Source organism: Sorex araneus, chromosome 4, assembly GCF_027595985.1.
Source record: "Sorex araneus isolate mSorAra2 chromosome 4, mSorAra2.pri, whole genome shotgun sequence".
NCBI lineage: Eukaryota > Metazoa > Chordata > Mammalia > Eulipotyphla > Soricidae > Sorex > Sorex araneus.
The window spans coordinates 44,555,432-44,843,789 of NC_073305.1; the positions used below are offsets into that span (position 1 = coordinate 44,555,432).

At 44.9% G+C, this 288,358-nt stretch overlaps 3 protein-coding genes and 1 pseudogene across 10 annotated transcripts in view; 2 read left to right on the plus strand and 2 right to left on the minus strand.

Moving 5' to 3' along the window:
* Positions 1 to 16,605: 16,605 nt before the first annotated feature.
* On the plus strand, positions 16,606 to 53,732 carry DHX30 (DExH-box helicase 30). 5 transcript variants are annotated; one of them, XM_004615282.2, is made up of 22 exons: positions 16,606 to 16,735; positions 19,177 to 19,271; positions 23,603 to 23,657; positions 31,853 to 31,948; positions 40,431 to 40,561; positions 41,468 to 41,578; positions 46,017 to 46,318; positions 46,726 to 46,846; positions 47,395 to 47,544; positions 49,249 to 49,401; positions 49,674 to 50,510; positions 50,726 to 50,801; positions 50,880 to 50,984; positions 51,337 to 51,512; positions 51,722 to 51,928; positions 52,020 to 52,101; positions 52,176 to 52,369; positions 52,457 to 52,616; positions 52,761 to 52,918; positions 53,004 to 53,107; positions 53,186 to 53,325; positions 53,410 to 53,732. In XM_004615282.2, exons 3-22 carry the CDS (start codon positions 23,630 to 23,632, stop codon positions 53,661 to 53,663), a joined length of 3,585 nt encoding a protein of 1,194 aa, XP_004615339.1. In that variant the 5' UTR covers positions 16,606 to 16,735; positions 19,177 to 19,271; positions 23,603 to 23,629; the 3' UTR covers positions 53,664 to 53,732. The 5 variants fall into 5 exon arrangements, with proteins under 5 accessions (XP_004615339.1, XP_054990934.1, XP_054990935.1 ...); XM_055134959.1 differs by having other exon boundaries at positions 16,643 to 16,735; positions 19,155 to 19,271; XM_055134960.1 differs by lacking the exons at positions 16,606 to 16,735; positions 19,177 to 19,271 and adding an exon at positions 32,791 to 32,819 and having other exon boundaries at positions 23,621 to 23,657.
* Positions 53,733 to 56,040: 2,308 nt separating this feature from the next.
* MAP4 (microtubule associated protein 4) lies at positions 56,041 to 228,759 on the minus strand. The gene is given in 22 exon segments (XM_055135293.1): positions 56,041 to 56,355; positions 56,480 to 56,669; positions 58,349 to 58,461; positions 59,576 to 59,657; positions 60,936 to 61,028; positions 63,167 to 63,280; positions 64,856 to 65,142; positions 65,254 to 65,313; positions 66,475 to 66,646; positions 69,508 to 69,723; positions 70,870 to 70,973; positions 90,275 to 93,566; positions 93,568 to 93,580; positions 95,843 to 95,969; positions 96,623 to 97,103; positions 97,182 to 97,804; positions 100,645 to 100,767; positions 105,273 to 105,386; positions 114,372 to 114,494; positions 146,927 to 146,995; positions 165,582 to 165,823; positions 228,431 to 228,759. Coding segments are annotated over 21 exon segments (6,627 nt in total). The 5' UTR covers positions 165,805 to 165,823; positions 228,431 to 228,759; the 3' UTR covers positions 56,041 to 56,347.
* LOC129404494 (U4 spliceosomal RNA) lies at positions 189,446 to 189,519 on the plus strand (annotated as a pseudogene).
* A 54,393-nt stretch (positions 228,760 to 283,152) lies between the features above and the next one.
* The window catches only part of CDC25A (cell division cycle 25A), a 21,755-nt gene continuing 16,549 nt past the window's right edge, over positions 283,153 to 288,358 (minus strand). For all 4 annotated transcript variants that reach the window (XM_004615279.2, XM_004615278.2, XM_004615281.2 and 1 more), the window contains 5 exons: positions 287,153 to 287,215; positions 286,967 to 287,065; positions 285,802 to 285,932; positions 284,268 to 284,379; positions 283,153 to 284,076 (listed from right to left, as the gene is read on the minus strand). In XM_004615279.2, the coding sequence (XP_004615336.1) occupies positions 283,936 to 284,076; positions 284,268 to 284,379; positions 285,802 to 285,932; positions 286,967 to 287,065; positions 287,153 to 287,215 (546 nt within the window). In that variant the 3' untranslated portion in view covers positions 283,153 to 283,935. The remainder of the gene's footprint in view (positions 284,077 to 284,267; positions 284,380 to 285,801; positions 285,933 to 286,966; positions 287,066 to 287,152; positions 287,216 to 288,358) is intronic.

Below are 288,358 nucleotides of genomic sequence, written 5' to 3' on the forward strand. Positions count from 1 at the left end.
CAATCTTTGTACACAGGAGACCCAGGTTCAGTCACTGGCACTGCCTGGTTCCCTGAACAACAGTAAATATGACTCCAAAATAAAACACAATAAACAAAAACAAATGAGCTCAAGTTCAGAAAGTTATTCATTTCCCTGGAGCCATGAAACTTAGTTCTTCAAGAGCAGTCCAACTATCTTGCTCAAATAATTTCTTTCTTTTTTTTTTTTTTTTTTTTTTTTTGCTTTTTTGGGTCACACCCGGCGATGCTCAGGGGTTACTCCTGGCTCTGGCTCTGCACTCAGGAATCACTCCTGGCAGTGCTGGGGGACCATATGGGATGCTGGGAATCGAACCCGGGTTGGCCGTGTGCAAGGCAAACGCCCTACCCCGCTGTGCTATCACTCCAGCCCCTCAAATAATTTCTAAAATAATTTGGAAAATTATACATATTGAGTCACTTGGCAGGGAGGAGAGTGTCTTCCAAGTAGTGCTTGGGGGCCCAGGGGTCACTGCTTGGCCCCTGAGATTACAAGGACCACCAGGGCCAGCACAGGGCCATGTAGTGCCACAAATCAAACTAGGGCTGGGCACATCCTATAATTCTGTACTATCTTCCTAGTCCCACGCCACCCACTTTTATTCCTAACTCTATGCTGCAGGGTCACTCCTAGCAGTGCTTGGGGTACCATATAAGGTGTCAGCGATCAAAGCCACATGCAAGGCAGGAACCCTAACTGCTGTATTATCTCTCCAGCTTCACCATTCACCCCTTATAGAAAAGAAATACCTAATGTTTTCACCAGAATTTGAATTGACCTTGAAACTGAAATGCAATCATAAGTATCTTTTGTAACTTTGTAAAAAGAAAATGTTAAATTGGGAGGCTGAGGAGATAGCTCAAGGGCTATATGCAGGAGACCCCAATTTGATCCCTGACTCTACATGGGAACAACACAATAGGACTAACACCTGATTGCCAGATGTGGTCCAAAAACAAACAAAAAATTAAATGGAGACCAGAGAGATAGTATAGTAGTTAATACTTTTTCATTGCTTCTTGCAAACCCTGATTCAAATCCCAGGAACCTAATTTGATCTCCTGTGCACCATCATAAGTAATCCCTGAACACAGATTGATGAAAGAGCTCTGAGAAACTCCAGATGTGACCCAAAAGACAACTCCCTCCAAAATAAAAGCTAAATTTGGGCACAGGAAGATGACTAAAAGGACTAAAGCACATGCCATGTATATAGGAGTCCGGGGTTACAACCCAGGTGCTACGTGCTCCATCAATCACCACCAGGTATGACTCCCCAAAAATATGACATTAGAAAGCACATTAAAAAATGAACTTTTACGGGGGCTGGAGCAATAGCACAGCGGGTAGGGCGTTTGCCTTGCACGCGGCCGACCTGGGTTCAATTTCCAGCATCCCATATGGTCCCCTGAGCACTGCCAGGAGTAATTCCTGAGTGCAGAGCCAGGAGTAACCCCTGTGCATCGCCGGGTGTGACCCCAAAAAGTGAGAAAAAAGTTAAAAAATGAACTTTTAGGTCTGGAGAGATAGTACAGCAGGAAGGGCATTTGCCTTGCATATGCCAACCTGGGTTCGATCTCCAGTATCCCATATTGTCCCTTTATGGCCAAGAGTAATCCTGAGTGCACAGCCAGAAGTAACCCCTGATCATCACTGTGTGTGGCCCCAAAACCAAAATAAATAAATAAAAATAAAAAGATGAACTTTTCTGGGCCCAGAGCTATAGTACAGCTGGTTGGGTGTTTGATCCCCAGCATCACATATGGTACCCTGAACCTCAGGAGTGATCGCTGAGCATAGAGCTAAGAGCAAGCATTGAGCACCACTGATGTGACCCCTTTTAAACAAAAGATGAACTTTTGAGGGCTGGAGCAATAGCACAGTGGGTAAGCTACTTGTCTTGCACGTGGAACCTAGGTTCAATTCCTGGCATCCCATAGCCTTGCCAGAAATGATTCCTGATTACAGAATGGGAGCAAGCCCTGAGTAATGCTATGTATGGCCCAAACCCTCCCACACAAAACCCAGGGATACCTGCATGGCCAGGAATGCACTCTGCATATGAGTCACTACCTCCAGTACCAAATAAGGACTTTTGGATTTTATTTATTTTTAGGCCACACCATGCAGCAAGCAAGGCAAGCATCTTATCTGCTGTACTATATCTCTGGCACTTGGTCAGGATTTTAACACTGTATACATAGCAATAGATTTTTTTTTCAAGTTACAAAGGAACTGCTATTTAATGGATTTCAACTCTCCAATTGTATCAACAGTTGTGGCTTTTGATTATATATTTTTTAAAAAGTTACAAAGGATGAAAAATTCTCAGAAATGCAATTCTCAAAAATTTTTTCCTTTGTTTTATGGGCCTCGCTCAGCAGGGCTCAGGGGCTGCTTCCAGCTCTTTGTTCCCTCCTGTGGTGATGGGGGACCATCTGGTGTCAGGGATTGAACCCTCTTTGGGATTCTAAATTGGTATTCAAGGATTCATAAAATGGACTAGGTTAGCTCTATAGTGTTTTTGTGCATGATGTCAAGGATCAAATTCCAGATGCAAGACACACACGCAAGACAGATGATCTACCATGAAAATCTGCCCCTTGAGCTCAGTTATTCATTTATTTATTTTTTTGTGGGGGGCCATATCAGTAATGCTCAGGGACTATTCCTGGCTCTTCACTCAGAAATTATGACAGCCAGTGCTCAGGGAATGATATGGGGCACCAGATGCCAGGGATTGAATTCAGGTTGGCTGTAGCCACTATACTATCGCTCTGGTCCCTCAGGTTTTTTTTTTTTTTTTGCTTTTTGGGTCACACCCAGCAGTGCACAGAGGTTATTCCTGGTTCTGCACTCAGGAATTATTTCCTGACAGTGCTCAGGAGACCATATGGGATGCTGGGGATCGAACCCAGGTCAGCAGCATGCAAAGCAAACACCCTATCTGCTGTAGTATAGCTCCAGCCCCCAGGTTTTTGTTTTTTGATTTATTTACTTTTATTTATTTGTTTTGGGGCCACAACTGGCAATGTTCAGGGGGTACTCCTGGCTCTGCACTCAGAAATTATTCCAGGCAGTACTCAGGATATGGGATCCCAGGGTTCAAAACCAAGTGAGCCATATGCAAGATAAGTCACTTAGCCGCAGTATTATCACTCAAGCCCTCGGCTCCGTTTTAAACTTCAAACCACAAACCCACCTCAAGTCTAATGACAAACCATTTTTGGTTAACAATGTAAGTGATAGGATGAACTGACGAAGTTCAAAGGCTCTGCCATTCAAAATCTCTTAGGTTTTCAGGGGGCTGGAGCAATAGCACAGCGGGTAGGGCGTTTGCCTTGCACACGGCCGACCCGGGTTCAATTCCCAGCATCCCATATGGTCCCCTGAGCACCGCCAGGGGTAATTCCTGAGTGCAGAGCCAGGAGCAACCCCTGTGCATTGCCGGGTGTGACCCAAAAAGCAAAAAAAACAAAAACAAAAACAAAAAAACAACAAAATCTCTTAGGTTTTCAGTCAGTTACTTAACACTAGTTTGAGCCTGTTTCCTCATTCATAAAACAGAAAAACAGAAATAATAGTGATACAATTACAATTACTGAGAATACAAATGACAGCAAAGGTATAGAACGTAGTAATAGGCATATACATAGGACTCAAAAAATATAAACTGAGGCCAGAGAGATACTAGAGTGGGTAAGGCATTTGCCTTTCACGTGCCCAGCCATGGTTTGATGCTCAGCACTATATATGTGTATGATCCCCTGAGCACAGAGCAAGGAGTAAGCCCTGAGCACTGCTAGGTGTGATCCCGAGCACTACATAAGGTTACCTGAGCATCATTCGGTATGTCGCCCCAAAATAAAGTGAACTGCATTGTTTCTATTCACATGTAAGATTTTACTTTGATTCATATTTCTTCTCGCATCTACTCACATTTCTCCTATCTTTTCTCTTTATACATATGTAGAAATGGTGTAGTGCTAAATCTTTTTTCAGGGAAATAAGTGAGCCCTAGGCCTGGAGCAATAGTACAATGGGTACAGCATTTGCCTTGCACACAGCTGACCTAGATTTGGTTCCCCACATCTCATATGGTCGCCAGGCACTGCCAGGAATAATTCCTGAGTGCGGAGCCATAAGTCACCCCTGAGCACAGCGGGGTGTGGCCCCAAACAAACAAACAACAATAGTCCAAACTTGGACCTGGATTTAGGCTTTTTGTCTTTTCACTCAAAAAAAGATTTCTGGAGGGGGGCCAAAGTGATAACAACAGGTAGGGCACTTGTCTTACACATGGCCAACCTGGGCTTGATCCCCAGCATTCCATGTGGTCCCCCAAGCACCACCGGGAGCAATATCTAAGTGCAGATCCAAAAGTAAACCAATTAGCGTTGCTGGATGTAACCAATGACCCAAAAAGCCAAAAATGAATTTTTTTCTGGATAAAATGGATAGTGAAGTGAAATACTTTTATTTAGGAAATATGAGAGAGGAGTGAAAAAGAAGAGGGTGAGTGCCCCAGAAAACAAAAAGTTTAATACGCTACAAGTTGAGAGTTCCAAAATGACCTGCACTTTGAACACTGTTTTGCTTGGAAATTACACATATACAGGATGGATTATCTGTGTCTGATCATAACCCAACTGCATTTTATGATATTTTATGATATGTTCACTCAAAGTATCATTAACAGTGGGGCTGGAGAGATAGTATAGCAGGTAGGGAAATTGCCTTGCATGTAGTTGACCTGGATACAATTCCCAGCAGCATATATGGTCCAACCCCACCTGAAGTGATCCCTGAGCTCAGAGCCAGGAGTGAGGCCCCAAAACCAAAAGAAAACAAATGGGGGAAAACTAGAGAGATAGTACAAGGGTTAAGGTGCTTTCCTTGTTTATTGCCAACCCTGGTTTGATCCCTAACACTGCATGTGGACCCCTGAACACTGCCAAGACTTATCCCTGAGCACAAGCCAACAGTAGCTTTGAGTATTGCAGGGTGTGACCCAGACCTCCAAATATTGGAGGGTGACACATATTAGTGCTTAGAGAATCACGTGATGCTGGAGAATCAAATCCAGATCTCCCACATGTAAAGCATACATCCCTTCCCTCTGAGCTGTCTCCCCAGACCTTGACAAACTTTTTTTAGAATTGGGACAAAACCTTGGATGGAAATTTATATATCAGCCTTGCAACAAAAACATTGTTACCCCCAAGAGACAAAAATATTATTTCTTAAAAAAAAATATATGCAAGACTTTTTCCAGAGAAGCCAGATTTTTTTTGGAGGGGTCCGGGGAGGGCACATCTGTCTGTGCTCGGGGGATACTCCTGGCTCTGCACTCAGGAATTACTCCTGGTGATGCTTGAGGGACCATATGGGATGCTGGGGATAAAATCTAGGTCGACCATGTGCAAAAAAAGGCCTAACCTGCTGTTCTATCTCTCCAGCCCCACCCATGTGTTTCTCTTTTTCTCTCTTTCTTTCTCTCTCTCTCCCCCTCCCTCCCCTCATATATATATCTCTAAATAAATTTTATTCAATAAAACTACCTTGATTCACTTAAAAAATAAAATAAAATAAACATATGTTCGCTGCAGCACTTCATACAACACCAGGATATGGAAACAACAACATGACAGAAGAGTGGATAACAAAGTTATATATATACACAGTGGAGTGTTATGCAGCCACAAGGAATGATAAAATCATACAATTCACTACAACTTGGATGTAGCTGAAGCCTCTCATACTAAGTGAAGTAAGTCTGAAGGACAAGGATAAGTACTGAATGTTCTCACTAGTTTTTGGTGTACTGAAATACTGGTCTAGGGAATGAAAGACATCAATGGTGGGCAAACCATTGGCTCTAGATTACAGAAATGAAAATGTCAGGGAAGGAGAGAAATGGGAGTACGGGAAGCAAGAAGAGGAAGTTTGGAAGTAACAGGGATAAGGATCAGGTATTGGCACCGGAACAATAGAACCACAGTTAGGACGCTTGCCTTGCACGAGGGCCATCCAGGTTCAATACCGTACATCCCATAGAGTTCCCTGAGCACCTCCAGGGATGATTCCTGACCGCAGAGCCAGGAGTAACTTCTGAGCATCACTGGGTGTTACTCAAAAAGCCAAAAAAACAAAAACAAAAACAAAACAGAGTCTTGGATTAATTTGCGGTATAGAAGGAAGGAAACTGTTTACATACATGTGTATATATATTAAAAGAGAAATAAAAAACATCATGGAATATTGGGGATAAAAGGATAAAAGTATAAGTAATGCTAGAGATAGCATTCCTCATGCCTGAGAATCTACAATTCTGAGTAAACAATACAGCATTGAGTGCTACTGTCCTCTAGTGCTGAATGGAAGAATTACACATTCGACCCCAAAGATACCAAAGCAGAGGCTGGCACCAAACAAAGCTCTCCTGAGTAGCCACTGCTTTCCCAGGTGTGAGGGCAGTAAGCAGACAACTGAACACTGTTTTGAATGCAGAGCATGTACACTTCCATCCCCACCAGGCCAAATTTAAACCTTCTACTTACATTATGATTATGGATATGCTCTCATAATTGTTCTTTTTTCTTTGAGCTTTTTAAAATTGTACTTTAAAAAATATTTTTAATTGAATCATGGTGAGATACATAGTTACAAAATTGTCCACAATTGGGTTTCAATCGTATAGTGTTCCAACACCTGTCCCTTCAGCATTGTACGCTTCCATCAACAATGTTCCCAGTTTGTCTGTCTCTAAGGCAGACACTTTTTTTTTCTTTTTCATTTTTTGCTTTTTGGGTCACACCCGGTGATGCACAGGGGTTACTCCTGGCTCTGCACTCAGGAATTACCCCTGGCGGTGCTCAGGGGACCATATGGGATGCTGGGAATCGAACCCGGGTCCGCCGCGTGCAAGGCAAACGCCCTACCCGCTGTGCTATCGCTCCAGCCCCGGCAGACACTTTTCTAATGAAAAATTTTTTATAAAAAATTTGTAAGGGGGAGGGGGCTGGAGCCAGGAGTAACCCCTGTGCATCGCCAGATGTGACCCAAAAAGAAAAAAAAATTGTAAGAAATACTTACCAATATTTGATTTTGTATTACTAATACTTGACCAATGCATGACAATGAGCAGCAACCATTACAAAGAATATTATGACTATATTGCTTCTCTTTAAATACATTACGTAAAAAAAATACATAATGTAAACATTAGTTTTGATGAATCTTTCTCAAACCTTATTTAGAAACAAATAGTTCTCCTCATATAAATATTTTAAATTCAATAGCTTCACAAAAAATCTAATAACTTATATTTTTAGTGTAGCTTAAACTAAAAATATTTAGTTTAGATAAATATTTAGTTTAGAAGTTTAGATAAGTTTCCTTGGAAGAAGTTTAGATGTTTCCTTGGAAGCTTATCATGGAGACTCAACTGCTTCCAAGAAATTATTTCTCAGAAACAAAAACATTATTAACTTGAAAAAGAAGTTTTTTCTTTCTTTTTTAAGAACTATCTTGATTTATTCAGGTGACAATTCAAGGAATTCTTTTTTTTCTTTTGGGGGTCATACTCGGCGATGCACAGGGGTCACTCCCGGCTATGCCCTCAGGAATTACCCTGGCGGTGCTCAGGGGACCATATGGGATGCTGGGAATTGAACCCGGGTCGGCTGCGTGCAAGGCAAATGCCCTACCCGTTGTGCTATTGCTCCAGCCCCCCCCAAAATAAGTATTTTTTAAAATAATAGTTTCTGGTTTACAAAAAATAAAATATTCCTGAAATCTATTTTATTTTGTGCTTTAGGGAGCCATACTTGGGAGTGCTTTGGGGCTATTTCTTTCTCTCTTTTTTCAGGGAAATATTTGAATTTATTCTTTTATTCATTTATTTATTTTTTAATGAATCACCATGGGGTACAGTTACAGACTTACAAACTTTCATGCTTACATTTCAGTCATACAATGATAGAGTGCCCATCCCTTCACCAGTGCCCATTCTCCACCATCAATGATCCTGGTGTCCCTCCCACAACCCCCTCATAAATGTTCTTTTTTTTTCTTTTGTTTTTTGGGTCACACCTAGCAATGCACAGGGGTTATTCCTGGTTCATGCACTCAGGAATTACTCCTGGCAGTGCTCGGGGGACCATATGGGATGCTGAGAATAGAACCCAGGTCGGCCGCTTGAAAGGCAAACACCCTACCCACTGTGCTATTGCTCCAGCCCCCATAATTCTGCTCAATATGTGTATGTAGGTAAGTAGGTATTTGTTTTGGGGCTTGGGGGCTAGCCTGGCTCTGTATTCAGGAGTTGCTGCTTGAGGGGACCATATTGAGGATTGAGCCAAGGTTATCCACATGCAAAGCAAGTGCCGTACCTCCTTTTTTTTTTTTTATTTTGGTTTTTGGGTCACACCTGGCCATGCACAGGGGCTACTCCTGGCTCTGCACTCAGGAATTACTCCTGGCGGTGCTCAGGGGACCATATGGGATGCTGGGATTTGAACCCGGGTCTGCCGCGTGCAAGACAAACGCCCTACCCGCCGGCTATTACTCCAGCCCCAAGTGCCGTACCTCTTGCTCTATCTCTTATGCTGTTTTTTCTTTCAAATTTCCCCTTGAGTGTTCAAGAGATGGTACAGTTGGTAAGGCATTTGCCTTGTACGTAGCTGACCCGGTTCAATCCCCAGTACTCCATAAAGTCCCCTGAGCCCCAGCAGGAGTGACTCCTGAGCACAGTCAGGAGTAAGCTCTGAGTACCACCAGATGTGACATACATATACACACAAAAAAGATAGATTGGCTCCAACTTTTTAAAAATATGTTAGTTTAGGGACCTCCACTTCAATTCATTTATTTTGAGGGTCGTGTTAGGTCCACTCCGCTCTAGTCAGAGCTTACTCCTAGTTCTGTGCTCAGGGATCACTTCTGGTGCTGCTCAGAAAACTATACATGGTGCTGGAAATTAAACTGGGGTCAGTCACATACAAAGCAAGCACCTTACCTGCTATACTATCTCTCCACCCCCCCTACCTAAATTCTTTTTGTGGTGGGCCACAAACCTATTGGTGCTTAGGGCTTGTTCCTAGTTCTGCACTCTGTAATCACTCCTGGCTGTACTCAGGGGACCTTTTGAGGAACTGGTGATTGAACCTGGGTCAGCCACATGTAAAGCAAGTGCTTTACTCACTATCCTATCTCTCTGCCCTCCCTCACCCCCCAAAATTCATAATTGCAAGCACCAATTTTGGCTTCACTTATCTATGTTACACAGACAACTTCCCTTTATCCCCTTAATCACATTACCTTGTGCTGGCTAGAGAGAAAGTACGGTGGGTAGGGTGTTTGCCTTGCACACAGTGAAACTGGGTTCTACCCCTGGCATCCCATATGGTTCCTCATGCACCACCAGGAGTAACTCCCGAGTGAAGAGCCAGGAGTAATTCCTGAGCATTGCTAGGTATGGCCCCAAATCAAAGCAAAACAAATTATATTACTTTACAGTCCGCCAGCTTCTTCACCTGTTTCTGGAGTCTTAGCCTAACAAGATTACCAAGTTTGTTCCTGGAGCAGGAGAGATTGTTCTGAGAGAATGATTTGAATTTGTGAAGCTCAGAGAACTCAATTTCTGGCACCCCATGACCCCACAGCCCCCCTGCCTTAGTGTAGGCCTGGTAGACCCAAACATTGCCTGGTGCCCTCAAGCACTGCCAAGAGGGTCTCTGCTTCAAGAAATAAGTTAGTGTGCCATCCAACAGGTTAACCTGTACCTGCGGTTCGAGTGCATCAGCAGCCTGATGGTTACTTCAGGCTTCCTGATACCCCCAAATTGCCACTATGCCTCTGGCCAGACCCCAATAACTTGGGACTAAGTTTCCTGAGAAATTAAACGGCCAAAAGTTTGATATGTGGGAGTCACACCCAAAACCTCACAGCTCCACACAGCTATACAAGTTCATTTATTGACTTGAGAGAAATAAAAAGCAGGCCATTTAAGTGTATTAACAGCCATGATTCAGAGGCTCACAAATGAATCTTGGAAGAGAGCAGCACACCACAGAGATGCTTCAAGACCCTAAATATTAAAAAAATTTAGAATTCCAGACATCTCATGCTATTCATAGCAAGTAATACAAAATAAATTATTTAGCATCTGTCTATGGGGCAGGTTGGGTGGTGGTGGGAAAATTCAAAATAATGGTGGTGGGAAGGTGTAATGGTGGTGGGATTGGAGTTGAAATATTGAATGTAAACAACTATTGTGAACAACCTTATGAAATAAAATTAAAGAAAAAAATAATGTGGAGTTCATGCCCACTTAGCTTAATCAGTGGCTGAATAGCAGTTCTCTTACATTTAAAAAATAAACAAAATTTAAGAAATGAAAAAAGTTAGTTTCTGATAAACACAAATATTTATCTTGCTTTGAAGATAGATATATAATTTTAATTCTTTTATCTTTTATCTATTCTGCCTTGTAGTTGGAAGAAAGGGAATCATTCAAAATGTGTGAAATTATATCTTAACCAGTTTCTTTTTCTTTCTTTGGTTTTTGGGTAACACCTAGAAGTGCTCAGGATTTATTTCTGCCTCTGTGCTCAGGGATCACTCCTGGAAGACTCGGGGGACCATATGAAGTGCTGGGGATTTAACCTGGATTGGCCACATGCAATGCAAGTGCTCTACCTGCTGTATCATTCCTTTGGCCCCTAACTAGTCAGTTTCATTCACTTCTTTTGCTTTTAGGTCATACCCAGAGGTTCTTGTGTGACTGCGATGACAGAAATCAAACCTGGGGTTCTTGGGGCTGGAGTGATAGTACAGCAGGTAGAGCATTTGCCTTGCACATGGCCAACTTGGTTTTTTGTTTTGGCTTTTTGGGTCACACCTGGCGATGCACAGGGGTTACTCCTGGCTCTGCACCCAGGAATCACCCCTGGATGCTGGGAATCGAATCCGGGTCGGCCACGGGCAAGGCAAATGCCCTACCTGCTGTGCTATTGTTCCAGCCCCGCCAACTTGGTTTTGATCCCCAGCATACCATATGGGCCCCTGTGCCCCACCAGGGGTGATCCCTAGGCTCAGAGCTAAGAGTAAGCCCTGAGCACCACCAGGTGAGACCCCCAAACAAACAAACAAACAAAAGTCTCTATCAGGGCTGGGGAGATAATACGGTTGAGTGAGGCACTTATTTTGCATCTAACCCAGGCTCGATCTCTGGCATTTCATATGTTCCAATGAGCACTGCCAGGAGTGATCTCTGAGTACAGAGCCAGGGGAGAGCTCTGAACTCAACCAGATGAGACCCCCAAAACAAACCACCCTCCACAAAATAAGAGAAAAGACTGTATCAGAGGTGAGGGATGTAGATCAGCAGCAGAATTCAGCCTCGCATGTGTGAGATCCTGGATTTGGTTCCTCTATGTTTTGATTTAAAAACTAGCAGAGCAAAGTGACAATAATAGTAATAATAATAATAGAGAGTACAGGGATTGAGGCAATTTAAAATTATTTATTTAGATTAATGAGCCATAATTTTCATACTTATTCATAATTATTTCAGGTGTACAATGTTCCAAAAGGAATCCCACCACCAGTGCTGACTTCCCTCCATCAGTGACCTCTGGTTCCCTCTCAAAGACCTGCCTCTTTGACAGGATATTTTTAAATTTGGTGGTCGCAGTTTGCAGTTTGGATCTCATGCTCACAGTGTAGTTGGCTCTGTGGTTTATATATATTTATACATGTCCCTCTCCTCGCCCCAACATCACTCATATGCCCGAGGCCTGGACCCTTGCCTGTTACCTCTCAACCATCTCCTCTTACTCCTCTACCTGTTTCTTTCCTTACTGCCCTTCTCATTTCTATAATCTATGGTTAAGGGTAACCTGGGTATCCCCACTTTGATACCTTACATTCCCTCCTCCCGATCCCCAGAACCCTAGATGATCCCTTGAGCACAGAGTTAGAAGTAAGCTCTGACCACAGCTGGTATGGCCCCAAAACAAACAAAATAAGTATTTGGGATGCTCCACTTGTGTCTTGTGTGCTTAACCAGTGCTTCCTCTGTTTTGATTAAAAAAAATATTTTTTTTGAGGGGAGTACATCTGGACTCAAACCTTATCCACTATACCTACAGTCCAATTTGTCTGATTTGGAGCCATGCCTGGTGGTGCTCAGGGCTCACTCCTGGCAGCACTTGAGGAACTATATGAGATACCAGGGATCAAACCAGGTTGTCAGATGCAAACAAAAATATAGTTTAGGTAGTTACAAGTGATAAAGTTTATGACGTGAATATGCAAGTTCCTATCTTCCACCACGACCACAGAAATGTCCTCACTCTTCCACCTCTGTCCTTTCATCTCTTCTAGTCTGGTCTTTCCCCACATGCCCCTCACTGTTCAGTAATTGGTTTTGTATTCCAGTGCCTAGTGTCTGTCATTGGGCAGTACAGCCTATACTGTTTGTTTTCTCTTGGGCGGGGGCCCACACCTGGTGATGCTTGGGGTTTACTTTTGGCTTTGTACTCAGAAGTTATTGCTGGGGGTGCTCAGGGGACCATATGGGATGCAGGAGGTTGAACCTGGGCCGGCCATGTGCAGGGCAAGCTCCCTACACGAAGTTCTATCACTTTGGTCCCTATCTACTCTTCTGGTTTTCTGTATTCTGAAGATGAGAGAGATCATTGATTTGAAATTTATTCTCCCTTTATCCTCATCTCTTTGCGGTTCAGAAGAATCTTCCTTTGGAGCAGGAAGCATGTCCGTATCATTTAACATTCACAACATTTGAAACAATCTGTTTGAAGCTAAAAATCATCACTTTCTCCAATGCCCAAATTTCTTTTTTTGGTTTTTGTTTTTGGGCTACATCCAGTGATTCTCAGGGAATATTCTGGGTTCTGTGCTCAGAAGTGGCCTCTGGAGGCACGGAGGGACCATATGTGGTACCAGGGATTCGAACCTCAATATACAAAGCAAGTGCTTTAACCTCTGTACTATGTCTCTGGTCCCTATGTCTTTGAATTACATTAATAGTGCATAATCCTTCCAGTCATTCTGGCCCAGATGACAGTCATTTCTCCATACCTTTGCTTGGGGGTTGGTCCTGGCATTCTATAAACATTCTCTTCCACTGCTGTGCCTAATTTAATTTCCTCATTCCCTCTCATCTAATTGGTATCCTAGCTTTTATTTTTCCAGCCAATTCTACCCTTACACTTCCAAAATAGCCTTCTGAACATATAGCAGTTAGCTGTCCTACTTAAAACTGTAAAAATAAATATTGCTTTCAAACACAGTTAAAATCCTAAGGGCGAGGAGATGGTACAGGGCTTAAGGCATCTGCTTGCATATGGTGAACTGTTCAAATCCCCAGCACCACTTATGGTCCCTGGAGCACTGCCAGAGCCAGAAAAAGCCCCTCAGCACTATTTCCCTTCCTTTCCTAAAATAAAATAAAAACCCCTGGGGCCAGAGAGATAGGATAGTGGGTAAGGAGCTTGCCTTGCATGTGGCCAACCCCGGTTCGACTCACAGCATCCCATATGGTTCCCCGAGTACAGCCAGGAATGATTCTGGGTGCAGAGCCAGGAGTACGCCCTGAACATTGCCGGGTGTGGCCCAAAGAATAAAACAAAATAAAAAATCCCTTTAGAATGTCATCCCAACTCTTGTTTTTCTCTGCTATTGCTTCTAAAATTCACATATCCAACCCATCTGGAGCATGGAGCTCACACCACACACACACACACACACACACACACACACACACACACACACACACACTGGTTTTGGGGGTCACACCCCACAGTGCTCAGGGCTTACTCCTGGCAGTGCTGGCGGTGGGAAGGGGCCATATAGGGTGCTGGGGATTGAGTCCTGGTTGGCCACACAAGGCTAATGCTCTACCCATGTGCTACTGCTCTAGCACCAAAGAATCGCCCCCCCATTGTAGACCTCATCTCCAATACCTAACCCTTTCTTTTAAATCCCTTGAGGGTAGGGTTGTTGTCATCTCCACAGTCAGATTAGCAACAACTATACAATTAACTATGTGCAAGGATTTTTTACAACATACTACATTGCCAATGCCCTGCTCAGAATAGGAAAGCATTATTCGAATGAATGCTGTTGCAAGCCCACTCTGTCTCTTTTTTTGAAGGGGAGACACACCCAGTGGTGCTCAGGGTTTACTGGCTCTGTGCTCAGAGATCACTCCTTGTGGGGCTCTGGGGACCATACTGGGTCCCAGGATCTAATAGTGTCAGATGGGTTGAAATGCAAGTGCCTTACCCACTGTACTATGGTTCTGGTCCCCTTTTGTCCATCTTGAAAGAAAATAACATACTTGTTGGATTTTATTTTGTTCTGTTTTGGAGCAACATTGGAGATGCTCAGGGTTTACTCCTGACTCTTAAGTCTGGAATTAATCCTGGCAGTGCTCGTGGGAACATAGGGAATGCAGGAATGGAGCCAGGGTGGAACCAGGGCATGCCTGGTGCGAGGCAAGCAGCCTGCACTCTGTACTATCTCACCAGTCCCTCTTGTTGTTGCATTTGTTTAGGCAGAAAAAAGAGACACATCATTTGTTTTCCTTTAAAAAATTTTTTTAATTGAATATCTGTGAAATAGAACCATTACAAAGCTGTTCATAATTGGGTTTCAGTTATACAATGATCCCATCCCTCCACCAGTGTACATTTCCCACCACCAATGTCTGGTTTCCCTCCCACCACCTTCAACTCCCCCTCCTCGCCCCCTGGCTGCAACCTGTCTCTATGGCAGGCTCTTTTCTTCTCTCTCCTTTTGTGCATTATGATTTGTGATACTAGGAGTATTAGTACTAAGAGGTTACTGTGTCATTGTGTTTGTTCAGGGTGTTCAGTGTTTTTATTGGGAAGGCATGGCTGGAGTAGCTTTTTAAATTAGGTAGCCGCTTTGGGGTGTGAATGTAACTGCCAAGGCTTCTTGGAAATACAGGGAGGTTGGGGGAGGTAGCCCATCTGGACACTGAGAAAGCCTGGAGATTTCAGTCACAAAATCCACATGCCTAAATTTTCAGTAGATTGTATCTTGGTGAGGTCCATCCTGAGGTGGTGGAGTCCTGCTGGAGAATACAGCAGCAATTTTGGATTGTGGAAGCAAGTGGCTACTGGGGGTGGGCTCTGGTTGGGCGGGAACCAGACTGATTAACCAACTTTTGATCTCTTTCAAGATTTATGGGTCTCTGAAGCAAGGTTGATAAATGAGCTTCTATAGCGGGGCTGAAGGTGGTTTGTGGGCGTGGCTTCCATATACCTAACTTTTGGCCATTTAATTTCTCAGGAAACCTGGTCCCAAGTTGTTAGGGTCCGGCCAGAGGCACAGTGGCAATTCTGGGGTATCAGGAAGCCTGAAGACACCAACAGGTTGCTGATTGATGCACAAGCCCTACTGGTACAGGTTGACCTGCTGGTGGCACTGCATCCCCCATGAGACTTGTTTTTCACATTTACTGAACGGCCACATTAAAAAAGAAAGAAAAAACAGGATAGAACATCCAAGGGTTGGACCAGACACCATACTTTGCATGCAGAAGCCCCAGAGTGATCTCTGGCACTACCTGGTCTCTCAGACCCTACTGGAAGTAGCCCTTGAGCACAGGATTGGGATCCACCTTATCTCCCACACAGTACAGAACAGATGCTAGGACTTTTTTCTGTTGTAAAATCCTCACCCTGTGTCACGGTTAACATCCCCTCCGCCCCCCTCCCCCGTGGCCTTCTCAGGATTCCACATAACAAATACAGGAGCGTTATCTACTGCAGTGCATTACAGGAGATGGACAACAATACTTTTCCCACTACAAGGGTGTGAGAGCTGGGGTATATATTGGGGGCGGGGGGGGGTGTGATAGGGAGGCTCATCTCTCCAGGTTTGTCCAGCAGCATTCTGACCTGTGGTCTTCTCGCCACCAAAAAGTGCCACCCCGTCCTTCTCCTAACACTGCACAATTCACAATGCGCCATCCCGTGGTTTTCTTGTTAACACTCTGAGGCAGAAATTCTCACCTCTCTGAAGGATCAGAAGATCGGTGAGGAGCTGGAGAAGAGGCGTGGCAATGAGCCCTCGCTGGCGGGTGGGAGGCAGCAGCTAGCGCTGGGTTAAGATTCCCGATTCTGTCCTGACCCGGCATTTTCTTCACTTTCATCAGGAGTCGCAGGGTGGTCGTGAAGACGGCTGGCTGGCCGTCCAGCTCTCGCTCTGCCGGACACTGGACGGAGGCGGGGCGGAGTGAAGCCCGGAGCTGCCCAGAGCCGCAGCCTGGGCGATGCTTACTCCGCTGAGGGCCCGCCCCTTTCCCGGCTTCCCCGGAAGTCCTTCCCCTGTCACGGCTCTGTAGGAAGTCCCGTCCATTCCCCCGCGGCTGTGCGCGGCTCTGGGTTCCGCTGCGCGGCTGCCGCTCTCGCCGCTCGACCGCCACTGCGAGCCCCAGCGCCGCGGACCAGCAGGAGACAAGCTAATACTCCGGGCGGACGCGGGAGGCGGGTGCGGAAGCGCGCGGCAAGGAGCGCCGGGGGCCGCCGGCGGGACTTCCGCCTCGGGACCCGGAAGAGGCCGCGCGGGCGCTTGTGGGAGTTGTAGTCCGTCGTGGTGGGGGGGGCCGCGGCTCATGCGCGGTGCACCGAGGCTTGTTTCACATCTGTAACAACAGGTGAATTGGGCTTTTAATTTTCCCCTTTCCTGCCCCTTTCAGGAACTTGCCGGGCCGGGGGTGGTCGGCGCTAGCAGGGACCCGCGTCGGACCGCCGGCGTAGCGGAAAGCGGAACGGAGAAGTGGGCGGCCCGAGAGCAGGCCGGGCATCCTAGGCCTGCCCGGGAAGCCGGCCCGGCCGAGCCTGGGTAGCCAGGCCTCGGCCTGCCGTTGCCATGGAGCCGGGCGGGGGCGGGAGCCAGACAGGTCCGCCGGGGCGGGCTTGGTAGCCAGGGGCTCAGCGGGGGCCGCGGGAGAGACCTCTTTATTGATGCGAGGAGGCCTTTTCCTCCAGGGATGCTCCGTTTTTACGGGGCAGGGCCTGGAGGAAGACCTCGGAGTGCCCTGGGACCTTTGTCTACTCCTCTGCTGCCTGGACCGACCGTCCAGTGAGAGGCCCGGGTGCATTTTGGCTCTCCCGGTTTGCTCCCTTTTGCACCTACCGTGTCACTGGGAAGGCCACGGGGTGAGGTATTCTTTGTTTGCTGGTGAGGACTTGTCCCATTTCGCAGAGAAAGACCTAATGCATGTTGGGTCCTTTGTTTGCTGTGAACTGGAATCCCAGGGGTCCTCAGAAACCCCAGCCAGGAGGATGGCATCAGTATGCTGTCTACCAGGTCCTCATGCAGCAATATTGGTTCCCTTAATGGTGATTTTACAAGGCAGAAAGAAGATGTTCCACTTTGCAACCCCAATCCATGGGCTTGCCATACACTGTAGCAGAAGGACTGCAGATTGCCTATTACACACTTAACCTGAGTTGGATTGCAATCCAGTGGCTGAAGAGAAATGGGACATTGTTCGGTTCTCTTGCAACTTTTTTGATTAACCCTTTGTCACTGTGAATTTTGACTGTGTCATAATTCACACTTAAATCTCGGGAGTTGAAGTTTCCAATCTTTCCTTGACATAGGAATTTATTATAGTGCTCTTTATTTTTGCAGCTATTTCAAATGCAAATACATGATTTACTACAATTTCTTCCTATGTAGAATATTTACTCTCCAAGTGTTTTAATTTATGTGACTGTGGCCCAGAGCTTATCAGTTAGGTCCTTCACATCCTTTTCAGTCTCTGAAGATGTCAGTATAAACACTCTTCTCTCTGTCTCTCTGTCTCTCTCTCTCTCTCTCTTTCCTTTCTTTTTCTTTTTGTCACGCCTGGCTCAGGGGTTACTCCTGGCTCTACACTCAGCGATCATTCCTGGTGGTGCTTGACGGACCATATGGAATGTTGGGGATTGGATCTGGGTTGACTGTGTACAAGGCAAGCGCCCTACCTGCTGTACTACCTCTCTGGTTCTAAGAAATCTTATTTCAAAGAATGAGCCATGGGACATTTAGACAATAGTATGATAGCATCGAAATAAGAAGAGTAGTATAATACAGGCATGGAAAGTTTTGGTGCCCAGTATGTCACTGCAAAGATCCACTTGGCCTGAGGCAACAATATAATCTTTGCCAGGTTGAGCAACTTTCTTTTGGGGGGGCTGGGAGGGCCAGACTCAGCAGTGGGGTTACTACTGTTTCTGCACTCAGGGATCACTCCTGGCAGGGATCAGGGACCATATGTAGTGCTGGGGATCGAACCAGGTCAGCACATGCAAGATGAGTACCCTGCTGGTATACTATTGCTCCAGACCCATGCTGTATAACTTTCTCTGGGAAATCTTATTGTCTTTCTCTGGAAAAGTTAAATTAATGGGGTTGCTGCATAGATTGAGATCAAGTCTGTGGAAGAACTTTGTAAATTGTAAAAAATGATAATTAGGGCTGGGGAGATAGCTTAATGAACTGAGTGCATGCTTTACAGGCAGACCTGAAAGGGGCTCAGTTTTGATCCCAGTACCTCATGGTCTCCTGAATGCTGATCCGGAAGGTGTCCTGGAGCACCACTGGATGTGGCTCAACAATAACAACAAAATGATATTCAACATTTTGTTGCTATTGGCCTGATTTTAGTTATTTTTATATTTAGTGGGACTCCTAAGTATTACCAGGGACCACTCTGGTGATTCTTAGCTAACTTGGCCACATGGTTCAATGTTAAGGGATCACCAAGGCCACACCTAACAGTGCTGGTGGAGGGGGCAGGACCACACCTGGTGGTGCTCAGTAGTAGCAGGCCTGGTACCACATAGAAGGTGCCTTAACCCCTGTGCTAGCAATCTGGCTCTTTTCTAGGTATCTTACAGGTGCTGATGTAGCTCAGGTCACAATTTTGTGTGTAGTGGGAGTCATGAAAGATCTTGAAATGAGACCAGCGTGTCCAGTTTGTGTATTTCATGCCACTAAATAGTACTTGTCCTTGTTGGACTTAGTGAATGAATTTCAATGATCCAACGCTCCTTTCTTCCTTTCTGGTGGGGCTATCACTTTAGTGACCCGCATTGTACTCCCCAGGAGGAGGCCCAGCCTCGTGATGAGGAATAGCAAGGAGAGAACTCAGCTTCAATTCAAAAGGCTACGCAATCTGGGACTGGTCGTGCTCTCGTGAGGTAAGTTGGTTGAGCCATGTGTGCAAAACAGATGTGGATTTCGTACTGGAGCCACAGTGCAAAGTGAGGCCATGTGTTCTGGCCATTTGTGACTGGGAAGAAAGTCATCATTCAAAAAACCTTTTTTACATTAATATATGGTGGTGGTGGTGGGGGCGTGGACCACACAAAGAGTGCTCAGAGCTTATTCCTGGCTCTATAATCAGAGATCACTTTTTTTGAGGGGCAGGGTTTGGGTCTCATCTGGTGGTGCTCAGGAGTTACTCCTGGCAGGCTTGGGGGACCCTATGGGGTGCCAGGTATTGAACCCAGTTCGGCCTTGTGCAAAGCAAGCACCTGTACTACTTGCTGTACTACCGCTCTGGCCCCCAGGGATCACCTATGGGGACCAAGTGGGGATGCTGGGGATTTTCAGCTGCACGCAAGGCCAGTGCCCTCTCCTCTCTACTATCTCTCTGGCCCCAAAAGTTATCTCTTTGTTTTTGTTTTTTGTGACACATCTGTTGTGCTCAGGGTTTACTTCTGGTTTTGAGCTCAGGAATCACTCCTGGCAGGCTCAGGGAACCATAATGGGATGCTGGGAATGAATCTGTTTCGGCCCTGTGCAAGGCAAGAGTCCTGACCACTGAACTATCACTCTAGACCAATCTTTAAATTATTAACCAGAAGTTCTGCATAATTTTGGGGTGGCAGTCCTCTCAGGTAATGCACAGGAGGCCTGGGGGCTATTCTAGTAGATACTTGGGTCTCCATAGTTCAATGTTTAGATCTGGTGATGCTAGAAACTGCCAGGGCTGCACCCCAAGGAGCTGGAGGGGCAGGACATATAGTGGCAGGGATCAGACGTAGATCCTTAAACATGTGAAACCGGCGTTTTTTTGTGGGGTGAGAGGGGCCACCCCCAGAGGTACTCAGGACTTACTCTTGGCTCTGTGCTCAGGGATTACTCCTGGCAGTGTTTGAGGGTGGGAGGGTGGGGGGGAGGGTTCCTATATGGTGCAGGTGAGCTGCATGTAAGGCAAGTATTTTACCCACTATAAGATCTAATATAATTTTTAAAATTTCATTTTCAAAGAGTTGTTAACAGTAATTGATTACTTTCAATATTTCAACATCAATTTCAACACCACTACATCTTCCCACCACTACCCAAGCATGCCCCAAAGGCAGATGCTAAATAACTTATTAATAAATATATATGTGTCTATTTATGTGTGTGTGTGTGGTTTTTGGGCCACATCTGGAGGTGTTTAGGGCTTATTCCTGGCTCTGCACTCAGGAATTACTCCTGGAGGGCTTGGGGAACCATATGGGGTGCAAGGGATTGAAATGAGGTTGGCCGTGTGCAAAGCAAGCGCCCTACCTGGTGTGCTATTGCACAGGTCCCTAAATGGTTTCTATTTTTATTTTTTTTAATTAGAATCTCATGATGGAGAGATAGTGCAGATAGGATAGAGGTTAAGGCACTTGCAGTTGTGGTCATGACAGTCATGACAGATTTTAGCACTGTATATGGGACCAGAGCACCATGAGGTGGGGACGTGTCATTATCTCGAGTTAAACCCATTTTAATTTGGTTAGACAGAATCTTTAGAAAGTGAATGTAACAATTTTTTTTTTCGAGTTGATTTTTGGGCCCTACCTGGATATACTTAGGGTTCTTCCTGGCTTGCGCTGAGCAATGAATCCTGACAGATCTTAGGAGAAGACCATATGTGATGTCCAGGATTTAAATCAGGGGCCTTGCTGCAACTACTACATGCTTTGCTTCTTGTTCTGTCCTCTCAGGCCCTAGAATGTACCTTCTTGGGTTTTTTTTTTTTTTTTTTTTGGTGGGGGGGAGTCACATCTGACAATGCTCAGGGGTTACTCCTGTCACTGCACTCAGGAATTAGTCCTGGTGGGGCTTGATGCCAGGGATTGAACCTCAGTAGAGGCTGACCATCTGTGCTATCACTCAGGCCCCTTGATGTAACTTTTTGTTTTCGACCACACCTTGTGGTGCTCAAGGTTTATTTTATTTATTTATTTGCTTTTTGGGTCACACCTGGTGATGCACAGGGATTACTCCTGGCTCTGCACTCAGGAATTACTCCTGGCGGTGCTCAGGGGACCATATGAGATGCTGGGGATAGAACCCAGGTCGGCTACGTGCAAGGCAAACCCACTGTGCTATCGCTCCAGCCCTCAAGATTTATTTCTGGCTCTGTGCTTGGGGATCACTCCTTGGCGGGCTTGGGGACCATATGGGGTGCCAGGGAATAAACCCAGGTCAGCTGCGTGCTTGGCAAATGCCCTACCTGTTCTATACTATCTCTCCAGCCCCAGATTGTAACTAACCTCATTACAGTAAATGTTTTTACTGTTGATATCGACGTTTTCTCTCTGAGGAACCATACCCTATTGACTGAAATTACCAGCATCCCTAGGGGAGAGGAGACCGTTTGGACAGACAGCGAGGAACCTAAAAGACATCCCCATAGGTCCACTCCCCCCACCCTCCCTCCAGTCTTCCCACAATTTGGGAATGAATAAATGGTAACAGCAGGAGTGTAGACCACATTAGACTTTAAGTAAAATTAGACACCATCCTGGTTTGTCAAACACCGTGTAAATGTTTTTAAACTAAGGTGACATTTCGTGACTGCACCTAACTCGGGAGTACTACATTATGACTCCCTTAAACTTTTTTTTTTCTTTTTGGGTCACACCCGGCAATGCACAGGGTTTACTCCTGGCTCTGCACTCAGAAATTACTTCTGCCGGTAATTCCAGGCCTGGGTTTGATCCCTGTCACCACAGAAAACAAAACCAAACCAACAAAAAAAAAAACCACAGCAAAAGGGGGACCATATGGGATGCTGGGATTTGAACCCGGTCACCCACGTGCAAGGCAAACGCCCTACCCGCTGTGCTATTGCTCCAGCCCCCTCTCTTAAACTTTTTCATTCCTTGGCCCTTCCCTTCCCTCTATTGCTGTCATGGTTGTCATGGTAGAGGTCACTTACTTTCCCATGAGCTGTAGTCTCTGCTGGGGTCCTGCAGCAGTTGCAGGGCTTGCATTCTAGCTGTGGCGCTCAGGAGTGCTACATCATCAAGGACATCTACAAGTTTGATTTGGAATTTTTGGTGTTTTCTGGGTTTTTTTGATTTGTTTTGAGGCCACCCCTGGTGGTACTGAGGGCTTACTCCTGGCTCTACTCAGAGGTCACTTCTGGTGGGCTTGGTGGATCCTATGTGGTGCTGGAGATTAAATTCACATCAGCTACCTGCAAGGCAAGTGTCTTTCCTGCTGTACTACTACTTTGGCCCCTATATTTGGAATGTTTTTTGGAAACAAAATTGTTGGGCAGGGATGTTTGTAGCTCAGTGATGGAACACTTGCCTTGCGTATGTAAAGGTCTGGGTTTGATCCCTGTCACCACAGAAAACAGAACCAAACCAACAACAACAAAAAACCCCACAGCAAAAGCAACAGAGGAGAGCAGAATTCTTAAGAAAAATAAAAATAAAAATTGTTAAATAAAAAGTGTTTCGTATTTGTGTGTACATTTTAACTTCTAGGTCTATTTCTCAGTTAAGTGTTATTGATTAAATGAGCAAAATGTACCAACATTTTTGGCCTCCAAAGCTGATATTTTTATTTTATAGAGACTTTCACAAAAAGCATTTTATTTTTAGTTACCATCTTCCCTTTGATATTGTCAGTCAAGACTCATTTGCTGGGAGCTTTATTCCATTTTCTGCAAGCCCAGTAAACCAGGTTATCCACAGAAATTATCAGTTCCTTTTCTGATGTTGGAGGAGAAAGGGGGTCCACATAAAATTTATTTCTTCCTAATAATCCTCGGGAAACCAAAGATCTGGTGATGAGGTAGAAATAGAGGACAAAATGCATTCTCTGTGGTTTAGCAAGGTCTTCGAGGTCAGGACTGAGGAGAGAAGGAAGCTCTCCATTAGCCAGACACTGAAGGGCAGGAGTGATAGTACAGTGTGTAGGGCATGTGCCTTGCATGCAGCTGACCTGGGTTTGATCCAATCATCCCATGTGGTCCCTGGAGCGCACCCGGAATAATTCTTGTGTGCAGGGACAGGGGTAACTCCCGAGTATTGTCAGATGTGGCCTCCAAACAAAAGAGCAAGACACTGAGACCTTTAGTTACACTTGATTGGGGAGAGCGGCTGACTTTTCAGACTTCAAGCGGCCATTGGAGGCTCATGAGTGAAGAGCTTCATCTTGCTTATCTGGACACTGCTTTCTCTGTCTCACTAAATCCTCTGTGGTTCTCAGACCTAGAGTACTAACCATTACCTCTCTGCCTCCTTCATAGGATTACAGCTTTCTCTCCTGGCCAGAAATGTTCAGCCTGGACTCATTCAGAAAAGGTAAGAATGTAACCCTGTTTGCATCCCCATGTCCTTCTCCACTGTGATGGGCAGTAGTGAAGGCTGTGAGAATCCTTCACCTGTGAGTAGTGAGTCCTCCTTGACCCTGTTTTTGGGGAACTCTCCAGAGTCCTCTCTCAGCCTCTCTGTTGTGTGGAATCATAGCCTGTGCCACCATTTGCTGAGGCAATTGTTGGATTTGCCACCCATTCTTGTACCAAATGTCTTGTTGACTTATTCGTGGCTTATAGAAGTGCTCCCTGTTTTTTTCTGGGGAGTTTCACACCATTTCCTCCATGTACCTCTCTGGATTCTGTCAATGAAGAATCTTTTTGAGAAAATTTGAGACTCTGAGAAAATCTCCCCTCTTTTCTCAGAGTCATGCAGGTACTTTTCTGTGCTTAGTCCATCGAAGTAAATTCTCAGACTGGAGCAATAGTACAGTGAGTAGGGCGTTAGCCTTGTACACGGCTGACCCGGGTTCGGTTCCCAGCATCCCATATGGTCCCCTGAGCACCGCCAGGAATAATTCCTGAGTGCAGAGCCAGGAGTAACCCCTGTGCATCACCGAGCGTGACCCAAGAAGAAAAAAAACAAAAAATAAAAAACACCATATTCTCTGCCCCAGGGCCTTTTGTGCTCTTCTATACTCCCTGGCCCAGCATTTTGCACATGATAGGCCTGAGTGAACATCAGCAGAGGTGGATTGAGTCACTGTGATATTAGTGATCTCAGAGGCCGAGGCAAGTCTTGAAACCAGTGCTCTCCAGCAGATGGGTGTGAGGGTTGCATAAGCAGTGGCACGAGAAGAGGGAAGCATTAAGAATTTTTAATGTCAGTGACTGGAGTAGTAGTACAGTGGGGAGGGCGCTTGTCGGGTTCAATCCCTGGCATTCCATATGGCCCTCTGAATCCCGCTAGGAGTGATTCCAGCACAGAGCCAGGAGAGCCCTGAGATGTGACCTCTCTGCCCACCCCCCCACAAAAAATTAAAATTCTGGTATCAGATCCCAGATGACTTTGGATAGCTTAGATAAGAAAATGATTTTTCTTTTTTAAGGGAGTAAAGAGTAAAGAAGGCCTGCTACCTTCTTGTTTTTGTTTTGGTGCTACATCTCAAAGGTTCTTGATGTTTGCTGCCAGCTCTGTGCTCAGGGTCAGCCCTGGCTGTGCCCGGGGATCCTAGAATGCCTGGGATTGAAGTGGGCCCCCTGTGTGCAGCACCTGCATGTAGCTCATTGAGCTTTTCTGGTTCCTTTGATTGAAGTCAGCCATGAGGCTCCTGTCTGAACATATTTTCTTTTTATTTATGTGTTTGTTTTTTTATTTTGGGGGCACTCTCCAGCGGTGCCCAGGAGCTCAGATCCTGCTGATCTCAGTCACTTGTGCAGGCCTGACAGTTTAGTGCCAGTGATGCAGTGCAGCACTGGATTAGTGATACAGGGTTCACCGGCAGTGCTTGGGACCTTGCTGTATGGAGGACCCAACTCAGGGCCTGCCCCATGCTCTCCAGACCTTTGAGTTATCTCCCTGGTGAATATGTTTTACAGAGGCCTTGCAAAGCTAGTGATTGCAGGAATCCAGCTGTGTCTCCAAGTTTCATTCCTAGGAGACATGGAAACCCTTGGCCACCTGCTGCCCCATGTGGGCCATCAAGTGGGGCCGGGAGAGCCACACGTACCAGGGCTCAGAGTGGCCCCTCCCTGCCTCCTTGTTTGCCTTCAGCCACTCCATCTGTCATTGTGGCAGTTGAAAAAAATTATCATTACCGTCCTACATTTGTTGGCTAACTATCTGGAAAAGGAAAACATTGAATTTGAGATTAGTGTGGACAGCACATTTAAATTGATAACTGAGTATTTAATGTTTTGTGTTTGTCTGCTAATCAGTGGGCTTTGTTGTTCACCCACTTGTAAGAGTTGGGTGAAAAAGATTCTCTTGTGGTGGGAGTGTCTGAACTAACACTAATTTATTGAGATGGAGACCCCAATAAATTCATCCTCTAATATGACAGGTACCATGTGAGAGTATTGGGGCAGAATTCCTTAATAGCATTTTTTGGGAGCTACACGCACTGATGCTCAGGGCTTACTGCTGGTTCTGCACTCTGGGATCACTCCTAATAGGGCTCAGGGACCACATGGGGTGCCAAGGATCGAACCCAAGTCAGTTGTGTGCAAGACAAGTGCTCTTCCCACTGTACTATCTCTCCAGCCTCCCCTAGTAGCATTTGGTATTTAATTTTTTCAGTGGGGGTGGTTTGTTCAGGAGACTCCTGGAGGTGATGTTAGCAGTCAGATTAACAGAGGCAGTGTGGACTCCCTGTGCACAAGCTTCACATCAAACCTCGATGGCTCAGAGGCCCGAACAGGAGACTGAGCCTCTGTACCTCCATTTCTTCACGATTTAAGTAGACCATGTCATCATGTCTGCTTCATCGGGTATTTCCAAGGATCAGATGAGGGAATACCCTTAACCAGGTTAGGACATGGAAAATTCACTTTTAGACACTGGATAGTCACTGTCACTGTCATCCCATTGCTCATCGATTTGTTCGAACGGGATAATAATTATTATTATCATTATTATTATTTTGGGGGGGTGTTTTAGACCACACCGAATGTTGTGCAGGGGCTACTCCCGGCTGGGCATTTGGGGTTGATCCTTGTGGAGCTCAGGAGACCATGCGATGCCAGGGTTTGAAATCAAGACTCCTGAATGCCAAGTGTGCACTTTAGTCCTTTGAGCATAGCTCCAGCTCATTATCCCTGTTGTTATTATTTGGTGAGGGGTGAGGAGGTTGGTCCACACCCAGAGGCACTCAGGGCTTACTCCTGGCTCCATACTCAGGGATCACTCCTGGAGGCTCGGGGGATCATATGGGGTGCCAGGATAGAACCTGGGTCAGCCATGTGCAAGGCAAGTGCACACTCTGTATTTAGGAGTCTTGAGTTAATTCCTGGCATCGCATGGTCTCCTGAGCTCCACCAGGATCAGCCCTCAAATACCCAGCTGGGAGTGGCCTCTGCACAGCATTAGGTGTGGCCTAAAACGCCCCTCAAAATAATAATAATAGTGATTACTATCCAGTGTGTAAAAGTGAGTTTTCCATATTCTAACCACTATATTATATCTTAGCCCCCTAATCATTGTTATAAGTAGCCTTAAGACATGGTAAGTATTATTTGGGACCTTGCTTTCCATACAAGAAAGCATCATATGCATCATATCCTTTCTCTTCCTTTTTTTTTTTTTTTTGGTGTCATTAGGAATCAAACCTTGAGCCTCACATGTAGGGTGAATGCTGTACAGCCTCAGTTCCAAGCTTCTTCACACTGCCATGAGCTGGAGAGATCATATAAGGGTTGCACTTGTTGCCTTTCTTGCATTCACCTTCAGACAACCCTTCTTTCCCCGGTTTCCTGACTACGGTCTGAATATTACTGTCACCTTTGGTTTGCGTCATGATCTTGGCAATTGGTCATATGTGGTCTTTTGACATGTTTATTGTCATAGAACACTATTCTTTTTTTTTTTGGGGGGGTGGAGGGTAGCACACACCTGGCTGTACTCAGGGGGTACTCCCAGCTCTGTACTCAAGGGTCACTCTTGGGAGTGCCCAGGACTAGGCTGTACCAGAAATTGAACCCAGGTTCTTGAATGCAAAGTGTGCACCCCAGCCCTTTGTGCTACCTCTCCAGCCCTAAAGCATCGTTCTTATATTTTTTGGTGTATATTTGTGTTCTTTGGGTGGCCATTCCTGGTGTGGGATTGAACCCACGCCTCCCACATACAAAGCATTATACTCTTAATTCTTTTTCCTATCTCCTGGCCCTGTTCTCCATCTCTTAGGAAGTTTTTTTCTTGTTTTGGTTTGGGGACTATACCTGGCTCAAGGCTTGAGGGTCACTCCTACAGTGCTTGGAGGACCGTGCATTGCCAGGGATTGATCCCAGGGCTCCTGCATGCAAAGGAGTACTCTAGCCCGTGTCTCCGTGGTCTTAGGAGATTACAAGCTCCTAGTGTGGCATGAATCTTGAGAAGCTACATAAAATGATGTATAGCTTGGGGCTTTTGAGTTAGACTGGCCTGGGTTTGAATATGGTCTCCCCCAGTCCTAGAAGGGGACCTGGACCTGTTTCTGGTTCCTCTCTTCAGGGGTACACAGGAGATTAGAGGCAGTGGAGGAAAAGCGCTTGACTCTGCTCTGTCCCTAGCCCTGGAGTCTTGAGCGGGGCAGGCCCTGTGTCAGTGTATGCTGCGGCCTGCAGCCGATTCTGCTGAAGAGTGTCAGCCTGGCGCTGGCAGGTAATGCAGTGTGGCTGCAGCCTGAGCACCTACTGGCTGTGGGAACCAGGTGGAAACAGCTGTGTTTCAGAGATATTTCTGGAACTCGGACTGAGTCCCAGTGGGATGTGCGGCTTGATAGCTTGGCTGGTGATGACTGTAACGATTTCCTGCAGCATTGTGGATCGTGGCCACTAGGCCTGTGACTACCCTTCTTCCCTCGGATGTAATGCAACAGAACTGCCAACACTTCCCAAATAAAGTGTTTGTGTGCCTGGTAAATGACCTGTTATTGCCTTTGCCAGTATCTTAACACAGGTTTCTTGTCTCTCAGCTGCAATACCATCAGAATCAGGCCCCCCAAAGCAAGCTGAATCTTTTACAGTGAGCACAATACTTTGAAAAACACTGGATGAACAGCAAGACTGTGCAATTTTCCTCCAGTTCCGTGGCCAGAAGAAGGCTGAGTGATGTTTTTGTGGGATTGTGACATCTTTACCTCGAATTGCTGAAAATGCTTAATGAGATAATAAATAACCGTGAAATCATTTATGATTTTTATTTTTTGTTTTTTGAAACCATTGTTCTTGGAGAGGAGCAAGGACCCTCTTCAAACATGAACAGAAAGGTTGAACTGGTCATTTCCAACCTTAGCTTCAAGACGAAGCCGCAATTAGTAACAAGATAAATCTTGGTCTCAGGCACCATGTTGCTGAAGACCCGACCAGCATTCCTGCTGAAGTCTGACATGTTTGCTGCAAATCACACGCCCGTGATATGAGGAGGCTTATGGGAGAAGGAGAATTGAGGCAAACAACAGCAGCCTAATAAGCAGAGTCTGACAAAACAGACACTGGTGCTCAGGAAGATGCTTTGGACCACCTAGGCAGGCAGCTCAGCATGGTGCTAAAAATGTACTGGGAGAGAATGGATGAGCAGAGCGCTGGCAGCTGCCGAGGCAGCACAGGTGGGATTGGCAGCCAGTGGGGAGCGTGTGCAGCTGGGCGTGTGGGAGAGCAGCACCTGAGCATAGGTACCTGCTCCCTGCCCCAGAATTTTATTAGGAAAAAATCTCAAAATTCGAAAAATGTTGATGAGATTGTATAATGAATGCATATTTCTACCACCTCCAGTCTGTATAGGCACTTGATAGTCATTTTTTTTGGGGGGGGCGGGGAGAGGGCATACCTGGCAGTGCTCAGGGGCTATTCCCCATCTGTTGCTGGGTAAGGGACGGGAAGAAACACTCTCCTGGCGGTGCTCAGGGGACCATGTGGTGCCTGGATTCAAACCCAGGACTTCTGCATGCGAAGCATATGCTCCAGCCTGTGAGCCATCTTTCTCTTCAATACTCAGTTTTGATTTTTTGAGGGGTAATTGTGGGTCACACCTAGCAGCGCTCAGGGGTGGCTCTCAGCTCTTGATGTACCCTGGGCGTCCTCTCAGCAGTGCTCAGGGAACCCTGTGTTGCTGATTATTGAACTTGGGCTTCCTGCATCATGCAAAGCATGCTCTCAGCCCTTCCAGCTATCTTTTTGGCTTGAATTTAAATTTTTGTTCTTGTTTTTGTTTTCTGGCATACTTGGCAGTGCTCAGGGCTTATTTCTGGTTGGTTCTGTGTTTCAGGGACTGGAGCGATAGCACAGCGGGTAGGCTGTTTGCCTTGCAAATGGCCGACGTGGTTTGATTCCTCCGTCCCTCTCGGAGAGCCTGGCAAGCTACCGAGAGTATCCCACATGGCAGAGCCAGGCAAACTCCCCATGGCGTATTCGATATGCCAAAAACAGCAACAAGTCTCACAATGGAGACGTTACTGGTGCCCACTCGAGCAAATTGATGAACATTGGGGAGACAGTGCTACAGTGCTACAGTTTTTGTTTTCTGGCATTCCTGGCAGTGCTCAGGGCTTATTCCTGGTTCTGTGTTCAGGGATCACAGCTGGTGGGACTCAGGGGACCATATTGGGGTGCCTGGGATTGAACCTGGCTGTGTCTGCCATGTGCAAAGCAAGCACTTTACCCATTGTGCTATCTCTTCAGCTCCTTGTTTGTTTGTTTTTAAAATTTTTGTTTGGGGGCTAAACCTGGCAGTGCTCAGGGCTTATTCCTGACTGCTCAAGGATCACTCCTGGCAGTGCTCAGGGAACTGTATGCGGTGCAGGGATTGAACTGGGGTTAATTGCGTGCAAGGCAAGTGCCTTAACCCCTGTACTATCTAGTCCCAATTTTAGTTTTCAGAAGTACAGCTAAGGGGCCAGAATGATAGTACAGCAGGTAAGTCACCTTCTTCGCATGTGGTCAGCCTGGGTTTGATCCTTGGCATCATATACGGTCCCCTGAGCACCTCCAGGAGTGATCCCTGAGTGCTGATTAAGTTCTGAGCACTGCCGGGTATAGTTAAAAAAAAAAAAAAAAAGCAACTAAATTCTCTTAGGGCCATTGCTCCAGGGCTGGAGCACAGGCCTTGCATGTGGGTGCTCTAGGACCTGCTGTCACCAGAGCAGCCTGAGCATGGCCCTCTTTGCCACCTATGCTATATATAACTAAGACTTTTTTTCCCCCTTCCCTGCTGAAAATGACAACTATTCTCTTGTTTTTTCAGTTCCATTTCTGTGGAAAAAAACCCCAAACATTTGAGGCCTGCGTCTCTGATTTCATGATGTCCTTCCTGTTCCCCAGAGTCTGAGCTGCGATGTATTGGGTTAGGCCCTGCTGTCACAGCCAGAGAGAGCTCCTGTGTGTGCAGCATGCGTGCTGTGGGCCTCTCTCCTCCCACTGCTCAAAGAAGCAGGGCAGCAGGCAGAGGGCTCCTCTGACCTTGCCCTCACACAAGGATTTGCTGTGTGTTATTTTGCTGGGTTTATTTATTTTTTTAATTTTTAGCTTTTTGGGTCAGACCCGGTGATGCACAGGGGTTACTCCTGGCTCTGCACTCAGGAATTATTCCTGGCGGTGCTTGGGGGACCATATGGGATGCTGGGAATCGAACCCGGGTCAGCTGCATGCAAGGCAAACGCCCTACCCGCTGTGCTATCACTCCATTCCCTAGCTGGTTTTAAAGACCTGTAACTTGCCCAGACACTGCCACTTTCACATGGAAGACTCGGTTGAGTATTTGCATTTTAATCGTGTGTAGTAATTGTGTGGAACTTCTTAAAAATAGACTTTAAATGTCACTGATAATGAGATTTTAGTCTTTTTGAGAAGGAATATTCAAAGTGGCAAATCATGAATATTTCAGATAGTTTAGTGTGGTCTGCACTTGGTGCTCAGAGAGGATGCCAGCCCTCAGTTGGTCCACTCTGCCCACTTTTTGTTTGTTTTGGGGCCACACCTAGCGATGCTCAGGTGTTACTCCTGGCTCTGTGCTCAAGAATTACTCATGACGGTGCTCAGGGGACCATAGGGGTTGCTAGGGATTGAACCCAGGTTAGCTGTATAAGGCGAGTGCCCTACCCCTGTACTGTTTCTCCCAACCCCCATCTTTTCTACTTCTTATTCCCACTTTTTAGTGGAAAAGGATAACCTGAGATCTGGTGTGATGTGGACATCTGTGGAGCCCTCAGCGGGCACAGAGCTCGTTAAGTGAAGGAGCCCAGAGGGACCACAGCCATCAGCTCCCGGCTGTTGTCCTGTCTCATCCTTATGGTCCAACAGCACATGGGGTGGGCAGCTGAGGGAGCCGGCGGCAGAGTTTGCGGGCTCCTTTGAGAACCAACAAGGAGCCTCACTACAATGATCACGTCTCCCACCTCCGAGACAGTTGCTGTCTTTTTGTTTCTCAGAACCTGTGCCTGGCTCCAGAGGCTGCCCAGAGCTCTTCACGGATGCTCTGGGTGAGTCAGCGCAGGGCTCTGCAGCCAGGAGCGGTGAGAAAATGTTGCCCTGATGCCCTCTCTCTTTCCCCAGATCGGGCCCAGCACAGGCAGCGTCAGTGCAAACTTCCCCCGCCCCGCCTTCCACCCATGTGTGTCAACCCTGCCCCTGGAGGGACCATCTCTCGAGGTAAGGGAGGAGGAGTCTTGCCTCCTGGGGGCTGGGGGAGGAGGGGCGGGAGTAGCAGCCTGCGGAGAGGGGATGCGGAAGGAGTGGGGTTAGCAGAGCTGTTTGGTTCCTCAGCGGGAGACCAGTAGGAGAAGGCAGGGTGACTTCAGATCCTTGGCCACACAGCTGAGCCCCGCAGCCCCCTGAGGTGAGCAGGGCCAGAGCCGGGGCTCTGGGTGCCGTATCTGCAGGGTTCAGGTCTTGCACTCCTATCAGTCCCTGACCCAGGGGGCCCTCCAGCAGGACCCGAACAGTGCTGAAGGCTTGGGGAGACCTGACGAATCACTCTCCTTTCCCCATAGCACCCCGAAGCACTTTACTGACATCAGAATTGGCCCCTCCACCCAAGTGTCCCTGGGGGGCTCTTGGTGGCAGGCCTCCCAGGGCGGCTCTGCCTGGGCTCTCCCTTTTCTCCTGCCCGTCAGGGCCCCCCCCCCATGGTAGGACCTGTGCTGCCCTTCTCTGCCCCTACCCGGGACCCAGTGGGTAGGGCACTCAAGGTTGTCACATCTTTTCCTTCACGTGGAGACAGCATGGCCACTCGAGGCTCTGTCTGTAAAGTGCTTTGAGGGTCACGAGGTGAGGAGGGGTTTGGGGCGCACACAGTCTGTCTGTGCCTGAGCACCCGCTGCAGCCATGTTCCCCGACCGCTAGCACATGCGGTGTCTGCCTAGAGTCCCCTGGCCCCTCTGTTTGATGGGTCACTTAAGTTTTGAAGAAATGCCATCCCCTACCATTGCCAAAACAAGAGTTGATTGCCCTTTTTTTTTTTCCTTTCTTAAAATGCCCTGTAACTCGAAAAGGCTGAACGTTAACATTTCCAACATGGCAGGTGAGTGGCTCTGGGAGTGTCAGATGTGCTTTGGCTAAGCTGAAAGATGGTTAGTTGGGGTGACCGAGGCTCAGCCAGGCGGTGTCCCCTGGAGCACATGCTCAGGGAGAGGCTGCTGCTCTGGGGAGGGGAGCTGCTCCCTGGGGGCGGCCCTGCAGCCCGGCAGTCTCCCTCGGAGAACACAGACCCCTGAGCCTCACCATCTCCTCACAGCAGTGCCGGCAGGAGGCCCGCACAGGTGTGACGCGTCTTTGCCTGCCTCTCTCGCTCTTTGCTCTCACTCTCTCTCGCTCTTGCCCTCTTGCCCTGTTGCTCTGTCTCTTGCTCTTTCTCGCTAGAATGTTCTGCCTCCGTTTCTCCAACACAGAAACTACAGACCTCCTAGTCACACATTGGGCCTTCCCGCCGTATTGGGCCACATATTGGGCCTTCCTGCCATGCTCTCATAGTGCCACAGAGGCTTGTGCTGGTGCTTCTGCCCTTAAGGAGGAGATATGGGGATGCTCGGGAGATAGCTTAGAGAGCTGCTTTGCATACAGCAGTTCCGGGTTCACTTCCGGGCATCACACAGTCCCGCAGTATTGCTGGGAGTGACCCTCATACACCAAGCTGGGAATAGCCCCTAAGTATTACTTAGTCTGGCCCCCCCCCTTTTTTTTTTTAAAGCAGAACCAGGGGCTGGAGAAATAGTATAGTGAGTTAGTTGCTTGTCTTGCATGTGGATGGCCTAGTTTGATCCCTGGCACTACATATGGCCCTTCTAGACTGCCAGGAGTGACCCCTGAGCACAGAGATAGAAATAACTGGATGTGGCCTAAAAACCAAAAAACTAAATAAGCAGAACCTGTCCTGTGGAGTTTTAGGAAGACAAGCAGTGCTCTGAAGAAGGTGGTCCCTTGCCTAGGTTTTAGGATTAGATTGAGGATGGGAAACACCAGCATCTTGCCCATTTCTGTCCGCTGCCTGCCATGGCCATCCTCTGAGAGGGGCCTCCTTCCAAGGTAAAGGTGGGAGAAATTAAGTGACTCACTTCTAAGCTTCCTTGAGAATCTTTTTCACTTGCTCAGGTTTGAGATGTAGAGACTCAAGTGACCTGGGGCTGGGGGGAGAGCTCAGTGGGCTGGAGCCCGGGGTTTGCTGCCTAGGACTGAAGGGTCCCCTGTGCACCACCAGGAATGACCCTCAGCACCGCACCAGGAGCAAGTGACTGGGGTAATTCTCCTCATGGCAGGTTGATGGGAACCACAGGACTCGTCTTTCCCTTCCATTCCCTCCTGCAGATGTTTCCCTCTTCACTTAACGATGGTTAACCTCAAGGGGCCTTGTGGCTTCACCTATGTGGATCGGAAAACTGTGAGGACAGGTAGGGTGGCCAAGGTCTCTCCTGGGTCCCTGGAGCGCCTCTTTATGTTGCCAGCCAGGTGGACCGTTCTTTGCCTTTTGATCATCCATAAAATAACTATGGTTGACAGAGTGTTTTCTGAGGTGCCCTTTCTTTAGGGGGTTCTGATCCCTCAGTTCCTCTCCAGGTGGTCTCTGGTCTGCCCAGGGTGGGGAGTATCTTGGCTGCCTCCTGTTATTTTCTCCTGAGACCTCCAAGGTTCAGAACCCTGAGACAGCCTCCTGAATGTACTCAGCAGATTCTTTCCACCTTCATTTCATGCCACCAAGTGTCTTTGTATAGACACCAGTCCTGGACCTTGTGCTTGATCCAGAAGTGGACAGAGACTTCTTTAAGCCAGGAGACCTTTTAGTTTTCCAGAACTTCTCTTTTTTTCACTGGCAAAGGGGTCAACTTTCACTCCTCAAAGAATGAAGAGTGGAAGAGAAGCCTTAATATTGGTGGAAAGGAAGGAGGGGACATGCCTAAGCCCCTCCAACATTCTTTAGGGTGCTCGAAAGCAGGAGGCAGCAAACTCTTTAATGGCTGGAAAGGAAATATTCTAGACTTGGTAAGCCATATGGTTTCTTTTGTAGCTATTTAACCTCTGCCGTTAGATCACAAAAACAATAATGGATACTACATCACAAATGGCTGTGTTCCAATAAAAACTTTATTATAAAAGCACGCAGTGCTGGGTTTGGTCTATAGGCTAGAGTTTGGCAACCCCAGCTCTAGATCAACAGGGAGAAGATCGCAGAACCAGACGGTTTCCAAGAACTGGTCTAAGAGTGCATTCCTTTTACAAGAGGTAATGAGGTTTGTGGATGGGGAAACGAAGTAAAGGAAATAGGAAGGGGGAAAAGGGGTTTCCTGATAACCAGCTAGTTTGTTGGCATCACTTGGTGCTTTCCCATCACCCTCTCCCCATAAAATACCAAACATTGGGGACTGGGAATGTGGCTCAATGGTAGATCACATTCTTTGCCATGTGAGACCCTGGGTTTGTTCCTAGCACTGCAAAACAAAATAAAGTTTAAAAAAAAAAAAGACTTAAGCTTCAAAAATTGGTTTGAAATATTTTCTAAGATGGAAAACCCCCTGTGGGGGTTGGAGAGATAGTACAGCGGGTAAGGTACTTGCCTTGTACATGGCTGACCCGTGTTTGGTCCCCACCACTCCAAACAGCCCCCTGGGCCCTGCTAGGAGTAAGCCCTGAGTGCTGCTGAGTAAGGCCCTCCACCCCAAACAAACAACAAAAACCCCTTAGTATAATAAATCTGTGGAAATATCATGTGGGTGTTTAGGCTTATTGTCTCCTTTGGCTTTCTAGAAACCACTCTTCAAAATCTGGCTTCAGGATAGGGAGATGGCTTGAAGGGCCAGAGTTCTTGTTTATATGAGAGAACCTGGGTTCACTCCTTGGCAATGACTGGTCACTTGAATACAGTCGCAAGGATCCCCTTTGCTCCTGAAACCACACTGGGGAGTAGCCCTGAGCTGTTGGATATGGCTAAAATCAGCAACAATATAGAACCAAACAAAAACCAACAGTGTTTGCTGTTACTATCACATTTGGTAATCGTATTCTTGTTGAGGGACTCTGGGCTGCCACAAGCTTTTAAAACTACTCCTGTAGGGCTGGAGCGATAGCACAGCGGGTAGGGCATTTGCTTTGCACGCGGCTGACCCGGGTTCTATTCCCAGCATCCCATATGGTCCCCTGAGCACCGCCAGGGGTAATTCCTGAGTGCAGAGCCAGGAGTGACCCCTGTGCATCACCAGGTGTGACCCAAAAAGCAAAAAATAAATAAATAAAACTACTCCTGTAGCTTAGTGGACGCCTTTGCTTTGGGTAAATTTAAGTGGCCATATTGAAAGCCCTGGGAGAATAATTTTTGTTCTAATACTTTGTCATTTCTATAGGGATAATATTACAGTTGGGGACCCTCTTGAAACATCAGGGACACCTTCTTTACTGCCACTTTCATATAAACACTTACTGAGAAAGTATAAAAACTGCCCTTCCAGTCCCCCAAGCTGGTCTGTCTCTAAGGGGTTGTCACAGAACTCAGAGGACAGACCTCAGAGGGCTTTTCTAACATGGCACCTTGGCAAAGCCATGTTACACCAGCCCTCATTTTATTCTAATTACAGCCACAAGAAATGGAGCAAGTTTGTCTGAATTTTACCCAATTGATGAAATTGCCCAAGATTCAGCAGCTGACAAGTGGTGGAGTTGGGACAAGCCCAAGGACTAGGACTCAGATCCAGTGTTCCTGCCATAGGCCAGCTGTTCTCCGCGTTTGGGCCCAGACCAGTAGCTTGATGGTCCAGGAACTGATTTGGAAGCAGCTTCTCATGGGGCCCACACAGCCCTGAGCACTGTTTGGGAGGCCCCATCAGAACAACAATAAGAAAAGTTCTTGCGTTCACTCTAGACCTTGTCCATAAACCACTTTTATTTATTTTTTCTGCTTTTTGGGTCACACCCAGCAATGCACAGGGGTCACTCCTGGCTCATGCACTCAGGAATCACCCCTGGCGGTGCTCAGGGGACTATATGGGATGCTGGGATTTGAACCCAGGTCGGCCGTGTGCAAGGCAAACGCCCTATCCACCCACTGTGCTATCACTCCAGCCCCAAACCACTTTGTTTTTTAAAAATTAATTTTTTCCATAATTCACTTTAGAGGTCACTCCTAGCAACATTTTATAAAGCTCTCCTGGGGATCATCTGAGTCAGATCTAGATTCCCCAGCAATCTGCAGCTGCACTGCATCCTCAGAGCAAGACTTCCTCCTGAGGAGCTGAGGTCTGGAGCCCCAGCATGCAGTCTAGGCCCACCCAAAGCTCTGCTCCTCTTGCCCTCAGAGGCAGAAGGAAGCAGAATGAGTCTCACGAAGACCCAGGCCTAGTGAGAACCTGCTTCCAAACAGAAGCCCCTCTGGCTTTCATGGGGTCGGGGACAACAGCTCCAGGGTCTTCTAGCTGGACGAGTGTTCACTGCTGGGCAGAGTCCGAGCCTGAGCATGACACGTGGTTTTCTTTGTGTTCAACAAGTCTTTCCTGTCTTGGCTGCAGATTCTTTGCCGACTTCCCACTGAAATCTATTTTATGAGGGAAACACCACAGTTGAGCACTTTGCACACACTCTGAGGGAGTGCTGCCCAGCTTTTCAAAGGCATGTGGGGCCTAGGCAGAAATTAAATCTCCTCGGAGGAAACTGAGCCAAGGCTTCTCCTCCTTTCCCCTAAGCCCCATTCCCTCCTCCAGCCTCACATCTCACACGGACTGGGGAGAAGATTCCTCTGGGTCACAGCTGCTGAGCCTGGGGCACTGCCCAAACTCTCGGCCAGGCCGTCGGGTCCGCCCGTCCAGCAGGGGGCGCGCAGCGCTCGCAGCGCTCGCTCCCGCCCTTCTTCCCTGCCCTTGCTCGGGGCCACGGGGGCTGGTGGGAATGTGATGGCGGCCGCCAGGCGGCTTATGTCGCTAGCTGCCGCTGTTTCTCCGCGCCTGCGGCCACTGGGTTTCCGCGTCACCGGGCGACAGGGACGCTCGCGCGGCCTCTCGTCGGGCTGCTCCCACCCCAGCTACACCAAGGAAGCGGCCGAAGTCGAGGCAGGGGAGGGTCCCGGTGTGCCCGGGGAAGGCGACGGAAGCATGGTGAACGGTGAGGGCCGCGGCGGGGGCGGCCGGGCCTTCACGGCCGCGGATGGCGGAGCGAGCGGCGCGGGCCGGCGTCGAGCCTCGCCGATCGGGCCCGCCCTGCGGCCGCGGCCGCGACCACCATCCGCGGGCTGGCCGAGACCGCCGTCCGCGGGCGGGCGGGCCGCAGGGCCTGCGCTTGTCAAGCCCCGGGGAGGCGGCGGCGGTCGCGGCGGCGGCTCGGGGCCAAAGGGACCCCCCCCCCCCAGCGCGGGGCACTGCACCTGGCCGAGAGGCGGGGGTGGGGGCGGGGGCGGGGAAACAGGTAAACGTCCGACTCCCGTCAGGTGGGGGTGGGGGTCCGGAGCCGGCCCGGGCTTGGCTGGGAGGAGCCCGACACGTCGCCGGGCTCGGCGCCGAGGGAGACGCGCGGTTATTGTTCGGCGGCCGCGGCTTTGTGCGGCCGAGCCGCGCCGGAAACGAAAGTGGCGAGGCCGGCCCTGCCCCTCCGGCGCCCCCGCCGCCCGCGCACTGCGCCGCCCGGCCGCGGCCGTGCTGCCCTGACGGGGGTCGCGACCCCACAGCCAATCGGGAGGGGTGGGGGTCACGTAACTTAAAAAAATATATATTAAAAAAAAATAAATTGCTTCATGGTTTCTTCTCAGTAGATGTTTGCTTTGTTTAAATTTTATACGCCCGTTACACACTCCGTGGCCGGGGTTGGGTGAAAGAGGACCCTGAGTGGAAAAAGTTGAGACGGCCCCGGTCTAGGACTCCGCCGTCGGTCTTGGGATCCACCCGAATTGAGTGGACTTAGGTGCTGTTATCTTTTTCTCTTTTCTTCTCTCTTTTTTTTTTTTAAATATAAGGCTGTATTTTTTCTAAAATTGCTCAGCTTTTATTTACATCGAGGCAGGGCCACGTAGAGGTGGGGATGTGGCTCAGCTGTAGGATGCTTGCCGTCACCGTGTGAAGCCCTGGTTTTGGTAGCACCGTTAAATAGTGTTTCTCCCCTCCCCCCCCCCCACCGTGAAGGACCAGGTAGATCTACTCCAAGCCAGTTGACAGGAGTCTGCCTCAAGCAAAATCTGAACTCACGCAGACGGGTTATACCAGAGCACCTGCACTAGCGTTTTCAAATTATACAAAACCTTCAATGTAATTGCCGTTTGGGATCAGGGTGTCTCATGTGTGAAAAAAGCTCCCCAGACGATTTCTGATTAGTGCGGCATGTGCACTCCAAACAGAGTCTTTGTAGAACTGGTTTATAGGCTTTCTCTGAAGAAGACTGCATTCTCATTTGAAGCATTACTCTCTCTGCCTCTTCATTTTGCTTTATTATAATTATTTATTATTACTCTTTCATTTATGGGCCACACCCACAGTGTTCAAGGCTTACTTACTCCTGACTCTGCACTCAGGGATCACTCCTTGAGGGCTCTGGGGACCAGATATGATGCCGGGGATTGAACTTAGTTTGGCTATATACAAGGCAAATGCCCTACCCACTGTGCTGTTGCTCCAGACCCCATATTACATTAATAAAACTGTTTTGCTAGAAAATGTGAAGTTGAATACAGTGCCAGTAAATGTTGGTGGAGAGTGAAAAGACTTTTTTTTTTTTTTTTTGGTTTTCTGGGTCACACCTGGGTTACTCCTGGCTCATGCGCTCAGGAATTAACTCCTGGCAGTGCTCAGGGGACCATATGGGATGCTGGGAATTGAACCCAGGTCGGCCACGTGCAAAGTATACGCTCTACCCGATGTGCTATCACTCCAGCCCAAAGAATGAAAAGACTTTTGATTGCTGCCATCTCTGATACGCCATCGGTGTATCTCTTGAAGGACCACTTGGAGCTTTATGGCCTGCCGTTCTCTTTCTAGCTGCTCCTAGCAGGCTTTAGAGCCCGACTAAGCCCTGTGTTCGGCAGCACCTGCTTCTCAGTGTCTTTTTTCGTGATTTGTACTCTGGGATCCATCCAAAGCTGAGGTGCTTCTCATGGTCTCTGAGGTTCCTCTTCTCCTGTTGACTCCATAGACTCTGGGGAGACTTGAGTCCTATTTGTCTCAGCCAAGGAGTCCCTGTAGCTAATCTGATTCAAGGGAGGCCTTTTGCAGGGCACTGAGTTGAGTTGTGAGTTGGAGCCTGGTCGATTCTGGGGCCAATCTGTGTGGTTTTTTTTTTTTGGAGGGGCCTTGAGTGTCCTGATCCCTAGTTTGTGTGTATGGTGGTGTTTTGGTTTTTGTTTGGTGCCTTTCACAGGTATCAGACTGGGCGTGGGGTTGTGGCCAGGTAGGTCTTGGTAGTGATGTAATCAGATAAGGAACTTGGGTGAGAGGAGGATGCTGGCTGTTTGCCTTCTCTGGTGTGGGGTCACTGGACTTTAAGGAGATACTTGTGTGGTCTGGCCCACAGTCCCTGGGAACCCTGAAACCGCTTCTCCCTCTTTCTAAGCTACTTTGGGTGGTTTCGGGTCACAAGCCAGCACCCTCGATATCTAGCTCAGGGTGCCCAGATATACACCAGGTGGTGGTTTTGAAAGAAAAGAACAACTATAATGATTTTATTCTTATTTTCCTAGCTTCTAGGGACCTATTAAAAGAGTTCCCACAGCCCAAAAACCTCCTTAACAGCGTGATTGGAAGAGCCCTAGGCATCTCACATGCAAAAGACAAGCTGGTCTACGTGCACACAAATGGACCGAAGAAAAAGGTAACTTGACAGGTGAACAGAAGTGCTGGGCTGCCTTGCAGGGCAGAGACTGGCTTCAATCTCAAATTTCTTTCATTAAGGAGGTTTGTTTGGGCAAGGTGCTGAACCAGCTGTGCTCAGGGCTTATTCCTGGCTCTTTATTCAGAAATCTCTCGTGGTGGGCCTCAGGGGATGGAACTAGAGCCATCTGTGGTGCTAGGGATGGAACCTGGGTTGGCTATATGGAAGGCAAGTGCCCTTACTCTGTCCTCTTTTTTCAGCACTTCTTTTTCTTTTGAAATAAAAGAGTTTTGTTCAGAGAAAGATGAGGGAGAGGGAGTTAGGTGTTCATGAGTGAATCCAAGCTTCTATAGAGGGGAGAGCTCTGAGAGAATGCATGTCAGATTGAGATGGAGTGAGTCCCGGAGATGGAGAAGGCTTAAGATGGGATTTTGGAACAAAAAGGCTGAGTAGAAACTTGGTTTGGGAAGGGCCTGGTTAGGGAAAGGGATCACAGGGCCAGGAAAGTGAGGCTTGCTCCTGTGTAAGACAGGCTTCTGCTTTGCTCCCTCGCTCCTAGCCCGCTGCCCAATGGGGTACACTGCACAGGGTTCAAGTTGTCCAATTCTTGGAGTCTTGTAGGTTCTGGGACCTACAGAAGCTTGCTGGCAAGCCATGTGACTAAACATGTTTATAGTAAAAATGGCTCCCAGCTTGCCTTCTGACTTGAAGGTGGCACTCTGAAGAAGACATGAGGTGGAACAGGTGGCTGAGGCGGGGCAGGAAGAGTGATGGGGCTGTGTTCGGTCCTGTTGGTGCTCTCAGCTCTGTCAGGAGTTTCACAGCTTTGCTGTGAGTCTTCATGTGATTGCAGCAGCTTTGCACTCTGCCGAGGCAAGGATCCTGATTCTCTGTTCTCTTTCCCAGAAAGTCACCCTCCACATAAAGTGGCCCAAGAGTGTGGAGGTGGAAGGCTATGGCAGCAAGAAGATCGACGCGGAGCGGCAGGCTGCAGCTGCGGCCTGCCAGCTGTTCAAGGTGACCCTTGCCCTCTTCTCTGAAGTTTTCACACCATTTCTCCTTTTTTTAAAAAAATCCTTCTTTTTGATTTTGTTTTTGGTGCCACAGCAGTTGGTGCTCAGGTCTTACTCCTGGCTCTGTGCTTAGGGATCATTCCTGACAGGTCTTGAGGATTGAATCCACATTGCCTGCATACAAAGCAGTTGCCTTATGTACTATCTTTCCAGACTGAATTTGGTTTTGTTTTCTGGTCATACCTTACAGTGCTTGGGCGTTGCTTCTGATCTACCTTTGCCTTTATTTTTTGGAGAGAGCTGCCTCCTGAGCCATGTCCCACTGGCAGTGCTCAAGGAGTTATGTGGTGCAGGGGAATGAACCAGAGTTGGATGTATGCAACGCATGCACCCTAACCCCAGTACTATCTTTCTGATTTCTCTTTGCCATTTTCATTGCATAGGTTAGTAGGAAATACGGTAACATGCCACCAGACTGTAGAACTTTCCATCTTGCAAAACTGGAACTCTACACTCATAAACAACAAATCTGCATTCCTTTCCCCCTGAGCCCTTTGCCACCCACTTTCTTTTTCTTTGGGGGTGGGAGGTTTGGGGGACGAAGTATACCTGGTGTTTAGTGGACCATATGTGTTGCTGGGGATCAAATTGGACTTGGCTGTGTATAAGGCAAGTCCCTAACCCCTGTACTATCTCTCTGGCCCTCCACTATTTCTGCTTTCTGTGTTTTTTTTTTTTTGTTTGTTTGTTTTTGGGTCACACCTGGCAATGCACAGGAGTTACTCCTGGCTCTGCCCTCAGGAATTCCTCCTGGCGGTGCTCGGGGGACCATATGGGATGCTGGGAATCAAACCTGGGTCGGCCGTGTGCAAGGCAAATGCCCTACCCACTGTGCTATTGCTCCAGCCCGCTGTTCTCTGTGATTCTGACTTTGATTTTTTTTTTTTTTACTTTTTGTTTGTTCAGGGGCTATCTCTGAGGCCTTAGTGATTGGGGTCACTCTACTCCCTGCAGTGCTGGAGGATTCATGTGGTGCTGGGAATCAGACCCGGGTCTCTTGCATGCGAAGCATGTACTTGGTCCATTGAGTCCATTGAGTATATCTTTGGCCTTGTTTGACCATTAAGTACTACTTATACATGTAATCATACAGTATTTACCTTCTATGTGAAGGTTTACTTGGTGTAGTTCCTCAAAGATTCATCCTTGTTATCTTAGAATTTCCCTTTTTATTTTTATTTTGTCACACCTGGCGGTGTTCAGAGCTTTACTCTTGGCTCTGCGCTCAGGGATCACTTCTGGCAGACTTGGGCAACCAGGTGGAGTTCCGGGGATCAAACCCGAGTTGGCCATGTGCGAGGCAAATGCCGTACCTACTGTACTATTGCTCTGGCAGAATTTCCCTCATTTTTGTGTTTTTGTTTGTTTTTGCGCCACACCTGGCAATGCTTGGGGGTTAGTCCTGGCTCTGCACTCAGAAATCACTCCTGGCGGTGCTTAGGGAATCATTTGGGATGCCAGGGATTGAATCCAGGTCGGCCGTGTGTAAGGCAAATCACCTAACTACTGTGCTAACTCTTTGGCCCCAGTTTTTAGGGTGTTGCCGACCCGGGTTTGATTTTTCTTTCCCTCTTGGAGAGCCCAGCAAGCTATCAAGAGTGTCCCGCCCGCATGGCAGAGCCTGGCAAGCTACCCGTGGTGTATTTGATATGCCAAAAACGTAACAACGTCTCATAATGGAGAAGTTACTGGTGCCCGCTCGAGCAAATTGATGAACAGTGGGACGGTAGTGCTACAGTGCTATTTTAATTTTATTTTTGTGGTTGTACCTATGCTGTATTATCTCTCTGGCTCCAGTAATACTGCTTTGAACTTGGGTATACAGATGACTCTTCACAGGCCCGGACATACCATAGTTCTTGATTGTTTCAGGAGCAGCCAGTGTTTCTATAGTCTCTGTCCCACTTAGTATTCCCGCCAACAGTATTTCAGGGATCCAGTTCTCCATGTCTTCACCAACATATGAGTGTGTTGTTTTCACACTCCCTCACTGTACCTCCCTGCCTTCCAAATGGATGTGAGGTGACATCTCATTGTAGTTTTAATGGCATGTCCTTAATAATTGATAAAATTGAATATTTTATTGTGCTTACGTGTATATATTTGTGTGTATATATACACACATGTAAAATATATATATATATATGCATATATATATATTTACTTCATTGTTATTTTTTTGATTAGGGGACCAAACCTGGCAGTGATCATGACTTACTCCTGGCAGGACTTGGGGGACCATATGGGGTCCCGGGGATTTACCACGTCAGGCAAGAGCCCTGCTCGCTGTAATATCTCTCTGACCCCTGTATATCCCTTTAAAAGTCTGTTCAAGGCCTTTGCCCATTAAAATTTTTTTCTGCAGAAGTGGGGCGGTCTGGCTACTCCTCACTCTGTGCAAGAGGTTGTTCCCAGCAGTACCAATGATCAAACCCGGATGTCCTACAAGCATGTGCTCAGCCCTTTGAATGATCTTGCTGACCTTTATTGGTTTTTTGTTGTTGTTGTTGTTGTTATAAAAACCATATATCATTTTGTTTAGCCATGGGGCAAACCCAGTTGGCTTGATTAGAGGGTATTTGTATTCCAGGATTTAAAACTGAATTGAAAGCTTTTTACATTTTTGTTTTATTCTGTTTTGTTTTTTGCTTTTTGGGTCACACCCGGCATTGCACAGGGGTTATTCCTGGTTCATGCACTTAGGAATTACCCCTGGTGGTGCTCAGGGGACCATATGGGATGCTGGGGATCAAACCCGGGTTAGCTGCATGCAAGGCAAATGCCCTACCCACTGTGCTATCACTCCAGCCCCCGGTTTTTACATTTTTGGGTACTTCACTTAAACTGAAACACTCAGGACCTTGACTTCAAGTGTAGAATATTGTTATGTGCTTGGGGTCAAAAAGGGGCACAGCTTGTGCTTCTGAGGATCAACTGGTGTTTCTGGGGTCCCATTTACCTTGACCTCAGGAAGGCGGAGGCCACTAATTGCGACAGGCGCCTTCTTCATTCAAGGCCCAGCAAGCTCAATTTTCTAGTGTAACTGGGAGGTATTTTATGGAGGAAAGAAACAGTTACTTATTTCAGATATCAGTATCAACAATTATTGATACTTAGCCCAGTTTATCCATTCCAAAATGTTTGATTGTGGCAGGAGCAAAAATGACCTCAAGCTATGATTATGAAACAAATATCCTAGATGATAAAATGGAGTATTTTAGGGTGTCAAATGATTTGGAGAATGAGTAAATGTACCAGAATTTAACAGAACTTAATTTGGGGGGGGGGTGGGAGGGCTATACCTGGTGTTGTTCAGGGCTTACTCCTGGCTCTGTGCTCAGGGACCACTCCTGGCGGGGCTCGGGGGACCTTATGAGGTGCTGGGAATCAACCCAGTTCGGCTGCATGCAAGGCAAACCACCTTACCTGCTGTACTGTCTCTCTGGCCCCAAGAAGGTATACTTTTTTGTGTCTTAGGCTTCATATTGCCTAACTGTATTTTTCCTGAAGCTTCCTACATCACTTTGTAATTAATGTATCTGCTTGCTTGTTGACCTGTGGGTTTTTGTTTTGTGACTGTTAAATAGTTGTAAGAATCTACTTTGTCATTTTTTTTTTTGAAGCAGGGGTGTTGGGCCATTAACTGGGGTGCTGAGGGCTCTCCCCTGACTCTGTGCTCAGGGGATCATTCCCATCAGGGCTCTGGGGGACCATATGTAGTGCTTGGGAATTGAACCTGGTCAGCCACATGCAAGGCAAGCTCCTTTACCCCCTATACTATCTCTTCAAACCCTTATTTTATTTTTTTTTTAAGGGGATGGTTTGGGCCACACCTGACTATGCTTAGGGACCTCTCCTAGCAGGATTTGGCAGGGACCATTTGTTATGCTGGGGATTGAGCTCAGAGCTGCATGCAAGGGAGGCGCCCTATCCTACCCATTGTACTATCTCTCTGGCCCCCTTTGTCATTTATATCTGTTGGAGCAAGTCACTTGGCTGGAGAGATGGCCTAAAGGGCCAGAAAGCCTGCTTGCCATATACAAGATCTTAAGTTCATTCCTGGCACTGCATGGCCCACCTGGGTGTAGCCATGGTAGTCCCTGACCAGTGTTTGATGGTTCTGAGCACTGCTGGGCCCCAAGCATTGATTGGACCAATAGACCGGCACAGCTGGGCTCAGGAGGAACCCTCTCCTCCTGCCCCCCAAAATAAAAACCCCAAATCCTAGCCACTTATGCTTCTCTTGGCCCACCTCTTGCTGTAGAGCCAAGGTGCATAGATCAGTGCAAGGTGGCATCTGTCCAAGAGGGCCCTTCAAACTGCATGTTTCACCCATTTAAATCTGAGCATCATGTGGACTTCCTGCCTCCCTCCCCCATCAGGGATGGGGCCTGCTTGGTCCCCGGAACGAGCTGTTTGATGCCGCCAAATACCGTGTGCTTGCCGATCGTTTTGGCTCTCCGGCTGACAGTTGGTGGCGTCCAGAACCCAACATGCCACCCACTTCCTGGCGGCAGCTGAATCCTGAGAGCATCCGGCCATCGGGGCCTGGGGGTCTGTCCCGTTCCATGGGCCGAGAGGAAGAGGAAGATGAGGAGGAAGAGCTAGAAGAGGGGACCATTGATGTCACCGACTTCCTGTCTATGACCCAGCAGGATTCCCACAACCCACTCAGGGACTCAAGGTACCACCGGGGGTGGGGAGCGGGGGCATGGGAAGCTCTCCACTCCCTGGGACCCTCCCCTCCCCTTGCAGGGAGAGCCTCTGCCCACCTTCTTGTGTGTCTGACATTGGTGGTATCTGCTTGTGCTTGAGGGGCACTCAGCTGGGGGCTGGCACTATGTCCTTGGCTTTCACCAAACAGCTGAGTGCACCTCTGCTCCCATACATGCTGTCCCTCAGAGGATCATGAGGGGGACAAGGGAGTGTCCGCCTTGCTGGTGTGTGGAGGATCTCGCCCAGCGGTGCTGTCCGCGCGCCCCCTCCTTCCCTCCTGCACACTGCAGCTTCAACCATCTGGGGCTCGGAGCCCAAGGTGACGTGAACTTGGGAGAGAAAGAGCTTTTTCACTTAAACTTTTGGTCCTCCCAGGGGGGGTTCCTTTGAAATGACAGACGACGACAGTGCTATTAGGGCCCTGACCCAGTTTCCACTTCCCAAGAATCTTCTGGCCAAGGTGATTCAGATTGCAACATCGTCCTCCACAGCTAAGGTGAGGGATGTGTTTCAAAGTGTGTGTTGGAGGGGAGGGAGGAAGTGAAGAAGGGAGGGGGAGAGAGAAAGAGAGGAGAGAGGGAGAGAGTGAGGGGGGGTGAGAGAGAGAGAGAGAACGTGAGAACGTTTGTATGCGTGTATGCGCATGCGTGTGTGCCACTGAGCTACTAAGGGCTTACTCATGCCCAGGAGTGACTCCTGCTCGAGACCTTTGTGGTGCAAGGGATTGAACTTGGGTTAGCCATGAATTTTATCTTTGCTGCCAGGCAAGGGGGTTTCGGTAAAGCAGAGTTCTCCAGGTGCAAGACCTTTATGCTTGCTCAGAATTTGCCTGTTTTTTAGCTCAGACTGATGGTTTCAGTCAACTTTTGCCAGCTGTTTGCCTAGCAGGTGCCAAGAGACAGTGGGCCTACAGAGTGGGACTGGGGGAGGTTTTGGGACCAAGGGCCCTTTTTGAGGCTGATGTGATGGGGCAGTTCTGGCTTTCTGGGCTGCCAGGTGCTTTCCTTCTGCTCTTTTCATCCTTCTCTCTTGCCTTCCATGTAGAACCTCATGCAGTTTCACACCGTGGGCACCAAGACTAAATTGTCCACCCTCACCCTTCTCTGGCCCTGTCCTATGACTTTTGTTGCCAAAGGACGTCGCAAAGCAGAGGCTGAGAACAAGGCAGCAGCCTTAGCCTGCAAGAAACTGAAGGTGAGTCTGTGTGGGGATCCCGCTGCTCAAAGGGTAACCTTAGCAGGCCTTTGGCCTTGCTGCATAACTCTTGGCTCCCGGTCTATGTGCCAGGCTGTGTGGCTGTTTCTAGGTCTGACCACTGGGTGCTTTGCCTTTTAGCTTCATTTTTTCAGCACTGTTGGCCAGAACCTGTGTGAAGCTGAGAGGGGACAAGCTTATCAGAATGACAGAGCTGGAAGAAGGGGTTGCACAGCCCAGTGCCTGGCTCCTGGCTGGATTAGTATCTGAAAAGATAACTGGAGGGGTTGGAGAGGTAGCACAGAGGGTAGGGCGTTTGCCTTGCACGCGACCGACCTGGGTTCAATTCCCAGCATCCCATATGGTCCCCTGAGCACTGCCAGGGGTAATTCCTGAGTGCAGAGCCAGGAGTGTGACCCCCCCCCAAAAAAAAGATAATTGGAGTTTTATGGCTGAACAGAATAATCCAACACTCACTGGGATGAAGACTAAAGAGGTCACAAGCACAGGGAAAGTAGGGGGCTTTACAGGGTTATCTCTGAGTTAGAATTGAGTCCCAGCAGACACCCCAGTAGGGTGGAAGTTAGCACTGTGCCTGGACTGCCTACCTGTGAACTTGGGATTTGGAACCAAGTCAGAAGTTGAGTTTGCCGGACAGGACAAGAATGAAGCCTTCCCGACTGCACCTGGTCTCGAGTGCCCTCAGCAACCAGCTGTTCCGTGGGGCCTACTTGGCTTTGAGAGCCCAGAGTAGGCAGGGCTGAGGTGAGACACAGTCAAGCCTGGAGAACAGAGAAGGGGATCCTACTAGACTGACTGGAAGAGAGCTTTGAAGAAGTCTGAATATTACCCAGTGACATACCCTGGCGCTTAGCATCTCACCTGGCAATGATCCTGAGCCACTGGCTGGGCCCTATTAGGGTGGCAGCTGACTTTCCCCTTTACAAGAGGTGGTGGTGTTCACCCTTCCTGTACTGCCCAGGGCTTTGCCAGGTGGCTGAAGGAGGGCATCTTTGCCTATGGCTTAAGACTCTGGAAGGAGGGCGAGTTGGAGCTGGGCTTTGCGGGGAGGGCAGGATCCAGGGATTGTCTGGAAAATGACTGATTTAACTCACTGGCTTGTGTTGTTTTCTATCTTATTCTGGGATGGAACCCAGGACCATGTTAGGCATGTGCTATTCTTTTGGGGGGGTACACCTGGAAGTTCTGGGGGTGCTTTTGACCATTTCCTGAGGTGCTGAGGTCTGGCACTGTTCTTTGATCCATATCCATGAGGTACAGGGGACTGGACTTGGGGCCTTGCACATGCCAGGCATATGCCCTACCATTTGCCCAGTTGCCTCAGCCTAATTCCTGCTTTTCTCTTTCTTGGCTTTTTGGGTTGGTCATATCTGATGATCAGGGATTACTCCTGGCGATGCTCATATGAAATGCCGGGGATCAAACACGGGTTGGCTGCATGCAAGTCAAATGCCCAACCTGCTGTACTATCGCTCTGGCCCTTATTCTTTTGTCTTTTGTCTGTTTTTACATATTCCAGCATTGCGTATGTTTGCATTTTGCAGTGTTTCAGTTTTTCCCTCCTGTATCATGTTGGCTAAAACCTTCAGTGGCATAGGAGATAGGTTGCCAGCTATGCCGCTTATCTGGGCCATAGCGGGTGAGGTAGGGGGCAGGAGTGAGCTGCCTGTCTCCTCTCTGCAGAGTCTGGGCCTGGTGGACCGGAACAATGAGCCTCTCACCCATGCCATGTATAACCTGGCCTCCTTGCGTGAGCTTGGTGAGACCCAGCGCCGGCCATGTACCATCCAGGTGCCTGAGCCCATCCTTCGCAAGATAGAGACCTTCCTGAACCATGTAAGAACCTATTTAACCCCTCATCCCCATCCCACCCCCATCTGCTCCACACCACAACCTTCCTCTTGGAGCAGACCATAGTCGCTGGCCATGTCCTGCTATGGGCTAAGCAGCTAGTCTGGCCCACCGTGGCCCGGGCAACTCTGGACTGAGTCCTTCACCAGGGCTTGGGCCCAGCCTTTGGCCCAGGCGAACCCTTTGGAGGGGCTGGTTGGAGAGAAGGAGGAAGAGTCTTTCCTCCTCACCATGTTATTGCCTCTCTGGTCTCCCAGTACCCCGTGGACAATTCATGGATCTCCCCAGAGCTCCGACTACAGAGTGAAGACATCTTGCCCTTGGGCAAGGACTCAGGGCCCCTGAGCGACCCCATCACAGGCAAGCCCTACATGCCCCTGTCTGAGGCCGAGGAGGTGCGGCTGAGCCAGAGTCTGCTAGAGATGTGGCGGCGGCGGGGACCCATCTGGCAGGAGGTACCCCAGCTTCCTGTGGACCCGCATCGGGACACCATCCTCAATGCCATTGAGCAGCACCCAGTGGTGGTCATTTCTGGGGATACGGGCTGTGGGAAGACCACCCGCATCCCCCAGCTGCTGCTGGAGCGCTATGTGACTGAGGGCCGAGGGGCCCGCTGCAATGTCATCATCACACAGCCTCGCCGCATCTCAGCTGTGTCTGTGGCACAGAGGGTCAGCCATGAACTGGGCCCCTCGCTACGCCGGAATGTGGGCTTCCAGGTGCGGCTGGAGAGCAAGCCCCCGGCACGCGGCGGGGCCCTGCTCTTCTGCACTGTGGGCATTCTGCTGCGGAAGCTGCAGAGCAACCCCAGCCTAGAGGGCGTGAGCCACGTCATCGTGGATGAGGTCCATGAGCGGGACGTGAACACAGACTTCCTGCTGATTCTGCTCAAGGGCCTGCAGCGGCTCAACCCTTCCCTGCGGCTGGTGCTCATGAGTGCCACAGGTGACAATGAGCGCTTCTCCCGCTACTTTGGTGGCTGCCCTGTTATCAAGGTACCTGGCTTCATGTACCCAGTCAAAGAACACTACCTGGAGGACATTCTGACCAAGCTGGGCAAGCACCAGTACCCTCACCGGCACCGGCACCATGAGGTGAGGGACATGTGCCCTGCCCCCGGCTTCTGGCCTTGTGCTCTATCCCCCACCCCCCACCCTGTGGCTTTGGTGGCCAGGTGATTGTCAACAGTAATGGTGGTAGTAAGGCCTACCGGTGTGGGGGGGCTGTTGGCCTCACCAAGTCACAGTGACTGTTCTCTGCGCCTCCTTTCCCTGGGGCTCTGACTGTGGCCTCTCTTCCCCCACCCCAGTCTGAGGATGAATGTGCACTCGATTTGGACCTTGTGACTGATCTGGTTCTGCACATCGATGCCCGTGGGGAACCAGGTGGGTACTTTTTTCTGCCCTGTGCCCACCCTGAGCTGCTGGGAATGCCCAGCGCCAACCTATAGGCTCCCTTCACAGGTGGGATCCTCTGCTTCCTGCCTGGCTGGCAGGAGATCAAAGGCGTACAACAACGCCTCCAGGAGGCCCTGGGCATGCATGAGAGCAAGTACCTCATCCTGCCAGGTGAGACTGGGTATATGGGAATCAAACACTCCTGGGCCAGGACACAGGTAACCTGGTGTGCCACTCTGAGCAGACTCTGCAGCCTTTACCAGGCTTGTTACTTATCTGGGCTTTGTTTCCATCAAAATGGGGTCAAGGCAGTGGAGATAGCTCAAAGGGCTGTAGCACATGCTTTGCATTTGGGAGTCTTAGGTTTGATTCCTGGCACAGCAGAACCTGGAGCACCATCGGCGAGTAACCACCAATATCAGGTTAAAGGAAGGGGTGGGGGTTGCTGTTAGAATCTTGCCCTGTCCTACAGGTGATGGGCGCCATAGCCATGGCCCCAACCCACATGATTTTGCTCCCACAGTGCACTCCAACATCCCCATGATGGACCAGAAGGCCATATTCCAGCAGCCTCCAATGGGGGTGCGCAAGATCGTCTTGGCCACCAATATCGCAGAGACCTCCATCACAGTCAACGACATTGTGCACGTGGTGGACAGCGGTCTGCACAAGGAGGAGCGCTATGACCTGAAGACTAAGGTTGCTCTGTCCTCGGGCACAGCTAGCCGCAGGGGGAAGAATGCCCAATCCTAAGTGGCCCCCAGTCCAGCTGTGTGTGTCTGGGAAAGGACATACTTGGGGACTGTGTCAGATAGTGGGGTGGACTTGCTGAGGGGGGTTTAACAAGGTTTGGGGAAACAGGGAGGTCCTCAAGGGGCCGGGTGGCTGCTCACTGTCCCCTCCCTCAGGTGTCCTGCCTGGAGACTGTGTGGGTGTCACGTGCCAATGTGATCCAGCGCCGAGGCCGAGCGGGCCGCTGCCAGTCAGGCTTTGCCTACCACCTCTTCCCGCGGAGTCGGCTGGAGAAGATGGTTCCTTTCCAAGTGCCGGAGATCCTGCGTACACCCCTGGAGAATCTGGTGCTTCAGGCTAAGATCCACATGCCTGAGAAGACGGTATGGCCGTGGGGGGCTCCCGCATCCTGCAGGTGTGGCAGGAGGGTCCCAGCTCACCAGGGGCTGTCTTGTTGGCTTGTTCTCGCTGTAGGCAGTGGAGTTCCTCTCCAAGGCTGTGGACAGTCCAAACATTAAGGCAGTGGATGAGGCTGTGATCTTGCTTCAGGAGATTGGTGAGTGGGAAAAGGCCGGGTTGGGCTGCAGTTCATGGCTCTTGGGGGCCAGACTGACAGCTGAGCTATTGTAGGGGTACTGGACCAGCGGGAGTACCTGACCACCCTCGGGCAACGACTGGCACACATCTCTACGGATCCCCGGCTGGCCAAGGCCATTGTGCTGGCTGCCATCTTCCGCTGCCTGCATCCGCTGCTGGTGGTTGTTTCCTGCCTCACCCGGGATCCCTTCAGCAGCAGCCTGCAGAACCGGGCCGAGGTGGACAAGGTCAGAGCCAGTTCCCATGTGCTTCTAGCTTCCGCCTCAGACCTGGTCCTTAGCCTGTGACCTGAGTCCCCTCTCGTCCACTCCCAGGTGAAGGCACTGTTGAGCCACGACAGTGGCAGTGACCACCTTGCCTTCGTGCGGGCTGTTGCTGGCTGGGAGGAGGTGCTGCGCTGGCAGGACCGCAGCTCCCGCGAGAACTACCTGGAGGAAAACCTGCTCTATGCTCCCAGTCTGCGCTTCATCCACGGTCAGCAGCACCCCACCTGCAGGGGCTGGGGGAGGGCTTCCAGGCTGGAGTGCCTGCTCTGCATGAGGAGGCCTCAGTCCATGTAGCCCCAAAATGGACCAAGTGGCCCAGGGCCCGAGAGTCACCCTGATGTTGCCTCCCCAGGACTCATCAAGCAATTCTCAGAGAACATTTATGAAGCCTTCTTGGTGGGAAAGCCCTCCGACTGCACAATGCCCTCTGCCCAGTGCAACGAGTATAGTGAAGAGGAGGAACTGGTGAAGGGTGTGCTGATGGCAGGGCTATACCCCAACCTCATCCAGGTACTGCTGGGGACTTGATTCACAGCCCCATTTCCACCTCCAGCTCCATGCCTGCTCACCCATCTTCCCTTCTTTGCCACTGCAGGTGAGGCAGGGCAAGGTGACCCGGCAGGGCAAGTTCAAACCCAACAGTGTCACTTACAGGACCAAATCAGGCAATATCCTGCTGCACAAGTCTACCATTAACAGGTGGGGGCCGGCAGGCTGGGCGGGCTGGGGTAGCTGCCCCCGGCTGGCAGGTTGCCTCACACAGCCCTGTTTTCCTAGGGAGGCCACACGGCTTCGGAGTCGATGGCTCACATATTTCATGGCTGTCAAGTCCAATGGCAGTGTCTTCGTCCGGGACTCCTCTCAGGTGCACCCACTTGCCGTGCTGCTGCTGACTGATGGGGACGTCCATATCCGTGGTGGGTGCTCACAGCCGTGCCTGCCTGTCCCCCTTCTCCCCGCTCCTCAGGATCCCAGATTCACTTTGACCTTCCCTTCCCCAGATGATGGGCGCCGGGCCACCATCTCACTGAGTGACAGTGATCTGCTGAGGCTGGAAGGTGACTCCCGCACGGTGCGGCTGCTGAGGGAGCTGCGCCGGGCCCTGGGCCGCATGGTGGAGCGGAGCCTGCGCAGCGAGCTGGCTGCTCTGCCCCCCGGGGTACAGCAGGAGCACGGGCAGCTCCTCTCCCTGCTGGCAGAGCTGCTGCGCGGCCCCTGCGGCAGCTTCGACGTGCGCAAAACCGCCGACGACTGAGCCCCCAGCCACTGGGGCTGTGTACAGAGTGCAAATGTTTATTTAAAATAAAGTTCTATTTATCCCTTGTGAGCTTCGCTATCCACGGGAGGGAGGCAGGTCCCTCTCTCGGGGCCTCTGAACCCTGAGTGGGACCCTGGGACGGGGATGAGATTCATGCAGAACACTGGGCTTCTGTAGCCCAGCTGAAGGTATAGGGGAGCTCCAAGCTTCCCCAACTCAGGTCCTAGCAGGAGATGGACTTGCAGTGCCCAGGCCGGTGTGGTGTTTGGGTCAGCTAGCTGCTCAGTAGGTATGTGTCCTATCCTGTCCTTGCAGGTTGGGGCAGCGAGTGCTAAGGATGCTGCCACCAGGAGAGCTGCCACCTCCACTCTGCGGGGGGGGGTGGGGTGGGGCGTGCTGCACAGGTTTGAAGGCCCATAGGCAGTTCGGCAGTCAAGGTCGGCTTGGTTCTTGGGAGGCCCTGTGTGCCCTTGCCCACAGATGCGTAGGTTGAGATAGCAGTGTGGTTGGGGGCTGAGATCAGATCATACAGACGAGGTGATGGTGGGACGACATGAGCTTTATTTACTCTTAATCATACAACAGAATCAGACCGGCACATAATGGCCGAGCCATAAGCAGATTAGGAAATAACAAGAGACATCTTGCCCATAAAGGCTGCGACTCCACAGCACACAGGGGCCTTTGGTTCCCATCCCCCGCCCCTCCCCCTCTCCAAGGCAGCTGTGACCGGGGACCACCTCTCAGCACCCTGTCCCCTTGGTGACCTTTCCACCCTTGGCCAACAAGGCAGCCTCAGGATCTATCTGGCCTCAGATTGGCAGAGGACACAGGTGCCCTAACCTTACTGATTTTTCCTCATGCTCCCCCACCCCTTGAATCGTGTTCTTGCTAGTTCTATTTCACCCATCTTGACACAGGGGCCCTGGTGCCGAACACTGTTGACAGTCCGGTTCTAGGAACACTTTAGACCCCTGCAACTTCTTGGTATATGCTTGGGAAGTTAGGGATATGGTGTTAAAACTGCCCAAAGAAACTGTTAACTGCGAGTGTGTAGAACCTGCCTAGTCCAGGGGTGCCCTTCTCCAGCTCCAAGGGGCATCAGGAGCAGGGGGAGGGGGAAGGCCTGAAGGCCCAAGTGTGGCTGCTACCTCAGAGGCAAGTCTGCACTGCAGCAAATGCCTGGCCAGAGGAGAAGCCCTTGGGAATTCCCAGGCCATTCCACTGCAAACTGTTATGTTTGAATCCTTTATTAGAAACCATGCAAACTTTAATACAAAAAATACAAGTGCAATAAGAATCTTCGTGTCAATACAATTCCCGGGATTTCTCTTCACTGCAGCTATCCCAAGGCTGGGCCTAGCTGGGACATCTCTTCCTCTCCTCTCCAGTCAGGTGACCAGGGATGCGGATGGCCTCAGTCCCATGTCTTTTAAAAAAAATTTCCAGACCTGATTCCCCACAATCCATGAGTGCTGGACATCTTGGGCTCCGCAGTAACTGAGGGCTTGAATGCCCCCAGTCTGCAGGCTAGAGGATTTTCACCTCCCTGGCCTTTCCCTGTGTCTCCAATCCTGAAGGTGTATCTCCCAATAGATCCCAGGGAATGAGACAGCCTCATGGTTAAAAAGAAAAGCAGCATACACATAAAATGCCATGACCACCAGCCCACTCTGACTAGCCCCTGGTGAGCCCTACAAGCTCACCAGGGCACACTTCTCTGCCCTCCTGCAACCCACGCTATCTCTGGGGCCCTGAGCTACCCAGCCCAGGGCAGCCCCCTTATGTCTGACCTCGAAGCTGGAGGCTTAAGGATCTCCTCTCCCTGTTCCTCTAACACCTACTAAGGACTTTCACTGAGATGGCCTCAACCTGCCAAACTACACCAGTTTTTAGGTTATTGGGGGAGGGCATGAGGCATTGGATAGGAGAGAGAAAACCAGAAAAATAAGTAAACAGCAGCTAGTCAGGTGTGGAAGCAGGATCAGGGAACACTGACCCCAAACTAACTCGGGGCAGGACAGCAAGAGGCCTGGCCTCACTGGCATGGTGGGCGCCAATGCAGGGTTCAAAGGAGGAGGCAGAGGCTTGGCAGGCTCCAGGGGACACAGGCGGCCTCCGCCACATCCACTCTTCCTTCCAGGCAGACTCAAGGAGGGAGAGGATGTCAGTTTCTCTTGGGTTTGGTCCAAAAAACCCAGACAAAGAGGAGGTTGGAATCCAGTTCCCCCTCCTAGATCCCACAAGATCCCAAGTCAGCCTCCCCACCTCCCCCCCAGCCCTGTGAGCCTTCCCCATGGAGCAGCGGCGCGATGGGGCGGGATGGAGCAAAGCAAGCTGGGCAGGGGCAGAGGGAGGGGTTGTGAGGGATGGGACCGCAGCTGCCCTGGGCAAGCGAGGTGGGGGAGGAGGGGGCTAGGGGGTGGCCCAGCTCCCTCAGGTCTAGTGGGCAGCCCGGGGGAGGGAGCCAAGGGCGCGGGGGCCTGAGCTGAGGCTGCCAGGGAAGTGGGGGGGGCGGGAGACAATGTCGGCCCCGTGGTCGGTGCGAGCCCTGGCGTTTGCCCGGAACGTCAGCCTGTACGTCTCAATCTGCAGTGACACGGGAGGAGGGAAGGGAAGAGGACAACGAAGGAGACAAGAGGGGGACACAGGGGACGGAAGACGAGACCAGAATGTCATCATTAGATGCCTGGAAAATAAAAGGTGACTTCGTTAAAATTTAGGCCACATTCTAGTCAAACAACAAAGGAGGTTCAATCTGCAGCCAGTGGCAGGGCCCCCGGCTGGCCCTCAGGCCAAGCCCAGCCACTTACTTGTCTCCTGGATCTGGGTGTCCAAGGTCTGGGCCTCCCTTTGGTCACCACCCCCTGAAAGGGTGGTGTGGCCACTGAGGCCAGAGGCTGAAGTGGGGGCGCCAGCTTCAGGCGCTGCCTCAGGGAAGGCCGGCTCCTCCCCAGCAGGGGGGCCCGGACACGGAGGGGTCTCGCTGCCACCGCCCTCAGTCTACAATGAAACAGTGGGGGAGACAGTGCAGGGTCAGTCGGGGAGGAAGTGGGATGGGGGGATGAATGGGTGTTACACGCAACCCCCACCCGGCCACCCCTGCCCCACTGCATCTGTGTGTCCTCATCTGCAGAATCTGGACAGGTGCTCCCTGCTCCTGCCCTGCCTGGAGGCCCAGCTTCTGGCTTGGGGCCGGGTGTGGGGCGAGACGCTATGCACTGAGCAGGAGAGTAGGGCCTGGGCCTCTCCCAGGGACCTAGCAAGCAGCAGTTCTGAGCCATGAGCCCGAGAAATACCCATCAGTGGGCCCCGGGAGCTTGAGATCAGTTTATTTATTTATTTTTATTTTTTTTGGGGGGGGAGAGGGAGGAGCCACATCCAAGAGTGTTCAGGGCTTCCTCCTGGCTCTTTGCTCAAGAATCACTCCCACATGGGGTGCCGGGGACAGGTCCTATCTGACCCTGAGGTCAGTTTCTGAGGGGAGCAGCTGCCACCTGTGAACCAACCCATCTCAGCCTGTCCCCAGCCCCCACCAACTATGCTCAGAGACTCTCAGGGCTGCTCAGGGAGCCCCGCCTGCTCATCTCTCAGGCTGTGCCAGGCTGAGGTTCTGCTCTGGGGCTCGAAGGTATGGGAGGAGGAGGAAGAAATTAAGGGGACGAGAGGAGACTCAGACTCTGGGGGACTGGAAAGCTTCACAGGAGGAGGACATTGGGGGACATGTGAACACCAGTGTGAATCAAGAGGAGACGAGGAGGGCCACAAGGGAAAGAGGAACGTGGTGGCCGGAAGGCCCAGCAGTGAGAAAGGAGATGCCGAAGACAGGCCTCCACATCAGACTTCAATCCCAGGGATCAGGAGAGGGGATGGGAGTAAGAAGAACCTGAGCTTGTGGTGGGCAGCCAAGGACGGGGCATCCTGCACGGCCCTGCCAGTGACAGGCTCCGAGGTGGGTGGGGTAGGAAATGAGGCCAGGGCCAGGACCCCCAAATGCTCACAAAAACTAGTCAGAGCCCGAAGAGCACCTGAGGGAGGGTGTGCCAGAGGCAGGGCCGCAGGGGCAGGGCGGCCGTCCCACACAGCTGCTCTCGCTGATGCCCTCACTCGTCCAGAGCAGCTGAACTAACCTGAAAGGGGCTTCCCTGCACCCCCACTTATGAGACAGAATGAAGGAGACAGTGACCAGGCACACACAGAGGGTCTCACGCAGTGTGGAAGGAGGGAGGGAGGGAAGAGAACAGGAAGGGAAGGGAGGAGAGGCCCAGCCAGTCACACAGCAGCCCCGTCACACACATGACAGGGAGCACAGGGCGCTTCCTCCGAGGCCTGCAGGCACAGCCACGCCCAGGGGGCGGAGCCTGACACAGCAGGCACCCACACCTCCTTGGAAATGGGAACACGCAGACCACCCATCTGGGCCCCACCCCAGACCTCGGAACAGCTGTGGGGCCCACAGTGAGGAGGGCTGGGGCTCTCAGGAGGGGTCGGAGGTGGCTGGGGCCCTCTTCACCTCTCCTGCCTCAAGGCTGATGAGGAACAATGGAAAGAGCAATGGAGGGCTGAGATGACTCCTGCACAGACTGAGGGGCGGTGACAGGAGCCCACCTGCTGGGACCCAGACTCCAGGGCACAGCCCAAGCCCTCTTGGCCACGGCCCCGCCCCCCAGGCCCCACTCTACCTTCACAGCACCGCCTGCTGGCAGGTGGCCCACATTATCCAGGGATCCCACCTTCGCCTGGGCCTTCTCCTTGAAGTTCAACTTCTGACTTTCAATTTTGACATCCCCTCCACCTGGGGCCAAACAGAAACCAGGGCGGAGATCTTGAAACTGGGAAACTTTCTAAGTTACATATAACTTTTTAAGCTATATGTGGGGACACACGCACGCGCGCACACACACACACACACACACACACACACACACACACGCGCGCGCGCGCGCCGTGTCCAGGGAGGTGGCTGAAGAAGGCACTGGGGACAGAATCCACCATGGCACCTTACCCATCCCACCTGCAAGTTGCTGGGAGGTGTCTTAGAGGCTCCGAGCATGGATCAAAGCACAGGGAACATGTTTACCAAGTAGGACTCATCCTACCAAGGGGCCGGTCAGCCTGTGGGGACCCCCAGCTGTGTCTCCCCACTTCACCACAGGCCTGCTGGGCCCAGAGCACAGCGCATGCCCACTCTGGGCTCTGGACAAGTGGGGCAATGCCTCCTGCCAGCTCCCGTCCCAGGAGTACTCCGGCCGTCAGGTCAGACTGGACTTTACAGAAGCTGGCACTGAGATGGAGGTGAGAAGGGACAGGCCCAAAGTTGCCACCAAGCCATGCGTGGACATAGGCTAGGGCAGGAATAGAGAAAGGAACTCTGGGGGTGGAGGCTGGCATTCGGGGCAGGGGCACAGTTCTCAAACTAGCAGGGCCACCGGCTCAGCAGAGGGCAGAGCCAGGCACCTCTTCTCTGCTTATATGGCAAACCTCAGTTTCCAGGTTCTTGACAAACCCTGCAGGTGCTCCATATCATTCAGAGGAGGGATCATGAAAGAGTTGATTTTCCAAATGAAAGAAGAAAAGTGAAGGTTAACTAAGCACCAAAGGGTCTGGTTTAGAAAGGCTGTTGCTGAGGGCAGGGGCGTTCCCCTCAGTGGCACCACATGGCTGCGGGGGGGTCTGAGGGCCCCTCTCCTGTGCTTGGAACACCTCTGTCTCTGATTTTGTGGGTGAGCTCGCTCTGACACCTTCAGCTTTAGCCTGGGGAAGGCCTCATGACCCCTCAGCCCATTCCTTCCCGACAAGGACCTGCTGCCTTGTCCCCACTGCTGTGACAGGCAGGAGGTGGCTGATAAGGCACTGGGGACCGAATCCGTCATGGCACCTCACCCAGAGGCACAGGAAAGCAGACTCACCAGGCTTGTGCTTGATGTTGGCCTTGGACCCGCACTTGGAGGAGACCTTAGAGATGTCCACCTTCTTGTTCTGAATCTGAACCTACGGAGAACACGCAAGAATGATTCATCATTGGGGCTGGAGAGATAGCACAGCGGGTAGGGCGTTTGCCTTGCACGCGGCCGACCCGGGTTCAAATCCCAGCATCCCATATGGTCCCCTGAGCACGGCCAGGGGTAATTCCTGAGTGCAGAGCCAGGAGTAACCACTGTGCATCGCCAGGTGTGACCCAAAAAGCAAAAAAAAAAAAAAAAAAAAGAATGATTCATCATTTTATACTATTATTTTGGCTCGGGGCTACACCCAGGGGTACTCAGGGAAACCACATGATACTGGGGACCGAGCGTGGGTCCCCTGCATGCAAAGCATATGCCAGTCCAGCAAGTTACTTCTTCAGCTTGTGAAGGAATTACTGTCTCAGAGACAATCACTGTTTAAGTTGTTGAGGCCAAACCTAGGTTTCTTTTAGAATCTCCAGCCCCTGTACATGGGTATACTCTAGTCGGGTGGCCTTTCTCAGAGCCACTGATCTCATCTCCAGCAAGGCCAACTGCTGTTTCACGAAACACACGCACACCCGCCCCTGGCTGTCAGTGCTCCTCTCCCAAGTCTCTGGTTCTAAAACCCAACATTAAGGCTCTCCGGAAACGCCCCTTTTGTTCACCTCCAATCTTGTCAGTTCCTTGCCCACAGATCAGCTGGAATGAGGTTTTGGGAATTTTTCTTTCTTCTTTTCCTTGGTTTTTGGGCCACACCAAGAGATACTCAAGAGACCATATGGGATGCCTGGCATCAAAGCCGGGCTGGCTGTGTGTAAGGCAAACGTCTTAGCTGCTGCACTATTGCTCTGGCCCCTTAGCACACTTTTCTCACACATCTGACTTTGTTTTCCTGTGTACTTCATGCAATAAGCATTTTCTCAGCAAAGAAATGTAAAGTGGAGCCACGTACTAATCTGTAAAAGTCCATGGAAGGAAGGGCTGTGGCTCTGCAGTACAGATTAAGATTCGAACACGATACCTATAATTTCCAGAAATGTGCAGACAATAGACACTACCTCTAGTAATGCTTATGTGTTCATCTCACCACATCCTCCCTGCATAGGAAATTCTCACTAAAAGCAAACACATACACTAAGGAGCAGGAGAACCAGCTCAACTGACCGTGCACACCCTCCCCCCCTGTAGCATTGCTCCAGCCCCATTCTCTGCCCATGTGAGACCCTGTGTATGATCCAGGCACAAGCCTGGGGCTCAGGCTTCTGTGGTCCTGTGTGCCTGGCAGGGGTCCTCTCCCCAGCCGCCCAGAGCATATACTTACATTACCACCTCCAGGGACATGCTTAATATTGTCCTTGGAACCACACTTGGACTGAATGTGACTGTAGTTCACTTTTTTGGAGACTATCTGGACCTGGAGAGTTGGAGAACAAACAAAAACAGAGGAAGATGGTTGGTTAGAAGAGACACAGGGTGGCAGAGTCCACACATGATTGTCACGACCACCAGAACTGCTGAACTCGGCCCCACCTTCAGCAAAACAGCTGTGGAAAAGCAGAAAGGAAGCATTTTGAAGTAGCAGGAAAGGGAGCAAAAGCCTGAAGCATACAGGGAGAAAAATGGATGCTGTGAAAGCACTTCACAGTCGTCATCACTGTTCGTTGGGGACGGGGACATGATCCACAGGCTCAGACAGCTGATCTCAGATGCCCACACAGGCCACCCAACCCCTGCCCTGCTTGCCCCCCTAAGAACTGGGTCACAGTGTCCTACGGTGTTCCTTGGCAAGCATCCTGCTCACTGAATGAGTTTTTCTTAGAGATGGAGGTTCCCTTAAATTTTCAGCTTAAATTTTGCAATTAGACCACCCTGAAGGCAAAAGCTGCTCAGAAAAGTACCAGGCAACTGTTGACATGACATATTCCTTCCAACAGTTAGGGATGTTGATTAGTTATAAATGCAAATGGACCAGGAGCCGTTGGACCTGCCATGCAGAGTTCTGGACACCAGGGGGTGCACAGGCCACAGCCTGAGTAGCTTTTACACTTTCTCCAGTGGCCCCAGATGTCTGCTCAATAGTGGAGCATTTGCCTTGAAAGTGTGCAAGGCCCTGGCTTTGATCTTCAGCACGGTGGATGTGCATGTACACACACACACACACACACACACACACACACACACACACACACACACACACACACACACACTCCTCTCTCCCTTCTCTCTCCTCTCTCCCTCTCCCCCTCCCCCTCCCACCCCTCTCTCCCCCTCCCTCCCTTCAGGTTAGGAAAAGGTCAAAATATCTTTTTCAGGAGCCAGCGAAAGAACTCAAATGGTAGACACATGTGTGGCATGTGCAAGGCCCTGAATTAAGACCACTGGGCCCCTGAGCAGCTCTGAGAATAGGTTTAGACACTAAAGCCAGACCATAGGATACTGCTGACATGGCCTCTATGAAAATAACCTCCTCCAAGATACAAAACCAAATGTTTTCCTCAGTCTTCCAGATGCCCAAATCTGTGTGTTCTGTGATGTTTCTGTGCAGAGAGAACAGATGGTATACACAGGCACCAGCCCCCGGACTATACCAGACTATATAGGAACAGTATCCTGGAATGGAGCTGCCAGGTGCTGAAGTCTGAAACAAAGAATCCTAGGAAGGAACATCTTATCCCTTCCTTTATGGCCCTTCACATATGACGCAGCCTTACAAATAGTTCTCCAGAGAAGAGAGAACCCAGTCTAAGAAATTTCAACCATCTGTTCCACCATTCAACACTTCCTGCCTGCCAGACAACATCCGTGATGAATAATCGGTTAGCAACCCACTGGCTAATAGACCCTGGTTGGAATCAGAGACTTGGAAGGACTAGAAGCCACGATGCAGAGGAGTTCACTTGCCCACTCTTCAATTTCTTGGGGTTAGACTTTATCCCCTACTTCTTTCGCAGCCCTTGGCCAGAGAGGCTCATGACCCATCATATACAGCTGGGAAAAGGGATCGCACTGCAGGCAGGAGTGTGGAGGCGAAGAGAAAGAACCCAGCATTCCAGCTCAAGCCTCTCTGTACTCTGGTTTGTGCTACAAGCTCGATGCTGGTGGGTTTCTTCTGGGAATGAGAACAGCAACGTTCAGTTAAGGTGTGCTTCGGATCCAGGACAAAAGAAGCTCTCAGTGATGAGACGCTTTCAAGTTTAACCTAAAACAGAGGTTTAGAGTTCTCGGTGGAAGATGTTTGGCTAAGCTTGGGGCTCTGTGTTCAGACCAAGATCTTATGAAAGAATGAAGGTTCTGGCTCTGTGTCATCCCCTTGAGTAAATATCCCCCAAACAGCTCATGGGCTTTCAACTCGAGTCATTTACGTTTAGGGTTAATACAAAAAAAGGTTTTGATGGCTGAGTCATCGAACACAGAGAAGGGAACACTGGCAAGAAGTAGCAGAATCTAGTTAAGGATAGGACAAAAGTGCAATAGAAGGGAAAGTGACTCAGGCCGGAAGAAATCATTGACCACCTTTTACCTTCGTGAGGTAAAAGTCTAAATAAAACTCACTTTCCCAGTCGGCGGTTTCTGTGCATTCGCAACTGGGCCAGTTGTTTTAGTGACTGCATTAGGATCAGGCTTTCGAGCTGTGGCAGCAGGATCTGTTTTTTTCTCTATTTTGGCCTGGATGGAAATAAAGGGAGGGCAAATTTCAAACAAAGAGGATAAGAGTTCAAATGCCAAGAAGGGAGAAGGCAAGTCGACACTCAGCATCCAGGCCCGAACACCAGGCAGAAGCCGGTCCACATTCTCCTAGGAAAAAAACACTTATTTTCCAGCAAGGCAGAGGCACAGAAGCTGAGACACGGCAAAGAGATCAAGACAGCAATCACAGAGGATGGAGGAAGGAGGGCTGAGAAACCCAAATGAGCAACTCTGGTTGGCAGGTATGTGGGTCATCCACATCACAATGTCGTCTCTCTCAAAGGTGCTGGTATGCTCTGCGCAAGCAGCCACGCCACAGGAAGCCAGGACTGTTGATGGGAAGTGTCATAATCCTCAGCACGTTGGGTCAGAAAATAATTTATTCATCAGAGTAAATCACTCAACACCTCCAAGACTACAACACCAGGCCAGACCCTCTTAGCAAGGACTGTAAAGCCATATCCTTAAGGAACCCTCGTTTGCCATCACTACCCTCCAACAGCACCAGGATTTGGCCTCCTTTGGATGCTCTTTAATTGTCCAACAGCTTTGAACTGAAGCAATTTTATTTTCCTGCTCAAAGCAGGGATAGCAGAGGTGTGGGGGCTGTTTAAATGCTAGAGAATGACGCAGGCAATGAGAAGTTACTGTTTCAGAGAGACTTCAACATTCCAGATGGATTCCTGCCACCACCTCTTTCACATATCAAATCACTGGGGTGGCTAACAATAAATTACTCCCCCCACTGAAGAATTAAAAAAATATATTATTCCAGATGGGTGCGACCAATAAAGCCTTATAGGTAGAACACTGCCCTGCCCTGCACTTCTCCACTGCTCTGCCTCCTGCAGTTCTGTTCAGGAAAGTCAGGGGCTTGCAAGTCATCCGGGCCGTGAGAGGACAACCTAGTCAGCCCTCAGACTCTCCATCAAGGCAGGGCTTGGGGAACAAAGAGGTGATCCACTTTCCACCTGTCTGACACTCAGTGCAGGGTGACAACCATCAAGAACTAGCTCCATGGTCAGTGTCTCTTGGCCCCTAGAGTTCTTCCTCTATTTATTTTGAAAACTGGAAAAACTCCAAACAAAAATATAAGCCTAAACCCTGAGTGAGACAGAGTGATGATGTCTAGAGGTCCTCTCATGCCTGCTGCTGGGATCAAAGCCCAGGCGAAAATTCCCTGAAACTGAATCTGATCTCCCTACTGCATCCTCCTTTGTGGGTGGGCTCTGTGGGTTGCCATGAGGACTATGGCATACTTGGGGTCTCCGTTATTTCTTTTTAATGTTTATTTATTTTTCGTTTTGGGGCCACACACAAAAGTGCTCAGAGGTTACTCCTGGCTCTGCCAGGGATCACCCCCAGCAGTGCTCAGGAAACCAGATGGGATGCCTGAGACCAAACCCAGGCCAGCCCTGTAAAAGGCAAGTACTCTACCCGCTGTACTATCATTTCCGCCCCTTGGGACCAGTTTTAGATACGGCAGGACAAGAAACAGGGGCCAGCATGCAAGAACAAAACAAATACCCCCACCCCCAAGAGCCCTGGACCTACCCGGCCTCCACCAGGCTGATGCTTGATGTTTTCTGTGGAGCCAATCTTGGAGCGAACATTCTTCAGATCAGGGGCAGAAGCATTTGTAGTCAGGCGGCTCGGCCTGGGGGTTGAGGGGCTGGGCCTGGTTGCTGTGGGCTTCTTCTCTGTGGAAGGTGTCGTGGAGGAGCGGGAAGACATGGATGTGGTCTTGACTCGGCTGGGAGCCACCCCTGCAGCAGGGGCTGCCCCAGAAACAGGCGGGGTTTTCTTCACAGAATTGATGCTCTTGGGGCGACTCAGGTCAGCTGCAGAAGTAGGATTAAGAGTTCACGGAAGAGCAAAGGAGTTTTCAAAGCCACGAGGGAGGTAGGAATTTAAATGACAGACATCCTCAAAAAGGGAGGGGGGACTATTACCTGAGGCCGACTTTGGAATCATCTTCTTGACATCTGCAGGTTTGCTCTCAGTCTTGACAGCTGCATAAGCACATAAACTTCTTAACACACATGTAATGATTCTATTGGCTCATCTAATCCTGATCTAGTCATTCACCCAACAACTACCAAATGTCTCCTTTGATTCAGAGACTATCAGTCTTTGGGAATAGGGCAATCAAGTAGGCAGCTTGAGTAAAGACTGTGTCCTTATGGAATTTTGAGCAAGACACTGCATCTCTCTCTTTTTATTGCGGGGGTAGGGGTTAACCCAGTAGCACTCCGGGTTTACTCCAGGTTCTATGTTAGGAATCACCCCTGGTGGGCTTGGGAGACTATATGGGGATACCAGGGATCAAACCAGGTCAGCCAGGTGCAAAGCAAACATTTCACCTACTGTACTAGCTCTCTGGACCCTGCATCTAATTTTTAAATTACATATAATTTTTTTTTTTTTTGCAGTGCTGGGGATTAATACCAGGGGCTCACACATGCAGGCAGAAACTCTACTGTGTCTCTGGACCCTGCATCTTTTTCTTTTCTACAGTTTTTTTTTTCTTTTTTTTTTTCTACAGTTTTAAAATGTCTTCCACAAAGCCTTCGGAGGAAGTTATTAATTCATGCCTATGAAACTTATAGTACATTCATTATCATCAAAGCCAACGACCAATACATGCCATAGTGATGTGAGGTCACTTATAGAAAGAACTGGTAAATTCTACGTGGTAATTCATGAGTGGTGCCTTCACACTATTTTCTTTTTATTTTTTCCTTTTTTATTTTTTTTGCTTTTTTGGGTCACACCTGGTGATGCACAGGGGTTACTCCTGGCTCTGCACTCAGGAATTACCCCTGGCCGTGCTCAGGGGACCATATGGGATGCTGGGATTTGAACCCAGGTCGGCCGAGTGCAAGGCAAACGCCCTACCCGCTGTGCTATCTCTCCAGCCCCTATTTTCTTTTTAAAGAAGAGGGAGGCGGGGGGTTGGGCATACTATGTTGTGCTCACTTTACTATCTGGTCCTCAAAGATTTTTCTGATTATGACTAACTGCTAATCTCAAAGGGTGACAATGGTTGTCACTTTCCAAAGTACCCCCATATGCCCAGGGACACAAGCAGCTGGTACGGGTATCTGGGAAACTGGCTGGATCCATCCTGCCCTCCCTGCTGGTCCATGGGAGGAAAGGGTGGCAATACTCACTAGTGGGCCTCTTGGGCACAGGAGTTGGGGAGCTCCGGCTACTTGGCCCAGTTGAGGCAAGAGTGGCTTTTGGAGCAGTCTGGGTGGTCTTGGTGCCAGGCCTGAAGGTCTGGGCAGAGGCCGGCTTGGATGGTGAGGCCCGCTTCTCAGGAACCTTTGCCTCTGCAGCAGGCTGCTTAGAGGAAAGTGGCAGTAAGAGCTACAGGTCAGCACAGTCCTAGGAAGTCTTGCTAAGGGATGATAAGCAAACACTGGCAAGCACAGGGGCAGGGAGCTCAGACACTAACTGAAAGGGGAAACATATGCATATGGTTCTAAAGTCAGAATCTCCCTGACAATCTGAGAAGTCAGTCAGGTAGGGTGCTGTATAACCTGGGGTCAGGAAATGAAGGAGAAGGTACCCAAACCAACTGAAATGAGAATATAAAGCTCTGAAAGGACAACATACTGCAAACAACATCCGCTCAAGATCTACTGCAGTAAATTGTGATATGTCTAAGGTGTTAAATACTTGATAAAAAATTAAACACACAGATACATAAATATTAAAAAGTATTTTAAATTAAATTCAGTGATTCTGCACCCAACAACACTGATCAGAACAGGATACAGGGAAGAAAACTCTGGTAGAATTGGCCCAGCCCCATTCCTGCCCCCAACTAGTCTGCTTCCGGGCACTCTAAGTTTGATATCCTTTATCAAGTTCAAGAAGGTAGAAGAGGATCTCCAAGAATTAGAGAGGAAACAGGGAAATAGAGGATGAGCACAGACAATGACAGTCGGCAGGCAGGAGGAGGGAGAAAACACCAGAATCACTGCAAGCAAAAGGTCAAAGTCCCTCAGGCACAGTCACTCTAACTCCTCCTTTTTAGAGTTGGGTGCGTACACCATCACAAACAACCAAACATAGAATAGAGGGATGGTCAGAGTAATAGTACAGTGTGTAGGGAGTTTCCCTTGCAAGCAGCCAACCCAGGCTTGATTCCCAGCATCCCAGATGGTCCCTTGAGCACCAACAAGAGTGATTCCTAACCGCTGAGTCAGGATTAAGCCCTGAGCATCACCTCAGGTATGGTATGGTCCAAAAACAAACACAAAAGAGCAATGGATTTAGCCTGGTTTCTACAGGAATTGGGGACGTGCACATACTATTTAAGTAACTGTACCATGTTACTTAACAAAGCATGCCATTTTGAGATACATTGGACTCAGTTCTTTTACTCTGAGAGAAGAGGGCACCTGAGGAGGTGCCCCCAAATTAAAGACTGACATCGGAGTAAATAAAAATCTAATGCTGCGAGTTCAGGATAATGATCATTCTACAAACGAAGGCGTGAAAAAAACTCAGTATGGTGTGATGAATCTTTTTTTTTTTTTTTTGCTTTTTGGGTCACACCCAGCGATGCTCAGGGGTTACTCCTGGCTTTGCACTCAGGAACTACTCCTGGCGGTGCTTGGGGGACCATATGGGATGCCGGGGATCGAACCCGGGTCGGCCGCGTGCAAGGCAAACGCCCTACCCGCTGTGCTATCGATCCGGCCCATGGTGTGATGAATCTTAAAGATGGAATACTGGACTAATTCAGCTGCCAGCTCAGGGTTTTGTGCAGAAGGAATCCCCCACTAAAACCTATTCTAAAGTTTGAGGAATAAACCAGATGCTTTCAAGGATGTCCTTCAAACTTTTAATACTTCAAGGGAAATATTGAAAAACTTCAAAACTCCAAGAGAAGGAAAGGGAACTAATAGAAACTACCTCAATTATTATTTTTTTGGGGGGTGGTACCACAGCTGGAGGTGCTCAAGGATTACTCCTGGCAGTGCTTAGGGGACCATATGGGGTGCTGTGGATCCAAAACAGGTCAGTCATGTGCAAAGCAAGTGCCTTATCCGCTGTGCTGTGGCTCAGGCCCCTTTTTCCTTTCTTTTTAAGCACTATGGTTTACAATCCTGTTGCTGAGAGGGTAATGTGCACATCATTTTATCTCCTTTAAGCTCCTGGCCTTCCTCCATTTCCTTGCACATCTCTTTCATTATTATTAGAAAATAAAACTTCACTAGATCCCTTCTCACCAGCTCCCCAGGTTTTGCTGCTGAAAAGGTGTCAGGGAGGAGCACTGGCATGGCTCTAGGTATCTCTCCTTTGACCCCTCTTACTCAAGCTAATGGTATAAATTTTTCTGAAGCAGTGAATTAGGTAAAGGAGGAACAGAGCTTTATCATTCCTAATTATATATATATATACACATATATATTTTTTACTTTAAAAAGGACTCAAAAATGTTAAGACTGCGATTCTGAGGTTCTACCAGTTCTCTCCATATGACCACAAAACTAACACTGTTCACTATTTCCTACAATTGAGGAACTGCATGAGCCTGGCCTAAGGTCCTTCTCAAGTCAGGATACTAAAGAAGGCAAACACAGACTGTCCACCCTCTCCCCCAAGAACAATCCTGTGAAGCTTTTATGGGTCTAAATTGACCCGATTCCAGGCAAAATGTGTTGGTGACCTAGACAACTGCAAGGCTCCAGGAGCCCAGTGAGAGGTGGTGAACCAAAGCACGCAATCGTGTGATGCTGCAAACTGCTGACGTCCAGCCTGAACGAGCACTGAGTACAGAAGGCACAGGCAAGGCTAACGAGGAAATGCTGCATCTGCAGGCTGATTTCATCTCTGGAAATCGAATGGCAACTAAATGTGGAAATTATACTAAAAATGAATGTTAGATTAGTATGTGAAGGAGGAGAAATTGGTTAAAATAGGTGAAGAGAAAGGAGGAGGTGGGACAAAGGACAAGAACTAGTCAACATTATATTGTCTTCAAACTTTTGGGTAAAATAGTACCAATGGCCTACAAATATTATTATAGCCATGAGCCCCCAAACTGATTTCCAAATTATTCTCCCTCCTTTCCCGTATTTCCCAATTCCACTAGCCTGATTCCACTCATTGTCTGGTAGCAGCAAAAGCCTGCCTGACTCTCAGAGAGGTAAATGTTCCCCTGGCACGATGCTCGGGTGACCACTTACCTTGGGCTTCATGTCTTTTGCAGGTAAGACGGAAGACCTGGCAGTGGCGGCAGCAGGGCGTTTGGGTGGGGCAGCTGGTACTGAGCCTGGAGCAAGGCTCATGGGTTTTTTATTCGACCCACCCAAGGTGGTGGGAGCTGGCTGCTTAGGGACAGGAGAGGACTGTGTTTTGGCTTTCGTTGGTGGAGTCTTTGCAGGTTGAGTGGTGGCCAAAGGCTTTATGTTGATTTGTTGTTTTGTTTTGTTTTGTTTTTTAAAAAAAGGTCAACATCAAACACAGACAAGAATAAAAACAAATTAAAAATATAAATTGCACAATCCAAAGTAAAAAGTATAAGCAATGAGGATAGAAGCAACTAAAAATTAGCATTTCTTTCTTCTGAGCTCAGTAAATAGTAGAATGACATCAGGATGGAGACAAAGAAAATTGGAAATTCTGTCTTACGACAGTGACAAATTTCTTGGCTTTATCCCTGAAGTATTCACAATTAAACAATTAACTAACTTTCACCAGACAATTAAACTATTTAGGACCTGTATCTTGACTAAACAACTTCCACATCCTACTTTAAACAAACGTAAATGTGACATCTGACTCTGCAACAAGTACCAATTTAGTGTTGGAAGCTATAATGTCTCTTAGAATCCATGTCCCTTGGGTTGGGGAGCTGGCTCAAAGGGCTGGAACACATGCTTTGCATGGAGGAGCTTCAGGAGCCCCAAGGTCCCCCAACACTGCAAGGAGTAGCCCCCAAGCACTAGATGCTAGATGCAAGCCCTCACCCCCAGCAACACGATATTACACTCCCTCTACATGAAAGCAGGCTTCAGAATCTACTGAAGAATGACAGTTTTGCAATCCTCTTAACTGTTGATGTTAAGGAAAGCAAAAGTAATGGATAATAAAAAATGACAGGGTCACAGGCAGAGATTATTTTATTTGGCCACACCTGTGGTACTAAGCGCTTATTCCTGGCTCTGTGCTCAAGAAGCACTCCTAGCAGTGCTCTGGGAACCATATGTGGTACCGGCAATTGAATTCAGGTTAGCCACAAGCAAGGTAAGCATCCTACCTGCTGTACTATCACTCTAGACCAAGAGATTTAAGGGTTGAGGTCTGTCACTATGGTAAAGTAAGATGTAAAATACTAGGGCTGGAGAGATAGTAGAGCAGGTAAGGCCGCCCCCATCAATTAAAAAAAAAAGAATATAAAATACTTTCTAAGCATGTTCAAACTTAAGAAGACATAATAGCTCAGAAAAAAGAAATTTCATTCATGATTCAAGCAATAACAACAGAAGATACTGTTTAAAAAAAAAAAAAAAAGGCAGTAGAAGGTAAGCTACAATTCTGATTCCTACCTTGGTTTTCTTCTCCGGGCTTGGTGGGAGCTCCTTGTTTGGAGGGGTGGTGATATCATTTCCGGTGACATTCACAGCAGGTTGTCCTTCTAGCTTGGTTATTCCTTTAAAAAAAAAAAAGGGAGGGGGTAAGGAGTTATACCAAACAAATATTCTTCACACCCATTTTGAAAATGCAGGCTTCAGCAGGAGCAGCCACTAGCCAGCACTTCATCCTAACACATCACGAGGTGGTAGTACTGAAATGTGGACAACACTCCCAAGTTCCCCTCACTGTGATAGGAGGCAGTTTTAGATTCCAGCAATTCAGCAGGCGGTCCCTGTGGAGAAGCAACCTAAGTGGGATTTACAAAAAGGATCAACGGGAGGAAATGGCCCTAAGTTTGGTTTCTTTCCCTGGGGACTAGTGAAAGGGTTCTGTCACCTAAATACTAACTCCAGGAGCACACAGGGAACAAAAGCCTCTTCTACTAGAGTTTGTCTCTAGAAAAAAAGGTTGCTGATAGATGAGGTAAGAGCCAGATGATCAGCTAATGTCCTTTCCTTACTTCCTTTCCCTGTAAAGCACCACTCTATGGGGGATGTGAGATTAACATGATCCAGTTCTCACAGTGACCCAGATTTCGAACAAGGCTGAGGAGACCCACAAAATCAGACCCAGAAAGACCCAGAAATAAAACCTACCATTTAAAGCTATGTCCAGGAGAGCCTCTGTGGGGAGGCCTCTCCAGATTTCAAAAGGACATCTGAAGAATTAAACTACCATGAAATTTATAAGCAAGTTCTAGGGAAGACTTTCTAACTAGCACAAAATCCAGAAACCACAAATGGTAATCGAAGAAAAATTTTCAAAATTTTAGTGACTAAAAATAAGAAAAGTCAAAAGGAAAGTGATAATGAGCAAAAAAAATAAAAACTTCATACCAAAGACAATTTATCATATAAATTACTCCTATAATAATGCATGTAAAAGCCAACAATTCACTAGAAAAATGTCCTAAAGCATATGGACACAGAGGTAAGGGAGACAGCTCAAAGGGCTTTGCACAAAGAAGTCTCGGGTTCAATGTCCAGTTCTATCAGTGGTAGAAGTGGGCATCTAAGTGATCCCTGAGGATCATTTCTGATGGTGCTTGGAGGACCATATGGGATGCTGGAGATTGAACCTGGGTTGGTCAAGTGCAAGGCAAACGACCTACCTGCTGTACTATCACTTCTGCTCCTCACACCCAGCATTGTTAATGGGACCATGAGATGCTGGGATGAGGCCCTGTCTCCTGCAATGCAGGTGCTTGGCCCTTTAAGCTACCTTTCCTGTTCCCTATCTTTTTGATGCCAGCAGTAATAATATTCCCATTCTGTTATTGATGATCGGTATCTTCTCTCCTTTTATCCTTGTTTTCTTAAATGTTTATCCATATTTTAGCTGATTCTAAGATTAAGTTTTTAGGGGCTGGAGAGGTAATACATAGGTTAAGGTGCTTAACCTGAACGCAATCAACCCTGATTCAATTCCAGGCACTGCACATGGTTCCATGTGCACACCAGGAATGACCCTTGAGAATGGAGCCAGGAATAGCCATAAGCATCGCTGGGTGCTGCTGTGCCCACCCCTCTCCCGAAAACCAGATTTTGGTTTAAACGGTTTCGGTTTGTTTACAATTCATTTGCATGTCTTTTTCTAGCTCTTCATATAGCAACTTAGATTATTATTACTGTTCTGTTTTATTTGGGGGGGGGTATACCTACACTGCTCAGGCACCACTGCTCATTACTCAGCGGGGGAACTACGCAGTTCGGGGGACTGAGCCCAAGTCTCCTGCATGCAAAGTATGCACTCAGTCCTTGAGATATCTCTCTAGGCTGCAGTTTGGAATATTGGCCTGAAATTTTTTTCTTTTCCGTCTGATTTTGGTTTTTCAATTTAGGCTTCATAGGCTGGAGACAGAGTTCTTCAGGTAAAGCACATACAGGAGGCCCAGCATTGTAAAATCCCCAAGCACTGTCAGGAACAAATTTCTGAATAAACAACGGAGTGTCCCCAAACATGGTCAGGCACAGGCCCCCCCTCCAGAAAAAAAAGTAAATTTTGGCAAAATGATTTACATCAATGTTAATATTTTTGGTTTTTTGGGGTTTTTTTTGGCCACAGGTATTCAGGGTTTACCCCTAGCTCTGTGCTGACGGACCACTCCTGGCAATGCTGGGGGAACCATATGCAGATTCAGGGATCAAACGTGAGTCGTATGCACACAAAGCAAGCACCTTACCTGCTGTACTATCACTGTTCCACCAGTGTTAATGTTAATGCTACAATGACACTGTACCACATTTAGCACCTGAGTATCAATGCTCTCCAACCACTGTCTCTAGCTCCCTTCTCATCAGCCTTTTCTACTCTAAGCAAAGCAGTGCTATAAATTCCCCTCAGCACAGCTGTAGGTGTATTCCATAAAACAGGATATACCATATTTTCACTTTCATTCAATTCCCTTGAGAACATCCGCTTTAACTCATGGAATATTTAGAAGTATATGGCACAATTTCAAAGCACATGAATATTTTCTTAAGTTTTTCAGTTACTGGTTTATAATTTGATTCCATTACAGCCACAAATATGCTGTATGGTTTTTATCTTTTTTCTTTTCGGATCTCTCCCAGCGATGCACAGGGGTTACTCCTGACTCTACACTCAGAATTACTCCTGGTGGTGCTGGGGGACCATATTGGATGCTGGGATTCGAATCTGGGTCGGCCGCGTGCAAGGCAAACGCCCTACGTGCTGTCCTATCGTTCCAGCCCCTATATGGTTTTAATCTTTAAAAAAAAAATTTCAGGGGCTGGAGGGATAGCACAGTGGGTAGGGCATTTGCTTTTGCATGTGGCCGACCCGGGTTTGATCCCCAGCATCCCGTATGGTCCCCCGAACACTGCCAGGATAATTCCTGAGTGCAGTGCCAGGAGGAACCCCTGGAGCATCACCGGGTGTGACACGCCCCCCCCAAAAAAAATTTCAGTCACTATTTCACAGTTCAGCCTCACGTTCTTTCTCATTTCTTTGTATCCTGATGATACAAATATTAATTTTTTGTAACTGTTCACGGTCTGTCTCTATACATTATTTTGTTCCATCTATTTAACAATTTTTTATTTAGTCACCAATGAAATGATAAAGTTACTCATTACTGGGTTTCAGGCATACAATATTTTGTCATCAATCCCATCACCAGTGTCCACTTCCCTCCACCAATGGCCCCCATTTGCCTTCCACCCCCGTCTATTTTAATCTGTTGTTCAGACTGAATAAATTCTATTCAATTTCTACTGATCTGTTCTCAAGTTTGATGTCTCTGTTCTCTGACATCTCTCATCTACTACTGGGCTTGGGATTTTTTTGTTTTTCTTTTGGTTTTTGGGTCACACCTGGCAATGCTCAGGGCTTACACCTGGCTCTGAATTCAAGGGATCACTCCTGGTGATGCTCAGGGGAACCATGTAGGGTGCCATATGCAAGGAAAGCGCCCTCCCAGCTGGATAGTCACTGCTTCGGGAGGGACGGCTGAAAGTCCCAGAGCGGCTGGTGCTGTCACTTAGCAGGGGGTAGAAGAATCATCTTGCTGCCAGTGTAGGAGATCAGGTGTGCAGATGTGAGTGAAAAGAGAATTCTCTTGATGACACTTGAGAAACAGGGCTCACGACTAAGTCTTCTTCACTCCTGGTTTTTGGCAAAAGCAAGCTGTCTTTTCCTTTTGTTCTTTTCTTTCCCTTCCTTTCTTTTTACTGATTGTCTATGTTAGTGGTGGGTGGCAGGCATTCTCGAGTGTTCTTAGTGGGAGACGAAATGAAAGGAATGCGCTGCACTTCTTTCCTAAATTCGTGAGATCCTGACCTGGCCCACCTTCTCCTTTCCACCTTTTGGAACCCTGCTATGACTGTCTCTTGAGTTCTTTCCAGAGTATTTAACTATTACAGGACAAGGGTAGGAAAAAGGTGAATCAGTGTCACCTTGTCTAGGTAGATTTTTCTAATAGGACTCTAAATATTTTGATATTTCAAATCATATGTAGTATTAGTCAAAAATATATTTTTTTTCCTGGCCATCCTCCGTGGCACTGGTTGGCAGGGGCTATTCCCCGAACAGTGCTCAGGGGGTCATGCTGAACCACAGAGGGAATCCGAAACTCCTCCACGGAGATCATGTGCTTAGCATGACCTGGACTCCCAAGATAGAATTGTTTTGCTTTAAAAATGTGAGAAAAGGGGTGCAGAGCGATAGTATAGTGGGTAGGGTGTTTGCCTTAATATGGCCTACCTAGGTTCGATACCCAGCACCTATGTGGTCCCGCAAGCACCGCCAGGTGTCATCCCTAAGCACAGATTCAGAAGTCTTGGGCACAGCTGGGAGTGACATTTACCTTGCATGTGCCTGACCTGGGTTCAATTCCTGGCACCACCTATGGATCCCAGAACACTGCCAGGAGTCATCCCTGAGCACAGAGCCAGGAGCAAGCCCTGAACAATGCAGGATATGGACCAAAAACAAAATAAGAACAATAGCAACAACAAAAACAAAAAGAACTGAGAAGAAAAACCTAATGTAAGATTGGTTAACACACACACACACACACACACACACACACACACACACACACACACACACATATATATTTTGCTTTTTGGGTCACACCTGGCGATGCACAGGGGTTACTCCTGGCTCTGCACTCAGGAATTACCCCTGGCGGTGCTCAGGGGACGATATGGGATGCTGGGAATCGAACCCGGGTTGGCCGCGTGCAAAGCAAACGCCCTACCTGCTGTGCTATCGCTCCAGCCCCAAACACCTATATTTTTAAAGCAAGCTGAAGGAACATTTTACCTTGTAATTTGTTTCCATGGTCCTAGATCATTATGAACATTTTCAACAAGACAGGACTTTTTGGTAACATAAACACTTTGTGAATCATATCAATGCCAATGATAAAAGCATGCAGGATCTCAACTTATTCATAGCATGCTTCCCAGTGAAAAGGCAGAAGCTGCTCTCTCCTTATGAGACAATGGTGCTTCTCGCCACCAACTACCTCCGTCCTCTCAGGGCTGCATGCCAGCTAACTGCTAGAAGCCATCGTATAAATGTTCCCCCCCTCCAGTTTCATAAAACAATGTACAAAACGGAACTCATAGCTGATCCCCAAAACTGCCTTCTTCTGTTGGATCTTTTCTATTGTTTGTGCTTAGACCTGCTGGGAAAACCAGGCTTCAAACCGCAGTACCACCACTGACTTCCCCCCCCCCCCTCCTCCTCCCTCTTTCTTCTATCCAACCCTCCTCTCTCAGTTCTATTTCCCTCTTCTGCATCCATGGAATTTCATCTCCTGCTACCTGAATCAAACTTTGTTAAAAGTATTTTTTTTTCTTTTTTCTTTTTTGCCTTCAATCCTCTTGTCTTCCAGTTCACCTTATCTACTGAGAACAGGAAAGTCTTCCCAAAGCATATTTTTCTCTTTCTTCATTTGGAGGGTGACGGGGCTTCCAAGCTGTAGTTCAAGGGGGCCCACTCCTTGCAGATTCTTAGCCACAACTTATCACAGTAAGCAGTCACCAGGTCTGTTAATGTTTAAATATTGCAGTGATTCCTGAGCCAGAGCCAGGAGTATGCCCCAAGCACTGCTAGGAGCTTTTACTTGGGGGGTGAGATGGGGGGTGGGGGAGGAGAACTGGGCAGGAGGTATGCCTTGCAGTCATAAAGCCATAAATAAGCTTAATCCTATGACCCACCCCACAAGCCAAGGATGAGCACCATGATACTGCAATTTGTGATGAACTAACTGTACAAGTATTATAACCAAGTGTGTGACCCCCCCCATTCACCCCATTATCACAAGGGGAAGGGGAAAGGGAAAAAAAAAACTAAACATATAAGAGAGATCTAAACCTTGTTGTTTCCAAAAAAATGTTCTAGGTTGGTTTTTTGTTTTGGGGACATACCTGGTTATGTACAGGGGTTACTCCTCGCTCTGTGCTCAAGATTTATTCCTGGCAGGCTTGGGGGACCATATGGGATGCTGTGGATTGAACCTGGTCGGCTGCATGTAAGGGAAGCACCCTATCTGCTGTTATCTCTCCAGTCCCTCAATTTTTTTTTTCTTTTTTGGGTCCTACCCAGTGATGTACAGGGGTTACTCCTGGCTCTGCACTCAGGAATTACTCCTGGCAGTGATCAGGGGACGATATGAGATGCTGGCAATCAAACCCAGGTTGGCCGTGTGCAAGGCAAACGCCCTACCTGCTGTGCTATCACTCCAGACCCCCTCAAAAATTTTCTCCCACTATTTCATGACACATTTGAACAACTGGCTTTGGCTAAATTGGCTGATCTTTACTCTTCACCTGAGAAGCATCGATGGTGAACTGAAGTGGGCAGGTCTAAAATGCTTGAGATTACAAAGAGGCTATGGTACCTGGTACAGGATGGACTAATCCAAACTGAGATAGTACATTTATTCAGTGTTTTTCTAAAAGCAAGCAAGCAACCTGAAATAAAATAGCATAAAGCAGGGTTGGAGAGGTAGTATAGTGGTAAGGTGCTTGCTGTGCATGTAAGTTGAGCCTGGTGTGACCCCTAGCACCACATAGAGTCCCCTAACTACTGCCAGGAATGATCCCTGAGCACCACTGGGTGTGCCCCCAAGACAAAACAATAAAAGTAGCATAAAGCACAGGCCAGAAAAGCCTCATAAACTGAGTGTATGAGGAGTGAGTTTGATATTCAACACTGCATGGTTCCCCAAGCACCAGAGGGAGTGATCCCAGAGCACAGAGTCAAATGTAGCCCTGGGCATTTCCAAGTGTGGACCAAAACCAAAACCAGAACAAACAAAAAAGCATAAGGCAGGGCAGAGAGCCCAAACCATGGCAATACAATGTCCTTTGCAGAACAAAATTACAAAGGAAACAAAATGAAAAACCTTTCCAGAGCAGGGAACGGAACAGAACAGATCACATGATGCGGGAGAGCAGAGCGCCTCAGACACACACAATGGCTAACAGCCGGACACCTCCTGAGACTCTTGAACATACTATTAATACTTAAAATAAATGCTTGTTTTTTATTCCTTGTAAGCAAATAACCCTTAACAAATGTTTATAATCCCTCAAATGTGCCACTCCAAGCTCACTAACACGCTCCAAGCCTCACACCTGTATTTATATGAGTCCTTCTCTTGAGAGGCCTTTCCCTTCACTGCTAGGCACCAAAGGCTTCCAAGCTTACCTCCTCCAGGTTTCTGATTTTCCTCTCACCCTCTCTCTACCCCAATTAGATATGAAGTTGCTGGAGGATAATGAAAATACTCAGTACCATACAGTGATGGGGCATGGTGAGTCTTTTCAATAGCTGATTTTTACAGTTTTATCTACATAGCGTTTTGAGTCGGCGTTAAATGTGTATCAGGTGAATGGATAGATTAGTGAAGCCTGTCAGTCATTTGAAAAGTATTTTTGCCAATCAGCATGAACTTTTAGTTAGCATGAACCTGGAAGAACTGGTTTTGAAATAAATTAAAATCTTACCATCTAGAAGGTACATGACACAGAACTGGGTTATCTGGTGATAAAAATATGACAGAATCCTGTCCATAGGAAGCAACTATTGCCAGAGTGGCACACAGAACACCTGAGTTTTTTTTATCTTGAAGTCAAAAATCAGAGGAACTATGAGGCCTCTTTGCCCATCTCATAAAAAAACAACCTGCCAGCCTTCTAGGTCCTGTTCCACTAATCTCTCTTTTAGAAAATACAACTTCTACTAATTTAAAGAGAATAAAGATTTTCATTAAAAAGTGTCAAGAAAAAAATTATCAGAGATAACATTTTACAGAAAAGGTTGTTTTATTTTTACAAACAAAACATGTTTTTAAATCCTCATTAACAAGCTTGTGAATCATGGTCCTTTGTGTTCAAAGTGGATTCTGAGGAAAATAAGCTTTTTTAGAGCTCCAACAATAGGACCCATGGGGAAGTGGGGGATGGCAAAGAGAAGAAAGGGCCAGGAAAAAAGACATAGAAGGCAGCCACAGAGACCTCAACATTCAGTTTTTTATTAAATGCAAGTCTTTCCTTCCCTCTCTTATACTTTCCTCCCCATTTCTTCACAAATCCTCCCAAATAAAGAGAGAAAACTAGAAGCAAGATTGGGTCAAGCATGAAAAAACAGGAAAATAATGATTAAACGCCCAAATTTAAAAGGCTCTTTGTCTGGTAGAACAAAAGTAAAACATTCTCTAAAGCAAATCGGGAAACAAAACTTGCACCCAGATGCTGCTACTTAATGAGAGAAGGGTACTGCTGATAAATCCATTGTATCTACACAGTGACAGATTTTTCAAGCAAGGAAATCAAGCAGTTACGATTGGATGATTTAGGGCTCAGGAGTCATTTGGTTCAAACCAACAGAGTTGAGGGGTGGGAGGATGGGGGATGGGTGGGCAGGAAGATAGGTGGTTAAGAGGATCAATTTTGCATGCCCACCACCCTCTAACCTTGCGCACACACACATAGTGCCCCCAAATCAAACGACCTCCTGTCACGCCAGCAGATGTTGAGGCTAACCCAGTTAGACTCTCTTGGATCACTTTCTCCTCCCTCCCTGCAACCTTGCACTGCTATGGAATTAAGCTTTCCCCAGGCAGTCACAGACGCCAGCAACCTAATGCTCCTGCATTAGTAATCTGTCGCTTTGGTTCCTTCCTTGCTGTCTGCTTGCTCCCTATGGAGGCAAAATTTAGAAACATACCGTCACGTGGGGGCTCTTCACACAGGAACGATGGAGCGCTCTGGGTTGCAGTGACCTCAATTTCTTTCTTTACTGCCAGAGTCTTCTGTTCTGGCTGATTCTCACCTCCCTGGCAGACCTGGGAGCACGAATCTGCTCTTGTTTCACTAATTTCTTTTCCTTTTTCTTTGCTGCTTACTTCAGGAATCTGCTCCAGTTTCTGCTGGAGACAGAGCCTAGCAGTATCCACTTCTTTCTTCTCAGAGTTGCTACTGCTGCTGCTGTTGAAATGAGTCGATTCTTTCTTGGCTCCTGGCTCTTTGCTGATGGAAGAAGGTATTTCATCAGTGGTCAGGATGGGCAGTGCTGCAGGGTTCAACTTGTAGCTGTCTGTTGGCTCCTCAGCCACTGTCATGGAGCGTTGTATGACAGAAGCCCCCAGTTTCCTGGGTGCAGGACTCGGCACTGAGCTTCTCAGGGGCAGTGGGCTAGAAGCAAGATCTTCTGGAATAGGGAGTTCAGGATACTTATCTGCGAGGTTGACAGCTGGGGGAACTGAGAGGTGAGAACATTCAGAAAGGGCCCGGCGCATGGCCTTTTTCTGCTGGGGGATTTTGTCAAGCAAAGCCCCATCCTCTGTAGAGCTCAATTTCTCCAACTCCTCTGGGTCTCTGATCGGAGTGCCGGCATTCACACATTCCTGGGTGAACTCCACCATAGTGATGGGTGGAATGGCAGTGGGTGAACGCTCAGAAGTCGGGGCTGGGTGGGCTACAGCCACCGGAGGCAAGGACTCACATTCAATCTGCTCAGGGTTATTCACCACCCCAGTCACCCGGCAGCTAGGGGGGATGCCATTCTCTTTCTCTGGTGATGCTTCCCTAAAGCCTTGAGGGCCTTGAGCCACTGGATGAAAGTTGGGGTTCCAAACACTGGTTTCTTGCTCCTTAACATATCCAGTGGGGAAGTCGGCAGCCCCAGGGAAATTCAGATCTGGCTGGCTCTTGGATTCTGGCCCATTCTTCCCCTGAACTGTAGAGGCTTTGTTTTTGTCTGGCCCCTCTCTGGGTCCCAGGTGGAATTCAGCTGCCTTCTGGTGTACTGAGTTCCCCTCTGAGGGACAGCAGCTTTCTGAAATCACATACCTGCTCTCAAGGTGACCTGGGGCTGCTTGATAGTCCTTGTCCTGCACTTCAATGCTGAGTTCTTTGTCTAGCTTCCCCTCAAAGAAGCAGAGCTTATTCTGCTCCAGGAAGCTGGCATTCTTCACAAGCCCGTCTTTCAGCTTTCCGTCCATGCTGACATTCAGTCCGATTTCATTCAGTCTGCCCTCTGTTCTCTGCCACTCAAATCCAGCTTGGCTGATTTCTTTTGGAGAATCCATTCGGCACTCGGCGGGCTGGCCCTTACAGAGCTGGCTGTAAGCGGCAGTGCAAGAGGCTGACTGCTTGTCTGAGAGCGACATCGTCTCTCCGACTGCTCCCCCCCTCTCGCTCTGCTCCTGGAGCTCTAACACCACCTACAATTGCACGGAGCTCGCAGTGACATCACACCAAGTCCCCAGTATTCACAACAAAACCTTTTCCCCCAAAGCTCCTCTTTGCTCAAGTAGTTTGGTGCTAAATGTATTTAATAGTGTGAAAGAAAGGAAGAAAAAAGGATGAGTGGCAGAGCGAGAGAGAAAGAGAAAGAGAAAGAAAGGAAGGAACCTCCTACTTGCTGCACAAATGCTCTGGTTAAACCGAAAGTGCAATTTCCTGTTAACTAGCACTCTGTTTAGATCTGCAATTTAAAACACCGTACGGTGCCAATCTGGATGCTGAGGATAGTAATTATCCCTGCTCTTACTGATATAGATACACGTATACCCACACATTCACTTATCTGACACTATCCCCACACTTCCATATTCACCCACTCAAAACACTGTTTTAAAAATAAGATTCATTTGCCAAGCCCTGACTATAACCTTTAAAGAACAATTCCAGAAAATTGCCCAAATTTTCACTTAAAAAAATAAAAAGCTTAATATCAAAATTGTAGGCATTTCCTTCTCAAAGTGGAAGAGTGGGTTTGCTGTCATAACAGCTTATCAAATTCACTTTAAAACCGACTTGAGTGGAGTCCCCAAAGCCCAGCAAAAGCTTCACCTGGAGCTCTGCATTGTGGGAGCATTTTACCAAGAGTTTAAAGACGGCAAAATTTTGGAAACATGACCCATATAGAAGACTTCTGGGTGACAACACAGCCCTTTACTTTTACTCCTGTCTTGGGTTCTCCTAGCTCTCCCTGCTGCACCTGCCCTGAGCTTCCTAGTCCGAGTGAGAGCTAAGGGGCCATGTGAACAAACTGGGACAGTTCATCCTCCGATCTCCAGAATGTAGGAACTCTGGTAGTCTGGCTTAGAGAGTCCAATGCCTATTTACTAACTCAGCATGGTCTTTTGTCGCCCTGTCCTCAGCTTACAAACTGAGTATCTGAAGTGTGTAAGAATATATTTGAGGGATCTATTTTTTAAAATGCTTGGAGAAAAAAGTTACATTGAAAAAATAGGCCATATGCTTACTTGAACAAAGCTGTTGTTGCCTCACATGTAAGAGACTATCATGTACTAGCACAGGATTCTGTGAAATATTCTATTAAGAATACATGAGATGTCTTTTCTAAGATGAAGAAAAGACAGGTGGGATTTTAAAAAGCCATCTGCCATCAAGTGCAATGATCTGATTACATTTTTCAAATAATCTTTTAGATAGAAAGTGAACACTATGATTATTCCATCTTTGGCATATAACATTTGAAGAACCCAATCCAGAAAGATTCCTTAACTGGAGTTGTGTCCTCAAACGTTCACCTTCTCTACTCACATAATATACTGGTCTCCAACAAGAGCACAGAACCAACCTTCCATGCCTTTTGTGCTAACTTGAGACCTAGTTCACGGTTATGTTCATGGCCGGGAGGGCAATGTTGAAGTGTTGGAAAAATGTTTATGTCCATTAAACCTTTATTCTGAACATAAAATGAGGCTCATACACACCTCTCTTACCTCTAGATCTTAAGCAGTGCAGAGCAATAAATGTACAGGCATAATACAGGTTCACTGACAAGGAACCAGAGTCATCTTAGTCTAAGGCAAAGCTCTCACCCAGGAAAAAGTAATAGAATTTTCAATGAAAACTGGTGCTAGAAGGTCATGATAATTGGAAAAATTAAGAGGGAAGAAGTGGGTACGTGAGAAGTGATAATGAAATATAATGGCATCCTGACATTCCAACTTAAAAATACACACAACTGAGTAATGTAAGTATACAACCGATAATGAAAGTCATGAAAGTCTGCCACGGAGTTTATTACAATGCAGTTTTAACAAGTCAGAGGCAAAACTTAGAAATTAGGTGTCAACTCCACCATTCAAATTAGCTCCTCCCTCCACAAATACATCTATATGCACAGACATACACGGAGACTTCACTGCCTAGTAATTGTTTTATGCTGTATCTTATGGTGCTCAGTGTTGGAGATCAACTGGGGCAGGTCACAAGCAAGGCAAGTGCTTTAACCCCTGCGCTATCTCGCTATCTCTCTCTGGAACTCTGTACTTTGTTTCTTTTTTGCTTTTTCGGGTCACACCCGGTGATGCACAGTAATTCCTGGCTTTGCACTCAGGAATTACTCCTGGCGGTGCTCAGGGGACCATGTGGGATGCTGGGAATCAAACCTGGGTCGGCCGTGCAAGTCAAATGCTCTACCCACTGTACTACTGCTCCAGCCCCTGGAACGCTGATACATAACTTTGGTTTATGGAAAAAATATTTGGCTTTGGGGGAAAAAATGACAAAAAAAATGGCTTGGAGTTACTGCCAACTGCCAGGAGTAATTCCTGAGTGCAGAGCTAGAAGTAATCTCTGAGCATCGCCGGGTGTGACCCAAAAGGTAAAAAAACAAACAAACAAACAAAAAAAACTCTAATCACTATAAAGCAGATGGATTCCTTTTACACTAATTATTTAAATGGCCAGATCCTTCCCATCATTAAAGAAGAGAGGGAATTATTTGAAATGTCATAGGTATTATTATGTGTCACATTATTATGTGTCACGTCACAAAGTGGTTCCAAAGGCTCTTCTATCAATGAGTCTTTATAAAAGTCTCTAAGGATGCTTGATCAAAGCCTCTGAGGATGTTGCCTGTAGATCTCTGACCTCAGTAGATGCCAATGTTTCTGATTCAACTTGTGCTTTAAACCTAAGCTAGTATTCAACCTGTTTAGGCCCTTGGTTTTGACATGCACAACTGGTATCTCTGCATCCTTACCCATCTGTTACGAAGGCAATGAATCAACTTTCTACAATGACCAAATATTTCACAACCTCGAGGAAATAAATTATTGTAAATTATTATAATGATTCATGCTACTCAATTTTGCTATAGAAGCTGAACTTAAAGTTGTAAAATTGTTCTTTGGGTTTTCTCCACCCACCAAATTTTAGGGCCATACCTCAAAGTGCTCAGGGCTTAGTCCTGGCTCTGTGCTCAGGGATCACTTCTGATCACGGTCAGGAGACCATCTGCAGTGCCAGGGATTGAACCTGAGTTGGCTGCATACAAAGCAAGCACTTTTCGGGGGCTGGAGCAATAGCACAGCGGGTAGGGCGTTTGCCTTGCACGCAGCCGACCCAGGTTTGATTCCCAGCATCCCATATAGTCCCCTGAGCACCGCCACAAGTAATTCCTGAGTGCAGAGCGAGGAGTAACCTCTGTGCACTGCCAGGTGTGACCCAAAGAGCAACAAACAAACAAATAAAAAAAAGAAAGCAAGCACTTTACCCCTTGTACTAGCTCTCTGGCCCCAAGGTTGTAAAATTGAAGTCTAGTTTTTAATCTGAAAGAAAATGATCCTTCTGTTTATATATACATAAATATATGCAAAAATTTCAAAATTTCAAAACCATATTTTAATATATTTTAGGAACAATTTTTAGTACATGTCTAACTCAAGAAAATCATGATCCTCCCTGATTAACTTTCAAAAGTTGGGAAGCAAACAATGAAAAAACTGAATCCAGGTGACCCTAAAAAAATGAATCTGCAACCCTAAAAAATTAAAATCAGTATAGATGAAAAGTTCCAAGCACAATCTGAAAATTACAGACCTTTGCTCTTTTTTTGTTTGTTTTTGAGTCATAACTGGTATTGTTCAGGGATCAACTGAGTACTCTCTGGAGTGGTGGGAACTGAACCACGGGTAGGTGTATGGAAGGCAAGTCAGGTGTATTCAAAGCTCCAGTCCCTCACTTTTGTTCTTTTAATAATAATCTTAACCCTCCCAAAGACTACCTAAAAAGGTAAAAAGAAGAATTATCCAACTAAACTAGGAAGAAAAACACTCCTTGCTTCTCTAATTATCTCCATCAAAAAGTTCAAGATCCAGGCCAGATTGATAAGTACAGTGGGTAGGGAGTTTACCTAATAAGTGGCCGACCTGGGTTCAATCCCCAGGATACCCCAAGCACTGCCAGGAGTAATTGCTGAGTGCTGAGCATCACTGGGTGTGACCCAAAAAAGGAAAAAAAAAAAAGTTCAAGATTCTCTGCTTTGGAGGCACACAGGACTTCCAGGCCTTTATAAGAGCTTACCTTTTGTTCTTTCCCCCAATCTCACCTGAAAATATTTCATAATTCCCTTTGTTTCCCAAAGACTTGTGAATCACCCCAAAATATCTACCATTCTTCATATATTCCATGTATTATACCATTATGCCTCTAAGCAGTCTAATTGCCTAAAAGTTTTATGTTACTTTGCCCTTTAACTCTATAGCACTTCTACCTATTTTTTGTTCATCTGGGGGCCACACCTGGCTCCTGGCAGTGCTCAGGGTTTATTCCTGGTTCAGTGCTCTGGGATCACTCCCAGTGGGCTTGGGGGACCAAACGGGGTGCTGGAGATCGAACCTGGATCAGCCGTGTACAAGGCAAGCACCCTATCCTTTGTACTATCCCTCTGGATCCAAGTTTTAATAAATTTTTAACTAAAGTTTTTTTGCTATTTTCAGCTTTGAGACATGTACAATTTCCCAATGAACCCAGAGACTGACAGAGTAAGCAGGGGAGAAAGTAGTAATTTCACAAGTGGCACAATTAACAATAAGTATTAAAGGAATCGGTACTTCCCCATTTGTAAAATTGTAGCAAGTTCTAAGACTAACAATTTTTTTTTCATTTGCTGAACATATTTTATTTATGTATTATGCCTTGAAACTGTTAAGATTTGGGGTTTATAAATTACTTCATTTCACACCAAGAGTATTTTCTACCATAAACTGACATTCCCAGCTGCTAAAAGAGAGTTGATGGACTCAAGCAAAGTAAAGAAATAGAAAAGAAGCCAGATAAAAAGGAGAAAGCACGCTCTCTCAGTATCAAAGGAAAGGGCTGATAGTGAGCTGTGATGAAGCCACTCAAACAGTAACATACCAAGTGCGCCACTACTGGTTTCTAGACCCAAAAATGTGACACAACCATATATACCAAATTTCAAAAGAGGACTTGAAAACTAGCTTTTTCCTTCATAAAACGAAGTTCCATACTAAGACTTCCTAAAGTATCTCAATCTACACACTACAGAACATGCAAAACACACTTAGAAACCTCTTTAAGATTTCCCTAGGGGCTAGAGTGATAGTACAGGGTTTAAGGCCTTGCATGTGGCTGACCCTGGATCCCCAGCACAGAGAACCACCAGGAACACAGAGCCCAGAGCACAATTTGTGTGGCCCACCCTAAAACAAAACAAACCAACAACAAGTTTCCCAGAACTTGAGAGTGACAAGAAACAGGAGTACAAAATAGGTATAAGAGACTTCAGCACCATATCAACATTCTCAATTTTCAAAGAGGGTAAGACTCAGGGCCAGACAGACAGTACATGCCCCGTATCCATAGGTCCAGGTTTAATCCTATGGTAGCCAAGTACCTACTACCAGATGCAACCAGGAAGCAAAAATAAATAAATAAACAAACAAACAAAACAAAAATATCCAAAGAGGATAAGACTAACAAAAGATAATTTATTTCATTCAAAAAACAGGAAGAGAGTTCAAAGAGATAGTAAAGGGGGTAAGGCTTGGCACGTGACCAATCCAGGTGTGATCCCCTGAACACCGCCAGGAGTAACCACTCAGCACCAACAGATATGGTCCCTCCCCCCAAAAACAAGAAAAAAAAAGAGGATGTACATGATTATACATGTACACAGTATATGTATATATGTTATATATAGCAAATATATACATTATATATGTATATATACATATATAATGTTCACAGAATGAAATGCTAGTCAAACCGAGTCTCCTCACAAATTAGCCTCTGAATAGAGGAAAAGAGATCTCCCTGACCTAAGTTAGCCTCTAATTCACAATTTACATTATATTCTCACGTGTCATCCTATTGTCAGCTAGAAGAATGGTTCAGTTTGTGCCAAGATAATGGAATATAAAATATAATATTGACTAACATTTCCTGGTTTTGCTTTGGGGCTGAACCTAAATGTGCTCCTGGTTGTTGTGCTCGGGCATGGCTCCCAGGAGTGCTTAGGGGTCATGTGGTATGAGGATGAAACCTGGGGCTCCTAAATACAAAGGACATATTCTAGTTCTTTGAGCTGTCACTGTCTCCCTGGCCCTTATATTTTCTTTTTTTAAGAATATCAAACTTCTGGAAGGTTACTTTGAGCAAAGAATGAAGAAAGCAAGGGCCTTAATAAAAAAGACAGGGCCAGAGAGATAATACTAGTTAAAGGCACTTGCCTTGTATGTTCCCTGGTTCAATCACCGGCATCATTTATGGTCCCAAAGCACCATCAGGAGTGAACCCTGAGCAGAGAGCCAGGAGTGAGCTGTGAGCACTGCCAAATGTGGTCCAAAACCAAGAGGAATAATGAAATATATACATGTGGGATGGGGAATATAACTCAGCAACAGATCACTTAACCTTGCCCCCGCACCCCTCCAAAAACACAAAAAACTCCGAAACTGTACAGATATACTAGTGTGAAATTATATATACATATGTATATATGTATGTATATATGAATATAACTTATGCACCTTATTTCCAACAGTCAAAAACTGGAAAATGTTAGGGGAGATAGCTCAAGGTACTAAAGCACATTACTTTGTATGCAAGAGCCCCAGGTTCAAGCCCCAGAACTTCCTGGTCCCCAAAGCACCTAACCCTCCCGCCCCTAGCCTTCCCACCAATACATATCTATTCAAGAAGATTGAATGCGCTTTCGACTGACTTGTAAAGATCTCTAAACTGATTGTTAAGTTTACAAAAAAAAAACCCAGTTCAGTATACACAACATACCTTACTTTTTTTTTTTTTTTTGCTTTTTGGGTCACACCCAGTGATGCACAGGGGTTACTCCTGGCTCTACACTCAGGAATTACCCCTGGCAGTGCTGGGCGACCATATGGAATGCTGGGAATCAAACCCAGGTCGGCCGCGTGCAAGGCAAACGCCCTACCCACTGTGCTATCACTCCAGCCCCCTACCTTACATCTTTAAATGCAGGAACTAAGTCATTGCTTCTTTATACACAAATTGTGAGAAAGGATGTTTAAGACTCTGTAATGTTTTTAGAAGAAAAACTAGATTGGATGTTGGTCAAAGGAAGGAAGTTAACTTACATGTAACTTACATCCCCCTTGTACATATGAATATATGTAATCAAAACGCAGGAAGATGTTTCCTACTTCAGGTCTGCCATATACAAGTATTACTTTGCTAACTGCCGCCGCACCTCCCCCCCCCCGCCCCAACAATGTTTTCAACTATTGTATAGCGAGTAGGGTGCTGCCTTGCACACAGCCCACCTAGGTTCAATCCCTGGCACTCCATATGGTCACCCGATCGCCACCGTAAGCCCTGAGCACCACTAAGTGTGGCCCCAAAACTAAACAAAAGGACAAAAAGCCCACCCCAAAACAGATGGTTACTAAGGAATAAATAAGAGAGAACTTAAAGAAAAAAATACATTCTGTCCAAAATCCATCTCCCAGCCACTCTGCAAAGCTTGCTCTTAATACAGGCTGTGCCTGGCCTAATCAAGGCAGGACCCCACATCTTGTGCATCTTTAGAATAAGAAATTCTCTTTCTACATTTCTTTGGAAATACTGAACTAACCATATTTACATATAGTATTTAATACAGATGACTAAACTAAAGAAAGTTAACATGCTACCCTTGGTAACACTGCTGAAAATAGAGAACCAGTCTAGAAATGAAAAGTAAAGAACTGGATAGGATACTGGGAATCTTAATAAAGCTTAGAAGTCCTCCACATTTTCTGCCTTGGCAATAGGGAAGGAATTTTAAAAAAAATGGTATACATGGTAAAGATGAGAATATTTTATGCAAAAAACAATTCTCAGCATTCTCGACTCATATAGCACACACTTCTCACAAGGTACAAATTCATGCATGACACTAGCTTTACCCCAAACAAGTCCATGCATAACATCAAACCATGATGAAGGCTCTCCAAAAGCCTATCTAGCTACAATGCAGTTTTACAAGTCTAGCGTTAGTAGTAGCTACACCATGCAAGTTGAGAAAAAGCATTACTGGTAGGCTGATAAAAACAATTTTTTTGAAGGTTAAGCAAAAATTAGTTATATACTGTTCCAGGGGGTGGGGGAAAGCTAACATTCCTAAATTTGAAAGAAATCATGTTCTGAATTTTATTCCAATTGAAACTTGACTGATTACAATAAAAAAGAACAGAATTATGAGGTATCCCACATGGGCAAGTTTTGGGGACTGGCCTATAGCTGTAGTTGTTTCATGGACAAAAGACTGTCCAAAACTAACCACAGGCACCTGTGGGCCAATGATTTTCAGCAACAACTGGTAAGAGCTGTGGCTGCCTCACTGGAAGATCACTTCCTACTATCAGAAACACCGAGTCTGTTTGCCAGTGCAGGTCACAAGCTACCTCAAAATAGGCAGACCATTTTCATCTAATTCCAACTAATCTGGATGTAAAGATGACCAGCACCTTACATGTTAACCAAAAAAGAAAAAAAATATCTATCTCTTCTTACCCCAACCCCTTCAACTTACAGCTGGTCATAGAAACTTTTTTTCCTGTATATTCTCTTTGGGGGGTGAAAGTGGCATACCGGGTGATGCTCAGGAGACCATATAGTGCTGGGGATCAAACCCAGGGCTCCTGCTTTGCCCTCCCATAGAATCACCTTCCCATATTCTTAAAATGATGATTAAAATTTGACTGTAAACTTGTAAAAGGGACATATACACCAAAAAAACTGTAGTAGGCACCTGCTCAATAATTTGTATCTTGAAATCAAACTGCCCCTAAAACTCAAAGTGTAGAGCTGTGCAAATAGGTGGCAACCAAGTCACCACTCTTCTCAAGCAGGACAAAAGACATGCCTTGGGTACAGTATACACAATCAGCAGTTACAGATTTTCATGCCAACAAACCAATGATTAATGGGGATTATTTGAGTCTGGAAAGAATCAAAGCACAAGCTCTTTGCCTTTTTGGATGATGCCTCCAAAAGCTGTAAGCACACACATCTCCCCATGGCAGGTTCATACCACTGGACTTTAGCTGCTTGGATCTCTCACGTTCCTGGGCGGTGGGCTTTGGCAAAATTGGAGCAAGTCCTCGGGCTTTGGTAGGTCTCATATAGCCTTTCATTGGTTCCGCTGCTCTGCTTTTATCTCCCTTCTTCCCTTCTCCCAGTGCCTTTGGTTCAGATTTTCCCATGATTTTCTCAGGTGCTTCCACGGTCTCATCTCTGGGCTCTGGGAGCTGAAGATCCTCAGAAGCAGTCACTACTAATTTATCTACCCCTCCCGAAGGAGTAGCTTCAACTTCACCATCTAAGAAACCTGAGTGGAGTTCTGGAGGTGTTGATTGTGACTGTTCTAGTTCTGTGACTGTCTTAACTTCTTCCAATCCAGCCTTTTCATTTTGGAGATGTGAAAGAGTCTTATCTACCTTCTTACTCAAACTTTCTAGGCCCTTGGAATCTCTATCTTTAGCATTTTGGTCCTCACAGAAATCAGGCTTTTGTGCTTTGTCTCCCAATACAGACATTTCCTCAGATTCTTTCTTCTTCTTTGCTGAACATGCTGGAAAATTACTCATATCTGGGCAAGCTTCGAGGACTCTGACCTCACCAGGCAGCCTTTGGTCTTCTATTGGGACTCCAGAAACAAGGTGCCCCTTTGTTGGCTCTGTGTTTTTCTCTACTGACTGCTTACATGCACCACTGCACACTGACTCAATTTCTCCTAATACATGTTTTACTTCTATCTCTGTTTCATTTTTTATGGGCTCAGCAAAATTATCTTTGTTACTCGGAGAGTTATTTCCAAGATTAACTGCTTCTGTAGCTGCTGTCGAAGCTAAGGCACCTCCTCCTGTGTCTGTGGAGGGCATAACCTCAAAGGGAGCCTTGGGTTTATCTGGGACTCCATCTTTGCTACAATTATCTATCACCGTTAAGTTAGAAGTCTGTGGTGGAGCTGTCCCCTGCCCAATTTCTGCCAAAGTGTCTGGAAAGAAATCCCTTTCCTTTACTACTTGAGGTGTTGGAGCAGGTGTTTTTTCACAGGCTGCTAACTCCAGAACCTCTCCAGGGGTGTGCTTATTCATGAACCCTGGTGGTGTTCTGGGGCAGGTGAAAGTAATGTTTCTATTTTCATCCATATAGCCAATTCCTTCAAGTCTGTGGTCCCCTGTGGTTTCCATGGGAACATGTATTTTTGTTGCCTCTGTCTTACTCTCCAGAATATGCTTCTCAGGAAAACTATTTTTAACCTTTTTACTTTTTCCGTCATTACTCCTTTTATTTGGTTTGTCAGCCAATGCAGTGTGTCCTGTGGCTACATCTGTCTTATTGTCCTCAGACAGTCCTGAAGGAACATACCCTTCCTCCTCAATCTGTTCTTGGCAGCTTACATCTGTCACCTTGGTAGCTGGTTCTGCAACAGCAGAATCCTTGACTGTGTGTGTTTGGTCCCTGCCAAGAGCCCCAAGCACAACAGAATTAACCTCAACATTTCTATCCTTTTGCTCAACTACTTTCATTGTGAGTGTTTCTGAGCACAAAGGGTCATGAGTTATGGGCAAAGTGAGCCCTAACTCCTTGTTTTGAGTATCTCCAGACTTCTCTGTAGAAAGTGAGTTGAGGATTTCTTCCCTGTTGTCCTGTCTAGCAGAGTGTGTGGAATAGTTATTTTTAAACTTTTTGTTTTTGCTTTCACTGCCTCTTTTTTTAGGCTTTTCAGAAACCCAGGGTACTGCCTCATGATCCATCCAAGGACACTTTTCTTCCTTACTCTGGTTACTGATCTTCGTATCTATGCTTACTGCTCCATCTTTTGTTTTCGCACTAGAAATCTCAGTCAAGCCTGACCCACTTCCTGAAGGAACCAATGCCTGCAAGGCTTCTGCCGCCTTACTGTCAGAAGTTTCCTTCAGCTCCACCACCACCTCTCCCTCAACAAGGTCAGTTCTGACCTGTGGCTGCTTTGAAGAATCCAGTCCAAGCTCCTCACTTTTATTCCCAGTAGCCACTCTTTCGCTTTTCGGGATTGGTTCACTTGGCTTAAGAACAACCTTACCATCTTTCTGGCTGTCCTGAAGTAATGGCAACTCAGATTTTATTCTCCCCTTTCCAGAACTTGCTCTGGCTTTCCCAGAACTTCCTCTCCCCTTCTTGCTTTTGCCATCACCTGTCATTCTCTTCAATGTCTCGTTCCCTGGCACGGGTGCCTGAACTAACACCTTGTCCTGCAGCTGCTCAGAAGCAAAGATTTCAATTTCTTGGTTTTGTTTCAATGAAGTTTCCTTTTTCAGTTCTCTAACTTCCTCAGTCCCTTCAGAGAGCCCTTTGTGCTTGTCATTCTGCACTTCAGTCATTTTAGCCTCATCATTCCCTTCATTTAGATTACCTCCTAAAGGACTTCTGGCTGTCAGTGTGGGTGTGAAATTAGGCAAATCTGCTGCTGTGGGTTTTGAAATTTTACTCACAGCCTCTTTGTCCAAGACAGGAGAACAGCTCTCTTTGGGTATGACTGCCAAAGGACTTTCTTTGTGGGCAACAACTTCAGTTGGGGGTCTTTCCAAATTAAGAGAACCTGTTGTCTGGTTTCTATCTAGAGTCCCTGGGTGGGGTGCAGGCTGTGGTTTGCAGTCTTCTTGCTGTAGCGTTTTGTTGTCTTTGCTCTGTGGCACTGATTTGTTTCCTCTGCCTTCTGCATCTTCTCTCAGCTTAGCCTGAGAGTTTACAGCAATTTTGGGGGGTGCTTCTGAAGGACACAAAGGAATGGTCAGACTTTCTGAGGCCAAGTTAACAGTTACTAGTTGGGCTGCTTTGGAGTCAACTACACTTTCCTTTTCCAAACTTCCTCTGGATGCCATTCCACATTCCGTGCCCACTACAGAAGACTGGTTGGGAAGAATACCTAATTTCTGTGAGTCAGGTAAAAAGGGATGACCTTTAGGCTTGTCAGCAGTGTCATCATTATATGGTCCTCCAGCCCAGGGCTGAGGATATCTCTTCTGCTTTGGTTTCTTCTTTTTCTTCTTCATCATCATTGGTGTGCTTTCAGTATCCCAGGCCTCCCTGCCAAGATCCCTCTGGGATTCAGGGAAGCCAACAGGAACAGTTTTCCTTTGGATTCCAGGCTCACCCCAGGAAGATGAACCAGAGACCCAACCCAACTCAGACAAGGAACTGGCGCCCAGGCCACGGTCGAGAGTCTTCTGTGGAGAAGAGCCTCTGAGCAGCTCAGGAGGGACCCTGGAAGGCCTGGACCGGGCAGACCGGCGGTCAGTGGGTCTGTACGCTTGTTTGGCTTGTTTGGGAGGGGTACCTGCAATACATGAAGCTGGCTAAAATTCCAAACAGAAAGCTCCTTGTTATTGTTTCTTTAAAAAGACATCCACCTAGTGACTCATTTATCTATTTTCACCAACCCACACACTATCTCATTTAGAAAAAGTTTTTTCCAAACATCTCTCACCCTTAAATAGAATTAGCATATATTTAAAAAGATCATCATTCTAGGCATAGGTTTTTTAAAAAATATATTAAACTACTTAAAACTAGTGTAAAGAAATTCAAAGAGAGATCTTTTATAACCTTTATGATAAGAACTTAATGTCGACAAATATAACCTAATATTCGTATTTTGCATTATTTTTAATAGATACACCATTCCTATTATACAAGTTGACAAGTTCCTATCACTTTTATGTGGTATTTGTTAAGTGCTTGAAATATATATGTTTGGGCAGAATTTTAAATTCTATGAGTATATCACCGAAATTATACTAAATATTTGCCAAACTAAGCAGACTGATTCTGATAAATAAACCAGAAGGCTATATTTATAATACTGCTTAAAAAAAAAAAAACATTAAAGGAAAAAAGAAAAAATTACTCAATTAGTATTTTGGCCAAGGAAAAAAGCTCATCATCCCAGAACCAGAGTATCCTATTTCAAAAGACCAGTGCCTTAGATTTCAAAGTTCTGTTCTTAAATATACTTTCCAAAAGACACAGAAATACACATAAGATCACATAGCATAATGAATTAAAACAATCAAGATTAATTACTTGAAATTAAATTTAATTAGGGTTTTTTCATTGGGAAAGTTTCAGGAAGTCAACTGATTTAATCTCGTTCTGCCTCCAAGTCATTACAATATGGATCCAAGATCCTGGAAAAAGTCTCATTAATAGCAGGTCTAAAATAGTCTCGCTAAATCTAATTTGATGAAGCAATTTCAAAGAAATACTGAAATTTTTTTTTTTACCCTTTTAGTATCTTAAAAATCCTTTTAGTTTTTGGGCCACATCCAACAATGCTCAGAGCTTACCCCTAGCTCTGTACTCAGGAATTACTCCTGGTGGTGTTCGGGGGACAATATGGGATGCCAGAGATCAAACCTGGGTTGGCCATGTGCAAGGCAGATTGACTCATTGACACATCACTCTGAGCACCAAAATCCTATTCTTTATTTAAGACCCCAAATCAATTTTCTTTCAAAAAAACCCAAAAACCCTGAAAATGAAACAAAACAAAAAACACTGCTAAATTTTAGCAACCTACAGTGTTTACACATGATTTAATTTGTCAATTAGCAGCCATGTGATGCCATCTTTTATACCATTTTATTCAATTATTATGTAAGTCCTTGGACTTAAGAGTTCATGTCTGGGAACATGAGGTTATAAAACTGGACAAAGGACCCAGACTTAATGATTACATACCTTTGTATGGTATATTTTGCATAAGAAGAACTTGGTAAATTTTTACTAATATACTGGGACACTAAAACATTAGAAAATATCAAACACTTCTTATTTGGTCTTTGATAAGGCACCCAATGGAACATTACAAACAATGAAAGAAATCAAAGTCCTTTAAGCTCACAGTCTAATCACAGAAGAGAAACCAGAGAGTTGCTAGTTCATGATCATATGCATACCTTAGCATCAAAAACACATGAAGTTCATTAAATAGTCAAACTTTAAGTTAGAGAACACCTTAGAGCGGTACCTCCTAAAGTTTAATGTAGATTAAGAATTATCTGGGGAACTTATTAAAATGTGTATAATTCTAAAGGATACAGGTAGAACCCAAGATTCTGCATTTCTGGTACCTCTAAGACAATGCAATGCTGCTGAGCCATGAAACAGAATGGAACTAGCCAGGACTCACAGTATGTAGTATGATAAATTCATTCATCTTACATATTAGCACTCATTGAGTGCCTTTTGGCCCTCTGTGGTCCTCTAGTGTATTACAAGGGGGTCACACACGAAAAACGTATAAATGGAGGGGAGACTAGCGGGGTACATAGTAGGACTTGGGGATCGGGGTCATGGAAAGGAAACAAGGTCAGGAGGTGGCCATGATTGGGAAAAGGTTGAGAAACACCATTATAGCTGAGTAAACTGACCTATAAGTCAATAATCTGTCAAACTGTGCAGGACAGAATAGTAAAACGCAATTAAAATTTACATGTCCTAAGTCGACACAGTGATTGATTAAAAAAAAAAGTAACAAGCAAATATTTACATCTGTCCTTTACATTGATGCACCCTGATTCCCAATTTTAAAGGTGTCCACTGTTTGCCCAACTTACCTAAAGTCTCTGAAGAAAGTTCAGGAGGTTGACTACTAAATTGCTTCTCTTGCTCTACTTTCTCTAACACAGAATCCTCATCTGTTGGCAAGTTGTACTTTTGGCCCATGGTTGTGGCTGGTTCTAAAGGTAAGAGTAACAATCACAAAGGGGTCAGAGAAGCATGATTTCAGTTATTTCTCCACCTTAAAGAAATTGGAAATGAGAACTTTTTGAGGAATGAGCCATGCTCCTATGAGGGGAGCAGAGAAACAGATGGTAGCTGGAAGGAAGGAGGAACAGAGGAGTGTTGAGAGGGACTTCCCTTCAAGGTGGGAAAATGCTAGTTGACAGAAACAATAAAAAGAGTGTAAATAGTAAAGGTAAGAAAGGGGAGAAAAGCTAGAGCAATTAACTTAAACAAGTAAGAGAGGTGGATTGAGTCAAAATACAGACTGGCCTTAATCACAAGCAGGGGTAATTTACTTATAGTAATGGAAGGGAAGACTGTTGATAGAAACAGATACAATAGTTAGGTAGATGAGGCAGTGGAAGTTTGAGAATTTTCTCTTTCACTGCTTCAATTATCTGTTAATGAGAAAAAAAAGCAAGATAAGAAGAGCACAAGAATAGGGGTGTTGGAAGAGGATAAAAGTGAGAACGAGTTGCTCAAGCGTAGAACTGCATATAGACTTGCAAAGTACAGTGTGACTATTTTACCTGGAAAACTATTTGTCCCTTTTTCTTCTGAAGACCACATCTGATAGGCAGAAATAAGGAGTACGTGTAATCCATACCTGGTGAAATCATGGAAGTAGGTGAAGCTGACTGTTTCTTGTCCTGGAGAGATTCTAACTGGGAATCCTCACTGAGTTCTTCCTGTGTCTGTATAATTTCCATGTCCTTAACAGGAACTGGTGCCACCTCTCTTTTTTCGGGTGGTGAAACATCTTTGGCAAGAGTCAAGTTATTGGCCACGGTAACTTCTGTTTCAGAGGGCAGAGCCACATCCTTAGCCAGGATCACCTCTGTTTTTGGTGGCAGAGGCACATCTTCGTCCAAAACCATCACTGTTTCTTGGGGTGGAGCCACATCCTGGCCCACAGCCATCTCTGTTACTTTGGGTGGAGCCACATCCTGGCCCACAGCCATCTCTGTTACTTTGGGTGGAGCCACATCCTGGCCCACAGCCATCTCTGTTACTTTGGGTGGAGTCATATCCTGGCCCACAGCCATCTCTGTTACTTGGGGTGGTGCCACATCCTTTCCCAGAAATATCTCTGTTTCTTGGGATGGGGACACGTCTTTGTTCAGAGTCATCTCTAGCGATGGGGCCATCTCCTTGATGGAGGCTACTTCTGTTTCTGGGGGCAGTGCCATATGACCCGTTAGGGTAAGTTCTGTGTCTGAGGATAAGGCCACATCCCCTATTAAGGATATTTCAGTGGATGAAACAATGTCCTTAGCCAGTGCCACATCTATTTCTGAGAGTGATACTTCACCCTTAGGTGGGGCCATGTCACTGTCTGTGGGTGGTATCATGCCCTCAGCTGGGGTCAAATCTATATTTATAGGTGGTTCCCTCTCTGTTTCTTTGAATAGTATTATGTCCTTGGGTGATGCTACCTCTGTTTCTGTAGGCAGTAAAATGTCCTTGGCTGGAGACACATTTATTTCTGTAGGCAATACGACATCCTGATCTGCAAATTCCTCTGATTCTCTGGGCAGTACCATGTCCTGGACAAGTGTCATATTTGATTCAACAGATGATTCCATGTCCATGGCCAGGGCTCCATCTGATTCAGTAAGTGATTCCATGTCTTTAGTCAATGTCACCTCAGCTTCTGGAGCTGGTGCCGTATCGTTGGCTGGAGCCATCTCTGCTGGTGGCACCTTCAATCCCATCATTACGTCCAACGCTTCTGTTGGAGCCTTCTCTTCTGGTGCCATTTCTACATCCTCAGCCAGCACTAGGGGAAATAAGTAAGTGTGGAAATTTAGGGACGATAACTATCTTTTTATGGCTCCATATTCAGAATTTAGTAGCTGGTGAGATAGCTCTAAGGGCTGGAGTACAGGCTTTGCATAAGGAAGAGTGGGTTCAATTTCTAATATAGCACAGTCCCTTGAACACCATCCCACTGATCTATCTCTCCACTCCCTGAAATTCTCATGATTTTACTTGGTTTTTGTTTGCTTTTGGTCCACATCCAGTAATGCACAGGGGTTACTCCAGACTCTGCACTTAGGAATCACTCCTCGTGGTGCAGAGGGGACCATATGGGATTCGGGGGGTTGAACTCAGGTATGGAGTGTGCAAGGCAAGCATCCTATTCACTATACTATATATCTCCAGCCCCCCCAAATTCACAGGATTTTTAAAAAAGCAACACATATATATCATCAGAGTTAGGAAGGGAATCTGTGCATCATCAAGGGGGAAAAAAAAAACCCAAAAAACGAACTCTCAATCTGCACTGAGTTAAAGGATTTTCTAGGGCCAGAGAAATAGTGCGGGGATTAAGGTGCATGCCATGCCTTGCATGTGGCACACTAGTTTGATCCATTCAAAGCACCACACAGTCCCATGAGCATTGATAGATGTGACCCTGGAGGTCCCCAGCATTAACTGGGTGGCCCAGGTAAGGTAATTACTAACACTATAGGGGGGCCTCTGCAGTAAGTGTGTTCTCAGGTCCTGATCTCAGACTACTGGCCCAGTTGGCAGAGAATCACTGGAGGACCCCAGGACTCCTAAATACCTGGAGGACCCCCCAACATTTTTTTATTGCATATGCCAAATATTACATTTCAACTATTCTCTAAATATGAAATCAGTAACACGTAAATCAAGAACATTTTTTTTTTGCTTTTTGGGTCACACCCATCGATGCTCAGGGGTTCCTCCTGGCTCTGCACTCAGGAATCACTCCAGCCCCTAATTTATTTATTTATTTTATTTTATTTTTTTAGCTTTTTGGGTCACACCTGGCAATGAACAGGGGTTATTCCTGGCTCTACACTCAGGAATTACTCCTGGCGGTGCTCAGGGGACCATATGGGATGCTGGGATTTGAACCTGGGTTGGCTGTGTGCAAGGCAAACGCCCTACCCGCTGTGCTATTGCTCCAGCCCCCCTAATTTATTTTTATTTATTTATTTATTTTTTTACTCAAGAACATTTGTGACAGATATAAAACTCTTCTTTTTTCAGAAGATGACTTTATTTTATTTTGGGGTCATGGGGTCACCCCACAGCACACTGGGGCTAATTCTGGTTCAAGAGTGACCCCTGGCAGTACTCAGGGAAACATATGTGGTACAAGGATCAAACCAGGGGCCGCCCGGAGGAGAAGGGTTTTTGTTCTTTGGCCTTTTCCCCTTTGAGGCAGCATGGCGACCACCACTTTCCAGAACTAATTGTACAGAGAGGTAGGAGCTTGCAGTGATGGGGCACGCGGGAAATCTCGCCATGAGGGGGTGGAACCAGCCCTGCTCTCCACCTAAACGAGACCCCAAGCAGCCACCCATGAATGGCTCCTCCACTCTTGGCTCCTCTGCTCCTGAACAGCCATGATCCCAGAGGGACACAAACCAATCTCAGAACACACCGGCTGCTGGCAGAAATACCTCTGGACTTAATTACGAAAATACCAGAATTCTGAAACTGCTTGGCCGCTCTTGCGGCCGTGCAACATCATATGCTCTTCACTATCAGCAATAGAAAGCAAATGATTTAATGATGCCTTTTTGGCAGGTCTGATTGTTGGTGGAATATTCCAATATTAATTCTAATATTAATATTCCAATAATAATAGTGGGTTTTCTGTCGAAAATTGAATGTAAACAAAGCAAAGAGAGAGCAAAGTGAAAATCATCTGTCACACAGGCAGGGTGGGGGTGGGGGTAGACTGGGGTTCTTGGGGGTGGAACATGTGCACTGGTGAAGGGATGGGTGTTTGATTATTGTATGACTGAGACTTAAACCTGAAAGCTTTGTAACTGTTCTTTTTTTTTTTTTTTTTGCTTTTTGGGTCACACCCAGCGATGCTCAGGGATCACTCCTGGCTCTGCACTCAGGAATTACCCCTGACCGTGCTCAGGGGACCATATGGAATGCTGGGAATCAAACTCATGTCGACCACGTGCAAGGCAAACGCCCTACCCGCTGTGCTATCACTCCAGCCCATCTTTGTAACTGTTCTTACGGTGATTCAATTAAAAAAATAAAAGTTAAAAATACAACAACAACAAAACAAAACCAGGGGCCGGAGCGATAGGACAGCAGGTAGTATTTGCCTTGCATGTGGCCTACCTGGGTTTGATTCCTGGCATCATCCCATATGGTCCCCCAAGCACTGCCAGGAGTAATTTCTGAGTACAAAGCCAGGAGTAACCCCTGAGCATCGCTGGGTATAACCCAAAAAGAAAAAAAAAAAAAAAAGAGATCAAACCAGGTCATAACCAAAGCAACCATATGCAAGGCAAATGCCTTACCTCATGTACTATCTCTCTGGTTCTTTTTAATTTAATAGTATCTTCACAAAGCAAAACTCTGTGCTCAAGAGTCACAACCAAAGGTACTGGGTAGAACTCTGCACTCAAAGAGTCACAACCAAAGGTAGGGGTAATATAGTGCCAGGGATCGATGCAGGACCTTTTACATACCCATGTGTTCTACCACTTGACCTACATATATCCCAGTCCAGTTGTGAAACTTTAATCTGTACTGCTATGAGACTACTAAAATATAAGCTTGATAATTTTTACTGACTAATACTGTAACCATTAACTGATAAAGACGTTCTGTGTCATTTACCTGCTGTGGGCTGAAGAGGTTGTGGGGTAATGACAGATTCTGAAAGTGGAGAGTTTGGAGCTTCCACAGGCCAGCCTGGACTTTCAGCAGTTGCAGGAGCAAATGTGTCACAGGGAAACAGACCTAATATTGAAATACAATAACATTTTTGAAACTTGGTTAACATTGAGGGAATAAAAGGAACCTAATATTGAAATCAATTTTATATATTTTTATAAAGGCATATAGACGTAAGAACTAATGTAAACACTATTGACACCTTCCAGTTTTGACAGTTACCATGTTGTCACTACAATCTTTGATTATTACTACTATATGTTCTGGATTACACATGGTGATCCCAGAAGGCTGAGCTCAGGGATCACTCCTGGTGGGCTTGGAAAACCACATGGGGTGCTGAGAATCAAACCCAGGTTGGCTGCATGCAAGGCAGGTGTCCTGCCCAAAAACCTTTCTCTCCAGCTCCTACCAAATAATATTAACACCTCCTTTCCCAATATTAGAGGTTAATTTAGTGAAAATATTATGTAAAAGGTTAGGGAGACAAGCTAAATGAACTGACACATCTTTTTAAGTGAGGCACAAGTCTGACCTGGCATGATACAGTTCCCTCCCTGCCCTGACAATTTCTGGTAGCAACCCCTAAGTATTTCCTGGTATGGTCCCAAAAACCAAAACAAAAAAAGTGTCTTGTAAATTAATTTGACAAATGAAAGTGTGTATGTGTGTGTGTGTGGGACATGCACATTATATCAGGGGCTACTTCCAGAATTTTGCTTGGGTACCATGAATACAGGGGATTGAATCTCGACCTGCAAACAAAGCATACACTGTAGTCCACTGAGCTATCTCCTCATCCCAGGACTCGACAAATATAACCAAATTATTATTAAAGGCCAGGAAACATAGCTCAAGGTTTAGAGGACCTTGTTAAGTGTGCTTTGTTAAGTGTGAGGTCAGAGTTTGGGGGGAATTTGCTCATTTTGTTTTGAGGTCACAACAGGCAGTGCTGGGGGCTTGTCCCTGGCTTTGTGTTCAGGAATCATCCTGGCAGAACCTGAGATCAAACCTGGTACAGTTGCATGCAAGGCAAGTGCCCTATCCACTGTATAATCTCTTTGGCCTGAGGACCAGGGTTTGATCTTTGGCACTACATAATGCAAAGTGTGAGCACTGCTGAGTATAATAACCTCATGAACATTTCTTGAAGGGTCACACCCAGTAGTGCTCGGGCTACTGTAGGTGCTGCAGGTGGAAGGATGGTAGGCTCCCTCCTTGTGGTACTTGAAGGATTATGTGGTACTTAGAAACAAATCCAGGCCTCCTGCATGCAAAGCATGTGTTACTTGAGTTTTTCTCTGGCACACAATTTAAATTTTTGCTATTTGGGTCAAACCCAACAGGGTTTAATAGCTTTGGGTGGTGGTGGGTTTTGATCCTGGCACCGCTCTAGTGACCATGTGGTGCCAAGGACCAAACTCTGAACACCTGCAGATACTCCAGTCCTCTGAGCTATCCCCAGCCTCATAAACAATTCTTTTTGGGATTTTTGGGGGAAAAAAATTTTTTTTTTAGCTGGATAGATAGTATAGCAGGTAGGGAGTTTGCTTTGCATGCAGCCAACCTGGGTTCAGTCCCTGACATCCCATATGGTTCCCCAAGCACAGGCAGGAGCAATTCCTAGGTATGAGCCAGAAGTAACCCCTGAGCATTGCTGGTATGGCCCCAAAAACAAAAAACAGAAAGTGCTGTAACACCCCACCCTGTGCCAGGAACTGAACTGAGGTTTAATGCATAAAAGGCATGCTCCTTACCACTGAGCCACATCATCAGGTCTACAAATGGATTTTTTATTATGCTCTCCCTCTGCCAGACACAATAGGCAATCTAATGTCACCTGGTTTTTGCCATCAAGATTATTACAATTTAGAGAGGCTAGACAGACATAATTAAATAACGAAAACTGTAGTCTTTAAAACTTAAGTGCTTTAAGAGATTGAAACACCATGAGGATCAGAATAGTTGGAGAAGGCTTCATAGAAAAAGGAGCAGCAGGTAGGTAGAAAGCAGGGAATAGTCAGGCTTAAGATGCAGAACACTGAACACTGCAAAGAGCAATATGGTGATGCCAACAGGATAAGAATGTTCCTAGCACTAAAATATTAGTTTGATTCAAAGATACTGCATACCAGAGGGAAAATTAGAGTACAATAGGCAATGGAAGAAAGATCTAGAAAAGCAGGAGGAATTCATGGGGGTGGAGAGTACAGTGGGTATAGCACTTGCCTTGCATGTGCCCAACCCGGGTCCAATCCCTGGCACTCCATGTGGTCCCCAAGCCCTGCCAGGAGTAATCCCTGAATGCTAGGAGTAAGCCTGAGCACAGCTGGGTGTGCCTCTCCCCACTCAAAAAAAAGGGAAAAAATTTAGATTGAACTTAAAAATAAGATGCCTCTTAAGGTTTTTTTTGTTTGTTTGTTTTGGCTTTTTGGGTTACAACTGGCTAATGCACAGGGGTTACTCCTGGCTCTGCACTCAGGAATCACTCCTGGCAGTGCTCAGGGGACCATATGGGATGCTGGGAATTGAACCCGGGTTGGCCGAGTGCAAGGCAAATGCCCTATTCGCTGTGCTATCGCTCCAGCCCCTCTTAAGTTCTTAAGATACTAACACAGGGATTTTAGGATGATTAATACAGTAGGCACTATTTAGACTAAAAATTTTATCACTGTTAGGGGTGGGGGGTACTCCATTCAGTACTCTGGGGCCCAGGGCTATTCTAAGAAGTACCAAAGGGGTCTTCAGTGCTAGGGATCGAAGCCAGTGCCTCACATATGCAAGGCAAATACTTTACCATTGAAGTCACATTCCCAGACCCCAGGATAATTTTGTTTTGAGTGTTTTGGACTACATCTGGTAGTACTCAGGGGAAAGTACTACCTGGCAAAGCTCTGGGGACCATTAGGTGCTGGGGATCAGACGGAGGCTTCCTACATGCAAAGTATGCACTCCAACCCATTGAGGTTTCTTTCAAGCCCCAGAGTGAATTTTATTCTTTTCTTCAGAAGGGAGCTACATCCAGTGTTCAGTTACTTCTGGCTGCAATGTCAAAGATCACATCCAGGGTTCCCACTTGTACAACACACATGCACTAGTCCATTAACTATAGTTCCAGAATGAATTTTAAAAGAAACCGAGCAGAATGCAGCTCAGTGGTAGAGCACTTGTCTTGATGTATGAGGTCCTGGGTTCAATTCACAGCACAAGATTAAAAAATTAAAAATGGATAACAGGTAAGAGGGATCTGTTAGTTGACTACTAGAAGTGGTTTGGGTATAAATTAAATGATAGGGATTTACATTAGAGAGAAGCAGGAAGAGCATAAAAGAGGAGAAAAAAAGATACGATAGAGACATCAAAGCAAGCACTGTGGCACTGTCATCCTGTTGTTCATCGATTTGCTCAAGCGGGCACCAGTAACGTCTCCACTGCGAGACTTGTTACTGTTTCTGGTATATCGAAAATGCCATGGGTAGCTTGCCAGGCTCTGCACACATCAAAGCAAACAAACAATTAAGTAGTGAGTGAGCTCAAGAATTGGAGTCAATGCTAAGACCAAAGTGCCTGAAGAATGTTGGGGAGAGAGAGCAGGGCTAAGGTGCTTGCCTTGAATGCAGTAGGCCGGGGGTATGGCTGGGGAGGGGGTGGTTGCGGGAAACCCAAGGACTACAAATACAAGTAACAAAACAAACCAACAAATGATGGGAGATTCATCTAACATACTCTTCTTAGAGGATCTTCAGTATAAAGAATAGCATAACAGATACAAACTCCGTAAAATCTCCCCCCTGCTCCCTAAAAGTAGGACATAAGTTTTCCTTTTCCTAAAGACATTCTTAAGCCCAGAGCACATGCAGAATATGCAAGCAAATCTAACTCAGTTTGCTCCCATGTGTTCCCATAGCATGCTACTTTGAGAGGCCTCAAATGGTTTTTTATTTTGCTGTTTTGCTACAAGTTTATTGTTCTTTATATAGGATATATAAAGAGCTAAAATTCTAAGCTCCCACTTCGAACTACTTTCAAACTCCCAAGTGATACATAGTGCATGCACTGGTAATTTTTCCCTCCTTTTTTTGGGTACTTGAGTCACAGTGGTGCTCGGGGACCCATACAATGTCAAGGATTAACCCATCCCTTCTGCATGCAAAGTGTATGTCCTAGCCTTCTGAGCTATCTCCATAGTCCCACTTTGTTCTCTGTTGATCTGGATTTCTGTTAGACAGCTCTTTCTGAAAACACAGTGTGAGTAAAAGTTAAATTCTGCTTTTGCTAAGGTGCCAGGATATCTTCATATTAAAAGTTATACAAATCTAGGAATATAGATACTGCAGCTGACAAGTAAGATTTGCTTAGGGCTCAGAGAGACAGTACATTTGGTCACCTAAACAGGGCTGACAAATAAATTCAGGGCTGAGAATGTAGTTCAAGTGCTGCAAGGGCCTGGGTTTAATTAATCCCATAGCTTCCTGAGTACCATCTGAGAGTGGCCCCAAAGACTCATAATACTGCAGACTCACAATAATTAAGAAAGAAAAAGAGGAAAAAAATAGTTGGATAAACCATACCATAACTGTCTTTCACAGGATCATTTTGTTCTGTAAATGCTGAAACATTGGTTGTTCCACTTGGAAGAAAGAGAAAATCAGCCATGCTATCATCATGGTGTACCTTAAAGGGATCTGGAATAGAAGAGAGAAGAATCCAAGCTCATTCCCCGTGGCTACAACTAGAAAGCTGAACATTCCTACTATGCAACGAACTGATTAATTACATATGTGACGTAAGTAGTACATTGAAATGTGAGTAGTAGGTAATCAATACCTTCATTATTCACTAATTTGCCTGTTATATAGCTATAGCTTCGTATCATCTAATATATAAATCAAAGAGCCAAAATACATATCAAACTCAAGGAAATAATACTTAACCTAAAATAATACTAAGAGTTAATTACAGACTTAATTATAGCTCCAAAGTACATTCAATAAACATTCATTTTAGGTTTTTAAAGAAAGACTGCCAGACAAGGGAAAAAGGGCTGTCTGAATAGGGATAGGTAAATAGCACCTTGAGATAAGAAATAGTGAACTCCAGTGTCAGGAGTTGGCATGAGTATAGACACTCAAAACATTAGCAAGGGGCCAGAGAGATAACTCAACGGTAAGCACATAATTGTATGTGGGAGGCCGGGGTTCCATACTCGGCATCATGTGGTACTCTTAAGCACTGCGTATGTGACCCCCTTAGCATCGAGTTAGGATTTGTCCCTGAGCACTACCAGGTTATGGCCAAAAAAAAAAAAAATCAGCTAAATTCGGTATCTTACATGGAAAAAAAAAAAAAGCTAGGGTCCAGAATATGGCCCTATTCCAGCATGTGCAAGGTCAATGAGAGGTCAATCCCTCGGACCTGGTCTTCCCCAGCGTCCCTGGACATAGCCTAGTCAAGCTAACCAAGAATTCTGTGCGTAGGAGGTCACCTCACAATTTAGCATAATCTGAATTACCTTTAAGATTAGTCAAACCAACTGTAGAGGGTCATCAGTTCTTTGACACTGCCACTCCCATTCCTCCCTCCTCCACCAAAAAAAGAAAAACCTACCCTGCATTTAGAACTAGTTCTTTGGTGATGCTGTAATGACTCATTCTCTTATGGCACTTCAATTGTCAGGAGCAACTGCATAAAGTCCAAACCTTAACAGAATGATCATTCTTGGTTCTGGGGTAGCTACATCTGAGGTAAGGGACTTCAGGATTAGGGGAGACCACTGCCGTGAGAAATGTAATGCCTTCTGCAAACTGAGAAACCATTGGGAATGGAGGAAGTGCCTTATGCTGCTTCTTTAAAACATCAGGGGATTTGAGAAAGGCTAAAAACATTCACTCTCCAGAGTCTTCACTTGGTTCAGGGTAGCTGCTGTTCATTTTGCCTCTCACACTTCCACTGAAGGAAAACAAAATGCTTAAAGTAGTAGTGAGACTAACTGTTGTACACTTCTCACATTTAGAGCAAGAGATTGCTAAATCACGTGTGAAAAGGGAAGATTTCTACAAAGCTCATTATACTTTATTTACTGGATATCTATAGCATGATATGTGTGCTCTTAAAAAACCAAGACTGAGGCTGGAGCGATAGCACAGTGGGTAGGGTGTTTGCCTTGCGTGCGGCTGACCTGGGTTCAATTCCCAACATCCCATATGGTCCCCTGAGCACGGCCAGGGGTAATTCCTGAGTGCAGAGCCAGGAGTGACCCCTGAGCATCGCTGCGTGTGACCCAAAAAGCAAAAAAAAAAAAAAGAAAAAAAAACCCAAGACTTATGAGGGGGCCACAAAGATAGCTCAATGGGCTGAGTGTATGCTGGGTTTGATTTCCAGCACCACATGTCCCCAAAGCACTGCCAAGGAGTGATCTGGGCCCCACAAAGCACTAAGTACCGGGTGTGGCCCGAAGAAAAACAAAAGCAAAAACTTAGAACATGGGTTGGGGATGTAGCAGTGTGGTAGAATATTTGCCCTTTATGTGTGAGGCCTGGGTTCTATTTCCAAGATTCTTCGTTGCTTCCTTCACTCCATCCCCTACCCCCATTCTAGCCTCATACCCACAGCACTGCAACACCAAGTTTACATCTGGTAGCACCCTGAAAAGAGTGGCCCCCCCAAAAAAAAAGCACAAGCATAAGGTAGAGTTTAGGCTTTTTTTTTTTTTCCCAAATGGGAGGGGAGTCAAAGACGGTGCTCAAGGGACTCGACAGCTGGCAATGTTCAAGGGACCATGTGGCAGCAGGAATCAAACTCAGGTTGAACACATTTCAGGCATGCACCCTAACTGCTGGAGGGTTAGGGGCTAGAGTGATAGCACAGCGGGTAGGGCATTTGCCTTACATGCGGCTGACCCGGTTTTAATTCCTCCGCCCCTCTCTAAGAGCCCGTCAAGCTACCGAGAGTATCTCGCCTGCACGGCAGAGCCTGGCAAGCTACCTGTGGCATATCTGATATGCCAAAAACAGTAACAACAAATCTCACAATGGAGACGTTACTGGTGCCTGCTCGAGCAAATCGATGAGCAACAGGATGACAGTGACAGTGACCCTAGCTGCTGTACTGTCTTCTGGCCACAGGAGTGAGACATTTAGGAGACACAGGTTATTTATTTATTTATTTATTTATTTATTTATTTATTTATTTATTTATTATTTATTTTTTGCTTTTTGGGTCACACCCGGCGATGCACAGGGATTACTCCTGGCTTTGCACTCAGGAATTACTCCTGGCGGTGCTCAGGGGACCATATGGGATGCTGGGATTCGAACCCGGGTTGGCCGCGTGCAAGGCAAACGCCCTACCCGCTATGTTATTGCTCCAGCCCCAGGAGACACAGTTTAAAGTCAAGGAAGACCTTTGGTTAAATATATAACAAAAAAATATGGTATCAGTATATACTTGTACATTATAGTTATAAATACATAAACAATAACAATATATAGTACTAAAATAATGTGATTTACATATTTAATATATGCTTATATGACATTTATATATTTATGCAAATATATCACTGTCACTGTCATCCCGTTGTTTGTTGATTTACTCGAGTGGGCACCAGTAGCATCTCTATTCCTCTTAGTCCTGAAGTTTTTTGTTTTTTGTTTTTTTTTTGCTTTTTGGGTCACACCCGGCGATGCACAGGGGTTACTCCTGGCTCTGCACTCAGGAATTACCCCTGGCCGTGCTCAGGGGACCATATGGGATGCTGGGATTTGAACCCGGGTCGGCCGCGTGCAAGGCAAATGCCCTACCCGCTGTGCTATCTCTCCAGCCCCTCAGCCCTGAAGTTTTAGCAGCCTCTCCTTACTCATCTTTCCCAACGATTGGAGGCTTTTTCAGGATCAGGGGAATGAGACTTACCATTACTGTTTTTGGCATATCGAATACCCTACGAGTAGCTTGCCAGGCTCTGCCTGTGTGGGCGGGATATTCTTGATAGCTTGCTGGGCTCTCTGAGAGGTATGTATATACTGTCATCCTGCTGATCAAGGATTTGCTCGAGTGGGCCCAGTAACGTCTCCATTCATCCTAGCCCTGAAATTTGAGTAGCCTTTCTTTACTCGTCCTTCCCAGTGGTGCCACATTAGAGGCTCTTCAGGGTCAGGGGAATGAGACCCATCATTGTTACTGTATTTGGCATATGAATATGCCACGGGGAGCTTGCCAAGCTCTCCTGAGTGGGCAGGAAACTCTCAGTGGCTTGCCAGGTTCTCCAAGAGGGAGAACTAGGCTATCAGATTCCTATGTGGTAGACATAATAATACTACTCTAATTTTAGAGATGAGGAATGGAGCCCCAACTTGGCTTAAAAATAATGGTCAAAGTCAGAATTGCAAATATAATGGCAAAGGCAGTATTAACCCCAAATAGTCTACCTCCCCAACTCACGCATTAATCTTGACACTGTTGTACCATAAATCAATCTGCCATCTGTTACAGCCAAGCTCCTTGTCCTTTTGTACTGACAATGGAACACCATGGGTATTTGACATAACTTAACATGCACCTTAATCTTCACATTTGAAGACCATTTTATTAAAATCTCTCACATGTTTTAATGGTATTTGAAGGGAAGGCCAAATATTAATACAGAAAAGCTTTAAACAAAGACTGTTTTCAAACTGACGAGGGTTAAGGGGCTTGCACAGATAGCACAGTGGACAGGGCACGCCTGACCCAGGTTCAATCCATGGCACTCATATGGTCCCCGAGCACCACCAAGAGTGGAAGCCTTGAGCACTGCCAAGTGCTGGTCCTATAGAAAATAAACCCACAAAACTATTTCTTTCCTAATTTGTAATATTCTGAAACACAGGGAAACTGTAAATTAAAAACTTTTCAATATATTTATTCCATTAGTCTCAACCAAGAGTGTTATCCAATAGTTTTATTTTAACAATATATAAAAGTAAAAGTTTCGGCGCATATGCTGCCGGAGTCCATGTGCTGCTAGTGATCCGTGGCGACCTGAGCACATGTGTGGCCCGCATCTCCCCTCTTAAGATGTGTACTTTCATGCTTTCATCTCAAATGCTGGGACGTGCATAGGGGCCCTCACTGCCCTTGGAGAAGCCCGCTCTCTTTCTCTCTCTTGGGCGGGTTACTCTATACTCTCTACCACTTTCTCTCCCTCCTCCCCTTCAAAGCCTCCAAATAAAATCTGTTTTACTTCAAAAATTTTTTTTTCGTATTTTGTGACATGAACAATCTAAGACATTGTGTTATTTATTTTCTGATTAACCAATTTAGGCCCTTGCCCCCTTAGCAGTGCTCAGAGGCCTGGGAGTGGGGGCAGGGCGCTACTCCCTGTGGAGCGCAGTCAGCTGTGTAGGGCAGGAGGTTGAATGACCAGCCTCTAGCCTGCACACTCATGGTTTCCCGGGCACCCACAGCTGCATCCCTGGAGGACTCCTCACCACCAGTGGCCCGGGTACCACTGGTACCTCAGTACTAGGAGTACCACATCCTCAGGTTGTGTTCTGAACACTCACCCAGCTGGGAAGACTCACTGGGTCTCACCCTTGAGCCTCCTGAGCACTGCTCGGGAGTCCTCATTTTTTTTTCTTATTTGTTTGGTTTGGGGGTCACACCTGGCGGTGGTGCTCAGGGCTAACTCCTGACTTTGTGCTCAGGGATCACTCCTGGAAGTTGTCGGGGGACCATATGGGGTGCCGGGGACAGAACTTGCTATGTGTCAGGAAAGAGCTCCACCCATTGTACTCCAACACCAGGGGAAATCTATTTCTGTATTACTTAACATTCATCATTCTTCATAAACAAAATAACATTTATTTATAACTTACAGCACAAATTTGGACAACTTCTGAAAAAATTACACATCAAGAGATTTTTCTAGTGTGACCAGCTTAGAAGGAACTCCTTGATAGGCATAATAACGTGCAGGAAAGAATGCAGGTATCGAGACTGGAGGGTCAGCTCTATTACTAACGAGTTTTGGAAACATATCCGTGTTAGACAATCAAAGTTACAGGTTGCATATCTCACCTTTAATGCAAACCAGTGTGCAAATATATACATTTTTATTTTATTTTTATTATTTATTATTATTATTTTTTTGCTTTTTGGGTCACACCCAGCGATGCACAGGAATTACTCCTGGCTCTGCACTCAGGAATTACTCCTGGCGGTGCTCAGGGGACCATATGGGATGCTGGGTATCAAACCCAGGTTGGCCACATGCAAGGCAAATGCCCTACCCACTGTGCTATCACTCCAGCCCCTACATATATATTTTAAAAACTAAAGAAATGGGTAGTTAGAGACTCTTTCTCTGTTTACATTCTCTCTTTGGTATTCTCACCCCCTCTTACAATTAAAAATTCTACCTGGGGCTAGAGAAATAGCATGGGATTAAGGCACTTTGCATCCTTGAATCCTGCTAAAACTGGTTTGAATTCCAGGTACCACATGTGGTCTTCTGAGCACCAGCAAGGGTCACTCCTGAGCACAGAGACAGGAATAACCTCTGTGCGATGTTAAGTATAGCCCAACTGCCCTCCCTTCCACTCCCCTGCCCCACAATAAAATAAAAATTCAATCAAGATCTTAAAGGGGCTTTCTCTTAAACCGCATCATTGGAAATGCTTTATATTGTAGCTTGCTCAAATTACAAAACTCTGGTGAGAACTGTGAGACTGTTATTCAAGTATGCAGCATCGACATTTTTTTCCGTAGACTGGTGATGATCTGTACCTTTCTAGATCCTACAAGTGCAAAGAGAATGACCCTAGGGCCGGAGCAATAGTACAGTGGGTAGGGTATTTGCACGTAGCCGACCTGGATTCAATTCCCAGCATCCCATATGGTCCCCTGAGCACTGCCAGGAGTAATTCCGAAGTACAGAGCCTATGGAGAAACCCTATGGAATACAGCAAATAGGGCATTTGCCTTGCATGTAATCAACCTGGAATGATACCTGAGCACAGAGCCAAGAGTAAATCCTGATCATTGCCAGGTGTGCCCCAAAAATAAAATGAATAAATGAAATTCCAATGATTATAAGTGGAGAGTTTCTAAGAATTGTCGTGTCTCTTTTGAAGCACAGATCAAAGAAGTTCCACAAAAAGAATCATATGGATGGACAAACAGGCTTAAGTGGAATTTGTTGATGGGCCTTTTCTTTCCTTTCCTCCCATATTGGGTGCTGGGGACTGAACCCAGGTTGGCTTCACCCTACCCACTGCATTATCTCTCTGGCCCCAAATACTCCTTCCTTCCTTCCTTTTTCAGTTTTTGGGCCAACCCTGGCTCTGCTTGGGCCTTACTCCTGGTGGGGCTTGAGGAACGAACAGGGTGCCAGGGATCCAACCTGTATTGACCACATGCAAGGCAATAGCCCTATTCACTGTAGTGTCTCTACAGCCTCCCAAGTATACATTTCTTTAAGGGTGAAATATGTAGCAATTAAGCACATGAAGATATAATAAGAGAAACTGGAGAGACAATACAGGGAAGTTAAGGTGTTTGCCCTTACATGTAGGTCCCCTGAGCACCACCATAAATAATTCCTGACTTCAGAGCCAGAAGTAACTCCTGAGCATCATTGATGTGGTCCAAAATTTAAAAAAACAAGGGGCTGGAGCAATAGCACAGCGGGTAGGGCATTTGCCTTGGACTCAGCTTATCTGGGTTCGATTCCCAGCATTCCATATGGTCCCCTGAGCACTGATGGGGTAATTCCTGAGTGCAGAGCCAGGAATAATCCCTGTGTATCGCCGGGTATGACCCCAAAAGAAAAAAAAAATGTCAAAAAATAAAGAAACAAAACAAAAAATAGCATGAATAGCCTCTAAGAAAATGCAAATTAAAGTCAGAATGAGGGGCTGGAGTGATAGCACAGCGGGTAGGCGTTTGCCTTGCACGCGAGTGACCCGGGTTCGAATCCCAGCATCCCATATGGTCCCCTGAGCACCGCCAGGGGTGATTCCTGAGTGCAGAGCCAGGAGTAACCCCTGTGCATCGCCGGGTGTGACCCAAAAAGCAAAAAAACAAAAAACAAAAAAAAATAAAGTCAGAATGAGACACCTATTGTTTTGGCTATAATTGAAAATAAGAGGAAAAGCAAAACAAGAACTATCAATGTAGTGGAGGAACTGTAAACCTCATACTGGCAAAAATGTGAAACGATAGAGTTGTTTTGCAAATCAGGTTGGCCGATTTGACTCAATGATTCTCATCTTTTCTTTGGCCAGAGGGGCAATAATTGTCATCTCAGTACAATAAACATGCCTATTCAACAACTGATGTTTAAAACATCATTATTCATAATAGTGAAAAGAGAAAACAACCAATGAGCAGCTAAACAAAATGTGGTAATCCAACAATGAATATTATGTATCTTTCTGAAAGAATGAAATACTTATTCATGTCACAAATCCAGTTACAAGACTATGTGCTATCTGATTATATACACATGAAACCACAAAATAAGTAAATTCACAGAGAAAAAAAAACAAATGGTGAGCCAGAGTGATAATACAGTGTATAGGGTGTTTGCCTTGCTGACCCAAGTTTGATTCCTAGCATCTCATATAGTCCCCGAAATACCGCCAGGAGTAATTTCTGAGCATAGAGCCAGGAGTAATCCCTGAGCTGTGTGGTCCAAAAGCCCTTTCCCCTCTCCTCACAGAAAGAAAAAAAAAAAGTAGATAGTGATTGCACAGGATCAGGTGGGTAACTCCTTATCCACCTGACCACTCCTCAGAAGGCATTATCTAAAAAGAATAGGATTTCTCTTGTTGTTTCTGTTTTCTTTTGGGGCTCCACCCAGCAATGATCAGGGTTTACTCTTGACTCAGGAATTACTCTTGGCTCACACTGTTATGAGGGCCTCCTACAATTCATTCCTCCCACCACTTCCAGCCCTAGGAACATTCTGCTTCCCAGCTCTAAATCAGTTTGCATTAGTGCAAATGATAATTAAGTTAAATGATGTAATTAAAAATTATAACTAAATGATAACTAAGTTATCAATTATGAGTTTTTCCTTCTATCAAGTAAAAATAGTACATACTTGGCAGAGTTAGGCAAGAACACAATAGGCATATAAAGGTTCTCACACTATGGCTGTAAAATAAGGATGCAATGAATAGTACTATTGTTATTACAGTAAGTCTTTTCATTAGAATTAAGATACTACTAATTATTAGTCTTCAAATTCTACGAGTTTTAGTTAATACGCTCAAAATAATTTTTGAATGGGAGAGAATTAGAAGGGTGCATGTGCCTCAAAAGAGTTCTACTGAGAGAAAAAAGTCAAATAAGGGGCCGGAGCGATAGCACAGCGGGTAGGGCGTTTGCCTTGCACACGGCCGACCCGGGTTCGATCCCCGGCATCCCATATGGTCCCCCAAGCACCGCCAGGAGTAATTCCTGAGTGCAGAGCCAGGAGTAACCCCTGAGCATCGCTGGGTGTGACCCAAAAAGCAAAAAAAAAAAAAAAAAAGTCAAATAAATGTTCAGGAAAATAATTATACCTCGGCAATAAGCTATATTTACAAGCTATATTTAGATTCAATGTTTTACCTAAATGGTAGTTGTGGCTTTTCAGTTTTATGTAACAGTTCACATTCAGGAATTATAAGCGAATCTACACTTACCAGTTTCAACAGGATTCACCACTTGCTCAGATTCAAAGCCAAAATTTGTATTTTCAGGCCAGCTCTGGTTGTTCTGATAGCCCTGATAGGCCATTTTCTCTCCCAAGAATTCAGCTGGAAACCCTTAAAATAGAAACATGTGATCAAAGTTACACAAGGTAACATTGCTTTCTTCTCCATTAGATTAGAGTAACAGTTCTACACAGTATTAGAGCTAGTCAATTCAATACAATTATACCAAGGTAGCACCTTCAGTAACTTAAAAAACATTTTACGAAAGGAGAAATAAAAGTACAGAAGTATTAGTTTATATGGGTACTGTAGGAGAAGGTCTGGTTAAAAACACATGAAAGATTTTTTTTTTTTTTTGCTTTTTGAGTCACACCCAGCAATGCTCAGGGTTACTCCTGCCTCTGCACTCAGGAATTACTCCTGGCTGTGCTTAAGGGACCATATGGGATGCCAGGGATCAAACCCGGGTCGGGCACACGCAAGGCAAACGCCCTACCCGCTGTGCTATCGCTCCAGCTCCAACACATGAAAGATATTTTTCACAAAAGAATAGTATAAAAATTGTAGTTTAAAATAGTATGAAATTGGATAGATTCGTCAAAAACATTCAAGATAAATGAATTTCAGCAAAGCCAGATCTAAGCAAATCGAGAGAAGACTGTTCAGTTCCAACAAAGGAAAGGTCTAGTGATGGCTCAAGGTAAATCTCCTTAAGCTGAGACTTTTTTTGGCTTTTTCCTTTTTGGGTCACACCCGGCGATGCACAGGGGTTACTCCTGGCTCTGCACTCAGGAATTACCCCTTGCAGTGCTCAGGGGACCATATGGGATGCTGGGAACTGAACCCGGGTCGACTGTGTGAAAAGGCAAACGCCTTACCCACTGTGCTATTGCTCCAGCCCCAGAAGCTGAGATTTTATTATCTATCACTTCCCCACATGCATCAAATACAATTCTAACACAACTATCAAGATATGTTTTGGAGGCATCAACACGAAGTGTATGTGAGCTCTGCAAGTCAGTGTGTGACCTGGGGGCAGGTACACACCTCAGCCTTGCAGGGTGAAGAGTATGGAGAGTGAGTGAGTATGAGGGAGGGAGAGAGGGAAGATGGAAGGATGGATGGGATGGACAGAGACACTCACTGATCAGGTTGAGAGATAGGAGGAAAGGCCTGACACATGGCAATATGGGTTCAATCCCTGGAACCCCACCAATGTCATTCCTGAGCACAGAGCCAGGAGCACAGTTGGGTGTGGCCCCCCCAAAGTTATTTGTCTGTTTTGGGGCTAAACTCCACAGTGCTTGGGGCTTACCCTCAGTTCTGCACTCAGGGATCACTCCTGACATGGTTCAGGGAACCATATGAGATGTCAGGGGTTGAAGCTGGGTCAATGCATGCAATGCAAGTGCCATGTCCGCTGTATTATCTCTCTCCACTCCCCCTAACTTTTTGGCAACAAAATTTTTAAAAAGATTGACAATTTCATACCATAATTTACATAAAAATGCAAAAAACAAATAGATAAAATAATTTTAAAGAAAAAGATTGTTACCTGATTTTAAACTTTACTGTAAATGTACCATAACTAAGACACTATCTCACATAAACCACATATTAGATAATGGAACAGAATAGATTTCAACAATGGTATAGAAAGTAGACACTTAACTGACTTCGCACATTAAAATCAACTCCAAAAAAAATAAAAGAACTACATATACAATTAAATATTATAGAAGAAAGCACAGCCTTATCAAAGATCAGGCAAATTTTTTTAGACATGTCATCAAAACCAGATACATAATTTAAAAAATAATATATGTGGCATATAAAAAATTTTAACTTTTTCTTTTCAAAGACACCGTTAAGCAAATAAATAAAGAAGTTACTGGGGCCGGAGCGATAGCACAGCGGGTAGGGCGTTTGCCTCGCACGCGGCCGACCTGGGTTCGATCCCCGGCATCCCATATGGTCCCCCAAGCACTGCCAGGAGTAATTCCTGAGTGCAAAGCCAGGAGTAACCCCTGAGCATCGCTGGGTGTGACCCAAAAAGCAAAAAAAAAAAAAAAGAAGTTACTGACTTGAGTCTGTAACTGCAAACTGAAGAAGAAAAGGGGCCAGAGTGATAGTACAGTAGGTAGGGTGCTTGCCTTACACTCAAATTCAATCCCCACTAGGTGTGGCCCGAAAACAAAAACAAAAACAAGGAACCTTCTTACAGACAGATTTAAATATCTCTTACAACACAATAGTTTGAATAAACTATTCAAATCAAGAAGGGGGGTGGGAAGCTTTTATGGGCCTAAGGATGTGGTTCAGTGGTATGCCTAACAGGAATGAGGTCCTGAGTTTGAACCCTAAATATCACCATAACAAAGGAACAGGGTCTAGTGAGCAAGGAAGAAAAAAAAACAAAATTCTATCTTTTTTTCCTAATAAGGGGCAAATAGAGGCTGGGAAAATTGCTCAGTGGCTCAGAATGCCTTCCTGGCAAGCATATGGCATGAGTTCAAATCCCAGTGTGACCACAGGTGTTAGGTGCAACCCTGACAGCTCTGCTCTCTGTGGTCCCTGTTGCTGCAAGTAATCTTCTCCAACAATACCACAACCAGATGTGTGCATGCAGCACAACTAAAGGGTATAATTCAAATGCAACTCCAAAATAATCCCCGATGAGAATTGCAGATGAAAACATATGCACATACCACAGACAGGTGCGTGACCCCAGCCTTTACAACAGATCATCAACACTGGATGAGAAGGAATATTTTAATTTTAATATTAACTTTACTTTTATATTTTTGGTTAGTACCCAACAGTATTTGGGACTAACCAAATTTCTGGCTCTGTGCTCAGGGGACCATTTGGGGGTGCTAGGGATAGAGCTTACATCAACCACATGCATGGCAAACTCCCTACCTACTGTACTATTTTTTTAATGATGATTAAAATTTGTTTATGAAGGGACATTTTTCACCAAAGAAAAGATACAAATAGGTAATATATCTGAGAAAAACTAATCATTATGCTTTAGAAAAATACAAATTAAAAACATTATGAAATAGTACATAACCACTAAAATGGCTATGCTAGAAAGACAAACTATACTAAGAGTTTATGAGATGTAGAGAACTGGAAGCCTGGTGAGAATGTAAAACTACTATGGAAAGTAGTTTGTTGATTTTCTTTAATTTTAACAAGAGCAGATAAACTGAGGTACAAATTCATCCCCTTTCCCATTGCCTCTTTGACCAGATCTTTATTCAAAAAAAAAAAAACCTTTGAAACAGCACCCCTTTAAAGAAACCAGTTCGATCTCAAACACCGCATACGGTCTACCAAGCATGGCCAGGAATGACCCCTGAGCTTGGAGATTCAGGAAAACCCCCTGAGAACCACTGGGTATGGCCCCAAAACAAACAAACAACAACAACAAAACAGGAAAAAAATGTCTGTTGGGGTGGAAGAGATAGTACGAATGAAGGAATTTGCCTTGCTTCCTACTTACTCCAGCTGCAATCTCAAGCACCAGTTATGGTTCCCTGAGCTCTGCCAGGGGTTAAAGAACCAGGAAGACTCCTTGAGCCACCAAGTGTGGCCACAGTGGCTACTCCCATATGGTTTTTCTTTTTTGGGCTACATTCACGGTCTAGTGTTTTGGGGTTACTCCCGGCGGTGCTGGAGAGCCATGAGGTGCTAGGGCTCACACAAAACATGCTCCAGTCCTTTGAGCTATCTCTCCAGTCCCTTAAATATGTTTTAAGGGGCTGGAGCAAACAGCACAGTGGGTAGGGCTCTTGCCTTGCACGTGGCTGACTCGGGTTCGATTCCCAGCATTCCATATGGTCCCCTGAGCAACGCCAGGGGTGATTCCTGAGTGCAGAGCCAGGAGTAACCCCTGTGCATCGCTGGGTGTGACCCAAAAAGTTTAAAATCTTTTGAGTATTTTATGTTTATCACTTAAATGTTTATTATTTACATATTAATTTTACCTCATCAATTCACTTTCTTTGAAGAATAAAGACTGTGACTTTATTACTGTATTTCTTCTTAATTCCTAGCTCACTGCATGGCACAGAAGAGCACTCAACAAATAAACTGCCATCAAAATAGCTACATGGTCACGCCGGAGTGATTATACAGTGGGTAGGGTGCTTGCCTTGCACATTGCCAGCCTGGGTTTGATTTCTGGCATTCCATATGGTCCCCTAAGCACCACCAGGAGTAATTCCTGAGTACAGAGCCAGGAGTAACCCTTGAGCATCACTGGGTATGGCCCCAAACAGCAACCCCCCCCCAAAAAAAAATCCTAACTCATTACTTTGTGTTACATGATTCATACTCTACATCAATCTTTGTGCTGTTTTTTTGGGGGGTGACACCCCGCTGTACTAGGGGTTTACTCCTGGGCTCTGTGCTCAGGGATCACTTCTCTCAGTGCTTAAAGACCCTATATATAGTACAGGAACTTGAATCTGGTTCCTCCACATTCAAGGCAAGTACCCTTACCAGCTGTACTAGCTCTCTGGCCCCAATACACACAACTTTTTCAAGAATTATTTATATTTATTATGAAAGTAACTAGGAACCATAGAACTTATATAATAGTCTATAATTTCTAAAATTTTTAATTAAATTTATTTATTTATTTTTTAATTTACAAATTTACCCATCTTAGTGCTTGTGTTTCCCTCATACAATGTTCGAGAACCCATCCCTCCACCAGTGTCCATTCTCCACCAATGAACCCAGTATCCCTCCCACCCTCCAATCCCGTCCCCTCCCCCCACACCGCCTCTGTGGAAGGGCATTCCATTTTGTTCTCTCTATCCTTTTGGGTGTTGTGGTTTACGATAGAGGTATTGAGTGGCCATCGTGTTCAGTCTCTAGTCTACTTTCAGCACAAATTTCTGTTCCCGCTCGGGATCCCCAACCACATTTTACTTGGTGTTCCCTTCTCTATCCGGGCTGCCTTTCCCCCAGCATGTGAGGCCAGCTTCCAAGCCATGGAGCCAACCTCCTTGTATTATATACTACTATTCTTGGGTCTTAGTCTCCTACTCTGTTATTTTATATTCCACAGATGAGTGCAATCTTTCTATGTCTGTCCCTCTCTTTCTGATTCTTTTTACTTATCGTGATACTTTCCATGTTGATCCACTTATATGCAAAGTTCATGACTTCATCTTTTCTAACAGCTGCATAGTATTCCACTGTATAGATGTACCAAAGTTTCTTTAATCAGTCATCTGTTCTCGAGCACTTGGGTTTTTTCCAGATTCTGGCTATTGTAAACAGTGCTGCGATGAACATATAAGTGCAGATGTCATTTCGACTATACTTTTTTGTTTCTCCGGGATATATTCCCAGAAGTGGTAATGCTGGATCAAAGGGAAGCTCAATTTCTAATTTTTTGAGAAGCGTCCATATTGTTTTCCAAAAGGGCTGAACCAGTCGGCATTCCCACCAGCAGTGTAGAAAGGTCCCTTTCTCCCCACATCCTCTCCAAAAGCGGTTGCTTTTGTTCTTTTGGATGTGTGCCATTCTCTGTGATGTGAGGTGGTATCTCATGGTTGTTTTAATCTGCATCTCCCTGATGATTAGTGATACAGAGCATTTTTTCATGTGCCTTTTGGCCATTCGTATCTCTTCCTTAGAATAGTCTATAATTTATAAAATATTAAAAGACTGAGTGATTGTTTATATTTTTCATCCTTTGGTAAAAAGCCATAGTTTTTATTAGAGAAGTGAATATATTTTCTCCATACATGCTGGAGTAGTACATCTCCTATTTTAAGAACAGAATGAAGAAGGCATTGTTTATACTCTACACAGAGGAGCTACAAGCACAGTATGGAACACAGAAAGGTTTTGACGTAATGTTCTGTTTTAGAAAAAGAAAAATCAGTGTCCTCCCTGGATCATTCTAGCATCCCCCAAAAGGTGGTATTGGGAAACATAATCCCTAGGGTGAAATCAGAATAGCCGCCTCCAGCCAACAGCATTAATGAGCATCTTTGACGGGGGCTCATTCCCACATCCTGATTCAATGCTACTGACCTAGTTTTTCCTTCTTAGAACTCCACAGCAAAAGCAAGCAAATTCCATGGAGGAACAACAGTGGACAGAACAATTTTTTCTATTAATTGCATACTCAAGAGAGTTAATTGCAGTTAAAAAAAAAAGCCTCAAATAAGACACAAGTTATGTAACACAACAGAAACAACCCTAGATACATACCTTGGTTCTAAAACAGCAGAAAATATAGGGAGTAGCTTCTATTTCTTTCTTTCATTCTTTATTATTGTTTAAAATTAATAACTACTACAATTAATTGTGATGAGCGTCATGAGGTTCTAAGGATCAAAGGGTCTTACATATGCTAGGGATGTGCTCCACAATCCGCATTCAAAGCAAGCCCCTTATCTTTCTGCTGCATTTTCTCTCTGGCCCAAAGTATTTTTGTCTTTCAGATTTTTTATTTTTTGTTTTTAATTTTTGGGGGCTACACCTGGCAGTGCTCAGTGCTTACTTCTGTCTCTGCCCTCAAGAATCACTCCTGGCAGGCTCAGGGAACCATATGGGGTGCCAGTGATCTAACCTGGCTCAGCCTTGTGCAAGACAAATACCCTACCCACTATACTATCACTTTAGACTCCTGAAAGTCTTTCAGTTTTAGTTGAATTTGATGAACATTGATAGCTATAACCCATATGTACCCATATCAAAGAGCTTTAGGTAGTTAATAATTTTGTAAATAGTTTTATTAAGAAATAATGAACATAAATTAAGTTATAAATATATGCAACGAGGGCAATAGTGCAAAGGCTTAGAGCACGTGTCATGAGTTCAAAGCCCTTGTGTTCCACAGGTGCCAAATACAATCCTGGCAACTGTGCTAATGTTAAGCCTGGCGGCTCTGCAATTTGTAATATCCAGGTTCTGCAAGTGATTTCTGGCTGCAGTATAGGCAGATGTGTCTGAGCCCTCCACTCCCACCCCCAACACATAGAGTGATCACACTGAAAGATGAGCAAACACTACAACCAGAAAATGACTCCTCTGTCAAGCACATAGTGAGCAACACGGCAGCTCCCAGTGAGCAACACAACCATCACTGATGTGCCTTAACTGAAGTGCTATTCCAGGTGAGTGCATGCAAGAACTGCAATTAATGGCGCAATATCTGTGACACTACAGCTAGTGTGCAACCACTACAAGTAATAATAAAGGAAAGATGAGATAAAATTGTAAGTTAAACATATTTAACATATGCAATTTTATAAATTTCAAAATATGATGCCCTAAGAGTGAATATATTCATTAGGCCAACAGTTTGTTTTTGGGCCACACCTGGATGTGCTCAGGGGACACAGGTGGTATCGGGGATTGAACCCAGGTCTGCATGTGCAAGGCAAACTCCATACTGGCTGTAATTATCTCTAAGGGTTCAGTTTCTAAATTTTTAAGCATGAAAGTTGTCCTGATACTGAACAACTTGAGAATTTTAAAGTCACTCTTCCTCCAGAGAATATTACTATTTATTTGGAAAAGTAAAATATATATATTTTTAAAAGAGCCCAGATTAGGACAGAAGATTCAGGTACTAGCTCCAGCTCTTTGCAGAGACTTTAGCTAATTCATTTGACTAAAGTTATTTTTTTTTCTTAATTTTTTTTTTTGCTTTTTTTTTGGGGGGGTCACACCCAGCGATGCTCAGGGGTTACTCCTGGCTTTGCACTCAGGAATTACTCCTGGCGGTGCTTGGGGGACCATATGGGATGCCGGGGATCGAACCCGGGTCGGCCTCGTGCAAAGCAAACGCCCTACCCGCTGTGCCATAGCTCCAGCCCCTCATTTGACTAAAGTTAGCCTCAATATTCACATTGATTTGTGAACCTCAAACTTTCATTTATATCATGGAAGGATTATATAAGTATCCGATGCCTAGATCCCTTAAAGTCTATAAGCTTACATCCCTATGAAGGGCACTATATTCTATCATTCTTCCAGACTTTACCCTAAATCTCTCAAACTGCTCCCCAACATCCAGTCAAGAAGTTCAATTTAAAGTTCAGTGTCACTGTATTTGTGCTAAAACATAGTTATCTATGAAAAGTGGGAATACCAGATGTAGTAATTTAGTAAGGTGTATATTGTATAATATTGAAATTATATGGAAATGAAACTAATATTAGGGAAGTACAGGGAAAAAAGCGTTCTCTCTCCCTCCCTCTCTTCTTTTAACTACAGTCCTCTTAATTAATACATAAATTGAGGTACATCCCCCCCCCATATTTAGTCTCACATATTATTAACATATAGTGAGGAAGGCAAAACCAACTTAGCCTGTCAGAATATTCTAGACAAAAAAAAAAAATCTCTCATATTTAGTACTGCCTAATAGAAGGCCATTACTGGGCCAGGGATGTAGCTCTATAGAGGAGTGCACAAATTATGTGTGTCCAGTCCCTGGTAATGCAAAGAAAAAAAAATCTAACATGGTAATCACCTGATGCAGTAGTTTCTATCTGAGTTGGAAAAAATGTAATGAAAATATGAGGACTCTTTGTCAGCCACTGGTCTTAACTATATCCAGGGTATGCTAACTACATACACACATACCAAATCTTCAGTTGAGTGAGGGTCTACTCTTGTCCCGACAGGAAGCCAATGCTCTTTAAATTAAATGCTGCAAGGTATCCTTTAACTCAACCATTTAGAATTTCAAATTTATTCATTTCAACTGGATGACTCTGTCAAACTATGGTTTTCTTTAACCAAGTTGAATGAATCAAACATAACAAAGACACCATCATCTTAATGCTTTCTTAAACTCCACTCAATTCATTCAAGAATGAATGGAATCTATGTATGCACCTATAGTATGTACAGGTTCCATCAATAAATAATAAAATGTGCCTATTCCAGCATGTTTTCTTCTCACCTTGCCCCTGTGATGCTCTTTTAGTGAGATAGTTGAATTTGCACTCATAAGTCTGTCACCTAGCCAGCTTGCTAGTGAGTTTCATCATCGCTACCCAGGGTCTTCTCTAGAGTTTTACTGGTATCCAGAAGGATTACTTGTAGGCATCAGCCTAGACCCTGGAATCTCAGGAACTTCATAATCCAGTGCATGACAATTTTTTCAGAGGTCTGAATCTCAATTTTATTTATTTATCTTTTTCTAAAGTATCCCTTTTCTGGTATACTGTGTCAGGAACACATGGGTGGAAATTCCTTATACCAGCTACTCATATACTCATATACATATTCTGGAAAGTTCCAGAATTCTCTTTACTGAAGTTCTTTTTACCTACCCCTTAGTAGTTAATCTCTTATTACTAGTTTTAATAATCTTTAATACTAACTTTACCTTATTCATATTACTGCTTCTGTCTCCATCTGGGCCTGACACAGAAGTGCTACCAAAAATAAGAAGGTCCTAGAAGCTTGGGAAACACGGGACCTGGGGATTGGTTTGGTCAAAGACAAGATGTGAGGATTGATCTGGTCAAACATGAGGATGTAGGGATTACTTTGGTAAAATCTTTGTGTTAAAGTATGGTGTTGGGGACCAGAGAAATAATACAGGCATTAAGGACTTGCCTTGCATCTGACTCACCCGATTTGATCCCTAAGCAGAGTTAGGACCAGGGATACGGTTCAGTGGTAGAGCACCTACCTTCCATGCATAACACCCTGAGTTCAAACTCTGGAACCTAGGGATGGGGTAGTGTACCCTGTCAATAGAAAACGGGATGCTAATAATCCATGGGTGGCATGCAGCAGAGGCACAATGAATCGAAACTATCACTGTGGATGTGTTTGAGTGGAAATTGCAGTAAGAGCCTTGGAAGCCCAAGTAGCTGATGAATTGCACTTGAATTGAAAAGAATTGATGATGACGACTCTACCAACTGTGGTATGGATAGGTTCTACTGAATGTACTTAAGTCTCTGAAGTACAAGTGGCTGGAAAGGCAGTATGAGTAGGGCACTTGCCTTGCATGCGGACAACCTGGTACCCCATTTGGTCCCCTGAGCCTCACTGTGATTCCTGAAGGATACAGCTTGCAATCCAAATATAATTGCAAGTCTTTGAGATTATTGGCAGGAATTTGGGAAACTATGTGGCGGTAGTTCTAAGTATTCAATCAAGGAGAGTAAAATATAATTTTATATTGGGACTAATATTGTTCATGTTATTACTGTTATTTATATTATAACTGCAAATAGAGACAGTGCCAGGAACCATCACAGAAGAGAAACAGTAGAGAGAAACTGAACGAGAAGGCTTTTACAAATCCCGATCATTTTCCATCTATCCCCGCACTGCACACCGCTCACCCAAATTAAAGAACCTGAGCAGAGACTTTTGAATCCGAGTAATCTGTTACTTCTCCAGTTTACCCTATAGGACCAGGTGGCAGGCAAAATCCTAAGAAACCAGCTGGACCAGGAATTATATTTAAAAGGCCAGTTTGTGAAGACTCAACATGGTAACCCAACAGTTTGGATTTCTCCCATTAAACATTTATGTACCTTGGTTAGAGAGATTGAATCATTTTTTTCTTTTTTTTTGTTTGTTTTTGGACTCAGTGGTACTCAGGACTTACTCCAGGCTCTGCATTCAGGAGTAACTCCTGGTGAACTTGGAAGACCATATGGGGTGCCAGGGATCAAAACCAGGTCTTCCACAAAGAAAGCAAACACCTTACCCTCTCCCTCTGTACTATCTGGCCCCTTTCCTTTTTTTGGCTTTTGGGCCACACCTGGTGATGTTCACGGCTTAATCCTGGCTCTCAGCTCTGGGAGCATTCCTTTAGCTAGCTCAGGGGACCCTACTGAATATCAGGAATTGAACTTGGGTCGGCCTCGTGTTCGACAGCCCATGAGTTTTTTTGGTGTTGGGAGCCACACCTAGGTCCTGCCTGGGGTTCACTCCTGGCAGTTCTCAGGGAACCATGTACTTCTGGAGATGAAAACACAGGCCTCTTGCATGCAGAGTTCTGACAGTACTGCTGGCAGTGCTCACTGGACCAAAAAATCAAACTGGGCCTCCTGCATGAAAGCACGAGCTCCAGCTCTTTGAGCTATTTCTTCATCCCTAAAACCACCCTTAAGTCCAGTACAGATGCACCATTCCTCTCAAGAGCAAGAACCAAACAGCTGTTAATTATCTTGCTAACAACACAGGTTGACTTATGAGCAATTTCCAAGTTCATGTGTTATAAAATTTGGAACAAACTGCATAAGGTATGCAATTTGAGATAACTTAATTCTCACTAGATTCACAGAAATCTGGACTACAGAGATCATATTATTTCTATTGCAGCTGATATCTTAGACTGAGTGTCTTTACTGGAGCAAAACAACATGGTCCAGCATGATCCAATTCAGCCACTGCTACTGCCTTTGACTTTTTTTTCCCTTTGGTTAGTGGAAAAATGTCTTTTTCCCAATAAAAATTTGCAAAGGACACCATATGCACTTCATTTCTGACTCTGAACCTTGCCTCAGAGTTCTAACTACTATCCTACCACAGAGATGTTGAACAACATGAAATAAAAAAGAAAAAATCACTAGCCCACTATGTTTACACTTTACCAATTGGGTCTGATGAGTAGAAAGCAAATACAGATAATTTAGTAAGATATACTGCAAGGCAGAAGACAGGAAATAAACTACCAAATGAGACCATACTAAGTATATGAACCAATGGTCCAATACATACTAAGATTTACCTTCCACAATGAATGATGAATTACTTATCACTGTTCATATCATCAAAATCAAAAAGAAGTAAGATACTTGATAGGGTTTTTTGGATTCTGGAGATAAATGTAATACATCTGAGCGTAGCAGTTGTTTGGGAGAAGGGGGTAACTGTGAAAACTTTACCTTATAAAGTTCCTAGTTTAGGAGCTTACAGATTTTTTTTTTTGGGGGGGGGGGTAGAGGATCTACATCCTCTAGGAACCAGGTTTCATCTTTGGAGAAAAAGCTTCAGGCTTACTAATAGAAGTTGGTAGACTAAATGCCTAACCAGAAGCATAATAATATCAAGTGACCTGAGTTTCTCATTACAGACTAGGTGCAATCCAATGACCTTGCCATTCAAGTGGAAATAATACATAAAATAACAAACTTAAACAGATTCAAAGGTGGAAGTAAATTCCATGAGCAAGGGCCTCAGACTCCTTCAAACTGATGCCTGTTACACTGCCACATCGCCCTCAAACCTATGTCAATGTTGCCTTCAGAGAGTTTCATATGACCAGCTGAATAAAGAAGAAAACCCAGTCTGGGTTATACACGAAAGAGCAAAATATGCCAGTAAGAGATGCCAGCACTACAGCACTACATGCACACTTAAACATTAAAAAGCATTAACTACAGGAGAAGTCCTTCATAAGCAGACTAACAAAATGACAAACTTAGTGGTTATCAGTCATAATCTTTTCCCTAACTGTTGAGGCTGGACTGAGCTACCAGGATGAGCCCATTGGTTTGGAACATCAGAAGGCTGAACATCTTCTTTTGACTGCCTTAGTAAATAATTTCCTAAACTATACCAAAATTGCCAGTCTTCCTTTTTTAACAGATCCCTGGTTCTACTTAGCCTGTTTACTGTCAGTATGAAGATCCTAGTTAGGTACTTAACCTGTTTGTTGTCAGTATGCAGATCCTACATTATTTGTTTTCCCGTTTGCAAAAGAACTTTGCATGATCTTCCATAACTCCTTTGATGAAGTCACTGTATTGCGCCCTTAAGAGGTTCCATGATCAATAAAAGGAGATTACGGGGCTCTCTACCTTTGTCTCAGAATCAGAGAGAACCTGGACCCTCCATGACATACATTTGTTCCGAGTTCCTTGTCTCAGTGCCTCCGACTGCACATATTCATGAAACACCCAACCATCAGAGAACTTCTTTATGAACCCATGAAAAAGTGGCCACAGTGGCAGGGAGAGAGGCTATGCATGGGCTCAACATGAACTTCCACTAACCAAGACTGACCTGCCTTAAAGTAATGCCAAGTACTTAATCTGTCAATAAGTAGTCCAATAAGCCAACAATATGGTACCACATAGGGAGATCAAATAATCACTTGATAGCAACCTTATTACACTAAATTTCTTCCCTTTTGAGAAAGGGGGAAGAAGATAGAGTTAGGGAGAGACTGAGTTAAAGAGAAGCAGAGACTGGTCCTTACTGAGTTGGACATAAACTCTGGCTATTTCTCTGCCTACATGTCTATAGCACCAGCCACTAATTCACAAATGTCTAATTTACTGATGGTCTTGTTCTCATTCTTCAGAAGTAATTAATAGTGGTTCTGTTCCCAATGTTCAGAGGTGATTGATGATAGTCCTATTCTTATTTTTCAGAAATGAGTTTTGAACAGAGACCAAAACTGCACAAAAAAATTACCAAGAACTTTCTCATGGTATATAGCCAGGGTTCCTTGATAATAACTGACAGCTATCTCTTGCTATCCAATCACATCAATGCCAAGAAGGTAATACCATCTCCCTTTAAAAACATTCAAGATAATATAGCTGATAGGGCGCTTACTTTGCACATGACAGACCAGGGTTTGATCGTGGTTCCTAAAGCCCTCCAGGAGTGATCCGTGAGTACAGAGCTAGAAGTAAGCCCTGAGAACTGACTGGGTGTGGCCCCCCAAATGATAAAATGCTAAAAAAAATGCTTCTAGTGGGGAATGCTCCCCCTTTTAGCTGCCCATACTGTGTGTGTGCTCCAATAAATCTTTTTGTTTCTGAACTTCTTTTGATTTTGTGCCACATGTGTAGATGTAATCAAGGGTAAAAGATGAGGGGAGGAACCACAGTTGGTAGTGTTTTCAGTCTACTCCCAGTTAAGTGCCCAGAGTCACTCCCAGTGGTCTTGGGAGAATGTGCAGTGCTGTGGACCAAAAGCAAGACTTCTCATGTGCAAAACACATGCTCCAGCCCTTTGAGCTATTTCCTGAGTCACCCCTCTCACAGTTTTTGGTGTCTACTCCTGACAACTTAAGATTTGCTAGTTTGGAATTCTTAAGTCTCCAAAAATGAAATATATCTACCAGCAAGTTTAGCTATGATTCAACTGAATTTGAAAATAAGATTTCTATCAGACCATTTGGGACTTCTTTTTCTACTCAAACATCAAGCAGAAAAATGGGTTCCTCTGCTGGCTAAAAAGATCAATCCTGATTATTGAGGAAAAGCTGGGCTATTGCTTCACAATGAAAAAAACCAGAGGACATGTCTGGAGCCTGGAATTCTCTGAGGCTTCTCTTAACACTTTTCTGTTCACAAGAAAGATTAATGGAAAGACTTTATGACTCACAGAATGCCATATTAAAAGGGAAAGAAAGACTGAAATTTGGGGTGATTTGACCAAGCAAGAAACCTCTTGCAGTTCTGGCTGAGATTTAAGGAAAATATGAAATGGGTGGCTGAAAAAAGTCATAGGTATCAATTATGAACTTATGACTAATTACAAAGAAGAGAATCATGATGGCCTTATATTTTGTTTAATTTTTTCTTCTGCACATCTTTACATTATATACTGTTGAAAGTTTAGCTTTACAATCTCTTGATAAGAGAATATTCAATACAAGTGTGACTTAAGGATGATCATTACATCCTGCAGCGGATACACGGGACTGAGTGTCTCTTCATGTAGGGAAAGGATAAGTTTCCTCATAATATGAGATAGTTATATCTTGTTAGCTTGAAACACAGAAATTATTAATAGAAACTTAAATGTATGTTAAAAAGTATGGATTGAAGGAGTAGACTTTGCCAGTTGGATGTGTTACCTCACAGCTTCAAATATCCCCTTCACAGCCTTAATTGTGATCACATTACCAGACCACAGGAGTATTTCTCCTATGCCAGCTTAGTAGACAATGCTGGAGAAAGAGTCTACTTCTTCTGGTGTGCTTTTCTTCTTGCTCCGAAGGAGACCTACCAGTGTGTACAACACGCCGTGGTACTCACCCCAATAATTTTTAGTGGATAGACCTGAGCCATTTCCATAGAAGTTCCACTCCTAGCCCCAAACTGACTTCCCCAGAGATTCAGAAGCACTTCCGCAAACCATTCAGTGAAGACATCCAAGATGAGAAACAGTTTGGGAAGAGAAGGGCATACTCCCCCAAATTTCTTTCCTATGTATGCTACTGTCTTTTTTATTGTCTTGTCTTTTTGGGTCACACCTGGCCATGCTCAGGGATTACTCCTGGCTCTGCCCTCAGGAATTACTCCTGGTGGTGGTAGGGGGTTTATATGGGATGCTGGGACCAAACCCGGGCCGACCCAGCTGTGCTATCTCCCTCGGGTCCCTGATACTCCATCTTATGGGTAGTATCTGCTCCCTATATATGCCATTCCCATATAGCTTAAGAGTTCTCTTTACCCTCCAGTAGTTAATTTCCTGATCAAAATACTATACGAATTTGTCTTCTGACTAGAATCTGACTGATAGAAATAGTGAGACTCAAAAAACATGGGATGGAGAGATGGACCAAAGGGCTCGATACAGTGTGTTGTGTGCAAGTGTAGGGGTTCACATTTGCATTCCTATGTTCATAATAACAAAAATCTGGAAACAACTCTACTGTTTCTTGTGAAACAGTGTATTCACACTGTGGAGAGGGGAAAATTTGAGTTTAACCCACAGATTCAAAGACACGTGTAATCTAAATTAAAAGGATTTTCTTCCCCCAAATACTTTTGTCTATGAATCTTCAAAGATTCACCCTCAATCTGTTCTCTAGAAATAGAGCACCTCCAAAGAAAAATGGACATAGACATGCTCAAATTTAATTAAAATGGTATTGTCCAATCACTTAAATAGGAAAGTTCACTGGTGGCCAGAGAATTATTTATTAATAAAAGCATTTACTGGGTTTAATCTATAAAAGAACGATGTGAACATGAAGCCATCATCCCAATATTGTGTTACATGTATTAACCCTTCAAGAGTTACAAAGGACTCAAGTGTTTTCTGTCTCTTAAAGCCAGCAATTACTTTGGGGCTGGAGCAATAGCACAGCGGGTAGGGTGTTTGCCTTGCACGCGGCCGACCCGGGTTTGATTCCCAGCATCCCATATGGTCCCCTGAGCACCGCCAGGAGTAATTCCTGAGTGCAGAGCCAGGAGTAACCCCTGTGCATCGCCAGGTGTGACCAAAAAAAAAAAAAAAAAAAGCCAGCAATTACTTTATCGCTCATTCTCTCTCTTATTTGCAGAGTTTGTGGTGGAGAGTGGGCCTCCAATAGTAATGGGAGCTTGTGGTGCAAGATATCAAATTCAGGGCCTTTTGCATGCACTCTAGTCATCTGAACTATTTCTCCTGGCCCCCGTGGTTTCCTTCTTTACAAAGGAGGACATTTCAGCTCAAAATGAAAGGTTAGAAAAAAAAAATTAAATTCGGGGATGGAGAGACAGAATAGTAGGCTGGATATATCTGCCTTGTATATGCCTGACCACATGGTTACCGAGTACTACTGCGTACAACTTTGATGGTCCTCAAGCATCATCAAGGTGAAGTAACACATTTCTAGAACAGAGTATGAACCATCAGGCCCTCATAGCTGAGCCAAGAATTGCTTGGCATGATCCTGGAGCCCCCTGCACACTGCTTGTAAGGTTTCCCTTCCCATCCCCCCAAAAATACTGCTTTCTTTTCCCATATGAGGCCCAAAATTAAAGAAATTACTACTCAGAGAAAAATGCTAGTGAAGAGCAAGGTAGGAAGCATAACAGATTGCTTAAGCAAATTTTATATCAGAAGAAACTTAAGCAATGGGACTACAAGATGGTGCAAGTGGCTAGAACGTCTGACACCCAACAGTAAAGTCATTTCAGTTCCTGGTGCCAGTACCTGTGCTGACTGCAATTCTGGCAGCACTGTTGTTTATACCTGGCAGCTTTTCTGTCTGAGGTCCTTGGCATAATAAGTGTATCTGGCAACACTTGGTGCTTATACACACCAAAACCAAAGGGTGAGACCCCAAGGGAACATTAGAGCAAACCCAGGTAAGCACTACAAGAGGTACACAAGTACCACAACTAAAGAGTATGAGCCACAACAGCATTATAGCTGAGCATGCAAGCACAGGAACCAAATGAGTAACCCTAGAACACCATAACTAAACATGGGCACATCACACAATGTGTGTGTACATGTGCGTGTGTGTGTGTGTGTGTATGTGTGTGTGTGAGAAAGAGAGAGAGAGAGAACCATTCATTGCAACAACTCATAGAGAACTGTTACAATAAGATGGTCCACTGCCTAATACTAAACAAAAAAAAAAAAGTCAACATTAGATACTTAGAGGACTGGGGCTGAAGTGATAGTACAGAGGGTAGGGCATTTGCCTTGCACGCAGCCGACATGAGTTCCAATTCCCAGCATCCCATATCCTTGAGCACTGCCAGGAGTAAGTCCTAAGTGCAGAGCCAGGAATAACCCCTGTGCATCGCTGGGTGTGACCCAAAAAGAAAAAAATAATTTAAAAAGATATTTATAGGACTAAGTATATTTTGCATGCAGGAGAACTGGGCCCGATCCCCAGCAATGCACAATCACCTGAACTCTGCCAGGACTAGTCCCTGAGTACCTCTGGATATGACAGGAGGGAGGGAAGGAGGGAGGGAGGAAGGAAGGAAGGAAGGAAGGAAGGAAGGAAGGAAGGAAGGAAGGAAGGAAGGAAGGAAGGAAGGAAGGAAGGAAGGAAGGAAGGAAGGAAGGAAGGAAGGAAAGAAGGAAGGAAGGAAGGAAGGAAGGAGAGAAAGCTATTATGTACTAGAAAAAAATCTTACTGTTCTAATAACAGATAATACAAACTTTATTATGAAAAATAAAAATCCTTAACCACAGAGTCATATTTAGGTTATTAGGATGTTAGAAAAGGAAACAGAAAATCACTGTAAACTTAACATTATAGGGATATGAGAGTAATGCAAGAGAAATGCCTAATACCACAAATAAATTTAAAATTGCTCATCCCATCCCTTATGTGCTACACATAGCAAAAGATTTGTAGGCAAAACTCCTGAAATGCGGGGCTGGAGCGATAGCACAGCGGGTAGGGCATTTGCCTTGCACGAGGCTGACCCGGGTTCAAATCCCAGCATCCAATATGGTCCCCTGAGCACCGCCAGGAGTAATTCCTGAGTGCAGAGCCAGGAGTAACCCCTGTGAATGGCCAGGTGTGACCCAAAAAGAAAAAAAAAAAAAGTCCTGAAATGCTTTTGAAATAAGAGGATAGGCAAGAAGAAGAAATGTCCCTCCTACGCCAGTAGGAATCTGTACATCTCACCTGCAACTGGGTCAACACCTCCATCAGTGCGTTCTCCTACCCACCACCCCTCACCAGCTTCCCTCAACCATTCCGTGGGAGCAAAACATCACTGCCAATTTAGGACAGCTTCTTCTCTTAGCATTCGGGTTGTGTGTGTGACACATTTTTTAAACTCTATGTTGAACAAGATTATCTGCTCAAGTGTTATTCATAGTAGCTACTGAGCCCCTATAATGCTGGGCACAGCAGTGACCAAAAAAAAAAAAAAAAGCCTCTTCAGATGGGAAAAGTCAAACCAATTGTACAAATTATAAAATGACAGGCACCATGAAGAAAATCAAAGCAGATAAAAAAAATACAAAAGAGGAAGGGGTCCAATATATATTTTTTAAAGTCTCACAGAGGCTGGAGAGATAGTATTTCAGTTAAGCATATGACACCCCCATATGGTACCCCTAGCACTGCCAGGAGGGCTTCCTGAGCACGGAGTCAGGAGTAAGCCATGAGCACAATCAGTGTGGCACAAAATGAAAAAACAAGCGAAAAAAAAAAAGTCTTTTTTTGGGGGGGCGGAGGGAGGGTTGAATCACACTGAGTTTTTCAGGGACTACTCCCAGCTCAGAGCTCAAGAGTTGCTCCTGCTGGTGCTTGAGGGGCCATTTGGTCTAAGAGATTAAATCAAGATTGAGAATGAATCTGCTAAAAAACCCAGGTATGCAGGACAGTGCCTGAAAACTCCAGGCATCATAGGGTCAGGAATGGGCCACCTACTCCCATCTGTCTGCCTTTCTCATTTCCTGGCAGTCACACCAAGGAACTACCTCTGGGCATCATTTAAGATCATCAATGGCCATGATTCAGAAACTTACAAAAAAATCTCAGAAGAGAGCAATACACAGATATGCCTTCAGTCCCCAAATACTTAAAATTTTTAGAATTCCAGGAGTGCGCAGTCACTTTCACAGCCATGTGACACCTCATACTATTCATGCAAGCAATACAAAATAAATTATTTAGCATCTGCCTAAGGGGCAGGCTGGGATGGTGGTGGGAAAATTCAAAGTAATGGTGATAGGAAGGTGCAATGGTTGTGGGATTGGTGTTGAAATATTGAATGTAAACAATTATTGTAAACATTATGAGAAAATAAAAAAAATTTGTTTGTTTTTTTGCTTTTTGGGTCACACCCAGCAATGCACACAGGTCTCTGCTGGCTCATTCACTCATTCACTCATGAATCCATGAATTCCTCCTGGCAGTGCTCTGGGGATGCTGGTAATCGAACCCGGGTCGGCTGTGTGCAAGGCAAACGCCCTAACCACTGTGTTATCGCTCCAGCCCCCTAAATTTTTTTTAATTAGAAAAAGGTAATGAGTTCATGCCTACTTCAATCTGCCTAATCAGTGGCTAAGTAAATAGCAGTACTCCAGTGTTTAAAAAAAAAAAAGTTAGATACATACAAGACAAGGGAATTGAAAAGGGCTCTCAGTGGTGCTAGGTGGGAGGGTAGATCATACAATGCTGGGGGCTGAATCCAAGACTCCCACAAGCAAAGCAGTATCTGAATACCTTGAGCTACTTCTCCTGTTTCCACTTTCCAACCTTTTAAGGTTCACCTTTTGTTTTGTTTTGTTTTGTGTCACACCCAGCAATGCACAGGGGTTACTCCTGGCTCATGCACTCAGGAATTACTCCTGGTGGTGCTCGGGGGACCATAAGGGATGCTGGGAATCGAACCTGGGTCAGCCGCATGCAAGGCAAATGCCCTACCTGAAGTACTATCGCTCCAGCCCCTTAAGGTTCATCTTTTACTTCAACTATGGCTGGTGCATCCAAATGCATGTAGGCATGATTTGACAGTAGTTCATTTCAACCAAATATGTTTCCTGCCATCTCTTAATGCCAGAGACAAGACTATCTTGCAGCCTGATAAGCTGCAAGTACAAACCAATCAAATAGACAATTAATTGAGAGATGGCAGATACAATCAATATTGCTATCCAATTCGTATTCTGAGTGGAAAAGTCTGAGTCTACAGATTCCCTCGAATGTTCACTCTGTCCATGGAAGTAATTAAGTGAAAAATACTTCTATGTAGGACCCTTGAAATGGTGCTGGGGCTTATAAATGGTCAGAAATCATGTTTGGTACTTTACATGTGGTAAGTACCAAAGCTGGGGAGGAGAGTGAGGAGGAGATGTAGAGGGGTGACAAGCACCAAAACAAAAATATGGACACAAGGACAGGAAATTCGACCCTGGGAAGCATATGTTCAAGCCCCACAGTGAACCTTGGTGAGCACTAGAAGTGTGACTCTCAATGAGCATTATGTGCAAGTACCACGCCAAAGAGTGCAAACTTCAACTTCATTGAGCACCTCCGATGAGTGTACAAGTTCCACAACCTGATGTGCAAATCCATGTGCAAGTGGCACCGTAGCCGAGTGGGGTGTGTGTGTGTGTGTGTGTGTGTGTGCGTGTGTGTGAGTGAGAGAGAGAGAGAGAGAGAGGGATGGGGGGAGAGAGAGAGGGATGGGGGGAGAGAGAGAGAGAGAGAGAGAGAGAGAGAGAGAGAGAGACCCCAGCCCCTTATCATAACAAGATCATCAACCAAAGTCTTAAAAAACGAAAAGAAATACTCCATTACACTTGCTTTGCTTCTTTGTCAATTTCTTTCCCCGTTTCCCACCTTGGATTACTGGAATCACTTCTCAAAAGAAATGACCTACATGCAGAACCAGAGAGATAGTATAGTAGTTAAGGGGCTTGGCCTTGCATGCAGTTAAACCTGGTTCAATCCCCAGCACAGTATTGGGCCCCTAGCACTGCCACACACAACCCATAAGCACAGAGCCAAAAGTAGCCTTAAACACTTTCCGGTGTGGCCCAACACCACCAAAAAAAGAGTAACAAAAACAATACCTACATGCAAAGTCCTTGCCTCAGCATGGACTGCCACCACACTTAGTATGCAAGAACATCCGCTGTGATGTGACATACTGTAGTATAGAATAGCTAAGACACTCCAACATTGTAGATGTACTTTTCTGATAACAATTCATCTTTTAGTAAGCTAGGAAGATGGCTCAGGAGCTAGAGACACATTTGTATGTAGATGCCCTGGGTTCAATTTCTGGTACCCCACAGTCACCCAGCACCACTTAAGAGTGGGTCCTAACCACTCTAAGTTACAGCCAAGAGCCTAAGAGAATCCATTATTTTGGTTACTCAATTTTTTCTGATGTAATAAAGAGCATAGGATTTATCAGACTAGGTTCAATTCCAAAATCTATTAAACTCAACTTCTTCAAAAGAAGAATGAATTTACTGTTAAAGACACTCAAAAAAAGTTTTACAAATTCTTTTTTTTTTCTCTTCAAAAATGTTTTATTAAAGCACCATGATTTACAAAGCTCATAGTTGAGTTTTAGACATACAGTATTGCAACACTGATGCCACCGTCAGCCTCAACTTCCCTCCACCAGTGTCCCCAGGCCCCATCCCATATCCCCCTTTCTAACTCACCCTCCCTTCAGACTACCCTCTTGACAGGGATCTTTCTAAGCTTGGTTAAGATTGGGTCTCTTGATTTCAGTGTGGTTGACTCTGTCGTTTGGATATTTAGCTCCATTAATCTTTTTTTCCTTCTTTTTGGGTCACACCCGGCCTTGGACAGGGCTTACTCAGGAATTCTCCTAGCTCAGGAATGCTCAGGGGACCATATGGGAAGCTGGGAATCGAACCCCGATCGTCTGTGTGCAAGGCAAATGCCCTGCCCGCTATGCTATCGCTCCAGCCCCACTCCATCATTCTTTTTTTTTTTTTATTTTTTTTCCCCTGATATGTTTCTTTATTTATTTATTTTTTTTTAAATTTATTTATTTTTAATTAGAGAATCACCGTGAGGGTACAGTTACAGATTTATACACTTTTGTGCTTATACTTCCCTCATACAAAGTTTGGGAACCCATCCCTTCACCAGTGCCCATTCTCCACCACCCGTAAACCCAGTGTCCCTCCCACCCTCCCCAAACCCATCTCCCCCCCACCCCACCCTGCCACTGTGGCAAGGCATTCCCTTCTGTTTTCTCTCTCTAATTAGCTGTTGTGGTTTGCAATAAAGGTGTTGAGTGGCCGCTGTGCTCAGTCTCTAGCCCTCATTCAGCCCGCAACTCCCTTCCCCCACATGGCCTTCGACTACAATGTAGTAAGTTTTACAAATTCTAATATGCAATACAAATGCTAGTTATCCTCACTATTTATTTTTATATTTTAAATTTTTCTGCTTTTTTGGGCCACACCCGGCAATGCACAGGGGTTACTCCTGGCTCATGCACTCAGGAATTACTCCTGGAGGTGCTAAGAGGACCGTATGGAATGCTGGGAATTGAACCTGGGTCGGCCATGTGCAAGGCAATCGCCCTACCCACTGTGCTATCGCTCCAGCCCAGTTATCCTCATTATTAACGAGACATCTGAGAGAAAATTCTGTCCAAGTCTAGATTTAGATGAAATCCAAGAACACCTCAGAGCAGCTCTGTGCGTGAATTGGTGGTAGTTCTCTGATTTAAAAATCCTTGAGAAGGTGAGATGGAAAAATAAAGGGAAGTGGTAGAATATAGCTAAAAGAGTTAGAGTGCACGCCTGGTATGCACAGACAGAATGCTGGGCTCAATCCTCAGAACCAGGCCTTCCAAACACCACTGGGTATATAGCCACAGTGGACATTAGCATCTCTCCTCCTACAGCCAACTTCTCAAAAAAGAAAATATCCTGCATCTACATATGATTTGGAGGCATAGTGTGAAGCTTTATTTTATAAAGAAAAGCAAACCTGATCAACAAATGGTTGAAAGTGTATCAGCTTCACTTAGCCTCAGGAAGACACTATTCTGTCTTATTCAATTAAAAAAAAATTCCTAGAGAAGTGGAAATCAAAGGGCTCATAGCAAAATAAAATGCTTTACTTAGATAAAGGATCTTAATCACTGCCCTGGAAGTGATTCCAAAAACTGGTTTCATGAACTGCCTAAACACCCTAGAAATGAATGTAACATGCTGTGTTAATGGGCACATGTAGATTTTTCTGATAAGTATTCTTTACCAGAAAATCGGGAACAATAACAAACTTTAAGAAACATTAAGTGTTGGTATTTTGCTTATTTGTCTCCAACATCCAACATATATCTGAAAAAGGAAAGAACCAAAGCTGTGTTTCCAGGATCCTGTGAGGGGAGGGGTGGGTAGTAAGGAATATTAATTGCATCTGGGAACACAGTGTGCTGTTTTATGTTTGGACTTCAATTGTGAATTACAATGCTATTTTGAGGGTGGTTATAATAGCTACTCAGTAACTCTGACATTACAATTTTCTGAAAAGATTTCACATTTTAATGCTTCAGACTTTCTCTAGTGCTAAATCCCTTGTACTTTATCTACTCACTTCTAACAAAACAGTGTACTGTTTCACCCTGGGAATGACCTGAAGGACTGCTATCAAATCATTTTCGGAACAGTTATCACAATAACCTACTCTGACCATGAAGAAAATTAGGGGTAACACTGCCATTTACAGAGCACTTTAGAATACTGTATCAAGCCCCAAGTAGTATAAATACAGTAATTTGCCCCTATGACAAATATTTAATTTGTGGTTAAGTCTTTACTATAAAGAAAAGAACATCATATAAAACAGGATAGCCCAGTTTTACATGTGACTTGGAAATGAAACTAACACTATGCCTGTCATAAATTCTATAAATTTGACCAGAATCCTCCCTAGTCTCTCAATACCAAGGTAACAAAAGGGGAAAATTCAACCATAAGCACATTTCATCTCACTCCCTCTGTCCCTGGTGACACCCAGAAGAGCTCTGGGCTTAGCAATCATTCCTGATGGTGCTCAGGAATCGCAGGTAGTGCCGGGATAAAACCAGGTGGGCCACAGGCAAGGCAAGCACCTTACTGGCTGTACTATCTCTCTGATCCCTTCAATTCACATTTCTTAAATAAATATGTAAGATCCAAGCACTGCCCCAATCACTGAAAGCTTAATCCTGAGGTTCCTTTAAGTTAGGTTTATGAGTTATTCTTTATAGTGTTTTTGTTTGGGGAACCCACTCAACTGTGGTCAGAAAATTTAGGATTCCAAACTGAGGTTTTGCCACATTCAAGGAAAGTGCCATGTTCACTGTACCATCTCTCTGACCTCACTTTATACTTTAAATTTGATTGTTTCAGGGACTAGAAAAAATTTTAAAATGCTTCTGCTTCAATCTTAAGAATAGGGACTGCAGTGAATAGGCTGTTTGCCTTGCATGCAGCTGACCCGGATTCGATCCACAGCATCCCATATGGTCCAATGTCCCACAGACGCAATCCCTGAGTACAGAGCAAGGAGTACGCCCTGAGCACAATTGGGTGTGGCCAAAAAACAAACAAATCTTAAAATAAATGACTGTGCTCTCTTTATAAAGAAACATGGAGCTTCTGGTTGCTTAACAAAAGCTTAATGAAAATAAAAGCTCATGCTTTTATTTTCGGGAGGTGCATGACAGGCATGTGTTACTACACAGAACCTTTTGAGCCATTTCATTGGCCCTTATTGAGTTTGTTCGGGAATTTTTGTTTGTGTGTTTGTTTTTAATTAAATCACTGCGAGATACATATTGAGTTTTTCTTAATAAACCCATCACTCCACCAGTATATTTCCCACCACCAATATCCCCTGAATCCCTCCTGCCACTCCCCACACCACCAGCCTGTGTTCTCTCTCTCTCTCTCTCTCTCTCTCTCTCTCTCTCTCTCTCTCTCTCTCTCTCTCTCTCTCTGTGCTCATGCTGACCTTTATGACCTTCCACGCCTACCTCACCCCACCAGCCTGTGTTCTCTCTCTCCTCTCCTCCTCTCTCTCTCTCTCTCTCCCTCCCTCCCTCCCTCCCTTCTTCCCTCTCTCTCTCTTTCTCTGTGTGCTCATGCTGACCTTTATGACCTTCCACGCCTATCTCACCCTGGCTATGTTGAGGGGGCCTGCAAGTGATACCTGCTGACACCTGCTCTTCAGCTGAAGAATGCCAGGCTCTTTTGGCAGACCCTCACCACTAACCTTGACAAGCTCCCTGAGGTGGCAAGTGCCAGATGTTCCAGGCCACAGAATAGGGCTTCTCATTTCTACCCAACTTCTTTGTCCCATTTGTCCCTCCTCAAAAAAATGGGATGCACTCTACCTCAGCTCATTGGGCAGACTGAGTTGACCCCCTCTCCCCACTTTCCATGGAAACCCAGAAGCCAAATTGCAATAAAAAAGCTTGAGTTCTGGGGTTCAATCACAAAGAAAGAAAGAAAGAAAGAAAGAAAGAAAGAAAGAAAGAAAGAAAGAAAGAAAGAAAGAAAGAAAGAAAGAAAGAAAGAAAGAAAGGAAGGAAGGAAGGAAGGAAGGAAGGAAGGAAGGAAGGAAGGAAGGAAGGGAGAAAGGGAGAAAGGAGGGAGGGAGGGAGGAGGGAGGGAGGGAAAGGAAGGAGAGAATGAGAGAGAGGGAGAGGGAAGGAGAAAGGCAGAAAGGAAGGAGGAAGGAAGAGAAAAGAAGAACAAGCTAAATTAAAAAGTCCTTTATACCATGAAAAATACATCAGGAATAGAACCTTTCCTTCTTCTTTTTTTTTTTGCTTTTTTTGGGTCACACCTGGCGATGCACAGAGGTTACTCCTGGCTTTGCACTCAGGAATTACTTCTGAGGGTGCTCAGGGGACCATATGGGATGCTGGGAATCGAACCCGGGTCAGCCGCATGCAAGGCAAACGCCCTATCCGCTATGTTATCACTCCAGCCCTGGGAATAGAACCTTTTCAATGTCCTATAAGTCAATATATCATATTTTCAAATATACATACTGCAAAGAAATCCAACTTAAAATGTTTATGGAATTAAATATTCAGTTAAATTCTTTCTTAAATAGAGTATACCAGAAATTATCAAATAATGAAGTAATAAATTAATTTTTATAAATATAACAAGTTTCATTTGATAACTCAGAAATGTAGAAAAACTGCAAATATAACTTGGGGCAGGGAGACCCTCTCAACAGTGCTCAGGTGATCCAAGAACTGCTCCCAGTGATATTTAGCCTGGCTCTGAAGTCAATGCTCCAGCCAACAATGATGTGCTGCTCCCATCCCACAGTACCAGAGCTACCACAGCTACCAGAGCCCTCTCTGGCAATGCTCACAGGTGACCAGGCATATGTCTGACAGTAGTGGGGGGCCATGCGGTACCAGAGATAAAATGCAAGGCCTGAAAAACGCTTGACAGATGCTCTACCACTTGAGTAACAACCCTACACCTGTAAATATGACTTTTATTGGGATAAACTAAAAATAAATGTATTAGAAGGCATCTATTAATAATTGATATGCTGAGGAAACTGCTTTGGAATCATTATATTGCCACTCTGCCAAATGTCTTTCACCAGATGCTATAAAATATCAAATAGTTGCTTGGCCTGCTTAATCCCTTCTCATATTCTAAATGAATGGAAGTTTATTCTCTGAGAGAAAGCAAAGTGGTGAAAAGGAGATAGCTCAAAGGGCTGGAGTACACTCTTCGCACAGGGAGCACCAGTTTCAATCTCTGGCACAACATGATCCTGCAAGTACAACACCAAGATTGGCTCTCAACACTAAGGTGTAGCCCCCAAGCCCCAAAATAATGTAAATGAAAGTGTGTCGGGCCCAAAATAAGCAGCAATGCAATTACAGCATTATTATGGGTGGGGTTAGAAACTTTGTTAGACTAGTAACGCATGCCTCAATAATCTTTATTTAGTCATATTATAATTCAGTAATTAAGGTCTCAGTCAAAATTCAGTCAGTAAGGTGATAATGTCAGATGTTTATTAGTATTGTTTATTTAGCACAGTGATCACATTAAAATGTCCCAAAATACAAACTATTTAACTCTAATGTCACAAAAATTACACTTAGTTGCAAGAACAAAATTATAAAAATATTCTGTAAGAAAAAGTTCTACATTTTCAACACTGGGGGAAAAAATAGAGAGAAAGGAAGATTGCATATAAGAAACATTACATTTCAACAGAGAAAGCTACACAAATATGGTTGGTTCATCAGTGAGTAAGTTACTGGGCTACTCAGGTATGAACAGCATGGCAATAGAGCATTTCTCTATAACTCTCTACTTCATATGAAACCATGTATGAAACATTAAAATATTTCTTTCAAAATGAAACAATCAAGGTAAACACATACCAAATTTTAGCTGGTTGTTAGTACAAAAATTTAGACAATCTCATAAAACTAAAAGAACCAATAAAATTGTTTCAAACAAAAATAAACTTAAGAAAATGGAAATAAAGGTGGAAGAAATCAACATCTACAATGAAGTGTGACTGTGTGCCTTTGAGACTTGTATCCAGGTTTCTCCACCTGTTACTTAGGTAAGCTGCAGTGACTAAGAAGATGTAGTGTTACAGAGGTGAAGGAAAGATGTCAAATATGATTTGTCAAAGTTAGCGTGACTGGGTTTGGAAACGTTCCTGCCCCAACCCCCTCCTAAAAAGACACAAAAAGATGAAAACAATAATACATACAAAGTAAAAAGTGATATTTTATGTGATGATATGTTGACCTATAGTAAAAACTTTCATCTCATTGCTTAGAAGGCAAGCAAAGGCTCTTTTAAATACGTGCATCCCTTATATTTTCTCTCTAGAATCCATGAAAGGACTCCTTGGCAGAGAAACCAGTTCTTATGACCAGAAGAGGAAATGTTTCTGAAATCCCAAAAGACACTGCAAATACTCAGTTTAAATTTTTCAGAATACACTATCATCTCAAAAGTAATTTTGTATCAGACGATATCAAAGTTCAAAATCTCAAAATCTTCTCCAGGACATGCTGCCATTTGCTTATTTTGATCTCAAGTAATCAGTAACTTAGGAAAACCTACATAATTAGTAAGAGAAATGAATTTCACATTACAGATCTTAAACCAGAACTTCTCTAAGATTTCCAAACACAGCTCATGTTTTAGTCTACTTCTGATAATCCAAGTTTATCATTTGAAACTTTCCAGTTATTTATTCCAAAGACTCCAGGATTTTTTTTTTTTTAAGCTACTAGACTGGGGAAATTAGGGACATGAGTTAAGAAAGTCCCACTGAGATTATCCTAAACTTTAGGAATGTTCATAAACTTTACAAGTTCAAGGACTTGACACAAGATCTTCACGCATGATCCACCAACTGCAACCACTGAGCATGCTCTCCAAGACTCTTGCAGAGCTGAAAAGGCTACAATCCTGAATAGTCTGAATATCAATCAGACCATCATTTCATTAGAAACCTGATCATTTCACTATCTGAATCAACATCCCAGTAACTAGGATTTCATTTTCTTTAACTTTCTATTCTTATGTGGCAATTCATGATTGAGAAAGCAATTCTTAATCAAAATTTAAAATTTGAGATAATTAACAGCATTATTAAATTTCCAGGGAAATCTAAAAATAGATAATAATTTCACAGTAAAAATAATTTCAGCCCAAAATGCAAATAATGACTTGAGCTTGTGAGCTACTCAATCAGAAAATTTTACACTAAAATAGCTAATATTCATATTTCAATGAGGTGGAGAGAAACATGGTTAACCTAAAGATTACCCTACCCAAAGAGCAAGCTCACAGAGGGAGGGAGAAAGGAGAGGAAAGGAGGGGCTCACTGCAGTTCTGGTGGACTCAATCCCTTTATGAAAGCACATGTTCTTGTTTGTTATTATAATATCCTTGGGTTCATGTTGAAGAACTGAAATTCAAACAAAAAGGTCAACTAAAAATGTTCAACAAAAAGAAAAATGTGAGATGAACTAAGTGATAAAATAAATTTTTAAAAAAGGACCAAAAAAAAAAAAAGACAAATGATCTTTATAAGAATACTAAAAGTAAAAAGAATTCAGCTTGTACTTTGTGCTCACAAAGGGAAAGGAGGTTCCATCAGGCCCTGCAGGGCACAAGAAGCAGGTGGTTTGCTCAGGCATCAGCAGAAATGGACCCCGAAGAACTATACTCAGCTTCTTCTATATGGTGTCCAAGTAGGGAAAGCAAAGCTCTGCAAAATGCTGAGGTTTTAGAAGTATTACGGTGCTTAGGAAAGATCACTGGTCTGGAGTTGCAGCAGCCCCAGTGTTGAGAGACACGCTAGGCTTCTAGGAGAAGAAAAATAGAAAGGAAAGAAGAGTAGGAAAGGGAAGGAAAGGGTGGAAAAGCACAGATTATTAGTAAACAGTAGGTTCAACACAGTGAGTTGCTCATAAATCCTTTATATACAATCAATGAAGCTTAGTCAGCTCCTATGTCTGGTTCTGAAGGAACCAGAAATGGGAACTTGCAAAGTGGCACCAAAATACATGTTCCAGTTAGGGATAGCCAAATGATAACAAAAACACAACATGGTCCAAAAACATGCACTCTTTACCTTTCCCTCCTTCTCCCACTTCCCAATTCCAACGAGATGGACAAGTTTTTAGTAAAATATCTTAACATGGTTAAGAAGTCAAATTCAGAATGTAAACATCTCCCCAGATATGCATAATACATTCTACCTGTGAGTACGAAACCACAAGTAGAAAGACATGTTTTCATGATGCCTCTAGGGCAGCAGTTCACAATATGGTAGTTAGTCGCCAAGAACTAAAAGTCTAGAAATAGGGTGAGGCTGCATGTTCTTCCCATGCACCCACCACCACTCTGAACTGTTAAGATGCAGCAGTGAGGGCTAGAGAGATAGTCAGGGATTATGTTGCTTGCCTGCAAGCAGCTGATCCCAGTTCAATCCCCTACACTGCATATGGCACCTGGAGCTTAGGTGCCAGGGGTAAGCCCTGAGCAATGCAGGGTTTATGTGTTCTGTTCACCCTCACAGAAAAGAAGATGCAGTGGTGACAAGCAATTGATACGTATAGTTTAAGTCTCTTCTGGGAGGATTTGATATCTTACTGAAGATCTACTCTTGCCTTTCAGAAGTACTTTTCTTTCTGAAAAGATATGGTACCCACAATGTTTTCTTTTTTGTTTGTTTTTGGATCACACCCGGCAATGCTCAGAGTCAGTAGCTCTCTATGCTCAGGGTTACTCCCAGCAGTGTTCAGGTGACCATGCAATGCCAGGGCTCAAATTCAGTCCACCTCCATGCAAAGTGTTCTAGTCCACTGAGCTACCTCTGCTACCCATTCTTTCACCTGGCTAATCAAACCAACCACCTACAGCCATTCCTTCCTCCAAATATTATCTCCAGGTTACAGTTGATCTTAATTTTTTTTCAAAGTTTTGGGAAGGGGATCTCCCAAGTAGTGCTCAGGAGGCTAGGGGATGGGGGACCTGGCTAATTCTTAGATGCACTGAAGCACTGCATCTCGCTGTTCCTTGATTTGCTCGAGCTGGCACCAGTAACGTCTCCATTATGAGACTTATTGTTACTGTTTTCGGCATATCGAATACACCATGGGGAGCTTGCCAGGCTCTGCCGTGTGGGCAGGATACTCTGGCTAGCTTGCTGGGCTCTCCGAAGGGAAAGAGGAATCAAACCCGGGTTGGCCACGTGCAAGGCAAACGCCCTACCCGATATGCTATCACTCCAGTGCCAATTCTTAGATACAGCAGTTTAATGCTCAGACTCTGAGGTGACTGAGCATCCCCAGTGCTGAGAGGGCCTTGAGGGCCATATCTGGCCACGCTGGAAGGACAACTAGGTGTGCTGGCTGCATGGCGATCACCTTAATTCCTGCACTATCTCTCCAGTACTCTTCACCTTTGAAACAGGATGTTTCTGGGCCAGAGATAGCTCAATGATGTAAGCACATGCTTTGCATGCATCGGGTTCCATCCCCAGCACTGTACAGTCCACTGGGCGTGACCCCAAGCACAGAGCCAGGAGTAGCCTACAAATATCACTGGTGTGACCAAACAACAAGAAAGGTGAGGGGCTAGAAGGGGGGAAACCAGGCATATTTCTATAAATGTTTCCTTAAAACCAAATGATTAGGCAACCATATTCAAAGCAAGCACGCGCGCGCGCGCACACACACACACACACACATCTAAGATTATCAAGAAATACAAAAATTTCCGTTCATAAACCTGGAAGAAAAGATGGAACTTCTGTTTGATTCCAGATTTTAAAGAGTTCCTAATTTATGAGTTTCTGATAAGGATCAACACTAAGTTAGCACCACTGAATAAAACTAATATTCACAACAAATAAAGCGTAGTTATCAAGAAATCTCAACTACATACAAACATTTTCTAAGGTTATAAAATAAATTTTAAATCCTGGTAGATTACTACTGCTAACAAAAGATTTTAAATTGTTAGAAACCAAAAATTCTATAGTTTCAAGAAAGGCTTTAAAGTTTGAGACACATGTACAAGAAGAGAAACACAGACACAAAACATGTCTAGTGCTTACCTTCCCTGCAGTAGTGACTCAAATGTGATGCCCCAGTTATAAGTACACTCTGCTGCAGCTGACAATGTGCCTGATTATTAGACATCTACTCAATTTAAGTCAACAGTGCAGTGACTCTCACTTCAGCTACCTAAAAAAAGACTCACATAAAAGCACATCCTGTTGAGTCCTACTACTAGAAACATGCACTGCTAGTGCTATTCCTTCAAGAATTCTGCTAATATACAGATACTAGGGCCTGGGGAGTTTTACTAGTTATGAGACAGGAACCCATAGGAACTGTTGATCCTAGTAATGGGGTTAAGAGTCAGATTTCAAAGTAATGGATAAGAAAAAAATAAAGGAAAAACAGAGAGCAAAAGAGAAAAGGGAAGAACTTTTGATGTGTAGTTCACAGGTTTCCAAACACTGAACAAACAGTGCAGTGTGTATTTAGGGAAAAGACCTGCCTAAATAGCTATAGTGGCCAAAGGCTCCTATAAGAAAATTTGATGAGAATCACTATGCATTTATATTTGAAACAATGATTTAGTTTTTACATTAGTATAACAACAACAAATGTTCAAAGGATAGAAAAAAATCGCTCCACTATTGTGTGATTTTATGTCATAGGTGCCAAGTTTAAATATATCTGAACAACAACAACACTCCTAAAAATAATTAATTTGCCTTCAAAAAAAAAATTCTCTTTCAAAGGATAACTCAAGGTGTTTATTGTAAATCAGATATTTGATCCACTTACCTGCATTACCATTCCCTTCTATTCCATGATCACCATTGGCTAGCACTGTTGGTTTAGAAGATGAAGTTCCTGCAACAAACCACAAAAAGTAATTACCCATTGCTAAAGAAAAGTAAACAATTGCTTCATCAAATTTTTGCCATTCTTCACAATGCTGACTTAAAACAAATCAAAATTTAACATCCAACCAAGAAAACCCAGGGGGCTGGAGAGATAGTACACTGGGTACAGTGCTTGCATTGCATGTGGCTGACTGGGGTTCAATCCCAGCATCCCATATGGTCCCCCAAACACCAGTATCCTCGAGCATCACAGGGTTGGCCCCAAAACCAGAAAAAAAAAGAAATAAAATGTAAAAAATTTAAAGACACAGAAACATATTATTTCAGTGCACAAGCTAGCTCCCTGGTCCTTCAATTATTAAAGAAAAAAATCTTTGGGGTTGAGGCCTATGCAGATCCTAATCTGTCTGTGATTTAGTGTTATCTGCTTCATAAAGCATAGTAGAGGGTTTGTCTCACAGAGGGAAGGGGAAATGGATTCTTGGGCCTGGAGCAATAGTATACTGGTAGGGCACTTGCCTTACATGGCAGCACACTCAGGTTCAATCCCCAGCACCCCATATGGCACCCCAAGGCCACTAAGAGTGATCGCTGAGTACAGAACCAGGAGTCAGCCTTGAACACAGCCGGATGTGTCTCCCCTCCCCCCCAAAAAGGGAAGAAAACAATATCCTGATGAGATCTTGACAATGCCAACTACCAATCTGAAGAAATAAAATACTTCCAAAGGCTTTAACTATATTTAATATTTCAGAAATCTATAGCTAGCAAACCTACCCAAACATTTCATACAAATCACACTTCAAGAACCTCAAAAAGAGGGGGGCTGGAGAGAGTGTATCAGGTAAGGAACTTGCATGTCACTGACCCAGGTTCAATCCCTGGCACCATATATGGTTTTTTGAGCACACTAGGAACGATCACTAAGCACAAACCAAGAGTAAGCCCTGAGCACTTCTGGGTGTGTGTTTCTGGGGATGGCTTGACGTCCCATCCCCAAATGAGTTCAGAGAAACATTTTTCAATAAGGTAAGTGAAAATGTAGAATAGCAGTCACAAGAATATAAAATACAAGATTTTACTTTGGACAAACTACACTCTCCAACTTTCTCTCACAAATCCAAGGCAGAAATTATTTATATAAATTAATTGTAAAAAAGTTTAATTTTGTTGGGCTGGAGTGATAGCACAGTGGGTAGGGTGTTTGCCTAGCACGCGCCGACCTGAGTTTGATTTGCAGCATCCCATATGGTCCCTGAGCACTACCAGGAGTAATTCCTGAGTGTACAAGCCAGGAGTAACCCCTGTGCATCGTTAGGTGTGACTCAAGAAAAAAAAAAGTTTAATTTTGCTATTGTGCTATTATCTTCGGAAATTAAGGAAAACCTAAAAACTAATAATAATAAGAGAGAGCATCAATTAACTAGAAAAGAAAGGACTGAAAGATAACAGGCTGTTATTAAATGCCCACTATGTACCAGGCACCAAGCTAAGATTTCACATATTGGTTTAGAACATATTTGGGGATAGCTAACAAATTATCCAGAGATGCCAAATTTGTTCTATTCCATGTTGATGCCAAATGGGATAGAACATATTTGGCATGAATAAATTTCCTTTTACATTTACATAGTAAGTTAAAAATTTATTCTTTCTAGCCTAAGAAAGAAGACATATTTTCAAAAATCTGCCTCATTTGAAAATGCAGATTGCAAAAAAGTAAAATGCAGATTATAGGAAAACACAAATTATAAAGTTAATACCATCTTTTAGCTAAGAAAGCTACAAAATCTTTATGGGGGGAGGGTATCACACCCAGAGATGCTCAGGGGTTACTCCTGGCTCAGGAAATCACTCCTACAGGTGCTTGGGGGAACATATAGGATGCTGGGGACTGAACCTAGGTCGGTCTGTGTGCAGGGCAAGTGACCTAGGTGATCCCTAGCATCCCATATGGTCACCTGAGCACTGCCAAGGGTGACGATCCCTGACAGCAGAACCAGGAATAACCCCTCAGCACTGCAAGGTGTGGCCCCCAAATAAAACTGGCAATCTCATATACCACTGGGAGACTAAAAAGTGGAAATACTTTTATATGACAAAGATTTGACATTCTATGAAATTTTGAAATGCTAATTTAACTTAATTCACTTCAGGTGTGTAGTTCACAAAATACAGAAGGCTTGAGATAAACAGTTCAAAGAGCTGCAGCAGATGCTTTGCATAAAGTTGCTCCAGGTATAATCCCTGGCATTGCATGGTCTTATGATCTCAAAGCATGGCTAGAGGGGCTGGAGCAAAAGCACAGCGGGTAGGGCGTTTGCTTCCCATATGGTCCCCTGAGCATCGCCAGGGGTGATTCCTGAGTGCCCCTGTGCATCGCCAGGTGTGACCCAAAAAGGGAAAAGGAAAAAAAAAAGCATGGCTAGATATGACCCAAAACCAAACAAAAACCACAGAAAAAAATGAGGGGCTAGATTAAGTCCAAATAGCTCAACATTAGGACCCTTCAGTATATGGAGCCAATTATACTTGACGTTACTGGTGCCCGCTCGAACAAATTGATGAGCAACAGGATGACAGTGATCACAGTGAATAAAATAAGATGGAAAGATTGTACATAGCAGGTAGGGTTCTTGCAGCTGACTCCAGGTTGATGCAGCATCCCATATGGTCCCCTGAGCACCGCCAAGAGTGATCTGAATATTGTTGGATATGCGCCCCCCCCCAAAAAAAAAAGGTTGTTTCAAAGAATAAAGATCTAGAGGCAGGACAGTATAGCAGCTAGGGTACTTGCCTTGCAGCTGACATGGGTTTGATGATCCCCAGCACCCAATATGATCCTCCTAGCCCCACCAGGAGTGATCCTGAGGGCAGAGCCAGGAGTTAAGCCCTTCCCACCACTGCGTGATGCCCCCCTACAAAAAGAAATAAAGATCTAGGAATCAAAAATGAGAAAATCCTGTATTATGAGAAATTATGAGAGACATCTAAGAAAATAAGAGCAAGTAGTCCCAAACTGAAGAAATATGGCCATAGTGGCCAAGGATATCAGAACTCCAAGGCACTCCTAAAACTGCAGATAGCAGGGATGATGGGGACACTATTACAAGTTTCCAGGTCCATCACCACTTTCTCCACACTTTTCTGCCCCCATTCCACAATTGTCAGCTCTGTGTAGGTCAGACATGAAAGAGATTCCATGCCACCAAGATGTGATCCCAGGGGCTGCATGTGTGTGTGGCCTCTCCACAGCTGCATGAACGTGACTCCAGATACCAGCTAAATTTTTCAGCATGGGCAGCTTCTCACAGAATGTCTCCAGACTGAGAACTAAGCTGTGGCCCCATGCCTGCCCACAGATGGGGTTTACAAGCTTGCAATGATCCAATACCTGGAAGAAATCTCCCTGGACTTAGTTGCTAAATTACAGAAATCCAAAACTGCGCGGTCACTACTGCGGCCGGGCAACCTTATATCCCTTCACAACAGGTCTGATTCTAGTGGGGTACTCCTAACAATAATAGTGAGAGGTTTGTGTTGAAATATTGAATGTAACCAAAATAAATAGAAAGTGAAGTGAAATTTATCAGTTACCGGAGGGGGGGGGCGCGCAAGATGGGAGGTGTACTTTTTTTTTTTGGTGGTGGGATATGGGCACTGGTGAAGGGATGGTTGTTTCAGCATTGTATAACTGAGACTTAAGCCTGAAAGCATTGTAATTTTCCACATGGCAATTCAATTTAAAAAAAAAAATTATTAAAAAAAAAGAAAAAGAAAAGAAGAGATTCCTCTTTGGCAAAAGAGGAAGCTAATTCACTGAGTGGCTGGCAATACCCTGGAGTGGAAATTCAATCACAACTTATCTGCAGCTCTGTCTCACTGCTGATACACACAGGTGGTAGGAAATGTCATGCACCATTGAGATATCTCAAACAGACAGTATAGCAAATAATAAAGAAAACCCGAACCAAAAAAAAAAAAGCATCATCACATTCAAGAGTGGAAGAGACAGCTATGCTTTGCATGGAGATCTGGGTTCAATACCTGGCACACAATTTCCTCAGTTCTGCTGGGAATGACCAATGCCCAACCACAGAGCTAAGAGTAGCCCCCCACAGCATCACAACACTCTCCCACCCCCCCAACACACAAAAACATCACATTCAAGTGAAATAAATACTAACCAGGTAAACAATGCTGATAACACAAACTGGGAAATACACACACACACACACATACACACATATAAAAACTATATTATTTCCTAACAAAACAAGCTAAATGAAGTGAATTATCAAATGACTAAAGACCTTTCCATGCTAGGTCACTGTCACTGTCATCCTGTTGCTCATCGATTTGCTTGAGCGGGTACCAGTAACCTCTCCATTGTGAGACTTGTTACTGTTTTTGGCATATTAAATACACCCTGGATAGCTTGCCAGGCTCTGCCGTGCAGGCGAGATACTCTCCGTAGCTTGCCGGACTCTCTAAAAGGGCAGAGGAATCAAACCCAGGTCGGCCACATGCAAGGGCCCTACCCGCTGCGCTATTGCTCCAGTTTTCAATTATTTATTTTTATCAAGCTGAAGGAATCATAATATAACTACTTAAAAAGACATAAATAACTTGTATTTATACTTATTTATAGAACTCTCAAAACCTAATTTAAATAATTAAGTATACAGTCACATTACTGTTCCATATATAGAATACTGAATTATATGAATGAGCTTTCCTGGCTATTATGTCTATAAAAACAAGAGGAATAAAAATAGATAAACTTTTGTTTCATCCTAGTCAAATTCAATCATGAGTGGATCATGATCTAATCACAAAAATATAAACAATGCTATCATCTCATTAGAAAAGCAATTCTGGGACAAACTGATTGCTCAACAGGCTAAGCCCAGGCTCTCCATGCAGGAAGCCCTCCTGCATCTTTGATCCCTAGGCACTGTCAGGCGTGATCCCCAAACATGAAGCCAGGAGTAGGCATTCAGCATGATCAGGTACAGCCCCAAAACCAAGGAAAGAAAAAGAAAAGCATTTCCAGTCAAATTGAACTTTGTCATAATCTACCCAAAATTATAATATATAAATGCCATGATAAATTTCATTTGAACCAAATTTCTTTTGAACTTATAATACCTTATGATTACAGAATTGTTTCAAAGTGTTTGTGTCTATGTGTGTGGTACCGGAACTTTTTAAATTAAAAGTTAAGTTTACATTCAGGGGTCAGAGCAATAGTAATTCGGGTAGGGAATTTGCCTTGCACGCTGCTGACTCAGGTTCAATCCCTGTCATTCCGTATGATCCCCCAAGCACCACCAGCAGGAATTCCTGAGTGCAGAGCCAGGAGTAACCACCTCTGAGCATTGCAAGATGTGACCCAGAAAGCCAAAAAAAAAAAAGTTACATTTGCATTCATGTATCCAGTAATAAATAAAACGTGATAACCTAGTCAACCAAAAGAAGGTTTTCAAGTACAAAAATGTAGTGTGTTCAAATACAAAAATGTAGTGTGTTCTAATAAAAGTCTTTACATAGAAAGGAAGAGTTGATGACCTCACATGCTGGGGGAAAAGGCAGCTCAGATAGAGAAGGGAACACCAAGTAGAGGATGTTGGGAGGACCCATTGGGGTTGGAAGATGCAAACTAAAAGTAGACTATGAAGTCCACTCAATACCTCTATTACAAACTACAACACCCAAAAGGAGAGAGAACAAAAGGGAATGCCCTGCCCAGAGGCAGGGTGGGGTGGTGGGGGATGGGGTGGGGGTGGTGAGAGGGATACTAAGATCATTGGTGGAGGTGAATGGGTACTGGTGGAGTGAACAAAAGATCACTGTATGAGTGAAATGCAAACACAAAAGTTCATAAGTTTCTAACTGTACATCACAGTGTTTCTCTAATAAAATTTTTTTTTTTTTTTTTTTTTTTTTTGCTTTTTGGGTCACACCCAGCGATGCTCAGGGGTTACTCCTGGCTTTGCACTCAGGAATTGCTCCTGGCAGTGCTTGGGGGACCATATGGGATGCCGGGGATCGAACCCAGGTCGGCCGCGTGCAAGGCAAACGCCCTACCCGCTGTGCTATCGCTCCGGCCCCTCTCTAATAAAATTTAAAAAAAAAAGAAAGGAAGAATTGAAAAATCCAAACCAAAGATTTATATTTCCAATATAAAGAGTCTTGCTTCCTCATTTTTTAAAAAAAAATCGATGATGATGATGGTGGGAATAAAATTAGAAACACTTGAATGCTTAAAGGGTGATGCAAAATATGTTTATAGGGTGGCAAAAGAAAAACATTCTGAAAACGATCATTCTTTACAACTATTTAAAATTCTCCTTACAGTTTTTAGATGTGGGGATAGAAAATTTACTTATTTTTTAATTTCTTTTGTTTTGATTTTGGAACCACACCCAGCTGTGCTCAGGTTTGTTTGGTTTTTTTCCTGTTTGGGTCACACCCAGTGATGCTCAGGGCTTACTCCTGGCTCTGCACTCAGGAATTACTCCTGGTGGTGCTCGAGGACCATATGGGATGCTGGGGATCTGAGCCGGTCAGCTGCGTGCAAGGCAAACACCCTACCTGCTGTGCTATAACTCCAGCCCCATGTGCTCAGGGTTTATTCCTAGTTCTGCTCTCATATGTTGTACCAGGGATTGAACACCCAACAGTCACGTGCAACACAAGCGTCTAATTCACTGTACTTTCTCTTTGGCCCCCCTCAAAAGAAATTTATACAGGGGACCTATGTACTGTTATAAACTGTTACCTTATTTTTAAAAGTAGGAAAATTGGGGGCTGTGGGAGAGAAACAGAAAAAGATCAACAGTATGAGTACATGCTTTACATTCAAGAGGCCTGGATTCAATTCTGGGCACCCACATGGTCCCCTGAGAACCACCAGGAGCAACTCCAGTGCACAAAGCCAGAAGTAGCCCCTAACTACCACCAGGTACGGGCCCAAAACAAAACAAAAAAATGTTTAGACAGGGAAGATTAAGCATGGTCTCAACACAAGCACTGGCTGGTGCAAGTGAGGCCTGTGCTAACGCCTCCCTCTGGTGGCCAATGAAGTTGGTTGCCATACTCCACAATAGAGGAAATGATGCATAACTAGATACCTTTTCCTGGATTTGGAACCTTTCTCCCCAGTCAATCTTGGATATAAAACTGAGTCATCTTCAAGAACTTGTCAAACACAGACTGCTGAATTCCTCACCGAGAGTTTTTTCATTTGTGTGGGCTTAGGAATTGCATTTGAGGGGCTGGAGCAATAGCACAGCAGGTAGGGCGTTTGCCTTGCACACGGCCGACCTGGGTTTTATTCCCAGTATCCCATATTGTCCTCCAAGCACCGCCAAGAGTAATTCTTGAGTGCATGATCCAGGAGTAATCCCTGTGCATCACCAGGTGTGACCCAAAAAGCAAAAAAAATTAATAAAAAAAAAAAGGAACTGCATTTTGAAAAGCTCCCAAGTGAAACCGCTGCTGACACAAGTACCATACATCGAGAATCACTATCTTAGACAATCTACAGAAGCAACATTTTAGTATCAAAGACCTTCTGTGGTGTTGAGAAGAAAATATTCTCTCAATCTCCCAAGTAGAAATATTTATGCATACACGGTTATACGAACTGCCCTGACGTGGACTTCTGTGTTGAGGTTTTAACACACTTGGAATCTTTTCCCCCCTGTTGCTTATCTTCAACATGTCTGTTTGGTTGGGGCCACACCAGGGATCACTGGGACCACAGGGGTGCTGGAGATTGAAAGTGGGTCAGCAGTGTGTAAAACAAGTGTCCTACCCCCATACTATCATTCCAGCCCCATTCATATTACATTAATTCATACTTTAATTTCTCATGGACTGGAGCAATAGCACAGCGGGTAGGGCATTTGCCTTGCACGCAGCCACCCCAGGGTTTGATTCCTCAGTCCCTCTCGGAGAGCCCGGCAAGCTACTGAAAATATCCTACCCGAACGGCAGAGCCTGGCAAACTATCCATGGCGTATTTCATTCGCTAAAAACAGTAACAAGTCTCACAATGGAGATGTTACTGGTGCCCACTTGAACAAATCCATAAAAAACCGGACAACAGTGCTACAGTGTTACGGTATAGAAAACTTTGGTGACTTTCTGCCTTTGTGATTCAGGGGATTCAACTCAGGGCTAACACAAGACAAGTGCTCTACCACTGAGCTATATCTAATACTTGGGTTAGTGAGATATTAATTATATGTAATAGACAAATTAAAAATTTTAGCAATCCCTGAGTTGCTTCCCAGGGACCTCTGTTTTTTTTTTTTATTTTTGAGCCACACCTGGCAATGCTCAGGGGTAAGTAACTCCTGACTCTGAACTCAGGAATTATTCCTGGTAGTGCTCGGGGGAACCAAATGGAATGCTGGAGATTGAACCTGGGCTGGCTGCATGCAAGGCAATACCTTACCAGCTTACCATTGCTCCAGCTGAGAGGGGGCATTTTAAATAATCTTAATTGGTTTTGGTTGGGGTCACACCCAGTGGTGCTCTGAAAAAAATTTCCCACAAGGTGCAATGCTCCAGGGACCATGTAGTGCTGGGTATAGAATCTAGGTCTCGAGCTAGCAAAGCATACCGATGCAACCCTTTGAGCTATCTCCTTATCCCAATTTTATTTTTATTTATTTTTATCTAGGTTTTTGGGCCACACATAGCAGTGCTCAGGGATCACTCCTGGAGGAGTCTGGGGACCTTATGGAATGCCAGCCATTGGACCAGCCATGTGTAAGGCAAGCACACTTCATGCTTTACTCTTTGGATCGCCATCCCAATGATAATTTTTATGAGCAAAAACCAACCTCCCTCCCTCTCTCCCTCCCTCCCTCCCTCCCTCCCTCCCTCCCTCCCTCCCTCCCTCCCTCCCTCCCTCCCTCCTTCCTTCCTTCCTTCCTTCCTTCCTTCCTTCCTTCCTTCCTTCCTTCCGATATTAAACTTGGAAATTTTTTCCTGATAATCTGAAGTTTCCCTTCCACCACATTCGCTCCTAAAATAAACCAGGAATAGCTTCTCTTCCACATTAACCATTGGAAGTGAGGAGATATGTCACTCATACCATCAACAACAAAAAGGCAGGCCAATTACACAATAAAACTGAACTAACCATAAAACAGTTTTTAGAGCCATTAAGCAGTATAAAATCTAAACCAAGATAAGACCTTCAAGCACATATGGGACAAAAGCACTAGCTCTCTTGTCTAAGACAGTGGGAGCAAAAGATACTGGATGTCACAGAGCAGTTAAGAATTCAACTAAAAAGTTTTTTATTTTTGTTTTTGTTTTTTTCTTTTTGGGTCACACCCGGCGATGCACAGGAGTTACTTCTGGCACTGCACTCAGGAATTACTCCTGGCGGTACACAGGGTCGATTCCCAGCATCCCATATAGTCCCCTGTGCAACTCCAGACCACTACAAGTATAGATAGTAGTCTTGTATAAGGGAGGAGGCAGGACTACAGAGAAAGGGGGCCAAAGCTATATAGTACAGCAGGTAGGGTACTTGCCTTGCATGCAGCTGACTTAGGTTTGATTCCCAACATCCCATACTGTCCCCAGAACAATGCCAGGTGTGGGGAGGGGGGAAAAAAAGACTACAAAGACTTCTCTAAGGCCCAGGGCATAGGAAATGTCAAAGCTGAGAGTGGGGGGCCAGAGCAATACAGCAGGTAGGGAATTTGCCTTGCACACAACCTAACAGGTTCAATCTCTAGCAACACATATGGTCTCCTCCGCCCTGCCAGGACTGATTCCTGAGCACAGAGCCAAGAGTAAGCACTGAGCAATGCTAGGTGTGGTCCAAAAACCAAAAGAAAAAGCTAAGAGTTGACCAAGACACTTAGAAACACCCTCATCCTAAACACAAGGAATAAAGGAATACGAAATCAGTATACAGAAAGCACATGTGCTAACAAAGAATAAAATGATCTGGTGTGAACCAATGGCAGGGAACCCCACGTTAACAATGGCAACTATTACATACAGTTATGATTCCTTGGTTTGGGTTTTGGGTTTTTGGACTACACCCAGCTATACTAAGGGCTTACTCCTGGCTCTACACTCAGGTATCACTCCTGATGGTGGACTTGGGGTACCATGTGTGGTGTCCAGGATTGAACCCAGGTTAATGCATGCAACCCACAGTACTATTTGGCCAGTTTTTTTTTTTGTTTTGTTTTTAGTATAACTTAAGAGCTGGGGAAATAGCTCATTAGCCTGGACACATATGCTTTGCATGCAGAAGCACCAGTAGGAATAGCCAAAACAAATAAAAAAAAAAAAAAGTTCAGAAGTACCCCATGCAGACAAATACCAAAACATTAACCTAACACAGCATATTCAAATTGCTAAAAACAAAAATAAAGGTAAAATCTTAAGGGAAATCTAAAAGGCAGTTGGCGGATATAGAGAAAGATTAAAATTTTAACAAAGGGGCAGGAGAGGTAACTCAAAAACAATTTCCGGATCACATGGCTTTCCATTAGGCCAGAGTATGCTGACCAGAGTATCTCCAACACAACTGGGTGTGGCCAAAGACCAAAGGAAGCTGGAGTATCTATATTAGGATAAATCAAAGATTAGGCATCCTAACAGGCTGTATTTTTTAAAATATTTATTTAAGGGGGTATGATGCCACCAACAGGTCAACCTGTACCTGTGGGGAAAGTGCATCAGCAGCCTGATGGTGCCTTCAGGCTTCTTGACACCCCAAAATTGCCGCTGTGGGCTTCTTGCAGAAATGCCTCTAGACTGTGAACTAAGCTATGGCCCCATGTTGCCCCAGGAGGGGAAAGGTTTCTCTAATCTCGGCCTTTCCTTTCCTTGGTGGCATGGTGACCGCCATCTTATAAGGCCCACTAAACAGAGGTATGAGCTTGCAATGATGTGACTTCTGGCAGAAATTTCTCTGGAATTAATTACTAAAATACCAGAAATCCAAAACAGTGAGACCTTATACGCTCTCCATTCTCAGCAATGGAAAACAAATTATCAAATGATGCCTTTGCGGCAGGTCTGATTGTTGGGGGAAAATTCCAAATAATAATAGTTGAGTTTTCTGTGAAATATTGAATGTAATCAAAGTAAAGAGAAATTAAAGTGAAAATCATCAGACACACAGGTGGGGGTCGGGGGGATGCAAGGTATACTGGGGTTCTTGGTGGTGGAACATGTGCACTGGTGAAGGGATAGGTGTTCAATCATTGTATAACTGAGACTTAAGCCTGAAAGCTTTGTAACTTTTCACATGGTGATTCAATTAAAAAAAAAAAATTGCTGATGTCCCTTTGGCCGGACCCCAACAACTTGGGACCAAGTTTACCAAGAAATTAAAGGGCAATGGGGGCTGGAGAGATAGCACAGCGGGTAGGGTGCTTGCCTTGCACACAGCCGACCCCAGTTCGATTCCCAGCATCCCATATGGTCCCCCAAGCACCGCCAGGAGTAATTCCTGAGTGCAGAGCCAGGAGTAACCCCTGAGCATCGCCAGGTGTGACTCAAAAAGAAAAAAAAAAAATTAAAGGGCAACAAATTAGGTATGTGGGAGCCATGCCAACAAACCACCTTTAGCTCAGCTATACAAGCACATTTATTGGCCTTATTTCAGAGACCCATAGATAAATATCGAAAGGGACCAAAAGTCACAGTTAATCTCGAACCTCGCATGGTTGAACAGACTGGGGTAAATCGGAGTGCCTGCCCAAGCAGAGCCCAAAGCAGCCGCTTGCTTCCACAATCTAAAATCGCCGCCATCCCCCTCAGCCTGACTCCACCATCTCAGGAAGAGCCTCACCAATATAATCTGCTGAAAATTTGGGTATGCAGGTTTTGTGACTGAAATCTCCAGGCTTTCTCAGAGTTGGGGTGAGCTACCTCCCCACACTTCCCAATACACATGGAAGCACTGGCAGTCACCCCCACAAACCAACTCCAGTGCCACCCTGTAAACTCTATTACTAGCCTTGCTTCAGAGACCCATAAAAAAATCTCAAAAGAAGTCAAAAGCCAGAGACACAGCAGCAAGTCCCGGAAGATGCCACAGAGCCGGAGATCTCTCCTGGCCCCACACCAAGCCAATTTCACTGGGGCACCCCAGATGGAGCAGGTACAGTCTCCCCACCTACTCCAAGATGGAATCCTGGCGACCAAAAGCTTCCTCAAGCAAGGCCCAGGTATGCGAATTCCAGGATTAAATCTCCATGCCACATGATGGCAGAGGTGCCAGGCTGTCCCTCCCTGGCTCCCCACCTGCTTGTCAGCCTAGCTGTCACCCCCACAATGTGCCTCCAGGTGCCGTCTTAGCACACTAAGAGCCCTGGTCCAGAGACGCCCAATTGAATCCCAAAATGGACTAGTGTCCTACAGAAATGTCTCCAGAACCCAACCATTTACAATCTAGGATTCCAGAAGCGCACAGCCGTGGCACCCAAGATTTTCAAAATGAGCAATGGATAATAAATGATCTAGCATCCACCCCTGGCAGGCAGGCCTGAATGGTGGTTGAAAACTTTGAGCAAATATAATGCCCAAAAGTAGAGAGAATTGGGAAAATTGCCAGCCATGGAGGCAGGAGGCAGGCCATGCCAGCAATGGGGGTAGGGGGGCACAATATACTGGGGTCACTGCTGGTGGAAAGTGTGCACTGGTGGAGGGATGGGTGTTCGATCATTGAATGGCTGAATCTCGAACATGAAAGCTTTTTAACTGTATCTCACAGTAATTAAAAAAAGTTTTAAAAGATTACTTATTTATTTACTTTGGCTTTTTTAGGTCACAGCAAGCGATGCTTAGGGGTGAATCCAGGCTCTGCACTCAGGAATCCCGCCTGGCAGTCCTCTAGGGACTACATGGGATTCCAGATCGAACCCAGGATAGCTGCATGCAAGGCAAATGCCCTACCCACTGTACTATTGCTCCAGACCTGAGGCAATTAGACTTTAGCACAAATAATCTAAGCAGGAATAAAAGAGGGCATTACATAATGAAGATAATTCAGGAAACAACAATCCTACTACCAATTTATCTTTGAAATACATAAAACTAAAATGAGCAGAACTGGAGCTGAAGAAATAACACAACAGGTAGGTTTCTTGCCTTGCACATGGCTGGCCAGGGTTTGATCTCCAGCATTCTCCATAGTCCCCTGGGTCCTACCAGGAGCAACCACTGAGCACAGAGCCAGGAGTAAGCCCTGAATACAGTGAGGTATAGCCCCCAAAACAAAACAGAACCAAAAAAGGGGCAGAATTTAAGGAACAAACAAATCCATTAAACCATGGGCATTTTTTTTTTCTTTTTGGCTTTTTTTTTTTTTTTTTTTTTTTGCTTTTTGGGTCACACCCAGCGATGCTCAGGGGTTACTCCTGGCTTTGCACTCAGGAATTACTCCTGGCGGTGCTTGGGGAACCATATTGGATGCCAGGGATCGAACCCAGGTCGGCTGAGTGCAAGGCAAACGCCTTACCCGCTGTGCTATCACTCCGGCCCCATCTTTTTGGCTTTTTTAGTTCACACCCGACAATGCTCAGGGGTCATTGCTGGCTCTGCACTCAGGAATTACTCCTGGCAGTGCTCTGGGGACCATATGGGATGCTGAAGGTTAAACCCAGGTCAGCCGCTTGCAAGGTAAATGCCTTACCTGTTGTACTATCTTCTCAGAAATATTACAGCAAACATAATAAAGCCAGTGAGGATACAAGAAACCTGAACAACTCCGACAAACCCAAATTACTCCACAGAGCAAGAAAATTACAAAAACTATTTCCAAGTACTCACAAATCACTGATCATGGCAAACCATGTTCAGAACCATAAAACAAAATCTGACAATTTGAAATAAATTGAAATTTCAAAGAATATCTTCTAACCACAATAGAATGAAATAAAAAGTCAACTACAGAAAGATGTTTGAGTAATTCCCAAATACTGAAAAATTAAACACTTCTTTACCAGTAATCCATGAGTCAAAAAAGAATCCACAAAGGAAATAAGAAAATACTTTGAAGGACACTTTAAAAATATATCAAGGGGGTTAGGGAGACAGTTCAAAGGGTGGCAAAGAAATGCCCAGGCTTTGATCCACAGCACCACCTAAACACTTATCATGAGTGACCCCCACACAACTAATCTTGGAGTAGCATCCAAACATACCAGGTATGGCCCAAACCACCTCCCCATTCCCACCCCCGCCCCCCCAAAAAAAAATCAAAGAAGAGATTTAAAAAGGGGGCGCCAGAATGATAGTACAGTCAGTAGGACATTTGCCTTGCATGTATTCAACCTCGTTCAATCCCAAGAACTTCATATGGTTTCTGGACTTCCACCAGGAGTGATTCCTGAGTACAGAACTAAAAGTAAGGCCTGATTACCACCAGGTGTAGCCATCCCACAGAAAGAAAAAAAAAATCAAGGATCAGAATATAATTCGATGGTAGAAAGCATGCTTCACATGGGTGAAGTTTTGGGTTTAATCCTAGTTAGAGCAATAGTACAGCAGGTAGGGCCTTGCACACGGCTAACCTGGGTTCAATTCCTAACATCGTGTATTACCAGGAGTAATTCGTCAGTGTGAGCCAGAGTAACTCCTGAGCATCACTGGGTGTGGCCCCAAAACAAAACAAAACAAGACTCCTGAGTGATAAGAAGCTCAGATCTAAGATATCACCTTAAACTAGAAAAGCAAATCAATTCAAAGCAAAAGGAAAGCAATCAATAAAGATGTGAACAAAAATTAAAAATATAAAATTGGGGGAATGAGATGGAAAACTAAGAATCCAAAAGCTGGTTTACTGAACTAAATTGGTAAAACACTATCCATATTCATCAAGAAAAAAATGTTCTCAAGTTACTAATATATGAAGTGAAAGAATAGGGCCTGTAAGGATAGCTTGGTGGCTTAGACATGAGCCAAGTAGAATTTCACCAATGGTGCTGTCCTTGAGTCAGGCAGCTCTGTTGTCTCTGATCCCTGGTGCCACAAAACTTCTAGCCATGACAAAGTCAATTGTCTATAAGCACCACACCCAGAAAGTATACATGCAACCTGACTTATGACCACTACATGACCACTACTACCCAGTGAACACTACAACTAAATGTGGGAGCCACACAATCATATGTATGACACTGCCAATCACAAAAAAACAAAAACAAAAAACCCAACAACGAAGGGAGGAAGCAAAAAAGGCCCTAGAGATATTTGAAGAATAATGCCCCTCCTCCCCCCAACTCAGTGTTTCTCCCCTCACAATTTTCTAAGTATCACTGTATGATTGTCATCCCGTTGCTCATCGATTTGCTTGAGTGGGCACCAGTAACGTCTCCATTTTGAGACTTGTTGTTACTGTTTTTGGCATATCGAAGATGCCACGGGTAGCTTGCCAGGCTCTGCCGTGTGGGCGAGATACTCTCAGTAGCTTGCCAGGCTCTCTGAGAAGGACGGAGGAATCGAACCCGGGTCGGACACGTGCAAGGCAAACACCCTACCGCTGTGCTATTGCGCCAGCCCAATTTTCTAAGTAAGTTTCAATAAATGAATACCACTGGGTGTGGCACCCTCACTTCAAAAATAAATAAGCAAGGAGGGGTTAGAAAAGTAGTTCAGTGAGTAGGGCACTTGGCCTTGCACAAGACAATACAAACCCTAGGTCGATTGCCCTCCTCCACCCTGCCCCCTGCATCCCATATCTCCTCCTAAGCATTACCATGAGTTATTCCTGAGTTCAGAGCCAAGAGTAACCACTGAGAATCAGCAGGTGTAATCCCAAACAAAAACAAACACACACACAAAAAGAGGAATATGGCCAAGGAGATGGCTAAAATAACTAGACTACATGCTTTGTGTACAGGAGCCCCAGGTTCCCTAGGACATGAACACTGCTTCCTCCTGCAGTACATGATCCCCCAAGCACAGCCAGCTATGACCCTTAAAATAAAAGGACCACTGATATAGTAAAGCAGAAGAGCACTTGCAATGCATGTGTGAGGCTCACTGATGCAAAAACAAAAATAAAAAATTATGATAACTTCATCTTCATTAATTTGATAGTTCTGAGGAAATGGACAAATGCCAAGAAAGATACAAATTAACAGCTTCAGAGAATACTCTGAATAGTTTTATTCTCAAATTAAATTTCTACTTATAATCCTGACAAAGGAAAAAGCTGAAATACAACTCCAGCTATAGTGACTGCTCTGTTTAATTTTTTTTCCAAAGTGAAGTATAACAAGTTAATTGGGGAAATAAGAGAGGTAAGGAGAGAGATGGGTTAAGGTATGTGCTCAAGAGAGAACAGACCTCTCGAGAGCAGAGAGAGCCAGTACACATCACAATGTTCACGTATGAAAGTCCCCATCTCTAGACGGAACATGTGGGCAACATGAGCACAGGCAACATAGACAATATGTACAGCTGTTTCATTTTGTTACTTTTTTTTTTTTAAATCAGTGCCAGAGGGGCTGGAACAATAGCACAGCAGGTAGGGCATTTGCCTTGCACGCAGCCAACCTGGGTTTGATTCCCAGCATCCCATACAGTCCCCTGAGCACCACCAGGGGTAATTCCTACTAGAGCCAAGAATAACCCTGTGCATCGCTGGTTGTAACCCAAAAAGCAAATATATATATATATATATATATATATATATATATATATATATATATATATATATATATATCAGTGCCAGAGAGATAGGACATCAGATAAGGTGATTGCCTTGCATGCGCTGACCTGAGTTTGATCCCAGCAGCCCATATGGTCTGGCATCTTATATAGTCCTCTGAGCCCACCAGGAGTGATTCCTGCTTGCAGAGCCAGCAGTAACCTCTGAACACCACCGGGTGTGGCCCCCAAACAAAATTAAAATAATAATAATAGTAATAATAATAAAATATACACAATCAATGCTAGAAAACAAAGTAGGAAGGAACTTCCTAACATATGTTTGCCATCGTGATTTAAGTCATAAAACCAGAAAAAGAGTGTGGGGATAGCCCAGTGGTAGAGCACCTGCCATGCAAGCGTCAGGGCTCAAATCTGATCACTACCACCACCACCACCCCACAAGCTGAGCATGATTCCTAGCATGAAATGAACGTGCAAGTACTTAATCAAGTGTGGAGACCTCAATAATCTCAACAACAAAAATAAAAGGTACGGTAGAATCAAATTAAAATTATTTATTATTTTGGGTTTTTTTGGGGGAGGGGAGCACACCCAGTGATGCTCAGAGGATAAAACCTGACTCTGCACTCAGGAATCACTTCTGGTGTTGCTTGGGGGACCATACAGGATGCCAAGGATGGAACCCAGTCAACCATTACGGTTTCAGTCAAAAAATTATTTTAAAAAAGAGACAAAAGGCATTACAAGAAAGCTAAAAACCAATAACCCAAATGAATATGGATGCCAAAAATCCACAAAAAGTGTTAGCAAATTTGATCTGACCACTTCTGAGTGTTTAATATATTTTGGAATGGCAGGGGAATTGGTTTTGAAGCCATATCTGGTAGTGCTCAGGTCTTACTTCTAGCTCTGTATCCAAGGATCACTCATGGCAGTGCACAAGGGACCATATAGGTGGCCAAGGATTAAACCCGGGTCAGGGCATGCAGGGGCAACTCGCCTGCCCACTGTACTATCTCTCCCACCCCCATGTTTTAATCCTGACCTAAGATCATTCCAAAAGATGAACAAAGAAGAACTGATTCTGTTATATATTAAACATTGACGTAAGAAAAACATTGTTATGTTTTAAGTAAGTTTTTTTAAAAGAGGGCAGAGCAAACAGCTTAACTTAGGAAATTAAAAGGCAGCTTATACTACAATTGAGATGTTACAGAATAAATCTTAGGGTAAAAGTATTGAATTTCATCACAGTGCTCAAATATAACCCCTAAGCCTGTGAAGAGTGATACCTGAGAGCTGGGAGTAAGCCCAGAGGATCCCTGGAGTAGCCCAAAAACAACAACAACAACAACAAAAATAATTAAAAATAAATTTTTACCATCCCCGCACTTTCTGCCTGACTGACTGTGGCAGCCCAGATTAAATGAGGGAGTACAGGAAGAAAAAAATAAAAAATAATAATTAAAATTAATTTAAAAAATTATCTACAGTTTCCTGAGGAAATGCTCAACTAAGTGGTAATAGACTGCCTCCGTGATTTCAAAGAATGCTGACAACGAGTAAAAATTAGCCTACAGTATTAAGCCCCATTCACCTTAGTAAAGAGTTCTAAATTTATGACTCAAAGCTAAATTGCTAATCTACTTTCTGTTTTTTTTTTTTTTTCTTTTTTGGGTCACACCTGGCGATGCACAGGGGTTACTCCTAGCTCTGCACTCAGGAATTACCCCTGGCGGTGCTCAGGGGACCATATGGGATGCTGGGATTTGAACCCGGGTCGACCGCGTGCAAGGCAAACGCCCTACCCGCTGTGCTATCACTCCAGCCCCCCTTTTTTTTTGTTTTTTTTTTTTTTTTTGCTTTTTTGGGGCTAATCTACTTTCTGAATATACATTTCACTTGGGTTAATTACTTACCTTCAACCTGGCTAGTATCTGAGCATGGTTTCTTTTTTGACTCTGTATTCCCAGCTTTCTCATCACCATCCAGAAGAGGAATATATTCTGTTTTTCCAACAGTTTCTCCCACAACATCATCAAAGGCCTCTGCTTCCAGTGTAGCAATGAAGTCCCGTTTTATCTCCTCCTCAATTTCTGGAGATGGGTCTGTTAATGCGTCTTTAAGATTGAGGTCAGCCATTCTGCACCACAGCAACTGCCTGGTTAGAAAGGAGAAATGTTTCATACGATGAAGAGGCAAAGGAAAAAACATTAAGAGAAAGTCCACATTCTCCTGAACCTCTACTGGTGTCCCCAATCTCCTAGGTAAAATTAACCTCCTGCTGACATCTCCAGAGCTCTTTTTAGAACCAAGGCAGATTCCCCTTCCTTCGAGCTAGGTCCAGGCAGCCTCCACACCCCACCTCACCTCCACCACATCAACTGGTACTAGAGCTCTACTCATCAAGTCTCACACTGCTCACAGTTGTACTTCCTGTAACTAGGTGAAGATAGGCAGGGAAGAAAAAACTAAAAAACTGATCCTGAACTCTCAAAGACTCCCAGAGAGGCTAACTACAAAGATTCACACCCCACCCCCACACCCAGCACAGAAGGAACACAGAAAATCCAATGGGAAAGACTTGTAGAAGCCCACCAAGTTCAGTAACTGAAAAGAACAACAAAAAAGGCTCAATCAGCACCAACCAGCTCTGTAAATTCTCAGAAAATGACTATGATGAAACCATGTGAGGGGCTGGAGCAATAGCACAGCGGGTAGGGCGCTTGCCTTGCACGCGGCCAACCCGGGTTCGATTCCCAGCATCCCATATGGTCCTCTGAGCAGTGCCAGGGGTGAGTCCTGAGTGCAGAGCCAGGAGTAACCCCTGTGCATTGCCAAGTATGACCCAAAAAGCAAAAAAAAAAAAAAAAAAAAAAACCATGTGAGTCTGCTGAATGAGCTCAAAGAAAGGATGACACAGGTAGCCAGCAAAATATAATAAAGAATGACAGCTGAAATAAGAGTATCAGAAATGACAAATTATGAGTATAGTGGATGATATTTTAAAAAAAACAGTAGAAGATCTATGCAGCTACGAAAAAGATTGAGTAGTCCAAGATGAAACAGTAAAAACCTCTAGAAAATGTAAGATGGAAAAACATATGAAATTTTAAAAAATGAATAGCACGCCAGAAGTATGGATGCATTTCAAGAGAACAATATATGAATCAAGTCCCTGAAGAACAAGAAGACAAATCTGATGAAGTACAACTAGACACTGAGTATAGCATTCACTTATGGTAATTATGGATGCCCTCTACTAGATTAAGAAAGGTTTACTTACTCCTAGTTTGCCAAGGATTTTATGCATTTTTAATACAGGTTAATGTTTCAACTATATTGAATGTTTTATGCCTGATCAGGTTTTTTTTCACACCTATATTTTTGTTACAATCTCTTATTAATGCAGATACCTAAACGGTATCTATAATGTTTCCTAACATAAAGTTAATATTCCCTTAAGATAAAACATACTTTCAGACTTCTATAGGCCTTAAATTCAGATTTTCACCTTTAAAATTTTAATTCTTTTACTAAATTTTACATGTGGGACTTATCTATTTCATGTATATATATATATATATATATATTTTTTTTTTTTTTTGCTTTTTGGGTCACACCCAGCGATGCTCAGGGGTTATTCCTGGCTTTGCACTCAGGAATTACTCCTGGCAGTGCTTGGGGGACCATATGGGATGCCGGGGATCGAACCCGGGTCGGTCGCGTGCAAGGCAAACGCCCTACCCGCTGTGCTATCGCTCCGGCCCCTATTTCATGTATATATTTTTTTTAAATTTATTTATTTTTAATTAGAGATTCACCGTGAGGGTACAGTTACAGATTTATACATTTTTGTGCTCATACTTCCCTCATACAAAGTTTGGGAACCCATCCCTTCGCCAGTGCCCATTCTCCACCACCCGTAAACCCAGTGTCCCTCCCACCCTCCCCAATCCCATCTCCCCCCCACCCCACCCTGCCACTGTGGCAAGGCATTCCCTTCTGTTTTCTCTCTCTAATTAGCTGTTGTGGTTTGCAATAAAGGTGTTGAGTGGCCGCTGTGCTCAGTCTCTAGCCCTCATTCAGCCCGCAACTCCCTTCCCCCACATGGCCTTCGACTACAATGTAGTTGGTGATCGCTTCTCTGAGTTGACCTTTCCCCGGAACATGAGGCCAGTCTCGAAGCCATGGAGTCAACCTCCTGGTACTTATTTCTACAGTTCTTGGGTGTTAGTCTCCCACTCTGTTATTCTATATACCATAGATGAGTGCAATCTTTCTATGTCTGTCTCTCTCTTTCTGACTCATTTCACTCAGCATATTTCATGTATATTTTTAATGAATTATCACAGAATAATTACTAGTATTGAAAAATATATACCTATAAAAATATTCAGTTTTTAAAGAATATTTTATCAACTTATAACTGATTTACAAATCTATGGAATTCCAGGATTTTAACTCTACTCATCTGTGTGTAGGTGTCACCAACTTCACAATTAAAAAAATTATATATACACACATATATCCTCTCTTTCATATGTGAGATTAAAAAACATAGTACAGGAAGAACAAACAGTCAAAGTCATTGGAACTGGAGATTTTGTCCATAGAACTGAGTTTACATGGAGCTGGTGTAGCTATGAGGGGGGCCGTGGGCCATTGGTGGAGGAAAGCAGACACTAAGGTGATGGGTATGGTGTTGAAATGATGTATGAATAAAAAGTATATTTAACTGCATCATAAACCACTAATATAAGTGCAATTACAAATAACCTTTGAAAACCAAGAATTTCTAAATCAATGACTTTTTTTTTTCCCACGTTAAAGTGAAAGATTTAAAATTACATTTCTTGGGCTGGAGCAACAGTACAGCATGTAGGGCAATTGCCTTGCAAGGTTCAACCCCTGGCACCCCATATGATTCCCTGAGTTCAGAATCAGGAGTAAGTCCTTCTGAACATGGCCTCATGTGGCCCCAAAACAAACAAATCCAGCCATTACACTACTAAATTTAATAAAAGCAGTCTCATTCCCCTGACCCTGAAGAGCCTCTAATGCAGCACCGTTGGGAAGGACGAGTAAAGAGAGGCTGTTACAATCTTGGGCTAGGCCCACAGAAGCAAATCGATGATCAACGGGATGACAGTGACACTGATAGCGACTCCTAAACAATGATCGTGCATCACTAATGATTCATTTGTAGCTTTATTCTTCCAAAGCTAAATGTTTGCTTTGATGCCATAAACTGTCCTTTATAATCCTAGTAATTTGTTTAAGTAAATTTGTCTTACAAACGTCAAATAAAAAAAGTCACTGATGTATGCCAGAGAGAAGGTATAGCAGATAAGGCACTTGCAATTCCTGGCACTGAATACAGTCCCCGAAAACCACCAGGTTATTTCTGGTTACTGCAATCAAATCTGTACAAGCTCCAGACATCACACCCACTAACAAAGACAAGGAAAAGGGAAATGTTTAGTTTTCTTTTATGCTAGGAATCACACATGCAATGCAGGTTATATTTAAAATAAAAATAAGACAAATTGTCAAAATTAGGTACTTTGAAGGTACTAGAAATCTAAAAAACTGCAGAAAACAAATAGAGAAGTTTTTAATTCTTGAAATCTGAACCGTGGATAAGAACTCTAAGAGACTGTGGCCTTGTCTGAAGTCGCTCCTACCCCTATCCCACCAACACTCTGCTTAATCAGCAAAAATCACAGTTTACCCAATGTAGAACTGGTGACAAAAACTGCTGAAAATGGAATGCATTCTTTAGTGGTTGGAGGTATAAATCCTGTAACAGGATTAATCTGTTGTCTAGCAGCAAGCGTCATTTCATACTAAAATAACAACTGAAATCAGCATACAAGGGCTCAAATATAATTTCAACTGCTATAAATATTTGAATGACTGAAAGTTCCGATCAGTGACTAGTACAGAGTGGTTCTTGTGTTATCCAGCTATAACGCATAAATGTAAATTTTAAGTCTAAGCATGACCTCAGCAACTTTTAAAATAAACTACTGTTGTCACTAAAGATATTATCAGTGGGGCCAGATAGTACAGTGAACAAGGTACTTCACTTACAAGTAGCCAATCCTGGTCCAACACCGAGCACTGCATGTAGTTCCTTAGCACCAAGTCGAGAGTGGTCCCTGAGCACTGTGGAGTGTGTCTTCCACACCCCCAACCCCCAAAGAGATTCTGCCAGGGAAAATCCCGAAAAATTAACTTCTTAAAGGCCTGATAAATTCTAATTCAAAAGTCCTCAAGAAATGCAATTGCTTTTTCTTTTCTATTATAACTAATAGCCCTGGAAAACTAAGTTATAAACCCAACACAAAGGGGCCTGTAATTAAATTTCAGAAAGAGAACTTGAAAGGACTTTTATGCTGATGTCATCCGTAACAATATAAGTGCCCAGTAGACTGTTTTTCCCTGAAATATATAACTGTAACAGCAAAACCTATTCAAACTCCTCCTAATTTAGGACACAGGTAAAAACAGACAAAACTGGCTCTCTCTCTCTCTCTCTCTACATATATATATATACACACACACATATATACACACATATATATATATATGCATGTGTGTGTGTATGTGTGTGTGTGTGCATATGTTGTTGTTCAGGTTTTTTGGTGCCATACCTGGTATTGCTTGAGGGAGGGCAGTAGAAGCAGGCACTGCAGGCACAGAACCCAGTCCACATGCATACTCAGCCCTTTGACTTCTCTAGCCCCGAGTAATATACTTTAAACATCATTTATCTAAGTGAGATTAAATCATTTTTATTCTATTATAATCCTTTCCCTCATCCACCACACTCCCAAATCATTTCCTGAGTTGGCATGTGGTTCACAGACCATGAACAGCAACTTAAATTTAATTTAAAAAGGTAAAATTAATAGACAAATATAAAACTGACATTCCACAGCTTGCCACCATGTAAATGGCCCAGTCTCACAGTTTCACATAGAATTTCGGAAGAGATACCAAGCCAAGCCAACGAAACTCATGAGAACACCAGTCTCCAGGCTGAAAACTCTGGGGTCCCTTAAGGAAGAGGCAGTGTATGTGTATGTTGGGGCGGGCCTCGGGGGAGGGGAGAGGATTTATTCCAATTCTAGAATTCCTGGAGTGTTACACCTCCAAATTCCATAAAACTGACAGCCCAGTAGGAGCACAACAAAGTAGATGGGGAAGTAGCATAGAAGCCAACTAAGCTCAATAAGCAAAAATAATAACAAAGCTCAACTAGCAACAAACAACTCAGTAGCTCAGTAAATCCTCAGACAGTAAGTTTAATAACCTCATTGTAAGATGTAACAATTTTCAAACTTTCTTTTAACTGAACTATTTTTTTTTGATAATTCCACTTATCATTTTGTTTAACAAAAAATATTTTCAAAAATTCTTTTGTGGCTTCCAAGGAGGCAGTCTTGCAGTTGGGTGGAAAACTGGGAACAAGGAAGACCACATTGGTGGTGGGATGGGTGTTGGAACACTGAATGCCTGAAACAACTATATTTATAAACAACTTTGAAAACCATGGTGTTTAAATATAGTTTTTTTTTTTAAAGAACATTATAAAACATCATAAAACTAGGGACGGAAATATAGTACAGTGCTGAATCACCTTAGATTCCCGTAACAAAGGAATATAATTATATTAGTTATTGTAAAAAAAAAAAAAGTACAGTGGATAAAGTGCTTTGCATACAACCAACCCATGTTCAATCCCAGCACCACCTATGGTTCCCCAAGCTCTGCCAGAGTGAACCCTGAGAACCATTGTGTATGATCCCAGAACCAAAAAAATGAAAAGAAAAAAATTGTAAGGCTGGAAAACTCTAAGGTCACTAGACTGAGCAAACACCAAGCCGATGACCCATGTCTACATTCAACAGTTTTGCTATTATCATCACCATTTATAAATAGAAGTATGATATTTATTTTTATTTGGGGGATGCTGGGACACACCCCGGATGCTCAGGGGTTATGCCTGGTTTTGCATTCAGGAATTATTCCTGGCAGTCCTGGGGGACCGTAAGGGATGCTAGGGATCAAATCCAGTCAATCACGTGCAAGGCAAAAAGCCCTACCCGCAGTACTATCACTCCTGCCCCCAGAAATATGAGTTTAGATACATGGAAACTAACTATAGGAAATGACCCTGTAAAAAGGCAATCCCAGTACTGTACTGGAAGTAGAAATGGTGTATTATCATTACAACAGTAAGAAAGGTCCAGTTTTCAATAAATCAATTTTTCAATTTATAGTAGTTCTGTCTTAATAATTTGTTAAATTGCTTCTGAAAGTTTTCCATAATGATTTTAATTAAAAAATCATTTATGGGTTGGAAATACAGTACAGTGGGTAAGTACTGAAGTGCCTTACATTTGGCTGACCTGGGTTCAATCAATCCCTGGCACCCCATATAGTTCTCCAAGCCAGTCAGGAGTGGTCCCTAAGCACAGAGCCAGAAGCCTGAGTACTGCCAGGTGGGGCCCCAAAACAAAAATAAACCAAAAAATCATTTATACTCACTTAATGTTCAGTTATACTTTGAGGTGTATATTCAACACGTTAAAAAAAATAGTGCTATTCTCAAATTTGAATTCTAAAAAATTTTTTCTAGGTGTTCTGAATGATAAGTATCCAACTAAAAAAATTCTCTTTCAAATCTGTAGAGACAATAATACATTGGGTAAGGTGCTTTCCTTACAAGCAGCTCTGGCAGGGCTTATGGTCGCCCAAGCACCGCCAGGAGTGATCCCTAAGCAAACTTAGAAGTAAGCGCTGAACACCAACAGGTGTACCCCAAAATCCACCCTCATCCAAAAAAAAATTCTCACTATTCATACATTTCCTCTTCTATTTGTATAAAGAGTATGTTGAATTCAAATGGATTTGTTTAGAGGAAGCAAGAAAAGAAAGCTGGGTAGAATTTCTATTATCACTCAAGCACTGGTTTAATTTGAATCTCACTATGGCTATGAGTGAGTCACCTTCCGGGGCTGAGTTCCCTAATCTGTAAAATGAGAGCAGTTGTGTTGAATGGTTCTGAAAGTTGATTATTCTGTAAGCTACTTAGAATTGCTTCACCCCTTAAGTTAAAAACAAACTGAACACAAATTCTCATTGTCTATTTTATATTTCAAGCACTTTTAATTTTAATTACCATTCGGGTTTATTAAAAGGCAAAAAAAAATTTACAGCAGAAGGAAGACTAAAAAGAATCACTAGTACACAATACTCAGCTTGAGCAGATCTGACTAGAAAAACTCAAGTCAGTTTTGAATAATACAAATAAGACTTGACAGCACTCTGCCAGAAAAAAAAGCTCCATATTATTTAACAGGGACTACAGAACAAAGTTTACAACCACAGCACAGCACTTTTAACATCCGGTCTTTCATTCTGATAAGTGAAGTGAAACTATATAGTAAGAAAGGTTTTGAAAACAGGTAAATAAGGCAAGAGGAAGCAATATGGTATGATGATAAAGCACAAACTAGAATCTAGATCTCTTGACTATACTCTCTCACTATTAATAGCTTTGTGCTCATAAAGAATAAATAAGAATACATGAGGTCATAACCACCTCTGCTGTATGGTTTACTACAAATTCCTTTTCCAAGGTCTATATATGCATTAGTGTCCAAATCAAATTTAAATACACAATATGGACAACTTTTTGTTTTGATTTGTTTTTTTTTATCACACCAAGTTGTGCTCAGGCTTACTCCTGGCTGAAATGAGGGATCACTCCTAGTGAGGCTGGGAGACCATAGTAGTGCTAGGGATCAAACCCAAGTTAGCCTCATGCAAGGCAAGTGTCTTACTCACTATAAAATCTCTCCAGCCCCTCAAGGCAACTTTTTTTCTTTTTGGGTCACACCCGGCAATGCACAGGGGTTACTCCAGGCTCTGCACTCAGGAGTTACTCCTGGCGGTGCTCGGGGGACCATATGGGATGCTGGGAAAAGAACCCGGGTCGGCCACATGCAAGGCAAACGCCCTACCCACTGTGCTATACCTCTAGCCCTAAAGGCAACTTTTTTTTTAATTAATTTATTTATTTTTAATACTTGAATCACCATGAGGGCACATTTACAGATTTATACACTTTTGTGCTTATGCTTCCCTCATACAAAGTTCGGGAACCCATCCCTTCACCAGTGCCCATTCTCCACCACCAGTAAACCCAGCATCCCTCCCACCCTCCCCGATCCCATCTCCCCCCACCCCACCCTGAGGGCATTCCCTTCTGTTCTCTCTCTCTAATTAGCTGTTGTGGTTTGCAATAAAGGTGTTGAGTGGCCACTGTGCTCAGTCTCTAGCCCTCATTCAGCCCGCAACTCCCTTCCCCCATATGGCCTTCGACTACATTATAGTTGGTGATCCCTTCTCTGAGTTGCACTTTCCCCAGAATGTGAGGCCAGCCTCCAAGCCATGGAGTCAACCTCCTAGTACTTATTTCTACAATTCTTGGGTGTTAGTCTCCCACTCTGTTATTCTATATACCCTAGATGAGTGCAATCTTTCTATGTCTGTCTCTCTCTTTCTGACTCATTTCACTCAGCATGAAACTTTTCATGTAAAGGCAACTTTTTAAGCAATAAGAAGTCGTCCTAAAATTTTGGGGTCAGTCTTTGATACAGTCATTCACTTGAGATCTGTGTTTATTTTAACTGATGAGAGATTGACTAGATAGCTTGTGAATGTCCTGTTAACAGCCTTTTCCTTCATACCCTCCTCAATTCACCCTCATCAAACATGTCATTCTAGAACTGAAGTAGAGGATGAAAACTCATGAAAAGGAAGAACAAAAGCCCAATACTCAAGAATACACGGAGCCACTTTCACAATATTCTTTCTCATTTTATTCTATCACACTAGCCAAACTTGTATCCAAATTCATTTGTGGTAGCCCACATCTCTCTTTGAACCCTCCAAAAAATAGCTCAAAAAAACTGAGCTCATATTTTACATGCAGGAGATGTGGATTCAATCCTCAACACAATATATGGTCACTCTTAAGCACTGAACCAGGAGTAGCCCCTGAAAACCAAAAAACAAGATCAAACAAAAATGTACAAAATTCAGGGCTGGGGAGATGGCTCAAAGGGCTCAAGTTCATGCTTTGCTTTCAGAAGCCCTAGGTTCAATTTTAAACACTACATCATCTCCCAGCACCATCAGAGCAACATGCAGGTAGTAGCCCCTTGAGCACTGCCAGGTTTGGCCCAAAAACTCAAAAAGTAATAACCGTTCATCACCCAGAGACCTAGCATCACTGAGTATGGTCTTCATAATAATGGAGAGGGGGAGAGGTAACTGTATTTGGGACCCAGAAAATAGCACAATGGCAAAACAGTACCTGCCTCATAACATGACACCCAAGTTGTATCCTAAGTTCATTTCCCTGGCACAGCATATCCAGGTATGCTGTGATGGAATCCCAGCACCTTCAGGCCTGATCCACCAAACTCATAGTCCTCAAGTGCCCTCCTTCAGGCCCCACCCCACTATTCTTTTACTACCACCCAAGCACTTCTGGGTATACAGTACAGCCGACCCAGGTTCAATTCCCAGTATCCATTAGGGTCCCCCAAGCCCGCCATGAGTAATTCCTGAGTACAGAGCCAGGAGTAACCCCTTAGCACCAACCAATTTGTGGCCCAAAGCCCCAGAAAACATATTTTTAAAATGTTTTAAGTACGGAGAGGTAAGAAATAAAGAAAGATATTGCAATACGAAAGGCAAGCCTTTCAAAATAGTGCTTCTGGTCAGTAAATGTAAAGATATAAAGAGAAAGCAGGAAGATAGCTCAAGAGGCACAGAACACATGGCTCGCATGCCCAAGGCCCTATGTTTGATTACAAGTACTGCAAAGACCCCTGAGCACCACAGGATGTAGCCCTCCCTGGTGGCCATGCCCCAGCACTACCGAGAAAGCCCACCCTCTGCCCCCCCCCAAATTTTTTTTCAAGGAAAAAAAAAATTCTTCCCCAGTATCCTGGAAAAATTTAGACACAAAATTATCTGACGGAAGTGCATTCTGAGTTCCAAATAACTAACTTAATACATACTATTATTAATTCTTAACTGTAGAAGCTAATATAATACTTAAATTTCCTTATGATTTATATTTGTATCTTTTTATTGCAGATGGGTGGGCAGAAGAGTGGGTTAGAGACAAGACCCAGGACTGTAAATATGTAACAGCTTATATTTTCTTCTATAGATTTTGTTTCAGTCTAATGCAATGACAGAATTCTGAAGCCAAAACTAAGCTGCTATCCTAAGACTCTAGAGTACTGGAAGCGAAAATGCAGTGCTTGTCCTCAGGCTTGGAGGAATCCCATCTAAACAGTCAATCAGAATGCGACATGGTTAGAGGTATAATCTGCGTTATAAAGACTTCATATTCAACAACAGATGTCTTAAGTTTGCCTACGAGGCTTTCAGTTACTAAATGGTGACTTTATTCCTCAAAAATGTTTAAATGACTGTCTCTCAAAGGCTTATCACATATCAGGTTGAACCTTATTTACTTATTGACTGTTCTGCTTTTAATTTATTAACTAGAAATTCTTGATTTGTAATTTTTTAATTTTTTTAAGTCACCATGAAATTACAAAGCTATTCATAATTAAATTTCAAGTTGATTTACACTTTCAAAACAGTATTTTATTCAGGTAAAACCAAATCTTTACTAGAGACCTCTAGGGGATCAGTAATCATCTTCAACAGTTCACAAACACACCATTAACTTGGATTTCTTCTGCTCTTGAGAGAACCAGCCTGACTACAGCCAACTCAGCAACACTGTGACTAGTCAAACTCCAAACTCCCTGTAGAATATATTTAAGGTCCACACCCAGGTGCCTTCCTATACTTCAAGGACAACAGCTGCACTATTATACATTGATGGGATTTCCAGACTCTTCTGGATTTTGTTGGTAACTAAGAACTGCACTTTGTCCTGTTCATCAGAGGATTAGCAACAGGAGAGCTGCCCTTAAGAGCTAGGACAGCAGAGGCCATCACCCAACTACACTCCTAAATGACAGTGCACACTGATACATTTTACTTCTATGTAGACCCTAAAACAAGAGTTCCTTATCCCATTGCCATGTTCGGGAGCACTTGTCTTCTGAATAGAAAAGCACTGTATACACATTCACATACATAACATTTTGCAGCAGCACAAGGCTGAAAGTTTACTTACTTTAAGAAACTGCAGTCTGTTTAGTCCTGACTGAAGGCACTTGAGAGCTCTAAACAGGCACGAGCTTGCCACATTTCCGCCCAAGTGAATTTAAATTGATTTCTCCAGGAAGAATAATCTATGCTAGATACCTCCCACTGTTAGCCATGTGATACAAACATCATGATGTCTGCTTTAGTCTGGCTATGTGGGCCAAAACAAGAGATAGATGACAATGACACAGCACTTAACATTTCTGCTATGACCATCCTTAAAAGCTAATCTTTAAGTAAATGTTTCCTAAAACATAGTGAATCTTAAGATGATTCTCAATACCTAACATTCCCAAATTTTAAGAGAAAGTACTTTTATAACTTTACAAATCTTTAACCTTACTGTTCATTACTGTTCATCACACATATTCATTCCATCAGTCAAGAACAAAATAAAAATCAGAATTTACATACACCTGCCCAAAAACTACTTCTCTCTTAAGATCTCTACACGTTATTTGTTCTATTTTATTTTTGAACAACATTCAAATCACCTAGGGCCCAACTCTCTTACCTTAACAGACAACAAAAACAAGAACCAGATAAAGCAAGTTACTTGTAAATTAGTTGGGAATAAGATCTGGGATTAGGCTGAGGAGAGTCAGAAAACACCAGAAACAGAAGCATGGTTCTAATAAATAAAAAAAAAATATTGAAGGCTGGAGAGAAAGTGTAAGGGGTAGGGCACTGTCTTGCACGAGGCTGACCAGGTGCCCCTCTTCCCATCTAGTCCCCTGAGCACTGTCAGGAATAACTCCTGAGTGCAGAGCCTGGATAACCCCTGAGCATCCCCAGATGTGGCCCAAAAACCAAGAGGGGGAAAAACCTTGAATTTTACAGCTTTTGCTTTCATCTGAGACAACAATACTGATATGCTTCAAAATCTTTGTTTTGGGGCACACCCAACAATGCTCGGGGGCTACTCCTGGTTCTGTGCTCCAGGGATCTTGAGGTACCAGAGATCAAATCCAGGCCTCCTGGAAGCAAAACTTCCCAACTGATTTAAAAGAATTCCAGTTGCCAATTTATTTTTAAATATCCAATTTTTTGGTGTGTAATCTCAAGGCTACATAATCCTAGAACCAGCTCTAGCCCTACCACACAAGATTCCTGTTTTCTATGAAAGGTCTCTCTCTCTAAGTCACATGGCACCATCTGATATGTAATAAACATACCCATTTTCTTACTTTAAGAAATTTTATATACCCTTACTGACATGCTCTCCACATATTCTTCATTTCCCTCTCTTCATTTATCAAGTCTTTGAAAGCATGATCCACATCAATGATCACCTTTACTGTGATTCTTTTTTACAATTTCTTCTACGTGCTACTCAGAACACATCATCTGTACTATCTTAACAATAGTTTGACCTGTACTGCAGTTAGCTGCACATGTATCAGCATCCTATAAACTACTTTGTCTTAAAAATGGAGGACATATATCTCAGCAATAACTTATTTCCACTTACTGGATTACTTTTCAAACAGGGCCAAAATAATGCAAACCAACAAAAAAAGGGGGCTTAATTGGTCTTGAAATGGTATGAGAGAAATTAATAAAAATATATCAATTTGAAATTAATCAACAAAAACTTTGGCTAAAAAAAAAATTTAGAGTTGGGGAGTCATCACTAGTTAAGAATAGTCACATCATTTCTTCTACTTTCCTAACATAGCTGGGACCAGAGCAGTCACAGAATAAGAATCAACAGAGAGTAGCCAATGACACAGGCCAGATCTCCACACTGGTCACCTTATCATTATTAGGCAGGGCAATAAAAATAGCTCTCACTGCTTTTAGAAAAGCACAACATGATGCAATGTAACGGAAACAAAAAGATTTTTGTTCAAGAGCTCACCTACCATAATCATGTATAAATATGAAAACAAACTGCTATTTAAAAAAATCAACTCACTGGTGGTAAATGCACACTGGTTAAATGACAGGTGCTGGAACACTATATGACTGAAACCCAATCTTGAACAATTTTGTAACTGTGTATCTCATGATTATTCAATGAAAATAAATTTAAAAATTCAACTCACATGTCTATCAAGGAGTAATAAACATGTTATTTTATTTTTCTATTTTGGGTCACACCTGGTGGTACTCAGAGGTTACTCCTGGCTGTACATTTAGGAATATACTCCAGGTAGTGCTTGGGAAATCATATGGGATGCCAGCATGGAACCCAGGTTGGGTGTATGCAAGACAAGTGCCCTACCTGCTGTACTACTGCTCGAGCTCCTAAATACGTAATTTTATTTTTTACTTTTGTTGGCTTTTACATTGATGGGAATTGAACTCAAGTTCTCACACACGTAAATCAGTTTCTCTACATTCCCATGCTCTTAAAATTTCAACAACATTCCCTGCTCTTAAAAATGAAATTTTAGGGGCTGGAGTGATAGCATAGCGGGTAGGACGTTTGCCTTGAAAGCGGCCGACCCGGGTTCAAATCCCAGCATCCCATATGGTCCCCTGAGCACCGCCAGGAGTAATTCCTGAGTGCAGAGCCAGGAGTAACCCCTGAGCATCACTAGGTGTGACCAAAAAAAAAAAAAAACCCAAAAAAATGAAATTTTAAAAATGATGTTAGGGGCCAGAGTACAGTGGGTAGGGCATTTGCCTTGCACACAGCTGACCTGGGTTTGATCCCTCCATTTCATATGGTCCTCCAGGCACCGCCAGGAGTAATTCCTAAGTGCAGAGAGCCAGGAGAAATTCCTAAGGGCACCACTGGGTGTGACCAGAAAGAAAACAAACAAACAAACAAAACCCAAGATGATACTGGAGTTATCACTGAGCACAGAGCCAGGAAAAAGCCCTCATCTTTGTCAGGTGTTACCCAAAAGCAAAAAAAAAAAAGACAAAAATGAAAAGAAATGGAAGAGTTCACCTTCATAAAGGGATAGTCGAAAACACCTTTCAGCACAACATGTGGAAGGTGGTTAGATCAGAGAAGGGATCAGTATGACAATATTAGGAAGTGGTCACTATGGACAAAAATTGGATGCTGAAAGAAGTAAATCATATGCATGATACCCTTTCAGTAACACTGTTGCAAACCACAGTGCCTAAAAGGAAAAAAAGTGTCTGCCATAGAGGCAGGCTGGGGGTCAGGAGAGAGGGAAACTGGAACACTGGTGTAGGGAAGACGTGGACACTAGTGAAGGGATGGGTGCTCGAATATTGTACAACTGAAACTCAATCACAAACAACTTTTTTTTTTTTTTTTTTTTGCTTTTTAGGTCATACCCGGCAACGCACAGGGGTTACTCCTGGCTCTGCACTCAGGAATTACCCCTGGCGCTGCTCAGGGGACCATATGGGATGCTGGGAATTAAACCCGGGTCGGCTGCGTACAAGGCAAACGCCCTACCCGCTGTGCTATCGCTCCAGCCCCACAACTTTTAACTTTGTATTTCACGATGATTTAGTAAATGAAATTTTAAAAATGATAGCACAACGGGCAGGGTTCAAATCCCAGCATCCCATATGGTCCCCTGAGCACCGCCAGGGGTGATTCCTGAGTGCATGAGCCAGGAGTGACCCCTGTGCATTGCTGGGTGTGACCCAAAAAGCAAAAAAAAAAAAAAAAAAATACAATGGAGGGGCTAGATAGATAGTTCAGTGGGCAGGGCACTTGCCTTGCAGGCAGCAGAGCCAGGTTTAATCCCCAGCTCCTTATATGGTTCTCTCGAGGAGTGAAAATTAAAAAGACCATACTGGAGGAGACACGTTCTCTTCTAGCACATAGACTCATTTTTAACATAAACATTATCGAGGGAATTCTGTTTTAGGAGGCACTTCCCATAATTTGGGAGCATCCCTGCCTTACTCTCCCTTCCTTTCTGTTTCCCTAAGTGATTTTACTGAGTCTGGTCACTTGCTATCCTTCAATTTTGACTGTTGAAGACAAGAAACCACTACAATATTTGGCAAAAGCCAGCCAGGAGTATGTCATCTTCGTTGTCATCCTCCACCAAGGTACTGATGGAATTCAGTTTCTGTCTCTTCTTTCTCTCTCAATCCTGTCTCTTATCTCTCTGGCCTTCCAATGTAGTGCAGGAGGAAGGGCAGCTCATCCTGGGCAAACCTACGCATGCTGGCCATCTGCTTGCTTTCTACTGACCACTTGTCTGGTGATGGTGGCAATAAAGGGCGAACCGGAGAACTGATGATCTTGCCCAAAGCTACTCTGGGAAATCTGAAATGCTCTCTCCCTAACCTTGCCTGGGTGCTCAGTCAACTGGCAAAAAGGTCATTTTACTCTCCTCCCTCTGTGACTGTTTCCTCTGGATCTTCCTTCTTGAGTCTCTGGGTAGCAAAACAAAGGTTCCCAGGAGGACAACTGAAGGGTGCTGAGGGCATTCCCTCGAATTCCTGAAAGTCCCGAGATGAGGAAATGAGGAAACTCTGGATGGTAGAGTTCCTGCTTGGTCTCAGTTTCTCTTTTCCTTAGCCAGAATTACGTTCTGACCTTCAAGTCTAGCCACTCAGGGTCCCCATGGAGCTCTACCACGCCCTCCTCCTCCCCCACTTACCATCTTTTTTCTCTTTCCTGCTACACTTTCAGGCTTCACTTTATAGCAGGCACCCTCAACCTCTCATCTGTGCCAAAGTTGGGTATATCCCCACAAAATACCAGGCATTCTTCAGCCAGGTAAGAGCTGTAAGGATGGCTGCCGGTCTCAAGACCCAATGTTGAGCCGAAGCCATGGTACGAGTAGGGCATCTGCCTTGGCTGACCCAGGTTCAAACCCCGGCATCCCATGTGCTCGGTCCCCAAAAAACTGTCAGGAGTAACTCCTGAGTGAAGAGCCAGGAGTAACCCCTGAGCATTGCCTGGTGTGACCCAAAATAAACAATAAATAAGTACCAAGTATGTTAAAAGAAAAAAAAAAGACACAAAGGTTAGGCTTGGAAAAAAATACCAAGCAATATCTAGGATATAAAACAAGACTCAAATTTAAGTTATTGTACAGTCCCCTCTGTAAAACATTACTAAGTAAGAAATTAAAAACTAAACTTCAATGACACAATTATTAGACAATTAAAAATCAAAGTACAAATAACTCATGAGTTTACAGATATAAACTAGAAAAATCCAGACTAAATATGGGTCGAAAAGACAATACAGTAGGTAGAGAGCTTGCTCTGAGTGCACTGGGTTCAACCTATATGGTCCCCTGAGCCCCACCAGGAGTGACCTCTGAGTGCAGAGCCAGGAGTAAGCTCTGGGCACTGCCAGGTGGACCCAGAAAAACAAAAAATCAAATTTTAAAAACTAACAGAAATAAAATTATTACACACCAAAGATTATGAATTATACTCAAAGAAGTAAGGTTAAGGAAGGTCTACAACTTTAAGTGTTTATTTTAGAAAAAAAAGAGAATAAAATTGGTTAAGTATCTAAGAAAGGAGTTAGAGAGACACTACAATGGGTAGGGCACTTGCATTGCACCTAACAAACCCAGGTTCAATCATGGCATTCCATATGGTACTCCAAGTCAAGGGTTACATATCAAGCCAGGATTGATCCCAGAGCAGAGTCAGGAGTAAGCCCTGAGCACTGACAAGTGTGGCCCAAAAAACAAACAAACAAACAAAAAAAACTAGACAAAAACAAACCTGAAGGAGCTGGAGCAATAGGACAGCGGGTAGCTTTGCACACGGTTGACCCAGGCTGGATCCCTGGGATCCCATCTTGTCCCCTAAATATCGTCAGAAGTGATTCCTGAGTGCAAATCCAGGAGTAACCCCTGAGCATTGCTGGGTGTGAACCAAAAAGCCAAAAATAAATAAATTTGAAAAAAATCAAGGAAGAAGTGATCACAAAGCGAAGTTATTTTTTTGGATTAATTAGGATAATAAACCTTCTGGCAAGACTTACCAAAAAGTGAAGGAATAAACAAACAACTTTAGGAATGAAGAAAAAATAATGTTACAAATGCAAAAAGAAAAAAATTTCAATCACAACAGCAAATTTGAAAAACCAGACATGAAAGACAAATTCCTAAAAAGACTGTAGCAGTCATCCTGTTGTTCAGCGATTTGCTCCAACAGGCACCAGTAACATCTCCATTGTAAGGCTATGACTATAAAAACTGATTTAAAGTAGAAAAACTCTATCAAACTATCACTGTCATTGATAGTTTGCTATCAATGTCATCCCGCTGCTCATCGATTTGCTCGAGCAGGCACCAGTAACGTCTCCACTTTGAGACTTGCTGTTACTGTTTTTGGCATATTGAATACACCACAGGTAGCTTGCCAGGCTCTGCCATGCGGGCGAGATACTCTCAGTAACCTGCTGGGCTCATGGAAAGGGGCGAAGGAATTGAACCTGGGTCGGCCGCATGCAAGGCAAACGCCCTACCATTGTGCTATCGCTCCAGCCCAATCAAACGATATTAATTTGAAAACTATTCAAAAATCTTCCAAATATACAAAACAAATGAGCTTATAGGAATGCTAACAAGTATTAAAGGCACAGACAACTATGGTATAATATGAACACTAGAAAATAAGAGTAAGAAATCTCTCCAATTTAATTTATCAGGAAGAAAATAACATTGGAAAGCTGGAGAAACAGCTGAATGCACTGAAAGAATATTTTGCATGTGAAAGGCCCAGTTTTGAGCCCCAGCACTACACGGTTCCATGAGCATGAACCAGGACAGATCCCAGAGCATTAAGCTAGAAGTAACCCTGGGGTACTGCTGGGTGTGGCTTAAAACACAAAAACAAGCAAACAAAACAAGAATAATAAAAACTTATAAACAAATATATAAGAATCCAAGAACTGGGGCTGGAGCGATAGCATAGCGGGTGGGGCGTTTGCCTTGCACTCGGCCAACCCGGGTTAGAATCCCAGCATCCCATATGGTCCCCTGAGCACCGCCAGGAGTAATTCCTGAGTGCAAAGCCAGGAGTAACCCCTGTGCATCGCCAGGTGTGACCCAAAAAGCAAAAAAAAAAAAAAAAAAAAAACCTTAGATCAAAGGTTAGTCAGTATTTTCAGTAAAGAGTCAGATAATTGTTTAATAAGCTTTGTGGACCATAAAATCTGTCACAACTAGAAGCAGTTTTTGCTTTGCAAGTTTCTAATAAACACCTATTTCCATTCCCACAGTTTAGTTAGGTTACAACAGTCCCCATATTTAAGGTTTCAGTTATATGCTACGTTTTCTGGAATTCCATGAAACACAAACTTTGCTAATCGCTCTTATGTCTACAAATTACTATATGAATACCAGGCGTACATCAAGATCAGTAGCCTATCACATCACTTCTTTCAAAAGCCTGTTGGTGACTGGCCACTGCTCATCTGTTATTCATCTCATGTATGGACAATTGTAATGCCTCATTGTCCTTCAGTGATAAACCCATGTGACATTTTACAAAAAATGGGTTATTGAAAGCAGAAACTGAACAACAAAGATTAAAATGCAGCAATGAACCAAAAAGTAATGACCATGGAAGTGAAATTTAAATGAATATAAATGAAGTTATAGAAAAAAGAAAAGTATTCAAAAGACTGGATATGCAGCCAGAGCAATGTTTCCCCAAATTGTATGATACTGCAAGGGGATGGGGGGAGCAGGGACGGTTGTTGAGATGATATTGCAAGCTGGGGTGGGGTGGGGAATGCATTGAAATGAGCAAAGAGATGGCAGAAATCTCATATGTAATTGGGGTGCACTTTGAGTTTGCTGCTTTAGAGAAAGTAGATTTCCATACAGCTGAGTAATTTATTTTTCTGGAAGGGGGTAATAGGCTAAATAAATTTGGGGATCTTAGAACAAGAACTCAGTAAAGGTGACCTGATCTTCAGAAATAAGGGAATTAATTTGGTGAATAAGATGAAAAAGGCCAGGGCCTTACATGCTGGGGGAAAAGGCAGCTGAGATAGAGAAGGGAACACTAAGTAGAGGATGTTGGGAGGACCCAATCAGGTTGGAAGTCTCAAACTAAAAGTAGACTATAGACCGGACATGAAGGCCACTCAATACCTCTAATGGAAACTACAACACCCAAAAGGAGAGAGAACAAAAGGGAATGCCCAGCCCAGAGGCAGGGTGGGGTGGGGGGGGCAGCAGGGGGATGGCGAGAGGGATACTGGGATCACTGGTGGAGGTGAATGGGCACTAGTGGAGGGATGGGTAAACGATCACTGTTATGAGTGAAATGCAAACACAAAAGTTCCTAAGTTTGTAACTGTACATCACAGTGATTTTCTAATAAAAAAAATTTAAAAAAGAAATAAACCAATACATCCGTAAGCATAATACGAAGTAAAATAAGGCAGGAAAAAAAAAAGTATTACTATGTGACTTTGTTTATAATAACTCTAGAAGTCAGAAAGAATGTTCAATAGGTTCAGTCCAATCTTTGCATGCAAAAAGGCTGGATTCAATTAGGAGTGCCCCCGCTTACCTCCCCAACAGAGAGACCTGGCATTATCCCCAGAGAGCCATCAAGTGAAGCCCCCTAAATTGTTTTTTGAAAATTAATTCTAGAGGATTTCATGGGGGTGCCTCAGATGAGAGCAGGTTTCTCTCTCTGCTGGCACCAGATGAACCCCAGCAGCCCCAACCCTCCAGAAACCAATTTCCGCCACCTCACAGCTGATCTTCAAAGGCTCATTCTGGGTCCCCCATGCAAGAGAATAAATCTGCTGAAAAAAACAGGAATTAGGGACCAGTGACTGAAAACACCAGGCCTCAAGGGGTTGGGACTGAGCTGTCCCTTCCCATCTCCCTGCCCTTCAGGGGTCCTGGATGTCATACCCATGAATTGCCTCCAGGTGCCAGTTAAGTGCGTCAACAGCCATGATCCAGAGACTCACAAATGAATCTCGGAACCAAACAGCTTGCTACAGATATGGTTCAAGACTCCAATTATTTTAATTTTTAGAATCCCAGGAGCACGAGCCAGCTTTTGTGGCCAAGTGCTATCTCATGCTATTTTGTTTGTTTGTTTGTATTGTTGAATCATTGTGAGATACACCCTTACAGATGTGTATACTATTCATAACAAGCAATAAAAAATAAATTATCTTGGGGGGGAAAAAAAGGCCAGGGGCTGGAGCAATAGCACAGTGGGTAGGGCATTTGCCTTGCACGCGGCTGACCCGGGTTCAATTCCCAGCATCCCCTGAACACCGCCGTCAGTAATTCCTGAGTGCAGAGCCAGGAATAACCCCTGTGCATTGCCAGGTGTGAAAAAGAAAGAAAAGAAAGAAAGAAAGAAAGAAAGAAAGAAAGAAAGAAAGAAAGAAAGAAAGAAAGAAAGAAAGAAAGAAAGAAAGAAAGAAAGAAAGAAAGAAAGAAAGAAAGAAAGAGAGAAAGAGAGAAAGGAAGAGAGAAAGAGAGAGAGAGAAAGAGAGGGAGAAAGAGAGAGAAAGAGAGAAAGAAAGAGAGAGAAAGAAAGAGAAAGAAAGAGAGAGAGAGAGAGAGAGAGAGAGAGAGAGAGAGAACTCTCAAGACCAGGGAAAAAGTTAAATGGCTGTATCTACCCACACTGTTGGGAGTGATCCAAGTGCTGAGCTAGGAATAACCCCCAAAACACTGCCAGGTGTGTCCCTAAAACAGTCAAAAGGATTATGCTTCAGAAGACGCAGGAATGTGACTGAAGAAGCATAGCTCTACACTGGAGAATATATCAGGTAAGGTGCTTGCTTGCCCTGCATGCAGCCAACCTGAATTCGGTGCTCAGTACCCCACAGCTCCCCCAAATCTTCCAGGAGTGAGCTCTGAGTGCAGAGCTAGGAGTAAGCCCCTAGCCCCACCAGGTGTGACCCCCTTAACAAAAAAGAGGCAAAGCTGTGTGAGGCCCATAGTTTTGTATCTGGCACCACCAACAGTACTGCATGTAACCACCATGATCAAAATTCAATTTATCACATTCAAATTTATCAAATCAAAAATTCAAATTATCAAAGAAAAATAATACTATTCATTATAGGAAGAAAGGAAGGAAGGGAGGGGAAGGAGGAAAGGAAGAAAGATTAAGCCACCTATGAGAGACAAGAAATTAGGGAGAGTTATTTTGTAAGGTGGGTAATAAGACTAGTAACATTTATCTTATTTAAATTTTGCACATAATTTTTACAAATTAAAAGGCACATAAAACATAGCAGAGTGAGAAGTGGGGGTGGGAGGCTAGAGTGATAGTAAGGAAGGTAGGGCATTTGCCCTGCACATGGCTAACTCAGGTTCAATCCCCAGTATCCCATATGGTCCCCAAGTATTGCCAGGAATAATTCCTGAGTGCAGAGCCAGGAGTAACTCCTGTGCAATGCTGGGTGTGACCCAAAAAGTTAAAAAAAAAAAAAAGTGGTGGGGTTGGCAGGGAAAGCTATGGGAAACAGGGATGATGCGGGGAACAGGAAACAAGAATGGGAGGGAAAAGGAAAAAGTAAGGTATAGTTCAAAAAAGGAAAAGGAGGAAAAAAAAATTCCCCACGCAGTACATACCAAGTTGTGAGAAACAAATCTACTAATGATTTTTTTTTTTTGCTTTTTGGGTCACACCCAGCAATGCTCAGGGGTTACTCCTGGCACTGTACTCAGGAATTACTCCTGGCGGTGTCTGGGGGACCATATGGGGTGCCAGGGATCGAACTCGGGTTGGCCACGTGCAAGGCAAACACCCTACCCGCTGTGCTATCTCGCTCGGGCCCCAAATCTACTAATGATTTCTATTACCACCACTAAATGCTAGAAAAAGTGATGCTTTAAAACTGAGTCCGGGCTGGATAGCACAGCGGGTAGGGTGTTTGCCTTGTACTCGACCGACCGAGGTTCAATTCCCAGCATCCCTTATGGTCCCCCAAGCACCACCAGGAGTAATTCCTTAGTGAAGAGCCAGTAGTAACCCCTGTGCATCGCCAGGCGTGACCCAAAAAGAAAAAAAAAAAACAACTGAGTCCAACTATTTGGGATTTTGGTTGGTTGGTTTTTGTTTCTGGACTACACCCAGCTGTGCTCAGGGCTTATTCGTAGCTCTGTGCTCAGGGAGCACTCCTGGCAGAGTTCAGGGGACCGTATCACGTGCCAGTGTTGAACCCGAGTCAACCACATGCAGGGCAAATGCCCTACTAGCTGTACTATCTCTCTGGCCCCTGAGTAAAACTATTTTGAAACTAAAGTTTTATTCATCAAGTGAGTACTGAGGCAGGAACTTGGCTGACACTTCCCCCATACCCCTCCCCCTCCCTGTCCCACCCCCTCACCCTGAGGCTAGGCTCACCTCATCACACACTGAGAGGCTAGGCTCACCCAGTGGGCAGGGGTCATAAATCACAATGTCTAGGAAGTCAGACAAAGAAAGCAGATGAGATCCAAGTTATCCATTCTGAACTGCACTTAGCATCAGAGGAGCTGTTGCTGTGAGAGGGGTGAGGTGGGAGGTGGCTGTCAGCCAATCTGCAAGCCCTACAATTTTCGAATGCTGAATGACCTAAAAATGCAGTTCAGATGACGTATATTTTTTTCTGCCAACAATTTAAAAAGAAAGGCAACCAAAATGCTAGGCTTACCGGAGTGGGAGTGCTACAAGATAAAGTACTATTCAAATGCAATGCAAACCGTACAGTAAGAATGGAATGCAGTTACAACGAATTTAGAATATTCTGAACAAACTATCATAAAATAGATTGTTTTTGTTTTGTTTTGGCAGTGCCAAGAAAGCCAAGGCCTCACACATTGCAAGGCATGAACTGTACTGCTGAACTACCTCCCAGATCTGAAAGGTTTTTATACATACATATATATATATATGCATGTGTATATATATATATGTCACAGATTTATCACAGAAAATGAAATAAAAATAAAGAAGAAAAAACGAGTAGAGGAATAACTTTAAAACAGCAGTTCAAATCAACTGAAAGGCTTTTGCTGACTCTTCAAATCTGATCTTAAGTGGGCAGAAGGCAAAGAGAACTTTGCCTCCTTGCTGGAATGTGCTTCTCTACTGGTCTTCAAGACTGCATGCACTGACCTTTAAAACACAGTGTGAGGTTTGTCTATTCTCCCTACGGCTAGTGGGCAGAGACACTGCATGCACATGGGTGGATAATGACTTAATGGTTCTGACACTGGCTATGTTCAATATTCTACTGCATTTCTTGTATAAGCACAGGAAGATTTTTGCCAGAAATGCATTTTTAATCCCCTAAAATTATGGAAAGCATAATGAGCTAAAAAGAGAAGTTTAAACCAATGATAAAAATAATATGCTACAGCCATCCTGGATGGGGCTATGGGTGGAATAGGTAGGGGGGTGTGCAAAGCATAACATACACCAAAGAGATGACAAAATAAAATCTTAGAGGGCCAGAGATGTAGCTCACTGGTATAGAGAGCATGACTCTTGAGTGTACATGGGTACATGGTTCATTAAGAACCCAACCTTCCAAATCAAAATAGTCATAGATTTTCAAACTAAATTTTACGGAAAAATCAAAGGTGCAAAGAGAAAGACTTTGAGCTTTGCGCAGTGGCAATATCGTAGCCAATGAGTTTATCTGAGGCAGGATTATTGCTAATTGAGAAAGACTTTGGTGGTGAGTACAAAACAAAGAATGCACAAACTCAACAGGACCGTGGCAAAAGTGTACTCAATGCTCCCCAATCGGTTTCTTCATTCTTTGTATTCAAGTAACATTTCCTACCCCCCTATCAGTTACATGTTGAGATCATATGACTGAGTTCTAGCCAAAGTGAAAGTAATATACACTTCAAATTTTGTTTTGGGGCCATCCCCAGCACCGCTTAGAACTTATTTCTGGCTCTATGCTCAAGGATCACTCCTGGTAGTAGTGCTCAGAGGACTGTATGCAATCCAGGCCAAGAGCATGCAAGGCAAGGACCTTAAGTCTTGTACTATCTCTCCAACCTAACAGAAAATATTCTATGACATTCCCTTACTAGTGTTCCCTGTTGTCAAATTATTTGGTGAAAATTTCAAGGCACCACATGGAAGAAGCAGAAACTCCTCATCTTTATAGAAAGACCACAGACCAAACACCCAAGCAAAACATGAGCAAAACCTAAAGCTATAGTATACCAAAAAAATTGACATGCTAGATGTTAGTACAGGCAGCACTGTAGCACTGTCCCGTTGTTCATCGATTTGCTTGAGCGGACACCAGTAACGTCTCCATTGTGAGACTTGTTGTTACTGTTTTTGGCATACTGAATATGCCACAGGTAGCTTGTCAGGCTCTGCCCTATGGGCAGGATATTCTCAGTAGCTTGCTGGGCTCTCCAAGAGGGACGGAGGAATCGAACCTGGGTCGGCCGCGTGCAAGGCAAATGCCCTACCCGCTGTGCTATCGCTCCAGTCCACAGTCAGCACTAAATACCCTAAATATATAGACCCTTAGTATTGAACATACTCATTTTACAAATAAACTGATGGACAGTATGACTTCTAAAAATTATTATACAGGTCTGAGGAATAGCATGGGGGTTAAAGCACTTGCTGTGCATGTTGTTGACCAGGGTTCAATTCCCAGCATATGGTCCCCCTCGTAACTCTAGGAGTTAATTCCTGAGCAGAGCCAGGAGTAAGTAACCTAAGGACTGTTGGTGTGACCCTAACAATCCCACCACCAAACTGCACTAAGAAATTAGTATAAAAGCCAGATCTGGGGGCTGGAGCGATAGCACAGCGGGTAGGACATTTGCCTTGCACAAGGCCGACCCGGGTTCAATGCATCCCATATGGTCCCCTGAGCACCACCAGGAGTAATTCCTCAGTGCAGAGCCAGGAGTAACCCCTGTGCATCACCAGGTGTGACCCAAAAAGAAAAAAAAAAAGCCAGATCTCCTGACATACTATTTTTGGTTTTAAGGAGAGAGTAAAAGGAATGTGCCTGCCACAGAGGTGGGGAGCTGGGGAGGTGGGAAGGGGGGGTGGGGTTAGGAGGGAGAGATACTGGGAACATTGGTGGTGGAGAATGGGCACTGGTGGAGAGATGGATACCCGATTATTGTATGACTGAAATATAATCACAAAGGTTTGTAAGTCTGTAACTGTATCTCACGGTGATTCATTAAAAAATAAAAATAAATAAAAATTTAAAAAAAGAAATTTTTGGTTTTGGTTTTGGGGTCACACGAGGCAGTTCTCAGGGATCACTCCTGGCTTAGGGCACCATTATAAGGTGCCAAGGATCAAACCCAGCTTGGCCACTTGCAAGGCAAATGCCTTATCTATTATACATCTTTCTGGCCTCCTATTCAGGAACTTTTACCTAGTATATGCTTCCCATGTTATATTTAAGTTTAAATTACTACCAACATTTCTCAAGGGAACACAAATAGGCAAAAAGACAGTTTCTCATTAATAAGGGGCTTAAATTTCTTTTTAAAAAATGCTTTTGAAAAATCTAAGGCATCCAACCTATGACGGTGTTTCTCACATTCTAGCATTCAATAAAAGATGATGGAATTTAAAAAAAATTGTATACAACAGACTATACAATTTGTTACTCTATTACCATCATTTCCATGAAGTACTTTTTATGTCTTTTTTTTTTTTTTTTTGCTTTTTGGGTCACACCCAGCGATGCACCAGGGTTACTCCTGGCTCTGCACTCAGGAATCATCCCTGGCGGTGCTCAGGGGACCATATGGGATGCTGGGATCGAACCCGGGTCAGCCGCGTGCAAGGCCCTACCCACTGTGCTATCGCTCCAGACCCCTCATGAAGTACTTTTTAAAATATTGCATTACAAACATACCATGTGAAAATTCTATTTGTGACTTTTTTTACTGTGAAGAGTATTATAGGTATGACAACCTTCTGATCATACTTTCAGATTTACTAGAGGGAACATTTTTATTTTTTCGTTCTTTTCTTTGCTTTTTTATTTGAGTGGAAATTTTTTAAAAGCCAAGCTAGCATCACAGACCCCTGCTTGAATTCCCAGCACCTGTGCAGTGTCAGGAGTCATTCCTGAGCACATAGCCAGGAATATTCCTAAGTACCCGCTCCCTCCCCTCCCTCCAAAAACTCCCCAAGATTTTAGAAGAAAACAGTGGAGTCTGAGTGAGTAGAGCAGGCACAGCACTTGCCCAGCAGCACATATGGTCTCTTGAGCACCACCTGGAGAAATCCCTGACAATAGTCAGGAGTAAGTCCTGAGTACTGCCAGGTAGGGGAGTGTGGGGGAAAGTGGGAAGGAAGAGAAGAAGAGGAAGAGAAGACAACTACAATGACAGTATAGTGTCCGTTTTTATACTACATATAGCTATGTATGCTTATAGCTACATATAATTTACAAAATAGAACTATACTGTTTCAGAAATAGATTATAATCCAATTAATGATTATCTTTTCATATGTTTTGGCCAAAATTGTTACAGTAACTGTGCAAAGTCCTACCTGTCTATTATTCCAGCAGTTCAGACTTTTTTTTTTTTTTTTTGCTTTTTGGGTCACACCTGGCGATGCACAGGGGTTACTCCTGGCTCTGCACTCAGGAATTACTCCTGGCAGTGCTCAGGGGACCATATGGGATGCTAGGAATCGAACCCGGGTCACCCGAGTGCAAGGCAAACACCCTACCGGCTGTGCTATCGCTCCAGCCCCCAGACTTCTTTTTAATTGAAGATTTAGTATTAAGTATGCTTGTCAGGCTCACAGAGGATTAAATTGCTTATGAACAGCTAGTCTTTCCCATGAATGCTCTTATTACATGTCAAAAATTTTTTTGAAAACACTGGCAATCCATATAAAACAGAACCTTCTTTAAAATGGTCCGCAAGGCCGACTTATATTTTTTATGAAATAACCTTTCAGGGATAAGGCCAGTGAAATTATGCGGTCTGGCCCTGGTACATGATAAAACAGACACATATGGTCCTCATCCATCTGCCTGTACTATATGGCCTGCAACTGATGTTATAAACAACCGAATGGCCAATGATTGATAAAAAGGTCTCTTATTCCTGCTTTACCTCTTCATCCCAAAGAAAATGCTAAGAACCAATTACATTATATTTGCTTGAGAGGATCAACACTGGGGGTCACATCCACTAGTGTTTGAGGGGCTCAGTGGTTGGTTGGAGCAAGATTACTTCCAACAGTACTAGGGAGACCATGTTGGACCCAGTACACCTGTAGAAAAAATATACGAGTATTTAAGCCCCTCAAATAAAACACTTTTTACAGGAAATGTTACATCTGGGGCCAGGGTGGGGGCAGGGATTCAAAGGGCTGGCATGTCCCTCCTACCACCACCACCACTGGGAATGCCCACCCCAATAAAAGCTATAGTTGGGAGTTGGAGAGATAGTACAGCAAGTTGGACACTTGCTTTGCACTCTATATAGTTGCCCATGTCAAACCAGGAATGATTCCTAAGCATAGAGCCAGAAGTAAGCTCTGAGCACAGTCAGGTGTGGCCCAAACACAAACAACAAAAGAACTTCATCAGAAAAGGAAAGGGTTAGGGGCTGGAGTGATAGTACAATGGGTAGGGCTTTTGCCTTGCATGTGGCCAACCCAGGTTTGATTTCCAGCATCCCATATGGCCCCCTGAGCCCCACCAGGAGTAATTCCTGAGTACAGAGCCAGGTAACCCCTGTGCATCACCAGTGTGAACCAAAAAGAAAAAGAAAAGAAAAAAAAGGTAAAGGTTATAGTTGATCTAAGTATGCCCAAAAAAAAAAAAATAACAAAACTTACACACTTGGGAGTATATAAAAACTTACTTCCGGCAGGGGCAACAGTACAGCAGGTAGGACATTTGCCTTCTACATTACTGACCTGGATTCAATCCCCAGCATTCCATATGGTCCCCCGAGCACTGCCAAGAGTAACTCCTGAGTGCAAAGCAAGAAGTAATCCCTGAGCAACACTATGTGTGATCAAAAATAATAACTTTATTTCCTTTGACTATAGGATTTTTCTAGAAGAATCTTACTTTTCCCATAAAATCTTCTTAATTAAAAGTAATCTGAAATGAAAGGAACAAAGAAGTATTATCTCTGTGGACTAAATTCCAGGTTTCAATATGCTGCTATCTGTTTTAAGCAATGTGCACCACCAAATACATTGGCCCCATATATACTGTCATTAGTTGATCTTAAGCTAAAAAAAAAAATGAAAGAACTAACTATAAAAGTATGTGTTCACCTGGAAAGATGGTTCAAAGGGTTAGTGTACAGAAACGCTTTGCATGCTAGTGTCCTGGGTTCAATCCCAGCAGCACCAGGAATGGCTATAATGTGTACTATCAGAGAGGATCCCTGAGCACAGAGCCAGGAGCAGTCTTGAAGACTGCTGGATGTGGCCCAAAATACCCCAGACCCAAATATCTGAACAATGGGGCTACGAAAGCTGAGGATGTAGATCAGCGATAGAGTATATATTAGTTCCATCTTTAGCACCACCAAAAAACTTTTTAAAGAACAGGAGGGAATCTTAAATGATTTGGTTTACTCATATCTTCCAACACAGTAAAAGGGTGAAATCCAGGGCTGACAGGGTATTACAGCAGCCGACTTGGGTTTGATTCACAACATCCCATATAATCAACCAAATCCTGAGCACAGAGCCAGGAGTAAGCCCTGAGCACCACAGGCATGGGGGGTGGGAGGTGGAGGGGAGTAAATCCTCCTTGCCTAAGGCATCCATCTAATTAGTGGCATATCTTTAAAGAATCAAGGTCCTCCACCTCCCACACAGCCCAAAATTCCTTCCCCAAATTGCTAAACTACATGAGAAGCACCATTTCAGAGATTTTAAAGTGCTGATCTTAAATGTGGTGGGACTCTGGGTTCAATTCCTGGTACTACATGATCCCCTGAGCACCACCAGAGTAACCAAAACAGAGTCAGAAGGAGGTGGGCATGGCCCAAAAAGGGGGGTGGGGCGCAGAGGGAGGGAGGAAATAAAAAGAACACAGATTTATCGTAACTTTCAAAAAATTAGAAGATCAAACAACTATGCATTCCTACTTGGCAGCAACATCTTGGCGCTTAGACAAAACTGCTTTCTTTGACACCCTCTTACAGTGCAAAAAGTATACCTTATTCCAAGCCAGCTTCTCTCAATCACTTTAACTGCCATGATACTATAAAGCAGTTTAAGAGACTCCTGTTTTAGAGCTTTTATTCAAAGCATCAATTTTCAATAATAATAGGAGGAGTAGCAATAGCAGGAGCAGGATTTGGGCTGTTTTATTGCCTCGATTTAACTTTAAATTACAAAGTCACTAGACAGGAAAAAACAGAAGAGGGAGAAAAAGAAACACACACATACTATATAAAACCAGAGGAAATTCTTTTGGAGCATAATCATAACACACACTCAAAAGGAATCTTCCATAGGAAGCAATGACCACTAACTCATCTTTCCGCAATTTAATCAATAACATAAAAAGCTCTGTCCTGACATCTCTCCTTCAAGGAAATAACCACAATGCATAGTCACATTTCCCAATGTAGTAATTGTAATGATTTATGATATTTAAAAAAAAGATTTTTTTTTTTTTTTTGCTTTTTGGGTCACACCCAGTGATGCTCAGGGGTTACTCCTGGCTTTGCACTCAGGAATCACTCCTGGCAGTGCTCAGAGGACCATATAGGATGCTGAGAATTGAACCCAGGTCAACCACGTACAAGGCAAACGCCCTATCCGCTGTGCTATCACTCCAGCCCCTAAAATTCTTAATTATAGCTACAAACCAATAATGTAATGGTAGTTTAGTTACTTTAAGATTAAGAACTATATTGCAATAAAACTACACACAGTGAAAGGTAGAGAGAAAAAAAATGGGAGAAGGAAGGCCAAACTTGAAACAAATCTACATTCTTTCCCTTAAAATATGGCATTTTCTGAAAGCTAGAGAAACAGTACAAGAACCCCAGTTCAATCCCCCATGCATTGGGGATATATATCCCCACGCATATGGTTTCCTGAGCACCACCAGGAGTGATCCCTGCAGCACAAAGTCAGGATTAAGCCCTGAGCATCATGAGGTGTGGGCCCACACTCCCCCCATCAAAAAAAAATAGTTTGTACTTGGGCCACACACTTGGCATGGCCATATTGGGATGACAGAGTTCGAACTCAGGTCAGCCACATGCAAGGCAAATGCCCTACTATCACTCTGGCCCTAGTAATAAAAATTATTTAGATAAGTATATTTATATACAAAAATTGGGCTGGAGCGATAGCACAGCGATAGGGCGTTTGCCTTGCACTCAGTCAACCCAGGTTCGATTCCTCCGCCCCTTTCGGAGAGCCAGCAAGCTACCAAGAGTAATATACCAAAAACAGTAACAGCAAGTCTCAAAATGGAGGCGTTATTGGTGCCCGCTCAAGCAAATCGATGAGCAACAGGATGACAGTGACAGATATACAAAAATTAATGTAACAATTATAGATTATCTTTGTTTCTTAAAGACTAGGATGTGCAATTCTAAAATGGCACAGAATTTGCTCCATTTAACAATGTATGTGCATCAACAACAAAAACATGGTCTAAAGAGAAATTCTTTTTTTCTTTTCATTTTTAGTTTATTTTGTGCAAATATCTAATTAAACATATTTAACAGATTTTTAACAACTTCAAAAGTCAAATGTTGGGGCCGGAGCGATAGCACAGCTGGTAGGGCGTTTGCCTTGCACGCGGCCGACCTGGGTTCGATCCCCGGCATCCCATATGGTCCCCCAAGCACCGCCAGGAGTAATTCCTGAGTGCAAAGCCAGGAGTAACCCCTGAGCATCGCTGGGTGTGACCCAAAAAGCAAAAAAAAAAAAAAGTCAAATGTTTATTGTTCATATAACAATGATAAGGTAATATCTTGAAGAGAAGAGGAGTATTTCCCATAACTGCCACCCCAGACACTCCACTTCATCTTGATTAGTAGGGAGAAAAAAAAACTACTGAAGGAAATACAGCTGCCTCAATGCTGGTTACTCAAGGATCATATGGAGTGCCAGGAATTGAACCCCAGTCATCCGTGTACAATGCCCTACCCATTGTACTGTCTCTCCAGTTCCAAGTTCTAGAATCTTTCTAAATAAAACACTCGAATTTATTTCCACAAAGGATTAGAGCCACTGATGTTTTAAGTTACATAGTAACTTCTTCAGGTAAACAGAAATTTCAAGAAAACACTATAAATTATTAGAGAAAATGCAGAGAAATTTTTATTCTTAAAACAAGTGATTAAATCATTTTTATGATTATACAGTAAAACATGTAAATGATTGCCTTTCCTTGCAAGAGAAATTCCCTAAGATACAGAAAAATTAATTGTTCTTGATCTACAACCCCCTTTCCCCCAAGGCAGGTATTCAGAAATAGATCTTAAGAGCAGTATGTGATACTTACATTTAACATTCTAGTAACAACCAGTATTCACTTCCAAGTTAAATCTGATCCATGATCTGAAACTGCACCCTCACACAATCTAAAATCCCCTAGGGACACTTAGTTAAGTACAGAGGAAACTGTATATAAGAAACTTCCAAGTTCCTAATCACTAAGAACTACCCTGGCTCTCCATTAATACTTCAAATTTGAAGCTCTACTACCAGTAATCTAGAATGCCAATTTTTAATCTTGCTGATCTTCACAACCTTGATCAACTCTAATCAGACTTATTCACATTCACAGAAACAATTGGGCCAGAAAGAGTACAGTGGGTAAGCTGCTTATCTTCATGTGGCTATCCCAGTTCAATACCCAGCACTGCACATTATCTCCTGAGCAATGCCAGGAGAGATTTATAAGTACAAAGCCAGCAATAAGCCAAGTGTAGCCCAAACCCACTTTCCCTGTCCACCACAAGTTTAACAATGTATGTCTAGTATTTCAAGCCAAATTATAAAACTTTTCAAGACACTTGAATCTAAACTCATGTTTATTGAGAAAAGGGCCAACAGATTAATAAAGATCTTGTTCAAGTACCTTGAGTTTCAAACAGAACCAGGATTTGCTTTTAGCTCTGTATTACTAATGAGGAGAAAGATAAATAATAACATAATTCTATTTCCTATGCTAGGTAGAATACTTCTATTTTCTCAGAAGTCAATCCAGACATATCATCTATGATAAAAGCACCAAATAGCTACCCATTTTTATTTTTTAATAGCTTGCCGCCTCATATATAATTTTGTCTCCTTTTTAGTTCTCAGTTATCGAATTACACCATTAGTCACTATCCATGATGTGAAAAATTGAAGCCTTGGTTAAAGCTCCTAGGTGCACAATTTCATTTCAAAAAAAAGAATGCATTTGATTTTCTTTTCTCCACTGTCCCTTTTTTTTTTAACTGAAATTTACACATCATTTTAAAGTGCATGGTTCCATGGTATCCACATATCTCTAGTTTCAAATGTTCTTAATATTTTTAGAAATGCACTAATCCAAATATAGAAGGATACTCTATTCTCAGTTAATTCATCACATCTCAAGAAAGGACTAAAACCCAGGCTGCAACCTTAACTGTACCGAGTCCCTTTATCATTGTTAATCTCTTTCTACACGTGGCCAGCCAGAGTGCAGAGATACTGTGCCAAGTACCTTTCACCTTCCTCCACATATCAGCAGTAGTCTATTTAGCAGAAAACCCACACTCCTGCCCCTAACATAACCACAAACTCAAGCTTATTGTGTAGCAGACTACCCAGCAGGCTTTTGTTAACAAATACTTCAGGCATTGCACACCACTTAGGAAGGAATGATCTCATCCCAATGACCCAAAGCCAACTTTATCAAAAAGCTTTTTATTACAAGCTGTGATAACCCAGGAAACCAGATCTATTTTTACTGTTCTGGCAAGGAGAAGGAAAAGAAGAAATCATAGGGACAAAAGAGCTCAACATTTGAAAAAATCACTTTCTACAGAGATTTCTTTCTTCTTCTTGTCCGAACACAAGTGAACAAAAAGAAAACCTTTCAGAATTGTCTAATACCAAGAAGAAAATTATTGTGAAAATTAAAAGGCAAACTTTATGTGTGAGCCCAAATAGCAAACCTACCATGGCTCAAAATAAAGTATTTCCTCCAAAAGCACACCTCTAAATTCACTGAGTGCTTATATTCCAGACATTATTCTAAACACTTCACATAAGTTAATTCAATTACTATTTTAACCCAACATATATTATTAGACTCTTTAAAAAGAATCACTGGGGGCTAAAGAGCTAGTGCAGGAGGTAAGGCCTTGCATGCAGCTGACTCCATTTTGATCCCTAGCACCACGTATGGCTCCCCTGTCTTGCCAGAAGTAACTTCAGCACAGACTCAGAAATAAACACTGAGCATCACTGGGTGTGGCCCAAAAACCCAAAAATAAAACTAAAGTAAAATAAAGTTAGGATGCTAAGCTAAAGAGTTACTCAATAGATTGCACACATGCTTAGCACTCACAAGGCCTGGGTTCAGTTCCCCCATACCACTTGGTCCCCTGAGCACTATCAGAATGGATCCCTAAGCATAGAGTCAGGAGAAGTACCCAAGCAACACCAGGTATGGTTCCTAAACCAAAAGTAAATGAGAAAATTAAGGCAATTAAAGGTTAAATAGCTTGTCTTATAAAGTTAACTCCTCTCATTAAGTGTAAGACTCCCAACTCTTCATTATGACTAAATTCTAAATGCCACATAAGTTTTTATTTTAAGAACTAGACAGGTCTAAAAGATCATTAAATACACTGAAAAGTCATCAAAGGCAACATATACAAGCATTCCTCTTCCACTACCTACACCTTCAACCTCCTAGTGTAACTCCCAGGTCCCTAAAATTAGATAAAAAGATAATGCCAACAGAGAAAAAAACAAATGAGGTTAAATAGGAAAATGGGCAGGTCAGTATACAAGCAAATATAAGAACATACAAGCAAATATAAGAACATCTCTCCTCAGGGCTGGGGTAATAGCACAGTGGGTAGGGCGTTTGCCTTACATGCGGCCAACCCAGGTTCGATTCAGGCATGCTTTACCGCAGGAGCCCTGGGTTTTATCCCTAGCACTGCAGAGTTCCCCCACAAGCAAAACCAGGAGAAACCCTATGTACCACCCCAGGAATATGCCCTAAGCTAGGTGCAACTCAAAAATAAGGTAAAAGATAAATCTCAGAGGGGTCTAGGTGATTAGTAGAGTGGGTAGGGCACCTGCTTTGCATGCGGTTGACCCAGGTTCGATCCCTAGCATCTCATATGATCCCCCAATCCCAACAGGAATGGTCCCTGAGCGCAGAGCCAGGAGTCAGTTCTTGAACACTGCCAAGTGTGGCCCAATAAATAATTAACTCTCAAAGTTCTAGTCCCAAAATCTAATTTGTTAGGCTGGCAGGGATATATAATTTAATTTTATTAAATTTCTTTTATTAGTAATTTGAGAGCAAATATTCAGGGGAAGAATAGTCACTATAATCTGCAATTCTTGCTGAGAAGAACATAGCAAATGTTTCCCTGTTCAAGGATTTGTAGGGAGAGCAGTTTCTCCTGATGGTGCTCATGGGACCCTAAGATTCCAGGGATCAAACAAGACCTCCTGAGGAAAAGGGGGGGGGGGGGGGAAGAGCTTCTGCAGGCAAAAATAAGCATGCACTCAGCCCTCTGACCTATCTCTCTGGCACCCTTTATCTCCTTTTCATTATCGACATTTTTTAGATCCTTTTCAGGAAAGTATCTTTTTTTTTTTTTGGGGGGGGGGTCACACCCAGGGATGCTCAAGGGTAACTTCTGGTTCTGCACTCAGGAATTACTCTGCATGGTGCTCGGGGACCATACGGGATGTAGGATAACAAGCCCAAGTCAGCCTCATGCAAAGCAAACACGCTACCCACTGTACTATCTCTCCAGCCCCCAAAATGTCTAACTTTTAAGCAACAGGATGATTACAGCAGACATTTCAAGCAATTTATCCAGTAGCTGAATGGTTGCTTCTTCACTTTTTTATTCCCTCTACCTTAAGACCAAAGTTGGCAGAAACTGGCACCAGATTATTTCTAGCCCCATCCATTTCTCTCAGAAGGAAACACTACAGATGTCTTAGGGCACTGCTTTACATGTTTTCCATGTGCATTCAGGATCACTCACAGCTTTAAAAAGCGTTAGTAAAGGTGTAGATTCTCCAATTTTCTGAAACAATCTGATGTCTACAGGCTTCACCTTGGGACACAACAACCTTTACACTGTTTAGGGATGAAAATCATCACCACCAGCCTCACAAAGGTGTGGATTCTCCAATTTTCTGAAATAATCTGATGTCTACAGCCTTCACCTTGGGACACAACAGCCTTTACACTGTTTAGGGATGACATTCATCACACCAGGCCTCACAAATGACTCATCAATCAAGTACAGGACTTTGGCAGACAGGATACCATGAGTGGGCATAACAGACCTAGTAAGTACCTTTATCTTTCAGGATCTTTATAGCAGCAGCTCAAGGAACCACACAGTGCCCCAGACTGAATTCAGGCCTTCAGCATGCAAAACATGCACTCAGTTTGTTGAGCGATCTCTTAAGCCCAAGTGTCATCAACAGAGAAAAAAATGATAACCATCATTTATTCATGCCCACCTATGAACACTAAGCCTGTCAGTGGATTACAGTTCAACCTAGACAAAGTCTCTCAGCCTTTGGGTTCTTCCTACAGCATCAGGAGGCTAAGTGGCAACGACTGTATTGCTATAAATGGACTTCCTGAACTCACCAAAGCTAGGAAGGTCAAGTTCCACAGTAAATTTTAAAAAACTAAACTTTATTTTAAAAAGTTCATTTTTGAAATGCTTTACTTTATTTAAAAACTTTCTTTTAGTTTAAAAATTTGAACTTTATTTTGATGAATAGTCATAATGATAATAAGTTAAATCTTTTTTTTTTTTTTTTTTTTGCTTTTTGGGTCACACCTGGCAATGCAAAGGGTTACTCCTGGCTTTGCACTCAGGAATTACCCCTGGTCATGCTCAGGGGACCATATGGGATGCTGGGATTCGAACCCGGGTCGGCCGCGTGCAAGGCAAACGCCCTACCCCCTGTGCTATCTCTCCAGCCCCTAAGTTAAATCTTTCTCCAGAACAGATATCAGGAGCTATGGAATGCCTCTCTTTCTCATCTTGCTTTTCTTGCTGCAAGAGTCAAAGGGGATGAAACGGATTTTAAAAAGCACACACTTTTTATGAAAAAATAAGTATGTGGGGGTATGGTGCCGGCAGCAAGTCAACATGTACCTGTGGGGCAAGTGCATCAGCAGCCTGATGGTGCCTTCAGGCTTCCAGATACCCCAAAATTGCTGCTGTGCCTTTGGCCAGACCCCAACAACTTGGGGCCAAATTTACCAAGAAATTAAATGACCAAAAGTTAGGTATGTGGGAGATACACCCACAAACCACCTCCAGATCAGCTATATAAACTCATTTATTGGCCTTATTTCAGAGATCCATCAATCTCAAAAGAGATCAAAAGATGAAATTAGGGCCTGTAGCACAGAGGTAGGTGGGAACCTGTGACTGAGAGCTCCAGGCCTGCTTGGATCAGGACTGGGTCTCCTCACCGCAGGACCCCAGTATTCTAGAAGCTTGGCAGTCACACCCACAAACTGGCCCTGCCACCATGTAATCTCATCAACGGCCAAGACCCAGGGACTATAAACTAAAACTCCCAAAGAGAGCACCACAGAATGTTCTGACCCCGCACCAGGCTGTCTTCACTGGGGCACCCCAGAGCGGGGTGGGTGAGAGCCCTCCCCACCCCAAGGGACCCAGCTCCGGCAGCCAAAAACCTCCACAACCCAACTGCTGCCACGCTCAAGGATGCTCCCCACACGCTAGGGCGGAGCCTCACCCATGAGTGAAGTCCTATGGAACCAGGTAAAGCAGAACTTTGTGACCTTGGACTCTGGGCTCAACAGGACGAGGAGCAGAGGCTTTCCCCAGTCTCCAGCAATGCAGGGGTCATGTCCATAAGCCACCTCCTGCCTGCACCAGATAATCTTGCCATCAGCCACCATCCAGATCACACAGCTGTTTCTCCTGAAAGGGAGCATAACATGAGGCCCCCATAACCAGGCCACCAGACTAAGCACCAGGCTGTTTCACACAGGGCACCCAGGAGGGGGGGGCGAGTGAGAACCCTCCTGACCACAAGAACCCAGCTCCAGCAGCAAAAAACCTCCACAACCCAACTGCCACCACACTCAAGGCCACTCCCCATGTGCTCGGCCAAGCCTCACATATGAGTAAACATATTCCTGGACCACAAGGCCACTTTTACATTATAAATCACTCCCTACCCATTCTCCATAATTACCACACCACATTTGATGGGGTTCAGATAGTAGACAACAAATCATAGAGGGAAATATATATATACATATACAAACATATTTTCAGATATATATATATATATACCAAAGCTCACATCACCCAAACTTTAACAACATGTTAGTGATATCCTATAGATGTCTTAATGACTCCTGCCAAAACAGAACAATCTTTACATTGTTTCCTATATGAACACTTTTTTGTAAGCATATTCAGCAGTTCTTCACAACAGACAATAAGAAATATATTATTTCGGCTGTGTTTTGGGACAGGGATTGGGGTTGGGGTGGAGACATCTCGATATGGTGGAGTGAAGGTGTAATGGCGGTGGGATTGGTGTTTGAATATTGGATGTAATCAAACATTGTGAACTAACATAAAATTTAAAAAATTAAAATAAAAAAAGTAATGTGGAGCTCATGCCCAATTCAATCAGCTTAATCAATGACTGAATAAATAGCAGTGCTCCTACATTGTAAAAAAAAAAAAAGTATGTGTGGCCAGAGTGATACTGCTGCAGGCAGGGCATCTAACTTGCATGCACCTGACCTGGGTTCGGACCCAGGAACTCCTATGTTCCCCTGATCTGTACCAGAAGTGATTCCCAAGCACAGATCCAGGTGCACCCCCATATCACCCCCCAGGAAAAAAAAGAAAAATATAAATTCAGAGCTGAGTTTTGCATGCAGAAGGTCCAGAGTCAGTTCCCAGCATAAGTGTTCCCTGAGCACCACCAAGTATGGCATAAAATCCAAAAATAACTAAGCATAAAGCCATTCCAAGTCTGGGAGACAGAACCAAGAGGCTGCTGAGGACTGGGTCCCAGGTATATGCAGAAGTAGCTGTCAGATTTAAGCATACAAAACTTGACAGCCAGAGATGAAACCACTCTGATCAGCCAAAGACTGTCTGGGATTAAAATAAACAACAGGGGGGCTGGAGGATAGTACAGCGGGTAGAACGTTTGCCTTGCACGTGGCCGACCCAGATTCGATTCCCAGCCTCCCATATGGTCCCATGAGCACCACCAGGAGTGATTCCTGAGTGCATGAGCCAGGAGTAACCCCTGTGCATCGCCAGGTGTGACCCCAAAAACAAAATAATTAAAAATAAATAAATAAACAAACAAACAAACAAACAACAGGGAATGCAAGTAAAACGTGTAGATACCTCATTACTCGAATCTAGATTTCAAAAATGAGAAGAGGGAAGTAAAGAAATAGAGGGGGGAGTAAGAAGAGGAAGATGGGAGGTAAAAAGGAAAGGAGCGAAGGGCTAGCACATCAGTGGTATAGAGGTGAGGTATATGGATATGTCTAAATCACAGTCTACAAAACTATAAGCAGGAGGGGCTGGAGCAATAGCACAGCGGGTAGGGCGTTTGCCTTGCACGCGGCCGACCCAGGTTCGATTCCCAGCATCCCATGTGGTCCTCTGAGCACCGCCAGGAGTGATTCCTGAGTGCAGAGCCAGGAGTAACCCCTGTGCATCGCCAGGTGCGACCCAAAAAGAAAAAAAGAAAAAAAAAACTATAAGCAGGAGATCCAAACAACAAATTTAAACTTTAAAATGTGGGACCAGAAAGATTAGTATAGTGGAGTGTTGCACATGGCCAACCTGGGTTGGATCCCCAGCACCTCGTATGGTTCCCCAAGCACCTCCAAGAGTGATCCCTCAACCAGGAGGAAGCCCTGAGCACTGCTGGATGTGGCCCAAAGGATGAAAAAATATACATATTTATTCAGCCAAATTATAGTATAGTGGAGAGGGTGCTTGCCTTGCATGTGGTCTGCCAAGTTTTAACCCCAGCACCCCATATGATCCCCTGAAGTCCACACCAGGAGTGAACCCTGAGCACAGAACTAGAAATGAGCCCTGAGCACCACTAGGTGTGGCTCCAAAGCAAAGAAAAAAAGCAAAACATGGCTACCAAGGAGTCAGGCTGGAGGTGAAGGAGAACCAAGGAACACTGGTGGAAGGAAGGTCACTCTGGAGGTGGAACTGATATTGGAACATTGTATGCCTGAAACTCTATTACAAACACTTTGCAAGTCACATTGTCTTAAATTAAAAATATTTTTATAAATAATAGACAACCACTATTGGACAAACTTCCTAACATTCAGAAGTGCACTAACTGAAAACCCTATCCGCATAAGGCAACCCTGAATGAGAACCACTCTTCCTCTTTCATCTATATAGGCACCCTTTGGGTGCTCCCCTGGGTCTATGTGCCCCAATACCATAAACCTGGACAGGAACTGTAACAGTAATTTTGAAAACATGAGTCATAACTATGGAATTGTAAAGCCCTACCAAATTCCCAAATACACTCACTAAGCATACCCCCAGAAATCTACTTTCAAGTAAAAAACAAAAAACATATAAATTGCACCAGAGGCTATTACCAACTCACTGGATCATTCCAGCATCCAGTCCTATCCCCCTTTCCCATCCTCCTTGTCCTCCTGCCCCACCCCCCAGAAGGGAGGGCATCCACTTTGGGAAATGCTGCTCTCTACGCAGGGAAGGTGCAAAGTAATTCCTGCAATACTCAATCACTGTCACTTGTCATCCCATTGCTCATTGATTGGCTTGAGCGGGCATCAGTAACATCTTTATTGTGAGACTTGTTGTTACTGGTTTTGGCATATCAAATACGCCAAGGGTAGCTTGCCAGCTCTGCCGTGTGAGCAAGATACTCTCAGTAGCTTGCTGGGCTCTGAGAGGGATAGAGGAATTGAACCCCAGTTGGCCGCATGCAAAGCAAACCCCACTGTGCTATCACTCCAGCCCTTTATATATTCCTGACACAGGCAGTCTCTGGTGGATAAATCATGATCAACAACTACATTACAGCTGTATTCACACTTCTGTACTGCCTGTATAATAAAATTATCTTAGCCATAAGCAGCTTTTGTTGTTCTTATTTTGTTTGTTCTGTTTTAGGACCACACTCAGGGCTGACTCCTGGTTCTGTGCTTAGGAATTATTCCTGGTAGAGCTCAGGAAACACCAAGTAGTGCCAGGGATCAGATGTGAGTCTGTTGCATACAAGGCAAGTAAGTACCTTGTTCCATTGTACTATATCTCTAGCCCCCAACACATTCTTATATTGCACCGCTTTGTTTTTCCAATGGTCTGATACAACACAGACTTCCCCAATTCAGCACTAAAAGGCTAGATAATGCACTTGGACAGCTCAGTGCAAAAGGCCCTAATAGCAAAGACAACTTGGTAGTGAGTGCTGGAAACATCCATGGCCTGAGCAAGGAGGGGAGGGGGGCAAGGAGGGATCAAGTAAACAGGCTGAGGCAGCCTTATCATCATCGTCATTAGTATTATTATTTTTGTATTATTATGATTATTATTATCACTATTATTTTAGATACAGTCTAGGCAGAGACATGATTACACCTGGCATGAGCAAGCTACATGCAGGACAGAGTTTAGAAGGAGGCACTGCGAGATCCAGAACTCCGGTTCGGCACCATGAAGCCCAGAAAGGAGAGGGCAGGCCTAAGATCACTATCAACCCGCATCTATCAAAGTCCACAAAAACCTCAGATTGAAATACTTGCTGCAACCTGTGCCACAGCCACATCCAGCCAGTGGCAAAACTACTGCCAACCCTTTACCACCCCCAAAATGACCCAAAAAAATTGTCATTTTGTACATGACAAAAAAGTCTCTGACTTGCTCATACACTGATTTTTAACCTACAAGTAATTTGGCTCAACAATCCTTCCACAGATGACTTTTTTTTCCTTTTGGGGCCACACCCAGCAACATCAGGGTTACTTCTGGCTTTGCACTCAGAAATTACTCCTGGAGGGCTCAGGAAACCATATGGATTTGGAGAATCAAGCCAGAGTTGGCTGTGTGCAAGGCAAGCATCCTACCCTGCTATACTCTCTCCCTGGCACCTATTTCTCCTAACTATATCCCTTTTGTACCAAGAAAACCAAAGAATGAAATGAGGCATTTTTGCAGCCAAGCCAATTGCTTTTTATCTGAAAGAGCTTTATAAAACTCACCACTGTGACCCGACAAGTAGCACATGTAGTCATCAGTTTGGAACTTCTAAGTACAAGTGGTCTATCTCATAGGCAACAGTGACTAGCTCAAAAAATCAACAATAATCTGACTTGAAAGTTAAAACTGAGGCCATCTTGCCACATTCAAGAGAGAAGAGGCCAGGCAGTCTGGTGAGCAACGCGGCCAGAGCAATGCTCCAGACCCGAATCCGGGCCAACAACACCGGTGATCCAGACGGAGGAGGTACAGCTGATACACTTTCTCCAGATGGAGCCCTGGCGACACTGAGCAGCAACTAAAACGGCTCCGGGTTGCGGGACTTGAACACATCCGAACCGCTTTTCTAAAAACTGAAAACATACAATCTTTTATTGGAAAACCAATTATCAAATGCTTCCTCAGTAGGGCTGTCTTTCTTGGGGGGAAACTCCAACAATAGTGAATTTTCTGTTGAAATATGGAACATAATCAAGGTAAAGAGAAAATGAAGTGAAATTCATCAGATATACAGTTGGGGGTGGGGGGCGGGGGCAGGGGGTATACTGGGAATTTTGGTGGTAGAATATGGGCACTAAAAAAAAAAAAAGAATATGGGCACTGGTGAAGGGATGGTGTTTGAATATTGTATAACTGAGACATAAACCTGAAAACTTTGTAACTTTCCACATGGTGATATAATAAAAATTTAAAAAAAAAAAGTTAAAACTGAAATAAGGGGCTGGAGTGATAGCACAGCGGGTAGGGCGTTTGCCTTGCACGCAGCCGACCCGGGTTTGATTCCCAGCATTCCATATGGTCCCCTGAGCATGGCCAGGGGTAATTCCTGAGTACAGAGCCAGGAGTGACCCCTGAGTATCGCTGGGTGTGACCCAAAAAGCAAAAAAAAATAAAAAATAAAATAAAACTTTCATAAGTATATATGACAATACAAATCCTCTTGTGTCAGTAAGACTGTTGATTCTTGAAAATTTTTGCCGGTGTGTGTGTGTGTGTGTGTGTGTGTGTGTGTGCGCGCGCGCGCGCGCACTTAAACTTTGTGTCTCAGATATTCAGGGCAAGTGCTATACTGCTAAGCAACAGACCCAGTCTCTTTAAAGCGACCTGAGGAGAGCCAGAGCGACAGTATAGTGGGTTGCACATTTGCTTTGCACCCAGCAGACCCAGATTCGATCCCCAACATCCCATATGGAACCTCAAGCACTGCCAGGAGTAAGTCCTGAGCATCACCGAGCATGACCCACTGTAGTACTGTAGCACTGTCATCCCGTTGTTCATTGATATGCTCCCTGTTGTTCATTGATATGCTCGAGCGGGCACCAGTAACGTCTCCATTGTGAGACTTGTTGTTACTATTTTTGGCATATCAAATACGCCACGGGTAGCTTGCCAGGCTCTGCCGCGTGCAGTCGGGATACTCTCCATAGCTTGCTCTCCGAGAGAGACAAAGGAATCGAACCTGGGTCGGCTGCGTGCAAGGCAAACGCCCTTCCCCGCTGTGCTATCGCTCTAATCCTATAAATAAATATTAAGCACTTGAAAAAAAAACTAGTGATGGGGGTTGGAGCAATAGTACAACAGGTAGGGTGCTCACCTTGCAAGAGGCCAATCTGGGTTCGATCCCTGGCACCTGGGTTCGATAGTGCCAGGAGTGATCCCTGACTGCAGAGCCAGGGATAACCTCTGAGCACCATCAGGTGTGGCCCCAAAAGAAAAAAAATGGGGGAAAAAAAAGAAAAAAGAAAAGAAAAAATACTGGCTATTTAATAAACACATCCTTGATTTTCTCATCTCTCAAAATTACAGAGTGCAGAAGAATTTTTTAAAGGTAAAAATAAAGACAGAACCCCTCCCCCCAAAAAAGACACCAACTCTGAAACAAAAATAGGTTGTACAGCTGCCTCTGAAGCTGTAATCTGATCAAAGTGCACTGACACTCTCCCATTACAACAACACGAGAAAGGAACAGATAATGGACTCAGCTATCACCTTTCCTGTATTACAATCTCATACACTTAGTTTGGATGCTGTGATCCTACCAGCACCTCATTCATGTAGCATCATATACTTGGCAACATCTAATACTTAATAATCAAGTAAGGAGCTGGAGATATAGAGTTCAGTAATACACACAGAACTCTCCTGATGAGGCCCTAGGGTTTGATCTCTAGCTCTCACCCCACACCCCACACCAATAAAAAGAACCAAGTAAAAGCCTGAAAGGAATTATCATCAAAGCTTCGTGGCACTGAGCAAAGAAACAGCTTATTCCCAGATAATGCTTGAGTTTAACTGGCTAAATCTTGGGCCCTAATCTTTTTCCAGTTGTCCTCAACTTAATAGATATGAGAAATATCTACAGAAGATGAATATAAAGACTGGATGAGGGGCTGGAGTGATAGCACAGAGGGTAGGGCATTTGCTTTGCACGCGGCCGACCCGGGTTCGATTCCCAGCATCCCATATGGTCCCCTGAGCACTGCCAGGGATAATTCCTGAGTGCAGAGCCAGGAATAACCCCTGTGCATCGCCGGGTGTGACCCAAAAAGCAAAAAAAAAAAAGAAAGAAAGAAAGAAAAAAAGACTGGATGAAATACTCCATACAAACCTCCCTCCAATCAGTAAAAAGCATGCCATAAAACCCCTCCATGAAAAAAATTTCAACCTACATTAAACTCAATTCTAATATCAAATTTCATAAGCCACAATACAGAAGAATATTAGAGGACTGTGAGTAGCACATGCACTTAAAGTGACCTTGAAAATATATGGTCATGAGATCAATTCCCTAGTGCCTCACATGTCCAAAGCACACTGAGTTTGGCAGCTCTGCTGAGATCCCCTATACCACGATTTCTAGTGGCACCATGTGAGGTATGTGAGCACCACAAAAAAAAAAAAAAAGGTGCAACACCTGGATAACATTACAACCAACAACAGCAACAAATTATTTCACTGTCACTGTTGTCCATTGTTCATTGATATGCTCGAGCGGGCACCAGTAACACCTCCATTGTGAGACTTGTTACTAGCCAGGCTCTGACGTGTGGGCAGGATACTCTCCGTAGCTTTGCTGGGCTCTCCGAAAGGTACAGAGGAATCAAACCCGGATAGGCCTCGTGCAGGCAAACGCCCTACCCGCTGTGCTATCGCTCCAGTCCTACTAAAGGAGAGCAAATCTCAGTGAGCACTACAACCAAGTGAGCAAGCACAACCTAATGTGCAATGCCTGGCAAGCAGAACAGCTAAAATGTATGAGCATTACAGCCTTTAACTCCCTCACAATATCAACAACAAAAAGAAACTCACTCAGGAGTGTCCTAGACCATATGAAGTGACAGGAATTAAACCTTACTCCTGGACTATCTCTCTGGCACTTAATTTCTTCTTTTTCTTTCTTTAGTTTTGGGGGTCACACCTAGCAGTATTCAGGTGCTATTCCTTTAGAGCTCAGTGCACAGCAGTGTCCCTGGCAGTGCTCAGGGAACCATGCACAGTTCCATAGTTTAAACTAAGTACTCAAACTGAGGTTGATATGCATGCCTCTGAATTCCTTCTGTGAAACATTCAACTATACAAAAATTATACTTTATTTCATAATAAGAAATTCTCAAGTTACCGCTATTGGATACTTAAAAGCAGAGAATTCAGTAGCAGGTGAAAGGGGAAGGAAGGGCAAGAGACAGTTCATAGAGTTAGAAGCACACACCTTGCATCGATTTAGGTCCCCAGTTCAACCAATACCCCACAGTCCCACAGAGTACCCCTAGGTGCTGCTCGAGTAGCCTCCAACACCACTTGTTACCATCACGGGGCTCAAGTAGTGAACTGTCTCTGGCACATAGGGCTGGGCAAAGCATTGACACAAATGTCCCCAGGGCTGCTCAGCACTGCTTGGGAGACTCCCACACCCAGGAAAGACGATGTACTATGTTTAACAGGTAGAAGTCAGGTCTGTTAATGCAGTCTTGAAAGAGAGAGTACCTGGCTTTGGAATCACACTTAAACAAAAAAAAAAAAAAAAATGAGATGAAGTAGGGTTAACAGTACTTTTATCAGTATTACTATTTTCTTGTGAACATAAAATTATTAGTTTGTGGATCATAGCTTTTTTTCAGGGGAGGGAGGTTAGGGAGAGAGTGCGAGGGGTAAGACAGGCATTCCAGGCTCTCTACTCAGGGGACCATATAGCACCAGAATTAAACCTGGGTCTCTTGCATGCAAACCACGCACTAAACCAGTTGAGCTCTCTCTCCAGACTGGGCCTAACTCCTTTTTTTTTTTTCCTTCTTTATGTGTTTCATTTTGGGTCAGACCCTGCTCAGAGCTTACTCTTGGCTCTATACTCAGGGATTACACCTGGCAATATTAAAGAGGACATATATAATTCCAGGAATAAAATTTGGTTCTGTTCCTGCAAGGTAAGCATCTTAACCCCTTTATTCTCACTCAGGCCCCTCTTGCCATAATTGAATTAGATGAGGAAAATTGAGAAATTCTAAGTATGAATAAATACATAACTCAGTAACAGATTTAAATTATGCTTTATTCATCTCAAGAATCCACGCTGTGTACACTGCATCTCAATCTGATCCAGAATGGGGCAGTGGCTAAAAACACAATATAAAAACACAATAGTGGGGTGTGTGTGTGTGTGTGTGTGTGTGTGTGTGTGTGTGTGTGTATGTGTGTGTGTGTGTTGTGTTTGAGATAAAATCCAGGAACTCACATGTTCTACAACTGGGATATATCCGGGGGGAGGGGGAATTGGGGGTCACAACCAGCGATGCTCAGGGGCTACAGGGGTTACTGCACTCAGCAATTACCTCCTGACGGTGCTAGGGGGACCATATGGGATGCCAGGGATTGAACCCAGGTAGACCACATGCAAGACAAACCTTATATACATTCCTTATGTAAAATTTGGTTAAGCCTGCTGCCAACATGCACATCTGAAGTGCCCTTCTCCTTTATGACAATTCTCAGATCCCTTAGTGTCTGAGGAACATGTTCCATGAAACCCAATTTATGCAAGCACTACTGAATGTTGATGGTGTATTATCTGTCACCACCTCACTGATAGCAGAATGGTCCTTCACACTACCCCTCTTGGCAGCAGCCATCTGCCAGGCCCAGACGTGTATAACAATTAAAATATTCAATGGACAACGGGACTGAAAAGAGTACAGCATGTAGAGCATTTGCCTTGCATACCACCAACTCGGGTTCAATCCCCAGCATCTCATATGGTCCCACAGCACCATCAGGAGTAATCCCTGAGCACAAAGCCAGAAGTAAGGCCTGTGCATCACTGGGAGAGGTCCAAAAACAAACAAAAAAATTAATGGACGGATGATGCAGAAGCTCTGTAACTATAAAATGACTTTTATATTGTTAACTATGATACCATAATATGACTTAAAATTTTTTGAAGAATTAAATGGGGAGGTTGGGAATATAGCTCAAAGTATATTTTACACGTGAGAGCCCCAAATTTGATCCATAGTTCCTCATCGTCCCTCAGCACTACCAAGAACAACTTCCATAAATATTATATGAGTACCCCCAAAGCAACACAACCCAAACAAAAATATTTAATGAAAACACAGACAGTACGGAACTTATCTGACAGTCTAAGAGTTCAGTGGGTAAGGTCCTGCCTTGTATGAGGCTGATCCCAGTTCAAACACTGGCACCACAGATGGTTCCCAACACACCATAAGTGACTCTGAAACACACAGCTAAGAGTAAACTCTGAGCACTGCCAAGGGTGGCCCTAAAGAAACAACAACAACAACAAAAAAAAAAAAAACTGAAAGTAAAAAATTTTAGACTTAAGGTACATGAAGTATATTTTTAATCTAATATTCTTTCAAGACACTAAAATAAATAGATACACTGAGCTAGAGATAGAATAGGGTTCAGGTCCTTTCCTTGCATGTGGCTGACTGATCCCTGGCACTGCACACGGTCCCCTAAGCATCATCAGTAATGATACCTGAGCAGAGGTGGGAGAAGCCCCTGAGCACTGCCAAGTGTGATCCAAACCATCCCCTCCCCCCCAAAATAAATAGAGCTGTTAAATATTTAACTAGGGGAGGGGGAATAACTCTGAGAATAACTCAAGAGGTAGAGCACCTTGCCCTGCTGCCTCCCTCAAATCTGGATCCCTGGCGCCACCCTGACAGAACTGCTGTTTGGTATCCTTCAAACCATACAACAAAGTGTGCCAACAAGTGCATGCAAGCTGCACAGTATGTAGCCTCCAGTCACTGCAAATTCAAAGAAAAGTGAGGATTTCTTTTTTTTTTGCTATGCCAAGGTAAAACTCAGATGTCATTTATGCAAGTCATTCACTTTAATCCTGAGCCACATGCCAGCTCCTTCTAAATCTAAACTCTACCTCAAATAAAATGAATTAAAATGTTAAAAAGCCCAAACTATTTAAAAAGAACTTCCGGGGCTGGAGCAATAGCACAGTGGGTAGGGCGTTTGCCTTGCACGCGGCCGACCCGGGTTCGATTCCCAACATCCCATATGGTCCCCTGAGCACCGCCAGGGGTAATTCCTGAGTGCAGAGGCAGGAGTAACCCTTGTGCATCGCCAGGTGTGACCCAAAAAGCAAAAATAAATAAATAAATAAAAAGAACTTCCATGGGACTGGAGTAATAAAGCAGTGGGTAGGGTGCTTGCCTTGCATACAGCCAACCTGAGTTTGATCATTAGCATCGCATGTTGTCCCCTGAGCCCCTGCCAGGAGTAAACCCTGAGCAATGCCAGATATGGCCCAAAAGCAAAAACAAGAAAGAAAAGAAATAAAAGAGTTTCCAGGAAATCCCAATGAAGATCTTCTGACATTCAAAGTTTGTTGCCAGAAAGTAATGAACATCCCAAACCACAAGATGACAGAGGAAACAGCTTACTAAGTCTTCTAAATTTTTAACTATGTATAAAACAATGTAAGAACTGATTATCTAGTCATTTTATCCCTTTAATTTTTTCATATTAAAGGGCAAAGGATGGGGGCCAGAGCAATAGCACAGTGGGTAGGGTGTTTGCCTTGCACACGGCCCACCTGGGTTCAATTCCCAGCATCCTATATGGTCCCCCGAGCACCACCAGGAGTAATGCCTGAGTGCAGAGCCAGGAAGGAACCCCTGAGCATCACCAGGTGTGATCCAAAAAGAAAAAAAAAAAAAGGGCAAAGGAAAGCAAATATAATTATTGTTTTTAAAATCTGATCAAATATCCTTAAAATTTCTATTTTGTGTCTATTTAGTGACTCCAGTACTAAATTCAGAGGATAGCTGCCTAGGGACCAGAAAGATAGTATACTGTGGTTAAGGTGCTCACCTTGCAGGCAGTCAGCCTTGGTTCGATCCCCTACACTACACAGAATACATACGAAGTGACCCCAGAGTCACTGTCACTGTCATCCCATTGCTCATCGATTTGCTCGAGCGGGCACCAGTAACGTCTCCATTGTGAGACTTGTTACTGTTTTTGGCATATTGAATACACCACGGGTAGCTTGCCAGGCTCTGCTGTGTAGGCAGGATACTCTTGGTAGCTTGCCGAGCTCTCCGAGAGGGGCGGAGGAATCGAATACGGGTCAGCTGTGTGCAAGTCAAACGCCCTACCACCATAGTAGCAAGAGTAATTCCCAAGTACCATTAAACAAAAACAAAATAATTTAACTCCCTAAACAAATTATGACATTTATCTTTATATAGAAATACAGTTTTAAACATATGTACTTTTTACATCTATGCTCATCATGAAATGATTTTATAATTACTAGCCTTGCTTTCACTCACAATGGAACTACCAACATTGCACAAAGAAAAAGATTAATCAGAGGAAAAAAATAAAAGTATAATTTTTAGTTATACCAGCTATGAGAATCTGGATAGTTAATACTAAAAAAAAACTCAAGCTATGAAAATTTCCCAGTGAATCTGAACATCTGGAAGTAGACTGGCTCAGCAATTAGACAAAGCTGTACTATTGGAGGAAAAAGATTTATGTCATTCTGGCAAAGGTTTTGCAAATTCCTGTAGAAAACTAATGCTTGGGTTCATTGAAACAAACTATCTCCTATTTCTTCTAATACAAACAAGAAATCCCTTATTATCTGATTTTCTCTGAAGAGCATAATGACTCTTCTCTTCCAAAATTATGGAAAATATTAACTATAATTTTAATCAAAGTTCTACTATGAAGACACAAAGTTTTGGTTTTGGTTTTTTTATTAGTGAATCACCGTGAGGTTACAGTTACAGGCTTACAAACTTTTGTACTTTTTTTTTTTTTTTTTTTTTTTTTTTTTGCTTTTTGGGTCACACCCAGCAATGCTCAGGGGTTACTCCTGGCTCTGCACTCAGGAATTGCTCCTGGCAGTGCTTGGGGGACCATATGGGATGCCGGGGATCGAACCCAGGTCGGCCGAGTGCAAGGCAGACACCCTACCCGCTGTGCTATTGCTCCGGCCCAAACTTTTGTACTTTTGTTTCAATCATACAATGATCGAGTACCCATCCCTCCACCAGTACCCATTTTCCACCATCAATGGTCTCAGAATCCCTCCCACCACCCCCACCCTGTCCCACCTCTGTGGCAGGGCATTCCCTTTTGCTCTCTCTCTCTCCTTTTGGGTGTTGTGGTTTGCAATAGAGGCATTGAGCAACCATCATGTCATAAAGATTTTTTAAATTTAAAATCTAAGTACCTAACCAAAACTCAAGAAGCTTGTGAAAGTAATGAATAAATTTTTTTTTCTAACTTTTAGTAAAATGTGACATCTAAGTACAGATTAAAGTAAAACAGTAGGGGGGCTGGAGCGATAGCACAGCGGGTAGGGCGTTTGCCTTGCACGCGACCGACCCGGGTTCTAATCCCAGCATCCCATATGGTCCCCTGAGCACCGCCAGGGGTAATTCCTGAGTGAAGAGCCAGGAGTAACCCCTGTGCATCGCCGGGTGTGACCAAAAAAAAAAAAATAAAAAAAAATAAAGTAAAACAGTAGGGCCAGAGTGATAATTCAGTGGGTAGAGTATTGTCTTGCACTCTCAGCTGACCTAAGTCTGATTCCTGACACTACATGTGGGTTCTCCCCAAGTCCCATCTAGAGTGATCCCTAAGTTGAGGCAGGAATAAGCCCTGAGCACCACCAGTTGTGGCCCAAAAGTTAAAAAAAAAAAAAAGTGAAACAGTAATTCTTTATTTGTATGAAACATCTCTAAGGACTTAACCTGGAGAAGTGACACATACCAATTGTCTCCAGAATACAATATTTTTATTCATAGACACTTACTAAAAAGGAATAGAAATGATGTGGTGTAAGAGATATATTCAGCAGTTAAGGTGCTTGCCTTGCATGCAGCTGAGCTGAGTTCGATCACTGGAACCTTCGAGTGGCCAGTCATGATCCCTAAAATAAGCCCTGAACAACTGCTGAGTGTGCCTCCCATTCCCCCCAAAAAATGATGCTTACAGTTAAGTGGAAAGTTTATAAATAATTTAAGCCACTGTTCTTCAACCTTTTTACACCTGCAGACAGGCACTATACTGCATACCAATTCACAGTTGATAGTTATAACCAAGGTGGTTTTCAACCTTCCAACACCTGCAGGCTGGCAGCAGCCCACAGATCGGTGGTTGAAGACCTCTGGTATAAACCAGGTTCTTTAAAAAAATTCCCTCCCCATCTTATACCTTCCCATTTCCTTTCACTGTTTTAATGCTGCTGCAATGAATGGGTATTGCGTGCATATGTAGCTATGTTGCTCATACACCTTAAACTGTAGTGCTTGCCAGAGGTCACACACTAAGATGAGTTGCTCACAGAGGTCTGCATTCCTTTAACTGCAGGGTCTGCACGGGTGCTCTCTGGGAGTCACATACATAACTGAGGCACATAAATTCTGACTGTGGTGCTCATCAGGGTTTGCTGCAGGGCTCACACTAGTGCTTTGGGACTGACCATACAGCTTGAACATCATTTTTTGATTTTGGGTTTTTTTAAGGCTTCAATTAAAAGCACACACCTGGTGATGTTCAGGAATTACTCCTGGAGCTCAGGGAACCATATGGGATGCTGAGGATTGAACAAGGATCATTGCTTGTTGTACTATCTCTCAGGCCCCTGAACACTGCTTTTTAATTGTGGTGCCACTAGGATTTACATACCCTGGCTGCAGTATGCAATCAGGGATTACACATAGCAGAGGTGCTAGGATCAAAAAGCAGGGCCGCCAAAATTCCATTCAATGTTTGACTGTGTCCATACTGATTGTAAGACAGGAGTTCCACCCATTGTGCTCTTCCTCCATGTCAGTCTTATTTCTTATAGAGAGGAGACCAAAGAGATAAGACTCTTGCCTGGCATGCAGCCAATGCCCAACTCAATCCCTTGCACCACATATGGTCCCCCAAGCCAAAACCAGTAGTGATCCTTGAACACTGAGCCAGGAATAAGCCCTGGGTCATTACTCCATGGTGCTGGTGGGGGTCCTGGGATCAATCCCAGTGTGCCAAATAGTACCTTAAGACCACCTGAGCTACACATGGCAGTGCTAAAGAAGTCCTGAGGTGTCAAGGATTAAACTGGGGGGTGGGCGGGAAGGGGTTCTCTGCTGCCTGAACTATCTCCTGGCCCATACAAAGTTCTTACTTTAACAACAAAAATTAATGTCATTTTCTTTTACAAGTGACTTTCTAAATTTTCCACATTAAGCTTATGTTCTCAGGTAGTGACAGCCACTCTAGAGAACAGGAAGAAGGCCAAGATGCAATAACCCCCCCCCCAAAGAAAAGCAGCTTATGAGAATACAGAAAGAAGCTGAAACGAACCTTAAAAAATCACAAATTTGGGCTGGAGTGATAGCACAGCAGGTAGGGCATTTGCCTTGCACAAGGCCGACCCAGGTTCGATTCCCAGCATCCCATATGGTCCCCTGAGCACTGCCAGGAGTAACTCCTGAGTGCAGAGCCAGGAGTAACCCCTGTGCATCTCCAGGTGTGACCCCAAAAAGCAAAAAAAAAAAAAAATCACAAAGCTCAGAGGTCCTCAAGACCCACAGACTCCTAGTCTGAACCCAATAAACTTGACTGTTCATTCTCAAAATACATTTTTCTTTTATTTTTATTTCCCAATCCTTCCCTTTGTTGCTGTTCTTGTTGTTGTTCTTGATATGCTGCACATACATGGTCATAGAGTCCACACACACATACATAAGGGGCTGCACACTTTTAACCTGCCGTACTCATACACAGTTTACTTGCAGGGCTCTGGGAATTTGCACTTTTCAGTTGTGGACTAATACTTGGCTGGAGTGTGCTGGAGAGCACATGCTTTGTGTGGCACCAGAGAGCCGAAATAGCAGAGCTTCTGGAACTGCACTCAGGCACATGGGATAGTGCCAAGGATTGAAGTTGAAACCTCAAGGGCATCATGCTTGCATAGCAAATGTTTTTGTCACTGAACTATCCTTGAGCCCCAAAATATATTTTCTTACAGAGCGATAAATTTTAAAAACTGTATTCATACTGAAAGAGAAATCAGTACAATAGTTCTGCAACTATAACATTTTCAATACTTTTGTAAACTCTCAATTTTTAAAAACATTTTTTTAGGGGCCGGAGCGATAGCACAGCGGGTAGGGCGTTTGCCTTGCACGCGGCCGACCCGGGTTTGATCCCCGGCATCCCATATGGTCCCCCAAGCACTGCCAGGAGTAATTCCTGAGTGCAAAACCAGGAGTAACCCCTGAGCATTGCTGGGTGTGACCCAAAAAGCAAAAAAAAAAAAAAAACATTTTTTTAATATGACAAAAATTCTTCTTCTAGGAAGATAGAGAAGACCTAGTTTTTCCATTCCTCCTAAAATTAAGACTACTAAGACCCCAAAATATTAGAAACAGTGGTTTCCAACCATTTTATACATTTGGACCAGTTAAAATAAAAACATTTTACTGACCAAGGCAGAAAAACAATAATAATTTATATATTATTATATCAAAATATTTTAACAGAACCTCGATGTGAGCCAGATAAACCTATTAAGCAAATATTAACAAACCATCTGGAAAGTGGCAGATGAGCACTGATACAAGGAGTGTTGGTTAAAAACCACTAGAGTAAGAAACAAATGTAAGATTCTAAAAGAAGAGAGGAAGGGATCCAGTGATGACTCAGTGGCAAAAAGTCTTGCAAGTATGCAACCACAAATTCAATCCCTGGTGCCACCCCACATGGATCCTACAGTTCTGCCGTAGGATTCCTGCAATGACAATAGAAAGTGTGTTGTCTCGGCCAGAGCAGTAGTACAATGATAAGGCATTTATTTGCCAACACCTAGGTTGGATCCCTGGCATCCCATATGGTCCCCTGAGCATAAACCAGGAATGACTCTTGAGTGCAGAGACTGAAGTAAGCCCTGAACATCACCAGGTGTGCCCCTTCCCACCAAAAAAGTGTGCAATCTTGGGCACATGGCAAAGAAGTGTATGAGCACCATGGTCAGGTATACAATCCCTTGCATGCAAAGCTACAAGCTTCACAACTGATAATTAAAAGCCCTGGAAAGCTGAGTATGCAAGCACCACAATCAAGTTTCGTAAGTATCACAAACAAAATGTCACTGTCACTGTCATCCCGTTGCTCATCAATTTGCTCGAGCGGGCACCAGTAACATCTCCACTGTGAGACTGTTGTTACTGTTTTTGGCATATCGAATACGCCATGGGTAGCTTGCCAGGCTTTGCCGTGCTTCACTCCAGCCCCAAAGAAAATGTATTTAAGCAATACATCACAACAGCTAAAAAGGGGAATGGGAAGGGAAACTTTTAAATAAAAAAAGAATGAGTGTGACACCAACACCCCCTCCCCCCAAAAAAAGTCAGAGCAATAATTACGTGGGTAGGGCACTCACCTTATTATAAGAGGCCTACCCAGACTTAATCCCCACTATCCCATGGTTCCCAGAGCCCACCAGGAGTGATCTCTGAGTGCAGAGCCAGGAGTAAGCCCTGAGCATGGTTGGGCATGGCCCCAAAACAAACAAACAAAAAATGGGGACTGGGGAAAGGGAAGGGAGAGGAAGGGAAGAAGGGAGGGAGGGAGACAGACAGAGATCAGTTAGGGAGCTCAGAATTTAGGAAATAGTGAAGAGAAGAGATCCTGGCTGTTCTTTTTGCCTTCTGTATCACAGAATTGATTTGGCTTGGGGCTACGTCCAGCAGGGCTCACAGATCACACAGTGCCCCATACCTGCTGGATTATCTCTCCCAGATTTAGAGCATAGGATTGAAACTGTCAGTGGTGAAAACCAGAAACTCTCAAAAGCACAGACAAGAAAATCTCTAACATGAACAAGAGCAATAGCACAGTGGGTTTGCATGCAGCAACCCCAGGTTTGATTCCCAGCATCTCATATGATCTCCATAGCACCGCCAGGAGTGATCCCTGAGCACAGAGCCAGAAGAAAGCCCTGAGCACTGCTGGGTATGGCCCAAAAAACAAAACATTGTTTTTTTTTCTGTTAGCCAAAGACAAGTAATGGCAAAACCTAGGAAAAAAGAATTTTAACTACTTTACTCCAGTCAAACACCAAGAAAATACAGTGGCCTAAAAAAACCACCCATTAGCAAAGACCAAGGAGACCTAGACTTCTCAGAGTGGAATGAGGTATCCAATACACTCTCTAGGGTAGATCAGAGATCAAGGACTTTCTTTCCTGCCTCTAGGTACAAGGTAACTGCGCTAGAGGGCAGACAGCTTGCAGAACAGGATTTCCACTATACTGTATCAATATAAATGTCATTTATTAAAAAACACACAACTTGGGGCTGGAGTGATAGCACAGCGGGTAGGGCATTTGCCTTGCATGCGGCCGACCCGGGTTCGAATCCCAGCATCCCCTATGGTCCCCTGAGCACCGCCAGGGGTAATTCCTGAGTGCATGAGCAAGGAATGACCCCTGTGCATTGCCGGGTGTGACCCAAAAGAAAAAAAAAACAACATAACTTATGGCCCCAAACTTGCAAACCGCAAAACTGTTTTCCCAAGGGACTGCACCATTTATATAAATTGTTTCATTGTCAATGTTCTGCCACAGTACTGTTTTGCAAATAGACACATTGCAAAGTATACAATTAGTGGGAAATAATTAAAGGGTTAAATGGAACCGCTCCATTGTTTGCTTTCAATGTTAGGTGAACCGAGGCTCATAGTACAGTGGACAGTGTGCCTGGCCCTCCCTCCAGTCCCCCAAGCCCACCAGTAATGATCCCTGAGAGTAGAACTAGGAGTAAGCTCTGAACACTGCCAAATGTGGCCCAAACACCCCACCAGAACAGTAATTTCTTGAAGTCAGATACTCAAAGGAGGACAGACAATAATAAAAAGAACAGCTCAAAAATAGAACAGGTCAGGGGCTGGAGCGATAGTACAATGGGTAGGGCATTTGCCTTGCACGAAGCTGACTCGGGTTCAATTCACAGCATCCCATATGGTCCCCCGAGCACCGCCAGGAGTTATTCCTGAGTGCATGAGCCATGAGTAACCCCTGTGCATGGCAGGATGTGACTCAAAAAGCCAAAAAAAAAAAAAAAAAAAGAAGAAGAACAGGTCAGATCCTGCCCTTTGACAGCAAATATTCTGCTATCTCTGTGATAAAGTGCATCAGAGGGAAGAAAATGAGTGACAGGGCTGGAACAAAATACGTGACTAGGGTGCTTGCCTTGCACATGGCCAAACTGGCCCAGGACCCAAGTTCAGTATCCCATATGGTACCCCAAGCCCAGCAGGAGTAATTTCTGAGTGCAGAGCCAGGAGTAAGACCTGAGCATTACTGGGTATGTATGGCCCAAACACAAAACAAAACAAACAAAAAAAAAAGTAAAAGAAAAAGAAAATGAATGATCTTGAGATTATCCAAGAAAAAAATTTAAATACAAAATTAAAATCCAATACAGCCAATCACAATGCATCAAGTAATTAAGGTTCTCCTAGGTACATGAAAGAATTGTTTTGTGAATGAGAACAAAACATTTTCCTAAAGACATAACACACAAATAAATACATAATCTCACTGGAAATGAGAATAGGGCATTCATTCCAGCTATAGTCACCACTTCCTGCTTGGCCAAGGGCAAATGACCTCACATTTCCACATGAGCTGAAAAACAGTAATTTAAAATACCATACTACAGGTATATAATTTAAATTCATTCACAACTGCAGAATGCTTTAGAATTTTATGCAGCAAAACTACATTTTCCCACTTTACACATATTCTAAATTTGAACAAATAAATCTATTATAGAGTGAGGTGCTTACTGTCAGAGAAAGAATGTACAAACAGGGGCCAGAGAAATAGCACAATAGGTAAGGCGCTTGTCTGGGTTCAATACCTGATACCACATATGATCCCCAAGTCCCACCAGGAATGATCCAAGAGCAGAGTAAGGAATAAGCCCTGAGCACAGCCACATATGGCCCCAAAACAAAAAACAATAATAAAAATAAGCAAAGAATGAGATGCTAGAATGAACTATGGTGCCAGATTAGTCAGTGAAACCAAAACATAAAATTCATCTTTATATTTATATACAGATATCTGTATAAACATGCAAATATAGACATGTTTGCATACCTGGACCAACACATGTGTATATATATATGTGTATATAGATATATATGTATATATATATATATGTACTTTCTAACTCCATCTCTCGAGAGGGGGAAAAAAAAGCACTGATGCCTCCCTCAAGAGCAATGAATATATTCAGTTCATTTAGAGGTCATACCTAGATTACTATTTTTCTTTCTTTCTCTTCAATCTTATTTTTAAAAAGTTGTTCACAATAATTTATTACATTTAATATTCCAACACCAATCTCACCACCATAACACCTTCCCATCACCATTATTTCGAATATTACCACCACTACCCAAGGTACTAAATAATTTATTTTGTATGGCTTATTGTGAATAATGCGTTAAAAATTACCCAAAAAAGTTTCCTTAGAGGAAAATGTGTGAAGATTGTTGTATCTTACCCTACAGCCATAAGCCCTGTATGAGATTATTAACATGTGCTAACAGGAAATAAGCACTGTCTTTGCACATGGTCACATAAACCACAACCCTGGTTTGAACCCCCAGCACCATATATGATCACCATGGGTCACTCCTCAGCACAGAGCCAGGAATAGCTTCTGAGCACCTCCAGGTGTGGCAAAATGCCGTCCCCACCAAAAAATTAAAAGATTTCAAAATGTCAAATCGAGAGAGCTGAATGGGCTTAGTACCTGCACGAATGCAGCAGGAGTCCATAATTTGCTCCCTAGTACTGCACAGGATTAAGCACTGCAGGGGACTGATTCCATAGCACAGAGAGGAAGCACTCAAGCACTACAGGATGTGGCCCAAAACCAAACCAAACCAACAAAAAAGTCACTTTAGAGAAAGCAGGCAGACACTAATCAGTTATCAAAGTTAACATCAGGGATATGTTACTATCAGGTATCCAGTGATAGAATCTGACCAGGTCATCCCATCTAAATGGTTTCCTTTCCTAAAATACATAATCTGATAAGATTTATGAATAGGGGCCAGAGAGCTGGTTAGCAGGTAGAGCACTTGCCTTGCACAGGAGTGACCTAGGTCAATCTCCAGAATTTCACCTGGTCCCTTAGCACTGCCAGGAGTGATTAGAGCTTACTCCTGTCTTTCAGCATAGCCAGTAGAGCCCAAAAACAAAATTAGAAAAAAAAAATTATAAAGAATTTCATACATAGTTCATAAAGCTAATCATGAGGAAACATAAAATCCAAATTCAGGAACATTCTACAAAAACTACTCTTCAAAGCTGTCTTCGAGAGAAAGTCAAGACAGACCAAAGTAAATAGAAGAAACTAAGGCAACTTAACATCTAAATGCAACTCAGTAGGCTTTAAAGCTAGTATATTGAAGATAAAGCATTTACCTTACACACAACTGACCAGACTCACAGTCGCCTGAGCTATGGGCTATCTCTATGGACCTTTAAAACTTTTCCATAAATCTAAAATTATTTCAATGGCCAGAAAGATAGTACATGGGTTCAGGCCCTGGCCTTGTATCCTGCTGACCCAGGTTCCAATCCCTAGCACTTCGTATGGTTCCCTCAATCACAGCCAGGGGTCACTCTGGAGCAAAGAGCCAGGAACAGACTTCTGAGCACCAAAAGGTGTGGTCCCAAAACAAAAATGTTTATTGTTGTTGCTGTTTTGGGGCCACACCCAGAGATACATAGGGATTACTACTGGCTCTGTACTCAGGAATCACTCCTGGCAGCGCTCAGGGAACCATATGGGATTCCAGGGATTGAACCCAGGTTGGCTGCCTGCAAGGCAAGCATCCTACCTGCTGTACTATCTCTCCAGCAAAACAAAAATATTAAATAAAATTATTTCAATTTTCTAATTTTTATTAGAGAATCACTGATGTACAGTTACAAACTTATGAACTTCTGTGTTTGCATTTCACTCATACAGTGATCATTTACCCATACCTCCACTAGTGTCCATTCACCTCCACCAATGATCCCAGTAACCCTTTCACCACCCCCACCCCATCCCCCACCACCCCACCCTGCCTCTGCGGCAAGGCATTCCCTTTTGTTCTCTCTCCTTTTGGGTGTTGTAGTTTGCAACAGAGGTATTGAGTGGCCTTCATGTTTGGTCTATAGTCTACTTTCAGTTTGCATCTTCCAACCCAATATCCTCTACTTGGTGTTCCCTTCTCTATCTGAGCTGCCTTTTCCCCCAGCATGTGAGGTCAGTTTCCAAGCTGTGGGGCAGACCTCCTCGTCCTTATCTCTATACTCTTGGGTGCTAGTCTCCCACTGTTATTTTATATTCCACAGATGAGTAAGATCTTTCTATGTCTGTCTCTTTCTTTCTGACTCATTTCACTTAACATGATACTTTCCATGTTGATCCACTTATATGCAAATTTCATGATTTCATCTTTTCTAAAAGCTGCATAGTATTCCATTGTGTAGACGTACCAGTTTCTTTAACCAGTTTTTTTTTAACTTAAGAGAGAGAGATGTAGGTCAGTGGTAGAGCACATGCTTTGCTTTGCTTATAAGAGGCCTTAGGTTCAATCCCCAGCATTATACATGTGTATATACAAATAACAGGGGCAAGATAAAAGGTAAAATTGCTTGTCCTGCAAGCAACCAGCACTAGCACTGCATATGGCCCCCTACATACTACTCTAAACACCACTGGTATGACCCAACAAGCCCCTGTACCCTAACAAAGTTAAATCACCTAGACCTAAGAAAGTACAAATGTTTTCACTGTCAAGAAACAATGGAAAATATCTTTTTAATATGTAATATAATTGTAAATCTGGGATTTTTAACTGGCAAAATATATGCTGGTATGACAAATATATAAAGAAATACTTTACAGCACCAAAAATACTAAAGAGAAAGAGAGAAATCTCAGTACAAAGATATAGCTCAGTGAGAGAACACTTGCCTTGCATTTGAGGCCCTTGGGTTCAATTCCCTGAACCTCTCCCACGAACACACACAAAAAAAATGTGTTAAAAAAGCTCCCTAAAGAAACACAATAGGGGTGTGTAACTTGATTAAAACATCCCTTAAGAACATTCTGTGTCCCTGGTTACAAATCTAGAATCCACCGCCTTATTTACTGATTAAGTTTTGCAGAAACAAAAGAGGTGCCCTGAGAAGATAATTAATTACAAGTGTGTCCATGTCACCTAATACTTTCAAAGTAAATAAAGTGGAATCAGGTTTGTCAGTCTCTGGTAAGTTTACTTAATATCAATAAACTTTAAGGGCTTGAATCACCCTGTAGAGACCAAAAATTCTTAGTTCTGAAACAACTGTTTTATTATAGTGCTCAGACACTGTCATGTAAATGTCACTTTTGTCACAAAATTATCTGTGTGATCTTTGGTTTGTCAGCCTCAATGTCCTCTACTGAAATACTTATTAACTATAACCTAAAAAATGGCCAATACTCAAAAAGTTGTCTTGTGTTTAAGCCAAAACTGAAGAGTACAACTGAGGCAAAAAATATTTTATTTGAAAGGAAAGCATAGTTCAGTGATAAGAATGTATATTTTACAATTTATAAGGTTCGGGTTCCATTCCTGCACCCAAAAAAAAAAGTAGGGCTAGAGAGATAGTAGAGCCTGTATATCACTTGCCTTGCATGCAGCTGACCTGGGTTCTGTCCCTAGTACCCCATATAAACCCTGAGCTTCGTCATGAATAATCCCTGAACTGTACAGAGTATGAAGTAAGCTCTGAGCACCGCAGGCTAAGTATGGCCCAACCCCCCTCTCCCAAAAAATGATACAAAAAAAGAATTCCCTGGGAAAGAGCAGAGGCAGTTGAGAGAGAGCTCGATGGGTTGGAGCACATGATTTGCATACAGGAGGCCTAGGTGCCACATGGTCCCTCAGCAATCTAGGAAGGGACCACTCCAGCACCTACAGTGGGTGCAGCCTCTGAGCTCCAGCTTGGTGTGGCACAAAACTCCAAATAAGTAAAAGACAAGACACACTCCGGAGACAACCCACTCTACAGAGTTGAGAAGCACCGAGCAAAAAGTTGCAAGTGCAGGACCCGCTGCTCAGTACGGTCTCCTGCTTAGCAACTCGAATGTTGTCCACCAAACACCCGGCCTGTAATAGCTAGAGCATGACAACTGTTCACTCCAAATCCATGTGCTCTGCTTGGACTCGGGGATGATTTATAAAAATAGCCGCTGCTCTTATGAATCTCTGAGCTCATGATGAGGCAGTGTTACCCTATAGGCCTAGAGCAGCTGTAGTCCCTCACCACACCCCTCTCTGCCTCCCCAGGGGGGCTGACAGCACCACCCCCCAATCTCTGCAGCGCGGAGTCTCCGTCTTCCTGGGCTGAGTGAGCACATTACAAATATCCCCTGATGCAATGCCACAACCATCCCTGGGAAAGAGCAGAGGCAGTTGCCAAAAGCGCAGCAGCAGGGAAATGGGCGGGGCGCGCGCATACACACGCACACGCACACATTCACACTCACACTCTCACACACACTCTCTCTTCCCTCCCCCACCCCCACCCCTCTCTCTCTCTGCACGAACACTGCAATGCTATGCAGCCTGGAAGGGAGAGTGGAGAGGCCCCGGGGAGCAATACTGTAACTGGACCAGAGGAGGAAAAGGAGAAAAGGGGGTTTCCAGGAGAAAGCAGGGTAACACGAACCTTCCCAAGAAGCACGAGCACGTTCCACCCCGGGTCGGGGTCCTAACATACAGACTCAGTGTAATCACGACCTCCTCCCCACAGTCGCAGATGCAGCTCACTTACACGCTGCCGGACGCACGCAGAAGCCCCAACTGCCCCGCGGGTAACTCCGAAAAGAGCTCAGGCACCGCGGCGGCGGGCTGACTAGTGGCCGCTGCTACAGCTCAACCTCCCGCTCCCAACAGCCCCTCGGGAACCGCCCTGCCCCGCCCCCCCGCCCCAGCCCCAGCCGGCCCGCGACCCCAGGCGCTCCCGCAAGTCTGACACACGCTCCAGCTCCGGGGTCAGCGCCGACGACGCACGCCGGGGCGGGGTCTCCGGACCACCCCCTCAGCTCTCTCAGAACCCGAGCGGACGTCCCTCTGAGAGGCTGACCTCAGACCCACCTCGATGGGCCACACCCCCCTCACCCCCACCACTCATCACCCCCCAAAATAAAACATGCCCCCACGGAAAGACCTTTAGAGCTCTCCCGTCTCCCCGAGCCCCACCCAGGAGCGCGGGCTCAGCCGACCCTCCCTCCCGGGGCTCAGCCCCATCCCGAGCCCACCGCCCCAGGCCCGCCAAAGCCCGACCTCTGAGCCCGCCCCGCCCCGCGGGCCTGCAGATCCCGCCGGGAAGACTCGAAAGATCACGCCCGCAGGCCCCCCAGCCTGCCGCCCCCGCGTCCCGCCGGCCGGCGGCCACCGCCCTTCCACGCCTCTCAGGCGGGGCCCTGCGGAGTCCCGGGCGGCCCGGGACGGGGCGCCGGCAGCCCCCCGTTAAAGTGGGGAGGCGGCCCCTGGGGTCGTGCCCGGCCCGCATGTGCACCTACCCGCCGCCGCTGCGCCGGAGCCGGAGCCGGAGTGAGCCGGGTGAGGGCCGGGAGGAGCCGGGAGGAGCCGGGAGCTAGAGCGAGCCCGAGGGGCGGGGCGCAGGGAGGCGGCCGCTTCCTCGTCGCCTTCTTGTGGGCCGGCGCGAAGGAGGAGCGCCGCCACCGCCTATCCCACGGGCGGCGCTGCTCTGGCCAATAGTCGTGGTGAGGGGGCGGGCGGAGCGCCGCAGCGCGCCAATAAGCGCCGGCCCCGCCGCCTCGACCTTGCTGTGGAAGGAGCGCGAGGGGAGGACCGTTGGGGGCGAGGTACGCATGGGGGGCTTCAGGCTCCCGCCGCCCAATGGCTAGTATCTAGGCGTCCGGCTGCCAAACCGGCTCTCTCCGCCCGGCTTGTTGATCGTCGCCCCCTCTTAGAAGTTGGGTTTCTGGAGAGGCGAAGATGCGCGTGTCCGGGCACAAGCTGCCCGGCCACGGGTGTCCCGGGCCTGCCGGGGTGGGGAGGAAGGTGGGCTCGGGCTCTGTGACGTCATCTGGGTGGGGCCCGGGTCCTAGGGCGCCGGCAGCTGGTCTCCGGAAAGAACTAGCGGGATTAGTAGACCCGGCTGGGAACGCCTCCCCTAGGCTGCATTTCAACCTCAGGCAACCGATGTGACTGTTACAAACTGAGATGTGCAGTAACGTGTACAATACACACCGAAAACCCGAGACTTATTGCATATGTGTTACATTGATACTCAACTGATTCGTTTTGGATACATTCGGTTAAAAGATCTGGCTGGGGGGGAATTCACATTTCATTTTTTCAAATATGATCACTAGAAGACAAAATTCCTCTTTGGTTTGTGTGTATTTCTGCTGGATGGCGCTGAAAAGTTAGATAACACCGGTTAACTGCTGTGTTCAGGCACCCTTTGTAAAGCATGTGACACCCAGCAAATCTATTCATTATTACAATCCCCTAAGGTTGGTATTTAAGTTCGCATTGCCCTTCTCCAGATGAGGAAACAAACAGGCAAATCTACATTATGTCAGCAAACCAGTAATTGACAGAGTGGGGTTTAACTCAAAGCAACTAGACGCAGATCTCCAGAGCTTGCTGGAACCAAAGAGAACGCTGGGCCTTCTTCAAAGCCGTAGTTAGAGATCCAGCTCTGCTACTTTCTATCTGTGAAACCTCGGGGGACTTAAATTTCAGTTGCCTTATAAAACCGAACTAATATAGTCATCACCGCTCAGTCATTATTAAGGTGGCCTAGGGGTAGAACACCCAGGAAGTTGAATTTGCTTTCTGGGCCCCTACTAATTATAATTATGTGAGTGAGTTTAAGATCTTGCTGTGCCTCAGTTTCCTCAATTGTAAGTAGATAATAATCATTACATATAACTCACTAAGTCTCTTGAATTTTTCCACTTGAGACTCTTTTTCCCTCAGTTTTTTGTTTTTTGAGGCCATACGTGAATGTGCTTTGGGGCAACTCCCAGCTCTGTGCTCAGGGGTCACTCCCAGTGATACATAGGGGTCCATGCTAGGAAATGAACCTAGTTCTCCCACATGCATAGTCTATATATACTTAGCTCTTTGGACTACTCTCTGGCCTGCACCCAAGAAATTTTTACCCAATCCCAGATATATAAAATAAGTATACAAAACAAGCAAGTTCTGATGATTATTTCAAATATTTTACAATCGCCAGTTACATGACCCCATATGGAGAATACCAACCCACAGTTGAAGTGAGGACGAGAGCAAAGGTAATAATGCACAAAAAAATACTTAGATTGGGTCCTTGGACTTAGCAAGCACTCAAAGAGTTTAGTATTCATTTCATAGTAACTATAAAAACACCTAAAGAGCTGAGGAGATGGCTCAAAGGACTGGAGCACATTCTTTGTATAGAAGGTGGGGGTCCCAGGTTTGTAGCCCCTTGAACACCTCCAGGAGCTGTAGAGCCCCCCAACACTGCACACTGAAAGTAACATCCAAGCATCAAAGTTGTGGTAGCACTGTAGCACTGTCATCCCATTGTTCACCAATTTGCTCAAGTGGGCACCAGTAACGTCTCCATTGTGAAACTTGCTACTGTTTTTGGCATATTGAATAACCACAGGTAGTTTTCCAAGCTCTGCCATGCAGGCGGGATACTCTTGGTAGCTTGCCGGGCTCTCCGAGAAGGGCGGAGGAATCAAACCTGGGTCGGCCGCGTGCAAGGCAATCGCCCTACCCGCTGTGCTATCGCTCCAGTCTATCAAAGTTGTGGTTAAAAAGAAAAAGTTAAGAGCTTATACAAGTATGAAGGAATCAGGAGCTTAAAAGCAAGTGGGAAATATATAGCTCTATAGATATGGAACCCTGCAGATGACGTTAATCCAACTGCAGAAAACTGAAAAGACTGGGACTAGAAAGACAGTACAAGGGCTCTGGCACTTGCATTGCATGCAGAAGACCCAGTTTTGATCCTTGACATCACATGGTTCCCTGAGTACTACTGTGAGCAACCTCTAGCACAGAGCTAGGAGCAGCCCCCACCAGCATTGCCCCTTAGCATAGAGCCACAAGAAACCCCCAGTGCTACCAGGTTGGCCCCCAAAATGCAAACAAAAAAATTTAACAGAATTAATAAATCTAGGTCCACACACCAATTACTAATCCAGATGTCTTGGGTCCAAACCCACAGTTTTTTGCCCCTCCCCCCATAGCCAAACTCCATGGTAGAGAAACTACCATTAAACTACCTTTACAGGGGACAGAGCCATAGCACAAGCAGAATAGGGGTTTTGCCTTGCACATATATGACCCAGATTCAATCCCTGGTAATTGGGTAACATGGTCCCCTGAGCCCCACTAGGAATGATCACAGTGCAGAGCCAGGAATAAGCCCTGAGCATCATCAGGTGTGGCCCAGAAAACAAAAACTTACCTTTACAATACAAATTTGTCTGTATTTCTTCTGCCTTCCTGAAATCTGGACAAAATTTCTAGGGGTGAAGAGGCCATCTGAAGACAGATCAGGAAAAAGAAAATAGGTCAGGGGTCAGGAGCATATACTCTGAGCTCACAGGAACCTGGGTTCAATCACCTTGTAGCCCTAGCAGCCCTGTCCTTGCTAGGGACCTGCACAGTCAGCCTGGTTTAGTATTGCTGGGAGTGGCCCCTGGAATTGCCTTGGGCTGCAGGTGAGAAGGAAGATAGACAGGTCCTTAACTACACCACAGCCTGACAATAATCTTCATCTGCCCACCCCTAGACTTCCTGTAAAGGGAGAAAAACAAGCCCCTAGCTGTTAAAGCCATGCTTAGTCCTAAATCGCTGTTGGTGCAAATTACCATTAGTTTCTTTTCTTGCAGTGAAATGCAATACCAATTTATACAGTGAGTAAAAGTCCTGGACTACAAATTGAGAAACCCAGTTATAGTCCAAGTTCTGCCAGGAATAAACTGTGAGGCCTTGAGCAAGCCATTTCTCACCTCCTGGCCCCCGGTTCCTCATCTCTATCAGGGGAAGTAAAAAGAGACGGTCTTTTCACCTCTCCATTTCTGGGTTCTCACTCACTGTGTATATGCTATGTGCTATGAAATGGGGCTGGGGGTGGGTTTCCCCTTGAGATAAATCTATAATTGACCCTGGAATAGCTTAGGGATTTTGGCCCCTGATCAGTTGAAAACTGAGTATAATTTATAATCAGCCCTCCTTATCCCTGTGTTCTGCATCTTTTTGTGTGTGTGTTTTATGTTTGTTTGTTTGTTTGTTTGTTTTCAACAAACAAACTAAGGTCACGCTCTCACACTCATGCAAAAGGCAAGCACTCTACCACTGGGCCATAGCTACAGCCTGGGGCTGCATCTGTGTATTCTACCAACCCACAATCAAAGGTTGTTTGAATACATCAGTGTGGAATCCTGTGATGAAAAATTCCATGAATAAGTGGACCAGTTCAAACCCATATTGTTCAAAGTTCAACTGTCCGGTTTTTAGTTATTTATTTATTTTTTTGTTAAAAAAAAATAAGTGTTTCCTCGTTCCTGAGACTTCAAGACCAATAAAGACCTGTGCCTTTTATGATGAAACACATACCTTTGAGATAGTCCCTGAACACAAGTTTCCCTGGTTAGCTGGATATCCTTGTTCTCTCTTTCATTTAGTTTCATTTATCCACCCCTAGAAAAACACAAAGAGGATTCTAACTCTAAAAATAATGAAGCCCTGGGGCCGAGTGATAGTGCAACAGGAAGGGAGTTTGCCTTGCACCTGACTGACCTAGGTTTGATTCCCAGCATCTCATATAGTCCCTTGGAGCCCACCCTGAATGGTAATTCCTGAATGCAGAGCCAGGAGTAACCAGAGTGTACCAGATGTGGCCCCAAAGCCAAGTAAATTTAAAAAATAACAATGAAGCCCAATGCCCCCCTCCCGCCCCCATAACTACTAAACTTGATATGTAATTTCTCCTTTTGGAATATGAAATCCATCATTTGTGAAATGAGAAGGTTGTAGACCCTCCAAGGCCCGTTAAACCCAGGCATTCTGCGACTAAATTACATCTTGTGAATCTCATCTCCCATGGGCAAGTGCTTCCCAGCTGCTCAAGACATTGCTCTCTGGTCTTGCAGGCTAAGCTTTTTATACTCTGAGATAGGTGGGCAAGTATTATCACCCCTATTTGTTTTTGTTGCTATTTTGGGTCCACCTCTGGTTGTGTTTAGGGATTACTCTTGGCTCTGTACTCAGAGATCACTCCTGGCAAGGCTCCGGCACCATATGGAGTACTGGGGTTTGAACTGTGTGCTGTGTGCCAGGCAAGTGCCTTACTGCTGAACTATCTCTCTAGCCCCTGTCATTCCTATTATGAAGTTGAGGAAACAGACTCAGAGATGTGAAGAAAGCTGCCCACAGTCACAGACAGAGCAAGTGACAGACCAGGAACTGGGAACTGCATCCTTTGACTCCTTGATCAGTGCTCTCTTTGCAACACTTTGATTTGTTTTGTTTTGTTTTCTCTTTCCCTTTTCTCACCAGGATCCATTTCCTAGATAGAGGTTGTCTGGGCTCTCAGCTATGAACCTAAGACTGCTCACAGTAAATGCTCTCAGTTTCAGGCCTTGGCAGCAGACGCTGACACCCGACTTTCCCTCACTTCTTCTATCATCTATGATGAATCCCACAGTCCCAACAAAAACTAGTGGTTTCTTTCCAACTCTAACTTCAAGCATCGGGTTCCGTCCTGAGGCAGAATCTGATCCCTTATAGGCAAGTATATTTGGACAAGTTCTTTTTGTTTTGGTTTGGTTTTGATTATGGTTTGGGGGCAACACCTAGAAGTACTCAGGACTCATTACATAGTATTGCTGGTCCTATGCTTAGGGATCACTCCTAGAGGAGTTCAGAGACCCTACATGGTGTCAGAGATTGCAGCTAGGTCATCTGCATGCAAGTTAAGTACCTTAGCCACTGTACTACCTCTCTGACCCAACAAACATTTTGTTTGTTTAGGTTGTTTTTTGGTTTTCTTTAGGAGCCATTCCTGGTGGTGCTCAGGGCTTACTCCTGGACTTTTGCTCAGGGATCACTCCTGGTAGGTCTCAGGTGACCCATGGTGCCAGGGATCCAACTCCAGTTCGTTATGTGCAAGGTAAGTGCCCTGCCAGCTACACTATCTTTCCAGCCCCCTCAGCAAACTTTTTGTTGGTACCTTTGTAGTAGCTCAGGGACTATTCATGCTTGGTGCTCAGTGGTTGCACCCAGCGATTCTAGGGGAACTTGTACTGAAGATCAAACCCAGCTTTACAGGTTCCAGAGCATAGCACAACAGGTAGGGCACTTGCCTTGCACATGACTGACCATGATTCCATACCCAACACCCCATATATTCCCCCAAGCCCTGCCAGCAGTGATCCCTGAGTGCAGAGCCAGAAGTAAGCCCTGATCACCACCAAAGTGGTAGTAAAATAATAAAATAAACCCTGCTTTGCTCCAACTTTGCTTTTGCTTCTCTTCACTTTATTGCATCCAACTTCTTATTCATTTTCTAAACTCTCTAAAGAGATGAGAGGTGGTCAGAAAAAGGTGTAGGGCCAGAGTGATAGTACAGCAGGGATAGTACCCTTACACACGGCCAACCCGGATTCGATCCCTAGCATCCCATATGGTCTTCTGAGCACTGCCAGGAGTAATTCCTGAGTGCAGAGCCAGGAATAACCCCTGAGCATCGCCGGATGTGCCCCAAGAAGCCTAAATAAATAAATAAATAAATAAAAGAAAAGAAAAGGTGTATGTTAAAGACTCTTTGAGTCTTCCAATTCAAAGACCTAGCAGATATTTTTGATAAGGAAATCGATTTGTCATAAGTTTTAAAAGTAGGGTGCTGAAGGGACTGGAGCGATAGCACAGCGGGGAGGGCGTTTGCCTTGCATGCGGCTGACCTGGGTTCTATTCCCAGCATCCCATATGTTCCCCTGAGCACTACCAGGGGTGGTTCCTGAGTGCAGAGCCAGGAGTGACCCCTGTGCATCGCTGGGTGTGATCCAAAAAGCAAAAAATAAATAAATAAATAAATAAAAGTAGGGTGCTGAAAGGAGTAGGGCAATTTCCATAGTTGCACCATTTTCTGGGCATGTGGGTCAAATGTTTTCAGAGAAGACAAAGATTTTTTTAAATTTGTTGGTTTGTTTTTGTCTTGGGACAATATCCAGCAGTGCTCTGAAGCTACTTCTGACTTGGTACTCTGAGATCGCTCCCAGCATTGCTCAGGGGACCACTGATGCTGGAAATCAAGCCTGCCTGGGCCTCCTATACTATGTAAAACATGTGCCTGTTGAATTATCTCTCTGGCCCTGAAGCTAAAAATTTATTTGTAACATCTTGTTAGTTGGATGTCAGTAGCAAATAAAACAGTTTTAAAAATACTGTGTCAGGGACAGGAGCCACAGTACAGGGTAGAATGTTTATCTTGCATATGGCCAACCAGGATTCAATCTCCAGCATCCCACATGGTCCCCGGAGCAATGCCAGGAGTAATTCCTGAGTACAGAGATAGGAGTAAACCCTGAGCACTGCTGGGTGTAGCCCAAAAGAAAAAAAATACTGTGTCAGCAAGGCACACCCAAGTTCAATCCTAGCATCCTTATGATCCTCTAGAGCACTGCCAGGAGCGATTCCCGAGTCCTAGGAGTAACTAGGAATAACCTCTGAGCATCACCAGGTGTGGCCCCAATACAAACCCACCCAAAATGGAATTACTACATCAGGGCTGGAGAGATAGCACCAACACACCAACGGCTAAGTGGGTTAAGTACATGCTTTGATACAGGATGCCCAGGTTTGATCCCCAAACCACATCATCCCTGAGCAACCTTGAGAGTGACTGCAGTCACCAAGAGGTGGCCTGGAACACTTCCAGACGTGTACCCAAAACCAAAATAAGTAAATACTGCAGAGTAGTGCCAAGGATGTTGCTTAATAGTGCCTTATGTATGTGAAACCCTGGATTTTATCCTGTCACTACAAAAATATTAAGTATTGGACTAGAGAGATAATACAAGGATAATACTGGAATAGAGAGAAAATATACACATGCCTGCATGAAGCCAACCTTGGTTGATCTTTGGCACCACGTGGTCCCCTGGATATAGCTCTGGAGGCCCCTCAACTATCACCAGGGTGGCCAAGGTAATCAGGACCCCAATACCCCTGTGTCCTTAGCACCAGTTAGGATCCCTCCCTCCCCCAAATACTGTGGAGGCCCTCACTCTGAAGATAAGACAACAGCATGCCCCGCAGCAGGAGAGAGGGAGGGAGGACCTAGACCTCAGGCCTCAGTAACCTGGACCTCAGTGACTGATAATGAGCTTTGAGAAAATCAACCAGAAAATCAATTCTGAGAAAATCAACCAGCCTCTGATGAGAGCTCTTGGCACTTATTACCTTAGATTAGACTCGACATTTGGCAGGTTGGGACAAACCAACATATTTAGGAAAGAGTTGCATGTAGCCATGGGGTTGATGGGGCTTGAGTCCACACTGACTCAAGGGTCATTACAGAGGAGCATGCTCTAAACTTTTTATGGTTTTCTTTTGGGGCCACACCCTGTGGCACTCAAGGCTTACCCCTGTCTCTGCACTCAAGGATCACTCCTGGTGTGCTCAGGGGACCATATGGGGTGTTGAGAATTAAACCTAGGTCTTCCATGTGCAAGGCAGTACCACCCACTATACTTTCTCTCTAGCCCTGCATTTTCTAAGCTTTTTGGAAATAAATTCAAACTTATTGAAGAATTGTGAGAATAAAAATAGTACAAAGAGGCACCAGGGAGATATCTCAAGGGCTGGAGCACTTGGATGTGGACCCAGATTTGAGCCCCAATACCACATGATCCCAGAGCACCCCAGGAGTGAGCATAAGCACTAAACCAGGAGTCACTCCTGAGTACTACCAGGTGTAGTCAAAAAAATTAAAAATAAAATAAAAATAGTAAATAGTGCTGGGGATTGCATTTATGCCTCAGGCTGCAAGGCCCTGGCTCTACCACAGAAATATTGCTCCAGACTCCTCTGCCCCACATGCAGAGTAAGGTCTCCAGCAGCTCTGCCCGTGGACTCCCCCATGCCACAGTGAAATGAGAGCAGATAAGGGTGACCTGGGACAGTCACTCCTCCTGAGGAGCTGAGATCTTCAGAAAAGCAAAGTGTCCTAGAGGAGTAAACAAAGTCTTCACCCAAGAGACCCAGTTTTACATTGTGTCTCTTCCTTCTGATCTGTGTCATACAATAGTTCACTTGTCTCTTGACCAATGTCTAACATATTATGGGATCATTCTCTTCTTTTTTTTTTTCCTTTTTGGGTCACATCGGTGATGCACAGGGGTTACAGGGGTTACTCCTGGCTTTGCACTCAGGAATTACTCCTGGCGGTACTCAGGGGATCGATGGGATGCTGGGAATTGAACCCGGGTCGGCCGCATGCAAGGCAAACGCCCTACCTGCTGTGCTGTTGCTCCAACACCACTTCCTTTAATTCTTACCTTAGAAGTTTATTAAGAACAATGCTGATTGCTGATGTCTTGCTTGGACCATAGAGTTCAAAATGAGGGCTGCATGTTATATAGAAATAATTTATAGAGGGCTGGAGAGAGAAAGTACAGTGAGTAAAGCAATTGCCTTGAACATAGCAGACCCAGGTTCAATCCCTGACACCCTATATGGATCCCCAGTCTCTGCCAGGAGAGATCCCAGAGTGCAGAGTACAGAGCCAGAAGTTAGTTCCAAACACTGCCAGATGTTGCCCAAAACCAAACAAAAACTGGGTACGGCCTAAAACAAACAAAAGAAACTGGAAAGGGGACTGGAGAGATAGCATAGCAGGTAGGATGCTTGCTTTGCATGCAGCCATATCCTGGGTTCGATCCTCAATACCCCATATGTCTCCTAAGCCCCACCAGGAGTAATTCCTGAGCACAGAGCCAGGAGTAAATGCTGAGCACCACTGGGTGTGACCAAAGAAAAATAGTCATGAGGAGAGGTCTAGAGGGACCAGAGAGATTGTATATAAGGTATCTTTAAGGCATTTGCCTCACATATAACTCACTCAGGTTTAATCCTCAGTACTGTATATGGTCCCCTCAGTAACCCCAGGACTGATCTCTGAGCAAAGAGCTATGCAAAATCCCTGAGAAATGTCAGGTGTGGGCCCCCCAAAATTAATTAAATAAATAAAAATAGGACTACAGAGATAGTATAGAGGCTAAGGTATATGCCTTGCTGGAGCACAGCCCCATAAGCCTCACAAGAACTTTTGAGGTGGCCCAGATCACCACAGAACCCAGGGAACACTGCATTCTTGGGACCTCACATTAGCCAAATTCCTAGGAGAGACCCTCAGACCTCCTGAGCACCTCCTGAGACCCTGCTAAGGTCTCCCAACAAAAAGAACTACTGTTTGGTTTTTAGGTCACATCTAGTAGTGCACAGGGTTTACTCCTGATTCTGCAATCAGGGATCACTTGTGGTGAGACTTGGCTGACCATATGGGGTGCTAGGGATTGAACCCTGGTCAGTCAAATGCAAGGCAAGTGCCCTACTTGCTGTCCTATCACTCTGACCAAAAAAAAAAAAAAAGACTCTTTTTATACAACAGCTTGGCTGAGTCCCAACAATATGCTGAATAAAGTACAGATAGGGATAGTCATGCACTACCTGCCTTGCAAGAATAAGGCAGGTGAGGCATGGAGTTTGACACCCCCACCCCAGCACCACCACATAAGCCCAAATGTGATCCCAAAGGCTCGGATGTTTGGAATTCCCAGTGACACAGCAAGTGTGGAATCTCTGGCACACTACAACCGAATGTTGTGAACAGTGTACTAGAGTATGTGTCTGTGGGGTTGGAGGTCTGTGTGTCTGTGGGGATAGATACTTGTCTTGCATGCAGTCAACTCAGTTTCAATATCCTGAGCAACTGCCAGGAATGATCTCCGAGCACAGGGCCAGGAGTAAGCCCTGAAAGCAATCAGATGTGGCTCTAAAACCAAAGTAAAAAAATAAATGGATAAATAGTATAATAATATGTCTCTTTCAGTGAGTGCCACAGATGAGGGTCTGAGCACTATGACCACACCTCAACCCCCTGTCAATAAAACAACAGCAGGGAAAGGAAGGGCAGGGAAGGGAAGGAGGAGCCTGCACAAAGAAGGAGGGTGACTACACGCTCTAATTTACATGAAGTCTTAAGACAAAAGAGGAAAAACCATGAGACAAGCAGGGAAGTGGTTGCTGTGAGAGACAGAAGGAAATTTTCTGAATGACAGTGATGTTCTGCATCTAGAAGGGATTATTCATGTGTATACACCTGTTCCAGCACAGCAAATGCACACCTAAGGTTTAGATATTCCATTGCACATCAATTTTACATGGAAACAGGAATATATATATGTATGTATACTACATACATATATATAAAATTCAACTAACAAGTGATATAATTGAAAGTATGTATTTAATATTTGTTCTAATTTGAGAGCCATACCCAGTGGTGCTTGAGGACTACTCCCTGCTTGGTGCATGGGGTTGTTTCCAGAGATGCTCAAATTCAGGCTTCCAGCATGACAAGCATAGATACCGGCTTCTCCCTGCTCTGTAACTGGAAACATTGAGGGATAAGCATTCTGGTACCCAGAATTTATTTTGACATGTCTCAAAAAATAAAATGGATTTATGCGTGGATAGTTGTGAAAGAGATGTGACAAGCAAGTATGCTAAAATGTTAGCACTCGAAACTAGCGAATGGATTGGGTGTTATCTGTAACTCTTTTTCAAGTTTATTCTATATTTGAAATGATTCCTAGTAAAATGCTGGGGAAAGGCTACTGGGTTTAGGTCAAGGCAGACTTTGAACCATGACAGTAGAGAGAACTAGTGCACAGCAGCAGCATATGGAGAGAAATTATTGTTTCTGCTGGAATGGAGGGCAGAAGGGTCAAGGAGAGTCACAAAGTGAGATGTGCTAGGAAATGAGCATGAGAGATAAGATTTTAGATTTTAGGGTCTCATTTCTTTTTGATATATATATTTTTTTGCTTTTTGGGTCACACCCAGTGATGCACAGAAGTTACTCCTGGCGCATGCACTCAGGAATTACTCCTGGCAGTGCTCAGGGGACCATATGGGATGCTGGGAATCGAACCCGGGTGAGTTGTGTGCAAGGCAAATGCTCTACCCTCTGTGCTATTGCTCCAGCCCCTTTTTGGATCTTTTTCAGTTTGAAGAACACTCCCAGCAGAGCTTAGGGGGTAGTGGTGGTACTTGGTGCCTCCTTTCTTTCTTTCTTTCTTTTTTTTTTTTTTTTGCTTTTTGGGTCATACCTGGCGATGCACAGGGGTTACTCCTGGCTCTGCACTCAGGAATTACTCCTGGCTGTGCTCAGGGGACCATATGGGATGCTGGGATTCGAACCCAGGTTGGCCGAGTGCAAGGCAAACGCCCTACCCGCTGTGCTATCGCTCCAGCCCCGGTGCCTCCTTTCTTGCACTGATCAAGTATTCTGGTATCCAGATTATTCTGATATAGCTCAAAAAATAAAACACATAATTCGGGACTGGAGAAATAGCACAGCGAGTAGGGCATTTGCCTTGCATGCGGCCAACCCGGGTTCGATTCCCAGAATCCCATATGGTCCCCTGAGCACTGCCAGGAGTAATTACTGAGTGCAGAGCTAGGAGTAACCCCTGAGCATAGCCAGGTGTGACCCAAAAAGCAATATAAAATAAAATAAAATAAAATGCATAATTAAACTTGGGGCTTCCTGCATGTAAGGATGCACTCCAATTTAAGGAGCTATCTCTCCGCTGAAAGACAACGTTTTAAAAGTGAGGTCTGGAGCCATAGTACAGCAGGCAGTGCGTTTGCTTTGCACGCGGCCGACCTAGGTTCGATTTCCAGCATCCCATATGGTCCCCCGAGACCACCAGGAGTAATTCCTGAATGCAAAACCAGGAGTAACCCCTGTGCATTGCCAGGTGTGACCCAAAAAGAAAAAAAAATAAATTTAAAAAATAAAAGTGAGGCCTAGAAAGATAGTACAGAGGGTAAGGTGCTTGCCTTGCATGTGGTTAACCCCTTATCAGTCCTTCGTGCAGTATGTGGTCCTTGAAGCACTCTCTGACACTGCCAGTATGTCACAAACCTCCCCCTGGAAAAATTTGTTTTAAGTATTTCAAAAGTGACAAGGGAAGGGGCCAGAGCAATAGTATAGCAGGTAGGGCATATGCGGCAACCTACATGGCCAACCTGGGTTCAATCCTCTGTATCCCACGGTCCTCTGAGTCCCACCAGGAATGATTTCTAAGCGCAAGTGCCCTGAGCACTGCCAGGGGCCCAAAACTTTAGAAAAAAAAAAAAGGGACAGAGTTCCAAGGGGAGGAATGGGCATCCTTGAAAACTCATTAGCAAAATTAGGGCAGCCTGTCACTGTCACTGTTACTGTCACTGTCATCCCGTTGCTCATCGATTGTTCGAGCAGGCACTAGTAATGTCTCCCATTGTGAGACTTATTGTTACTGTTTTTGGCATATCGAATACGCCATGGGTAGCTTGCCAGGCTCCCCGTGGAAAGTTCGTGCAAAGTTTGTGGGAAGCTGCAAGAAGTGAGCAGAGTGGGGAGGCAGAGGGCCAGAGAGGAAGATGGCTAGTTGAATTGTGCCCAGGCTGGGTTGGCCTGGAAAGACAGACAAGAGTGTCCGGCTTACAGCCAGGGATATATGTACACATACACCATGTATGCATAGACTTCGTCGCCAGACAGCTCTCTAGAGGAAGGCCAGGGAGGAAGAGAGAGTGGAAGAAAAGCTGGCTGGTGGCCAACATTTTCAATTACTTTTATTAGCTAGTTGACAATGAGGGCAATTTTTGTGACAGAAAGAAAATGGTCAGAGCCAAGAAGGCTTTGAGTCATGAAGATAATTGTTCATCCAATTCCCAGCTCTCTGGGAGCTTTTATCTCCCTTAAAGACTTCCTGTTGTCTTTTGAAGCTCTAGATTATCCCTGAAGCCCACTGCCCTCCCCTTCAGTTACTGACCAGAAGACACAGCTCATTCTCAGGCTCTGGAGAAGCCCCCGGGACTGGGAAACCTGGTCTCCAGTTTGCACTTCCTCCTTCCCTCTCGGCCTTCCACATTCCTCTGCTACTTATTAGTCCTGTCTGCCTGAGTTTTCTGTGCTTCCATCCCCCCTTTTTTTTTCTTTTTGGGTAACACCTGGTGCTGTACAGGGGTTACTCCTGGCTCTGCACTCAGGAATTACTCCTGGCGGTGCTCAGGGAACCATATGGGATGCTGGGAATCGAACCCAGGTCGGCTGCATGCAAGGCAAATGCCCTCCTTGCTATTCTATCACTCCAGCCCCTCCAGCCCTTTTAAGACCTCTCTCCTCCAGGCTCTTGGGCACTTCTCAAATGTTTTGGGTGTTTTTATTTGTTTTGTTTTGTTTCTTTTTGTTCGGCAGGGGGCAGAGGGTTGGGAGAGATAGCTCAAAACTCTGAGCACATTCTTTTTTTTTTTTTTTTTTTTTTGCTTTTTGGGTCACACCCAGCAATGCACAGGGGTTATCTCCTGGCTTTGCACTCAGGAATTACTCCTGGCGATGCTCAGGGGACCATATGGGATGCTGGGAATCGAACCCGGGTCGGCCGGGTGCAAGGCAAATGCCCTACCCACTGTGCTATTGCTCCAGCCCCCTGAGCACATTCTTTGCATGCTGGAGGCCCAGGTTTGATCCCCAGTACTGTATGGTCACAGAGCACCACCGGGAATGATCTCCAAGCACAGGGCCAGAAAGAACCCCCAAGCTCTGCCAGGTGTGGCCACTTGGCCACTATATCTATCAAACTATAGATAGAGAGTATATGTATGTATGTAGATATACATACATATACTTTCTATCTATATATAAAAGTTACGATAGCACAGTAGGTAGGGTATTTGCCTTGCATGTGGCCAACCCAGGTTCAATTCCTCCATCCCTCTTGGAGAACCTGGCAAGCTACCGAGAGTATCCCGCCCGCATGGCAGAGCCTGGCAAGCTACCCATGGCATATTCGATATGCTAAAAACAGTAACAACAAGTCTCACAATAGCTACTGGTGCCCGCTTGAGCAAATCTATGAACAACGGGACGGCAGTGCTACAGTGCTACGTGCTGGAGCAATAGTATAGTGGGTAGGGGGCTTGCCTTTGCATGCTGCTGACCCAGATTCACAGATTTAATTCCCAGCATCCTGTATGGTTCCTGCCAGGAGAGATTCCTGAGTGCAGAAGCCAGGAATAATCCCTGAGCATCGCCAGGTGTGGTCCCAAAACAAACAAAATCCAATTATCAGATGTTTCTTTTTGCCTTCATTCAGTGGCCTTTCTGATCACAGCCCCCACTCAGTCTTGCCTGTCTTACCTATTCTTCCTGATCAAGGATGTCTCTGTACTGTGTGGTACCAGCCCCGCCGGCATCACCTCCCTGGTTTGTGGAGAAGAACAAGAAAATCCTACAGGGCACCAGAGCAATAGTGCAGCATGTAGGGCATGTAAAGTATGTAAGGCAGTCCCTAGTTTGATCTCTGGCATGCCATATAGTCCCCCAGCCCTGCCAGGAGTGATCCCTGAGCACAGAGCCAGGAGTAAGTCCTGAGCACCACTAGGTATAGCTTCAAAACAAAACAAAAAAGAAAATGTGTTAGGGCCTGAGAGATAGTTCAGTGAGCTGGAGCACATCGTTTTCATGCAGGAGGCCCAGGTTCAATCCCCAGAACTATGTGGTCCCCTAAGTATTGCCAGGCATGATCCAAAATAACAAAAGTGCTGTATGGGCTCTCATAGGGGAGCATCCACTTAGGTGCTGTCCTCCCCACCTTCCCTGTTTCCCAGAGTTGATTCTCGAAGTAGAGTGACTTACTGCAAAGACTCCCAGAGCACTCAGAGACTCCTCTGTCCAGCTCCCACGGCACTTGTTTCTTCTACGCTTCCCTCCAAGGTCAGGAGAGAAATGCTCCGTTTTCCAAAGCCCCACTGAATTCCAGGAAGGGCACATAGTTTCTCACATGCTATCTCCTTTGATTCTCACAGTGTACTTGGCGTCTTTCCCCTTGAACAGATAAAAAAAAAAAAATCTAAAGGCACAGAGTTTACCAAGGCCAGTTAGACTCAAGAAATTCACCACCAAGGAATCAAAAGGAACAATTACATGTTGTTCTAAGAACTCAACACTAGATTTTTCATGCTACTAATTATTTTCCTTGGTTTTGGGGCCATACCTGGTGGTGTTCAGGACTTAATGCTGGCAGTGCTCAGAGGACCATATGAGATACTGGGGATAAACCTGGGTCAGCCATGTGCAGAGCAAGCATCCTACCCACTGCACTATATTTTCACTTCCATAAAATTTCTGATTGATTTGGTGGTGCTCAGGACTTACTCTAGGCTCTGTGCTCAAGGATCACTCCTGGTGCCACTCAGGGGATCAAATCAGAGATGGCTGCATGCAAGGTAAATACTTTAACCCCTTACTATATTTCTTTTTTTTTTTTTTTTTTTTAATTTATTTATTTTTAATTAGAGAATCACCGTGAGGGTACAGTTACAGATTTATACACTTCTGTGCTCACACTTCCCTCATACAAAGTTTGGGAACCCATCCCTTCACCAGTGCCCATTCTCCACCACCCGTAAACCCAGTGTCCCTCCCACCCTCCCCAATCCCATCTCCCCCCCACCCCACCCTGCCACTGTGGCAAGGCATTCCCTTCTGCTTTCTCTCTCTAATTAGCTGTTGTGGTTTGCAACAAAGGTGTTGAGTGGCCGCTGTGCTCAGTCTCTAGCCCTCATTCAGCCCGCAACTCCCTTCCCCCACATGGCCTTCGACTGCAATGACCCTTACTATATTTCTGACCTTCTATTTAAAAATATTTTAGGAGCTGGAGCGATAGCACAGCGGGTAGGGCATTTGCCTTGCACACAACCGACCCGGGTTCGATTCCCAGCATCCCATATGGTCCCCTGAGCACCGCCAGAAGTAATTCCTGAGTGCAAATCCAGGAGTAACTTCTGTGCATCATTGGGTGTGACCCAAAAAGCCAAATATATATATAAATATTTTAAGGGTTAAAGAAAGTGCAGCAGGTAGGGCATTTGCTTTGCACACAGCCAAACTGGGTTCAATCCCTGGCATCCCATATGGTTCCCCAAGCACTGCCAGGAGTAATTCCTGAGTGCAGAGCCAGTATAACCCCTGAGCATCACTGGGTGTAACCCAAAAAAGCAAAAAAAAAAATTTTTTTTTAAATAGAGAAATGGTTCAAACAGCTGGAGTGCATGATTTGCATATAGGAGGTTGAGGTTTGATTCCTAGCATTGCATGGCCCCCAGCACCATCATGATAAACCCTGAGGAAGAGTAGCTCCAAAGCATTTCCATATGTGGCCCCAAAATAATTATATGTAAATATATTTGTTTATATATAATATATTTAAATATAGGCATATTTAAAAAAACAGTGGTGGGATCTGAGCCATAGTATAGGGATAGGACACTTGCCTTGCACGTTGACCCAGGTTCAATCCCTGGCATCCCATATGTTCACCCTGAGCCTACCAAGAGTGATTCCTGAGCATAGGGCCAGGAGTAAGTCTTCAGTACTACTGGATATGACCATCCCCCCCGAAATATAAATATATAAAAAATAAAAGTACAGGCTTAAAGAACCTCCAATCATTGGGAAAGATGAGTAAGGAGAGACTGCTAAATCTCAGGGCTGAGTGTAATAGAGACGTTACTGGTGCCCATTCGAGTAAATCGACGAAAAACAGGATGACAGTGATACAGTGAAAAGTACAGGAATATAGTTCAGCAGTAGAGTACTTGCATGTTTGAGGCCCTGGGTCCAATCTCTGGCACCAATACACCAATACAAAAGGTTTTTAAAACAGATATTGGAGCTAGAAATCAGTGTCTCAGAAGGGTGACTCTCTGACTTCAGTGCTTGACACCAGGAGCTAGAGATAGTACAGGAATAGGGTGCTTTCTTTGCATGTCGTTGACCCAGGTATAATTCCTAGTACTGCATATGGTCCACCAAAAATCACAGAAGTGATCCCTGAGTGCAGAACAAGTAGCGTCTGAACACTGATAGGTGGCCCCTCCCCCCTCAAAAAATGTTGACGCCATGAAAAAGGGACCAGGTGAAGAAATAGCTCAAAGGGATAGAGTGCATGCTTTGCATGTGTGAGACCCTGAGTTCAATCCCTGGTATCACATAGCCCCTGAGAACTGTCAGCCTGCGAGGGGGACTTGACCCAAGCAGCACCACATCGATAGGGCCAAGCACCAAATTGTCCGACTCACACTTCAAGCTGAGTATTTCTAGGTGTGGACCTTCTTCCCTGAGACGGAACTTCACACAGGCCCAGAGCAGACTGTCCAGGATTCTGGCACACACAGGGGAATATGAGAACAATGGGACGGGGAAGCAGACAAACCTTAGACTCTGCTTATCTGTGGTTATTGGTATATCTCCAACTGGAGCCAGAGACAGAGTTCAACACTTGGATCCCCAGCACCACATATGGACGCCAGAGCTTGCCAGGTATAAGCCCTGAGGATCGCTGAGTGCAACCCCCAAACCAAAATAATAACAATAACAACAGTCTCAGTCCCACGCAAATTAAAATAAAAATAATAATAATAATAGCAATAATAACAACAGTCTGAGTCCCACAACCAAGTGTAAGGACACACACGAGCGTGCGCACATACACACACACACACACACACACACACACACACACACACACACACTGAAACAACAACTAAAGGAAGGGAAGAGGAAAGAAATGTTTGTAAATAAAACCTAATTCCCCTCCAGGAATGTGGGCCAAATTTGAGAGCTGTTTCTCATACATGGATATAGCAAAAGCAGCCCCAGATCCGTTCCTGCACTCCTAGCTCATCTCCAATGGCTCCAATGGCTCAGTCTAGGGGAAGTCAGTCCCCAGTGCCAAGGACACTTATGCTGCCCCGTGGAGGAGGCCCATCGGGAGGAAGTGAGGTCACCGAGCAAATCCCACAGCAGCTGGCCAGGCATGAGAGTGAGCCCCTGATGGAAGGGGATCCCCCATTCTTAGTCAGGCTTTCACAGGACAGAGCCACGGCCAGCATGTGATCATAACCCTCTAGACTCCAAGCTTGAGCCTGCCAGCCGAGTCATTCTGGAATTTCTAACCTGCCGAAACTGTGAGAGACATTTCCTGATGAATGACCTCTGCTAAGTTTTGTAGTAATGTACTGCACAGCCATGAATAACTGAGCATCCTCCCTTCTCCTGCTGCTTCTCTCCAAGCTCCCTGTGTGCCAGTCACATGGAACCACTTCCTATTCAATGCCCCATATTCTCTCCGAGTGAGTAGCTACTGTGCATGGGTCCAGGCCAGATGCCGGGGCTATGGCAGTGAGCCAGCAACACCAGCGTAGCCTCTGCACTCATGGATTATGGATGTTTACAGATCCTGCTTTGGCTCACACTGTGTCCTCCATCCAGAAAGCTCACCCCAGCTCACCCCTTATGACGACATAGCAAACCTATCTGGGGGGAGCATCTGGGTTGCAGCAGAGGTACTTGGGTGCTAGTCTCAGCCCAGGGCTCAAGGGTTGCTCCTGGTGGTGCTCAGGGCACCATGCAGTATCAGGGATCAAACCCAGGTCCCTGGCAAGCAAAGGGTAAGCTCCAGCTCTTTGAGTCATCTTTCTGGCCCAGTAAATAATCTTTCAACTGGGCCAGAGAGCTAGGTCAATGGGAGCATAGCTTTGCATTCAGAACTTCAATCTACATACCACATGGTCCCCAGTATTGCTGGGAGCAATCTCTGAGCCCAGAGCTGGGAGTAGCCATGCACATCACTGACAGATGTTGTCCCAAAACAAAACAGAATAGCAAAATAAGACAAACATCCAAAAAAAATTTTTTTAACTGACCTTTCCCCTTTTGCACTAAACCATAATGTCTTCCTCATGAATCCTTTTCTGATTGCACCATTGGACATGAATGATTCATCTCATCTCTGAGATCCAAATAGTGCTTTGTCTCAGCCTTAGTTTGACCATTTAATATCCTCTCCTCATAGAGGGGTTAAGGCACTTGTCTTGCAATTTCTGGCACTGCATATGATCTCCCAAACACTTTCAAGAGTGATCCCTGAGCATAGAGCCAGGAGTAAACCTGAGCACTGCCAGGTGTGGACCCAAAACAGCATATTCAGAGCATCTTTATTCATAACAGACAGAAAAGAGAAAATTAATCTTAAAAAAATCTACACGGAAATCAATAAACCATGGCATTTCACAAGAGGAAAACTATGGAGCTGAAGAAATACTACAGTGGCTAGGGGGCTTGTCTTGCTCGTGTCTGACCCAGGTTTGTCACCAGCAACCCATATGTTCCCCCGAGCCTGCCAGGATTGAGCCCTGAATATAGAGCCAAGAGTAAGCCCTGAGTACTGCTGGGTGTGGCCCAAAATTTCCCTCCCCCACAAAAGAAGATGAAACAATAAAATGAGCATGCTACTGGTACATATAACATAAACCTCAAAAAAATTATTGAGCGCTTTATTATTGAGAGAAGATGGTGGCAACATGGCAACAGGTGCAAGAACTGGCAAAGCGACTGCAGCTCTTAGCGCTCTGAACAGCGGGGCCAATGGAGTCATAAAGTTTCTCCATGAACTACTGTAAGTGCCCTTTAGATATTTTCTCTCATAAAGAGTGGCTTTAAGATGAACCAAAGTGGCGCCCATGGTGGGGGGGGCGGTCGGCTCTCTTGGCTGTATGGACAGCCAGCTGCCATGGAGGCAGGAGTTTCGTGTGAATGAACAGGGCTTTTTTTTTTTTTTTTTTTTTTTTTTTTTTTTTTTGCTTTTTGGGTCACACCTGGCGATGCACAAGGGTCACTCCTGGCTCTGCACTCAGGAATTACCCCTGGCGGTGCTCAGGGGACCATATGGGATGCTGGGAATCGAACCCGGGTCGGCCGCGTGCAAGGCAAACGCCCTATCCGCTGTGCTATCACTCCAGCCCCCCTGAACAGGGCTTTTTAGTCCAACTTGGCACCACCATGGAGCACAGGTCCTGGAGTTGAGGGGGAACCGACTCAGGCAACTTACCACCCACAGCACGTCTCTGCCACTATTTCTTCCCCAGACCAGCCCATGCCACCAGTGCCATCCATGCCATATTATGGAGGAAAACCTACCTGAGTGCCAACTGTCTGGAGAGCAAGGATGAGGGTGTGTGCCCCTGGTCAGGTTCTGCCAGACTGGTGACTAAGGCGCACCCAGAGTGCCCAGGACATAAATGGTAGCAGCTTTGGCCTCAGTTCTGGTCACTGTTGGGGCTACTTTTGCCATCGCCACTGGGGCCCAGAGGGCACAGCACCACTGGTGGGTCAACCTGGACACAGTGGGCAAGGGCATCAGCAGCCCGATGGTGCTCTTGGCCTCCTTGATACCCCAAAATGGTCGGTAAGCCTCTGGCCAGACTCCAACAACTCAGGATCAAGTTTTCTGAGAAATTAAATTGCCAAAAGTTAGGTATGTGAGAACCACACCCACAAACCACCTCCAGCTCAACCATATAAGCTCATTTATCAGCCTTGCTCCAGAGACCCAGTAAATGTTGAAAGAGATTAAATGCCACAGAGCCAAGTAGAGCCCCTGACAGCCACTTGCTCCCACAATCCAAGTCCCCACTATGCCCCTAGCCAGGCTCTAATGTCTTGGGACTGTAATCAGTCCCAATATCTCACCGAGATATTAATCTGCTAACAATTTGGGTATGTGGGTTTTGTGACTGAAATCTCCAGGCTTTCTCAGAGTTGGGATGGGCTACCTCCTCGCACTTCCCTATACTCCTGGGAGCACTGGCAGTCACCCCTATGAACCAACTCTAGCACCACCATGTAAGCTTGCACTAGGCTGCTTCATTCAGGACAACCTGGAGAGGAGCGTGTGAGTTCCCCTCCCCACCCCAAGGGACCCAGACCTGGCAGCCAAAAACCTCCAGAACTCAATTGCCGCCATGCTCACAGCTGCTCTCCACACACTCAGGCCGAACCTCACCCATGAGTGAATGTATTCCTGGACCATGCGCCTGCATTTGCAGCCATGCAACATCTCATACTTCATACTAGTAATATTTCAAGAGTTGCGCACCATATTTGATGGGGTTTAATGTGGAAGGTAACCAATCTTAGAGGGAAATATATTTTTACAGAAATACATATATATATACATATATATATTAGCCAAAACCAGTAACAACAAGTCTCACATGGAGACGTTACTGGTGCCCACTCGAGCAAATCGATGAGCAACAGGATGACAGTGATACAGTGACATATATTAGCACACAAGTTTCAACCTGTAACTAATTAAGGGCTTTATGCCCCCAGTTAAAATACTACAGTCTTCACACACTTTCCTTTAAGGAAAGTTTCTTGGATTATTTTCAATTGTTTATTTATAACAAACAATAAGAAATTATTCCTGCTTTGGGGCAGGAATTGGGGTTCGGGTTGGAAACACGGGAAATACAGTGGTGAGAAGGTATAATGGTAGTGGGATTGGTGTTCAAATATTAAATGCAATAAAATACTGTGAATTACTTTATAAAAATCTTTTTTAAAAAGTTGCAGTTAGGGGGCTGGAGCGATAGCACAGCGGGTAAGGCATTTGCCTTGCACGTGGCCAACCTGGGTTCAAATCCCAGCATCCCATACGGTTCCCTGAGCATTCAGGTAATTCCTGAGTGCAGAGCCAGGAGTAACCCCTGTGCATTGCCAACTGTGACCCAAAAAGAAAAAAAGAAGTTGCAGTTAATCTTGGACCCACACAAGACTGAACAAACTGGGGTAGATCAGAGAGGGGCGGGTTTGCCTGGTGCCCGCCTGGAGCCCCCAACAGCTGCTGCCGTACCCTGGGCTAGACTCCACCATCTCGGGACAGACCTCATCAAGAAATTAATCTGAAGATTCGGGCATATGGGTTTTGTTGACTGAAATATCCAGGCTTTAAAAGGAGAGAGAGACAGTCTAATTGATCTGATCTTTTCTTTCAGATAACTTCAGGAACCCAACAAAGTCATTGCCTGGGGCCCATAAGGTAGCATGAGTTTTCGTCCCTTACATAGGCAGGATCTGCGCCCATCTGTCAGCGTCAGCGTGAAGCAGCTTCAGAAGATGAATCACCGACCATTTTCCCCTTAAAGATTTAAGGTGGTGAAATCTCTAGGGGGGAATATGATGTAGGCAGGTAGATAGGGAAAGGCCCTTGGCAATGAAAATTGAGATTTAACAGAGTCTCTGGGAAGGAGACTCTTAAGACTTGCAGATTACGAAAACAAAAGACCTGGAGGAAACTATCAGCAGACCCTGAGGATAATGGACCCCTCCCCAGGAGGTTCCCCAAAGAAGGCCATCACCACTCCCAACCTCCCTGGTAACCTTAGCAAAGAAGTTTTACCTGGAAAGAAACCCCACGTGGGGGCAGGTTGAAGAAACCCTATAAAAGACACCTTGAACAAAGGAAGGGAGCACATATGCTGCCTGAGCCCATGTGCTGCTTTCGCCCACGTGGCCAAGCACATGTGTTGCCCGCATCTCCCCCCTGAGATGTGTGCTTTTATGCTTTCGTACTTTTGTGTCTAAAGCTCGGTTATGTGTAGGGGCTTCCTCCACCTTTGGTGAAGCCCGCGTTCTCCCTTAAGCGCATTATTCTTACTATTTCTCTCTCCCACTTATCCCTTCCTCCCTCCCTCAGAAACCTCTGAATAAAATCTATGTGCTTCAAAAAAAATAATAAAAGGAGAGAGAGAGAGAGAGAGAGAGGGAGAGAAGAAAAGGTACCTGCCATAGAGGAAGGAGAGCGGGGTGGGAGTTGGGAGTTTAAGATGGTTGTGGAAGGAAAACTGGGGACATTGGTGGGCAAATGTACACTGGTGAAGAGATGGGTGACAGAAACCCACTCACGAGCAGCTTTGTAATGGTCATCTCTTAATATGTATATTTATGTATCACTGTATCACTGTCATCCCGTTGCTCATTGATTTGCTTGAGCAGGCACCAGTAGCATTGTGAGACTTGTTGTTACTGTTTTTTGGCATATCGAATACGCCACAGGTAGTTTGCCAGGCTCTGCCGTGTGGGCAGGATACTCTGGGTAGCTTGCCGGACTCTCTGAGAGGGACAGAGGAATCGAACTCAGGTCGGCCACATGCAAGGCAAACGCCCTACCTACTGTGCTATTGCATGCTATCTATCTATCTATCTATCTATCTATCTATCTATCTATCTATCTATCTACATATCTATCTACCTACCTATCTATCTATCTACATATATATGTTACAAGACTATATTGAGGGTTGGAGAGATTGCACAAGGGTTAAAGAACTTGCCTTGTACAGAGCCATGTCTGGTTAATCTCTGGCATCAAGTATCATTTTCTGAGCACAGCCAGGACTGAGCACCAAGCCAAGGAGTAAGCCCTGAGTCCTCCCCTTGCCTATGTTGAGTGAAAGAAGCTAGATGAGAGTTCAAATATGTAATAAATAGGGCCTAGAGCTATAGTACACATCATGCAAGGTGTTTGCCTTGCATGAGGCCAACCCTGGTTCAATCTAAGACATCCCATATAGTCTCTTGAGCATCTCAGAAGTAATTCCTGAGGGCAGAGCCAGGAGTAAACTGCCGAGCATCCCAGATGTGTCCTCCAAACAGAACAACAACAACAAAAAGTAATAAATCTAAATCTTTTTAGAAGCATTCAACACAATCAGACTTTATCTGTGGTGATAGAAGGGAAGATGATTGTTGTCTCTGAGGGAGGGTGTTGTCTGGGGAGGAAGAGCAAGAGGCAATCTGGGGTGCTCCACTTTCTTGTTCCGGAAGCTGTTTTTGATCTGGTAGTGATTGCGATATATACATATTGTGTCTTACTGAATGTAAGTCATATCTTAGTGAAACAAATAGAGTATTAGTATCCCTGTGCTCAGCCCAGAGAGCATCAAAAGATACCCCAAAATGTACACATTCCTGAGGAGCCAGAGAGATAGTACAGCAGGAGGGCAAGAGCTTTCCTTGCACGTGGCTGATCTGAGTTCAATCCCCACACCACATATGATCCCCCAAGTCCTGCCAGGAGTGATCCTGAGCATAGAGCCAGGACTAAGCCTTGAGCACTACTGGTTGTGGCTCCAAAACAAAAATGTGCACACGTGGAGAAAATTAATCAAATCACATCCACCTGCAGACCTCCTCCTGTTTGAGTGAGGCCACATCCATTGTTTTTTTCTGTGTATTATCAGGCAATTCCTACATCAGCTGGGCGTCCTCTCTTACAGGCTTTCAAGCCTGGAGATAGCAGCAGATTCTGCTGATTAAGGGCTGGGTCCTTCAGGACACCAAAGGTCAGGTGCCACCTGTGAATCTGACCCACTGACTCCCATCAGCAGCTCTTCCTTCCGTGGGTTCAATTACTTTGCAACTCACAGAACTGAAACATTTCATTTACTAGATTACTGGTTTATTTTGTTTTATTTTTTGAGGGGCCACACCCAACAGTGGTTAGGACTTATTCTGGGTTCTGTGCTCAGGTCACTCCTGTCAGGCTCAGGGGATTATGAGGGGTGCCAGAAGTCAAACCTGGGTTGGCCGTGTGCAAGGCAAACGCCCTACCCTATATACTATCACTCTGGACTTTAGATCACTGGCTTATTATAAAGATATAACAGCAATAACCGGCTAGAAAAGGTGCCTGGGAAAGTGTGTGCTCGGAGGGGTGGCCCACTCTACCCCCATCTCTGTGTGTGTATGAGGTTCTGTATTTGATCCAAAAATTCAGTCCATTATTGGAATGTGATAGAGAATTTATTACGTGGGTGTGACATTAAATTATTGTCCATTGAGCTGAGGAAGTGGCTCAGTGATAGAGAACAGGCCTGGAATGTGTGAGGCCCTGGGTCTGACGCCCTTCATTTCCTGGACATAAAGTCATTGCTCATTGGACATTGATTCAACCTCCAGCCCCTAACAGAGGTCAGAAGGGTGGGGCTGAAAGTTCCAGCTCTCAAATCTCTCAGACTGGTTCGCAGGCAACCAGTCCCCACCCTTAGGTGCATTCCGAAAATTGTCTCATTAACATAAACTAGGTGTGGTTGTAACACTTATCTGGACGCCTTTATCACACTCATCTTTTAGGAAATTCCAAGGGTTTTAAGAGCTCAGTGCTAAGAACGGGATCTATATCTATTTCCTCCCATAAATAACAGCATCACAATAAAAAGGATGGGAAAGACAGGTTCTCAAACAAGAGTGCAGTTTTTCTACCTGATATTTCTCCTTAGTAGAGTTTTGGGCTCGAACAATAAGTTCCCTTAGCATTTTTATTTGCTTGAGGCTTTTTTGATGTTTTGTTATGTTTTTGGCTTTGGTTTTGGTTTGGGGTCCACCTGTGGTGCTCAGGACTTACTCCTAGATCTGCACTCAGGGATCACTTTTTTTTTCTTTTTGGGTCACATCTGGCGATGCACAGGGGTTACTCCTGGCTCTGTACTCAGGAATAACTCTTGGCGGTGCTCGGGGGACTATGTGGGATGCTGGGAATCAAACACGGGTCGGCTGTGTGCAAGACAAATGCCCTAACTGCTGTACTATTGCTCCAGCCCCAAACTTTTTTTTTTTTTTTTTTTTGCTTTTTTGGGTCACACTTGGTGATGCACAGGGGTTACTCCTGGCTCTGCACTCAGGAATCACCCCTGGTGGTGCTCAGGGGACCATATGGGATGCTGGGAATCGAACCCAGGTTGGCCGAATGCAAGGCAAACGCCCTAACTGCTGTCTATTGCTCCACCAGCCCCAAACTTTTTATCTTTTAAAAAATAGCTGCCCAGGGGCTGGAGTGATAGCACAGCGGGTAGGGCATTTGCCTTGCACACGGCCGACTCGGGTTCGAATCCCAGCATCCCATATGGTCCCCCAAGCACCGCCAGGAGTAATTCCTGAGTGCCAGGAGTGACCCCTGTGCATCGCCGGGTGTGACCCAAAAAAAAAGGAAAAAAAAAATAGCTGCCCGCTTCCTCCTAGTCCCCAAGATCCTGGTAACTACTGCTCTACTTTCTTTTGAAATTCTTTATGAATTTGACTGTCTCATAAAAGTAGAGTCATGTAGTATTTCTCTTTCTGTGTCTGCCTTATGCATTCAAGGTTCATCCATACTGCAGTGTGTGTCAGAATTGTATTCCTTTTTAAAGCTGAATAATAATAAGAGCATGTTAACACTTTTTATGCAAATGAATGTTTCGTGAGTATTTTTACCTTGAGCATAAATTATGGCGAGCTCATGTATGTTTGTGTGTGAGGGGCCAGGAATTGAACCCAGAGTCCCCTTCTTTCATGCACTTGACTATTAAGCTACATCCCCAATTCAGCGAAGTACGATCTTGATGCTCTGGCATTGGGAAATTGGGAGCTTTGTCCTCCAGTGCCTCAGTTTCCCTCTACAGTGAAAGAGCTCACTCTCAGTCACTTTATGGCCATGATTATGACATATCCTCCTTGAAGCCTTGATTTCTGAATCTGTTTCTTCCTTAGGTAGGAAGAGGTAGGCTGTTCATTCTCTGTGAGAAAGAGAAAGGCCACAGCCTTCAACCAACACCCTTTCTTGACCTGAGAAGTCTAATTAAAAGGTTTAAAAGGGGGTGCTGGAACAATAGCACAGCGGGTAGGGCGTTTGTCGACCAACCCAGGTTCGATTCCCAGCATCCCATATGGTCCCCTGAGCACCGCCAGGAGTAATTCCTGAGTGCAGAGCCAGGAGTAACCCCTGTGCATTGCCAGGTGTGACCCAAAAAGCAAAAAAAAACAAAAAAATAAAGTAAAAATAGAAGGTTTAAAAGGGTTTAGAGGATGAATTGAGGAAGTCAGACCAGAGCTCGGAGGTGACAACTGAATCAGGAACAGGCCAGTCCTCTCCCTGGCCAAGCCAGTTGGGTGAAAGTCACCTCCCAGTATTTCTCCTGGCACACCTCACCCCAGCACCCAGCCAGAGATCAGCAGTGATGTAAGTGGGGAATCCCGACAATCAGCTCTCAGGTCCAATTCAGCCTGCAGAGAGGGATTGGCAGCCTACTTTGGCTTTCCTGGGCACCCAGGTGAGAATCAGTGCCCAGAGGTATGTGTAACTTTTTGTTTATTTTTGGTTTGGGTTTTTTGTGGTGCTAGGGCTCAAAGCCAGGTCTTATGCATGCAAAGCGTGCCCTTTATCACTGAGCCGCATTCCTGGCCCTTAACTCTTTATATGTAGAAGAAGGACCCAGCCCAGAGAACTTGGCTGAGATCCCACAGGACACCATGGATCTGCACCTGCCACTCCACATCTGGATGTATGCTCAACATTTTTTTTATTTGTTTGGTTGTTGGTTTTGCAACCATCAGCAGTACTCAGGGCTTATTCCTGGCTCTGTGCTTGGGAATCATTCCTGGCATTGCTCAGGAGACTACTGTATGGAGTGCTGGGGATGGAATCCAGGAAAACTGAGTGCAAGGCAAGTGTCTTACCCACTGTACTACTTCTCTGGCCCTGCTCAGAGAACCACATAGGATGCCAGATTTGAACTTGGGTCAGCCATGTGCAAGGCAAATGCCCTACCATGTACTATCTCTCCTGGCCCCTCCAAAATTATCTTGACCTGAATTCAAGTCCTGACTCCCTCATTTATGAACTGTGAACTTTATTATTATCATTATTTGGGAAGTGAATGTTGGGTCACACTCAGCTGGGCTTACTCCTGTCTCTGCACTCAGATATAACTTCTGGCAAGTTTCTGGGGACCAAATGTGGTACCAGAGATCAAACCCTAGTCAGCCATGTGCAAGGCAGATGACCACTACTTATTCTATCACTCTGGCCCCAGTTTTTTTTTTAATTTAAAGCAAATGATTTATAACATTGTTGATGGTAGGTTTCCATGCATGCAATATTCCAACATCATGCTCCAGAGTGTCCCATTAACATATGGCTTTTTGTCCCCTCCACCATGGTAAACAAGCTCAGTTCTGTAGACCAGTTCTCTGAGTTTTGTCTTTTTTTCAGGGGGTGGGGGTGGGGCACACCCAGTGGTACTCAAGGTTTTTTTTTTCTTCTGACTCTGTGCTCAGGGGGCACTCCTGGCAGTGCTTAGGGGACTATCTGCAAAGCTGAGGATCAAGCTGGGGGTGGCTGCATGCAAGGCAAGCATTTTAATACCTGTACTATCTCTCCAGTCCTTGGTGATGTATTAAAGGCACCAAAACTCAGTTATCAACTTGATCAGTGGGATCAATGACCATCATCGGGGCCAGAGAGACAGTGCTGTGGGTAAGGTACTAGCTTTACAGGCAGACAACCTGGGACTGATCCTCCTGCCCACATATGGTTTCGCAAATCCCACCAGGGGGAACCCAATGCTAGGAATAATCCTTGTGCGCTTCTAGATGTTGTGCTAAAACAACAAAAAACAAAAACAGGGGGCTGGAGCGATACTCCAGAGGGTAGGGTGTTTGCCTTGTGTGCGGCCGACCCGGGTTCGATCCCCAACATCCCATGAGCACTGCCAGGAGTAATTCCTGAGTGCAAAGCCAGGAGAAACCCCTGCGCATCGCCGGGTGTGACCCAAAAAGCAAAAAAAAACAAAAACAAAAAACTAAACTAAGAAAAATGGCCCTGTAGATAGTACAGCCTATAGGGTGCTTGCCTTGCACACAGTCAACCTGGGTTCTACCCCCAGCATCCCATATGGTCTCCCAAGCACCACCAGGAGTAATTCTTGGGTACATAACCAGGAGTAATCCCTGAGCACCACAGGGTGTGGCCCAAAAATAAAACAAACACTGAAAAAAAAAAGAAAAGGACCTACTATTGAAGGTTCATTTTGAAGGTTGACTGAAGAGTCACTTCATCTATATTGAAAGTTTTTTTCCTGATTTTGTTCAAGTCTCTGCTCAAATAGTGACTCTTCAAAAAAATACTTTATCCAATACAGCATGTCTTTCTCTGCCTCAGTATAAGAGATAGAAAAAAACTCATAAACAGAGAAGGGAAAAGCATAGTGCAACAGGAAAAGTGCTTGCCTTGCAGGGGCTGACCTGTTGTTACTGTTTTTGGCATATCAAATATGCCACGGGGCTGGAGCGATAGCACCAAGGGTAGGACATTTGCCTTGCATGCAGCCAACCTGGGTTCGATTCCTCTATCCCTCTCAGAGAGCCCCGGCAAGCTACTGAGCGTATCTTGCCCACACGGCAGAGCCTGGCAAGCTACCCCTGGTGTATTCAATATGCCAAAAACAGTAACAACAAGTCTCACAATGGAGACATTACTGGTGTCTGCTCGAGCAAATTGATGAGCAATGGGATGACAGTGACAGTTTTCCTACTAAGGCCTGCAAATCAGGCAGACAAAAGAGAGGGTTTTTGTTGTTGTTGTTGTTGTTGTTTGCTTTTTGGGTCACACCTGGCGAAGCACAGGGGTTACTCCTGGCTTAGCACTCAGGAATTACTCCTGGTGGTGCTCAGGGGACCATATGGGATGCTGGGAATCGAACGCAGGTTGACCACCACGTGCAAGGCAAACGCCCTACCCACTGTGCTGTCGCTCCAGCCACCAAAAAGAGAGATTTTTAAGGACAAAAGGCATGCAAACTTTATTTGATGTTAATTTCTCTTATAAGAGCTCTTCCTAGAAAAGAACCAAAGAAGCAGAGTAGCCTGAAAGTGTTTTATTTTATTTTATTATTTTTGGTTTTTGGGTCACACCCGGCGATGCACAGGGGTTACTCCTAGTTCTTCACTCAGGAATTACCTCTGGCGGTGCTCAAGGGACCATATGGGATGCTGGGAATCGAACCTGGGTAGGCCGCTGCAAGGCAAATGCCCTACCTGCTGTGCTATCGCTCCAGCCCCCCCCGAAAGTGTTTAAACAAAGAGTGATGAACTGTGAAGATGCAAGAAGAGGGCATCATTATCATTATTGTGTTTCAGTCCTGTTAAAGGGGACAGTTGGTTGACCATGACAGAGAGTTTGGTCTTGTCACAACAAGCAAAAAAGACTGAAAATATTGACCAGGGATGTAGCTCAGTGATGGAGTGCAACTTTCACCTGAATGAGGCCCTGATCCCCAGTACCATCCAATCAACCAATACACAAAAACAAAAACGAAACCCAGGAAATGTCTATTCAAAGGGCTATAGTGAACTAGTCAGACATAGGAGCAAAGGGCAGTTTCCACACCACTGTAGATCTGAGTACAGGTCAGAGGGTCATCAGTCCTAAGCCCAGTGGCCAGAAGCTGCTCCTGCCCACACCACTTGCTCAAACCAGGACTTGCCTGCTCAATTTATGTCAGAAAATCATTGGAGAGGATTCTGTTTGGCCCATGGGCAAGAATAAAAATAGCTACATGTAGTTCTAAAACAGAAGCTGAGGAGCTGCTCGCTGTAGGGACCCAGCTTCCAGCCATGAGCACTGGCCTAGGCGTTTAACTGGTGAAGATTTTGAGCAAGTTCGTTAAGCTCTATAAACCCACGGTTGCTAATCTATAAAGCCAGTGGGCATAAATCCTCTGTCTCACAGGGACAGAGAGAGGATCAGGGAGGAAACAAACAAACAAGCAAAACAAAACAAAAAAACAGTACATGAGAAATCCTACACAAATCAGAGGGATGATTGCGATTAAGTAGGTTCACAGCTGAATATTCCAGAATCCTACATTGGTTCTGCCCTTACTGGAGTCTTCTTCCCTCCTTGACTGCCCACTTCAAGAGCTGGTCTAGAAGAAAGGCTGCTCCAGTATAGTATAGCTGGTAGGGTGCTTGCCTTACATGCAGCTGACTCAAGTTCTACTCCTGGAACCCCAAGTGGTCCCTGAGCCCTCCAGGAATGATTCTCGGAGCACAGAGTCAGCAGAAAGCCCTGAGCACAGCCAGGGGTGGTCCCAAAACCAAAAGGGGGAAAAGAATTGATCTACAAGAACTTCCCTAATGCATCAGCTCTGGCAGTTAGGGGTGATAGTTGTGGGAAAAGCAGTAGATCTGAACCTCTGGGCAAGGGCAGTCTGCTTTGGAGATCAAAGGAAGTGACCTCACAGTGGGGTGGTTTGAGGTTTGGCACTGAGCCCCACTGCTGGCAGCCCTGGGTTTGAGCAAAGGGGCCCCAGCTGGTCAGCCTTGGTTTTCAGAGCAGCTCCAGGACAAAGCCTTTCCCCTAGGCAGCAAGTAAAGCTGGGGCAGGACCTTTGGAAGGGCCACTCAGAGCAGGGTTGGTGTCTGTGAGCCAGGCAGACATGATGTCATCTGTGCATCTGGAAGCCGCAGACCCGCCCTCCTGGGTCCCCAGAGACTCTCAGCTCTCTGGCCAGGCTCCCTGAGTTCTCCTCTCTCTGTATCCCCAACCCTACACATTCCAGGCTCCCAAAGATGGAGCTGGGACTTTCCTGGGCTTCTATCCAAGCAGCAAGTTCTAAATTCCCCCACCCCACGTCCCTCGTGAGTAAGTAAGTCTGCTGCCTCTGCCTGAAAAGAAATAGCGGCAGGTTAAGTGCATTTGTGGCTTGCTGTGTAAGTCTTTATCCCCACCCTTGGTCCCAAAACGTCAGGGGTACTGTATTGTGTATCTCCTGGGCCCTCTATGGGTTTCCAGGAGTGGTGGATACAGCTTTCAAACACAAGCTCAGGGGGAAATACAGCAGGTGGATTTCTTTGAAATCATAACTTTGGGGGACTCTAATCTCAGTCCTGCTAACAGCTGGTCTCTTGGCTTCTGTGAGCCTTTGTTTCTCATGCAAAGTGGGATGATACTACAGAAATCTGTGAGGATCAGGAGGCTGCTTAGAGCAGGTGCTTAGACAGACCTGCCTGCTCTCCCCTTGACCTCCCATTAGGGGTCTTTGTTCCATTGAGGATTGTGAAAGCAGGGTTACTGGTTCTTTCCTCCAGACTCTACAGGCCTAAGCTGAGTCCTGAGATTTGCATCCCTCACAGGCTCCCAGGGGCTGCTGCTGCAGGTGGCTCAGCGACCAGGCTTTGGAGAGCCAGTGTGCTGCTGGAATGAGCACAGCTGTCAGCTCCCATGTGAGGAGGCGGTGAGCATCCTGGCAGCTCCAGGATGAACTTGTCAAAATGAAGGACGTCAAGTATTTACTGATGTATAAAATACAGATCATAAAGTAGATCCATTTTTAAGTTTAGTTTGCTGAATTTTAGTAAATACTTTTGATTTTTTGGTTTGTTTGGGGGCTACACCCAGCAGTGCTCAGGGATCAATCCTGGGGGGGCTCAGAAGCCAATATGGGGATCAAACCTGGCTCCACCACATGCAAGGCAAGTACCTTACCCACTGTACTCTCTCTCTAGCCCATAGTGAATTGTTATTGTTGTTTATTTTGCTTTACTTTGGGTCACAATGAGCAGTGCTTAGGGCCCACTCCTGGAGATGCTCAGATGTCATGTGGTACCACAGACTTAACCCATGGCTTCTGCATGAAAAGCAAGTGATTCAGCCCTTTGAGCTCTCTCTCTGACCCAGTTTTAGTAAGTGAGCAGAGTTGTGCAACTCTCTCCACACTCCAGTTTCAGAACGTCATCCCACCACCCACCAAAATTTTCTCAGGCCTCTCTGGTCAGTTCCCCAGACCCACCCTGCCAACCCCCGCCAAATACCAGGCAACCACTATTCTGCTTTCTGTCTAGAAATTCTATCTTTATTTGCAGGAGGGATACATCAGTGATACTCAAGGGCTACTCTTGGCTCTGTGCTTGGAGACCATGTGGTGCTAGGAATCAAACCTGCCTCCCAGAGCAAGTGATTACCCAAACCTGTGAATGATCCCTCCAACCCTGAATATTGTCTTTTCTAGAAGTTTTATATACATAAACTTACAGTCTGTGTGGTCATTTGCCTATGGGCTCCTTTAATTCCCTGTATTTTGGGGTTCATCCAGGTGCTGGCATATTAGGAGCCCATTCCTTTTCCCTGTGAGCACGATTTCATTATCTGGGTTTATTGCCAAGGGTTTAGTCTGTTGCCAGCGAGGGCCTTGAGTGGTGTCCAGTTTTGGTGCCTTATAATGTGGGATACTGCTGTGAACATTCATGTACAAGTACATGTGAGAGCACATCTGTCCAAAAGTTTTTCATTTTCTTATTTGGGGGTCTTTTCCAGCTGTGTTTGAGGGTCCATGGGATACCCTTGGTGTCAGCAGGCTGTGACGGTTTGGTGTTGTGATCCAGTGGTGCTTGGAGCCACCAGGGCCACCTAGAAGTGCTTAGGGGGTCATGTGGTGACCTGGATCAAAGTCAAGGTCTCACAGGTGCCAGACATGTACTCCAGTCCTCTGAACTATCTCCCTAGCCCCCCAGATGTAGTTTTATTTATTCTTAATTTTTTAATTTTGTAAAGTAGTTAACAATATTTTATTACATTTAATATTCGGACACCAATCCCCCACCATTACCCCTTCCCACCACCAAATTTTGGATGTTTCCATCCTGAATCCCAACCTCTGACCCAAAGCAGAACCAAAATTATTTATTCCGTATTGTTTGTTATGAAAAACTGCTGAAAATGCTACAAAAACACATTTCCTTAGAGGAAAGAGTGTGAAGATTGTTGTATTTCACCCAGAGGCCATTAAGCCCTTCTAAAAGAGATCACTAACATGTTGTTAAAGGTTGAGCTTTGTGTGCATCTCTCTCTCTCTATATATATATATACATATATGTATATGCATACATACATATATATCTATAAAAAAAATTTTCCTCTAAGATTGGTTGCCTCCTATTTTATTTGTTTTTTTTCTTTTTTTTTTCTTTTTGGGTCACGCATGGCAATGCACAGGGGTCACTCCTAGCTCTGCACTCAGGAATTACCCCTGGCCATGCTCAGGGGACCATATGGGATGCTGGGAATCGAACCCGGGTTGGCTACGTGCAAGGCAAACGCCCTATCCGCTGTGCTATTGCTCCAGCCCCAAGTTGCCTCCTATTTTAAACCCCATCAAACGTGGTGTGGTATTCTTGGAGTATAGTATGAGGTATGAGTTGTCGTGCAGCCACATTTGTGGCCATGTGGTCCAGAAATACGTTCACTTCTGAATGAGGCTCGGTCTGAGTGTGTGAAGAGCGGCCATGAGCATGGTGGCGGTTGAGTTCTGGAAGTTTTAGGCTGCCAGGTTGGGTCCCTTGGGGCAGGAAGGGGTCTCACCTGCCCTCCTCCAGGGCACCCTGAATGAAACAGCCTGGCATAGGGTCCAATGGCATGATTATGGTGCATGTCGTGTTATGCTCCCTTCTGGGAAAGACATGCAACTCTGGATTGTGGCTGATTAATGCTGTTTTATTTAAAACCAACAATTGATTGATTGATTCTGACTAATTTTTGTTTTGGGGGCCACACCCTGTGATGCTCAGGGTTTATTCCTGCTTTGGGGTCAAGGATCACTGCTGGCATGCTAAGACCATATGAGGTGCCAGGGAATGAACCCAGGGCAGCAATGTATAATACAAGTGCTTTATCCTTTGCACTATCACTCTGACCCCCAAATGTTGTGCCTTGATTTAGAACCAGTGATGAAAGGATTTTTGCCTTTCAGTTAAATTAATCTTCTGAAAGCAGCCAGCAGGGGAGAGAATAAAAATAGGATTAACCCAAATCTCTTGAAAGTCCTGGGCTTCTCATTTCTCCTGAGCATCACCAGGCTTGGAACATCCCCAAGGACCAAGCTCTGTTCAGTTCTAAGGTACATCCTCTGCGTGTGCACAGCCAGAAAATGCAAACTCAGGGCTCGAAGCTACCTTTGACCTCAAAGCTGCCTGCTTGGCTCATTTCACATAACCCCCTCCCCTCTATGTAGGGGGATTTGAGCCACAATCAACGGTGCTAAGAGCTTACACCTTACACTTACACAGCTCAGGGATCACGCCTGGTGGTGCTCAGGAGACCATATGCAGTGCCTGGGCTCAAACCCAGGTGTGACACATGCAAGCAAGTGTCCTACCAGCTGTACTATCTCTCTGGTCCCTCCGCCTTCTCTCATCGGTCCTTGAGGCATATTTGCTGCTCTGCCGCCCTGACTCTGCCATCTGCCATCTGCTGAGGTCCCAACAGCTTTATCCACTGCTAAGCTTTCCCTTGCAAGGTCTCTCAAGGAACTAAAATAGCAAAGACTATCTCCCTAAGATCCTTTTCCCAAGTCAATTCCCTCTTCAGGTCCAGAAAGTCTCTCCCCTGTTGCAGCATTTTTCAAACTCAAATCTCAGATTGTGCTGTTTGGTTGAGATGCCTCAAGAGTCCAAAGATCTGACTTCCTGTGTGGCAACAAGGGTCCAGACTCAACAAAGGAGGTGCTGCTGTTCCTCCTGCCAGCCTCTGAACATCAGGATGACAAGACAGGATGGGTGGACATACCCACTGTGGAAACTCAGGCCACAAAGGCTGTAGGGAGAAGGGGAAAGACTTGCCTCTGGGCACTGGAGTCAGTGGAAACAAGAACCTTCTCAGGGAAAGAACCTGGCAACAACTGCCATCCTTGACTGGCACCCAGATTGGCCAAGTCAAATAGTGGCCCTGTGCCAGGTGTGAAAGAGGTACAGTACTCTAAAGTGATGGATTAAACGTGTGGTTTTGTGTAGTAATGAAAGGTTGGGTGACTTATGCCAAAACTGTTGAGAAACATAGTGGGGATGCAGTGTGTAAAGGATTATCACAAGTGGATGAGAACAAAGGCCGAGAATGCAAACCCTCCACTTACTAGCTGTGTGGCCTTAGCAAATGAGTTAACATCATCCTCATCTATAAAATGGGTTTTATCACCTCACAGGGTGGTTGCAAAATTAAGAGAAATAAAACATAGTAAGAGCATTAAAAATACCGCTGGAGTGATAGTACAGCGGGTAGGGTGTTTGCCTTGCACGTGGCCGACCTGGGTCCAATTCCCAGCATCCCATATGGTCCCCTGAGTACCGCCAGGAGTAATTCCTGAGTGCATGAACCAGGAGTAACCCCCTGAGCATCTCCGGGTATGACCCAAAAAGCAAATAATAATAATAATAATAATAATAATAATAATAATAATAATAATAATGATAATATGGGCTGGAGCAATAGCACAGCTGTTGGGCGTTCACCTTTTGACATTGCTCATCGATTTGTTCGAATGGGCACCAGTAACGTCTCTCATTGAGAGATTTATTGTTACTGTTTTTAGCATATCCAATACGCACGGGTAGCTTGCCAGGCTCTGCTGCGTGGGCTCCATTCTCTCGGTAGCTTGCCAGGCTCTCTGAGAGGGGCGGAGGAATCGAACATTGGTTGGCCGCGTGAAAGATGAACGCCCAACCGCTGTGCTATCGCTCCAGCCCAATAATAATAATAATAATAATAATAATAATAATAATAATAATTTTGTTTCAGGTGGGGTAAAGGGGGCCACCTGACTCTGCCTCAACTCTGAGGGCTTCCTCCTGACTGTAGGCTTGGAATGAACTCCTGGTGGGCCTGGGGGCTATTTATGTTGTGGAGGACTAAACCTGGCTTAGCAGCATACAAGACAAGCACCTTAACCCCTGTACTAGCTCTTGGGCCCAATATTCTTGCTCATGTTTTATTTTAAATATTGTGTGTATGTGTGCTCTGAGGAATGAGACTCAGGCCTTCAGACATGTATTCTACTAGGGTACATAGTTGGCCCTCAGGTTCTATTGTTTTGGTTTCTCTGGGGAGGTTTTGAGTGATGCCCAATGGTGCTGGGCTTCTCCAAATCTCTACAAATGGGGGTGGGAGGGGTGTCTCCTAGTGACCATGTAGTGCTGGGGATCAAACTTGGACCTCCTGCAAGAAAAGCATTCGTCCCAGCCCTTTGAGCCATCTCTCAGGCCCATATTTTATTATTTATTTAATTATTGTTGTTATTATTATTTGGGGTTTTGTACCACATTCAGCTGTGTATGTGGTACATAATAGGGCTTACTCCTAGCTCTGTACTCAGGGATCACTCCCGAGGAGCTTGGTGGACCCTATGTGGAGTCAGGAATCAAACCTAGATCTGCTTCATGCAAAGCAATCACCTTCCCTGCTGTACTATCTCTCTGATCTTGCCATGTTTTATTATTTATTTCACTTTTAGTTTTTGGGTTACACCTGGTGATTCTCAGAGGTTTCTCCTGGTTCTGCACTCAGGAATGTACAGTACACTCTGCTGTAATCTCTGCAACTCCCCTGCCATGTTTTATTTTTCATAAAGCATTTTCTGAGTGCCTACTATCTATTCAACCAGCCACTGATTTCTTCAGTAAACAGAAACTTGCCATTGCCGATTAAAGTGATGATAAAGACTAATGTTGACAGTACTGCAGCTAAGACACTTGCCTTGTACACGGCCAACCTGAATTCACCCTACCCCCTATGGTTTGCCCAAGTCCCTCAGAAGTGAAGGTAAAGCCAGGAGTAAGCCCTGAGTATCACAGGGAGTGGCCAGTGAACAAAACAAAACAAGTGACAACTCCTAATGTTATGGAATAACTTTCAAAGCTCTTTCATATTCATTGCCTTGTTTTACCTTTAAGGCAAGAAAAAGTGAGAAAATAACAACCAGGCTCTGAGGATGTGGTGACTCACCCAAGGTAAGAACAAATTAGTGACACAGCCAGACTGAAATCCAAGTCTTCTATGATTAAATCCAGCGCACTGCACAGGACACCTCACTCGGCCATCAGTGAATGAGTAAGACAGGCTGCCCCGGGAAGCTGGCCACCGCCTCCCATTGTAGTCTATTCCTCAGTGTCTCTCAGAACTACTGGTTCTGATTCATCGATTCTAGGAGCTGGCCCCAAACTAGGTACTGCAGTATCTGAATGGGGCCTAAGTCTTTCTGGGCATTTAGCTGCCATCAGTGGGGTGTCCATGTCACAGGTAGTGAGGGCTTCGGCTGTCAAAATGAAAAGCTGGAAAGTTGGGGTCAGATTAAAGCTTGCCTTGCATACTGCTGTCTTAGGTTTAATTCCTGGTACCCCATATGGTCCCCTGAGCCTACCAGGAGTGATCTCTGAACACAGAGGCAGGAGTTATCCCTGAGCACTGCCAGATGTGGCCTGCAAATAAACAAAAATGTTGAAAAGTGAGACTGTGGCTTCTGTCTGGAGGAGCCGGACAGGTCAGGTGGGTCCTGGCAAAGGTTCTGGAAAGGATCTGGGATGGGCTCAGTGGTACAGCACTTACTCTCTCAGTTCAATGCCCAACACCACACAGAGAGGTTCTAGGAAACCAAAGAGAATAGCTGGGTGGCCGGTGCGGGGTGGGGGGGGGGGCGGTGGCAGTCAAAGTGAGAGTACAGCACTTGAATAGGAAGTTTGCCTTGCATGTGGAGACCCGGGTCCTATCCCATAGGGTCTCCACCACCCAAGCACTGCCAGGAGTAATTCCTGAGTGCAAATCTGGGAGTAATCTCTAAGCATTGCCATATGTGACCCCAAAACAAAAATAAACAAACAACATAACAAAAAACAAACAAACAAACAAACAGAAAATGGACAGTTGTGCTGGGTTCCAACCTGTATCCAGGTAGGTTGGGGAAATCTCTACTACTTCAGCCCTAATTAAAAGTAGGAGGAGGAAGGCATCATTCCAGGGAGCCTCAATATCCCCTTGCAGCTTGAGTTCATGGTTCAAAACCATGCTAATTAAACAGCTTCCTGACCTGAAGACCTCACACTGCTCCCGTGCACAGGTGCCCTGCCACCAGGCCCTGTGTTGCCCGAGTGCATGGTGGTACACGGGGTCTGGTCTTCGCAACTCAACTAACGCTGAGTATGGCCACACACAAGATCAAGCCGTGGTTTCGGGGGCCACGTCTGCTCCCCATGCTTGGGCATGCAACTGCTCTCCTAACCTCAGTCTCTCAAAGGCAAACTCACTGAGAATAGAGAGAAACCAGAAACTGAGCGCAGGGGAGAGGGAAACAAAGGCAGCTTACCCCAACAAAAAGCAATTACAGGGGTTACGGTAACTTACCTTTCATGGAGCTGAACTAGTTCAATCCAGGGCATCACATATGTTCCCCTGAGGCCCTGCCAAAAGTTATTCCTGAGCACAGAGCCAGGAGTAAGCCCTGAGCACTGCTGGGTGTGACCCCAAAACAAACAAACAAAAAAAAAGCAATCACATGGACAAACTCTGAGCACAGAGGAAGAGGTGATTAATGCTGCCCCTGGGAATCTGAGGATTTTTGCAGGAAGAGGCCTGATCCCAGAGCTGGCTGGAAGTTGCTGTGCAGAGGGCAGGGAAAGAGCTGTCCAAGGGGAACAGCGTGTTCTCAACACAGAGTTGTGACAGGCAGATCGGGGAGGAATGCTGAAGAGTCCGGCTGCTCTGGAGGAGGGTGGACAAGCAGCAGGATGCAAGGCAGGAAAGGCCAGCGGGGCAAACCGGAACATGAGCCTTGCCGTGACCTTCAGGCAGAAACCCAACTGCTTAGGAAGATGAGAGCGTTTGTTGGCGAAGGGAACTGAGCTGGGACCAAAAGCTATGCAGGCAGCAGCCACCCTGCCTGGCGGCTCTCTGGCACTCTGTTCCCACTCTACCGTGTGGGGCCACTGCCAGGCGAGCCATCTGTTTCTGTATCTCTGTGTCTCTGTGTCTGTCTGTCTGTCTGTATGTCTGCTTCTATTCTCCTGGGAGCAGAAAATAGGACAGGGGGCTCTGCAGAGCCATACCAGACAATGTCCCAATGCAGCATAAAGCAAGTTAGAGCATATTAACAAGCTTTCTCTTGGAGCCGGAGAGATAGAGCAGGGGTTAAGACACTTGTCTTGCGTGCAGCCAGTCCAGGTACTATCCCTGCCTAGAGTTGACCTCAGAGCACAGAGCCAGGAGTAACCTCTGAGCACTGCTGGGTGTGCCCAAACCTTCTCCTCTCACCCACCCATCGAAAGTGCTTTTCTTGGGACCAGGGACATGGCTTAAGTGATAGAGCACCTGGTCTCTTCGCCCACCTAGTGCCTTAAGTCTGATTCTGGGAGAGCACTTCCTACCCCGGTAATAAAAAGAAATGAGACTTCCCTCTTCTAATATTTTTTTAATTGAATCACAGTGAGATACACACTTACGAAGTTGTTCATGATTGGGTTTCAGTCATATAATGTTCCAATATAATGTACTAATATAATGTCCCTCTTCTAATCTTAAGATCTGAAGCCTGCCTATTATCACCCCAAAGTCACAACAACTGACATTTTTTTTAGTTTGTTTTTGTTTGGGGTCACACCCAGTGTTTAGGGAATTGTTGCTAGGGGCTTGTTGCTGGGATTGGGCAGGCGCCAAGCAATACTAGAGACTGAACCTGGGGCTTCTGCATGCAGAACATGAGTTCCAGCCCTTGAGCGATCTCAAGGTACAGCCTGTACCTGTGGCTGGCAGGGGCCCAGCGATAGCTGTGGGATGAAGTGCGCGACAAGTCATTCTTTTGTCGTTGTTATTGTTTTTGAGTACACCCAGTGGTGCTCAGGAGTTACTCTGGCTCTGGGATCAGGGATCACTCCTTGTGGGGCTCAGGAGACCATATGGGCTGCCAGGGATTGAGCCCAGGTTGTCTGTGTGCAAGGCAAACGCCCTACCTACTATTGCGCATTCTTTTTATTTGTGTTTGTTTTGGGGCCACACCCAGGAGTGCTTTGGGTTTTGTCTTGGCTCAGTGCTCAGGGATCACTCCTGGAGTTATCCAGGGGACCATATGGGGTACTTGGGAACCTGGGTCGACTATGTAAGGGAAGTGCTTCACCCCGTAATATTTATTTTGACTCTCTAAATATTACTTATTAAAAATCAAGATCTTTTGTTTGCTTTTGTTTGGGGGCTGCACCTGAAAGTGCTCAGGAACTATTTCCACCTAGGGTGCTTCCAGTTGCTCAAGGGTTGCTCCCAGTGGTACTTGGGGCAATGTGGTGCTGGGGATCCCAGTCAGACCTCTCACAGGCCTCTCATATGCATGTGTTCCTGGCTGGCCTCTGGGCCTTCTCCCCTGGACCGTATAAATAAGTCTTGACTTTGGCCAACACCTTCTGGAAGTATCTCCCAGTCTCTGGTTCACCCAAGTCCACATGACTTTCCCACAGAGAAGGAAGGTCCCCAGCCACCCCACCAGGCATCTCAGGTGGGAGTGCTCCTACAGTCAGGGAGGGAGGGAAGCCAGGCTGGTGACCCCACTGGGGAACAGTAGAGAGGTGACAGAATCAGGGAGCTGGGGTCCAGAGCAAGAAGGAGGTGCAGGACGACCCCTGAAGGCCTCTCGGTATGCCCAGCTGGTGGCTTCTGGACCTGCTCAACAGGCTGTGCTGAGGGGGAGGCTGGTGGGGAGGACAAGGGAGCAGAGAAACCAGCTCTCCCTGGGTGGAGGTGTGGACAAGCCCTAGCTGGGTGGCCACCCTGCACCGCCCTGTGACGTCGGCCTCAGTGGCTGCCTGAGTCAGTCTTTCTGCTCAACAGAGGTCTCCCCTCAGGGTTCAGCACTCAGTGATCTCTGACTTTTGCTCCCATCTAGAGAGTGTCAGGTTTCTGCTGATGACACAAAAGGTCAAATGATTCTACCATGGACTCTACCTGCTGGGACTCCAGGCGCCTGACACAAGTGCATCCTACCTAGGTTTGCTGTTGGAAATTTTGGGCCACACGTGGCAATGCTCAGGGTTTTGGGGGGTCACTCAGGGATAGAACCTAGGGTTCCAGCCCTTGTGCTCTCTCCCTTTCCCTGTTTGTTTGTCTTTCTTGGAAGTTTCATAAAAAAGCAATCAGGGTCAGAGAGAGAAAGAGCATGCCCTGCACATGGCTGACCCCATTCAATAACTGGTGACCCACCTGGTCCTCCAAGCAGGAGTAAGCCCTGAGCACCACAGAGTGTGGCCCAAGCCCCTCTTAGCAGCAAGACAAAGACAAAAGGATCAAACGCATGACTTCAAGCTCATACATTCTACCACGGAACCACAGCTAAGGCCCTATCTGGGAATTTACTTATTTGTTTGGGGGCATAGCCAGCAGTGCTCAGGGGAACATGTAGTGCTCGGGATGGAATCCAGGTCTAGCACGTGCTCAAGCTACCTTCCGGGCCCTACCTGGGATTATTTAGAGAATAATCTTGAAGCTTGAAGGGATTTTGTTTTGATTTTTTTTTTCTTTTTTGGGTCACACCCAGCAATGCACAGGGGTTACTCCTGGCTCTGCACTCAGGAATTACCCCTGGCCATGCTCAGGGGACCATATGGGATGCTGGGGATCGAACCCAGGTCAGCTGCATGCAAGGCAAACGCCCTACCCACTGTGCTATCACTCCAGCCCCAGATCTAGAGGGATTTCTGCCTAAAGTCACTGTGTTCCAACCTTTGTTTCTGAGTCTCTGGGATCATGGCTGATAAGCAGCTGGATCAGCAGCCAGAGGGCTCGTTCGTGGGTGGCAACTTGGGGTCTCATAGGGGCGAAGGCAGGGGGGGAGGAGCGAGGAGGAGGGAAGGACCGGCTCTGCCCCCATCCCATGAGGCCCCGAGTTCCTCATCACTGTGGGCCCCTCCCTGGTTGTCCCTAGGCCTCTGGAAGATGTCAGTGGCGACCGAGCCGTCAGGGGAAACAGGCCAAGGCACGAAACCCATTCCCACCTCGGGTGGTGCGCCGGAAACCTAATGCGCAGTCTGGACACATTTCTGTTAAAAGCCACTGGGTCCCGAGCTCTGTTTCTGAGTCTTTGGGAACATGGCCGATAAGCAGCTCAATCAGCTTGCAGAGGGTTTGTTTGTGGGCGGCAACTCGGGGTCTCGTAGGAGGGGGTGAAGGACCAGCTCCGCCCCCATCCCATAAGGCCCCACGTTTCTCCTCACTGTGGGCCCCTGTTTGGCTGTCCCTAGGCCTCTGGAAGATGGCAGCGGTGACCAAGCCGCCAGGGGAAATAGGCCATAGCCCCTTGTTTTGATTTTTGAAGCAAGGAAGATTATACTGAAACTCATTTAGAAAGATGTGAGAGGAGAGAAGAGAAGAATGTATCGAAGAGAGAACAGGGGCTTCCTCCAGAGTGGATACATGCCAGCAAAGATATGCAGAGACAAGAGAGATGCGTGCTCAAGGGAGAAGACGAGCCTGAAGACCAAGCCACTTTAGGGTCTTCATATGTATTTTTACCTTGATTTTTTTTTTTTTGGGGGGTGCCATACCCTATGGTGCTGGGGGATTACTCTTGGCGGGGCTTGGAAGACCAATTGCTGGAACCAGGGTCTGTTGTGTGCAGGGCAAGTGCCCTCCCTCCTGCATTATCTCTCAGACCCCTTGTCATCTAATCCTTACCCACCCAGCTCTTGCTCTTACCTGTGTGGACCAAAGTATGCATCCGAGGTTTCTATCCACCTTGTCCCTCCCTGCCCAGAAGCTCACCAGGAGCTCAGTGGCCTGCGCTTGGCATCAGCCCACATGTGTCACGTACCTGGCCCTCCTGAGCCAGCCAGTGGTCTGAGCAGGCCCTGGAGTTCCCCTTTCAGCCCCTATACTGCACCCCCTTCCTGCCCCACCTTGCCACCTTCCCTCCCTGGTGGTTTGCACGCCTTCCTCCCTCTACACCTCATCACCTCATCGTTTGGCCATCAAATGCCAGGCAGGTGAGGAAGTGAGGCCTGGCCCAGGAGCCTGGAGGGAGCAGGCAGGGGGGAGTCGGGGAGTTGCCCAGGCTCGGACTGCAGCTGAGTCAGGACCTTAACTTGGAAGTGACGCTCAGAACAACAAGCTGTGCATGTCCAGCCGCGTCTAGGGAGAGACACTGTGTCTAGGAACATAATGGCCAGGAGGAGTCCTCTGCCCAGGGCAGTCTGTCTCGCCCTGCAGAGCCGGTACCCTGCCTTCCTGGCCCAGCAAGAGTCCAGGAGAGAGAGAGACAGAGACAGACAGACAGAGACACAGAGACAAATACACAGAGAAAGAGAGAACAAAGTGGGGTGTCTCAGTGTAAACCCAGAGATAAAATCTCAGTAGAGGGGGCCAGAGCAATAGCACAGCGTTTGCCTTGCATGTGGCTGAACTGGCTCCGATCCCCAGCATCCCATATGGTCCCCCAAGCCCACAAGGAGTAATTCCTGAGGGCAGAGCCAGGAGTAAGCCCTGAGGACCGCTGGGTGTGGCCCCAAAACCAAATAAATAAATCTCAGTGGAATTCAACAATGTTCAAGGGAAGTTCGGGGCTCAAGAAACTCAGCGTGAGCCTGGAACTGAAGACCCGAAGGGGCGGCCCGGCCCAGCCACTTGTGCCAAGTCCTCTCCTGCTCTTCCACCGCCCTGTGCTGCTTTGTGTTGAGGAAGGAAGTGTCCAGCATGGAAGTACTTCTGACTGAAAAAGGGAGACAAAAATAGGTGAAGAATGCGCTCAGGCCCAGCCAGTAGCCTCCACCCATCCAGAGAACCCTGAGTTCAGTGGTGGGGTGGGGCCCGCAGGAGACAAGGGGCAGAACTCGGGGACCTTCCCTCTCCTGTGGGTTGCTTCCTTCCCCTTCTCCTGCACCCTTGGAGTGCTTCCTCACCCCACTATTTGTGGACGCCCCCCCCCACCTGCCATGCAACCTCTCTGTTCTGTCCCTGTCACCTTTCTGCGGCCAGAGATAGTGGAGGAGGGACAGAGGAGGGGTGGGTGGACCCCAGCCAGGACTAGAGGGATGACTCAGGGCTAAGCCTTCATTCACTGTTTGGCTGGCAGTGGGAGGAACCAGGCGGAAACTCTAAGCCTGCCACTGACTCCAAATCTTCAGGCAGGGGCTCCTGGGACCGGGACCGCAGCCCTTCCACCCTCCCCATAGTTGGTTATGTGGCTTCTGGCCCTGTGGGGTAGGAAAGTAATGGGATGCACGAGGAGAAAGTCAAGCAATAGAGGTGGGGGAGGTTGGAGAGTGAGCTTCTGTTCCCATAACTGCAGGGTGCTGCTGGGTAATCAACCAGAAAGAAGGAAAGACCTACCTCGATGAGCTTCAGGGCTTCATCCATAAAATGGGCATAAATTCCACATGACACTGAGAATAGCCACAAGAGACACCAAAGGGCCAGAGAAATAGTGTAACAGGTAAGATGTTTGCCTTACATGTGGCTGACCCAGCTTCAATCCCTGGCATCACAAACAGTCCCCTGAACGCTGCTAGAAATGATCCCTGAGTACAGAGTTAGGATGTGGCCCCCAACTTTTTTTTTCTTTTTGGGTCACACCCAGCAATGCACAGGGGTTACTCCTGGCTCATGTACTCAGGAATTACTCCTGGCAGTGCTCAGGGGACCATATGGGATGCTGGGAATCAAACCCAGGTCGCCACATGCAAGGCAAATGCCCTACCCGCTGTGCTATCACTCCAGCCCCCCAAATTTTTGTTTTAAAATATTGCTTTTCACAGGATCAAAGGCATAGTACAGAGCATTACTTACTCTGGGAAACACTAATTTAGACTCTCTCATTCTATTCTTTTTCTCTTTTTTTGTTTTTGTTTTGACAAACACCTCAATAAATAATGTCATAGAATATCTTTAAGGGTCTTTTAAAAATAATAATGACAAACTATAATAAAAATAAGGCCAAAAAAACATTTAACAAAAACCTTCCATTCAGCTACAGACCCCTTTTTTTCTCTAACTCTGATATTTTCTTTCCTTTATTTATTTATTTATTTATTTATTTATTTTGCTTTTTGGGTCACACCCAGCAATGCACGGGGATTACTCCTGGCTCTGCACTCAGGAATTACCCCTGGCAGTGCTCAGGGGACCATATGGGATGCTAGGAATCAAACCCTAGATGAACTAGACTGCCAAAACGAAGAAGGACTAAAATGACTGTACTTTCAACGCACATACACCAGCATCAAAAGCATCCATCAAGTACCTGATGGTGCAAGCGCAGAAGATCAAGTAAGTACGACATCATTGGTCTGACCAAAACGAGAAGGCATCATCACATCACGCCATTTTCGACACTGGAGAAGAACTGTTCCTTGGAACATGTGACAATAGAGGCATCGGTGGTGTTGGTGTCCTTGTCAACAGGAACTTGGCCATGAGCATTGATTCATTCGAATGCCTAACAAAACGAATTGGATGATTACACTTGAATAGATGTGGCTCACTGCCGGCAGTTTCTATCTTCGTTGTCTACGCACCAACATCCAACTACGATGAAGAAGAAATTGAGAAGTTCTACGTGGAGCTGGAGAAGTTCTATAAAGAAGACCACACCTTCTACAAGATCATTGTCATTCATTTTAATGCCAAGATAGGACCGAGAAGGTTGCCCGAAGAACTCCACATCGGGACCCATGGCCTAGAATGGAACGAACAGGGTGAGAGACTGTCTGAGTTCATCATATTGACCAAGACCATCCATGGTAACTCACAGTTCCAGAAGGCTGAATCTAAACGTTGGACATGGGAATTTCCCAGTGGACAGTTCCACAGTGAAACTGACCACATCATATTCAATCTACGGTTTTGCCTGACGATGATTTTCGCTGTTGTCCCAAAATTCCAAACGGGATTGGACCACTGTCTCCTTTGTGCAAAATTCTACTTCACAGAGTGGGGAGAAAGGACTGCAAAGTTTAAGTTTAAGAAGAGAACTCCCAGAATGACCACCAACCGGGAGCTCTTTAGGCACCATTGCAGCAACGTGGGAAGATGCCATCACTGCATCACTGACAACATCGATGAGAAATACGATAGACTGGTTTAGCACCTCCATGACTGTGCGAGGAATGCCGAGAGTGTGAAAACCACAAACAGAAGCCTATCTTCGAAGACTCTCCAGCTCATTCGCCAACATGGTTTGGCATGAGCCTCAGGCAATCACAAGCTAACTTCCAAGCTCCCAAAGCTGTGCAGAGAAGTGATAAAGGAAGACTTCAAAGAGCGAAGAGCAGCAGTGTTGACCAATGTGGCAGATGATGGGAAAAGTATTTGCAACGCTTGCCGGTCCTTTGCCAACTACAAGACCAAGATGACTGCCCTCCGACGTCCTGATGGATCTATCACATCTTCCAGAAGGGCAATGGAGAGGATTATTCACGACTTCTACTCGGATCTCTTCGATAACCACATCCATCTGCTCACATACCAAATTCCTCTGGATGGATATGTCATTCCCAATGTTCTCCCTTCCAAAATCTGACACGCCATTTCGTCGGTAAAGACTCGTACAGCACCCAGTCCAGACAAGGTCAGACCCAAACACCTGAAGAATCTGCCACTGTCAATACACTGGCTCAGTTCTTCACATGCTATCTGTCCAAATGCAAGGTTCTGTCCCAATGGAAAAGCAGCAGGACTGTTCTGTTGTACAAGAGAGACATCCACGACATCAGCAACTATCGCTCAACCTGCATGTTGTCTGTCTTCTACAAGTTGTTCACTCAGTCATCCTGAATAGAATAGGCAGAACACTAGATGAAGGACAACCATGCAAGCAAGCTGGGTTCCGAAAAGGATTCAGCACTATCGACCATATCCACACGGTGATCAAGTTCATTGAAGTTTCGAGAGAGTTCAAGATGCCACTGTCTAACCTTCATTGATTTAAAGAAGGCCTTTGATTCTGTTGAGACTGAAGAGGTCATCAAAGCCATAGCCAAACAGGGCATTCAAACTATATACATCAGGATCCTCTGTGAGCTGTATTACAGATTCACCACCAGGATCTCACCATTCTACAAGGAAGTGATCATCGGTGTAAAGAGAGAGGTTCGGCAGGGTGATACCATTTCACTGAAACTCTTCAGTGCCACTCTCGAGAACATCATGTGACAACTGGAATGGGAAGTAATGGGAGTGAAGATGGTCAGCAACTACACCACCTCCGCTTCACTGATGACATCGTTCTCATAACACCAAACATTAGCTAAGCGGCACAAATGCTGACCAACTTCGACCACAAGTGCGGAAAGGTTGGACTGCAGCTGAATCTCACCAAAACATTATTCATGAAAAACGAACTAGTCCCTGATGTTCCATTTGGTCTCAACGGAACGAGCATCTCTGAATGCAGCAGCTAAGAGTACCTGGGTCAAGAACTCAACATGAGGAATGACTTGGCGCCAGAACTGTGCAGAAGGAAGAGAGCAGTGTGGAATGCCTTCAAGAGCGTCGAGGAAGTTGATAAGAGGACGAAGAACCTCCAGCTCTGGGCACATCTTTATTTATTTATTTATTTATTTATTTATTTTTAAAATTTTTATTAGTGAATCATCGTGAGGTAGTTACAAACTTATGAACTTTCATGTTTGTATTTCAGTCATACAGTGATCAGTGATCGTTTACATCCCTGCACCAGTGCCCATTCTCCTCCACTAATGTTCCCAGTATCCCTCCCATTCCCTCCATCCCCCTGCATATCTCTTCAACTCCACCATTCTTCCTGCACTAACATGCCTCAGAGACCTGGGCCCTACGCAAACAGGATGAGAACACTATTTGGGTATCCCAAAGAGGAATCGAAAGAGCTATGCTTGGAATATCAAATTTCACTCAAGTGAGAGAAGGAATCCGGAGTTCTGACCTCTGTTGACGATCAAGAATTAGGGACGCTGTCTCATTTGCCAAGGCATCAAAAACCAGATGGGTTGGACACGTAATGCGATTTAGAGATGACCACTGGACTAGAGCTGTTACTGACTGTATTCCACGACATCAAAAGACCGCATGGCCACCCACCTACAAGATGGTCAGACTTCTTCGTCAAAACCCTGAATGAACAGTTTGAGGATCTTCATGTTCCTGGAGCAAGCAGATACCATGGGGCTACACTAGCACTCGACGGGGATGAATGGAGACGCTACTGGCGCCCACTTGAGCAAATCGAAGATCAACGGGATGACAAGTGATACCACATACAGTCCCCCAATCCCTGCCAGGAGTAAGCTCTGAGACCCATCAGTGTGGTCCCAAACCAATGAGAATAATAATCTAAAAGATGGACTTAAACAATGCCCCCAAGACTCCTCTTCCATTCCTGCGCACATGCCCTTATTTTTGCTGATACCCTGGGAAATGCCTTTCTCATTCCACAGAACTCATTTATTCTTGGCCCGAGAAAAAAATACAGCAGACAGGGGCACTTATCTTGTATACAGCTGACTCAGGTTTGATCCTCAAAACTCTCCTCCAAGCCCCACCAGAAGTAAACCCTGAGGTGAAGCCAGAGTAGTAGTATATCAGGTACTATTTGCCTTGCATGCTGCCAGCCGGGGTTGGATTCTTGGCATCCTATATGGTCCCCAGAGCACCACCAGGAGTGATTGTAGAGTACGGAGCCCCAAAACCTAAAAAATCTAAGAAAAAAAGCTTGGTCTGGATCCCGTTCTGTGTCATTTAAAATACACCAAAATCATCAAAGCAGATAGAAATTCAACCAGGGTCACCCACATCTCAACCTGATACATGTAAGTTCTTTTATCTTATGGTGTAACTCACTCTTGGCTCTCCCTTCTGGAGAAGCTCATGTTTTCTTTCTCCTTTTAAATTTGGGGCCACACCCTACAGTGCTCAGGGATTGTTCTCTCTCAGGAATCCCTCCTGGCAGTCTTGGAGGACCATAGGAGATGCAACGCCAAGCATTGAGCCCCTAGGCATTGCCAAGTATGGCCTCAAACCCAAATAAATAGCTATAGACAGATAGAGATAGAGCTATAACCTATCCCGTACTCAGCCCATTTCTATTTTTCCTTTTGGTGCTCTTGCTTTGTGGTATCTGAAGCATCTGCTTGCACTAGGCCTCTGGGAACAACAGCCTGAACAAGGAACTGCCATAACCCTGCATGAACTCAAGGCAGGCAGGGTGCCCTGAAACGCAGCTGGGAGCCTGGGTGGGTGACGGGGCTCCTACAGAGGCTCTGGCTGCTCCGCAGTTACCGGGTCTGGGGAGAAAAAACGGACAGACAGAGGCAGGAGGATGGCTCCAGCGCCATCTGGCGGCGTACCCGGCTAGGGCAGCGGCGGGGCCACAAGCTCCGTGGGACTAGGGGAGAACAAAGACTCCGTGGGTGGAGGCGCCAGGCGGGGCCCCAGAGCTTGGGCGGAAAAGCGGGGAAGCGGCCCTGTTGATCGCCAGAATCGGCGGAGGATGAGAGCAGCGGGTCCGTGATTGAGCTTTACACGACTTTCAGGCACCATCGCTTGAAGATGAACAGGATGATGGTTTTAACGATTTGAGAGTCGTCCCGCTCGCCGAGCACTAGCTTAGAGATCCCCGGCCCGGCCCGGGCTTCCGCCGCTCTCCGGACGCTCCTCCGCCCTCGCCCCACGTGGGCTGCCTTTGTTCGCCAAGGTCGTTAGTGACATTCCCCTCCCCGGGACTCCGCTTTCTCCCGGTCCGGAACCTGCGTCTTCACTCGCCTAGCCTCCCGCGGCTCGGGCCCCCAGCCCTGGACCTCTCCTCCGCACTCTTTTTGCAACTCGGCTGCTTGAACCCGGCGCAGCCAGCAGCAGCCCGGCTACTTCTTTAAGCCCCCAACCGCTCTTCATTCATCCCCAGGCATCCGGAGTGTCCACTGCTGAAACCTGCCCTGTCCACAGTGGACCTCAGCACCGCAAACGCTGCTTTCAGAAAGGTTTTTTTTTTTTTTTTTTTTGCTTTTTGGGTCACACCCAGCGATGCTCAGGGGTTACTCCTGGCTTTGCACTCAGGAACTACTCCTGGCGGTGCTTGGGGGACCATATGGGATGCCGGGGATCGAACCCGGGTCGGCCGCGTGCAAGGCAAACGCCCTACCCGCTGTGCTATCGCTCCGGCCCCTCAGAAAGGTTTTATTTGCAAATAATTTCGTGTTTAGAGAACTCAGCAATAGTACAAAGAACTTCTTTATATCCTTTAACCAATTCATTACTTTTTAATATTTGCCATATTTGCTTTGTGTTCTCTCACAGGGTGCATTCTAGAACTATCTATTCCAGTCACTAGAGCATATACACTGAAGGTAGGATAAAACTGGAGTTACATCCTAGTAATTCGGCTAAAGTTTTATTTTTTGTCTTTTTTGAGGGTGGGCCTTACTCCTGGCCCTGTGCTCAGGGATCACTCCTGGCTCTCCAGCCTTCACAAATTCTTTTCATAGGCACCAACCAAGGAACCATTAAATTCTCACACACACACACACACACACACACACACACACACGATCTATTAAGGTTATTTTAGCAAGTCAGTTGGAGAACGGTAAGACTGGAGACCAGTTGGCTTTCTTAATAATCTGGAGTTATTACCTGCTCAAAATAACTTTAAGTGAGATGAGAGATCCTGAGTGCATAATTATTTTGTAATGGCACAGAAGGGGTTCCTTCTCATTGATTAAAAAAAAATGTATTTATCGGGGTCTGTAGTGATAGTGCAGCGGGTAGACCATTTGCCTTACACATAGCCAACCTGGGTTCAATTCCCAGCATCCCATATGGTCCCCCGAGCACCGCCGGGAGTAATTCCTGAGTGCATGAGCCAGGAGTAACCCCTGTGCATCGCCAGGTGTGACCCAAAAGAAAAAAAATATGTATTTATCTTGGGCCAGAGTTATACTACAGGGAGGTAGGGTGCTTATCTTGCATGTGATTGATCCAGGTTCTAGTCCAGGCACCATGAAGCCCAGGCACAGGAGCCCAGCCAGGAGTGATTCCAGAGTACAGAGTAAGTTCTGAGCACAGCTGGGTGTGACCCCCACACCCTATGTCACCCCCACCAAAAAAATAAGTTTGGAGGAGGTCTGGAGAGATAGTACAGGATTAAGGCACTGGCCTCGAATGCAGTTGACCTGTTTGATCCCACATATGGTTCCCCAAGGAGTGACTACAAAAGGCCCCCAAGCACCATTGGGCATGGTTCACCCCCCAGCCTTCCCTCCCCACAAACTAAATTTGAGGCCAGGGAGGTGGCTCAGCAATAAAGTGCTTGCCTTGCACCTGAAACACTGGATAGGATAGTAGCATAAGTAAACATGTTCCTAATCACAAGAGGTATTTGGCGATTTCCACATACAACCTGTGTATGCAGCCTAATTAATCAGTTTCTTTGAGATGCATCATTTTGGGGAACATACTGCATTAAAGCACTTGACTTGCAAGTGGCTGATCTTGGGTTTGATCTCTGGCACCACACATGGTCCCCTCAGTATCCCACAAATTATCCCTGAGCAGAGGCAGAAACCTTGAGCACCAAAGGCATGGCCCAACCCCCCCAAAGTATGATTTCAAACGCAACTGACTGTTTGAATACATACTCTGCATTTTTAAAACTCAGTGACAAAAACTGATTATGGTAGGGATTGAATGTCTTTAGAAACACATGCCTCAGGCCCCCAAGTTTGATCTCAGCCCTGAAGAGTGTAGCTCTGATGGCCCTTAGGCAGTCAAATATTATAGGATGTTCCCCCAAAAACATATGGTGAGTGACTCAATTTGCAAATGGGGCCATGAGTTTAATCCCTGGTGCCTCCCACATGCAATCAAGTTCTCATAGCTCTGAAGCTGAGAACCAGTGTGTGCATGCACAATCTTTGGTGCTACCGGGTGTGAGCACTGCCACAGGAGTACCACTCTGGGAAATGTAAGGACCATAGTGACCCCTGGTGTGTACAAGCAAAATAGGCTCAATGAGTGTGAACTCATCGATCAGACAGAACTAAAGTGCACAACCTCCAGTGAATACCACAACCATAAGCATGAAATGACTCCTGGGAAGGAAGATCAAGCATGTGATCCCAGGTAATGTCAACAAAAGGGAAAAACATCTGGGAGAAGAAATAAGGTGCTAGAGAGGGAGACTCAGGTTTAATGTAAACCTTTGTAAACCTATATAGCACCTGAGTCTTCACACCATGTAAGTAAACAGTTGATCAGTAATGCCTGCTGGAGACCAATGTTAAAATTTCTACATTTCATTAGATGAAAATTAAGAGGGGCTAAAGAGTACAGCCACTAGGCCTTAGAAATGGCCTAGGGTACAGCATACTAGAAACAGCCTAGGTACATTTAGAAACACACAGGGCAGCAGCACCCTTAGATCTATCAAACAGATTGGGCTAGAGAGAGCAGCAAGGGCTGAGGACACGCACAACTGCTATAGGCATGGGTTTGGTATTCAAAGTCACCTGAGCACTGCTAGCATGATCCAAAAGCACAACAAAATGAAATTAAAAAAACAGCTAGGCACAACATGGGCTCAAGATTCTTTTTATTTTCAGAGCCTGTGGCAGTTGGCTACCAATAACCTAATAATCTGAAGGCAATCCTACCTCCCTTTTCTGGCATTATAAACAATAGGATGCCTACAAACAAGATTTGAGACCAAATGAGATCCCTCTTGGTGTGTGGGGGTGAGGCCTTCTCATGCCCCCCTTCTGTTCCTACTCCACATATACTTCTTTCTAACAAGATTGTTTTATAGCCAATGCAATTCAAACCCGTAACACAGCAACCAGTCATTGCCAATATCACTGATTTCCTTCCCACCCTCAGAATAGGAAGCCAAGGCAAGAGCTGAGATCGACTCTTGTGTTCAAGACAAACTTGGCTACACCCCAAAGGAGCAAAGATGTTTGAGGCCAGTACCTAAGAGTGGGGGTGAGCAGGAACCAAGCAGGCCCCTCTAAAACTAATCAAAGTCAGCCCCAGCTCCTTGGATGGGAGGTATTCTTTTGGGATCCCCATGGGGTTAGAAGAGGCAAGTAGTGATCCATCACCCACTGCCCCTCAAATTAAAACATGATAAACTCAGAAAGTTTTACCTTCAAAAGCCACCACGCTACCTCCTGAGAAACATATTCTATGCGGTCATCTTCACACCAGCACCCATTTCCTTCTCATGACCAAGGGTGGCTCAGTCAACACTGATTTGATACTCCTCGAGTCATAAAATGACTATTTTAAAAAAATTAAAGTAAAAGCTATCCGAGTATCAGAAGGAAGACATTCAGTGTATGCTCCCCTCTTCCCAGCTCAGCCACCTCTGTTCTCTCCTCAGATACCTGCACTGACCTGAGGATGGCCTGTGGAAGCTGCCTGAAGTGCTCTCATGACTGTGACCCCTACACCAGCATCATAAAGAACTGGAGCAAGGGAGGGCAGGAACAACCCTAATGGATATCAATGGCCTTTGAGGTAGGTCTGGGAGATTTAGCTTATGCCCTATAGCCACGTCTGAGTTGGGGGGCCTGCTTCCACCATATCTCAGTTCTTGGCTTTAAATAGCAGCAGCCCCAGTACCGCAGTACCTCCTGGGGGTGACAGAGCACTCTTAACTCTGTCCCACATCTCTCAAGTTTGCCTCTTCACCCCCATTTCCTTCTCTTTCTTTTTAAAAAAAATTAAAAGCAGAGGTAGTCCCCGGGATGCTAAAACCCTACCTAGAATTGGCAGTATTTTGACTTAAAGGAGTTAAGTAAGTCTCCAGGAGTTAAAAAAATAAAAATAAAATAAAGTGATTGATGTAGTTGAATAAATTAAAGACACAGGTGACCCTACAAAGCTCTTCCCTTCCCAGGCTGTCTTTGGTATTTGGCAAGCAGTGTTTCCATTGTTACTTCTCTCCAATCCCACTCTTCTTCCTGGCCCTCCTGAATGAAGTCCCGTGACTGCTAGGGAAGTTCCTCCCACTGTGGGCGATGAAGAGTCAGAACATCTTGCTCTGTGCTGTGGCGAGTGACAGCCTTGGCACAGTGCTGATGGCAGGAGAGGACGGCTCAGGGACAGAGAGATGCAGCCAGCGGGTACTCAGGGCTCCAACTTTGGGAGTGTGGCAAGTAGGTTTAAAGTGTGGAAGCCCTAGGCCTTTTTTCCAAGTGTAAACAGCTGGTCTCTTTGTCAAACTTCTCTGCAGCAAAGAGGAGAAGAGGAGGATGATGGAGGGAGGCTTCTGCTCCTGGGCACCGCCGTCTTCAGAGCTTCTTCAGACGACTGTACATCTCCCTTTTGCTCTTTTCCCCCGCCCAGGTCCGGCTTTTAGTGCGGAATTTCTTGAGGTCTTCTTTAAAGTCCTCGTGGTGCATTGGCCGGTAGCTGGGGGGCTCACAGTGAGACTAGAAGACAAGAGGAAGGATGAGGCCAGAAGCTAAGTACCAGACGCAGACTACTCTGGGAGCAACAGTGCAAACCTAAACAGGCCCAAGCACCCTGGAGGACAGAGAAGACTCCTGGCAAGAAACAGCTAGGATCCAACCTCCAGCCCAAGTAAGCAGAGGACCGTGCTTGCCAGAGACCCCCATCTTACCGGGCATTTCAGGAAGAACTCTTTGTAACCGCCCTTTAGGACATACAGCTCAGGGTAATGGAGTTTGGGGTATTCGTTACCAAGGCGGTCTCTCTCTCTCACGTATCGACACCTATATAGGAGTAAAGCAGTGTTAGTTCCTCTATCCTGAGAAACATGGGAATAACATAGTGAAAGCGGTTGTTGGGGCTAAGCGTTCTTCACACATCTTCCTGATTCAGAATCAATCTGGGTTAATTTAAGTTCCTGGCTGTGTTTTCACCCACTGTGGTGTTGGGGATCAAACTCCATATTCAGGGCAAAAGCTATACCACAGAGTCACAGACCGAGTCCACCTGCACAACTGAGCTTTAAGAGTGCTCACAGGCTATCTTCTATTAAAGGTAGTGAGGAGGCCCCTGACCACCTGTTTTCGTTTTGGGGTGTATGTGGCAACGTTCAGGGAACAGCTGCACAATCCCCCTTGTCTCTCAGTCCTCTCAGACACCATCTGCCTCTCAGTCCTGGAGATGGCTCTGCCCCAGCTCTCACCCTCACCTAATGAAGAGGGTTTCTTTCTTCCTGAAGCTTTCAAGTAGACCTTGTGCTCCTGCCTCAAGACACTGACTTGCAGCCTCTGCCTGGAGGAACACCAAAATGTTCTCCTGAATAGTCTCACCTGTGGGTGGCTCCTTACAGCCCACACACTGCCATCAAAGCTAATCTATAATTTGTCACTTGTCACCATGCAGGTGCCCCTACCTTGGGTCTTGTTTTACACTGAAGCACTTTCTTACTGCAGTTTACTTACTATTGGTCTGCCTCCTGACCACTCTGGAATATTAGCTCCAAATGTAAATTGAGGATCGTGAGTATTTGGTTCCCTACTGTTCTCAAGAGACCACTAGAGATATCTGATACAACAGTATCTGGCATTGAAGAGGTAAAGTGAAGAACAAATACTTCTGATTTTGAATGATTAGGTTTGGTTCAAACTTCATCTCTTCCTGTGGTCAGTCTCAAACTCCTCATCCTCTGGAGATAAAGGCTGCAGGACTTGGGACTGAACCCAGATTAGTCATGAGCAAGGCAAGCATCCTGCTTGCTCTCCTACGGGCCCCATTTGCCTCTTTCTCAATACAAACCACAACCATGTCTCTCCTGTATTCTGTACTTCCCTGTATTCTGGTCCTTGCTGTCCCCCCATCACCACACCTTTGACTAAAGACTATCACATTTCAAGCTTGCAGACTAGAGAAGCCAGAAAGTTATCAGCACCTTTTAACTCTGCTCAAGAAAGCCATTTATGAGATCAGGTGACTGCTAAATAAATAGGAATCTGAGGTAACATCTATCACATATGCTTTGTACCTTTACAAAACTATTTTTACATATGTAGGTTAAGGCATGAAAATGCCTTGTGATAGGCAAAGAATGTGAGAGGAAGCCAAATATGTTAAAGTATGCTCCAGGCTAAAGTCATACACCATCAGGTTCTATAAAAGCCCAAAGGCTTTTTATGCCCAGAGTCCAGTTTTTTTATGCCAACACTCACATGCGAGGGCCTCGTTCAGAAGAAAACTCGCAGTGGAACACAACGATGACACGCTTGCCATCAGTTGGTGTGATGGGCTTCTTAAGCAAAAAGTCTTCAACCTCTTCTTCCATGTGCAAGTTTACTGCACCCTGTAAAGGCACCAGAAACTTTAGTGACCTGCATGCCTGTGCATGACTGACACTACATTCGTGATTCTGTGGTAGTGATCTTTAAAGAGGTGACTCAAATTTTCTTCCGACTATTGTGTACTCTTGAGTGGGATCTGGGAACTTGGGACTTCTAAAAGCCATAAGGTATCAGCAAAGACTAGCGTGTATTTAACAGAGCCTTTACCATTACTTCAGTGCTTCCATTGATTAAAAAGTTGATATATAAAATGGAACCACCAGGGGCTGGAGCAATAGCAAAGCGGGCAGGGCGTTTGCCTTGCACGCAGCTGACCCGGGTTTGATCCCCAGCATCCCATATGGTTCCCTGAGCACCACCAGGAGTGACCCCTGTGCATCGCTGGGAGTGGCCCAGAAAGAAAAAAAAAAAAAAAAAAAGGAACCACCAGCTAATTCCCCATGACATGACATGGAGCAATAGCACAGCAAGTAGGGCATTTGCCTTGCACGTAGCCAACGCGGGTTAGATTCCCAGCATCCCATTTGGTCCCTGAGCACTGTCAGGGGTAATCCTGAGTGCAGTCACGAGTAACCCCTGTGCATTGCCGGGTGTGACCCAAAAAAAAAAAAAAAAAAAGAAATATCATAAAGGTTAGAGACCAGAGAGCTTGCTGCTGATGATGGCATGAGGGACAGAAGAGGAAGCACTCAATAGACAATGTGGTGTAGTGTAAACCAGAGAACTTCCAGTGAGTGTACCAGGGTCAAATGCTTTTTATACTGGAGTGGGGGGAAGGGGATATTTAAAAGACATCTGGTAGCGCTCAGGGGCTACTCCTAGGGTGATGGGGATCAAGTCAGGGTCAGCTACATTCGAAGAAAGCACCTTAGCCCCATAAAGTCCCTCCAGCCTTCTACTTTCTCTGTGAATAGTTCACAAAGCACGTGAGCTAGTGAAAGCAATCACTATATCACATTTGGAAAATCAGATGCTGTTTAAGTTGCTTCTGTGTCAGCCATAAGAGAACTCACCAGGAAGCCTCAGAAACCCATACCTTGATGTGGCCTCCCTCATATTCATATGGGTAGCGGCAGTCAATGATAACAAACTCTTTAATGAGGTTGGCAAACTTGCCATTCAAAACAGATGCCACCTGTGGAGAGAAAGCCATGGAAAATCAATGTTGGCAGCCAGGAATAACTAGAATCCATGTGTAGTTGGCTCTAAAAGGATTACTTACAATTTCTGGAGAGATATATTTTAAATCTTGATGCTTCCCAGCAACTGTACGAAAGAGATAACCCTTTAAAAAAAAAAAAAAGGGGGGCTAATTGAAAATGCCCAAATCCAATTTATACATTGCTTGCTTTCTTTGCTTTCTTGCTGGTTAAGAGGCAACTTTTCTAATATCATACGCTAGGCAATTCATTTATTCATAACTAAAATCTGAAGGCATATATCTTCATTTTTAATTGTCAGAAATGAGCACATTATCTGCCAGTCAGCTAGATATGAATACAGAAACCTCAAGATAACTTTTTACTTCTTTTAAAAACACTGTGCTGTGGCACATGGGGTTCATGCCTACATGATGGTCCTCTGGAATTTCAGGGGGGCTTTCACCCTCAAATACATTTTCTCTGTACAATGAAGAAATTCAGTCTCAACTCCAAATATTCTAATTTTTTTTTTCCTTCTGGATGGAATGAGGGAGGAGGGAGGAAGAAAGGAAAGAAGTGACCCTAACTAAGACTCCAGGCCACATGGTAGCAGAGACAGATCGTCCCTTCCCGTCTCCCTACTGGCTTGGGGTCCTGGCTGTCATGCCCACGAACTGCCTCTGATCTCCATCCCGGTGCATTAATGGCCTTGAATCTAAGAGTCACAAATGAATCTCAAAATGGATTAGCTCCCTACAGAGATGGACTCCAATCATTCAGTTTTAGAATTCCAGAAGTGCATGGCCACTTTTTTTTTTTTCTTTTTTCTTTTTGGGTCACACCCGGCGATGCACAGGGGTTACCCATGGCTCTGCACTCAGGAATTACTCCTGGCGGTGCTCGGGGGACCATATGGGATGCTGGGGATAGAACCTGGGTCGGCCACGTGCAAGGCAAATGCCCTACCCGCTGTGCTATCGCTCCAGCCCCGCATGGCCACTTCTGCAGCCACGGAACCTCTCCTGATATTCATAATAAGCTATAGAAAATAAATTATCTAGCATCTGCCCCTGGCAGATGAATGGTAGTGGGAAAATTCAAAATAATGGTGGTGAGACTGGTGTTGAAATATTGAATATAATCAATTAATGTGAACAACCTTATTAAAAAAAAATAGTGACCCTAAGATGATCTTTTGATTCTACAGTACTTTCCACCCGCAGTATGTGGAAGGGAGGGCTGAGTGGGTGGGGGCACACACAGGAGTGTTCAAGGACTAATCCTGC

Coding starts and splice junctions, on each gene's coding strand:
- DHX30 (XM_055134958.1), top strand. CDS start 37,666: ATGGCGGCCGCCAGGCGGCTTATGTCGCTAGCTGCCGCTGTTTCTCCG. Junction 50,511..50,725: donor ACCGGCACCGGCACCATGAG/GTGAGGGACATG, acceptor CCCCCACCCCAG/TCTGAGGATGAATGTGCACT. Junction 52,370..52,456: donor ACCGGGCCGAGGTGGACAAG/GTCAGAGCCAGT, acceptor GTCCACTCCCAG/GTGAAGGCACTGTTGAGCCA.